The sequence below is a fragment of the Bos indicus x Bos taurus genome, chromosome 22 (genome assembly GCF_003369695.1).
Source record: "Bos indicus x Bos taurus breed Angus x Brahman F1 hybrid chromosome 22, Bos_hybrid_MaternalHap_v2.0, whole genome shotgun sequence".
Taxonomy (NCBI): Eukaryota; Metazoa; Chordata; class Mammalia; order Artiodactyla; family Bovidae; genus Bos; species Bos indicus x Bos taurus.
Genome location: NC_040097.1, coordinates 50,265,944 through 50,554,301, shown reverse-complemented (window position 1 = coordinate 50,554,301; position 288,358 = coordinate 50,265,944). Strand labels below are relative to the sequence as shown.

General features: G+C 42.9%; 3 protein-coding genes and 1 long non-coding RNA gene across 36 annotated transcripts; 2 read left to right on the top strand and 2 right to left on the bottom strand.

Annotated features, from left to right (window-relative positions):
• Nucleotides 1–62,601: 62,601 nt before the first annotated feature.
• LOC113880595 lies at nucleotides 62,602–65,731 on the bottom strand. Its single transcript, XR_003507782.1, has 2 exons — nucleotides 65,486–65,731; nucleotides 62,602–64,899 (listed from the first exon to the last, which is right to left on the bottom strand). It is a non-coding gene; the product is annotated as an uncharacterized LOC113880595 (long non-coding RNA).
• Nucleotides 65,732–65,794: 63 nt separating this feature from the next.
• Nucleotides 65,795–175,714, top strand: LRRFIP2 (LRR binding FLII interacting protein 2). Of its 26 annotated transcripts, none has more exons than XM_027522934.1 (28): nucleotides 65,797–66,063; nucleotides 90,540–90,683; nucleotides 110,938–111,024; nucleotides 112,244–112,294; nucleotides 118,112–118,168; nucleotides 118,266–118,310; nucleotides 123,454–123,495; nucleotides 124,857–124,922; nucleotides 126,940–127,014; nucleotides 128,445–128,492; nucleotides 128,574–128,618; nucleotides 129,462–129,509; nucleotides 129,970–130,026; nucleotides 132,233–132,301; nucleotides 134,570–134,659; nucleotides 140,286–140,330; nucleotides 141,479–141,595; nucleotides 144,540–144,611; nucleotides 149,174–149,344; nucleotides 157,565–157,657; nucleotides 160,046–160,138; nucleotides 165,137–165,238; nucleotides 165,489–165,621; nucleotides 167,266–167,315; nucleotides 171,769–171,889; nucleotides 173,278–173,357; nucleotides 173,935–174,039; nucleotides 174,458–175,714. In XM_027522934.1, exons 2-28 carry the CDS (start codon nucleotides 90,594–90,596, stop codon nucleotides 174,566–174,568), a joined length of 2,163 nt encoding a protein of 720 aa, XP_027378735.1. In that variant the 5' UTR covers nucleotides 65,797–66,063; nucleotides 90,540–90,593; the 3' UTR covers nucleotides 174,569–175,714. The 26 variants fall into 26 exon arrangements, with proteins under 26 accessions (XP_027378758.1, XP_027378735.1, XP_027378734.1 ...); XM_027522933.1 differs by having other exon boundaries at nucleotides 128,442–128,492; XM_027522937.1 differs by lacking the exon at nucleotides 112,244–112,294 and having other exon boundaries at nucleotides 128,442–128,492.
• Nucleotides 175,715–176,560: 846 nt separating this feature from the next.
• MLH1 (mutL homolog 1) lies at nucleotides 176,561–269,840 on the bottom strand. 8 transcript variants are annotated; one of them, XM_027522931.1, is made up of 20 exons: nucleotides 269,564–269,625; nucleotides 267,339–267,429; nucleotides 265,159–265,257; nucleotides 263,259–263,397; nucleotides 261,708–261,781; nucleotides 260,042–260,114; nucleotides 258,874–258,965; nucleotides 257,233–257,275; nucleotides 257,018–257,106; nucleotides 254,715–254,827; nucleotides 251,016–251,109; nucleotides 249,786–249,939; nucleotides 245,503–245,879; nucleotides 242,889–243,037; nucleotides 183,930–184,038; nucleotides 181,991–182,054; nucleotides 178,865–179,029; nucleotides 178,502–178,594; nucleotides 178,095–178,208; nucleotides 176,561–176,882 (listed from the first exon to the last, which is right to left on the bottom strand). In XM_027522931.1, exons 10-20 carry the CDS (start codon nucleotides 254,779–254,781, stop codon nucleotides 176,715–176,717), a joined length of 1,554 nt encoding a protein of 517 aa, XP_027378732.1. In that variant the 5' UTR covers nucleotides 254,782–254,827; nucleotides 257,018–257,106; nucleotides 257,233–257,275; nucleotides 258,874–258,965; nucleotides 260,042–260,114; nucleotides 261,708–261,781; nucleotides 263,259–263,397; nucleotides 265,159–265,257; nucleotides 267,339–267,429; nucleotides 269,564–269,625; the 3' UTR covers nucleotides 176,561–176,714. The 8 variants fall into 8 exon arrangements, with proteins under 8 accessions (XP_027378732.1, XP_027378726.1, XP_027378730.1 ...); XM_027522925.1 differs by lacking the exon at nucleotides 263,259–263,397 and having other exon boundaries at nucleotides 269,564–269,840; XM_027522929.1 differs by lacking the exon at nucleotides 263,259–263,397 and having other exon boundaries at nucleotides 267,339–267,424; nucleotides 269,564–269,824.
• Nucleotides 269,841–269,989: 149 nt separating this feature from the next.
• EPM2AIP1 (EPM2A interacting protein 1) lies at nucleotides 269,990–277,797 on the top strand. Its single transcript, XM_027522959.1, has one exon. It carries the CDS (start codon nucleotides 270,167–270,169, stop codon nucleotides 271,991–271,993), a length of 1,827 nt encoding a protein of 608 aa, XP_027378760.1. The 5' UTR covers nucleotides 269,990–270,166; the 3' UTR covers nucleotides 271,994–277,797.
• The last annotated feature ends 10,561 nt before the right edge of the window (nucleotides 277,798–288,358 follow it).

Here is a 288,358-nt window from a genome sequence, read left to right as displayed (position 1 = left end):
AGAATTTATTCCCTGTAATTGTCAGCTATCATCATCAAGGAACCATAATGGATTAAGCTGTTAGCCAATAGCACTTGTTTTACTTGGAAGATAGTCTTACAGCATAGTAAATCAGACCCTCGCAGTTGGTTATACAAAGAAAACAAAAATGAAGATGTTTTTGAATTAGCATGGTTTTGAAAACTAGGGAAAATAATTCTCCATATGTCCACATTTACCTGCATCTTTTGTAGAGCTCCTGATGTATCTAAGTATCTAATTTGTTTTCTTTTTCACTGAAGTATAATTGCTTTATAATGTTATGTTAGTTTCTGCTGTATAGCAAAATGAATCTGCTATATGTGTGTGTATATGTATATCCCCTCCCTCTTTTGCTTCCCTCCCACCCCCCATCCCACCCCTCCAGATCACCACAGAGCACTGAGCTGAGCTCCCTGTGCTGTACAGCAGCTTCCCACTAGCTGTCTGTTTTATACACGGCAGTGTATGTAAGTCAGTGCTAATCTCTCAATTTATCCCACTCTCTCCTTCCCCACCCCACTGTGTCCGCATGTCCTTTCTCTGTGTCTGTGTCTCTATTCCTGCCCTGCATTAAATAGGTTCATCTGTACCATTTTTCTAGATCCCATATATGTGTGTTAATATTCGATATTTGTTTTTCTCTCTGACTTCCTTCTGCACGACAGACTCTAGGTTCATCCACATCTCTGCAAATGCCCCAATTTCATTCCGTTTTATGGTTGACTAATGGCCCTTTGTATATATGTACCACATCTTTATCCATTCATCTCTCAACGGACATTTAGGTCACTTCTGCGTCTTGGCTATTGTAAATAAGACTTCCTTACTTTCAGACAGTAAAGAATTCATCTGTAATGCAAGAAACCCAGATTTGATCCCTGGGTTGGAAAGATACTCTGAGTAAAACAATGGTTACCCACTCTAGTATGCTTGCCTGGAGAATTCCGTGGACAGAGGAGCCTGGCAAGGCTGCAGTCCATGGGGTCTCAAAGAGTGGGACACAGCTGAGCATCTAACACTTTCACTTTTTCCACTTTTTTGTGCCCTGGCTATTGTAAATAGTGCTGCAATGAATACTGGAGTACATATGTCTTTTTGAATGATTTTCTCAGGGTATATGCCCGGTAGTGAGATTGCTGGGTCATATGGTAATTCCATTTGTAGTGTTTTAAGGAACCTCCATACTATTCTCCACAGTGGCCGTATCAATTTACATTCCCACCAACAATGCAAAAGGGCTCCTTTTTCTCCACATTCGCTCTAGCACTTATTTTTTGTTGATTTTTTTTTTGGGGGGGGGGTATTTAGTGTATTTGTTTTAATTGGAGGCTAATTACTTTACAGTGGGCTTCCCCTGTGGCTCAGCTGGTAAAGAATCTGCCTGCAACATGGAAGACCTGGGTCTGGTCCCTGGGTTGGGAAGATCCCCTAGAGACAGGAAAAGCTACCCACTCCAGTGTTCTGGCCTGGAGAATTCCATGGACTGTACAGTCCATGGGGTCGCAGAGTCAGACACGACTGAGTGACTTTCACTCTTTTACAATGTTGTGGTGATTTTTGCCATACACTGACATGAATCACCCATGGGCCTACGTGTGTCCCCGCATCCTGCGCCTCCCTCCCCACCTCATCCCTCTGGATTGTCCCAGAGCACCAGCTTTGCGTGCCCTGCTTCTTGTGTCAAATTTGCACTGATGGCCATTCTGACCCGTGTGAGGTGATGCTTCACTGAAATTTTGATTTACATTTCCCTAATAATCAGTGAGATGGAGCATCTTTTCATGTGTTTGTTGACCACTCGTATGTTTTCTTTGCAGAAATGTCTATTTAGGTCTTCCACCATTTTTTTTTTTTTATTGTTTCTCTGGTATTGAGCTGCAGGAACTGTTTGTATTGGGGAGAGTAATTGTCAGTTGCTTCATTTGCAAATATTTTCTCCCATTCTGAAGGTTGTCTTTTTGTCTTTTTTTGTGGTTTCCTTTGCTATGCAAAAGCTTTTAAGCTTAATTAGATCTCATTTGTTTATTTTTGTTTTTATTTTCATTACTCTAGGAGGTGGGTCAAAAAGGATCTAGCTGTGATTTATGTCAAAGGGTGTTCTGCTTATGTTTTCCTCAAAGAGTTTTATAATGTCTGGCCTTACATTTATGTCTTTAATCCATTTTGAGTTTATCTTTGTGTATGGTGTTAGGAAGTGTTCTAATCTCATTCTTTAACATGCAGCTGTCCAGTTTTCCCAGCACCACTTATTGAAGGGACTGTCTTTTCTCCACTGTATATTCTTGCCTCATTTGCCAAATATAAGGTGCCCATAGGTGCAGGGGTTTATATCTGAGCTTTCTATCCTGTCCCCTTGATCTATATTTCTGTTTTTGTGCCGGTACCATGCTGTCTTGATTACTGTAGCTTTGTAGTTTAGTTTGAAGTTAGGGAGACTGATTCCTCCAGCTCCACTTTTTTTTTTCTCAAGATTGCTTTGGCTATCCAGAATGTTTTGTGTTTCCATGCAAATTATAAAAATTTTGTTTTAGTTCTGTGAATAATGCAATTGGTAATTTGATAGCACAATGAATCTGTAGATTGCTTTGGGTGGTATAGTCATCTTCACAATATCCCCCAACCCGAGAATATGGAATATCTCTCCATATGATTTTGTTGTCTTTGATTTCTTTCCTCAGTGTCTTATAGTTCTCTACATACAGATATTTGGCATCCTTAGGTAGATTATTCCCAGGTATTTTATTCTTTTGGTTGCAATTGTAAATGGAATTATTTCCTTAATTTTTCTTTCTGACCTTTCATTGTTAATATATATGAATGTAGGAGATTTCTGCATATTAATTCAAGTTATCAAATTAAACCACCCATTGTGGTCAAGATGTCAATTCTTCCCAAATTCATATAGAAACTAAATACAATCAAATTAAAATTGCAACAACATATTTTGAAAAAATTAACCAGCTAATCCCAAATTAGTCTGGAGAATATTTGAGGACTTTTTAAAAAGGAGAATAATGAGAAATGTTAAAATATCTATAAAACTGCAAGAGTAGACAAACGTAATCACAACTCACATTTAAATACGATTTGACAGTTTTCCAAAAGCATATACTTTGATTATCTCATTTGATCCATCTCATATACTTATAAACCAAATAGGAATTATATAGAAGAAGAAACTGAAGCTCAGAAATATTAACTTGTGCAAAGTTACCCTGCTGAAACTCACTCTGGTGTGGTGCTCTGGTCCATCTCATCTTTAGAGATGGCTATAATCATTAATCAACTATACTTTTGGAATCAGGTGACAATTTTATGTATAACCGAGCAGGTGGAAATGGAGGTGGAAATGTGAGAAATATCCTTGGTTTATTAAATTGCTTTCCTTTGATCATAGAAATAGCAAGATTGAGACATTACAAGCAAGAGTCTCTCACCGAGTTCTCCCTTGGATTTCTAAAATCTGGTATTAATGAACTGCTTAGCACAAGCTCTGAGAGTTGGTTTTCCTTCATAAAACACTATAAGGCTGTAATCTCTCCTGCTTGTCTTAGAATCCTGAGGCTTTGTGGTACATCTGTGGCTACCATAACTTTTGTCCGTTTGTTTATACTGTCAGCTTATGTTTAGAAAGCATATGAGCCAGCTCGAGGCTTGTACTGTGCGCAGTCATGTTCTTGGTGGACTTTCAGACTTGCCTTTTTCAAATATAATAACCAGTGGGTTTGATTGTTTCATACTGATTTATTTAACTGTGTCGGGTCTTAGTTGCGGCCTGCAGGATCTCTGTTGCATCGTGTGGAATCTCTCATTGCAGCACACAGACTCTCTAGCTGTGGTGCACAAGCTCCAGAACACACAGGCTTCCACATGGCTGCAGTGTGCAGGCTTAGTTACTCCGAGGTATGTGGGGTCTTAGTTCCCCAACCAGGGCCCAAACTTGTGTCTCCTGCCTTGGACGTGTAGGGTCTTAACCACTGGACCACCAGGGAAGTCCCTTGCCTGACTTTCATCTTCCCTACATTGATGGCAACTGCTTAAAACTGACTCTCTGGCTGTCCAACATCTAACCCAGTACTACCTCCATATATAAACATGTGCATATATTCTAAGTCAATTCAGTCATGTCCAACTCTTTGCGACCCTATAGACCATAGTCCGCCAGGCTTCTCTGTCCATGGGATTCTGTAGGCAAGAATACTGGAGTGGGTTGCCACGCCTTCCCCCAGGGGATCTTCCTCCTGCTTGGTAGGCGGGCTCTTTACCACTAGCACCACCTGGGAAGCCCCATATGTAAATACATGAGTAAACAAATCTGTCAAGTCTTAAATTATGACAAGTGATGATGATGACTATGAAAACTCCATCCGCAACACAATAGCAAATTATTTTACCAGCTTCCTTCAAAACACAAACAGGAAACTCTACAATATGAACTTTCCTGGACATTTCAAGAAGTATGCTTCCCATTTTCAAACTTAAGCCAGCCCTGAAAGAGCTGAAAAGAGATGTCTGTGTAGCCAGCAGACAGCTCCTGCAGAGGCTGGAGTGCGAGCTCTGCTTCAGGACCATCAGGTATTTCCACTCAGTAGGTCCCATGAAAGATTCCTGTGTTTATCCTGGAATTCATTGTTAGGTTTCCAATGACTGGAAAATGAGAATTAAGAAGAGAATTATTCATTTAGATATACTCAGTGAGCATCAAGAAACCTAGTTACATACAAATATTTTTCTCATGGCTTGTCTCAAAAATATCCCATTTTAAACTAAACGAATCCTTTAAAAGATTTCTGGGTGAAGAATATAGCCTTCATCTATAGTGTGATATGTAATTCCTAGACATGTATTTTATACCCCCCACAGTTACTTATACAGTCAGTTTTATTAAGGAGAATTGGCTGATGCAGTATGAAGCCCAGAGGAGTCTCATAAAGTCATAAATTCCTCAGCGTATGCCCACCTATCCCATGTATCCAGTGTTAGTCACCTCACTGTTTCACTTTTAAAGTAAGGACAATGAGAGAAGGGAACCAGGCCTCCTGTACGAAAACAAGCTCATATTTCCCTTCTCATAAAACAAAAGGAGGAATTGTCTATCTCCTTGGGAGACAAAGCCATTTCAGTGAATTATGAACCTCCAAACAGTCCAGGACCCCCTTTCAACCTCAAGCTGATCATCTGTGCATGACTCATTCACAGTAAATCTATGCCTGAACATTTTTAGTCCGAACCAAATGTTGCTTCATTATCCCCAAGCTAAAACGATACTGAGAGCTCAGCCAGCCTCTTGCTTTCCTTTGACAACTCACTTGACGACTCGCAGCGCCAGGAATATAGTCAATCCTGAATAATCCTTTTATTACTCCTTGGCTAGCAGTGACACTCAAACCCCTCTCTGCCTTTGAGATTGTTTTCTTTTAATATTTGTTCTCCTGGCCTCTTCTCCTGCTCTCTGCTGGCCCTCGGAGCCAAACAGTCCGTAGCCTCAGTCCTAGTGACACTCTTGATGCTTCCCCCTAAAGCCAGACCGGTGCGGGGGCTGCCAGCGGAGGTGAGACAGCGCCTCTTCCAGCTCTTCAGTGAGTAGTAGGAAGCTTCTGTTTTTAGGTGAAGGCGGAATGGAATCCCCTCACCCCACAAAGACCTGCCCCACTCTGCCTGCATTTTTAAATGTTATCTAAGTGTCAGAAACCGAGAGGGAAATTCCACTCTGTCCCCAAGCAGCTGACAGACTGAGAGGCCTGCTCTCCCACCTCCTTCAAGGCAGCCCGGTATCTAGACCGCATGCTGTTTCTCCTCTTTCCAGCTGTGACCACAGCCAGAACCATGAACCAATGCTCACGTTTCATCTGTGCTACACCTGTCTCATTGCCCTGAAACAGACCCTCCTCCTATGTACGTGCCTGCCTGCAAGGAGCATGGCCGTCATCCTGCTGAGAGAGAGCCACGTAGGTAGATCCTCTCCAGGACTGAGGTCACCTCCATGTCATCTCTGTGCCTCTCCTGAGGGCTCCCCACCACCTGCCCTCTTCACCTGCTCTTGGGGGACCCCTTTGCTCCTGACATGCTCCACAGCCAGTGTTACTACCTCACTAAGAGTTACTACAGCTGCTTCAGGGATCATCCGAGCAAGTATTTCTTTTTTTTTTTTTTTAGTTGAAGGATAATTGCTTTACAGAGTTCTGTTGGTTTCTGCCAAACATCAACATGAATCAGCCATTGGTATACATATGTCCTCTCCCTCTTGAACCTCCCTCCCACCTCCCTCCTGGAGCAGATATTTCTGTGTTAAAGAACATGTCTAATAAAGGAGACTTGCACCCAACTTCAGGTTTTCACCTGGGGTAACTGACCCTTGGCAGAAGGCCATGAGTTCCTCCAAGCCCAAGAGAGACATGCCACAGGCTCTTGGGGGCATCGATTTTACTTAATAGCAGTAACATCCAACTTCCTAAATATTGATATAAATTATGGATTATTGTGGCATAAAATACAGAACGTCTATTAATTTTTAAAGATGAAACCCAAAACTTCTAGGACATCTTGAAATTTAGGTGGAAATATCAGCATGGTTCCCAACCCTTCCCCTCACCCCACTGCCTCGCCCCCCCTCCCCCGGGTATTCACTCTTGTCCCTTGTTACTGAGAGCATTGGAAAGACAGGACTATGTGATTGCTTCCCATTGCTTAAAGTGGTTCCCATTGACAGAAGCAAATATTTTATTTTATGAATATGGCCCTTCCCCTCTGGCCCTGCCACTGACCACTTTTCCTGAGGCCTTTCTAGATATGTTACAAAGAGTTTGCAGAACTAAAGTGGTTTTAGAGGGTTTTCTTCTCCACTGGCATTTGAAGTGGAATTATTTTTTGTGAAGGTCACAAACACTGATGTCTCAATAATTATGGATAAGCACAGTTTTCTTTTTTGATGTTGTTGCTGTCATAAAGAGAGCTGCAGTGAACATTCTTATCAACATCTTTGTGCACATAACATTAAATATTTCTCTGAATATGGGGAGAGGGAGTGGCTCTTTCTAAAAATATAAATTGGCCTTATATTTCTATATTTATAAACCCCAAGACTAAGTTGTGAATATGAGACAACTCTTGCATTAAAAAGAGGTGTCTCTGCAAATACTGGGGTCACACAAAGGTTGGTAAAGTGTTATCTTCAGGTAACCTGCCACATTTGACCACAACCTAAATCACTCAAACATCCCAGTTATATGAGAAAGAATGTGGGGAGGAGACGAAGTGGAAACCTAGAACTGGATTCCATGCCAAGCCAATCCCCTGTGGATTCTGGCTACTCACAGAAAGCATTTTTAGCACATTTATCTCCACTGTAACACTAAAATCCAGCAATGTGTCGTGTTAGTTGCTCAGTTGTGTCAGACTCTCTGCGACCCCATGGACTGTAGCACACCAGGCTCCTCCATCCATGGAATTCTCTATGCAAAAATGTTGGATTGGGTGGCCATTCCCTTCTCCAGCAGATCTTCCTGACTCAGGGATTGAACCCATGTCTCCTCCATTGCAGGCAGGTTCTTTACCATCCGAGCCACAAGGGAAGCCCCCAAATCCAGCAGAATTGTACAGATAAAATGTTACTGCAGAGAGCAGTGCACTCAAGCAAGGGCCATAAGAGTGGCTGAAATTTAATAGGCAAAATCGTACCTTTCTTCTTCAAAATATGGATTTTAGGGAATATGGAATAGCAGGGGGGAAATGTATATATAAACCATGCAACAGTGATATGCAGCCAATACTTAGGTTCTCTTGATGTTCACCTACAAGCCAGTACTCAGGGTTTAATTCACCCTGGGCAACACCCCACCCTCATTAAAGCCAAGAGAGCATGTAGTTATACCCCAGCACCCTTTCCCTGCCCTGGGAGAACGTGTTGAATATTTAATACTGGTGGGAGCAAGACATCCAAACTGACATTTATTGAGCATCCGTATGCTGGTGCTTCCCACCTGGGATCGTGTCATCCTCGTCACCTGCATAAACATTTACAGTGTTATTTACATTTACATTTACAGTGGAAGGTGACTTCCAGATTAAGACACCAAAGGTCATGGTAGGCCTGGATTTGCCCAATGTATATTAAACTTGACATGCTGTCCCAAACGCAACACAGATATGCAACTGTGGAGACAGACAAATGGGCCTTTCTTCGGTGGTCATAAAGGAATGAATCACTATGAACACAATTAATGACCCACTGAAATATTGATCAGTGAAGCCAGAGTTCAGAGAGGGGTTGCTCTGCACTATGGCGAATGATGAGAAACCCAAAGTCCACAGAAATCTCACAGATGCTCTGTCTGCAGCCTTATTTAGGGCCAAATTATGGCTCTCAATTTATCTGATGAATGGTCAACTGAAGTAATTTCTCAAGGTCAATACAAGCAGCACACTCAGTGTCACAGTTCTGTTGTCTCTGCATTGCAACAGAAAATAATTGCACCACGTCCATAGCGTCTTTGGAAAATAAAAAGCTTATGATCAGCAAAACTGAAAGAATGTTACCCCCTCTGCTCCCCAAACCCTTCAGAAAATGCTAAGAATCAGAGGAGCAAAGCTCTCCACAGAATAGTGAAATAACTCAGAAGCATGATTTTTATATTCAGGTTGATTAAAGACATCACCTTTCCTCCACAAGCTTCAAGAACTGCCTGGATGGATCCTTTTTTCTCACGACTCATAAGTTAGAGTTTGCTCAATCCATAATTCACAGAAACATAGGAACTGTCAGCCTTGTAAATGCCAACGCCAGGCCACCAGCCCCTTTCATTACATGCCATGATTATGGATTAAATGATTTCATAAACATATTGGTTGTTTCACATTTGGCAAGAGGCTATCTTTGAGCTCCTGCAATCTGTCATCGCTATTTAATGAGGTATCGACCTCCTTGTAACCCAAGCAAAAAAAAGTTCCCCTTTGAATGTCAGCCAAGAAGAAAACCCACTACAACTTCTGCAAACCCTGCAAACACCGTATCTGTGATGGCCTCAGGGCAAGGCCAGCAGCACGACCAGACAACAAGAGCCACATCTGTAACAGTGTGAAATGTAGGTATTAAGGATGCCTGGAGTCTCTTCTCTGCCTGTGGCAACAAGCCCCACCACCAAGAGGTGAAGCCCAAATAGCAGGTTTCTCAAACACCCACTGAGCCCTCCCCGATAGCAGCAAACGCTGGACTCAACAGCCAGTGGTCCTGGAAGCACAGCTTCTGGCTCCTACCACAATTTCAAACTTTCCTAGAAATCTTGTGTGATAGCTTTAAATTCGAATTGTGTACCTCGCATCCTATTCCACAGTATGTCCAGGCTTCAGTCAGTTCAGTTCACTTCAGTCGCTCAGTCGTGTCCAACTCTTCGCGACCCCATGAATCACAGCACGCCAGGCCTCCCTGTCCATCACCAACTTCCGGAGTTCACTCAGACTCATGTCCATCGAGTCAGTGATGCCATCCAGCCATCTCATCCTCTGTCGTCCGCTTCTCCTCCTGCCCCCAATCCCTCCCAGCATCAGAGTCTTTTCTAATGAGTCAACTCTTTGCATGAGGTGGCCACAGTACTGGAGTTTCAGCTTTAGCATCATTCCTTCCAAAGAAATTCCAGGGCTGATCTCCTTCAGAATGGACTGGTTGGATCTCCCTGCAGTCCAAGGGACTCTCAAGAGTCTTCTCCAACACCACAGTTCAGAAGCATCAATTCTTCAGCGCTCAGCTTTCTTCACAGTCCAACTCTCACATCCATACATGACCACAGGAAAAACCATAGCCTTGACTAGACGGACCTTTGATGGCAAAGTAATGTCTCTGCTTTTGAATATGCTATCTAGGTTGGTCATAACTTTTCTTCCAAGGAGTAAGCATCTTTTAATTTCATGGCTGCAGTCACTATATGCAGTGATAAGAGAAATTTGGAAAGCCATGTACATAATCACATATTTTTCTTCATAAATTCAAAGAATTGCAAGGGATATAGTGTCAAACATAAGTACTGATATATTTTTAAGCTTTTTGTTTTATATTATAGTCAGTCAAGAATGTTGATATAATTTCAGGTAGATAGCAAAGGAACTTAGCTATAGGTATTGACATTTTTGAAATCAGATCACTATAGATCATTATATCACTTATTTAAGTATTTCTAAAAGAAATTATCATGTGATTTTTATATCAACTATCATTTCATTTTTTAAAAAGCTGCATGAATGAAAAGCTCTTGTATTTTGATGCTTTCTTTTTCTTTTTTTAATAACTTTTTAAAATCAAAGTATAGAAGGCAATGGCACCCCACTCCAGTACTCTTGCCTGGAAAATCCCGTGGACGGAGGAGCCTGGTGGGCTGCAGTCCATGGGGTCGCTAAGAGTCAGACACGACTGAGCGACTTCACTTTCACTTTTCACTTTCCTGCACTGGAGAAGGAAATGGCAACCCACTCCATTGTTCTTGCCTGGAGAATCCCAGGGACAGGGGAGCCTGGTGGGCTGCCGTCTCTGGGGTCGCACAGAGTCGGCCATGACTGATGTGACTCAGCAGCAGCAGCAGCAGCATAGTTATTTACAATGTTGTGTTAGTTTCAGGTGTATACCAAAATGATTCTGTTATACATATACACATATCTATTCTTTTTCACATTCTCCTCCCTTATAGCTTATTACAAAATATTGAGTATAATTTCCTGCACTATACAGTTGGTCCATGTTGGTTATCTATTTTGTATATATTAGAGTGTGTACATTAATCTCAACTTTGTTCGCCATAAGTTTGTTTTCTATGTCTATGAATCTATTTCTATTTTATTATTGTTGTTGTTCAGTTGCTCAGTCACATCCAACTCTTTGTGACCCCACAGACTGCAGCACACCAGGCTTCCTTGTCCTTCACTATCTCTCAGAGTTTGCTCAGACTCATGTCCATCAAGTTGGTGACACTATCTAACCACCTCATCCTCTGCCGCTCTCTTCTCCTCCTGCCCTCAATCTTTCCCAGCATCAGGGTCTTTTCCAGTGAGTCGGCTTTTCACATCAGGTGGCCAAAATACTAGTGCTTCAGCTTCAGCATCAGTCCTTCCAATGAATATTCAGGATTGATTTCCTTTAGGATTGACTGGTTTGATCTCCTTGTCATCCAAGGAACTCTCTAGAGTCTTCCCTAGCACCACAGATTGAAAGTATCAATTCTTCGGCACTGAGCCTTCTTTATGGTCCAACTCTACATCTGTACATGATTACTGGAAAAGCCATAGCTTTGATTATATGGACCTTTGTCAGCCAAGTAATATCTCGGCTTTTTAATATACTGCCTAAGTTTGTCAAAGCTTTTCTTCCAAGGAGCAAGCATCTTTTAATTTCATGGCTGCAGTCACCATTTGCAGTGATTTTGGAGCCCAAGATAATAAAGTCTCTCAGTGTTTCCCCATCTATTTGCCGTGAAGTGATGGGACCGAATGCCATGATCTTACTTTTCTGAATGCTGAGTTTTAGGCCAGTTTTTTCACTCTCCTCTTTCACCTTCATCAAGAAGCTCTTTAGTTCCTCTTTCTTTTCTGCCATAAGGGTGGCATAATCTGCTTATCTGAGGTTATTGATATCTTGATTCCAGTTTGTGTTTCATCTAGCCCAGCAAATTATGTAGCAAATCATGTACTCTGCATATAAGTTAAATAAGCAGGTTGACAATACACAGCCTTGACATACTCCTTTCCCAATTTTGAATCAGTCCATTGTTCCATGTCCAGTTCCATTTCTTCTTGACGTGCATACAGGTTTCTCAGGAAGCAAGTAAGGTGCTCTGGTATTCCCAAATCAAGAATTTTCCACAGTTTATTGTGATCTACACAGTCAAAGGCTTTAGTGTAGTCAGTGAAGCAGAAGTAGATGTTTTTCTGAAATTCTCTTGCTTTTTCTATAATCCAGCGAATGTTGGCAATTTGATCTCTGGTTCTTCTCCCTTTTCTAAATGCAGCTTGTACATCTGGATATTCTTGGCCACATACTGTTGAAGCCCAGCTTGAAGGATTTTGAGCACGACCTTGCCAGAATGTGAAATGAGCGTAATTGTGAGGTAGTTTGAACATTTTTTCACGTTGCCCTTCTTTTGGGATTGGAATGAGAACTGACCTTTTTGCAGTCCTGTGGCTATGGCTGAGTTTTCCAAATTTGCTGGCATATTGAGTGCAACACTTTACCAGCATCATCTTTTAGGATTTGAAATAGCTCAGCTGGAATTCCGTCACCTCCACTTGCTTTGTTCATAGTAATGCTTCCTAAAGATCACTTGACTTTAACTTCATTTGCATCATTTTTTTTAGATTCCACATATAAAAAAATCATATGATATTTATCTTTGTCTGGCTTACTTTATGTAGTATGGTTATCTCTAGGTCTATCCATATTGCGGCAAATAGTATTATTTCATTCTTTTTATGGTTGAGTAATATTCCATTGTCTATATGTTCCACATCTTTTTTATCCATTTATCTGTCAACGTCCTTCCCTGTCCTGCCTGTTGTAAATAGTGCTGCCATGAATGTTGAGGAGCGTATATCATTTTGAATTAAAGTTTTGTCTGGATGTATGACCAGGAGTGGGATTGCTGGATCATATGGTAATTCTATTTTTAGTTTTCCAAGGAACCTCCGTGCTGTTCTTCATTGTGACCACTCCAATCTACATTCCTACCGACACTGTAGGAGGGCTCCCTGTTCTCCAGACCTTCTCCAGCATTTGCTATTTATAGACTTAATCATGGCCAGTCTTACTGGTGTGAGTTGTAGTTTTGATTTGCGTTTCCCTCGTAATTAATGATGTTGAGCATCTTTTCATGTGCCTTTTGGCTATCTGTATGTCTTCTTCAGAGAAATGTCTATTAAGGTCTTCTGTCCATTTTTCGACTGGGTTGTTTGGCTTTTACCAGTCCATTCTAAAGGAGATCAGCCTTGGGTGTTCTTAGGAAGGAATGATGCTAAAGCTGAAATTCCAGTACTTTGGCCACTTCATGCGAAGAGTTGACTCATTGGAAAAGACTCTGATGCTGGGAGAGATTGGGGGCAGGAGGAGAAGGGGACGACAGAGGATGAGATGGCTGGATGGCATCACTGACTCAATGGACATGAGTCTGAGTGAACTCCGGGAGTTGGTGATGGACAGGGAGGCCTGGCGTGCTGCGATTCATGGGGTCGCAAAGAGTCGGACACGACTGAGTGACTGAACTGAACTGATGAGTTGTGTAAGCTGTTTGTATGTTTTAGAAATTAGGGGGCAAGGGGACATGAGTCAGAAATGTCTAGACAAGTTTAGCTCTATACATGCAGTGTGCCATGCTGTATTTTTGCCCTTTATGATGTGTGCATGCTCAGTCGTGTCCGACTTTGTGACCCTATGGACTGTAGCCTGCCAGGCTTCCTCTGTCCATGAGATATTTCAGGCAAGAATACTGGAGTGAGTTACCATTTCTTTCTCCAGGGGATCTTCCTGACCCGAGAACTGAACCCGCGTCTCCTGCACTGGCAGGCAGATTCTTTGCCACTGGGAAGCCCCATGTGAACCAAATTCAAATATGAAACATTATGGCATAAAGACTCTGATCTCTGCTGGATAATTCTAACTGAGGAAAGTTAGGACTAATGAAGACTAGAATGAAGATTTTTGAAGATTCTTCAGTTTTGCCAATAAAATACCATCTTAGGCTGTCACACAGTAGTCATCTACCTTTCGGGCCAGCGTCCTGTATATAGTTTGGTCATTTCTGGACCTGGGAGGCTGGCACAGGGCTCCTTCTTCCTTGTTTTTAATTTATTTTATTGAAGTATAGTTGATTTACAATGTTGGGTTGATTTCTGCTGTATATAGCAAGTGGCTCAGTATATACATATATACATTCTTTTATATTCTTTTTGTTACGGTTTATCACAGGATATTGAATATAGTTCCTATCCTGAACAGTAGGACCTTGTTGTCTATCCATTCTATATGTGATAGCTTGCATCTACTAATCTTATTACAAGGAAATACAGCAGTAAATGTAAGACAGAGAAATCTAATTGGATTAGACATTTAACACAGATTTTAATAATGTGACATTGAGAACCTTATCTTCAAGAGAACAGAGACACTACTTATTTTTGTTCATTGTTAAATTTTTACAATCTTGTCTTGGTTTCTACCATACAACAAAGTGAATCAGAGCCTACTTCTTAACAGACACTCATTTAAACTGCCTTTTGAGAACTGCTTACTGGCACAGTTGTGGCATGAGATCTGCTTTTGTACAGTAGGAAAGGAAAAAAAAGACATCTCTTAAACTGCCTCATATTGTCTTGGACAAGTCCTTAAGAGAATAGTCATCCTTTGCATTCGAATGGTGGCAGGAAATGTGCATACACATCTGTTAATTTAGCTACTTCAGGACACCCGACACATCCGGAACAGTGGAGACCAGGAAGCTGGAATGGCACAAAGGCTGTCCCAGCTAGCTTAGCAGTAAAGAATCCATCTGCCAATGCAGGAGACACAGGCGACGTGGGTTCAATCCCTAGGTCAGGAAGACCCACGGAGGAGGAAATGGCAACCTCTTCCAGTATTCTTGCCTGGAAAATCCCATGGACAGAGGAGCCTGGCGGGCTATAGTCCATGGGGTCACAAAGAGTTGGATACGACTGCATATACACAGTGACTACAAACACATCACTGACCAGCCTGTGCTGGGCAGGAGGGGAGACCGGGCTGGACAGACCAGCCCAGCCACCTCTGCCAAAGTTCTGTCTATACAGAGGAAGGAAGAGCGGATGCAGGATGTACTTGGAAAGCCTGAGGTCCCCCCTCCTCTCATACTCACTCCAGACATGAAAGAGTCCCATGTCCACTGCCTTCAGCTACTAATGTTAGCTCCTAGAATCGATTGATGATATGCCTTTTCTCTCATCATTCCAAATCAATAAGAAACTTACCGATGACATCACTGCAAATTATGACTACTTTTAGGGAAATGTGTCCTGTTCAAATGAGTCACATTAATGCAGACACCATGTAAAAGGGGTCAACACATAACTCTTACTAACCAAGCTCAGTTGAATGTGAGGCCCATTTAAGTCTTAGCATTTCTTTTTTCTGTTCCCAGTCTCCTGAAGGATGTGATGATTAAAAGTAAAATGGAATCAAACTGCATGAATAATTGGAAAACTAAATCATCACTTTCTGGTAAAAATATTTTTATGACTATATTTTGTATCTATTTCCTGAAATTGAAGGAAATGGTTTCAGTTTGCACCGCTGAGAACGATGCTAGCTATGAGTTTGTTGTATTTGGCCTTCATTATGTTGAGGTAGCTTCCCTCAGAGCCCACTTTCTGGACAGCTTTTCCTCATAAAAGTGTTTTGAGTTTTGTCAATAGCTTTTCCCCCCATCTATTGAGATGATCATATGGTTTTTATCCTTTAGTTTGTTAATATGGTATATCACATTGATTTATATTGAAGAATCCTTGCATCCCTGGGATAAATCCCACTTGATCATGGTGTATGGTCCTTTTAATGTGTTGTTGGATTCTGTTTGCAAGTATTTTGTTGAGGATTTTTGCATCTATGTTCATCAGTGGTATTGGCCTGTAATTTCCTTTTTTTGCGGCATATCTTTGTCTGGTTTTGATATCAAGGTGATGGCCTTGTCGGGTGAGCTTGGAAGTGATTCTTCCTCAGCAGTGTTTTGGAAGAATTTGAGAAGGACACAATATCTAAATGTTTGATAGAATTTGCCTGTGAGGCCATCTGGTCCTGGACTTTCATTTGTTGGAAGATTTTTCATCACAGTTTCAATTTCAGCACTTGTGATTGGCCTGTTCTTATTTTCTATTTCTTCCTGGTTCAGTCTTAGAAGAATCTGTCCATTTCTTCCAGATTGTGCAGACATATATTTGGAAATGGGAAACATGCTCAACTGCTAAAATCTTGGACGTTGACACAGTGAGAAGTGTGGCAGCCCTATGACCTTGAAAATGAAACGAACCAGGCAACTGGTAGTCTTTCTCCCAAGGAACCATGCAAATGTAGAAGTATAACCATGCAAATATAAAAGCAAATATAAAAGTATAAAGTAAATGTGTCTTTCTGATATCAAGTATGGGGAGGAGAGGGGACAACCTCAGATCAGGAGACAGAGAAGAAAACGGAAAAAACTGGGCCAGGGTGAGCCCAGCCATCGCTGCCTCTAAGCCCGGGCACTCAGTGCCTGAGACTCCAAGGGGACGTTTACCGCCTGTGCTCCACCCAGATGCCCCTCCTTCTTCACTCCTGGGGGTTTACACCTGCTGATCTTTTCAGAGAACTTCTCTGCTACCAGAGCTAGCCTGCCACACGTGAGGACACAACCAGAGGCTCCAGGAGTTTGCATCCCTGTGGGGCCCGTGGCCATCGCTGACACATGTAGGGGAGTAAGAGCCCGGTTCCCTGCCTGGAAACTGGACAGACTTTGCCGGGTGGTTAACACTCGAGAGCCTCCCGCCTCAGAATTCGGCTTAGGCAGGGGCTTCCCCTGGACTCACCCCTTTGGCTTCCCACACTCCCTTCCCAACAGAGAGATTTCCTCATAAATCACTCACACACAGATCCTCCTCTTGAAACGTCTCTTTCTGGACATCCAAGACTCCATTCTAATGTTTTTTGGAGAAAGGAATCTAAATGTTAAAACCCTCGGTGGCGTTTCTGATGAAAAGGAGAACTGATGGATTTTGCTCGCAAAATCTGGGGTCTGAGAACCCGGACATAGCCAGCAAGCCAGTATAAATTGTTGAGGACAAATTTACACTATGTACTTTTAAAAACCACAATAAAAGTTGTTATTTCGGTGGCGATAGATGTGGAGGTGGTGCAAAGGCAGGGCTTTAAGGATGTGGGATTCATGAATTATTTTTATGTAGATATTTTTTATTTATTATTTATTTGTGGCTGTGCTGGGTCTTCGTTGCGTGCAGGCTTTTCTCTAGCTGTGGCGAGTGGGGGCTACTCTAGTGGCAGTGCACAGGCTTCTCACTGCGATGGCTTCTCTTGTTGCAGAGCACAGGCTTTAGGGCTCACAGGCTTCAATAACTGTGGTTCCTGAGCCCTAGAGCACAGGCTCAGTAGCTGTGATGCATGCGCTCAGTTGCTCCATAGCATGTGGACTCTTCCTGGATCAGGGATCGGACCCGTGCCTCCTGCATTGGCAGGCAGATTCTTTACCACTGAGCTACCAGGGAAGCCCCACAGATATTTTAAATAAAAGGTTTTTTTTTTTTATGTTTGACATTGACTTTTTTTAACTGCAGTGTAGTTGATTTACAATCTTGTGCTAACTTCTGCTGTACAACAAAGTGACTCAGCTCCACACACACACACATATATAGATGTACATTCTTTTTATATTCTTTACCATTATGGTTTCCAAGACATTGAGTATAGCTCCCTGTGCTAGACAGTAAGACCGCGTTGTTTATCCATTGTATGTATAATAGTTTGCATCTGTTAATCCCAACCTCCCACTCCATCCCTTCTCTCCTCCCTTTGGTAACTTTAAGTCTTTTCGCTAGGTCTGTGAGTCTGTTTCATAAATAGGTTCATTTGTGACATATTGTAGATTCCATGTAGAAGCGATATTATATAGTATTTGTCTTGCTGTCTCTGACATACTTCTCTTAGCATGATCATCTCTAGGTCAATTCATGTGGCTGCAAATAGCATTGTTTGATTTTTTATGGCTGAGTAATATTCTATTGTATGTATGTACTACATCTTCTTTATCCATTTATCTGACAATGGACGTTTTAGGTTGTTTCCATGTCTTGACAACTGTAAATAGTGCTGCTATTAGAGGTATGTGTATCTTTTTGAATTATAATTTTATCCAGATATTTGCCTGGGAGTGGGATTGCTGGATTGTATAGCAATTCTATTTTTCATTTCCTGAGGGACCTCCATACTATTTTAGTTGCCATTGACTCTTGAACAACACTGGTTTGTACTGCCTGAGTCCACTTGTACACAGATTCTTTTCAGTGAATATGTACTACATTCTCCATGGCTGGTTGAGGGTGCAGAAAATACGGCGGGCTGAGTATAAAGTTATCATCAGATTTTTGCCTGCATGCAGGTTGGCATCGCTAACTCTCGTTTTGTTCAAGGACCAACTCTCTACCACCTAGCTGCAAAGTCAGACATCAGGGAGCACATGTAGGATTTTATTTCATGTGCAACTAACGCTGGTGTTTCCTTTTCACCAGCAACATGTTCACTAGCCCTGATCACCTCACACATCCTTATCACCTTTATCCTGCTTATAATCCAGGTGTGCTGGGTACCGCACTCTTCTGCTTCCCAGCTTTTGTCTACACTTCCCCACCCTGCCTGGGGCCCCAGACAGCTGATCTTGATTGAAAGCATTTTCAGGCTCTTTTGCTTTCTGGCTTCTCACTGGATTTGGCAAGTGGAGGTACCATCAAGCCAGTGAATAGCAGGGGAGAAAGTGAGGTGTTTATTCCCCTGATTCTCTCCTTGCTGGACAGCACATTGACAGAGTCTGCTTTATTCCACCCAAAGTCACAACTCCTTCCAGACAACCCCTCTCTGAAACCCACAGCTCCTGCCAAGCCCCTGCCTCTTGCCCATTGAGGAAGATGGTAGCTTCCCACTGACTTTGGCCCTGCAGCGTCTCCCCATTCCTTGTTGGTGCTCTTTCCCCATCCACACCTTTGCAAACACCTCCCTTACGTGTGTGCTCAGTGGCTAAGTTGTGCCTGACTCAACTCTTTGTGACCCCAAGGACTGTAGCACGCCTGGCTCCTCTGTCCATGGGATTCTCCATGCAAGAATACTGGAGTGAGTTGCCATTTCCTTCTGCAGGAGATCTTCCCAACCCAGGGATCAAATCCACGTCTCCTGCATTAGCAGGAGGGTTCTTTCCCACTGTACTACCTGGGAGCAAACATCTCTCTCAACCCTCCTACATTATATTTGCATGTGCCATCTGTTTCCTGCACGATCTTGATCAATCCTCTGTTGATAAAATAAACCAAGCACAGAGTCACTCCAACAACTGTTTTGAGTTGTGAGTAACAACTTTTTCCTGTTCAAGGCGCAAGCTCTACGTTAGAACCAATATCTGAATCCTGACTGTAAATCAAGCTTCCAAATTAAGCTACGTCATTTCCAATCTGCATCATGAAAGCTTGTGCTAAAGAGAAGTGTCTAGGTTGTGAAATCCTGCCACAGATGGCTGAATATGCATGGAGGAAGAAGTTTCCCTATGTCAGAGGAGAACTGAGGAGCAGGGATGGCGGGGGTGGGGGGGGGAGCGGTGAGGGGGGGTGGAGGGGGGTGGAGGGTGGCTTGCTGGAGGAAGCCAGCCTTCAGCAGCTGGTGTCAGGGTGGGTCAGAGCCAATCACGAGGGGTTGGTTCAGGTTGTTCTCAATGGTCCTCCCAAAAAGACAATTCAGGACAGGTGATGCCCACAAGCAATGGGGCTATCAAGAATCCTCATGGCGATTAATGCAACTCTTGGCCTCTGACTTCCATAAACTCACAGAGAAAATCAAATTTCCCATCAGATCTCTCCCCTACCTGGGGCCAGGGAAGCCTGATGCTCATCCCCTCGGGATACAGGCAGGGAAAAGAGTTATCTCAAGGAAATATAATTACTCGGATTTCCAGGGCAGCCTCACCCTCTTTCCAACTGCCAAATATCAGCTAACCCACAACAGAGGCAAGGGAGAGGCGGACAACCTGTGTGCAGCCCCCAACCATGTTCTGGGCACTCCACACCCTCTGCCTCACTTACAGACTGTCTGCCTAAACCTGCAGGATGGCTGTAGTCAGAGGAGCCCTATAGCCTTCCTGATAACACAGAAGTCAGAGGCAAAGCCATGCTAATATCCCAGGGTCGTAGAATAGCATCTTGCCTTTCCTAATTCACTTATCAAAGCAGAACAAGAGGGTTTGGGGGAGGGAAGGAGGGAGAAGGATGCATAAACAGGTGGCTGGTGAAATGTTTCTCTATGAAAATAATGATAAATGCATTTATATGTTTGTCAAACCCCCATAGCACTGTACAGCACAAAGAGGGAAACTTATTATAAACCATTGTAAACTTATTGTTGTAGGGCAGGAGGCAACAGGAAAAATTTCTCTTGAGATGAGACCCTCAGGATGGGATGACACTGTAAAAGGATGGTTTGCCACTCATAAGTGTACATTTCAATGTTGTTGTTCAGTCGCTAAGTTGTGTCCAACTCTCTGTGACCCCACGGACTGCAGCACACCAGGCCTCCCTGTCCCTCAGTGTCTCCCAGAGTTTTCCCTAGATCCTGTCCATTGAATCAGTGATGCCATCCAACCATCTCATCCTCTGTTGTCCCCTTCCCCTCTTGCCCTCGATCTTTCCCAGAATCAGGGTCTTTTCCAGTGAGTTGGTTCTTTTCATCAGGTGGCCCAAGGATTGGCACTGCAGCAGCAGGCCCTCCAATGAATATTCAGGGTTGATTTCCTTTAGGATTGACTGATTTGATCTCCTTGTGGTCCAAGGGATTCTCAAGAGTGTTGTCCAGCACCAAAATTCAAAAGCATCAATTCTTCGGTGTTCAGCCTTCTTTATGGTCCAACTCTCACATCCGTACATGACTACTGGAAAAGCCATAGCTTTGACTATGCAGAGCTTTCTCAGCAAAGTGATGTCTTTGCTTTTTGATATGCTGTCTAGGGTTTGTCGTGGCTTTCCTTCCAAGAAGCAAGTGTCTTCTAACGTCACAGGTACAGTCACCATTTGCAGTGATTTTTGAAGCTCAATAAGAGAAAATCTGTCACTATTTCTTTTTCCCCTTCTATTGGCCATGATGATCTCCATCATCTAATCAACCCTGAGAACTAACCCTGTGAACTAACTGAGGGAGATCAGTGAGGCGGAGACACAGTCATTGAAACAGAAAATGGATTGATCTGAGGCCCCCAGGGTGGTACGAGGACTTGGAATGAGCCAGTGACCTGCTCTGTCTTGTCCTAACTCCAGCTTGAAAACGAAGCAGAGAGAGAGTCCTGATGGCTGAGGCAGAAGCTCTTCCCCTCCCCCACCCCTTACAGCACTTGGAAGACCAACTTTTCTTTCTCTGCTTTTTCATTCCCAGCTCCTGGCCGAAAACAACATATTTACTGAGTGCACCTACTGCCTGTGGGGCACCATACAGGCTGGATGACGGGCTTCAGAGGCTCAGTAGATCTATGAAACCTTCCAGGAGCTCTACACCCAGACCAGCAGCCAAGAAAGGGGACTGATGAGGCAGGTTCAGAGAGGTAGTGTGCCGGGGGTGACACTGTTTGGAGGAGGCAAACCCTGAATTCCACTGGGAAACAGGGTTAGGGCTTAGAGGCAAACAAAAACTAGGGAGGGCGACCCAGGCAGTGGCGGACGTGTTCAAGATGTGTTTTCTGAGGTGGTAGCAGAGGACTTCCCAAGTGGCGCTGGTGGTAGAGAACCTGCCTGCCAATGTAGGAAATGTAAGAGCTGTGAGTTCGATCCCTGGGTCAGAAAGATTCCCTGGTGGAGGGCATGGCAACCCACTCCAGTATCGCTGCCTAGAGAATCCCACAGATAGAGGAGCCTGGCAGGCTACAGTCCATAGAGTCACAAAGAGTTGGACTTGACTGAAGTGACTTAGCACACACGCACAGCAGGACTGTAAGGAGTTAGAGAGGATGATAAAGGAAAGCGTCCCTTTATTCTTGAGTGCCAGGCTGAAGATAACACAGAGCACCCGTGTTTTCTGAGCAGTGTAGAGAAATATCTTGTACACTGTGGTATTAATGGATAACATTGGGAGCCAACCCTTTACCCCTCACTCTGTCCACATCCCTTCCCAACTGACTTTGCAGGTCTCCCACGTAAGCATGAGTAAGAGTGCCTCCCTGCCCCTTAACTTCAAGATCAGCTCTAAAACTTGCTTTGGTGAAAGCGATCTTAGCAGACGTGACACAAAACTAGTGTTTGCAGTGGGTCCATTCCTCTTATACTTCGGCCACTGCCATTGCAAAACTATGCCCTGGGTCTGTGGCTGGCCAAGGCACCTGCCCAACAGACCGGCAGGCTTGCAGGGAGACGTGCTTCCCCAGACAGTTCAGTCAAAGCAGAAGAGCTCAGTCATGCCCCACTGAGCTCAGTCAACCCCCAGCCAACTTGGGATGCAGGGACTAGTCCAGTTGAGAGGTGTATAGCTGACCTGCAGATGCAGGAGCTGAATAAATGCTTTTTGTTGTATGCCACTGAGACTTTTTGTATGCTTGCTTGTTACAAAGTAACAGCTGACTGATACACTGAGCACATTTCCAACCCCCTCCCCACCACCACCGCCCTGCCTAATTCAGGGAATTTTGTCAATGAAGCTGGTCAATTTGCAGATGATTGTGGACACCTATGAAACTAAAGTTGAGGAATATTACTCTCTTCTTTTCATGGAAGGAAGGGCAGGACAATGCTGGGAACAACTGTGGAAAAGGCATACTGGTGGCTCAGACAGTAAAGAATCTGCCTGCAATGCAGGAGACCTGGGTTTGAGCCTTAGGAAGATCTCCTGGAGAAGGGAATGGCAACTCACTCCAGTATTCTTGCCTGGGAAATCCCACAGACAGAGGAGCCTGGTGGGCTACAGTCTATGGGGCCATAAAGAGTTGGACAGAACTGAGAACTGAGCACCACCACCAACTCTCCCTAACCTTCTAGAAGAAACAATACATTTTCTTGGAAGTTAGTAGCATTCCAGAAGGTTCTGAGAGGCTTTCAGCTAATCTTGGGAAGTTGGCAAGCAAACTTTTCTAGAAAAGTACACATTGAAAGTCCCCAAACTTAGGCTTTCTTATACACAGACACAAACACACCCCCTTCCAAATGTGAAGATTTCTTAGACTTTGCAGTATGATATGATAAAAACATGCTTTTATTATATAAAGAGAGTTTCTTTTATAACAAACTGACCTTCAGCATACAAAAACCCAAGTTTCTGAAGCTATAACCAACAGTGTGTCTTGGGCCTATTTAACACAATTTAATTCTCTGATTTTAAAATGTTGGCTGACCTTAACTATTTTAATAGGTAACATGGCATAGGCCTCACAACTGTCAGCAACTCTGTTATTAGAAAAAAACTATACAATTTGAACATTTCTGAGACCTTATCTCCTTTTCATGACAGCTGGTTCCAGGCAAGCTTGGGCAGAGCAGCTGGAAGCATTTATTGCTTCTTTAGGGCTGTTAGCTGTTGAGAAAGAGAGAGTTAGTTTTCCCCAAAACTGACATTCAAACCCTCCCTAAAAATCCTGTCACCTTCCAGGCCCCGCCCATCCCGGCTCCAGGCCCCGCCCACAACGCGTCTGTCTGCAGTTCTGTTCCCACAGGTGCAGCTCAACCAGTGTCCTGGGTCATCCTGGGAGACATGTCCCCAAGGCTGAAGCCGTCCATTGGAGGAACCAGGACACCTCAAGGCAGAAGTGTGACATGGTTCTTCTAATCTTTAAGACATTTGTATCCAGTCTTTATGGCATGTGTAGCAGAATGCACCTGATCAAAGCATCAGAGCACCTTTTCACTCTTTGCAAAGTATGTGCATAAGCCTCACCCCACAGTGGAAACAGTGTCAGATTTTATTTTGGGGGGCTCCAAAATCACTGCAGATGGTGACTGCAGCCATGAAATTAAAAGACGCTTACTCTTTGGAAGGAAAGTTAAGACCAACCTAGATAGCATATTCAAAAGCAAAGACATTACTTTGCCAACAAAGGTCCATCTAGTCAAGACTATGGTTTTTCCAGTGGTCATGTATGGATGTGAGAGTTGGACTGTGAAGAAAGCTGAGCACTGAAGAATTGATGCTTTTGAACTGTGGTGTTGGAGAAGACTCTTGAGAGTCCCTTAGACTGCAAGGAGATCCAACCAGTCCATTCTATTTTTTTTTTTCCTAATTTTATTTTATTTTTAAACTCCACACAATTGTATTAGTTTTGCCAAATATCAAAACGAATCCGCCACAGGTATACATGTGTTCCCCATCCCGAACCCTCCTCCCTCCTCCCTCCCCATACCATCCCTCTGGGCCGTCCCAGTGCACCAGCCCCAAGCATCCAGCATCGTGCATCGAACCTGGACCCAACCAGTCCATTCTAAAGGAGATCAGCCCTGGGTGTTCATTGGAAGGACTGATGCTGAAGCTGAAACTCCAATACTTTGGCCACCTCATGCGAAGAGTTGCCTCATTGGAAAAGACTCTGATGTTGGGAGGGATTGGGGGCAGGAGGAGAAGGGGACGACAGAGGATGAGATGGCTGGATGGCATCACCGACTCGATGGACGTGAGTTTGAGTGAACTCTGGGAGTTGGTGATGGACAGGGAGGCCTGGCATGCTGCAATTCATGGGGTTGCAAAGAGTCGGACACGACTGAGCGACTGAACTGATTGAACTGATCCTTCAACAAATCTGAGCCTTTTCCATTAACAACCCTGTCCTCTGACCACCCAGCATCCTCAGCTCTTCCCTCTCCCCAGCCCCTGTCCAAGCTCCAGCCCACCCCTGGGCCTGGTCCGTACACATGCCCTCCACCCTGACCACTAGGGTGGGACGAAGTGAGTCAGGGACGCTAGATGAGGATCAGGGATGGGGTTGCACGCTTCATCCCCAAAGCTTTTCATTGCCATGAGCAAGAACATCTTGTTACAGTGACGAACATCTTGTTACAGTGACACAGTTTTTATCTTATCTGACAGAAACATTGAGAGACTAAACCTAGCAGGGCAGAAAATGAGAAAGATACCAAACCCAGATTGTGGAGGAAAGCATTTATCAGAAGCCAATACAACTCTAATCCTTCGGGTACAGGGTCAGGAAGCAGGCGACAGGACCGAGCATTGCTGCATCTTGTGAAACTCAGGTCACTCCCTGATCAGAGCCAAGCTGGCTTCTCTGCCCGACCGCAGTGCCCTGGAGACAAGAACCGATTTCCAGATATTCCTGCCTCACCCGAGAGTCTTAAACGTGAGATGGCTGGCAGCGCCACCTGGTGGCCCCTTAGTGATGTGCCAGCCTCTGGAGCCTAACTTCTAAGTCGCTTCAGTCGTGTCTGACTCTGTGCGACCCCATAGACAGCAGCCCATCAGGCTTCCCTGTCCCTGGGATTCTCCAGGCAAGAACACTGGAGTGGGTTGCTATTTCCTTCTCCAATGCATGAAAGTAAAATGTGAAAGTGAAGTCGCTCAGTCGTGTCTGACTCTTAGCGACCCCATGGACTGCAGCCCACCAGTCTCCTCCATCCATGGGATTTTCCAAGCAAGAGTACTGGAGGGGGGTGCCATTGCTGCACTGCACATCGAATCAGCCAGAACCAGTGCTGGTACGTGCCAGCCCACGTGGACGGCAGCACAGTGTGTGGTCACCCCATCGTTCCCACTCCAGTGACTTTGCAGAGGCAAGGGAATGAGGACCAAGAATGAGAGTCTTACCTGGAAGCCACCCAGGGCTGCCGCACAGCCTCACCCTTCAAGTGTGACCCCCGAGGGCTGTCCTCAGCCCAAAATGATATACCCACAACTGCCAGATTGTTCCAGAGACTTCTAGCCTTTTCCAGTTGTCTTTTCAGTGGTCATTGTTCAGTTGCTAAGTTGCGTCCAACTCTTTGTGATCCCATGAACTGCAGCACACCAGGCTTCCCTATCCTTCACTATCTCCCAGAGTTCGCTCAGACTCATGCCCATTGAGCCAGTGATGCCATCCAACCATCTCATCGTCTGTTGCCCCCTTCACTTGCCCTCAATCTTTCCCAGCATCAGGGTCTTTTCCAGTGAGATGGTTCTTCACATCAGGTGGCCAAAGTCTTTCCAGTACATCAGAGAAAAACTCTTCTTATAATTAATGCTCATTTCAGTGTTATTTTTTAAAATATATATATTTTTAAAAATTTTAGATCTTTTGACCTCACCCAGTGGCATGTGGAATATTGGTTCCCCGACAAGGGATCTAACCCATGCCCCCTGTATTGGCAGCATGGAGTCTTAACCACTAGACCACCAGAAAAGTCCCATCTCTGTGTTTAAACACTGTAAAGAGACAATATTCCAGCTTTCCCCAAAACTCTTAGTGCGAACATGAGAATAAATGTGGGCAGCTAACCAACAATGCCTCTGAGGACAGCTGCCCCAGGTATGATAAATGGTTCCATGAGGATGTGGCCTTTCTGCTCAGATCAGTACAGGTAGTGACTATTTCCAGATAAAAATACTGATGAAGCCCCTGCCGTGTTCATCCTGATCATGCCAGAGAAATCACAGCAGACAAGAGGGACACTGAATGCTCTGGAAAGTGAGTGAGAGAAAACTCTGAAACATTATAAGCAAAGCAGGCCATTAGGGTATTGTAAACACTGGGCAGAATACTTTTTTGGGGAAAGATAGTAATTCATGTTTTACTGGGTGCTGTTTGGTTGTTTATCTTGGATTTCATGCAAGTAACCTTTGTCATTCTTTGCCTCAGGGTTTTGTTTTGTTTTGTTTTGTTTTTTTGCAGAGTGGGATGCAGAAGTGACTCGAGGTCAGGAGCTTGTTCTCCTGTCTCCACAATGGCTCCCTGTTGAGAAAATACTCGGTGTCCCAGAGGCAGAGTGGAGAGAGGAACAGGTGTGCTGGCAAGGACAGAATGCCACGCAGGATCCATGGGGAGACTTGTGAGTCCATGAGACTTGGGGATGGCTCTACCGGGGACCACGAGACCTCAAGGGGACATTAGGGTTGGAGGGCTAGACAAATGACCCAAAGCCCCCATCCTCACCAAAGACTTTGGTGCTCCAAGCTGGACTTGAACAGGCCTGATGGACTGGGACAATCAGTGGTCTCCACATCAGCCAATGTGGGTCCATGATTCATGATCAAAGAGGCCTCCCCTTTCCTTTAGCTTCCCTGGTGGCTCAGTCAGTAAATAATCTGCTTGCAATGCAGAAGACTGCCTGCAATTCAAGAGACCTGGGTTTGATCCCTGGGTCAGGAAGATCCCCTGGAGAAGGAAATGGCAACTCACTCCAGTATGCTTGCCTGGGAAATCCCATGGACAGAAGAGTCTTGTGGGCTACAGTCCATGAGGTCGCAAGAGTCGGACATAACTTAGCAATAAAACCACCCTTTGCTTTATCTCCGTAAATGATTGCAGGGTGGAAAGATGCCCACAGTAACACCCAAGGCAGAATTTCCTGTCCACCCAGCAGAGTGAGGCTACAGGAACAGAACATAAAGAAAGACGATCCTCTCTGCCCACCAAGGATGATAGATTCAGATTCATACCACCCCAGACACTGGTAGGCAGAGACTTGGCAGAAACCAGCCCCTAGAATAAGTGGAACCCAGGAGGAAACATAAAATGGAGACAGAAGACAAAGATTCAGAAGTAACGAATTAAAATCCAAGCATTTAAAGCCGGGAGCCACACGGGGTCCCTGCGGTGGACCTAGACAGGCCTGGTGTTTGCCCATGTTAGTGAAGGGTGACCCCCAGATCCTCCATGAGGGTCCTGGGCGTATAAAGTAGAGCCTGTGACTCTCAGCTACAGCTCTGGTGCACTCTCCCCCCTTGTCTTCTGAGATCTCGGTAAAATTGGCCTGAGCATCTTCTCCCATGAGCTGCGGGAGATGTGGGAGAATTTCCAGGGAGGTATAGTCAGGGGTCCTGCCTCTCAGGAAGCCTGATGGGGCTCTGAGAAGTCAGTATTTCTCCCTTTCCAGACAGGCCAGAGAGAGCAAGTTTCATCCTCTCACATACAGATTGTGTTACTCCATCCCCCTTTAGACTTCAGTTGCGTTCTCAAAAAGCAACTACTCAGTTGTCAAAACTAAACTCTTAAGATCAATGCATTTTATTGGATGTTGAATAGCCCTCAACCTAAAAGAAAGAAAAGTCAATGCTTGCTATGAGTGTCCCTGAAATCTGGAAGCACATGCCTGGAGAATCCCATGGACAGAGGAGCCTGGTGGGCTAGAGTCCATTGTTCTCAGAGAGTCAGACACAACTGAAGCAACTTCACACAGCATGATATATATATGTACATCATGATGTATATGTATATTTATATCATACATATACAAATTATTTATGTGTGTGTGTATATATATATATCAAAGACATCTTCAAACTGTAAAATGTAATACACTACTGGCTCTACTTGCGGACTTTAGGACACCGCAGGGTGGGTTAGGTTAATGAAGACTGAATAGGCCCTGTATTCTTCTCATTCTAGAGTGTGGCCTCCATTGTTCCCCACACTAGGATTATGTGGGCAGGACATGCCCAGGTGAGCAGCCCTGACACAGTCCTGGCCCAGGGGTGAGCATAGAGTTGGAGGACCCAAGGGGGAAAATATCCATTATGGGTTTTTTTTAAAACTTCATTGGTAGACTTCCCTGATGGTCCAGTGGCTAAGACTCCATGCTCCCAATGCAGGGGGCCTGGGTTCGACCCCTGGTCAGGAAACTAGATGCCACAGGCTGCAACTAAGAGTTTACATGCCACGGCTAAAAATCCCTCGTACTGCAGCTAACAATCCCTGTACCGCGACTGAGACCCAGCACAGCCAAACACACACATGCATACATACACACATGCATGCATACATACATGCTGTGTTGGGAGAGAAAAGATCTAAGCTCTATACCCATCTACTTGCTCCCTTGAGCAACTTTGTTTTACTTTCCTGGGCATTATATATTCAGCTGGACAAAGTGACAGCTTACATTTTATGACTGATTCTTTATTTTCTCCATCCCAGAGAACTCAAGGTGATGGTCCTTATATAAGTGAGGCACCCTGTAAGTACCCATTCTTTAAGAAGATGTTGCTATTCCAAGTTTTCAAATGGAAAACCAAGGCTTAGAGTGGCTGAGGCCATATACCACATTGAAAACAAAATATCTTACAATCTCCATACCACTGAAGGGAGTGCATACTGGATTTCCATGTTGCTAAGGGTAGAAGCACAGATGACCTTTCCAAAGCCCATTGGCCTGATGGAAAGGGCAGAACAGATAGGGCTTACGCCCTTGCAGGTGAGAGGCTCTGGAGAAGACCATCTTGGGAAAGCCACCTGCCCGTGCCTTACGAGGGCAGGAACTCTCCCCACAAACCCACGCTGCTGCAAAAAGCAGAGCACAGCCCAAGGAGCAGCCAGTAGCCTGCGCTATACTGGGTTAAACTCGGCCGACACAGCCCAAATAAGGCCGTACAAAGCGGGGTGTTTTTAAAAGATTTTAAAACAGCAAACTCACTGAATGCAACACCAGCAAATTGTTGTGGACCAGTGCTTCCCCTGTGTGATTCTAAATGTCGTGAGTGCCATCTGCTGCCCAGATTGTGAAACGTCTTGTCTCTTCCTTTCTCTTCAGCAACAGAAGAAAGCTTGAATGCAGTAGATCCCAAACTGCATAAGTAGGATGGGGGTCTGACAATCTCTCCAAGATGTGTGACCTCTTTGTGTTTTAATTTCCATGATAGCCTTAAAAAGTTAATACATACATGTGCCAGATCGTCAGCCCGATAAAGATAAATCATCAACCCAAATTCCAGGCCTTTGTTTTACATTTGTTAGGAAGGATATTACTGGGAGATTGTGTCCACTGCTGTTGTTTTAATTCTTGCCTCTTAGTGAAAAAGATCAGACGTGGACTGACTTCTTAAGGAAGCATTTATTCTAAGAAGGAAAAGCCAAAGGACCCAGCTGTGAGCGCCATAGCAATTGTAGAAAAGTCTTTGGAATTACATCCTTGTAGGGCTCACAGTGGTCTTTTTAGGGTTGTCTGTTTGGTTATGCCACACAGCATGTGGAACTTCCCTGACCAGGGATCAAACCAGTGCCCCCCACATTGTAAGCACAGAGTCTTAACCACTGGACCACCAGCAAAGTCCCAGGGCTTACAGTGGTCTGAGCATATGTGACCCAAAAGAATCTGAGACAGAACAGCAAGGAGTATATGTGCAGCACAAAGACAATTTGGTGGAAGCATCATCCATTCCACTGAGTTGATAGAGGTTATTGATGTAGCTTTATTTGGTGAACTTGTAATTTTGCTTTGCTTTTATGGTTGCTTAGGACTTACAGTGGCACCCCACTCCAGTACTCTTGCCTGGAAAATCCCATGGACGGAGAAGTCTGGTAGGCTGCAGTCCATGGGGTCACTAAGAGTCAGGCATGACTGAGCGACTTCACTTTCACTTTTCGCTTTCATGCATTGGAGAAGGAAATGGCAACCCACTCCAGTGTTCTTGCCTGGAGAATCCCAGGGACGGGGGAGCCTAGTGGGCTTCCGTCTATGGGGTCGCACAAAGTGAGACACCACTGAAGCGACTTAGCAGCAACAGGACTTAAAGAATAGGAAATGTGTGCCTAGTATTGTTTGAAATATTTAAGTTTCATTATATACAACCATTTACTTCTTCTAACTGGTCCCCCTGTTTCTATCCCTCACCTCAGTACACACACATATACACTATTACTTGTTGAATGAATTCTGTCAACACAGAGAGTTTGCTAGAATTTTCTTTCTCTAAAAAGGATCCATGTATTACTCAACATTTGTCAGGTGTTGCTGCACTAGAGCTGTGCTGTGTAACAAACAACCCCCAAATTCTAACGGCTCACCATAACCCTCTGTTTTCCTTGTCCGCCAGTCTGCAGGCCAGCTTCCAGTCTGTTTCCGGTGTCGTTCGTCTTCGAACAAGCTCACGCTCTATTTGTGGCAGGTGGCAGAAGCACAAGAAGCCCAGCTACAGGGAAGCACGGTTAAAGCCTCTGCTCACGTCATCTTTGCTCACATCCTATTGGCCAGAGCAAGTCACATGGCCAACATCAACTGGACCAGGATGTAAATTTCTCCCACGGAAGTTGAGAGAAGCCAGGACAAGGGCCAGGAAGGAAGGTAGAGTTGTGGACAAACCCTATAATCTATCACAGACTCACATTTTAGAAATATTGCCTTTAGGAAAGGAATCATTTATATTCCCATCTCTCCCTTTAAAAAGTATAGAATCTCCCATCCACGGGGTAACTAAATCTATGCATTTAATTCTCTTCTCCCATTTCTTTTTTTTTTTTTTTAATTTGGCTGTGCCAGGTCTTAGTTGTGGCATGTCAACTCTTAGTTTCGGCATGTGGGGCTTAATTTCCTGACAAGAGATCAAAACTGTATTGGGAGTGCAGAATACTCCCCTGTATTGGGAGTGCAGAATCTTAGCCATTGGACTACCAGGGAAGTCCCTCTTCTTCCATTTTGAAGTCTCCATCAAAGTAGCTAATTGAGCTTAGGGTCAAAAATTCTAAATTGCAACAGGAAACCAGAAGAGGAGCAAACACAGGCCTAAAACTTAAAAACTGGAAAATCACAGACAAAGGGAACCCTGGAAGCAGTGCTAGCCTTTCCACTGTCTGCTAAATGGGCTTTTAAGAAAAACCCAACTGGAAATGAAGTGATGGGATCCCAGGAAACCCCCTGCCAGCGCCCAGTGGAATAGGGTTCTTGGCTGGGTGACCTCACTCTCTGCAGAGCTCACCCTTGCACTGAGCCTGTGGGAAGCAAGCTCAGGTACACGGGCCTTGCTGAGAAAGGCTCCTGCGTGGGCAGGTGGGCTGATCAGTGAGCAGAGCCAGACCCTGTAGCTTTGGTCAGCCGACGTGGGCATGGCAGGGAAACGCCCCCCACACAGCAGGCACTCCCGAAGCAGGGGTCTCCCACCATGGAGAGGGACCTGCGGCAGGGTTCAGTCCCCTCTGTAAGGATGAGCAGTCAGGATAATGACGAGATGTACAGAACGACTCCACAGTTTAAAAGAAGCAGCCCACAGTGATCAAAACAGGGTGATTCTGACACGTGGGTTAATACATGAATGAACTGGAATACAGGTGGTCCCTGGCTTCCGGTGGTTCATCATGGCTTCTTGACTCCACGGTGTGGCACAGAGAAGTACTTTGGGTTAGAAAGTTGGTTTTTTACTTCAGATTTTGAATTGTGATCTTTTCTGAGCTAGTCCTCTGTAATAGGTCCTCTCTCGTGATGCTGGGCAGAGGAAGCTCCCATTCAGCCACATAATGATGAGGGTAAACAAAAGATAACACTTAAAAGCATTCCATTCCGTGTTTCACTTTCAGTACAGAATTCCATAAATTACGTGAGATATTCGACACTTTATTATGAATATTTATTGACTTATTTGGCCCCGCCAGGTCTTCGTTGCAGCATGCAGGATCTTTAGTTGTGGCATGCAAACTCTTAGCTGGGGTATGTGGGATCTAGTTCCCTGAGCAGGGATTGAACCCAGGCCCCCTGCATTGGAAGTACAGGGTCTTAACCCCTGGACCACCAGGGAAGTCCTGACAGTTGTTATAAAATGGGCTGTGTATTAGATGATTTTGCCCAGCTGTAGGCTAATGTAAGTGTTTCTGAGCACATGTAAGTTAGGCTTGATTAAGCTATGATATTCGGTAAAGTAGGTGTATTAAATGCATTTTTGACTTAAGATGTTTTCAACTTATAATGGCTTTATTGGGATACAACCCCGTCATAAGCTGAGGAAGATCTGTATAATCTAGATACAGGCTTAAAGCATAAGGACAGTTAGCATGTGACAAAAAAGATATTCTTTAAAATGAAACGAAAAAATGGATAAATCAAAATATGTATCAGGATAGCTGACTTTGGAAGAAATAAATCTGAATTTCCTACCTGAATCCTTGCACCAAAATTAATTCTGGATAGATGAGATAATTATTGTTTAAAAGTTTAATAAAGAAACACGCCTGCTAAGTCACCTCAGTCGTGTCCAACTCTTTGCGACCCTATGGACTGTAGCCCACCAGGCTCCATGGGATTCTCTAGGCAAGAATATTGGAGTGGGTTGCCATGCCCTCCTCCAAGGGATCTTCCTGACCCAGGGATCGAACCCACATCTCTTATGCCTCCTGCATTGGCAGGCAGGTTTTTACCACTAGCACCACCTAAGAAGCCCATACAGGTACACATAGAAAAAAATTTTTTAACATTTAGTCAGAGTGTGGGAAAGGTCTCTCTTAGCCCTACATTAGCCTCAGAACCCAGAACAGAGGAGACCAGGGAGTCAGACCCTCGGAAGAGGATCATTTTTCCCTCCAAAGGCGAACTTCTCAGAAGTTCCACGGAGCGGTGGATAGAAAGGAAGCAGCATTTAGTGGGGCACCAGAGATACCCTGGGCTTCCCAGGCAGCTCAGCAATAAGGAATTGCACCTGCCAATGCAGGAGACACAAGAGACATGGGTTCGATTCCTGGGTGGGGAGATCCCCAGGAGGAGGAAATGGCACTCCACCCACTCCAATATTCTTGCCTGGAAAATTCCAAGGACAGAGGAGCATGGTAGGTTACAATCCATGGGGTCATAGAGAGTTGGCCATGACTGAGCACACACACAGATACCTAGTATTTCCTGCCCAGCCCATCTCCTCCTCTTAGAGAAACCCGGTGTCCTCCAAAAGGGGCTGCCCTGTACCCTGTGATCTCCCATCAGACCCATGCTGACTGATCAGAGGTTATTCCCAGGATCTTGGAAGTGGGTCCAGAGACAGTGGCCCTGCTGGCTCTGAGGAGAGAAGCTTCAGGGTAATGGGGACCTAAGAGCTAGCGTGGGTACCTTGACATCCACAGATGCTACAGAGGCAGGCCCAAGAAGCTGGGGTGAATCAAGGTGTGTACAGGAGCAGGTTGGGGGCCCACCAGTTCGAGGCCACTGGGCCTCAGAGAGACAGCAAGGCTGGAGTGCAGTGACTCCTGTTCTCCTGAAAACCTTTTCTATGAGCTCCCCCACCCCATGACCCAGCAATACACCCGCTTCTACCTGCTCGTCTTCCTCGCAACTTCACAACGTCGGGAAGACGCAGCTTATGCAGACACGCACACTAAGAAGAGTGCCTTAGAAAGGAAGGGACAGATAGAGATGTGCAATGTGCAGAAGGATGTGCAATGTCCCCGCAGGCTCTGACCTGTGCGAGAGTGACCGGAAGGAGAAACAGAAACACAAGCTGGGACAATAAAACGCAGGAAACCAGCACACAGTGCCTCCGAGCCCACGGAAGGGATGCTGTTGGGAAAGCGTGGCAAAAGAAACACTCAGAGGCGGCAGCCAGAGGACGACAGGTCCTGTGGTGCTGCTCTTATTTTCAGGGGAGTTCGCGACGTGGAGAAAACGGCGATGTGCAACCCTTGAGTGATGTCTGTGAGGGCTGAAAACGCCAAGCCTGGCAGCTTGAAAGCAGCTGCCTCGGGGTCACAGAGGCCAAGCCCCTCCGATTCCAGGCAGGGCAACAGCTCTTCAGACTTTTCAAGACGATCTCCATGGTGCTGATTTTCACCCCTGAGGGCAAGCGTGAAGAAAGGAGCAGGATGAAAGGACTCACCCTCAGGTCTGAAGGCTCAGCTCCCCACCTTAGTGAGAGTGCCGTGTTGATGCCATTGGGCAAAAGTAAGGCCTTTTACAAAAATAGAATCAAGCTGCACCAGTGGCATTTTGGGAAACAAAGACTCTTCAGGGAAAAAGAGATTTGGGTTTTGTTTTTTAATGAGTGCTGCAGTATAGAGCGTCCCAGGGCCACAGGTAGAAAGTCAACAGTTGAGCCTCAAAGAAATGAGGAAAAGAAAACTAAGAGGCGTCCAGCAGGTCAGAGCCAGTCATCCCTGCTGGGATGTTTCTAGCCAGTGATGCTCGGTCGACCAATCAGAAATCTGAGCTGAAAGGTAATTTTAGTTGCTGCTGACAACTGAGGTGAGTGGGGGAGTGGGCTTCTCCCTTTCTGTACGTCTATCCAGGAGCCCCCAGCTCCATCTCATCCTCTCTGCTCCTTGGTATTAGTGCTGGAAAGAGTCTTTGAGACACAGCCCAGCCCTCTGCTCCTGTGTGGCCCGATAGTGTCCTGAGATATTAATTTGTGATACATCCTCCCCACATGTCCCCTCCCTCCTTTCTTCAGTTCAAGAGAGTTTCAGGGTCCATGGCAAGACAAAAAGAGACTCAGGCCACAGGATTTTCTTCTGCTTTTGTTTCTAAAATCTGTGCCCAGGATTAGGGTGAGATCAGGTGAAGCAATGTCCCCAGTCCCAAAATTTAAGGAACCACCCAAACACTTAATAATCAAGATAAAGTAATGTTCTAATGCAATAGTTTTTAAAAATCCAAATGAAAACCCTCGTAAAAGCCACAGTTTTTAACTTTGTACTCTTATATTTAATGGCTGAAGAGGATACTTCACTCCCCTCATCATAGCCCTAGCCCCACCTGAGGAAAAATTTGGAGGGTGTAGGGAGGGAAAAAGGAGTTTTCAGAGAGAGGAGGAAGGAAGCATATCCCTCAAACCAGACACAGAGATTCTTCCCAGTTGAGGAAACAGGATTCTTTCGGCCCTGGGAGCCCTAGGCCTCCCCCTGGAGACCTAGTGGGAGGTGGATGCTGTTGTTCAGTCACTCAGTCGTGTCCGACTCCTTGCAGCCCCATGGACTGTAGCACGCCAGACCTCCCTGTCCTCCACTACCTCCTGGAGTTTATTCAAGCCTCCCCCTGGAGACCTAGTGAGAGGTGGATGCTGTTGTTCTGTTGCTCAGTCACGTCCGACTCTCTGCACCCCATGGACTGCAGCACGCCAGGCCTCCCTGACCTCCACTACCTCCTGGAGTTTGTTCAAACTCATGTCCACTGAGTCGGTGATGCCATCCAACCATCTCATCCTCTGTGGCCCCCTTCTCCTGCCCTCTATCTTTCCCAGCATCAGTGAGAGGTTGGGCCCCAAAGAAGAATAATTAGTTCACCACAGAGGTAAGAATATGGACATCTGTACAAAGGATTTCCAGGCCCAAAAGTGGCGAGGGGGCACCATAGACATGGGCTGGGATGGTGGATGTGTCCACAGGTCACTAAAGGATGTTCACTCCCTAGGACTTGACCTCACAAGACCCCAGAATGGTGGTCCAGTGTGGAGGATGTCTGAGATCACTGCCCACCAGCCAGCAGAGTGGAGGTAAGCACATTCAAAACACATTTCAACTGACAGCAAATAAAAAGTTGTACAACTAGCTTAGGACGAATGGTATTAACACCTGCCAGATCCAGATTGGCAATCCAAAGTCCAAAGGTTGATTAAGCAGCCTTTGCATCCAGATTGGAGTTTTTTGTTTTTGTTTTTTAAGAAAAAAGACCAGATGAATCTATATTTGATGGAGAAGCATCAATTTCAGCATGTCAATTTAAAATGACAGCCTTAGTTTTAGGAAGAATGTTTATTAAAATCATATTTTCTGTTTCCCGTTACCTCCCTGATGCTCCTGCATAAATCTTTTCTCTCTGTCAAATGCCTGGCAGCATTTGGTGACGGCTGATGAGAAATCAGAGCAATCTGAGAGCCATCTGTCTTACCGTCCCCACCATCACCTCCTACCTCCCACCAAAGTCCTTTCGGGAAGTTGGAGCCGAGAATTTATACAGCATGCTTCCTTCTATCTGATCAGGAGAGAGCCCAAGATCTCACAACTGAAATTTACTTCCAGATCATGATGGAGTTATTGGCTTTCTGTTGACATAAATTGCATGGGTACCACAATAGACCAAGCATCATTTTCTCTGTGGTGCCTGGTTTTTGTAATAGCAGCTGGATTTCTCAGTGTAATTTTTCTTAAGGTCAAATTTTCTCCTCCAAGTAGAGTCAGTGATATGAAACTTGTCAGAACAAATCTAGATATATCTTTATGTTCCTGCATTATTCAATTCCCAGATTCTATCAGGAAGGTAGACAAGGAGAAAATATATCATTAGCAACAAAATAAATATCAGAGGCTACTCTGTACAGTATCTGTGTAAAACAGAAAGAATACAACCCAGGGGAAAGGGAGAAATTTCCATTATTTATTCCAAATACCATTACTTGCTGGAAACCAATAGAGTTTCCACTGCAATTTACTTCCAGATTCTAAGACACCATTACCGCAAGATACACCATAGGTTTAATAAGAGTTTTCAAGGGGGAAAAGGAAACTATATTAAGTATTCATCAATTGTAAAATGAATTCCATTTGGAGGAATGCTAAAATGTGAAAAGTAGCCATCTTAGAATGGAGAAAAACAGGTAAGGACATGCTAGCTCATTGCAACTTAGCCATTAGTACTTGCCCCAGAGGGATGGCCCTGGTAATCCCACACAGGAACCAAAGACAAGGTCGTAGAACTTGAGATCAAGACACAGAAGGGGAGGAATGTGTTTTTCCAGGTTCCCTAGGTAAAGTGGAGCCCTAGGGTAAGCCCTAGGTAAAGCCCTAGGTAAAGGGCTTGAAGGGAGGAGCCATGTCTATAGGAATAACAGGGTCAGATTCTACTACCTGTGTGATACGGGTCCTCAGGCTCCTTGTCAGGGGAAATCAGGGACTTCTTTATTCATGCAACAAATATTTATAGTGCATTGAAAATTTTCAAGACACTGTTCCAGACACTGATGATACCTAAAGGAATATGACAGAGAAGATCCCTGCCCACCTGGAGCTTATATTCTAGCAGTGCAAGAGGAGGAGGCAGGACACTCAGAAGTATATATGAGTGTTCAGTCACTCAGTCGTGTCCAACTCTGAGATCCCATGGACTGTAGCCCGCCAGTCTCCTCTGTCCATGGGACTTTCCAGGCAAGAATATTGGAGTGGGTTGCCATGCCCTCCTCCAGGGGATCTTCCCAACCTGGGGACTGAACCCATGTCTCTTGCGTCTCCTGCATTGCAGGCTAATTCTTTACACTGCACCACCAGTAGGCGAACCAAATAAGCAAGGTCGGTCTACACAGTGAGAAGTACACAGAAAGAGTTTAAACAAGGATGGGGCAGCGCCTCTGAGGAGGGGTGGCTGAGCTGAGACTTGGAAGAGCTGAAGGGAAGTTGTTCCAGAGAAAGGAAACAGCCAGTCAAAGATCCCAAAAGATGCATCACTAATTATTAGAGAAATGTAAATCAAAACCACAATGAGGTATCACCTCACTCCAATTAGAACGGCCAGCACCAAAAAGTCTACAAATAATGAGAGAGAGGAGTTTAAGTGAACCACCTTGGAGCCGCAGAGCCTAACTCTCTTGCTTGCTGGCTGCATAACAAGTTACTTAATCTCCCTAAACTTTACTTTTCTCACCTATAAAATTTACCTTCTAAAGAAGTTATGAGGATTAGATGAGCTTCTATGTATAAAATGCTTAGAACAATACATAAGATATCTAGGTGCTCAATAAATTTAAGATTTTTTTTTTAAAGTCTACAAGTAATAAATGCTAAAGAGGGAATGGAGAAAAGAGAACTCTCCTACACTGTTGGGAATGTAAATCGGTGTTGCCACTGTGGACAATAGTATGAAGGTACCTTAAAAAACTAAAAATAGAGCTACCATGTGATCTAGCAATCCCACTCCTGGGCATATATTCGGAAAAGATGAAAACTCTAATTCACAGAGATACATGCACCCCAATGTTCATAGCAGTGCTATTTATAATAGAAACAAGACACAGAAGCAACCTAAATGTCTGTTGACAGACAAGCGGATAAAGATGGGGTACATACAGACAATGGAATATTAGTCATAAAAAAGAGAAATAATGCCTTTGCAGCAACATGGACTGACCTGAATGTGATCATATTAAGTGAAGTAAATCAGACAAAGATGAATATATGATTTGATTTATATGTGGACTCTAAAAAAAATAATACAAATGAACTAATTTACAAAACAGAAATAGGCTCACAGATTTAGAAAACAAAGTTATGTAGAAAAAGAACTTGTGGTTGCCGGAAGGGAAGGGACAGTGAGGGGCTTTGGGAAGGTTGTGTAAAGACTGCTATGTTTAAAACGGGTAACCAACCAGGACCTACCGTATGGCAGGACATGGAGTATACAGTGTTGTGTGCCAGCCTTGATGGGAGGAGGGTCTGGGGAGAGTGGATCCATGTATATGGATGGCTGAGTCCCTTTGCTGCTCACCCGCAACTGCCACAACACTGTTAATTGGCTATGCCCCAACACAAAATAAAAAGTTTAAGGTTTTTAAAAAACAGCAACAGAAAAAAGTTATAGTTACCAAAGGGGCAATGTGGAGGGGAGGGATAAATTAGGAGGTTGGGATTAGCATATGCAACCTAATATATATATAATAGATAATCAATAAGGACCTACTGTATAGGGAAATATAGTCAACATCTTATACCTATATCCAATATTTTAATAACCTATAAGGAAAAAGTATACATATATATGTATATACACACACACTTATATATGTGGATCACTTTGCTATATGCCGGAAAGTAATACTATATTATGAATCAACTATAGTTTAATTAAAAAAAACTCTTTCTTGCTGTGGCTTCTAAGAAAGCACTCTGGTTGATCTCCTAACTCTGTTCTTCTGCTCGTTACCTGTCTTCCTGACCTGTTCATACTAATGGGCCCAGATGCTTCCACCCTTGCTCCCTACAATACAGGAGCCAGAGTTACTCTTAAAATATGGGTCAGATCATGTTACTCCTTTGCCCAGGACCCTCCCATGGCATACTATTTCACTCGGAGAAAAAGTTCTTCCAGTCACCCAAGAGGCCCTTGTGACCTGCCTCCCTTACCTCTGCCCGCAGCTCACTCTGTCCTCCTTGCACACATTCGGAATACTTCTGCCTCAGGGCCTTTGCACCATCTCTCCTATCTTCCTGGAATCCCCTGTGTCCAGATATCTCATGGGTCAACCTCTGAACTTCTTCAAAGCCTTTGCTCAAATTGTCATCATCTCAGAGAGACCTTCCCTGAGCACTTCATTTAAAACTGCAGTGCTTCCTCCTGTCCTGATTCCTTTTCCTTTGTTTCTTTTTAGTTGCCTCTATTACCTCTTAATAGTACTTCATCATCTGTGTGCGTGTGTTCAGTCGCTCAGTCGTGTCTGACTCTTTGCGACCCCATGGACTGTAGCCTGCCAGGCTCCTTTGGCCATGGGATTTTCCAGGCCTGAATAGTGCAGCAGGTTGCCATTCCTACTCCAGGGGATCTTTTCAAACCAGGAATCAAACCCACGTCTCTTGAGTCTCCTGCATTGGCAGGTGTATCCTTCACTGCTAGCACCGCCTGGGAAGCGCACACTATCGTCCACTTGTTACATTTATGGTTTACTGGTTCTCCCTCCCAACCAGGAGGTAAATTCCCCAGAGATAGGGACCTCTGTGCTTTGTTCATAGATCTAATCCAAAGGCCTCATAGGATGATTCTAGATGTATCTTGGAGTTCGTCCTAAGGTCTCCCCTCTACCTGGAGGGGACTGTTCCCCAGACCCTGAATGCAGAAGGTCCCTCAAAGCCTATGGAACCTGGAGACAGTAAGGCTCTCTAGGGTATAACCCTGGATTTGAAGCAGAGAAGGTGGATGTGGGGCTCAGTGGCCACTCCCAGCCCTGTGATCTTGAGCAACTCACTTCATCTCACTAAGATTCAGTTTCTTCATCTGAAACATGAATAAGTTGTTCCTCCTTTCATCCAGAAGAGTGGTGGGAAGTGTGGCTTTAGAGCTTAAATTCCTTATGCCTCCTTACCCAGGGAAGTGGCCTACTAAATAGCATTGGGTTATGATCCAAGGTCAATATCCATGTTTACCAATGGACCTTTGGGATAAAATATTGTTTCCAAGGGAGGACACATTGTAATTTTATTTATTTTTGGCCACACTGCTCCGATTGTGGGATCTTAGTTCCCCAACTAGGGATTAAACCCAAGCCCTTGGCTGTGAATGTGTAAAGTCATAACCACTTGACCACTGGGGAATCTCACACACTGTTTTTTTTTTTTTTAATTATTTATTTTAATTGGAAGCTAATTATTTTATAATATTGTAGTGGTTTTTGCCATACATTAACATGAATCAGCCATGGGTGTACATGTGTTCCCCATTCTGAACCCCCCTCCCACCTCCCTCCCCATCCCATCCCTCTGGGTCATCCCAGTGCAGCAGCCCTGAGGACCCTGCCTCATGCGTCTGGGCTGGCAATCTATTTCACATATGGTAATATACATGTTTCAATGCCATTCTCTCAAATCATCCCCCACCCTCACCTTCTCCCACAGAGTCCAAAAGTCTGTTCTTTGTATCTGTGTCTCTTTTGCTGTCTCACATATAGGGTCATCGTTACCATCTTTCTAAATTCCATATATATGCCTTAGTATACTGTATTGGTGTTTTTCTTTCTGGGTTGCTTCACTCTGTATAATAGGCTCCAGTTTCATCCACCTCATTAGAACTGATTCAAATGTATTCTTTTGAATGGCTGAGTAATACTCCATTATGTTTATGTACCACAGCTTTCTTATCCATTTGTCTGCTGATGGACGTCTAGGTTGCTTCCATGTCCTGGCTATTATAAACAGTGCTGTGATGAACATTGGGGTACACGTGTCTCTTTCAATTCTGGTTTCCTCAGTGTGTATGCCCAGCAGTGGGATTGCTGGGTCATATGGAAGTTCTGTTTCCAGATTTTTAAGGAATCTCCACACTGTTCTCCATAGTGGCTGTACTAGTTTGCATTCCCACCAACAGTGTAAGAGGGTTCCCTTTTTCTCCACACCCTCCCCAGCATTTACTGCTTGTAGACTTTTTGATAGCAGCCATTCTGACCTGCATGAGATGGTACCACATTGTGGTTTTGATTTGCATTTCTCTGATAATGAGTGATGTTAAGCATCTTTTCATATGTTTGTTACCCATACATCTCCAAAGTATGTCTTCTTTGGAGAAATGTCTGTTTAGGTCTTTGGCCCATTTTTTTTATTGGGTTGTTTATTTTTCTGGAATTGAGCTGCAGGAGCTGCCTGTATATTTTTGAGATTAATTCTTTGTCAGTTGCTTCATGTGCTATTATTTTCTCCCAATCTGCCTTTTCTCCTTGCTTATAGTTTCCTCCATTGTACAAAAGCTTTTAAGTTTAATTAGGTCCCATTTGTTTATTTTTGCTTTTATTTCCATGACTCTGGGAGGTGGGTCATAGAGGATCCTGCTGTGATTTATATCAGAGAGTGTTTTGCCTATGTTTTCCTCTATGAGTTTTATAGTTTCTGATCTTACATTTAAATCTTTAATCCATTTTGAGTTTATTTTTGTGTATGGTGTTAGAAAGTGTTCTAGTTTCATTCTTTTACAGGTGTCCATATGTGTGTGGGTTTATCTCTGGGCTTTCTATTTTGTTCCATTGATCTATATTTCTGTCTTTGTGCCAGTACCATACTGTCTTGATGACTGTAGCTTTGTAGTATAGTCTAAAGTCAGGCAGGTTGATTCCTCCAGTTCCATTCTTTTTTCTCAAGATTGCTTTGGCTATTCGAGGTTTTTTTGTATTTCCATACAAATTGTCACACATTGGTTTTAAAACTCAGAGATCCTGAGAGCGTCTGGCTGAGGTGGAGAAGGAGTGAGATTAAGGTGCTCCAGACAGAGTAGGCCATACTCACAAGGGTGGAGGAAAGCTGTGCATGCTGTGGTCAGGGGCTGCCAATATGGGAGAGCCAGGTTTTAAGAGAGTGAACCTCTCTCAGAAGTCCTCCATGGGCCCTCTGGGGACTTCCAAGCCAGCACTTTCTCCATTACTCCATCTTCTTAAAGAGCAATACGTGGAATTATTTCAATGATACAGTTACATTTTCAGATCCAGTTCCTTGGGCTCATGAGGTCCATCACAGGCCATTGAGCTTCTGTTCAAGCAGCATGGTCTCCATCTGTTTCTAGTTACAAAAATCTTACCAGAACAGAAAGCAATCCCAGGTTATTGTCCCAATTCTCCCAGTCACCTGGGTCCATGTCTATCCCCTTGGTGTCTCAGACTGTATTTCCCTTTTAACAAAATGGTACAAGTTTACACCTGTTGGATCTTTTGTTTTATGGTATCTTACTGGCTTTGTTTCAGGTTTATAAGTCTGTAATTTCAGGCTGGGCCCCAGGGGTATTTTTTGAAATATAATTGTGTGTTTTGTATGTGTGTGGGTATGCAGGCATGGTCTGTGGCTTTGACTCTGAAGTTTAAATGGTAGTAATAAAAATTGGCAATTAATAATTCAGGTTAATGGAATAACATTTTATTGATAAAAATAATAACACTACTCACTCTTTATTGAGTGCTTGGTTTTTGCCAGCCACTAAATTAAATTGAGGTAAGGAGTATTCAGGGCTTCCCAGATGGTGCTAGTGGTCAAGAACCTGCCTGCCAATGCAGGAGACAGTCAAGAGACACAGGTTCAATCCCTGGGTTGGGAAGATCCCCTGGAGGACAACATAGCAACCCACTTCAGTATTCTTGCCTGCAAAATCCTCTGGACAGAAGAGTCTGGCGGGCTATAGTCCATGGGGTCTCAAAGAGTCATACACGACTGAAGCAACTTACCATGCATGCACAGGGAGAATTTAAGGGTGCAACAACTGATCACACAAAGTCAGTGATGGAACCAGGTTTCAAACACAGGCAGACTGATTCAGGAGTCCATTTTGTTCTTTTTTTTTCTTCAATTTTTGGCTGCTTGGGGTCTCTCTGGTTGTGGCAAGCAGGGGCTGCTCTCTGTTGTGGTGCGCAGGCTTCTTCATGCTGTAGTTTCTCTTGTTGCAGAGCACGGCCTCAGTAGTTGCGACACACGGGCTTAATTGCCCTATGGCATGTGGGCTTCTCCCGGACCAGGGATCAAACCTGTATCCCCTGCATTAGCAGGCGGATTCTGTTGCACTGGACCGCCAGGGAAGTCCAGTCCATTCTGCCCTTCACAAGCAGTTTTGGCATTCTGGTATTCTCCCCTCCTCCACTGCTCTTGCTCCTCTTCGGTAATTATTCCCAGCTCTTTGCTGCCTCAACTCACTGGGGGATGAGGCTTCCTGCAGAACCTGCTCCCTTGGCACATCCCTGGTTTCCAATGCATGATGCCCAGTTCTCTGCTGCTGACTGATTCCGGCTCAGTGGTGTCTCCAGCCACATCATGGGAAACTCTGCGCTGGGAGAAAGGCCACACTCTGCAGACAAGCAGACAAGGATTCTCCCACTCTAGCCCCTTCCCCACGTCTCCCTCCATCCCGATTCCTCACACTTCCTCTCTTAAAGTTTCCCCTTGAACCAGGCTGAGCTGAGTTCTTGAGAGGCGCTGCTGAGAACATGCTCCTCATTTGAAATAAGCCTTTTTTTTTGCCTCCCATTCCACATCCCCCAGGAACCTTCTTGTACAAGGCAGGGTTCTCAGATTGCCAGCAACAGAAACTGACCCTTGAGAGACCTTATTGGAATAACATGGGAAAGCTCAGAGAATGTATAGAATCTGCGATGATAAGCCCCAGAAGGAACCAGGACCCCTGAGAAATCTGGGTAGCGGGAGTTAATGAGAGATTCCTTCAAGGAACCTCCACTGGGATAGATTTTCCACCCTTGTGTTCCTGTGTTCAAGGTCCAGTTTCCTGAAAGAAAGAGTGGGAATGGCCTGCTTTGGGTAACTTGACCACACATATCCCTTGGCCATGGCACTTTGACTGACATTTGCTCCAAGATTCTGTGCCATGGGTTGGGGCAGTTTCCCAAGGATAATCAGGGAGCTCCAAGTAGAAGGGGGAGGAAGGGGTGCTGAGCAGATGAGATCCTGGACCACAGCCTCCCCTCCCTTCTCTCTTAGACCCACTTTGCTGTCTTCACTCAGGATGGTCCATCACCCATCAGTCTTGCCTGGACTTGTTATTTAAGCTGCATGCAGTGAGACCACTCCCATAGCCATCACTGGGCCTTACACTGTGACTTTCTTCTGAGAGAGAAACTTCCTCTCTTAATCCTCTTGTTGTTTTCCTTGGAAAGGAGAATGTTTGCTTCTAGGGTAGGAAACATAATCCTCTTTAATGGTTTTGGAGTTGGGGTCACAGATTCCAGTGTACACAGAAAGAGGCCAGATGGGAAATGTCAATGGTAGCAGACAGTAGGGAGTACTGGGGACTGTGGTAAACTGGAGAGCTGAGCCCTGTGTGGCCCAAGTGAGACTTTCAAAAAGTGCAGTGGGGGCCAAACAGTGTCCAATGGGCGCTCATCTGTGAGCACTCTTAAGACCAGTGAGCCATCGGTGTGTGACCTCTACCAGTCATTAGGAACAAGTCAGAGAGACTCTTCGACTTTTTCCCCTTCACCCTGCAGCGTGGCTTCCCTGAGACCACGTGACAGCCTTGTCTGCCTCAGGGGAGGCAGGGGAGAGGGGGAGACGCCCACTGCAAAACAGAATGTAGGTTAACACGTTCAAATAGTAGCCAGCAGTAGCCCCGTTTGGCTCGGGTAGAAACTTGTCTTGGGCTAGACTACATCAAATCGCTATAGAGGCTGGCTCAAACAAAAGCTGCCTTTGACCATTGACAGAGGAGAGTCTGGGTCAGAAGGATCAATTTTCTGATGAATCAGTGAACAATCCTGAGTGGAACTAATCAGGCTTGTGCTGCATCACCCTTTCTTTGTAACCCATGGTTGAGTGATTTGAAATCTGACCACCCTCCTGTGATTCCCCCACCTCATCTTTTTGCCTTCCTAACATGTAGGCAAACACACTGCGTATATCTGCACACACACACACACACACACACACACACACACACACACACACACACACAGAAGAAGAAGACATAGAAAAGTACATTTTAGGGATAAGAAGGCTCAGAGAGATGCTAGAGGCTTCCTGGACGGGACTGGAAACAGAGAGCTGCAAGGGGATGACGACCAGTGGAAGGAATTTAGCTCTCTGCCTCGGGGGAATCGAGGTCTCGGGGAAACAGCCCTGGGTAACAAATTAACTCCGAATTCCTGGGGGATTAATGGATAGGGAGCATTCCTAGCAACTCTCCTCGTTACTGAAGCCAAGGGAATAGGAAGGATAATCAATTAGTTTTTCCCTCAGGATTCCAACTCATGTTCTTCCACAAAGCATTGGGTCATATCTCCATGCCATGGTAGGTCAGGCCTGGAATACCTATCAGACTAGTTAACGTTATCCTGGCTTCACTAATGGACTTTGACTGACTTGAACAGAAAGGAGGACCATCGGGAAGCTCCTGAAGGCTTTTATGAATTCAAAGGGAAGCCGAACGCCCACAGCTCAGCAACGGGAAGACAGTGGTTGTATTGACATTGATGGGACTGTCTCAGATAGGCTCTCAGCTCCTTGGAGAAAGAGCATGTTATGGGCCCTGTGACTGACCTTGAGCTCCCTAGAAGCAGAGGGGTGCTGATGCAAGTGACTTATTCAGGGGATGCTCTCAGGAGGAATCTGATAGGCAGTGAGGGAAGCAGGACAGAGCAAGAGAAAGAGGTGCAAGTTTAGTCTCAGGCTGATCTCACTGTGGAATCTGGAGAGCGTACAGCCCTGCAGTTACCCCATCTGAAAGCATGGAACCCGCTTGCATTACCCCCACATCCATCAGTTATGGATCGTGGGCTGCCTCCAGGAGAGGGCGTCATTTCTCAAGCATTTTGGATCAAGGAGATTCAAGAGGAGGGGCCAGTGTGGGCTGTTAGCAGCCACCGTGCACAGCAGCTGGGGGATGGTGCCCCACCAGGCAGGAGGACCTGGGCAGAGCACTGGCTGCATCCGTGGCACCTGGCTTGGGTGAGGTGTCCACATAAGAGCAATAAGTCATTGGGGGGGGGGGGGCATAAATCTGAGTCTGGACATGCTTAGGGGCTGTTTCAGGGAAAAGTAAACAAAGGAGTGAGGGGCAGCCATGCCAAAGGGTGTCTAATGTGTCCACTTGAATCAGTTCTGCCGAAAATGTCCTTCTGGCCAGTAATGGATATTACTTGCCTGACCTTTCTCTGTATGCATTTGAGTTTGTGACCCCAGGTCTAAACCCCTTCAGGAAGATTTTGGCTAGGTGTCTAGGTATCTACCCAAAACTAGAATCTGTAGGTCATTGGGTGTGAATGCATTGAGGTTTAGCAGACATTGCCAAAGAACCCCCCAGAATGACTGTACATTTGATACTGCTTTTAGCAGTGTATAAAAGTTCTAGTTGCCCCACATCCTTGTCAGTACTTGGTATTGTCTGTCTTTTTCATTTTAGCTCTTCAGGTAGACATGTAGTATTCTTTCATAGGGAATTTCATTTGCATCTCTCTGATGACTGGTGAAGTCAAGCACCATTTCATATGTCTTTTTATTATTGACTTATGGGAACTCTTTATATATTCTGTATATGGTTCCTTTGTCAGATATATACCTAACAAACGGTGTATATGTATATTTATGTGTGTATGTTTATATAAACAGATAAGATGGGTATAGATATATAGGTTTATACATATACACACATAAAAACACATATACAGAATGAGAGGAGATATATGTGATTTATATATAAAATATGTTTATTACATATTACATATAATTTTGTATTTGATATAAACATGAACATTAAATACATATTTAATACAAATATATGTATAACATATAAATATGCTTATATAATTATTAATTACATAAATTTCAGTGGCTTCCCTGGTGGCTCAGACGGTAAAGCATCTGCCTGCAGTGCCAGAGACCTGGGTTCGATCCCTGGGTTGGGAAAATCCCCTAGAGAAGGAAATGGCAACCCACTTCAGTACTCTTGCCTGGAAAATTCCATGGACTGAGGAGCCTGGTAGGCTACAGTCCATGGGGTCGCAAAGAGTCAGACACGACTGAGTGACTTTACTTTCTTTCATACTTTAATGTATTTTACACACACACACACACACACACACACACACACACATATATATATATATATTTGGGCTTCCCCAGTATCTCAGCAGTAAAGAATCTGCCTGCCAATGCAGGGAACGTGGTTTCAATCCCTGGGTCAGGAAGATCCCCAGGAGAAGGAAATGGCAACCCACTCCAGTATTCTTGCCTGGGAAATCCCATGGACAGAGGAGTCTGGTGGGCTATACCCATTGGGTCACAAGAGTCAGACACAACCTAGCAACTTAATAACATATATATGAAAATTATATGTATCTTCCCTCACTGTGACTTGCTTGAATTTTCATTTTTAGACATATTTTTAATGAATACAAACATTTAAATTTAATCTAGTTCAATTTACCTGCTTTTTCCTTTATATTTAGCATTTTCTGTACCTTATTTACATAGAAGGCAATGGCACCCCACTCCAGTACTCTTGCCTGGGATATGCCATGGACAGAGGAGCCTGGAAGGCTGCAGTCCATGAGGTCGCTGAGGGTCGGACACGACTGAGCGACTTCACTTTCACTTTTCACTTTCATGCATTGGAGAAGGAAGTAGTAACCCACTCCAGTGTTCCTGCCTGGAGGATCCCAGGGACGGGGGAGCCTGGTAGGCTGCCATCTATGGGATCGTACAGAGTTGGACACAATTGAAGTGACTTAGCAGCAGCAGTACCTTATTTAAAAAGTCTTTGTCCATGTTGTGGTTGAACATTCTCCTATTTTTTCCCTAAAAGCTTTATCGTTTTATCTTTTATATTTAGAAACATAGTCCATCTGGAATTTATTTTTTGTGTTGAATTAGAAATTGAGGTGTCTTCCGCCACCCCCATGGATAGCCACTTACTCAGTACCAATTATGGAATAGACCACCGTTTCCCAAAAGGCCTACTGTTCTGCCGTCTGTCGTAACCTGATGGTGATGTATGTATGAGTCTATTTCTGGTCTCTCTGTTCTCTCTCATTGGTTTATTTTGTTTATATGCACATGCCAATATCATGCCATCTTATTAACGATAGCTCTATACTAAATCCTAGTTTTCCCAGTACATTGTAGTCCCCCACTCCCCACATTTTTGTTGAGGTATAATTGACATATAACACTGTATTAGTTTAAGATGTACAAAATAGTAATTTGATATATTTAACTTTCTAGGTTTTAAAACTGGAAGTATTGCATCTCAGAAAACCCCTCAGAACTTGGCAAACTAGAATAGTTGGCCATCCTAGTAGACAGAGATCCTCCAAATTTGTTTTTCTTCTTCAAAATTGCCTCAGCTATTCTTCACCTTTTGCATTTTTCTTTATAAATTTTAGAGTCAGCTGATTCATTTCCACCAAAATTAAAGCTCTTCTGAGATTTTTCACTGGAATTGAATTAATTTATAGATAATTTGAGGAAATTGGCTGCACATCTTTTGTCAGATTTATTCCTACATATTTAATGTTTTTGTGCTATTTTTGTCAATGGTACCTTTTTTAAATTTCATTTTGTTATTATTGTGTTGCTGATACAGAAATAAGATGAAATTTTGTACATTGACCCTCATTCAGTGACATTGCTGAGTTTACTTCTTATTTGAAATAGTTAATAGAGTTTTTGAGCATTGTATACATACAATCACAACTTCTGTAAAAATGATAACTTTTCTATTTCTGTACAATCTCTTTGGCTATTTCACTTTCTTAAGATGTGTACTGGCTGAAAACTAGTGCAGTGCTGAGTAGAAATGGTGATAGTGCCTACACAGTTATCTTTTAATCTGACCCTCTGGAAGGATTGTTCTTTACCTTTAAAATTTTTGTTCTGAGGGTTGGAATTTTGTGTACTGTGACCAAGGAATAGTTTTATGGCAGGTGGGTCTAATTGTGGCCCTCCTTTCATATTAACAAAAAATGTAAATACCCCTGCCACACAATGAGATGACTTATTCACATTTACTCATTTGGGGCTGATGTTGGGGCTAAAGCCTGTGTTTCCTGAGACGCTCCTGATGAGAACATCTGTTGGATTTTGTTTGCCTGGCATCCTTTTTCCCCTTTCACATCCTCTTTGTTCCTTCTTCATTCCAACGATGGGATTCCAGCAAGCTCCCACTCACATTACTCCACCCCTGGCCTCCACAGCCACAAACTGGGCCCATCAGCTTATTTCTTCCCCAAATTCAAATAGAAGCCTCCTGAAACCGTGTGGAAATGCCCTGAGAGCGGGACCAGGGTCTCTTGCTGCTGGCGACCTGGAGCTCACCGGTTTGCTGTCCTTTCTCTGGAACTGCTCCAGAATCCTCTTTCCAATAAATTTCCTCTTTCCCTAATCAGCATCAGTTTCTACTTTCTGTTAGAGGATAAATATACTCTGTCCAGTTCTCTTTACTTTGGCATCAACTTTGAGAAAAATGAGAACATATTTTTAACAATGTAATTGTATTCCATTTATCTGTATTTTACTTACTATATTATAGAATTTTTTAATTGACTCAGAACTGGTCATTGCGTATTACAACCATAACTAAGAATTTCCTTTATCGTATATACATAATTTGAGTTCATATACCCCAGATTTATTTATCCTAAGAGAGAGCTAGCATCCCAGAAAAAAAAAATTTTTTTTCACCTCTGTCCCTTTGAATCCTCTATTCTGGTGTTAGTCAAGCTGTTCTGTAAAGAGCCAAACAGTAAATATTTCAGGCTTTGTGGTCCATATGGTCTCTCTCATAACTGCTCTGTCATTTTAGCCACATACAGGACAGAAATGAGTGGGTGTGGCTGTGTTCCAGTTAATGAACACTGAAGTTTGAATTTCATATAATTTTCACGTGTCATAAAATATTCTTGTTTTGAGTTTGTTTTAAAGTTTCCAAATGTCAAATGGTTCTCGGTTTGCAGGCCATACAAAAATAGGTGATGGCCAGATTTATTCCATGTGCCATAGTTTGCCAACTCTGGTCTAGTTTCCCGGTTCATTATACATCATTGAACAGAAGAAATATTATAAAATTGAGATTGTAAAATAATAAGCGTGACTTATGGAATATATACAGCAACTTATTTGTGTCATAAACTGATGGGCATGTATTCAAGGCTCTAACTGTAAAATATGAGTAAGATTTCCTATTTACTTTTGACTGTGCCAGGTCTTTGCTATCGTCTGTGGGCTTTCTCTAGTTGTGAAGAGCAGGGGTGGTGGTTGGGGGTGGCTACTCTTCCTTGCAGTGCATGGGTTTCTCATTGCAGTGGTTTCTCTTGTTATGGAGCATGGCCTCTAGGCTCATGGGCTCAGCATTTGTGGCACATGGGCTTAGTTGCCCCACGGCATGTGGAATCTTCCTGGACCAGAGATCGATCCTGTGTCCCCTCCCTTGGCAGGCGGATTCTTAACCACTGGACCACCAGGGAAGTCCTAAAATTTTATTTCCAGGATCCTATGTCACATTGGAGAACACAGAAAGATCACACTATAAGCTAAATGTCTCTGTAGTTGTTTCTTGACCATCTTGTTTTATAATGTACTAATTAAACATGTATTATCAGCAGAGAATTTTAAAAAATAAGTGACTTTAAGATGTAAATCAGCTGGTCACTTAATGGCCATAATGATCCCTTGTATTTGAATACTGTTTGATAGTTCACAAAAATTATAGTTCCATATATTATCTCTTAAGTGCCTCACAACAACCCAGGAGGTAGAAAGGCAAGATATTATTATCCTAGTTTAAAGAAGGGCAACCCGCCCAAGATTGCACAACAGACAGGGAGTGGGAGGAGTATCCTGGTCACACCACCGAATCTGGTCAGAGTCATTTCCATGTAATATAATGAATGATACAATCATGCAATTCAAGAACGGGGTGATGAGTAAATCCTGCTTCACCAGCTGACAAACAGCTGAGTCTCACCGTAGGGATGTCTCTGGTTGGTCAGGACAAGCCCCGCATGGCTAAGTCCGTTGGGAATCCCAGACCTCCCCTTCTCTCCTGGCTCCACCTCCTTCCCTGCATCTAGGAATCACAGCCACTGCAACCAGGGCTGACTGCTCTGAAAGGCGTTAGCCTAGTGCCGTATCAGCTAGGAGCCTGGTGGCATTGCTGACTCTGGAACATTCCAAAGGTGTGCCCTTGGAAAGCAGTGGTCTTGTCAACGCCCACTGCTGCCCGCAGGATTCAAGCACAATGTCCTTATACCTTATACGTATGCCATTCTCTTCTCCAGGGGATCTTCCCCACCCAGGGATCAAATCCGGGTTTCCCACATTGCAGGCAGATTCTTTACTGTCTGAGTCACCAGGGAAGCCCATAGATGAATACCCCAGTCTGAGATAATTATACCTGCAGCCCCAGGTGTGCCGGAGGGCTTCAGCGACCATTCCTCTGGTCATCTGTGGATACACAGCCATCCAAAAGAAGTGATTTGGATTGAGGGTCTTGTCCTCACAGTGGTTGTTCCTGCTGTATTTCCCTTCAGGATTCCACAAAAAAGAAAGGGAGATGCTCCTTCCCTTGGGATTACACATTTAGATAGGTACACCCACAATGACTCAGGGATCCCAGTGTAATAGTTCTTTGGATTCATTCACTCAGTCTCTTCCCCAGGTAACAAGTCAGGTGCAGAAACAAGCTGCCCTGAAGCCTGTGTGTATACATTATTGATTTAAATTTTCACATCCTATTATGGCAAATATAAAACATACACATAATATAGAGAATGTAATATTAAACCCCATCTCCAGCATAAACCCATCACTCCACCTTTTTTAAAACATTTTACCTTTATTTACTTATTTATGTGGCTGCACCAGGTCTTAGCTGTGACATGCGGGATCTTTGATCTTTGTTGCAGCATGCAGGATCTTTTAGCTGTGGCTTGCGAACTCAGTTGCAGCATGTGGGATCTAGTTCCCAGACCATGGACCAAAGCCCAGCCCCTGCATTGGGAGCACAGAGTCTTAGCAACTGACCACCGAGGAATTCCCCATTGCCGAGTCTGAACCCTTCTCAACCCTCACCTAAACATCTTTCATCTGTCCTGCTGTTTCTCCCTCCCCTCTGGAGTATCTTAATGTCAGTCCTAGAGATGGTAGGATTTCACCCTTATTCATTTTATGTCCATAATAGACAACAAATTGTTTTAAAAAACATCGCCACTGTGTGCTTGTCACACAACACCATTACGACACTGACAACGTGACTCACCTTGAAATTAATAATTCCTTAATATTAACATCATCTAACATCCAGCCTTTGGTCACATTTCCCCACTGGCTCAAAAACGTCTGAGACATCTGTTTATAATTGATGGGTCCAATCAGGATTCACATAGTCTGTTTGGTTGTTTGGTGTCTAAATCTCCTATTAAGGTAAATTTCTTTATTGAGGAAATCCTCTCATTTGTCCTGTAGAACTCTCCACATTCTTGGGTTGGTTGATTACATCTTCTTGGTGTTGTTTGACACTTTACTAAATTGTTCATTCTCCTTTCTCCCCATAAACTGATAGCTATGTTTGTAGGACTGATTGGATTCAAACTCAAAGTATTTGGGGGAATGGCAAAAATACTTCGTAGGTGACACAGTATATTTTTGATTGCACCACCTTAGGACGTGTATGATGTATGGTTACTCAACTCTTAGTGATGTTACAGCTGATCAGTGGGTCCAGGTGTTGTCCACTCAATCCATCCGTTCAAACTCTATCCATCAATCTTTCAATGGTTTTAGCAGCCATTGATGATTGTTATTTAAATATGATATATTTTTAGTTTCTGAAATGATTTTTTAAATCATTTCTTTTACATTTATTAGTAGGAAATATTTCATACAGAAGGACTTTTCCTTAACAACTCTTTGGCTACCCTAAAATACAATTTGTCCAAGAAAGGCAGAATGCATGTTTTACTCTTCCTCTTCTTTTACCATCAATATATAATTTAGCCACTTACGATAGCAACTTGTAGATGGTTTGTAAGTTCTCTCTTTTCTTAATATCACTATAAACTTGTGGGTGTTAACATCACTGATGTGATAATTGATTTAGAATACAGCCAATGGTGAAAACCAAAGGCAGTTCCAACTTTCAAACATAAAGCACTCCTGCAAATGTATCTAAAATTCAAACAAACTGACTTGTTTTAGGAGGAATCCTTTCCTACGGAGCTAAGACGTGAGATCAAAATCTCTAAACATACCTAAACTCTTAGCTACAACATTTAACAATGAATATTTCCAGGATTTTCTTGCTCTCTGATTTTCTCCTTTCTTTTACTCTGTTTACAATCTTGAATGCCTGATTGTCTGGTTGAGGCTAGAGATTCACTCCTTCCGGCACACTTAACAATTTCATCTTTGTATCATTCAAATTACATTTATACAATCTACATTTTCTATAACTAGTATTTGGACTTTCATTTTTGTAAAATAAGGGCAAGTAAGCACGCGAATCATTTTTTTTCTTTTTTAAAAATTGAAGTATAGTTGGTTTACTATGTTGTATTAGTTGCAGGTATAAAGCACAGTGACCCAGTTACACATATCAATACTCTTTTTCAGATTCTTTTCCCTTATAGGTTATTACAAAATATTGAGTATCGTTCCCTGTGCTATACAGTAGGTCCTTGTTATCTATTTTACACATAGTGGGGTATGTATGTTAATCACAGCCTCTTAACTCATCCATCCCCCTTTCTTTGTGGTAACCCTAAGTTTGTTTCCTATGTGCATGAATACTTGAATAATTGAACAATGCCCTGATAATTGAAAACTGCCCTGTGAACAAGATAGGGATGAGGCTCACACTGAAGCACTGACCAGCAGCAGTGCTGCCACGAGACAGTTCAACATGCTTGTCATCTGATGTGCCACGTGAGTGAAAGCCAAAGTCGCTCAGTCCTGTCCAGCTCTTTGCGATCCCATGGTCTCTACAGTCCATGGAATTCTCCGGGCCAGAATACTGGAGTGGGTAGCCTTTCCCTTCTCCAGGGGATCTTCCCAACCCAGGGATGAAACCCAGGTCTCCCATATTGCAGGAGGATTCTTTACCAGCTGAGCCACGAGGGAAGCCCAAGAATACTGGAGTGGGTAGCCTATTCCTTCTCCAGCGGATCTTCCCAACCCAGGAATTGAACCAGAGTCCCCTGCATTGCAGGGGAATTCTTTACCATCTGAGCTGTGACAGAAGCCCTGATGTGCCAAGGACAGAATTTATTCTGTAGAAGGAGGGTTGGGTGTTTTGGTGAGGGATGCCTAGAACTGTTATCGACTGTAACACCCTTGGTTTGCTGTCGGCTTATTTCTCCACTAGAAAGTTAGCTGGTTAGTTAGCTAGTTAATTCTAGGAAGGCAGGAGCCATACTTGTATTTTTCATTTACTCCCAAGAATCCAGGACATGGTTTGCTTTTTTTAAAGGAAAGAACAAATGATGTATGCCAAGCAAGAAAAAGATCCACAGTGGTTTTGAGCAGTGAGAAGCACAATTAGATGGATTTTTCACTTGTATTTGTTGCATATTTTGACTCTGGGATATTGGCATGATAAACTATTCTTTCTCTAAAAATTACTTTATCGGAGACAGATGTGGTACATGTCATCTAGGACTATTTTGAAAAGTAAGCAATCAAGTTAAATAATTGATAATTCCATTCCTTAAGGTAACATTTGGGTATCTCTTCTTGTAATTCTCTACATACAGCATTAACAATACTGGAATCATCTAGAACATACTGTTCACTAAGTGCATGGTTAGCACTACCCTATGTTACCTTTTCCCACATTAGAGATTTTAAAACTAACCAGACCCAAATCCCGTTTCCAAACATGAAATTCTGATGAACAGGACCACAGAGCAATGATTCTGATCAGAACTGTGCTTCTTAATTAAAGCAGCCTGTTTAATGACACACACAGCTCCAGGATATGAGAGTAACTTCAACAACCATTCATTTAGATTTGGCTTGATTTTCTGCCCGTCTTATGACCAACTCGAAACAGGTCCTAGGACAGAGAATGTGATGTCTGGTGTCCAGGGAAGCAGCAAAGAGGAGGAGGGACCCAAATTCCAGACTCATAGGTAGAGTCAACATTTCCTTTATACCAAAGTTATCCGTTTACTGCAGCAACATTTGAACTAAAATGTTAAAAAAAAAAAAAAAGCCAAACAAGTTAGATCATCTTGTAGCTGGGGGGTGGGCTGGGGGTGGTGGTGGTGGGAGAGTACCTGTTAGTATAGAAAGAAATGGAAATGGTGAAGCTAAAAAGACATATCTGTAGATACATTTTGCTTTCAAGATTCTACATTATGTAAATATCCTAGAAGATGAATTTAAGCTGATTCATTGTCACTTGCCTCTGCAGTGGTTTCCCAGGCACCTTAGCTAGCAGCCACCCTGCCTCCAGGGTACTGAGGGCAAATAAATATGTTTCAGGCAGGCTGACAATAGGAAAGAGCTGCAGGACAAGAAACTACCTGCATGCCTCGGTGGGAGGATCCTGGAAAGTGACGTGCTAAGATACTGACCCTTCCAGCTGGTTAACTTTGAGGTGCATGCATTTACTTTTGGTTGAGGTTCATTCAGCAGTGACAAGTGAGTATGTGACAGCTGAATGATTCAGGGGGACATGCAGTATTGTAGACAGAATCAGAAGAGATTCGAAGTGCATGCATGGCATTACTAACTTCTTTCAAGTGCTTAAGGAAGTAACAATGCTTAGGCCTTTGCAGTTCTAGGTGTAGCATGCATTGTTTTTTGATCCTTGCTATCCATCCTGAAAAAGGCCCTGATGCTGGGAAAGACTGAAGGCAAAAGGAGAAGAGGGCGGCAGAGAATGAGATGGTTAGATAGCATCACCGACTCAATGGACGGAATCTGAGCAAACTCCAGCAGACAGTGAAGGACAGGGAAGCCTGTGCTGTAGTTCATGTGGTCACAAAGAGTTGAACATGACTTAGCAACAACAAAGTCCACTTCCTTATAGTAAAGAATCTACCTGCAATGCAGAAGACCTGGGTTTGATCCTTGGGTCAGGAATATCCCCTGGAGAAGGGAATGGCAACCCACTCCAGTATTCTTGCCTGGAGAATTCCATGGACAGAGGAGCCTGGCGGGCTACAGTCCATAAGGTCACAAGGAGTCAGACATAACTGACTAACACTTTGACTTTTTTTCATCCATTTCCTTATTTCGGTGACAGTGATCCAGTTTCTCCTGGAGAACCACTCCTCTTCTCTAGTCCATGCTCTTTGGGTGAACCAGAGGTAAAGTGTATGACTCATATTTGGCCAATCACAGCACAGAATTTTCCAAGCTCTGTAATTTGTTAAGGGATGGGCAGGTAGCCATATTGGTTCCATTAGTGAATCCAAGACTACAGGGAAGGATCTCTTTCTTGCTGGACTTGGACAGGGTGCATGTATACTTGAACTTCTTGGGAACTGTCTTGCTATCACATGAAGTCTGAGTTTTAAGCTAACATGGAGGAGAGCTGAGCCTTTCTTTTTTCTAAGAAGGCTCTTTTTTTTAAATTAACCTTTTTATTTTGTATTGGATTATAGCCAATTAACAATGCTGTGATAGTTTCAGGTGAACAGCAAAGGGACTCAGCCATACATATACATGTATCCCTTCTCCCCTAGGTGGGCAAAGAATCCAGCTGCCAATACAAAAGCTTCAGGAGACACACTTTCGGTCCCTGGGTCAAGAAGATCCCCCTGGAGGAGGAAATGGCAACCTACTCCAGTATTCTTGTCAAGATAATCCCATGGACAGAAGGTCCTGGCAGGCTACAGCTTCCACATAACATTGAGCAAAGTGAGTCCTCGTTGGTTATCCATTTTAAATATAGCAGTGTGTACATGTTGATCCCAAACTTCCTAACTATCCCTTCCCCCCATCCTTCCCCCTCAACCGTAAGTTCCTTGTCTAGGTCTGTGAGTTTGTTTCTGCTTTTAAACAAGTTGATTTGTGTCATGCCTTTTCAGATTCTGCATATAAGGTATGTCATACAATGTTTCTGCTTATCTGACTTACTTGACTCAGAATGACAATCTTGGCTTCGTTCATATTGCTGCAGATGACATTATTTCATTCTTTTTAATGGCTGTATAATATGGCTGTGTTTATGTACAACGTCTTCTTTATGCACTCTTCTGTCAGTGGACATTTAGGTTGCTTCTATGTCTTGGCTATTGTAAACAGTGCTGCAGTGAACACAGAGGTGCATGTATCCTTTTCGGCCATGTTTTTCTCTGGATCTATGCCCAGGAGTAGGATTGCAGGGTCATATGATAACCCTCCCTTTAATTTTTTAAGGAACCTCCATGCTATTCTCCATAGTAGCTGTACCAATTTACATTCCCACCAACAGTGTAAGATGGTTACCTTCTTTCCACACCCTCTCCAGTATTTCTTGTTTGTGGATTTTTTGATGATAGCCATTCTGACTGGTGTGAGATGATACCTCATTGTAGTTTTGATTTGCATTTTTCAGTAATAATTAGCAATGTTCTAATAATTGGCAATGTTTAACATCTCTTCCAGAGAAGGCAATGGCAACCCACTCCAGTACTCTTGCCTGGAAAATCCCATGGACGGAGGAGCCTGGTAGGCTGCAGTCCATGGGGTTGCTAAGAGTTGGGCACGACTGAGCAACTTCACTTTCACTTTTCACTCTCAGGCATTGGAGAAGGAAATGGCAACCTACTCCAGTGTTCTTGCCTGGAGAATCCCAGGGACAGAGGAGCCTGGTGGGCTGCCGTCTGTGGGGTCGCACAGAGTCGGACATGACTGGAGTGACTTAGCAGCAGCAACATCTCTTCATGTGCCCCTTGGCCATCTGTATGTCTTCTTTGGAGAAATGTCCATTTAGGTCTTCTGCCCATTTTTGGATTGGGTTGTTCATTTTGATGCTGTTAAGCATCATGAACTGTTTGTAGGTTTTTTTGTCAGTTACATCATTTGCAAATATTTTCTTCCAATCTGGGGTCTTTTTTCATTTTGTTTCCTTTGCTGTGCGAGAGCTTTTGAGTTTAAGTAGGTCACATAAGAAGGCTTTCTTTTACTTCTCTGACTTGATATGGGCTTGGAGGTGCAATAGATTGAAAATCACAATTCTACCCTTATTTTCAGAGGAGAGCTACAAGTGCCCAAATTAAATACTTGTAAGAAAATGGATGCTTTATGATAACAGCAAACTCTACATTCCAATAATTTACTATATGAGCATTATAAAATGTCTGTGATACAGCATTGTGAAGTGTGCAAGAGAAAATAGATCTTTTCTCAAGAAATGTATAATCTGTTTAAATAAGACCAAGATTAAAAAATAAAACTGTGAATAGCAGATAGTAATGCACATAAGTGAACAGAACATAGTAATGTATATAAATATTCTGAATGGTAATACGAAGTAGCTGATAACCACCTACAAACAAACTAGCCTAGAACAACAGCATGAGTCACGGGCTTTAGGCTCAACAGAGTATTTCCATTTAATTCTCAAGGCATTGATCTTTATATCTTTATCGTAATGTTTACTGTGAATTACTGATTGTATATTCAATTGCTTATTTGATATCTCCACTTAGATGTCCAACAGGCATCACAAACTCACCTTGTCCCAAAAGTCTTCTCCAAATCTGTTTGAATAGACTGCCTTCCAGATTTCGAGAGATAGCAACCCCATCCTTCCAGTGGCTCAGATCTAAAACCTTAAGCATTATCTTTTTTTCTCACATCTGGATCCATTCTGTAAGCAAAGTTTATTGGCCCTATCTTCAAAATTTATTTGGAATCTAACCATTTCTGTCTGTCTCCACTCCTGTGTGAATTATTGCAGTATGGCCGTCCCTGCCCACCCCTCACCAAAGTCTGTTTACAATCCAGCAGAGGAAAGTCTTCTCATTTTATTAAGAAAAATTAAAAACACAGCAAAGTTGAAAGATTTTACAGTGATCCATCTGTATATTGGCTTCCTAAAATCTACCACGAACAGAACAGTCCTTTTAAAAATGACAGAGATGCCAGTCCAGGTTCGATGCACGATACTGGACGCCTGGGGCTAGTGCACTGGGACGACCCAGAGGGATGGTATGGGGAGGGAGGAGGGTTCAGGATGGGGAACACATGTATACCTGTGGTGGATTCATTTCAATATATGGCAAAACTAATACAATTATGTAAAGTTTAAAAATAAAATTAAAAAAAAATAATAAAAGCAAAAAAAAAAAAATAAAAATGACAGGTCTTGCAGCTCCTCTGGTCAAAATTCCTCAACAGCTCATCTCATTCAAAGAAGAGCAAATTTCATACCATGGTCTACAAGACCCAGCACCCTCTGGCCCCTGCTACCAATCTTCCCTCTTGTCCATTACTCTTCAGCCACATTGGCCTCCTCTCTCTTCTTCAAACACTCTAAGTACATTCTCTGCATCTGCTGTCCTTTTGCTTGGGAGGCTCTCCCTGCTGTGAGTTTGCATGGCTTGCCTCTGGGTCACCTCATTAGGACTTCTCTGACTCTTCCAACTGTTAGGTTGAATGATGTAATTCTAATGTCATTCTCCTCAGCTGTGCCACATAAACTAAATATCATCCTGAGGTTAAAAGAGAAGGAAGATGCAAAGAGAGCAGTACTTTCATATGGTTCAAACTAATAAAACAACTAGACCCTAACCCTCTTATTCTTACCTGGGTTCCAATATTCTTTTGTAATATTTGGCTGCACCAGGTCTTAGTTGCAGCACATGGGACCGAGTTCCCTGACCAGGGATCGAACCTGGGCCCCTGCCCTGGAAGCATGGAGTCTTAGCCACTGGACTGCCAGCGAAGTCCCTGGGTTCCAATATTCTTGAGAGCACTTCTCACCATCTTATGTACTATTTATGTATTGTCTATGAGATCCTCAAAAACAGGGAGTCCGCATTTGTCCACTGCTGTGGACTCAGGACACAGACCAGTACTTGGCCTGTAGTGTGCACCAAGGGCATACTTATTTAAGGATTGAATTCTTTACACTGAAATCAAGGTGATCATTAAAAACACAAAGTCTGATCATGTCGTTCCTACTAAAAACTCTCCAATTTGTGTTACTTTCAAAATGAAGATAAGAATCCTTAGGAAGACTGTAGGTCCCTGCATGTGGCCCTTTAGTTCTCTAGACTCATCTCGCATCATCTCCCTCATTTCTTTTTAGTCCCTGGGACTCTGCTTGTCCCTTGCGAGGTCTTTGTGGTCTTCCTTGCTCTTCCCCAACTTCTGCACTGAGTTTACTCTGAGGAGGTTTTAAATCTTGGCTTAGAGCATCTCTTATTAGAAGTCATTTCTGATACCTCAGGTTAGACTGAATTCCACTTTAATGCCCTTGATTCTGGTGGTGAAAAGCTGGAAGAAGGACCTCAGCTCGTTTCCTTTAATGAAAGAAAACAGACCAAGACTGTGAAAACGGTAAAAGCACTTATTAGAAACACAGTATGTGTGGAAGAAACAAGTATGTGTGGAAAAAACAAAATAGTATAAAGGGAGCACACAGGTGAACTTGGAGCGAGTTGCCCCCAACAGGGTCGGCTTAGATTGTTAACATAGGGGCAGTTTTCGGGGTGTGTGTGGGGGGGGCAGGTTCTGGCCAATCATCATCTCACTTGGTCCTGGTGTTGGCACGCATTTCTCAGCCGAGATGGATTCCAGCTGGTGACTTCTGCCTCCTTTTGTCCTTCCGCTAGACTGAGGGCCTTCTCTGCACATGCGTCAGACTAAGAAACCCAGGAGAATGCACCCAGTCAGGGCTCAGTGCTCCTGTTGGTGCCGCAACTCGAAGCATCAGCAAGAGACCAGCTGCAGCTTCTCAGTCTGGGGTCTTCTACCTCCTCCTCACCCTCAGGCACCACATACCTACCCTTAGTAACACCTATTAGGATTATAGAGTGAATTTTGTGTGATTATCTCCTTTACCAGACAGTAAGTTTCATGAGAGAAGACTTTCTTCTCACACAGCTTTCTTTTTACTCCTCCTTGAATCCCTAGCATCTGGGAAATATTTGGCACATAGGAAGAGCTTAATACACATTTTAAAAATAGACCCTGTTGTGTTCCTATGTTACCAGTGCAAAACTGGGTGCCTGGTACACAGCAGGCAAGTAAGTTTGCTAAATGAGCCGTGATATGAATGATGTTTGATTACTCATTTACAGAGCATACAATACAGAAAAGCCATCACTGGATTATCGCGATGAGGCCTTTATACATAACTGATACCTACAAGAAACTCCCTGATGCTGGGAAAGATTGAAGGCAAAAGGAGAAGGGGGCAAAAGAGGATGAGATTATTAGATAGCTTCACTGATTCAGTGCACATAAATCTGAGCAAACTCCAGGAGATACAAGGAAGCCTGGCGTGCTGCAGTCCATGGGGTCGTAAAGAGTCAAACACGGCCTAGTAACCGAACAACAACACAAAAGTCCAAATTCTTCCCTCTCATCATCCTTTCCTACATCACTGAGACTTAAGAAAGGAAATTACACTTCTCTTTCCTTTGTTTGCTGTCTGGTAGAGGAAAGGATGAGCTGCTCTCTCTAGGAGAATCCAGACGGAGTCAGAATTAGCCGTGAGATATGGCTTCCGAACCAACAGATCATAGCATTCTCATGTGAATAATTAGATGTTTACAAACTTTTTTTCCCTTTTCTGTCAAATGAGAACTTTTGCTTTCCTTAATAGAAATCTTTTTGCAAATATTTCAGTGGTCAGAGGGTATATATTAAAACACACATTTGCAAGTTGTATAAATTTATAGGTTTATTAGGGCAGGAAGATACGGTACAATATAAGCAGGAAAAGCAAAAATCTTACAAATAAATCACATTTAAGTGTGTTAACTCACAAAATTTTTTAGTGAACTTGTAATTCTAGACAAGCACTGTGGCAAGCTTATTAATATTATCATTTGCTAATTTAGGAAAGAGAGAAGAGCCAAATGAATTGTTGCAAAATGGTAAATTTTTAATATGATGAAACACAGAAAGAAACTACTAATCAAAAGACAGTGAAATGTCAATTTTTAGTTTTAATAATGCTTTATAGATATATAAGATGCTGCCAATGGGGGAAACTGGATAAAGAGTAAAGAGGACTTTTCTGTATTATTTTTGTAACTTCTGGTGAGTCTGTAATTCCCCTCCTCACCAAAAAAAGGAAAGCAAGAAAAAGTAGTAAATCTAGATAAGAAAGCATTTTTGGAAACAGAATTTAAAGCAAATACACATAAACAAAGAGTTGCTTTGCTAGGTTTCCACGGGTTTGAAAGGAGTTTTTAAAATTTTTAAAATGCTTTCAAAGTGTGCTTACATACACATACTTTACTAATAAAAAGATTGAGGCCTGAAAAGTAGCATCCTATTTTTAATGTTTGAACTAATGTTTTCCAGAGAACTGCTTAGAGTGAAACATAGCATTGTCTGCGAAAGTCAATTTTGTGAAAACCGCAAAAATGAGTATCTGCTCTTGAGAAAGGAAAACTTTTATTTCTTGACATCATCAAAGAAAAATGTGAAGGATTTGATATGAAATGAACAAAAATGTACAAATCCTACCACCTCATTGCTCAAAAAATTTTTTTCCTTCATCTATTAATATGTCCCTAAAGCAGCTAGCTCACACAGACCTGGGGGCATTCACATGTCAGAATATTCCATAAAGATCTGGGAACACATATTTTTGGTGGAAAGAATGTGCAGGGAAAGACTGCTTGTGAAACAGTTCAGAGTGATGCATTTAGTAAGGATCCCCTTGCAATAACAAAATGTTAGCATCAGAACACTCTTGGGAGCCTTCAAAAGACACATGCGAAACAAGTGAAATTTTTTTGGGGGGGTGGGTAACAGATGGCAAATATCCTACTGTGGGAGAAATAAAAACAGAGAATTTCCAAAATTGCCTTATAGCACTTTACCTTAAAGTATACTTTCATAATAAAGTTACAAGAGCAACATAGACATTTGCTTGACTGGATGCTTCATTTATATTTCCCTCTTAAATATTAAAATTATAGCAACACGGCATAAAGTAAAAGGGGTATTGGGGCCAGAAAGACGAGAGTTTCAAATTCAGTTTCAAATCTCAGATTCTCTCAGCTACTAGTTTTGTTACCTTAGGCAAATCATTATTTCTCTGAATCTCAATGACTTTATTACTAAAATGGGTATAATAACTCCCATATCTCAAGGTCGGTCCTAGTCCTGAAAGGGATAATGTATTTAAGAGTTTAGTAGAATGTTGTGCAAATACTGTGTGAGCTCCCTCCCGGTTTTCCCAGAAGACACAGCAAGACCTTTCTTTCTCTGTTAGTTTGATATGAGATGAAACAAGTGACTAAGTAAAATTTTAAAAAGCAAGAGAATCTAATCCTAAACACACACACACACACATACACACACATTTATTTGTAGTTATTTATTTGGCTGCACCAGGTCTTAGCTGTGGCTGGAAGGATCTTTTTCCTTGTTATTGGTGACATGCCTGATCTTTTAGTTGTGGCATGTGGGATCTATTAATAGTTCCCCAACCATGGATCTGAACCCCAGACCCCCTGCATTGGGAGCACGGAGTCTTAACCACCGGACCACCACGTAAGTCCCTTCCAATCCTAATATCATTCCAAACAGTCTTTCCATTAATTATGCAGTCACATAAACTAATACTTAATAAACATTATTGGATTATTGGTATTATTCAGGTACCTGAATAGGTTCTCTCTTGCAAGTCTGCTTTTTAGTTTATCTTTAACTGAGCAAAACACGTCATTAATCCTTTTATTCAGATCGTAACATAGTATGATTTTGGGGGGACATTAAGCCCCTCTTGATCCCAGGTAAAAACAAGTTTCAATATTTGTTCACAGGTTTGAGAAAAACAGCGACATGGCAAGAGAAAGAGCGCGAGGTTAGAGACTTTGTCTTTCCAAGGCTGATGGTATGATCCTCCTGCCATGAAGCCACCTGTTGGTGTCTCTCTGCCTAAAGACCACAGTTCCGTAATCCACGCCTCCCTCGCAGTGCCGCACTCCAGCCCTCAGGAACTCTGAAAGGTGAGCAAGCCTTCTGAAATCGCAGGGGTGGGCAGCACACAAACAGCCCTTATAAGGCATTCGAGCCAGGTTCTTAACATGGAATCATGGGCTTATTCAGCGGGTCCTGGAACCTATTACTGTCCCGGAGGTAAAGTTGTATCGAAGTGTTTTGTGCCTTCTTCTCAGGAGGCTGCCCAACTGCCACTTCCCTGTGGAGGTCTTCTCCTGCCAGAGGTCTCGCCTACAGGATCTCTCATCACCTTTGTGTATCACCTGCGGAGTCTCACCGCAATCTGTCAACCTTATTTGCTTAAATCCGTCCACCACACTAGAAGATGAGCTTCCCAAAGAGCAGGACCTCTGGTCTTTCTTCAGGGCCCTGAAGCTGGTGGATCCCGACTGAAACTCTCGGACTGAATGACAGCTCAGAGTCCATCAGATATTGAGCAGACTCCCTTTCCCCCCAGCCCCGCCCCCAGCTTTCTTCACCGGAAATCATTTCAAAATCATTCATTTTGGAAATAAGGCTTCTAGGGCTTCGACCGCACCCACCCACCTACGTTCCAACGGTTAGAACTGCCGCCCCGGCCCACTCACCCAAGCCCTCTAGGCCGGACAGCTTAAGGTGACCGAGGCAGGGGTAGCCGCCAACGGGCACGCGCATCAGTTCACATTCCCGACCCCCGTCCTGGGGGCGGAGGGGCGGGGTGGGCCCTGCGGGCCTGGAGGAGCCACCTCAGGAGGCCGCCCGAGCCTCCACCCTTCTCGGGGTCCCGGGTCTCTTCTCCTCCGGCGGCACGCAGTCGGCCGCGGGGGGTCAAGCCCGTCGCGCAGCGCGCGCCGCCGCGACCACAAGTACTTCCGGGTGAGCGGGTCGCCGACCCTGTGGCCCCGCCCCTCCGCCGCCTCCGCCGCCCGCCGCCCGGGCTGCGGCTCCTCCCGGGGGCCGGTTCCCGCTGTCTCAGCCGCGGCGCCGAGGGGACACCGGCGTGACTGACTGACCGGCCGTAGGCGCCGGGAGCCGCCGCGTCCTGCCCGGCCCGCCTGGCCGGGGACCTGGCATCGAGTCTACCTTCCGCGCCCCTCGCCCTTCACTCCGGCAGGCTCCCGGTCGGCGAGCCGCGCTCCGGCCCTTCCCGGCGGCGCCCGCAGCCACAGCCCGCGCCCGGACGCAGGTAAGGGCCGCTCCTCCCGCCAGCCTTGGCGGGGAGCGGGGCCCCCGCTTCCCGGCCTCTGCAACTCGGCGAAGTCCGCGCTGCCGCCGACCCTTGCTGGGGGCCAGGCCCCCTCCGGGGGCCCCGGGGTCGAGGTCGCCCCCTGCCTGCGGCGTCCTCGGGCATCACGCCGGGTCTCGAACGCGCAGCCTCGATCGGCGGGCGGGGACAGCGATTCTCCCATTGTGGGAGAAATGAACTCGGGCCGCTGTCTCTGCTCTTTGGGTGCTAGGGCTCCTTCTCCCTCTCCCCGACGCACCACTCCCTCGGTCTGTCCCCGGCCGGCCACCCGGGGAAAGGCGTCAGGCCGGTGGAGGGCGTAGAGCTTGTATGGGATTTTTTTTTTTTTTTTCCCCTTCCTCCTTGACCCGAACTGAATGAAGCAGGACCAGAACAAGCCCTTGTTAGGAGTGTCAGGGTTAATGCTTGACTACGGCCAGGTGTTATTCACACCCAGATTGTTAAATTATATAGCTCCGGCCGGGCCTGCTTCTCGTGCCCGTGGGTATGTTGCTGGAAGCCAGAGGACCTAAGGAAACCCATCTCTTGTTCTTTCTTCGACGGGAAGGGGGGAAAAAAGTTCAAGTGTTTGCTTTGCTTTTTCCACCGTGGGATATACAAACATCAGGCTGTGGAGACCTGGCCAGGGAAATAATGGGATCCTAAACTTCAACTGCTTGTAACTCTTTTTCTTTGAGTTTCCATTTAATGACTCAGCACTTCTGCCCTAAAAAGAAAAAGTGTAGTATAGGTTCATTGATTAAAGGATGAGTATGAGGATAAGTGGCCATTACTTTTTCACGGCATCACAATGTGGAACCAGAGAGATGGAGGGCAGGGTGTGGATGAATCAGTTCTTAGTGTTTAAAATAAGTGTTTCAAGATTAAATGTTTATTTTGGGGATGCATCAGTTTGGAGAGGTGCAATTGTTGGAAAAGGCAAAGTGTTGCAGATAAGTTACTTGGCAGGGACTTGAGGTTCGCTGTGGTTTGAAGGTCTTACAGAATTAGTTTGACCAACTTGATGCTGTGTTCAACACATGTAGAGATGATGACTATTATACTCATTTAGAATAAGAATTTAAGAAAGTGTGATTCATTGAGGAAGTTAGGTCACTTGCAGTGTGAATGAATCATTGATAAGGTTCTTAAACTTGGAATAGAGGAAAGTTTGAGGTTTGTTACCGCCTGTTTAATTAGATACCTTCTCTCCTAGGAAGTGTTGCATTGAGGCTTTTGTTAGGTTTGTTGCTGCATAATTATTGTCATGAAGTATGGTAGAGAAACAAATAGTGGACTTTTGCAGAAGCTTTAGCATTTAGAATAGTTTGTTCCTAAGTGGATTGTTGTGATTTTACCCACTCCAGGAAGATAAATGTCTAGAAACAAAATAAATGTCAGTGAAAAGGACAGCTACCATCATTAAGGTAGGAAAAAGTTCATTCAAAGAATCTGCAGTACAGAGAACAAGCAGTCTTTTGAGGGAAAGACCTTACCCATTTGGGAAAATCTGCCCTTAAAAAGGTGGAATGAGACTTTATACATGCTCAGTTGTGTCCAGCTGTTTGTGACCCAGCGGACTTTAGTCCACCAGACTCCAGAGTCCAATCCGTGGAATTCTCTAGACAAGAGTACTGGAGTGGGTTGCCGTTTCCTCCCCCCAGGGCGTCTTCTGACCCAGGGCTCTCACCTGCCTCTGCTGCACTGGTGGGCGGATTCTTTACCACGGAGACCCCTGGGAAGACTATACAGAGCTCCTGTTTCAGTTCTGTCATAGAAGAAAGTGTATATTAAAGTAGTGATTCACTATGGGAATGAATTCATTTTAAATTAGAAGTAACTTTTTATTACTGGAATGTAACTTGATCATTTTTGGCTTTTAAAGTGTTGCTAAGCAAAATGACTTTGAATCACAGAGTTCTTGATACTCTTAGCCTTGATTTCTTCTTTTTTGGAAATCAACTTATATTGATTTATAAAGAACTTTATAGTTAATTATCAGTTATTAAGTAATGGTAAATTTGCCCTGTTGATCTTGCTTAGTAAATTCTATTAATTCTTGAACTAAATTTTGGCATTTTATTTCCTTGGATATCCATTCTTATATTCAGAGTGTTCCCTAATATTGGTTTTGGTTTTTGTCCAACTAATAGTGAGTTTCAGTTTCCAATTGAACAGATTCCCTTTTGGAAAATCCCTTGTGGAAATCACCCGAACTGACAGTCCTGATGGGTAAGAGAATCCTTCTTAGGTCAGGATTTAAGCATCTCCACAATGAAGGGAAAAACTGATTCAGAGAATATGTTTGGCAAAGTAGATTCTTTTTCTCTCAAAACAAAAACAGATCTTTACTAGAAATGAGAGGGAACAGTTTTTTGCAAAGCTCTTTGTGAATTGTTTACCCTGCTTCTATTGTGAAGAGGAGCAGAATCGAAGATACATGGGGCGTGGGGGCGGGGGGGGGGGGGGGGGGTGGGGGCCGGGGAATCTCCCTGCACCATGTTGGGAATGTTGATGAGGATCATTTTAGAGGAAACACATTCTGTCCTCACCATAGGCTCACTTTCCATCATACCTACAAATAGGCCGTGGCATAGGCCTTTGCCTTTGCTTTCTCTCTGGAGGATCGGAATGGAGAGATGGTCTTTTAACCGGAAATACGTACCACCTTATTCAGTTAGATACAGTAAAGAGTTTATGACCATCATTCAAAACTCAACTTTTAAAACTTCAGAAAGAAGGGTTGAGCAAAATAACGTTGCCCTTTGCTCCACTTTGTCTTTTTAAGATAATAGATAGGACACCACTAGAAATGATCTGTGCTGCACATTGTGCTTTCACTTTAAAACTTTGGCCTTCAATAAATTAAGGCAGACTTAAAAGGAATCCAACACTGGGCTAAAAACTGGGTTTACTGTATGCTAATGCTTTTTCATTTGTTCTGTTATATCTTTGTTTTGATTGGGGGATGGAGAAGGGATTCTGTTTCTCGTGGAAGCTCTGAGATTTGCTCCATATGTGTGCTTTTGTTTTGGTCTAGAGATGGGAAGGAGACGGCAATGGCAGCCCACTCCAGTACTCTTGCCTGGAAAATCCCATGGACGGAGGAGCCTGGTGGGCTGCAGTCCATGGGGTTGCGAAGAGTCGGACACGACTGATCGACTTCCCTTTCACTTTTCACTCTCATGCATTGGAGAAGGACATGGCAACCCACTCCAGTGTTCTTGCCTGGAGAATCCCAGGGACAGGGGAGCCTGGTGGGCTGCTGTCTATGGGGTTGCACAGAGTCAGACACGACTGAAGTGCCTTAGCAGCAGCAGCAGCAGAGATGGGAAGAGCAGTAGATAAGAAGAGTACAGGTGATTAAGAAGAGGTGGAAAATTGCATCCACAGAAGGAGAGTGCTCCCTTCTGTTTCAGTGGTTGTAGAACTTTTTAAAATTGATAAAACATTTTAAAAGAAAATGTCCCATGGTGAAAAGGAAGTTTCCTTTCCACGATAAACTTCTAGGCTTGACTCCCTCTGCCACCCAACTCCGTAATCCAAGCAGTGGTTTCCGGTTAATGGTTTCCTGTGTGTCTCTCCAAAATTTCTCTTCCATATATAATCTCCTGTGTTAAGAAAAAAAATGCCCTGTCTCTTTCTTTCTGACCTTTGATGTGTCTTAGAGATCATTCTATATTAGCACATATGTCCATCTATTTTTCAAAAAAGACTAGCTGACCTGTCTAATGTAGATGAAACAAAACTTGCTCATTTCCCACAGTTTAACATTCCCTGTTCCAGACATTTGGCTTTCCTGGTGGCTCAGCGGTAAAGAATCTGCCTGTCAATGCGGGAGATGCAGGCTTCTATCCCTGGGTCAGGAAGATCCGCTGGAGGAGGAAATGGCAACTCACTCCAGTATTCTCGCCTGGGAAATCCCATGGGCAGAGGAGCCTGATGGGCTAGAGTCCATGGGGTCGTAAGAGAGTCGGACACGACTTAGTGACTAAACTACAACAACAATGCTGTAATGAACAACTCATGTGTAAGCCTTCGCTGTGGTGTGTAAGTGTGTATGTGGGATTTATTTCTGGAAGTGTGAGTGCAGGTTGGGACTTAAATTGTGAAATTTTAAAAATGTATTTCAAGCTTATATTGGGATTCATTTTATAATAGAAATTACCTTTCTTCTTAACCTTGTAGGAGAAAAGAGCTGTTAATTATTTTGTATCCTTTCTACTCCTTGCAATTTAAAAATATACTGCAAGTGTATTTTATAAGGTAATTTTAAACCCCTTAGAGTGACAGCTGGGTGATTTTATTTATACTGGGAAAGGTAGAAGCACTGTACTTTGAAGACCGTGCGATTATAGACAGACTACTTCATTTATATTAGGTGATACTAGTTAAATGAGTGCCTTTTGAAGTAGCTTGATTGTTTTAGGATTTTATGACCAATATCAATTAAAAACATACACAGTTTCACTTCTTGCCCTGCAGAAGTCTGCTGCCAAATATTAGTCACATGGGAAATAAATGGCCTATTTTTTCGCTTCCTTTACCTTCCACATCCTAATCTATTAATAATAAAATAAACCTCTGTGGGATTTGAGACCCAAAAATCATTTTACAAACCAGAATGCTATTGATGGATTAATTTCTCAAGGCAGAAGGTAGGTACAGATTTAGTCTTTATTCTGCAAAATGTTCCTGAGCAGAATAAGGAAGATTTTCATTTTTAATTTCAATGTTATACAGCGTACTCAAGACTAGCAAGAGTTCAAGAATCTTTACTCTTTTAAAAGGAGAGCCTGGGCAGGGGCGGGGGTGGGTAGGAAGTGCTGGGGAGCTAATGTATGAGGACAAAGTTGGAACTTGTGAGTGGCAGTTTCCTTGGCCGGTGCCCAGGGTCTATTTTGAGGCCTTGTCAAAACTCTCCTGACAGAACCTACCACATAACCACAATGTGTCCTGGCCCCACTGCAAGTCAGGAAGGCTTGCGGTTTAGGAAGATGGCAACAGAAGAGGGAGCTTATAAAGGACCTTTGCCTTCGGAAGATTAAGGCTCAGTTTGGGGGTGAAAATGTGCTTAGCGTGCATGTCTAAGATCCAGGTTCCTTTTGTTTTCCCTCTGTGTGGGGTGAGCTTGATTAAGGAAAGCTAACGAGGGCAGCATTGTGGAAGAATGCGCAAGGAAGAGCGCAGTATTGATGTCATGTCTGGTTCTGAGTGTTTGGCAAGAATCAGTCTAATGCTCTACACCAGGGGAAAAGACGTTACTCTTACCCCAGTAGGGAGGCCATGTCCCGAGCTGAAATAGTAGTCCAGTTCAGAGACCTTAAAAAGGATTATTGAGTTTATACAGAGGAATAAGCTTCTTCCTGAATTCTCATTCTCTTCTTCCCATAGAACTGTGCAGCCCCATGTATAATATCAGAAAGTTCTCGCTCTAAATTTTTGGTTTATTACCAGATGCTGTGTCCCAGCATAGCTGCCTTTCTGTACCAGATGCTTTCTCATGAAACCTTGGTGTTTCTGTACTTAGTAAAGTGCTTGGGTTTGACGTTCTTTAACTGATCTCAGAGCTTCTTAGGCCAGAAAGCTGTTAAAGAGCTTAGCGTGCCACTTGTTTGATCAAGGCTCATGTCACCATATTTATCCAAATCCTTGGTTAGAGTGGAGGTGGTTGGAAGAATTTGGCACACAGCCTGCATTTAGAGATGCAAAACCTGCAGCCGTTTTCCTTTCTTTTGCTTTAGAGTAGGCTGGCACTCCAGAAAATTGAGTTTTTCCTTTCCCTCAGAAATTTGGATTGCTAGCATTTGATGATGATGATGTATTTAGTATTCAGTGTGAATAGAAAAAATAATCACTGTTTTTCTCTCTATTCCTGTTATCTGTCATGTTCCTATTATCTTGTTATATTGCTTCCCTGTCCCTGCCTTCCCCTTCTCCTCCAAAAAAAAAAGTGAGATGAGAGCACAGCAGAGGGAGAGTGGAAAAGAGGTTGGGAAAATCTTGAAGTTCAAGGGCTTATCAGGGTGTTTTTATTTCCTCAGAAATAGATTATTAAAATCCTCCTTTAAAAATGACAGTCATCTTTTCCCATTGTTTTCAGTTTGAACCTTCTATGTCTTAGTTTTCCTTCTCTAGAAACAGGAAATTTTTAACTGGTTTGGATATAAAATTACAGCTTTAGGAAACAGATTTAACTTTTAAGTTGTTTGTTCTGATCACTTTGTTATTCTTTCTATATCTCCCACTTTTCTCAATAGAAACATTTTAACAGCTAGGAGCAGTTAAACTATGCTGTGTGCAGGGAGTTAGGATGTTGAAGTGTTTATTTTTCTGTTAAATGGTTTAATCACTTACAGTAACAAATTGTATTTATTGTGTTATTTCTTGTATAATCACAACATAATTAGTAAGCGTATATGTTGTTGCTAAATGATCCAAAGATTATAGGACTAAAAATAGAAAAAAAATCCATTTAAAAACAAATTATTGACTTGTCTCTGGCCGCACTGGTCTTCGTTGCTGCACCCCGGCCTCCCCAGCTGTGGTGTGGGCTTCTCGCCGCCGAGCGTGGGCTCTAGAGCACAGGCCTCAGTGGTTGTGGCCCATAGGCCGAATTGCGCCCCCAGCATAGGGTATTTCTGAACCAGGGATCAAGCCTGTGTCCCCTGCATTGGCAGGTGGACTTTTGACCAATGGACCACCAGGGACGTCCCAAGAAATCCGATTTAGATGAGATGTTTTTCCCCACGTCCAAATGGATAGTCAAGGAAATAAGATTCTATCCTGCTGTCTTACTACACTCATCCTTTGCTCTCTATCCAAAGTGTTTTTTAATTGTGGTAAAATATATGTAACATAAAATTGACCATTTCCAGCATTTTTAAGTGTACAATTAAGGACATCCACGTTGTTGTGCAGCCGTTACCACCATCCATCTCCAGAACTTTTTCCTCTTCCCAGAGGGAAACTCTTTACCCATTCAGCAATAATCCTCGTTGCTCCCCAGCCCCTGGTAACCACATTCTACCTTCTGTCCCTATGAATTTGACTGCTCTAGACACCTCATGTAAGTAGACTCATGGAGTATTAGTCTTATAAAATAGCTAGTTTATTTCCTTTAGCATAATGTCTTCAAGGTTCATCCATGTTGTGTAGCATGTATGAGAATTTCACTTGATTTCAAAGCTGAATAATATTTTTATCATATATGGATATATAAATACTTTGTGTATTCATCTGTTGATGGACCTTTGGGTTGCTTCCGCCTTTTGGCTCCTGTGAACAATGCTGCTTTTGAACACAGGTATATATCTATTTGGAGCCCTGCTTGCTTTTCTTCTGGATGTGTACCCATAAGTGGAATTGCTGGATCATACAATAATTTTGTGATGCCATACCATTTTCTGTAGCAACTGCACCATTTTATAGTGTACAGAAGTTCTGGCATCTCTGCATCTTTGACACTCTTGTGTCGAAGATTCTCCCTCTCTGTTTCTTTCTAAAAATAGTAGCCATTCTAGTGGGTAAGTGGTACTATCTCATTGTGGTTTTGACTTGCATTTCCGTAATGATTAATGATGTTGAGCATCTTTTCAGGTGTTTTTTGATCATTTGTGTATCTTTGGAGAAGCAGCTGTTCAAGTCCTTTGTCCATCTTTGAATGGGTTGTTGTTGAGTTTCAGGGGTTCTCTATATATTCCACATGCTAATCTCTTATCAGATATATGATTTGCAAGTATTTTCTCCCATTGCATGGGTCGATTTTTTTTACTCTGTTGATAGTGTACTTTAATACACAAAAGTTTTTAGTTTTGAAGTCCACTTCCTCTAACTTTTCCTATTGTTGCCTGCGATTTTGGTGTCCTCTTCAAAAAATCTGCTATGTCAAACATCAGAAGCCTTTTTGTTTACAGACAGTTTCAGCTCTTATATTTATTTCTTTGACCTACTAACGGGTAATTTTTGTATACAGCATACAGTAAGAGTCCAACTTTATTCTTCTGCATATGGATTTCCAGTTTTACCAGCACCTGTCGTTGGGAAGACTGTCCATTCCCCATTAACTGACCTTGACACCCCTGCTGAAAATCATTTGACTATGTATGCCAGGTTCATTTTTGTGCTGTTAAATTCTATTGGCCTCTGTGTCTCTCTATACACCTGTAACACGTTTTGGCTACTGTAGCTTTCTCGTAAGTTTTGAAATCAGAAAGCGTGATGCCTCCTTTTTCTTCTTTTTCAAGATTGTTTTGGCTATTTGGGGTCCCATGAGATTCCATAGGAGTGTTAATGTTAGGATGGGTTTTTCCATTTTTGCAGAATCTGTAATTGGGATTTGTAGAGAGTACATTGAAGCTGTAGGTTTCTCTGGGTGTTTTGACGTTTTAACAATATGAAGTTTTCCAGTCCGTAAACAGGAGGTAGCTTTCTGTTTATTCATGTGTCCTTTCATTTCTTTTAGCAATATTTTGTAGTTTTCAGTGAACAGATCTTTTGCCTTCTTGGTTAAGCTTATTCCTAGTATTTTGTTCTTTTTTTCTTATCGTAAATGGTATTTTTTTTCTTTCCTTTTTAGTTGTTCATTCAGTTATTAGTGTATAGAAATGCAGCTGATCTTTTGTGTTGATTTTTTATCCCTACAACTTTGCTGAATTCATTCATCCAGTTTTAAAAGCAGTTGCATTTGCTTTCTGTGCACAAATTTAGCAACTTAACACACATTTATTATCCTGTATTTATTATCCTACAGTTTCTTTGGGGGCAGGAGTCTGAGCAAAGTTAAACTGTCTTCTTCTTAGGGTCTCATGAAGCTGCAGTCAGCTCATGCAGTACAGTTTCATGGCTGGGCTGTATTCTCCCCTGAAGACTAAACTGGGGGAAAAAATTGCTTCTAAGCTCACTTAGGTTTTTGGCAGAATTAATTTTCTTGTGAAATTATGACTGAGGCTTCTTGCTTAATAGAAGTTGCTTGGTCATCGGTAGGCTGTCTTCAAGCTCCTAAAGGCTGCTCTCAGCTTTTAGGGCCAACCTGAAGTTCTTGACCCTTGGATGTTCTGACCACTTCATCAAAGCATCAAGGAAAGCCCAGGGCGATTCTTCAGGTTAGACAGCCCCATGTAGTGTGATATAATCATGGGAATGACATCTTGTAACCTTTGTCATAGTCTGTTGGTAGAAGCAAGTCATGAGTTCTGCCCAGTTTCCAAGGGAGGTGTTCACACAAAGATGTAAACGAGAGTGGGAAGCCACCATAGCATCAGCCATAGCTGGTTACAAAATAGCACATATTGTATAAACCTATGTTTGTGTAAAAAACATATATGCACTTCAGAGTATCTTCAAATGGTGGAAAACTGCTGTTTTTTAATCGTTTTGTAGTATTTTTTTCATTATTTCTTCTATTTTTCGCTGCAACATTCTAGTTTTGCAATTTTAAATCCATAGTTGTGTCTTCCTTATAACTAAATACTATTTACGACTTAAGCCAAGAATTAATACCATGATTGTTTCCTTTCTTGCTTAACTTTCTTTCCCACCCCTCCCCGCCCCCACCCCCCCACCCCCCGAGATTTAAGGACCTTTTTTGTGGAGGGGGAGGGGGTTTTCTAGTCACCTTATTTTCCCCAAATGCTCCAATAGATTTTTCACATGTCTGCTCTTTCTGATTTAGTAATTTGTGGTTTATTTGTGAAATACCTATAGAGAAATAGAAAACAAAAATACAGTTTCAGGAAGAATAATAAAATAAGCACCTCTGGTCTCACTACCTAGGCCAAGAAGTTGAACATTCAGTATCCTCAAAGTTTCCTGCCAATATTCTTAAATGGCAGCTCTTTCCCCTCCCAGTAATCATAATCCCATTTTACATGGCAGTAACTCTTTTGGAACCATTCCCTGCCTTGCTCTGTAATCACATCCCGTCCTCCAAATATGTATTCCTAGTCAATTTGTGACTTAATTTTGAGAAACTGAATGGTTTGATCACCTTTTCGTGTCTGTCAGGTTAGGCTAACCTACTGTAACAAACACCGAAGTCTCAGTAGTTTAACACTTTAAAGCTTCTTTCTCACTCCCGCTGGCGAAGGGGTAGCTGGTTCCACACAGTCACCTGAGGACTCAGACCACTTTCATCTCGTGACTCTGCTTTTCCATGGGACTCAGAGACTTTTACACTTGACTGAACTCTCTGCCTCTGGCTGACAGATTCAAGGGCAAAGAGAGGGAGTGTGGTGGGTTCCATGGCAAGTTTGATGGGCCTGGACATACATCATTTTTGTCCATGTTCCATGAGCCAGAATTGAGTCAACTAGCTGCTCCTAATGCAAGGAAGGTCGTGAAATGTAGCGTGCATGTGTGCTCTGTTGCCCGGTCATGTCCGACTCTTAGAGACCCCGTGGACTGTAGCCCATCAGGCTCCTCTGTCCATGGGATTCTCCAGGCAAGAGTACTGGAATGGGTTGCCATTTCCTCCCCTAGAGATCTTCCTGACTCAGGGTTCGAAGCCGAGTCTTCTGCATCTCCTGCATGCAAATGGATTCTTTACCACTGTGCAACCTGGGAAGCCCCAGAAATGTAGTATAACTGGGCCAGAAAGGGAAATGACTCGATGAACAGTAGGCCAATTTCTACCATAGTACTTATCCCTAGGCAGGCTCTGTTTTGACAGTTTTGAAAAACTGAATGGCAAATCTAAACCTACTTAAGAACAGAAAGGCCCATGTTGCCACTATTAAATGAAGGCTGACAGGAGCAGATAAGCTGGACAGAGTCTTTCTTGAGTCCTTTCTGCTAAGTCCTTGGGAAAGTTTGCTAATAAGTCCTGAGAAACCCTAAGACTCATCACAGTCGGGGCACTTGGTGGAGCTGAAGTCTTTACAAGGTATTAAGTACCAAGAAGAAATATGGTTGGGGAAGTACACTGTTCTTTCAGGCTCTTCCTGCTCTATCTGTTAGCAGTAGGTAAAAGAGAAATATATCCATGGTGTGAAATATGGCCTCCCTCCCATCTAGGCAGCTGGGGGTGAAACCGTGGGAACTTCATCAACATGGGGTCAAGAGAGACTAAATTCAGATTAAAAACCAGGGCCAGCTCAGCTCATATTAAAAAGAAGTCTCAAAGGCTGTGGAGATTTGGGCGATGCTGCCCTCTGTTATGTCTCTGGAACCAGTGACTGCTTCAGTCTGTAGCTTTCTTCCTGGGATGCCCGTCACCCTGGGATGGCTTGATCCCGTTCACCTCTTCGGTCTTGGATTTATTTCCTGTATGCTATGTTTCCTTCTTTTTGATTTTCTCTTTCATTAGAGAGGTACCTTTAGTAACTTATTAACATAGGGTGTAAAAGATAAGTTTTTTGAAAACATGGTAGCCTGAAGTCTTTTGTAATCAAGTTTGAGAATAGACCCTGGGAGAGAAAATGGCAACCCACTCCAGTATTCTCGCCTGGAAAAATCCCATGGACAGAGGAGCCTGGCAGGCTACAGTCCATGGGTCACAAAAAGTCGGGCATGACTGAGTGACTAACCCACACACACAGCTGAGCGTGCATGCATAAGAACAGAACGGTGTGGCTGGGCTTAAGCCACACAGAGGGTCTGTAATCTTCTTTCAGGAATGTGAAGGCATCACTCTTGTCTTCTTGTTGCCAGAATTATTTTTCTTTCCGGAAGACTGGAAGCATTCTAATTGTTAATCCTTTATCTGTGACCTGATCTTTTCATCCCTGGAAAGCTTGTAAAATCATTCTTGTTCCCATGTTTGAAATTAACTATAAGAATTCCCTATGAAATACCTTGGTGTAGATTCAGGACTTGTACATTCTGTAGGCCTTTTGAATCTGGTGACCCATGGCCTTAACTTCAGGAAAGTTATTACTTTTAAAAATTAATTTGGCTGCAGTGGATCTTAGTTGCAGCCTGTGGGATCTTGGTTGTCGCATGCGGGACCTAGTTCCCTGACCAGGGATCAGACCCAGGCCCCCTGCGTCGGAGAGTGGAGTCTTAGCCACTGGACCGCCAGGGAAGTCCCAGAGAAGTTATTAATGATTTCTTTTTCTTTGTGTGTGCGAATGTCAGTATGTGTTGGGGGGTTGGGGGTAGTGGATGAGCAGGTATGGGAAGGTCTGTTCGTGTTTATAAAAAGGAGCCCACCAAGTGTTGGTATTGAGTCTTTTATGAGCAGAAGTACTGTGTCTGGAGTGGCCCTCGTTGCCTGTGTCTTTGGATTGGAGTGGCACATGGATCCCCGACTCTCACAGCTGTGCTCTCTTCTCTAATCCTTCCCTCACGAACACTGTACTTATATCATATTTTACCTGTTGGCTTCTTCCTTTTATGAGCCTAATCAGTACCTTGCCTGCCATTTCAGGGAATTATTTTGTCTTTCTGAGACAAGTTTAAGCTACACAAACCTGACCAGCATGGCCCAAGAGAAGGGAAATGTTGGCATCTTCCTTTCTGCTATAAAAGTACCTGTGCCACCACTGTTTTTCCCCCAGTGGGTGAATGCATGGTGGAAGAGTCATAGGGATCTAAAGAGAAACCCAGAATTTCAAAGAATTTTGCTCTAATCATAAAAACATGTAGAGTTGAACATTGATGTCTTACCCAAGACTTGGTAACATTAATGGTTACTTCTTTGTTCTAATTTTGACTTATTGATTCCAGTCAGAGTTGTCATTTTATTACATTTTTAAGGTTAATCTAATGGTGTTCATTCTTTTTAAAATTAATAATGTGTTTTTCGTTTACTTAGAATTTCGTTGTGTCCATAAGAGTCTTGGTTGGTGTGAAATCTGTGAGAAAATTATGATTTTACCAGATATAACCAACATAAATTTTTATAGTCCTACTTTGTAGTACTCAGGTCAAATGAATCTTCCCCCTTCATCAACTTAATACAGTGTCAAAGCTGATTATTCTTTGCATGTTTTCATACTATGAGGTAGCCCCAGAATTATAGCTTTAGTAGCTTAAATCAGTTTTTGGTAAGGTGATTATCTACAATATATAAAGCTTAAGAAAAAATAATTTTTATACAGTTTCCTTTGCCATTTATTATTCATATGTACAAAATTTTACATAATTTCAATCACACTTTACATGCCATTTTGTCACCTTTTTATACCTTGTAGGCATGATATCAAACTTGTCCCTGTCTTTATTTGCTTCCCATGAGTTTTCTAATGCCATAATTTATTGAATCATGTTGACTGGCCTTGACTTAAAGCTATTGTCAGTTTGGGTCATTTTCAGCTTAGTGTTTTGTTTTGCTATAGATTAAAAAGAAATTAAAATGATTGTCTTTATTCATGTAATTTTTTCTTTTGTTGTATTATGTTCTAAGTTTTCTTTTTTTAACTAATAGAATAGAGTTAATGTGAGTATTGTCAGTAGAATTCACTCCCAGTCAGAAGGAGAAACTAAAGTCTAAAGCTAATTACCCCCCTCTTTGGGACTTAATTCTGATCCCTTCTATTTTATTATCAGTGGCAGATATCCTATTCTTCTATCATATTTTGATTTTTACTTTTTTTCATGAAAGTATTTCAGTTATAATTACACATATTTCAAAAAGAAAACACACCCTTGTAAGTTTAGTAGGAGGACAGGTAGTTCTTTTTACTGTTGCTTCATACCTAGGATTAGATCTGATAGACAGAGTACCTGAAGAACTGTGGACAGGTCCGTGACATTGTACAGGAGGCAGTGATCAAGACCATCCCCAAGAAAAAGCAACGCAAAAGGGCAAAGTGGCTGTCTGGGGAGGCCTCACAAATAGCTGAGAAAAGAAGAGAGATGAAAGGCAGAGGGGAAAAGGAAAGGTATACCCATTTGAATGCAGAATTGCAAAGAACAGCAAGGAGAGATAAGAAAGCCTTCCTCAGTGATGAGTGCAAAGAGATAGAGGAAAATAAAATGGGAAAGACTAGAGATCTTCTTCAAGAAAATTAGAGCTACCAAGGGAACATTTCATGCAAAGATGGGCACAATAAAGGACAGAAATGGTATGGACCTAACAGAAGCAGAAGATATTAAGAAGAGGTGGTAAGAATACACAGAACTATACAAAAAAAGATCTTCATGACCCAGATAACCACAATGGTGTGATTACTCACCTAGAGCCAGACATCCTGGAATGCAAAGTCAAATGGGCCTTTGGAAGCATCACTACGAACTAGGCTAGTGGAGGTGATGGAATTCCAGTTGAGCTATTTCAAATCCTAAAAGATGATGCTGTTGAAAGTGCTCCACTAAATATGCCAGCAAATTTGGAAAACTCAGCAGTGGCCATGGGACTGGAAAAGGTCAGTTTTCATTCCACTCTCAAAGAAAGGCAATGCCAAAGAATGTTCAAACTACCGCACAATTGCGCTCATCTCACACACTAGCAAAGGCTCAAAATTCTCCAAGCCAGGCTTCAACAATACATGAACTGTGAAATTCAAGATGTTCAAGGTAGATTTAGAAAAGCCAGAGGAACCAGAGATCAAATTGCCAACATCCGCTGGATCATCAAAAAAGCAAGAGTTCCAGAAAAACATCTACTTCTGTTCTAGTGACTATGCCAAAGCCTTTGTTTTTGCTTTTTTTATATATATAAATTTATTTATTTTACTTGGAGGCTAATTACTTTACAATATTGTATTGGTTTTGGGATACATCAACATGAATCCGCCCCGGGCGTACACATGTTCCCCATCCTGAACCCCCCTCCCACCTCCCTCCCCTGCCAAAGCCTTTGACTGTGTGGATCACAATAAACTGTGGAAAATTCTGAAAAGAGATGGGAATACCAGACCACCTGACCTGCCTCTTGAGAAATCTGTATGCAGGCCAAGAAGCAAAAGTTAGAGCTGGACATGAAACAACAGACTGGTTCCAAATCTGGAAAGGAGTACATCAAGGCTGTATATTGTCACCCTGCTTATTTAACTTATATGCAGAGTACATCATGTGAAATGCCAGGCTGGATGAAGCACAAGCTGGAATCAAGATTGCTGGCAGAAATATCAATAACCTCAGATATGCAGATGACACTACCCTTATGGCAGAAAGTGAAGAAGAACTAAAGAGCCTCTTGATGAAAGTGAAAGAGGAGAGTGAAAAAGTTGGCTTAAAGTTCAACATTCAGAAAACTAAGATCACGGCATCTGGTCCCATCACTTCATGGCAAATAGATGGGGAAACAGTGAGAGACTTTGTTTGTTTTGGTCCAGAATCACGGCAGATGGTGACTGCAGCCGTTAAATTAAAAGATGCTTGCTCCTTGGAAGAAAAGCTATGACCAACCTAGACAGCATATTAAAAAGCAGAGACATTACTTTGCCAACAAAGGTCCGTCTGGTCAAGGCTATGGTTTTTCCAGTGGTCATGTATGGATGTGAGAGTTGGACTATAAAGAAAGCTGAGTACTGAAGAATTGATGCTTTTGAACTGTGGTGTTGGAGAAGATTCTTGAGAGTCCCTTGGACTGCAAGGAGATCCAACCAGTCCATCCTAAAGGAAATGAGTCCTGAATATTCATTGGAAGTACTGATGGTGAAGCTGAAACTCCAATACTTTGGTCACCTGTTGCGAAGAACTGACTCATTGGAAAAGACCCTGATGCTGGGCAAGATTGAAGGCGTGAGGAGAAGGGGACAACAGAGGATGAGATGTTTGGATGGCATCACCAACTCGATGGACATGAGTTTGAGTAAACTCCGGGCTTTGGTGATGGACAGGGAGGCCTGGTGTGCTGCAGTAAATGGGGTCACAAACAGTCGGACACGACTGAGCAACTGAACTGAACATATCTAGTTAATTGGAAATAGAGAAAAATGCCTTCCTACAAAGTATGTAGGTCTGACGTTGGATTAGATTTAGGGTTAGATTTATGTTGAAAATACACAGCTCCCCACCCACCTACCCACCCACTTGTGGCTCAACTGAGATTAACTTTAGCCACGGGATTTACTTCTGAGTTTTGCTTTGTCACCTCTTTTGCTATTGTGATTTCAAATTTTTTTTTTTTTTTGGCATCAGTTACACCTTATATTTCTGAAACATTTTACAGTTTATAAAAACGTACTCAATATATCTACTTGATCTTTAAAATGACCCCTGTGATGGGAAAAGAAATTTAAATAGTTCAAGACTTGTTCATTGAAAATCACAAAATATTGGAGAAAGAAATTAAACAAGATCTGTATAAATGGCAAGACATTCCATGTTCATGTTTTGGAATATTAATATTGTTAAGATGACACTGCTGTACAAATTGATCTTGGACAGTGCAGAATTCAATTTTTGGTGCAGAAATATAGTCATGCTCATCTTAAAATTCGTATGGCAAGATAAGGGACCCAGAACAGTCATGAACAGCAATACAGTCTCAAAGAGGAACAAAGTTGGAGGGCTCATACTTCCTAATTTTAAAACTTACTTTAAAGCTACAGTAATCAAGACAGTGTAATACTGGCATAAGGATATACATATTAATCAATGGAATGGAATTGTGGGGCCAGAAATAAACCTTTACTTTTATATTCAGTTTATTTTTAACAAGGGTACTGAGACAGTTCAGGAGGGAAAGAACTGTCATACAAATGGTATTGGAAAGAGTAGATATCCACATGTAAAAGAATGAAGTTGGATCCCTGCATCACACCATATAAAAAAAAAAACTAACTCAGAATGGATTGTGTAAAAGCTAAAGCTACAAAACTCTTAGAAGAAAATGGAGTAAATCTTTGTCACCTTGGGGTAGACAGTGCTTTCTTAGCTATGCAGCATCAAAGTCTTACAACACAAGAAAAAAATAGGTGAATTGACTTCCTCAAAATAAAAACCTTTGTGCCTCAGAGAACACCATTCTCTGAATAGTGAGAAAGGATATGTAGACAGGACTTCCTGATATCCAGTGGTTAAGACTCTCACTTCTGCTGCACGGGGCATGGGTTTGATCTCTGGTCAGGGAACTAAGTTCCCACATGCCCTGCAGTGTGGCCAATAAATAAATTAATTATTTGATTAAAAAAAAGAAAGAATACATTAAAATGGTATAGCTACATTCTCTCTGACCTCTTTATGATTTTAATTTTCCTATTGTACTCTTTCTTCCACTTACAAGGCAATGATTAGTATGTACGTAGTGCCTTGCAGATTTTCAGTAGATCTTCATTGAAAGGGGGAAAATTAAAGGTATATGATTTCTTTTATTAAAATTTCCTAATTTTAGAATCTCCTTCATATTACATTAGAAAATCATATCCTTATTTCACACTTCTACATTTTTCTTTTGTTTAGGGTTTTATCACTTTTGTTTGGGTTTTTTTGTCACCTGAGCTTCTGTTTTTAACCCTAGTACTTCTGCTGTTTTCTTATTTTCTGCTTTATTTCACACTTTTAAGTGGGACCTATCTTCAATTGTATATAATTTTCTCTCTCCTTCCCATTCAGTCTCTGAACATGCGGCCATACATTTCTGAGATAATTAAAGATGTGGGGAAAGGAGTCCATTCAAATGGTACTACTTGAACATGATTTACTTCTTAGGACAAGCTGAGAATGCAGTTGTTGGTAAGAGTACATCTTCCTGATTTAGGTTCTGCACAGTTGATGATGTAGTATTATAAATCATGTTTAACATACAGCCCATTGGTGCTGCTGCTAAGTCACTTCAGTCGTGTCCGACTCTATGCGACCCCATAGACGGCAGCCCACCAGGCTCCCCTGTCCCTGGGATTCTCCAGGCAAGAACACTGGAGTGAGTTGCCATTTCCTTCTCCAATGCATGAAAGTGAAAAGTGAAAGTGAAGTCGCTCAGTCATGTCCGACTCTTCTCGACCCCATGAACTGCAGCCCACCAGGCTCCTCTGCCCATGGGATTTTCCAGGCAAGAGTACTGGAGTGGGGTGCCATTGCCTTCTCTGTACAGCCCATTAGAGTTCATTTATTGAATAACATTGTTAGCAAGGAAGGAAGTTCACCCCTGGCATGTACTCTTATGAAAAGAGGAAATGGAAAGATTATTGGTTGTATTGGGTATATAAGAATACTATGTATTCAAAATATTGGACTTTAAAAAACATTTTCGGTAATTCTTAGGAGGACTGAATGTGGGAGTAGGAGATGTGACTATACAAGTCTTTGACCTTTTATAGGCATTGTATTTTATAAAAGATGAGTTTAAATTAACCATTATAGGTTCTGATACTTTTCCTGAGATTTAGTTTGTATTTAGTATCTATCTATCTTTGTCCTGCCAGGCCGTCCAGTTTTGCCTCATATATGTATTTTTCATTTTTTACTCTGCCTCAAGTTCTGGGTGTTCCTTTTGTTGCTTTTGTGGGTTCTGTGTAATGGTCTCATCTAGATATTTCAGAATTGATGTCTCTGCAATCCCTCCCTCCCTTCCTTGCTTGCTTTTTTCTTTTCTTCTTTCCCCCTCTCCTCCCCCTGCTCTTTGTGCCCTTCCCCCTCCTCCTCTTTTTTTTTCTCTTTTAGTCCAGGAATTCATGTTCTCTCCTTTCCCCATAATCTTCCTAATGTGTGTGTAACTACTGGTATTCTTCTATACTGCGATTACCTCTGCCTTCCTTTTTATTTCAAATCAAGATTTTTTAATTGCAATTCCCAGTTGCCATGCCTTTTGTTCATGTAGTCATCTACCTTTGTCAACCAGTTACTTTTTTCCCAGCATTTTATTATAAAAAATCTCAAACATACAAAAAAGTTGAGGGAACTCCCTGGTGGTCTAGTAGTTAGGACTCCACACTTTCACTGCAGGGCCCAGGTTTGATTTCTGGTCAGGGAACTAAGATCTTGCAAGCTGCGTGGCACAGCTTAAAAAAAAAAGTTGACAGAGGTCTGTGAACACTCTTGTACCTACCACCTGGATTCTACGATTAATATTTTATTGTATGTTGTCACCCATGTAGTTCTTTCTCCATTCTCCTCTTATCCATTATTCCTTTTTATTTTCGGATGCATTTCAAAATAAGTAGAAGGTATCAGTATACTTCAACTCGAAATGTTTCAGTATGTGCATCATTGACTAGAGTTCAGTATTTGTTTGAAGGTCCTTTTCTTTTGAGGTGGAATTTACATAGAGATATACGCACAGATCTTAAGTGTACCATTTAAAGACCTTTGTCTTTCTAAGTCAATTTGTGTTCTAATAAGGTGACTAACACGCATTATACAGTTATACCTCTGAACTTGTGTATTCATTCAGATTTTCCAAAAAAGACTTTGAATACCACAGAGTACCTTAAAATGTTTTTTTAGCATGGCCAGCGATATCACAAGAAGCATACTGGTAGAAGCAATTTTGAGGATACTTTTGTTTAGTTAAAAATAAAAAATTTTAAAGAAAGGCTAGGAATGCCCTTTTGTCAGCTTCATAAGCTAAATATGTAAAAGAGCTGGTTAGTTCAAGACACTTGAAACATTTTGTCTGCTAAGTGCTTGCATTTATCTTAACTCACTTGAGCCTCACATTAGCCATGTCAGAGAGTGTAGACAGTTGTTATTTCTGCTCTTTGGGTGAAGAAAAGAAGGCGTAGGCAGCGGGAAGAGCAGAGCAGCAACTGGTCATGCAACCAGCTCAGAGCCTCTCGATTTAAATCTTATCCAGTGGCAGCAGCTCCAGTCGCTCTAATTACAGTTCAGCTGCCATTCTGGATCCTGGGATTTGCTTATAAGTAACTACCAAATGTTTTATTGTATGGACTTGGGTTACCTGTAATGGCAATGCTGACACAAAAGACTTAACACCAGTATGTTGAATTTTCTATGATGAAATATAATACTTACAATATAAGGGAACTGTACCCATCAGGATCCAGACAGAACTATCTAAGTGTGCTATATTTAGCATATGACACACTGATATTCTGTTCTCATAAAAGTGAACCGTATCATGATTGAAATGCCACTTAATGTGGCAAAATGCCTATTTTTCAGAAATGTATTGCATGAGAAGCTTATTGGAGAAGAGAAAGCCTTATTGATATATCTGTTTTGGAAGATTTATATTTCACAGCACCCTTTCTTTCCTTTAGGTAGACAAATACTTAATGACAAAACCATCTGGAGAAAATCAACTTGACATTGGATAAAGGAGTTCACAAAAATGCAGGCAGTTTTGTTCTTGTCAGGGGGTGTAAAGGTTTAGCTCTGGGTTTGGTTGATAGCACTAAGGAAAAGCTGGAAGAAATTAACATGGCTCCCAAAGAAAACTGTTCTTGAGAAAACCTCCTTGGAATAGAAATTTACTTTAGAATCCGAAACTGGAAATAATTTATTTGAGGTCACCTTCGAGTCTATCTTTAATTTTGTCATTTCATTGAAAGTAGTTTTCTATTGTCTATGCCAGAAATCTTATTTCTTTTAAGGTTTCCCCCTGTCGGTGATGTAGACTCTTCTAGAGTTATTAGAAGATGGTTACATAGGAACTGAAAACCTTACTTTTTTCTAATGTCAGTAAGGATGTCTCCTTACAGAATACAAACAATGTAATTTTTTCAAAAGCCCTCAATTGTTTTTTCAAATAGGTAATGACTGATCTGCCTCACGTGCAGGTGAAAAAGGTGGCGGGATCTGGCCAGTTATGCGTGAGAACCCCTGGGTGCCCTTGTAGATGGGTCTCAGAGGACACGGGAGACAGGAAGTCGTCTCCGCTTCCTCCCTGTGATCCTGCGCCTCCGTCCTTTTCGCTGTCATCTTTCTCTCAGGGTGGCTTAGCCTGGAGCTTGTTGAAACAGTTTTGGTTTTTAGGCATTTTTAAGAAAAGATAATTCTTAAAAAAATTTTTTTGTTTATTTATTTTTGGTGGTGCTGGGTCTTCGTTGCAGTGCACTGGCTTCTCATCGCAGTGGCTTTTCTTGTTGCAGAGCACAGGCTCTAGGGTGCTCGGGCTTCAGTAGTTAGGACGCGTGGGCTTAGATACTCCATGGCATGTGGGGATCTTCCTGGATCAGGGCTCGAACCCATGTCCCCTGCATTGGCAGGTGGATTCTTTACCACTGAGCCACTAGGGAAGCCCCCTAGCAAAGATAATTATTTAAATCTGTGTGCTAAGGAATATCCTGGCAGCTCTAAGGTCTAAGGCAGTGTATTAGTTGAGAAAGAAGGAAAATGGATTATGGGAAAAGAGGAGAAAGAAATCCTCTATTCAAAAGCATGCCACTGGTGGTGGTGTCAGACAGCGTGTCTCAGCTGGGTAGCATATTGGGCCTGATTTGGGTGCAATCCACTTTGGGGCCAGTTTATTCTCTGATATGAAAGCTTTTATTTTTAAATGCATCTCTTTCCCCCCAATACTATTGAAGTTTTAGAGAATCAAGAAGAAAAAACACTCTTCTAACAAAACTACTGTTAAACTTTGCTACAGTTCCAGCCAAATCTTTTTTTCTTCTCTAATTATTTTTGTGTATCTGGAATTGGAAAATGTCTATGTTTTGTATCCCACTTCTATGAAATGTCTTTCAGTGAGTCCTTGGAAAGTTGGCTGAAGGGCAAATATTGGATGATCCCAGAGAGCATCAGCTAAATTGTCACTCCACTCTGAAAAAGAACCTTCTGTTGCATGCTGCTTTTCTCTCAGTGGGTGACTGGTGTTTATACAGCATTACTATTAAACAAGTGAATGATCTTTAAAATGGTGTTGAGGCTAAGAATGATGGCATATTTCTGGGGAAAAAAAAAACCGTCTGTGCTTTCCAGAAATTGTCTTGATTGGTGGCTAGGATTTAATCATGTGCTGCCTTCCAATATACATTCTTATTTTTTTTTCTTCTGTTTCCTTTTAAATGAACCTTTTCTTGTATCAGTTCAGATGCTCAGTCATGTCAGACTCTTTGCAACTCCATGGACTGCATGGACTTTCTTGTATAGAGGTATATTTTCTATGGCAGAATCATAAAACTATCATCAGTCTTCATTCTGATTGACAAAGATAACAGGCAGCTGTGTAGGAGTAAAAAAAACGGAGTCAGCTAAGCTAGGAATGGCCTGAATTTTCATCAGAGAGAACTTTTTTGGGCAGAATGAATTGATGAGTTCTGTTTTATTTTGCTTGGATCAAGTAAGTTCATTCCAATACATTAAAGTCACTTATACTTTTAATATATTCAGTAGTGTATTCTATTAGGACAAACTTACTTGAGATTTTCTTTGTGGCTTGTCATCAAATGAAATTTTGCAGGTTTATGTATTTATTATTTATTTTGTTTGCTTGTGTCGGGTCTTAGTTGTAGCACGCAGGATCTTCTGTTGCTGTGCACAGGCTCTAGTCATGCCCTGTGGGCTTCAGTAGTGTGGCTCATGAGCTTAGTTGTTCCATGGCGTGTGGGATCCCAGTCCTCCAGGGCTCAAACTTGCGTCTTCTGCATTCTAGAAGGCTGATTCTTAACCACTGAACCACCAGGGAAGTCCCTCGCCAGTTTATTTTGTTAAAGCTAGGAAAAAACGAATGGATATTTCATTTAAAAAGCTACATGCCCAGGAATGTGTATAGGAGAGAAGGAGTCATGTAATTTGGGATACATTCTCTCACTAATGTCTTTAATTTCAAATACCCTGTGCTAGAAAGGTTAGATGGTCTTTATCGTCCTTGTTATTTAACCCTAGCAGATGACTTTTTTCTTCTCTCCTTTGTAAAAATGCATCTATTTTATAATAACAATAATAATAGGCCCATAGACATATTCTTAGTCATTGGCCTATCTCATCACTGTTTTGTTCATCACTGTATTTTTAATACCTCCTATAGTACCTACCTGGCAATGGCAGGCATTCAGGGTTTGTTGCCCTAGACGTTGTTGGTTGTCGTACTGTTCATGGGGTTGTTCTCAAGCCAAGAACACTGGAGCGGTTTACCATTCTCTCCTCCAGTTGACCACGTTTTGTCAGAATGCTCGACTATGATCCATCCGTCTTGGGTGGCCCTACACGGCATGGCTCACAGTTTCATTTAGTTACGCAAGCGCCTTTGCCACAACAAGACCGTGATCCATGAAGGGCAAAAGTGAAAAAGCTGGCTTAAAACTCAACATTGAGAAAACTAAGATCATGGCATCTGGTCCCATCACTTCATGGCAAATAGAAGGAGAAAAATTGGAAACAGTGACAGACTTTATTTTCTTGGGCTCCAGAATCACTGCAGACAGTGGCTGCAGCCACAGAATTAAAAGATGCTTGCTCCTTGAAAGGAAAGCTATGACAAACATAGGCAATGTATTGAAAAGCAGAGACATCATCTTGCTGACAAAATGTCCATATAGTCAAAAATACGATTTTTCCAGTAGTCATATACAGATGTGAGAGTTGGACTGTAAAGAAGGCTGAGTGCTGAAGAATTGATGCTTTTGAATTATGGTGCTGGGGAAGACTCTTGAGAGTCCCTTGGACAGCAGGGAGATCAAGCCAGTCAATCCTAAAGGAAATCAACCTTAAATATTCATTGGAAGGACTGATGCTGAAGCTCCAGTACTTTAGCCACCTGATGCGAGGAGCCAACTCATTGGAAAAGACCCTGATGCTGGGAAAGATTGAAGGCAAAAGGAGAAGGAGGCAGCAGAGGATGAGATGGTTAGATAGTTATCACTGACTCAATGGACATGAGTTTGAGCAAACTCCAGGAGAAAGTGAAGGACAGGGAAGCCTAGCATGCTGCAGTCTGTGGGATCGCAAAGAGTTGGACCCAACTTAAAGACTGAACAACAAATGTTGATGTTTATTGCTAATTGCAGAATAATAAACATTTTTTTTTAATGTGGTAACTTCCGTGGTGGCTTAGTGGTAAAGAATCCACCTGCCAATGCAGGAGGCGCAGGTTCGATCCCTGGGTCAGGAGTATCTCGTGGAGAAGGAAATGGCAACCCACTCCAGTATTTCTGCCTATAAAATCCCATTGACAAAGGAACCGGGCGGGCTCTAGTCTGTGGGGTTGCAGTTGGTCACAACTTAGCCACTATACAACAACGGTGGTTTAAGTGGAATTGTTTCTTGATTTACACTAAAAGCCAACTTGCCTTTGTAGCTTTAAGGCTCTGTATTAAACTTTGTTGAATATGTGCTCTCAAAGTCTTAGGCTGAATGACTTCTGTGAAATGTTTTTTTCTTTCTAGAATGGAAATAGATTTTAGAAATAGCTCTAGTAATTTTAAACTGTTAAGTAAAATTATTACTGTTCGCAGTTTTCTGAAGCTAATATAATATGTTCTCATAGATTGCTGTGGATAATATGGTGAAAAGCATAGAAGGTTTAGTAATTAGTATAAATTTAAATATTCTAAAATATATTTGGGAAAAAACTGATGGTGGAAGACAAAGTGGTGACTAATTTCAGTAATTGATACATATAGTTTCTCGTTGTTAAAAGTATAAATGAGTATTAAAACTATATAAAGAGAAACATCCTAAATTATTCTGTTTCTTTTTTATTTCAGGGCTGAAAACAGTGAAGTCACATTTCATTGTTTAAAGACTGTTTAGAAGACAAGATGGGGACTCCTGGTTCTGGAAGGAAAAGGACACCTGTGAAAGACCGATTTTCTGCAGAAGATGAAGCTTTGAGTAACATTGCCAGAGAGGTATGTCTAGAAAACCCCTCGCACACTGAGTTGTACGAAAGAGAATGCTGTAAAGGTGCTGGGGGGAGAAATACAGAGAGTCATTCATTGAGCCAGTTTAGAATGTTTGCTGTGAATTAGATGTTAAATACAGCCTCCAAAATATTGTACTAGAATAAAATGCAGTTACTATCTCTTTACTTGGGTATTTATTCAAGTTATGTAAAATTAATTTTTCATTTTATTTTTGTGGTTTAGTTGACCTCCAGGGACTTGTCCTAATGTTTTGAAATTTATAATTAATCTTCATTATTGAAGCTTAAGGTAATTAGAATGTTGAAGATACGATAGATAGCTATATTGTAGAAATGCTCATTTGGACTCTACCGTTAATATATTCCAGGAAGCACAGTATAATTGTTGACAGAAACAGACCTTATTTGGTGTCTGGTCAGATTCAGCATCTTAGCAGTTTTTTAAATAACTCCAATGGAATTTTTGTGTTTAACTTTTAGCTAGTAATAGAGCTTCTGGAGCATTTTTGTTTTGGTTTGTTGACAACTCAGAAAAAAGGACAAAAAGGAAAGGAGTGTCACCTATTAGATCTCTGGCAGCATTTCCTGCTGCATATTGGACATGTTGGATAACTCCCAGCTGTGATTTCTCAGTGAGGAGCCAACTTGATTTCAGACTCTGTCTGCAGTTGCAGACCTGATCATATACTAACCTGGTAGAAGAAGCACTTAGAGCATTTTCAGATTGTATTCTTTGGGTGCGAATTGTTCCCTCATCACTTCCTCTTCGTTATTCTTAGTAAATAACTCATGTAAAACTAGTGCTGTTTCCTTTTGACATATCACACAGACTTTTTTCGCATTTAGCTCATTGTTACGTTTTTCCTTTTGTAAGCTACTTAGCTTTTGAATTAAAAGTCAAATTTTGTAGGAGGATATTTGAGGCAGAGGGAAGTTCTCTAAAATCTGATAACAAAACTGTGATAATACCTTAACAAAATTATTTTTAAAAATTGGTGAGATAGTTTTAGATAAAAAGGAAAAAGATATTTAAAATTGAAGCATTAGCTAACACTTCACAGTGATCTTAAGAATCTACTTGAATGAAGTATTTTGGAAGCCACACAGTTTAGTTGAAAATTGAAACTACTCAGAATATTTGATCCCAAAATCCACGGGATTTACATACCCAGATTTCTATAAGGGGAGGAAATCCCAGTATGTTTTAGGCTCTTTTTGTACTGTCACTAGATATTTTAATTCTTTTTTTGGATATGATGCTTCATTTACAAAATCGGGTATCATTCAAGCATCTAACCCTTGAGTGCTTCAGATCAGATCAGATCAGTCGCTCAGTCGTGTCCAACTCTTTGCAACCCCATGAATCGCAGCACGCCAGGCCTCCCTGTCCATCACCAACTCCGGGAGTTCACTCAGACCCACGCCCATCGAGTCAGTGATGCCATCCAGCCATCTCATCCTCTGTCATCCTCTTCTCCTCCTGCCCCCAATCCCTCCCAGCATCAGAGTCTTTTCCAGTGAGTCAACTCTTCGCATGAGGTGGCCAAAGTACTGGAGTTTCAGCTTTAGCATCATTCCTTCCAAAGAAATCCCAGGGCTGATCTCCTTCAGAATGGACTGGTTGGATCTCCTTGCAGTCCAAGGGACTCTCAAGAGTCTTCTCCAACACCACAGTTCAAAAGCATCAATTCTTCGGCGCTCAGCCTTCTTCACAGTCCAACTCTCACATCCATACATGACCACAGGAAAAACCATAGCCTTGACTAGACGAACCTTTGTTGGCAAAGTAATGTCTCTGCTTTTGAATATGCTATCTAGGTTGGTCATAACTTTCCTTCCAAGGAGTAAGCGTCTTTTAATTTCATGGCTGCAGTCACCATCTGCAGTGATTTTGGAGCCCAGAAAAATAAAGTCTGACGCTGTTTCCACTGTTTCCCCATCTATTTCCCATGAAGTGGTGGGACTGGATGCCATGATCTTCGTTTTCCAACGTTTTCACTCTCCACTTTCACTTTCATCAAGAGGCTTTTTAGTTCTTCTTCACTTTCTGCCATAAGGGTGGTGTCATCTGCATATCTGAGATTATTGATATTTCTCCCGGCAATCTTGATTCCAGCTTGTGTTTCTTCCAGCCCAGCGTTTCTCATGATGTACTCTGCATATAAGTTAAATAAACAGGGTGACAATATACAGCCTTGACGAACTCTTTTTCCTATTTGGAACCAGTCTGTTGTTCCATATCCAGTTCTAACTGCTGCTTCCTGACCTGCATACAAATTTCTCAAGAGGCAGATCAGGTGGTCTGGTATTCCCATCTCTTGAAGAATTTTCCACAGTTTCTTGTGATCCACACAGTCAAAGGCTTTGGCATAGTCAATAAAGCAGAAATAGATGTTTTTCTGGAACTCTCTTGCTTTTTCCATGATCCAGTGGATGTTGGCAATTTGATCACTGGTTCCTCTGCCTTTTCTAAAACCAGCTTGAACATCAGGAAGTTCACAGTTCACATATTGCTGAAGCCTGGCTTGGAGAATTTTGAGCATTACTTTACTAGCATGTGAGATGAGTGCAATTGTGCGGTAGTTTGAGCATTCTTTGGCATTGCCTTTCTTTGGGATTGGAATGCAAATGGACCTTTTCCAGTCCTGTGGCCACTGCTGAATTTTCCACATTTTCTGGCATATTGAGTGCAGCACTTTCACAGCATCATCTTTCAGGATTTGGAATAGCTCAACTGGAATTCCATCACCTCCACTAGCTTTGTTTGTAGTGATGCTTTCTAAGGCCCACTTGACTTCATATTCCAGGATGTCTGGCTCTAGGTGAGTGATCACACCATCGTGATTATCTGGGTCATGAAGATCTTTTTTGTACAGTTCTTCTGTGTATTCTTGCCATCTCTTCTTAATATCTTCTGCTTCTGTTAGGTCCATACCATTTCTGTCCTTTATCGAGCCCATCTTTGCATGAAATGTTCCTTCGGTATCTCTGATTTTCTTAAAGAGATTCCTAGTCTTTCCCATTGAGTGCTTACTATGTGACAAATACTTTTCTAAGCATTTAAAATGAACTTTATTTTGGGGGCCTCTAAAATCACAGCAGATGGTGACTGCAGCCATGAAATTAAAAGACGCTTACTCCTTGGAAGGAAAGTTATGACCAACCTAGACACTATATTCAAAAGCAGAGACATTACTTTGTCAACAAAGATCCGTCTAGTCAAGGCTATGGTTTTTCCTGTGGTCATGTATGGATGTGAGAGTTGGACTGTGAAGAAAGCTGAGCACTGAAGAATTGATGCTTTTGAACTGTGGTGTTGGAGAAGACTCTTGAGAGTCCCTTAGACTACAAGGAGATCCAACCAGTCTATCCTAGAGGAGATCGGTCCTGAATATTCATTGGAAGGACTGAGGCTGAAGCTGAAACTCTAATACTTTGGCCACCTGATGTGAAGAACTGACTCATTTGAAAAGACCCTGATGCTGGGCAAGATTGAAGGCGTGAGGAGAAGGGGACAACAGAGGATGAGATGGTTGGATGGCATCACCAACTCGATGGACATGAGTTGGTAATGGACAGGGAGGCCTGGCATGCTGCTGTCCATGGGGTTGCAAAGAGTTGGACACGACTGAGCAACTGAATTGAACTGAATTCATTTAATCTCCACAGAATTGTGAAATTGGTTCTATTATAGTCTCCATTTTACAGATGAAGAAATGATTGCACAGAAAAGACAAGTAACTTCCCTAAGGTCACACAGCTAGGAAATAGCAGAACTTGGATTCAAATAACAAATTTCAAATGAAGTCTGTGCCATGCTGTTTTTAGTGTTCTCTATCTTCTCCATTAATAGTTTGTTTTTCTGTAGCTTTTCATGATTTTAAATCAAATCACATCTTGATTCTCAAAATAACCCTATAAGTTAGGATAGAATTTTTTTTTAAAGGCTGCCATTTCAAGTGGACAGACACTCTTCATTTAAAAAAATTTTTTTTTTTTTTTTAATTTAATTTTGGCTGTGCTGGGTGTTTGTTGCTGCGAGGGCTTTTTCTCTAGCTGCAGCGAGTGAGGGCTACTCTCTAGTTGCAGTGCACGGGCTTCTCGTGGTGCCTCTTGTTGCAGAGCACAGGCTCCAGGGTGTGCAGACTTAAGTAGTTGCGGCTTGCAGGCTCTAGAGCACAGGCTTAAAAGTTGTGGCACGTGGGCTTAGTTGCTCCACAGTATGTGGGGTCTTCCCTGATCAGGGGTTGAACTCTTGTCTCCTGCATTGGCAGGTAGATTCTTTACCACTGAGCCACCAGGTAAGCCCAGGAGAGATGTTGTTATTAGCCTTAGTTACAAATGAGGAAACAGATGAAACTGATCGATTAATGTCTGAAAGGTATCAAAACTGGGACTCAAACTCAGCTTTTAAAGCTGTTGTTCATTCTTCCGAATAATACTACTTCCAGAAGAGCTGGGCTTTGGAGAGTTACAAGCATGGCTTTGAATTCTGGCTGTACTCATTGCTGGTTAAGCAATCTTGTTAAGTAACTACTGTGTACTTCAGTTTCCTCAACTGTAAAATGGGAATAATAGGGGCTTCCCAGGTGGCTCAGAGGTTAAAGCATCTGCCCACAATGCAGGAGACCTGGGTTCGATCCCTGGGTCAGGAAGATCCCCTGGAGAAGGAAATGGCAACCCACTCCAGTATTCTTGCCTGGAGAATCCCATGGACGGAGGAGCCTGGTGGGCTACAGCCCACAGGGTTGCAAAGAGTCGGACACGACTGAGCGACTTCACCTTCCTTTCCTGTATTATAGAACTGTTGTCACATTTAAATAGTACATGTAAACTTTACCATGGTGTTAGACTTGCAGTAGGCTATTTTGTTGCTTCTTAATAAGTTGAAATAGGAAGTAAGAAGTAAAATATTCTTTTGCAAAAAACTATTTAAGATAAGTACTCTAAACATGGTCATCAGAATCTCTCAGGTTGCTTTTTCAGTATACAGATTACCAGGCCTTACCCCGTACTTGCTAAATCTGAATCTGTGAGGGTGAGCTTATAGGTTTGTATTTAAATGCACACACACACAGATACACATGCATGTGCACACACGCATACAGATACACAAACATACTCCTTCCTGGGCCAGTCATGGGAACCATGAAGCAAAGTACACAGAAGAACCCATCTGGGATGATCAGTTTTTTATACTTACAGGTTGTTTCCTCCCTGTACCTTATTACTTTGCTATGAAATAACTAAGTTTAATCCAGTTATTATATTTAAAGTTACAATATTATTTTTATAAAAAGTTTAAGAGGCCACTATTCCTAGTTTTCATTTCTGTCTTCCGAACTCTGAACATGAATATTCCAACTCTAATGATCTGGTCAGCTTAAACCTGAAACTTAAAAGGACTAGTTTTTACTTTTAAGTTTCAAGACTTTATTTGCAAGAATGAATGCCTAAAGTGTGATGTAGTTGTTGTGAAACTTTAGAGGAAATAGGTTTAGCAGTCTTAATAATTCTTTCGTATATCCTTTGTGATTCTTTTTTCTCTTTCAAGTTTTAATAGCCAGTTCTCTATTGTCCATTCGTACGTTGAACGGTTGGCATTCATAGATAGCCCCCAATTTTTATTTTCTCTGATAGAATCATCCTTTCACACACACACACACGCAGATGCCTTGGGTTAGGAATAAAAACTAACAGAACCCTCGTAACAACTGAAAATGACAAATAGCTTAATCTTTTTTTTAAAGTTTAATCTTAAGAGTTTAATTTGTCTTTCCTCACTTCAAATTGCTTTTTGAGGCAGATAGGACATGCCATAAATAAACAAAAATAGCTTCTTTTTCCTCCTGCTTACTTTTTTTCAAGTTTCCATGCATCTCAGTTGGCACCAAATCAGACAACTAGAGGGAAGAAGAAAAGGAAAAAGGGGCATGATTGTGTTCTGCACACTGAATAATTTGCGTGCTAATATGTAGAACTGAGTGTGTTTTAAAAATTGTTATAAAATACTCATAAGATTGACCACGGTAACCATTTTTAAGTGTGCAGTTCTGTGGGTTTAAATACAGTCACGTGTGCAACCGTCATCACCATCGATCTCCAGGATTCTTTTTATCTTGTAAAACCTGGATAGATTTTTGAAAATGTTGGAATGTTTGAAGACTTCTCTGTGAAGGAGGAGTGCGGATGGATCTAGAAGTCCTGCCGTGCTGTGGTAGGTGTGTTGCTGCTCTCTCGGGAGGGCACGTCTGTCACGGCGCTTGTGAGAGCAGGTGTTGGGGGAGGTCCCAGCAGGTTCTCCGGGGTGTCAGAAGGCCTATCGGGATGCTTATTACCTTTCCTGCTTGTGTGACTTTGATTGTCCCACAGGTTTGGGGAAAATGCAGTTGGAGAGTTGCCTGTCAGTGAAAATTACCTAAAAGCACAGAGTATGTGAAACTGGGGACCCTTAGGTAGCTAGCCTCTGAAAGGGAGAAGGACGGGGAAGGATGAAAGCCAGTTATGCCGCCTTACCACAGTCAGTTTCGTGAGTGTTACAGTGAGTGTTTCTGAGAAGTAGAAGGGTCTTGAAGAGTCTGCAGGCAGTCTGATTACAGCATCACTGAAGCCTGGAATATTACTCCTTTCCTTGTTGTAGAGCTGAAATGATGAAGAAAACATGTTTTCTGCACTTCCCTTCAAATGAAAGTCATCAGAATGTTGCTTATTTTTGAACCTGATGATCTGAAAGTCTGTCCGGTTCTAAAATTCTGTGATTTCTTTTGAGATTCAGGACCCCCTCAAAATTCATACTCATTTTGCACAATTCTCTTAAATCTAAATAATCATTGACAGTGACTTACCTGGCGGTCCAGTGGCTAAGACTCTGCACTCCCAATGTAGGGGGCCTGGGTTCCATCCCTAGTTAGGGAACTAGATCCCATATGCCGCAGCTAAGTGTTCACATGTGCTGCAACTTAAAAAAAAAGATCCTACAAGCACAACAAAGATCAAAGATCCCTCATGCCACAACTGAGACCCGACACAGCCAGAAGAAAATAAATTAAAAAACAGAATCAATGACAAGCATAGAAACTGATCTTTTATAGGAGTTAGAGAGACTGTCATGTTGAGCAGAGTTTGCATGTATACATATTCTGTGTGCAAACCTATTTGTAATACTAAGGATAAAAGGAAGCTCTATGGCTGTTTACCATTTGTCACTGCTAGAACGTTCGAATTTCATTTTTTAACACGAGCTTTATTGAGATATAATTCACATAACATGTAATTCATTTGAAGCATACCATTCAATGGTTTTTACATGACTAATTTTTAGGCTATGGTCAAAATATGTGTAACCATCAACACTGTCTATTTCAAAAATCTTTTCATCACCCCAGACAGAAGTTCTGTAACCATTAAGCAATAACTCCTTTGCCCCCTTTCAGCTCCTAGTAACCTCTAATTTACTTTATGTCCCTATGAATTTGTCTAATTCTAGATATTTCATATAATTGGAATTATACAATATTTGTCCTCTTGTTTCTGGCTTAATGCCTTAGCGTAATGTCTTCAAGATTCATCCATGTTGTAGCAAGTGTCAGAACTTCATTCCTCTTTTTCTTCCATTTTAAAGAACTTAATTCCTTCTTTTATGGATAAATGATAGTCCATTGTATGTACGTATTGCATTTTCTTTATCCATTTATCTGTTGATGGACAGTTGGTTGCATTTTATTATTTTGCTGCCTAAAATGGTAGATTCCAGCCATCTAGTAATGAAAACCAGAAATTTGATTATGGATTAGCACACTGAGAAGAAGGATACAAAGGGAAGAACCGTGCTTAGTTTAAAAAATACTGTCCAGTATTACTGTTTTATGGAATAACAGCCACGATAGCTTGATAGAGCTAATGATTTCCTCATAGTTATTTTGCTGTTTTGTTCTAGTCATCTGTTCATTTTTAGGCAGTGTTGAATTAAGGATAAAAAACTTTTGTCAAGGATAGCAGTTTTTTAAAATGCAAAGAATTTCCATAATCAATAATGATTATGGGTATTAGTACCATTTTTCATTTAAGAATAAAGTGGGTTTTTTTAGAAACATGAATTTTGAGTGTCATTCATTTAGTAAATGTTTATTGGGCATCTACTCTCATAGGTGCTGTGTTAGGTAAGGACATGGGATGGACAGGTCTAATGTGGTCATTTCCCTTGTAGAGCTTAGATGCTAGAGGAAAAAATTGACCCTAAAATTAATGTCTACATTTAATATTGTAATTTCTGTCTTGAAAGCTGTGGTTGTCGGTGTATGTTACAACCAGTGGTATTCTTAAAATTGAGCAAACGTAATAATATATTTATTTACAGCCGTGCTAAGTGCTTTGAGTGAACAGTAAATGATTTTATTGAAGAGTGTGATGGGAGACTTGACATGTTTGATGGCTTTGGGAAGGCTTCCCTGAGGAAGCGCCCTTTCAGTTGAGTTTTGAAGGAGTGGAATGATTTAGGAGGAGCTGTCAGATTCCAGGAAGAGCTTTACCGTCAGTGGGAAGAACATGGGACAAGCTTCTGAGGCCGAAAGATATGGAGAATTCAAGGAATAGCACCAGCTGACTTTTGCTGAGCTCTAATTATGTACCAGGCACTGTTCTGAGCCCTTTAAACAGACTTAATCCTCTTGATAACTCTGTGGGGTGGTCTGCTGTTCTCATTTTATCCATGGTGAATCCAGGGCATGGAGAAGTGAGGTAACTTGCTCAAGGTCGCATAGCTAGAAAGGGGTCGGGCTGACAAGTGCACTTGGGCTCCTACACTCTTAATTGTTGTGCCTCCAGGATAGCACTGTTAACCCTGACATGGACAGCAAGGAGGAGAGTAGCTGGAGAGGCAGGAGCCAGATCATGTAGGCTGGTGGCCTTCAACAGCGAGTGACTTTGTCCCACAGAAGACAGTGGGCAACGTATGAGGATGTTTTTGCCTGTCACTACTGGCATTTATCGGGAGAGGTCAGGGATATTGCTGAAAATGCCACAGTGCACAGGACAGTTGCCCGCCAAGAAAGAATTCTCTGGTTCAAATGTCAGTAAGGCTTAGGTTGAGAACCTAATATGATTTTGGTCTGCATTCTAAAGAGGAAAGGGGAAAAATGAAGGATTTTGTGTAGGGGTATGACGTGATCAGATTTGTGCCTTCAAAAGATGACTTTCCTGTGGGTTGGAGATGCTATTATTAATAATACCAGAAAGAGACCGTAGTGGTTGCAGGGAGGTGAGTCATGAGAGCCAGCGGTGGCCGAGCCTAAAGTGATGACTGTGGGATGGGGGGAGATGGTTGGAATGGAGACAGAGAAGATGCTTAGTGAGTGGCAGTGGTTGGGTAGCAGGGCGGGGGACTTGGGGTTGTGCATCCGGTCGGATGGTAGTCAACATTACTGTGTGGAGGACGTTTGCAGAGGGAAGACCATAAATTTATGTTAGGCTGTGTGGAATTTAATGTGTCTGTGGAGATTTTGAAGAAGCAGTTTGGGGGTTTGGGTCAGGAGCTCAAAGGAGGGGTCCTGGGCTCTACGTACACATCTGAGACTTGTGCACTTGTAGAAAGTGATTGAAATCATGAGCTGTGGATGAGATTGTCTAGAGAGAAAGTGTAGAGTTGAGGGTAGTCACTCCTCAGGCTGAGCCCTAAAGAACTCCAGGTCATATCTCGAGTCTTCCTGATGGTGACACTTTCTTTGATCATCCTTTTGTGTTTGGTTCAGATTGTTCTGTCCCAATTGGATTTGTCTGAAAAGTTAACTCCACAGAAGGCAGAATTACTCTTCTTTAATACGCTCAGTGGTGGTACACAAAAAAGATTATGAAATATGAGTTAACTTTTCAGAGCTATGAAAAATGAATGCTTTTCTTTCCATTTCTGCCCAGTTAAGGATTTTCTTAAAAAATTCTGCCACTTTGTAGTCACTGGTTTTTTGCTTTACTTTTTGCTGTGCTGGGTCTTGGTTGCTGCCTGGGCTTTCTCTGATGGTGGGGCACACGGGCTGCTCTCGGTGGGGCGCACAGGCTGCTCACTGCAGTGGCTCCTCTCATTGCAGAGCATGGGCTCTAGGTGCACGGGCTTCAGCAGCTGTGGCGCTCACAGGGTTAGTGGCTCTGCGGCCTGTGGGATCTTCCCAGACCAGGGATGGAACTCATTTCCTCTACATTGGCAGGCAGAATCTTTAACCACCAGGGAAGTCCTGTACTTAATGTTTTTATTCAACAGATGCTTTGACAGAGTTGTCACTTTTAGTCAGTTAGGAATCTTTCCAGTGCCATTAGTGCATGAACGCACCTGTCTTCATTTTTGTCCTCATTGACCCACTGAAATGAAGGCAAAGGGAGGGGCCCATGTGATTGGGGCAGCCCTCCCTCTGCAATCCAGAGCCCTGGCTCTGTGATGGCCAACGTTCCTCTTCATGTCTCACTGTTCCTGGAGTTGTCCCTCCAACCAGAATTAAAGGAGGATTACTGGGCCTGAAGTTTTGTGCCAGTATGACTAAAATATGTTTGGTATAAAATTCATTGTCATTATCTTCACCATTCCTGTGACTTATAGGCATTTGGAGAAAAAATTCAGATAGCACAGTATCATTGTCCTAAATATAAAGTCATTACTAGCAACCCCCACCCCCAGCCCCCAAGACACACACAGAGTATTTCTGCTGGGACTGTGAATCACATTTTCCTTTGGCAAGACATGTCATTGCTGAGCCAAAGTTTCAGCTTTCCTGTGCTATCTATTTGTTAGATTGTATTCAAACCTCAGTAATAAAGTTTGTAGTCTTAAATTTCTTCTCTCATTCTGAAAGAATATTTTGCCGTCAGACGATTTCTGAATAAAAGGAAGATACAGTTGTTAGACATCAGAAGAAAATGGATTAAAATTCCTTAGATTTTATCTAATATTGTTATTTATGCCCAGGAAAGTTTATATAGTTGGTTTTCAACTACCAAACGCTTTAAAAAAAAAAAGGTTGATACTGTAAGATCAAATTAAGAAAAATGGTACCCAAGATTTTCTACTAAAGGGAAGTTGCTAGGAAGTTGAGTAATGGTTTTTATTTGTTAATTTGGAAACCGTAGCAACACAATAAATATTATGTCTCAGCTTGTCTTTCAGTGTTCTTTTGGCATGAGTGTCATGGAAGAATAAACAAAATTAAGCACAGTAAACTCTTGAGACCTAGCTACCTGAATTAGTCATTTTCCTTGACAGTTTCACTTTGTATAATTTTGTATTTCAGATTTCTTGAAATTAAAGCATAGTCTGTAAATGCCTAAATAACTCAGATGGTAAAGAATCTACCTGCAATGCAGGAGACCCAGGTTTGATCCCTGGATCAGGAAGATCCCCTGGAGAAGGAAATGGTAGCCCACTCCAGTATTCTTGCCTGGGAAATCCCATGGACAGAGAAGCTTGGCGGGCTTCCTGGGGTCGCAAAGAGTTGGACATAGCTGAGGGACAAACACCTTATGTTTCTTTCTCATGCCAGTTGCGTGGATTTTGTATTATGGATGTACGTGCAGGCTGGCAATTCCGCATTTGGTTCCATTCAGTGCATTTATGTCTAATCATGAAATTTGAATTTGCCTCCCTTTAAAACTGTCCCATATGATAGTGGGACAGAAGTTTCAAAAGCTAGCGGTTTCTGTTCTTTAAAGGCGTTTGAGTGTGTTTTCATGTTCTGTTCTTTTTGAAAAAGGTTGAATGCAGAAAGGTTTTAGTAATAGTTTAAGTATCCTTTTGGGACAGTTATTTCAGACCTTTTCCTAAAAAGGTAAGAAGAAAGGGAGAAGACATCGTAAACCAAGTTTAGGGCCTTTTTATTTCATCCCTAGTCCTAGTTCCACTTCCCTTGCCCCAACAGGGAGCCACTATAGTAGAATCTTGAGGTGGCCTTCCTGCTCCTCTTCTAAAAGTTCTAACATGTATGATTATAAACAGTATTATTTTATGGATTTCTGTGTCACTTTCTAAGTGTTCTCAGGCATGTGGGTGTGAAACAGCTAGAACATGGGGGAAATTGCCAGAGTAACAGCTTGGTTTGGCTGAAGAAAGGTTGGGGGGAGTGGGAGCTAATGTTGGAGAGGCCAGAGGGCCTGATCAGGATGGGATTTGTGTGCTGAGGAGTTTACATTTTATTTGGGCAGCTGAGGGGAGCCACTGAAGGGTAAAACCTTTTCCAGAGTTAGCCACCATGTAGAGTGACTGGTAGGGAGAAAATGAGTTAGGAGGCTTTGTTGTCATCTTGGGAGAGGTGATGAGAGCCTGAATTCAGGCAGTGACAATGGGAAAGAAGAGGGAAATTTGGATTGGAGAAATGGTAGAGAGAGAATCTTGATGGAGTAGATAGTTGAGATATAGTAGATAGTTGATATAGAGATGTAGTAGATAGTTGAGATACAGTGACTGGGTGTGGATGGAGGCTAAAAACAGAGGAGCCTTATGGTGATCCTTTGTTTCAGTTTTGGGGGTAATGGGAGCACTGATGGGGATATAAAGAGGAAGAGGGACTTTAAGGGAAAGATGATAAATTCCGTTTGTGATGCTTTGAATCTGAGGTTCCAGTGGGACAGCCAGTTGGGTCAGGACTGAGAGAGAAAAGTCTGTTGGATGCAGAGATCTGCAGACTCTCACTATCACCCAGAGAGAGAACTTAGGGTGGACATACAGTGAAGAGAGTGAGATGAAGTCTGGAAGCTTTGATTACATTAAAGGTCGGACTCTGAAGAAGGCAGATCAGAGAGTCGAGGAAAACCAGGGGAGAGTAGCATTGCAGAAAGCCCAGAGAAGAGTGTTTCGGAAGGAGCGGAGTGGCAGTGATATGGGAAATCCAGAAAGGACAAGCAAGATAAGAAGAGAAAAATTCTACTGGGTTTGGTAGTCAGAGGTCATGAGTGACTTTGGCATGAGCAGTTTCTCTGAAATGATTTGGGCAGAACCCAGAAAGCAGTCATTTGAAGAGAATGAGGAGGGAGGTGAGAGAATAGAAGAAGATGAGAGACAAGAGAAGATGAGACAGAGTCGATCCAGGATGGGACGGTTTGTCTGTTGGCCGCACAGCTTATGGGCTCTCAGTTCCCCAACCAGGGACTGAACCGGGGCCATGGCAGTGAAAGCCCTTTGTTAAAGATAGGAGAGACTTTTAACCTACTTAGGATAAGAAGGACAACAGAGGGAGAGAGTGCAGGCAGGAGAAAGATCAGATAGTTGAGGCAAGGTCCCAGGGGAGGGTGGAGTTCACATCATAGTAGGGTGGGTGTGTGTGTCTCTGTATATAGACACGTCCATCTATGTTTTATATGTATATTGTTATATAACTTTACATGTCTATACATATATTTACCTTGTTATATAGCTGTATAGTAAACTCCTGCCTTTGACTCTTAGGATGATGGATTCAAACTGTTTTTTTAAATGAACATAACTTTGTTCCCCCTAGAATAGTTTACAGTGAAATTTGACATGGGGGTTATATTCCAAGGAAGCAGGGTATTGTCCATTGGGTGGGCTAGATCCTGCTTTACCTGTAGACCCACAAGACAGATACTTAGAATAGGATTGGCCTTGGTTGAGTTTCTGATTTGGGATGCCAGTGGAAGCCACACTGAGCTTATTTTAGCCTGTTTGCCTGTGTTTATTTGACTAAGCAGTAACAGAATCCAAATTTAAAATTGTAACAGTGTAAGGATTCTTTTGGATATTGGTGAATTTAGTTACTTCAGTCTAAGTCGTGTCCGATTCTTTGTGACCCCATGGACTGCAGCACGCCAGGCTTCCTTGTCCATCTCCAACTCCCAAAGCTTGCTCAAACTCATGTCCATTGAGTCAGTGATGCCATCCAACCATCTTATCCTCTCTCGTCCCCTTCTCCTGCTGCCTTCAGTCTTTGCCAGCATCAGGGTCTTTTCCAATGAGTCAGTTCTTGGTGAATTTAACAGTGTGTAATATGGAATAGCAGGGATGGGAGGAGAGTGGGAATGGAGAAAGTGAAGTTAGAGTTAGTGTCATAGATGAAAGTGGTGAGGGCCTGCTTGGAAGGAAGATTAAAGGTTGGATTCAAGGGATAGTGTAAAGAAAGTTTGATTAAGAAGTAGGAATCCCTGAGGCTGAGTTTTCAACAAGGGTTCCACTTCTGGAGATTGAAAAACAGGGAAGCATAGAGTATTCATGGGGATGAGGTTGCTTTTATCCACTCTTAGTGCATGACAAGAGATCCACCAAACAGTTAGAAATATAGGCCTTGCTTTTGGTCAGAGCCCGAGATGTAAGATTTGAGTCATTCCCGTTGGTCGATAATTGAAAATAGGGAGTAAAACGAGAGGAAAGGCTGTGTGTAACAGAAGATTGACTACATTTGGTGTAAAGTCCTGGTCAAAGAAAAAAGAGAACCAGAATAGTACATTTTCACAGAAAAGAGTCTATGCTGAATTGAAAATCATAGGATAATTCATCCAAAGTAAACTTTTATTATTTGCCTAAGGATACATTCTTATACTTGGGGTATAAAGATATACATTGTGGCAACACAGTTAAGAGCATGAACTGGAATCAAATTCTTAGGATCTGGATCTCAGTTCCAGTACTTGCTGGCCAGGGGACATTAAGCCAATTACTTCATCTTTCTTTACATCAAGGGGTTACTTTGTGAGTTAAGTGTAAATAACCGTCTAGCTTTGCTAAGTGCCCAAATGATGGTGGTAATATTAATGTGAGGTCTCATCTTTTCTGTCATCTTGAAAGTTTGAGTTTTGATTCTATGAAGATCATTCTCAAAGCACTGTTCAGGTTTATAAATATTAAGAGCAAAGGTAAGGGTCCCCCCTTTACAGAATTAGTACATTTTGAATTGGGTCCTGATATATTGCCAGAGCTTGATCGTTATTTCTCGACTGGCTTCCTTGGAATGATCTTCATGTTTAGAAACCTGGTCCAGTGCTTACTAGATAGATTTACAAGTAATTTCTGAACCTGAATTTCCAGTTCCTGAATTTTCCTATTAACCTTAAAAGTTTGGGTCATATCAGCCTAAAGACCATACAGATACTTCAATTAGGCTCCTCAGTACTTGTGATTTCACTCATGTGTTACGCTAACTTTTAAATTAACTAACTTTTTTTGTAGTAAAATAAACATCACACGAAGTCAGTCATTTTGATCACCTTGAAGTGTACAGTTTAGTGGCGTTAAGTACATTTAAACTGCTGTGCGGTCACGACCGCTGCCCATCCTCAGGATTTTTTCAGCATCCTTAGTGAAACTCTGTACCTGTTAAAATAACAGTTCCCATCCCCTCCTTCCCACACTGGACACCACGGTTCTACTTTCTATCCCTGTGGTATTTGACTATTTTAGGAACCTGAGATAAGCAGAAGCATTTAATATTTGTCCTTTTGTGTCTGGCTTATTTGACTCAACAGTGTCTTCAAAATTCATCACAGTTGTTGCATATAGTCAGAGCTTCCTGCTGTTTAAATTTAAACGTAATATTCCATTGTATGGAAAATGTATGTACATTTTCTTTATCCATTCATCTGTCGATGGACAGTTGGGTTGTTTAAACCCTTTGGCTCTTATGAGTAATATTGCTATGAACATTTGGTGTGTGAATATCTCTTTTGAGTCTTTACTTTCAGTTCCTTTGTGTATGTACCCAGAGGTGGAATTATTGGGTCAAGTGGTGATTCTGTGTTTCATTTTTATTAACCAACCTTTGTATTGAACTTAGTTCAATCCTTGTGGTCCTTTATTGTTTTATCTTTTTTATTTTGTATCTGTGAGAATGGGTTAAAACTAAGCTGTGGTAGCTTTTTGACACAATTGTATCCTGAGGGGAAGGTGCTAGTGTTGCTACTTTGAAGTGTGGTTTGTGTACCTATAATTTGACTGTTTAAACATATATCAGTATATCTAGTATTACGGCTAAAAGTCTAGAAAGCTTACTATTTAGTGATTTTTTAAAAAATTTTGAATGAGACTTGAAATTTCTAATCCAGTTCTGAGAATATAAAGAAATACTGTTGTAAACAAACAAACACAAAATTAACATATGATACAGTGTTATTTTAGCTTCTCTGGTGGCTCAGACGGTAAAGCGTCTGCCTGCAGTGCTTTTTTTATCCCTGGGCCCGGTTTTATCCCTGGGCCCGGTTCGATCCCTGAGTTGGGAAGATCTCCTGGAGAAGGAAATGGCAACCCACTCCAGTACTCTTGCCTGGAAAATTCCATGGACTGAGGAGCCTGGTAGGCTACAGTCCATGGGATCGCAAAGAGTCAGACACGACTGAGTGACTTTCACTTCACTTCACAGTATTATTAACTAAAGTACAGGTTTTATTCAAATCTTACACAATTTTATGCTAGGATCTATTATTTATTTTCATACCTTATTTAAAATTTCACATTATATTTAGTTGCATTGAGCTGCATTAGCTGCATGCAGCAAATTCTGATAAATTCTCTTTTCATTTTTATTCTGTTACACATATTTTCTAACTTTATTTGTTATGACTTCTGATACACACTCATCATTTAAGTAGACATTTAATTTCCGTATACATGGGTTTTTTAAAGTATCTTTGACATTAAGCTCTCATTTGATACTAATTTCTCACTTAAATGCTTTCTTTGCAGTCATGCTCTGTGTTTTTCCAGTCTTGTAACTTTATTGAGGCTTTCAGTGGCTATAAGTCAAAGATCTCTCTTGGTAAATGTCATATTGCACTTGGAAATATGGGGGTTAATTTCAAATGTTTTTGATATTGATTTCTAACATAATTCCACAGTGTTAAGAGAACAAACTCTGTATGATTTCAATACTTTTAGACCAGGAAATTTTTGCACCTTGTTTTATGTCCCTGGATATGTTCCAGTGTCTCCTGGTTTATAATCTATGGGAATTTGAATAGAATTTGTATCCTGCTGTTGTGTGAAAATCATATAAATCCTAATTATGTTGGATTGGTTCACAGTGCTTTTCAGGTCTATTATATCTTTCTACTTTTCTATGTATTTTATTAATTTTTGAGAATTTGATTTTGAAACTCCAACTAAAAATACTAATTTATCTACTTAAAATGCTTATAAAATATAGTGGAACTATATGTAATTTTGTTCTGTGTTTTCCAAGTCTCCTATAAATGTGTTATCATACTTTCATAATTAAAAAAAAAAAGAGTTAAAATGTGTCAGTGTAAGAATAGAGTGCACCTCTTGTCTTACCAGATTGGAGTGACTGCTGGCCCCTTGCTGTTCCTGCTATCAGAAACCTGGGAGCAATGTATAAGAAAGAAACAGATAAAGTAGTTTTGAAACCTCTTTATCTCTTAAAGCTTGCTGTATTTAATACTGTCTCCAAGGGAGGTAACATCCGAGTTTCGCTTAGAGTTGCCTAAGTAGCAAAGAGAAGGGTGTGTTTGTGGCTCTGAAGCCCGTGGTCTTTCTGTTGCACAGCAGTTAGGTCCCTTCCCTTTTGTTGTGCAAGAGAATTTATTAGAGAATAGATTTCAATTACCTGTACTTCTGTTTGGTTAGAGAGCTCCCATTTTAGAATAGATTGTGCAGAATTGGCCACAGATATCAGAAGGATTAAATCGGCATTCTCGATAAATTTCTAAGGGAGGCTGCAAGTGTAGATGTATTTATTATGTGCTGAAGCATAATTTAGCCTTAAAGTCTTTTTTTGTAAAATACACGTTCTGGTAAGAACGTGGTGATCATTCATAGAGGGGGAAAGAATGTGGAGAGTGTAGGTGTATTTTAAAATTAACTACATATTTATTTGGCCACGCTGGGTCACTTCGTTGCTGTGAGTGGCCTTTCTCTAGCTGCAGTGAGCCAGTGCCCCTCTTCATTACGGTATGAGGGCTCCCACTGCAGAGGCTTCTCTTGTTGTGGAGCATCAGCTCTAGGCAGGCAGTCTTCAATAGTAGTGTTGCATGGGTTTAGTTTCCCCGCAGCTTATGGAATCTTCCCTGACCAGGGACTGAACCCGTGTCCCCTGCATTGCCAGGTGAGTTCCTATCCACTGGACCACCAGGGAAGTCTGAGTGTAGGTGTTTTAAAGATAGAGGCCATTGGAAAATTCATGTGAGAAAACTAATTGCTCTGGTGATGACGGTGTGAGAGCTTAAGGATGGTAGATTGCAATTCACTTTGCAGGGTTTTTGCTACTAAAACATGTGTAAAACTGACTAGGAAAATGCCAAAATTGAGATTGAATAAGTAGTAACTCTTACACTGTCTATGCTTCTTAGCAGCCTTCTGTGACCTTGCCTGGCAAAACCCGTTGCCCCTTCCTGCAGGTGTCCTCCTTCTAAGCAGTGTGTTTGTCTCTCTCAGCTAGACTGTGAAGTCTTTGGGCAGAAATGGCATGTCCTGCTCTGTACTTTTTGCACTCAGTGTGGTGCTTACACACAGTAGATCCTTCTAAACCTTGCCTGAGTCTCTTCTTAGTGTGAGTGTGCCTGCGGGCTTAATTGCTCAGTTGTGTCCAACTCTTTGTGACCCCATGTATGTAGCCCGCTGGGCTCCTCTGTCCGTAGGATTTCCCAGGCTAGAATACTGGACTATTCTTGCCCCCACTCCAGGGGATCTTTCTGACCCAAGGATGGAACCCACGTGTCTTGTGTCTCCTGCATTGGCAGGTGGATTCTTTACTGTTGTGCCAGCTGGGAAGCCCTCCTACTGTGAGGCTTGGGCACAAATATCATCAGAACAAGAGAAGCAGCAGCTACTGTCCTTATCAGAGGAGGGATCTGAATCAGAGTTACAATGCGGCCAAGAACCCAGGAAACCACTCCCAGAGAAACGACAGAGATTTTTTAGTTTCATGTGGTACATCAGGCTGTTTTGTTGCCTCATTTCCTTGATACACTGGCCCATGGCCTGGAAATGTCTTGTTTGTTTGGCAGACACCGAGGCATAGGGGCGACAGAGCATGTAATTTTAATACCATATAATACGTTTAACACAGTGTCATAAGTCACAGTAGGGGCATGTGCGTAGAGCATTACTCTGTGACAGAGGGGCTGGAGGAGCTCTTAATAGAAAGTAGTGTGGTCGCTGAATGAGAGAGAAGGGAGAATACCTCCTGCCAGCAAACAGTCTGTGAAGAGAGGCTGAACCTCCCAGCCCAGGAGATGAGGTCCAGGAATGGAGAGGGGTGGATGCAGCTGGTGAAGCTGGGGCCAACTGGGGGAAAAAAGGCAGAGAACTGACTGGGAGAAACTATCTCTGTTTTTGCTCTTCGTCTCCTGCCTTCTCTTTGTGCTGGTCCATGGAATTTTTGCTTTAACAGTGAGTGAGGGGGAGCCCCTGGAGTGTTTTACAGAGCAAAATGATTGATTTGATCAGAAATGTGTTTTGTAAGGCAGATGGGCAGTCATGTAACCACATAGACGATGAATTGTCGAGTCGAGTCTAGAGTCAGGTAGATGGATTTGGAGGCAGTTGCAGTGTCCAGGAGATAAAGAGTTATTATATGATTTCATTTATATGCTGTGTCCAGAAGAGGCAGATTCAGAGAGACAGAAAGTAGACTGATGGTTGCCCGGGGCTGGAGTTGGGTAATGGGAAGTGACAACTAATGGGTACAGGTTTTCCTTTTGGGGTGACGAAAGTATCATTAGATGGTGATGATAATTGTGCAACTTTGTGAATATACTTAAAAACCCATTGAATTGTATGTTTTTAAGTGGTGAATCTGATGGCATGTGAAGCATATCTCGGAGAGAGAGAGAGGAAGAGTTCCTGAAATAAGCAGGGATCGTGAGCATAAAGAAAGAGAGATGGGTTGGAGGGAAACTCAACCCAAGAGTTGGTCAAGAATTGACAGCACTTGGAGAGTGAATATTGGTGATGCCCACAGTGAAATAGGGGCCAGCCCTGCCATTTCCAATTTGTATGATTAAACTGATGGGGAAAGAAATACTGGAAAAAGCAAGTTTGGAGAAACCTACAATGAACAGTGTAAACTGTTTTGAATATGTCATCAAGTCAGACAGTTGTGCATGAAGGCCCAGATTTCAGGAGACTCTGAGACTAGAAAAAGAAGTGAGTTGTGGAGGGGGTGTAGACTGAAGAGGTCACCAGGCTGCTGGTGGGCAACCCTGTGTCCCCACTCTTTGGCTCTCTCTCCTCCAGGCTGGTCTAGAGGTATGGTGCTGGAGGCACTGGTTTTTAAATAAAGCTGAATCTTTCTGTTACTTTTCAGGCAGAGGCAAGGCTGGCAGCAAAACGGGCTGCCCGGGCAGAAGCAAGAGATATCCGCATGAGAGAACTGGAACGGCAGCAAAAAGAGGTAACTGGGGAAAATAACCCTGTTTTGTGTCGTTACTTCAGAAGGCTAGTTTCCTTCTGAAGTAAACCTGGTTCCTTTTGAAATACTGGGAATAGAGTAACCTGATGTATGTGTTTTGATGAGCCATTCTGTGTCAGCAAGTTAGTGCAATATTTGTTTGAAATTAACAGCAGACACCTGTATACCTCTTGTCATAAGTTACTGTTGGGTTATAAAGTCCTTGTAATAGCCAAAGAAGGCTTAGAGGTGACAGAATTATTTACTATAGTCCTAAATGTCCTAGAATTTTGACTATATCGTGATAAATACATAGTTAAGCTCTGTGAAATCATACAGCCATATAGTTTGTAAGCATACTTAATAATGGAGGAAAATCTTCGTATAAGAAAATGGAAAAAAAAAATCCCACAATTGTAGCACTTTTAGGACTCCAGTCTTGTGTTACAAAAACTAGTATCCATATATAGATCAAAAACTACTGGAAAGAAGTGATTACTCTCAGTACTTTGGTTTATCTGTGGTGGAATTGTGATTGATTTTATGTTACACTTTTGTATAGCTAATACATTTCCGTCTTTTTTAATTATCAGTGAGAAAAGCAAAAAAGAAAAAAAATTTTATAACTAGACATATATAGAAGTTGGGCTGCTTTAAAAGAAAATAAATACTCTTTTTTACTCTTTCCTTCTGACATTGACCTGACTTTGAAACTTCCCATAAAAACCATTTCTGATGTTTTAGTTTAAAGGGGGAAAAAAGCTGCAGGGCAATGTTAAACACTTTGTTTTGAGGTTTGTGGTGAATTTTCTGTTAATGAGTTAGAGAGATGTGTATAGAGGCCATATTGTCACAGCTCAAAAACAAAGCCAAAAACAGTTAATATATTGCCTTTTTTTTTTTTTTTTTTTTTTTACCTCATAGCTTCAAATATTGAATGCAGTTCTTGGCTTGAGATGAAATGTTAAAATACAATGCATTGTCTTTTATATTCCTAAAATTGTAGTGAACTATAAGAATAGAGTTATTAAGTTTAAGTTTTATTTGTAGTTCTCTGAGCTGCAGACTGAACATATTTAGCTTAGTATGTTGTGTATTTTGAATGTGTAACTTTGAATTAACAATCATTGCCTTTCAGGACAAATGTATGTGATTAGTTTAAGACTTTCCATAGCAGGCAGTCTGTCGGAAACTTGAGTTTGTGAAACTTTTGCATTTGTAGCACTCTCATCATTCCTTTGACCGGAAATGGGGACAGATTCAGAAGTGGCTGGTAGGCCAGAATTGCCTGCCCTGCATGTTGTGATCAGTTGCTGAAATATGCAATCTCAAAGTAAAACATTGACTAATCATTTGCCAAGTAGGAGTGTTTGTCATGTTTGAACCTAAAGGTCAGCGAGTGTCTCTTCTGCCTGTAGTAGACCAAATGTGTGCTTGGAGTCCGGCCATTTTCGTTGTAGTTAGAGCCTCACGCTCATCTCATAAATGCTCCTGACCAAGAAAGATTGAGTAGATGAATGTGTTTTCTCTCTGTGGATTTGTTCTTCTGTCCCTAAAATTTGCCCACCCCTCTCCGTCCCGCCTTCTCCTCCCCTGCCCCTTTCTTCTTTTCTCTCTTTTTTAAAAAGCTATATCAGGTTCTTCATAGAAAGATGAACCAAATCATTCTTTCATCCCCTCTGAAAATTACTTTTATGTTGTTAGTTCTCTCAGTTTCCTTTCAAGTCTTACGCTGTCATTCCCAAATTTGTTAGCTGCAAGAGCAAATTGCAACCAGTAATGTATGACTTACTGTGAGTCAGTCCTAAATTTGAGCTTTTTTCAGTGTTGATAAGTGCCCTTGCTGCCTCTGGTTGCGGGGGTTCTTAGCTTGGTGTGTGAATAGGCTTGGGGGATGGGGTGAGGACATCCCATGCCAGGTTTTGAGTATGTGTATATTTTCATGTGAAATGGCCACAGGAATTTTTATTATCAGATTCTCAAAAGGAGTCTGTGATCCTTAAGAGGTTAAGAACCACTGTTTAATTGCATAACAAGCAACTTTCATAAGCAAATCCCTTCTAGAATAGCATTTTAAGGTATAACCAGAATTTAAATATTTATGATTGTATTTACCTACAAATTTTAAAACTTCATCATACTTCTCATTGTGATATTTTAAAAAAGAGAGAAAAAACGTGTTTGGTTACTTAAAATTAAGCCACTCCTCATGTATGTGTTTGTTATTTTGGAGTAGAATCTGTCCTTTCTTGTTATTAAAGATAGCTTATTTTATAATTCAAGTGTCTTCTGCATGTAACTGGCTTAATATTACTGATGATGTCTTAAGAATATTTTTGCATGAGTTAAGAGAAATAATTCTTAATTGCAAAAGTGGAAATATTAATTTCCTTTTATAATTATGTATTATAGTTCTCAAATTAAATTGCCTAGGATTTTAATATCTTAGGGCAGATCAAAGCATTAAATAAAAAAAGCCTATGTTAAAAGTCTAATATTTAATTCTTATGTTGAAAGGAGCAGTTTGGGTTAGGGTTTAAAACGCAGGTGTCCAAGTCTTAACTAATAGGTAGGATTTGGACAGGCAGAGAAGGTGGGGTTTTGTTTCAGATAGAATAATTAACATTCCGACCCCTTCTGGCACTTCGTTCAAACTGATTTTTCCTCTAACTTCTTATCCTATCCTTGTCTTTCTGGCTGCTTTCTGTCTATGAACTTATCATAGAAGTTGGCATGTGAGCATCACAGTGTAAAATATAAATTACTAATAAATTTATAATTAATGCATAGACAAACAATTGGGTTATCGATGACTAGAAGGAAGAATCTTCCTATACTAAAAATTTCTCCTAATTTAGCACTTTTTTCGCCCGTGAGTGGGCTGTTGGATGTGAATAGGGAACACCGGAGCATGAGGTTCAGGAATGAAGCTAATGTTGAGTACATGTCTGTGTGCCAGCATTGTGCTCATGGAGAAGGCAATGGCACCCAACTCCAGTACTCTTGCCTGGAGAATCCCATGGATGGAGGAGCCTGGAGGGCTACAGTCCATGGGGTCGCTGAGAGTCAGACACGACTGAGCGACTTCACTTTCACGCATTGGAGAAGGAAATGGCAACCCACTCCAGTGTTCTTGCCTGGAGAATCCCAGGGACGGGGGAGCCTGGTGGCTGCCGTCTATGGGGTCACACAGAGTCGGACATGACTAAAGTGACTTAGCATAGCATAGCATTGTGCTCATACCTTTTACATACGTGTTCAGTCCCCATTGTAAGACAGGTCCACTCTCTCCATTTTATAGGTAGGTGAGAAAGGGTTGGCAAAGTGAACAGCTTTAGTTGTTGGCAGAGCCGGAATTCAAAGGGATGCAAGGGTGCCCCATGTGCTGATGGTGGAGTGGGAGGTGGACGGACCAAGAAGAAAAGGGCCTGTGTCTTTCTGGGCCCCCAGGTAGTCTTAGGTTAGCCAGTACTGCTGCCTGTAAGCCGGGTGTCTGAAGCAGTGACGTGTTGGGAATCTGAAAGAGCAAATGCAGTTTGTGAGGTTTCCTAATTTAAAACTGAGGGGGCCATACGACCCAGGAATCCCACTGCTGGGCATACACACCGAGGAAACCAGAATTGAAAGAGACATGTGTACCCCAATGTTCATCGCAGCACTGTTTACAATAGCCAGGACATGGAAGCAACCTAGATGTCCATCAGCAGAATGGATAAGAAAGCTGTGGTACATATACACAATGGAGTATTATTACTCGGCTATTAAAAAGAACACATTTGAATCCGTTCTAATGAGGTAGATGAAACTGGAGCCTATTATACAGAGTGAAGTCAGTCAGAAAAACACCAATACAGTATATTAACACATATATATGGAATTTAGAAAGATGGTAACAATGACCCTATATGCGAGACAGCAAAAGAGACACAGATAATAAAGAACAAACTTTTTGAACTCTGGGTGAAGGCGAGGGTGGGATGATTTGAGAGAATAGCATAGAAACATGTATATTACCATATGTGAAATAGATTGCCAGTCCAAGTTTGATGCATGAAACTGGGCACTCAAAGCTGGTGCAGTGGGGCAACCCTGAGGGATGGGGTGGGGAGGGAGGTGGGAAGGGGGTTCAGGATGGGGGACACATGTACACCCATGGCTGATTCATGTCAATGTATGACAAAAACCACCAGAATATTGTAAAGTAATTAGCCTCCAATTAAAATAAGTGAATTAATTAAAAAAAAACAAAAACTGAGGGGGATAGCTCCCCCCTTGAATCCAATATTTATTGTCAGAGATGTCCAGGTATATGCAGAGGGCTGTCAGCTTTAAAAAAAAAAAAAAAACTTAGAGAACTTTTAAAAACAGGGTATATTTCATTTCCATTTATCTAACTTAAATGTATCAAACATAATTTTCCAGGAAGCCTTAAAAGATAGAAAACTCTCTTTGAAGGCATTGTCCTGTTCATTCATCCTTTATATTTATAAGGCTTCTCAAGACAGTGAAAATATTTTGTCTTCTGAACTGTGGAAGGAGAGGGATAGTCTGCCTTGTAATTGGTACCTAAAAACGTTGCTGAAATCTTTTTCTATTGACTTTCTGGTGATTAATTTTTAAAAAAGCCTTTTGGCAGTTTTAATAGTCCTTTAGAAATACCTGGGAAATGAAGCTTTTTTTGTATTCCAGAGTAGAAAACTAGGATACCTTGCCCCTTTCTTCATGTTCTTTGTATGTAGTTAAATCTGGATTTGGCCAGTATAGGATAGTATCTTGATTGGTTCAGTGGTATTGTGAGTCAGAAGGTCTGAATGCTGGTCCAGCTTTCTAGCTTTGTTGACCCCTAACCTTTTTGTGATGCAGCTTTTTGTTTATTGTACTATAAAATGAAAGGATCAGACTAGATGATCTCTAAGGATCCTCTAACTCTTAAAAATAATTCTAGATTTGGTGCTAGGGTCTTTGGTTTATACAGGGTTTCCTTCTGTATCTCCCTGTCTGCCACTGTGCGGTAGCATTCCAGGTAAAGGCAGTAGTTAAAGACCACGTGGAATGCCCGCCTTTCTGTGGAAGAGTAGTGTTCCACGGCAGACTCTTAGTGAAGTATGTGCTTGGAGTCTTTTTGGTGTAATAAAAATTTGCTCTGAGCTTGCCTCACTGTACATATGGTAGCCACTAGCCTTATGTGGGTAATTAGGTTTCGACTTGAATTGATAAAAATTAAACTTTGGTTCTTCAGTTGCACTTCTGACAGTTTAAATGCTTAGTGGCCACCTGTGGCTGGTGGCTGCCATACCAGATAGCACAAACACAGAGCATCTCCACTGTCGATGAAAGGCCTGCTGAACAGTGCTGGCTTCAGGTGTAGGTTATGACTGTGGAATAAACTGTATCCTGTCACTTTAAATTAGCCAGCCTCTATGGGCTTATATTTTATTCTGTAGTTTTCTGAACTCATTAGGTCATTTTTTCCAAATGGTGCTAAAAAGAAAGCTGTGTAAATCTAGAGATATTCCGATACTTACTGTGGTGTTATTTAGAGTTATTTTTATAATAGGCATAATTAAGGATAAATATGAATTCATCTGTCTTTGCTGCATGTTTAATGGGATGTGCTCTTTAGAGGCAGGTTTTTAAAAGTGCGCCTGTGTGGTAGGTGGAATGAAAAGAAAGGATAGAATAAAGAGAAAACTGAACGTTAAACCTTGTATTGATATGTCACCCTGGTACCCCAAATAACACTAGGAGGGGGCACATAGAATTAACCTCAACTAACAAAGCTAACTAGCCTAGAACTTGTTACCATAAGTAAGCTGTACCTACCCTGCTGGGCTAACACTCATGCCCCCCAAAGTTTTGTGATACGTCACCTGATAGTCAAAAGAGAGGAAAGAAACTTGCTTGGCTTCTTACAGCTCACATGTGTCTATTACATAACAAAACTGTGAATCAGTGATGATTTCCTAAAGATCAGAGCACCATGTTGAACATTGAATTATTGAATCATCCTGGTACATATAAACAGACTTCTGAGCAGATTTGATCAAATGCATCAATGTACACGACATATGACAAGCAGGCGTTTTTTGGAATTGTATTCAAAGATCATGACCAAAACAAAGCATTAAATTGTGGTGTTTCAGTTGAATTACTGTTGCTGGATTCACAATGAATGATCAGGCGTAGCCACATCCAATTATTCCATCTGCATGATGCTTGTGCTGTATTGTCATGGGGTGTTGAAGTTTTGGTGTGTTTTGGGAAAAGCAGTGTTGATTACCTGTGAACCCAGTTGGCCAGTTGTGTGTAGATTCTTAGTCAGTGCAAATTGACACTCCAAACTTTGAAATTCTGAAAGATCAGAAGTTTCTTACAGTTGATTAGGTTCTAGGGACTAGTCATTTAATTTCACATGACTCAGTACTTAATGCCACAGTGCTAATAGATGAATATGGAAAAAATTAGAATTACATTTATTTAGTCAATTGGGTTTTTTTGTGTGTTTTGTTTTTACAGTCTTCATAAGGCATAACTTTTGAAGCAACTTTATCAACTCTAAAGTATTTAGTTTCTCATAATTATAAGTAGTTTTTCATATTAACAATACACAGTCAGGGGCTGTTTCATTTAGTTGTTCTTTGCTTTCCCAGTTATAGTGGTAAAAGAAAAAAATTTTTGGCAATGAGCGCAAAATTACAACCCAAACCTTTTTAAAAGAATACATTTTCACTGTAAACTACATCTGTAATAAACATTTCTTCCTGCTTTGCATAAACTAACATCATAAAAAATAGATCAAAATCTGCTTTTAATGCTGACCTCAATTTCTGTTGGTTAAGTATACTTACTAATTTTTATCTTGGTATATTGAGCTCTCTTGGTCATATATCGAGTACATTCTACAAATGGCCAGACATACATACACTTGTTCAAATGAAAACATTGCTGAGATGATTTCTACTTCCCTTCCAACTGAGGGAGGGATGTGACTGCCCAAACTCAGCTTTGAGGAAACTCCCCTCTGTGCTCAGTTCTGATAGGCAGCCCTCTGCTCAGTGATTAACTGTCCACGTACTTTCTCCCTTCCCAGGAAGAGTCGGAAAGAGCCAGGTCTTCCCACAGATCCAGTCATCGTCGTCCTTCTCTGGTTTGTAATAACCTACAAACTTGCCTCTGATACTTTTCCTCATCAGCTTGCTGCAGCCACTCACACACCTTTACTGTGTTTGTTTTTATCTTATCAGGGAGTTGAGGATGCATTGTCCATTCGAAGTCTTGGCAGTCACAGGGTTGGTATTTTAAGTTGTTTACACCCTAATAGCAAAGCTATCCCTTTGTCTTTTCTAAAAAAAGAAAATATTGGTAAAGTTCTTTTCATTGGAAAGTGGTATTTTCTCTCAAATTATTGCTATAAGTAAATCAATTCTAAAATCGTAAATATTTTCATCTATTAACATGTATATTTACTTTTTTTCTGTAAAAGGACTTTTGATTTTGTAAAATCATTACAAAATAATAAGATTGATTTTATAAAATAACACCTGCATGGTTCTAACTTTCAGATTTTTCCTACTTTCAGATTTTTTTAAATGATAATTTTTTTAATGAAATTTATTATTTGGTGGCATGGGTGACTAATAGTTTTATTCAGTGGTAAATTGAACTGATTTTTAAAACGCCTGTCTTACCATATTTATAGAAATGATCATGCTTCAATATTTTGATTAATATTTTGTAGTTTGTCTCAAGTTTTTAGTTATTATATCATCGTAAATCAAAATAAATGAGAAATTGTTCATTAAAGGCTTGCATATTGTGCCAAAAAAGCTGATCTCTGTTCTTAATGAGTTGTGCTTAAAGCACATTGCCTTAGAGCAATGCTTTTAATTTGTACATTATTAATAGAGTATATGTGCTTATATCTAGATTTTTTTTCATCAGTAAAATTCTGTTCTTGTTAAGATCTATATTTGTTAATATCCCCAGGTCTAGTTTTCTTCCTATCTTGTATAATGTTCCTATCTTGTATTTTTTCCTATCTTGAAAATACACTGTATTAAACTGAGTGTGTTCTGGTATACTAGTTATTGACATGTTTGCATTCTTAAATAGTCTTTTACTCTGGTTATATTTCTTTTTTTTTTATTCACTTACGTTCTTAAGACCATGTTTTATTTAGATAATTTTCCTTTTGTTACAATCTGTTGCGTATTGGCTGAGTGCAGCTTTTACCATAAATTTTGCACATGCATATGCGCTAAATTGAATGGCAGGCGAGATGATGTTTTCCGAATGTACAGTTGTTGCCAGGAGTGGTTATATTTCTTATTGTGAATATAATCTACTGTCTTTTTGGAATAAATTAGTAAGCTAGTACTTGAATCATAAACATTTTGGTTGATTATAAAAATTTAGATTTATAAGAATATTAAAAAGCCTTTATAGAAATCTAACTAGTGGTTTAAGAATGATTTTAAAGGAAAAGAGCTTTAAGATAATAAATTTGTCTTGCTTCTCCTTAGAGAAATTTTGGTGCCTTTTTTTTTTTTTTTTTCCTCACAGGGAGTTAACAAAAGCTTAAAAGTTGAGCTTGGAGGGCTTTGAAAATAATCCCATCTCACCTTTTTTTTTTTTAATATATGACTTATTGTAATGTTCATAGTGTGAAGTTCACAGTCTTCAAGCTGGTTATTTGTAAATTTGCATGGGAAACTTACATATTAGTTTAACCTAATGGTAAAGCCATCCAAGTTCAACCTAATTTGTTTTTAAAACAAATCTGTAAACAAACAAAAAATAAATCTGCAATTAAATAAGGAATTGTTTACTCAGTGTCTATAAAGTGAGATTGATTTTCATTTCATGGAAATTACATCGTTAAATTTAAGATATAACTAGAACTCACATAGTATTTTATTTCATTATGGTAGTTATGAAAATTTGCTATTATGTAGCAAAAAGTAAAACTCCTAATATTTTTAAAAAGCAGTCTGTGAACTTCAAGATTAGTAAAATTTTTACCTTGTAGAGACTTCAGTACTACTGTTAGTGTGCATTTACAATATTTAAATTTTTAGACTTTCTTAGAAATGTCTGATTTGAAATGAAAGCTTACTAATAACACAGTATAAAAGAAATATAGTTGAGATAAGTTTTTTTCTTTTTTCTAACTTGATAATATTGGGAGTTTTAAATTTTCATCAGATTATTGCCTTTTAGAATAACTTTACCATCTATATTATACCGAAAATGTAGACAACTTGTGTTCTCTGTAAAAATACATGTGATGGCTTAAAACCCTGACCTAAATTTTATTCGGGTTTGCTATATTATTTGGGGTTTTGGTATTTCTTTTCTGGTTATTTTTTTAAACATATGAGCTGTATATTAAAAAGTCTAAGACTTTTGGACCTTGTATTTGATACATGAACATTAGCAGTACTTGGATATGAGGAAGATGTGTTTATGGTTTCATGCCACATTCTTTGGACTTTGATCTCTCCTTTTGTCCAGTTAACTGCTTTCTTTGAAAAGTGTCCTGCCTGAAGCTATGTGGGGCTAGAGATGGTATCAATGCTATAGACTTTCTGTATAAAAATAAGGCAGAGATAGTTCAAGATGGTTGAAGATGGTAGGTTTGGGGAAGGAAGATTAAATCAAAGCCCTGAGTTTAGAATTGAAACAGTGCTTCTTTAAAAAGCAATCTACCTTAAAAAAAAAAAAAATCTGACTGACTGCTTGGTCACTGCTTTTATGTATTGAAATACAAGAAGACTATAAGGAAGAGATCCGAAATTAGAAAATGAGGTAATCTTGAATCAGAGTGGTAGGGATGCATCACAGTTTTCACTGGTGGAGAGCTTTACTGTTGTTTTTTATTAGTTCCTATTTATATATCAGTGGCTTTAGTACAATTTTAATGAATTTAATTTTAATATGCTTGGAATTTATTATTCTGTCATTTACTCCTACACTGTTTAATTCCGTGGAAGAGCCCATCGAAGGACGTTACGGGGACACATTGGAGCAGAGCCCGCACACCCAGCAGTGACGACCTCGTGGCGTGTAGCCCAGAGAAATGTGCAGCGTTAGTACTGTGCACTCACTGTTGACTCACGGCGCCCGGGGGCTTGAGCAATAGGTCCATTCCCACAGAAACAAACACTTGCCGAACTTTTGTTTCTGTAGCCTGCTTTTTAATACTTTTTATAATAGGAAGTTTGGAAATATTTTCAGTTCTCTCTTCTTTGATGAATCGTTTGCTTTTAAACAACATAAATGCCAACTGTCACATACTGGAGGATTCTTTTTGTTCACCAGGTGTACAACCAGTAGTAGCAATTGGGATGTCCAAGTTGTGGATTTTCCTACCAGATTCACCAGTTTTTAAAACTGAGGGAATTCCCTAGTGGTCCAGTGGTTAGAACTCCACTCTTCCAATGCTGGGGCCCAGATTGCATCCCTGGTCAAGGAACTAAGATCCTGCAAGCTTCACAGCACAGCTGAATAAATAGATAAATAAAATAAAACTATCTGAGCTCTGCATTATATTTTAGAAAAAGAAAATCAAAGTAGATCATTTTCAGTTCAACTTGTTAAATCTTATGCTTTTGCAGAAGACCAGGTGTTACAGAGAGGATGAGAACTAAGACTGATTCCTTCAATGAACTTACCTGTTTGGGAGGATGGAATAGCTTATATGCAAGAGTGTGTGATTTGAGTAATACGTGTTTTGGTCATGGGTTGTTTTTTTTTTTAAAAAAAACAAAAGTATTTTGTTAACTGAAAGAAGTCACAGGTAAAACTTTCATAGAGAAGGAACTTTATTTTCAGTGAAATGTCATTCACCACAGTGACTTTACCACGCACATCATTTACCACCAAATGCACACCATTAGGCATTTTAGAAAATTTTGGATAAACAAGATTTTTTTTTACACATGTAGTAACACTTTATATTCTGTTTTCATAATATAAGAAAAGTATGCAAATGCAGATATTTTGCTTCAGTACCTCTTAGTATTTATTGCAATATCATTTTCTCTGAATTTAATTTTGCCAGTGGTAAAATTATACCACTTAGCCTTATACTTATGAAATACATTTGGGGGAGTTTCTGCATTATTTTTTGTGAATGATCATCTCATTAAGTATGAATCGAAACCTTTGTTCTGTCTGAACTATTATTTTAATGCTTTATTAGAACTACACTTTTAAATTTTACCTTTTGGTGTATTTTAGGCTTTTTAAAATTGCAGCCTCTATGACAGGAATACATTTTACACTGTAATCCAGTATTCATATGCAGAGATGTGCCTGTTTTTGTATGTATATAAGTATATAAAAAATACAGAAACAAATTCAAAAAAATAATATTTACTGTATGTGATCCACTCTAGTATTTTGTATTTTTTTAATGTTGGTTGAACCCATAAATTGATTTTATGAACTACTAATAAGTTGCAGTCCACATTTAGAAAAACATTACTTTAGATCAGGTTTCTGAATAGTGTTCCCTAAGATCCTAAATGGGTATAAGAGTTGCAAAAGAAAGATATTTTTACCAAACTACCTGAGGAACTTGTTCATTGCTTTTGTTTTATACATTGCTCTTCTGGGCAAGATTGCTTAAAAAATCTGACTAGAATGCTTAAAAAAATTAGGAAAACACAAATCTGAGTAGTTACTATTTAATTTGGTTTCTTGGATTTGACATGTGGTGCTAAACGTATTATTTTCTTAAAGACCCGACAGGAAATATGGTTTTCTGGTCTCGTCATAAATTTTATATCTATTTTCTTTGATTTATATTTCATGCCACTTTTATATGTATACTATCCATTCCACACTTTGCTCTGACCAGGTTTCTAGCTTTGTTCGCTATTTTTCATAGCGAAAGCTCTTGAGAAGGGGTGCTTTCCAGGTGTGTGCACAAGCAGATCCGAGGGAGCTCTCCCCATTTTAGTGCTGCAGTTGTTTGTCTTTTAGTTTTGTTTTTTGGTAAGTTTCATCATAGCTGTGTGTTCCTGCTTCATTGCTTCTCCATGACTTGCTTTTGCCACGTTTCACATGATGGACAACGATGCTCACAGACCGTTAGGATGCTTAATCCCTGTGTTTAAAGGCTTCCTTGGGTGTGTTGTGCTGCACTGTGCTGGGGTGAATCGTCTGAACATTACTGATTATACATTCTGGATCTGAATGAGAACAGGAAGTTTTTCCTGTACATGTAGTTTAACAATAACCTATACTAGGAAAGAGTGAGGGGGGGAGAGTATTCTTTAATTCAGGTGTCACAGCTATTATGTTGAATAATTTGGGGATTTTAAAGTGGTGCTGGATTTTTCATAATTTTATGAATGTTGCTTCCCCCCGCCTTTATATTTCTGATTTTGGAAATACAACCAACTTCCACCTTTTCCTGAAATCCAGTATGATGCTCTTAAGGATAGATCATCAAGACTTTCATCATTAGTATGTATTGCATGACTTTGTGTTAAATATAGTTTCACTTTATAAACAATTGGTGATGCTAATCCTAGATTATGTCTAACTTTGTCACAGGTCTGTTGTGATGTTTGGGGGAAATATATGACTAACGGCAAATTCTAGTGTGTAGTTGTGGCATGGTTTAGCACTTGAATAGCTTTGCCTTTTAAGATCTCAGGATCATATAAAAATTTTTTGCTTTCCCATTCAGGACTCATCTTAAAATGATGAGTCACCCAGCTGACACATACTCAGTGCCCTGGAAGACCTGTTTCCAGCGGTGTTGTGAGATGTACTGAACTACAGCAGCATGTTTTACAGCTATACCTGCTATGTCTTATGTTCCGTGTCACAAGCCAGCAGGTGTGAGAGGATTCAGGTGACAACTGAAACGTCAGTTCCTCCACTCCTTTTTGCTTGATTTGGTTTATTTTTGATGGCATGTCATTTTGGCCAAGGAAGTTTACCTGTAGTGTGTTTTTCTTGGGTTAATGTATCCACACGTTGCCACAGCTCTTATGTTCAGAGTAGTAATGTCTAAAAGAAAGATATGGACTTTAAAAAAAGGAGAATGAATTTGTAATCACTGATTCAGGATCTAGCTGTGCATGTTTCAGGTGATGTGTGTCGAGCAGGCTGTTGACGGCTAGGCCCCTTCTAGCTGCATCTCCTCCTTTCAGACCAAAGGTGCATATCCACATTGCACTTCTTCTCTGCCAGTTGTCCTGTTTAGTAGTATTGCTGTCTTCTATCCCCTCACATGCACTTGGCTCTGACTCCTAGAAGTTACATCCAAGGATGTCAGGTTATTATCTAATGATGCTGCTCTAATGAGACAGACCACGCTGTGTAGGTTGCTCTCCGCTGAGCAGCACCTGCTGCGGGACCCGTAACTCGGGTTAAGAGGACTGTCTCAGGCAGTGCCGTGTTACGTTTTCCGTTCTCATCGTGCTTTGATGGATACACAGGATTGCTCTTTGGCCTTTAGGTAAGGAGGACTGCAAAAGGAAGTGGCCTCTCTTGTCACTCATACCTTTTTAAAGAAGCGGAGACTCAAATGAGGTGTGGCATGAAGGCCCCCACTTAGAGCCTGCTGGTTCTGAGTCCTAATTCAGTCTTCAGCTGGCTCAGCACCGAGCTGGATGGCACAGCAGGGATGAGGGGGATGCTGGTATGCGGGCAGGCTGTGTGTCTGAGCCCGTTTCCCACTAACAGGTGCGTGCATGTAGACTACTCGATGTCTCATGTGGGCCTTTTTCTATGTATGATTTTAAGATGCACTTTATTAAATTATCTTAAAACTGCACTATGTGATCTTTAAAGTTAACATCAATATTTACTTCCAGAATCATTCTTACAGTCACTCTTACGGAATGAAGAAGAGATCTTCTGGTTCTCATAAAGACCCACTGGTTAGTTCTGTTGTGTCTCATATCACAGTATTTTGTGTGGTTGTAAAATTCACTGATCCTTTCAGGGAAATTAAGAATTATGACTGCATTAGTGTGCTCTTCAGGCATTATTGAAACCTGATAATATACTGAAACATGACTTACCAGAACCTTATTTAAAAATAATTTTGTTTTCATTTACAAGATTTAATATCAAGTTAACATATGATGGGCTTCCCTGGTAGCTCAGCTGGTAAAGAATCCACCTGCAATGCAGCAGACTCTGGTTCGATCCCTCGATCGGGAAGATCCCCTGGAGAAAGGATAGGATACCCACACCAGTATTCTTGCCTGGAGAATTCCATGCACAGAGGAGCCTGGCAGGCCCCAGTCCATGGGGTCGCAAAGAGTCGGAAATGACTAAGCGACTTGCACTTCACTAACGTATGCTAACCCTGGTGGCTAGAGTTAGGAAAGTGTCACACTAAGTTCATTAATACTGTATTTTCATCTATGAATTGCCCTTTGGAGGACTGTACCTTAATAGGTTTAGTGAGATTCTTATAACTTATTTTGGATATTTGAATTGATTTAGTTGTGATATTGGGCTTCCCTGGTGGCTCAGACGGAATCTGCCTGCAATGCGGGAGACCTAGATTCGATCCCTGGGTTGGGAAGATCCCCTAGAGGAGGGGATGGCAACCCATTCCAGTATTCTTGTCTGGAGAATCCCTGTGAACAGAGGAGCCTGGTGTGTTACAGTCCATGGGGTTGCAAAGAATCGAACACAACTGAACAACTAAGCACAGTTGTGGTATTATAGGCAGTACGAAACTCACATGTAGCTGTCATTCTGAATGATTGTTTTATACATTTGAGATTTGGGGAACTTGAAATTAATTTTCTGGTAGAAACAACAAAGTTTATGATGGCAGAATTCCCATGCTGTCTTGCAGAAAATTCTTCAACCTATAGTGTAATTAAACTGTAGGACTAATAGTGTTCTCCATTCCAGCCAACCTGCTAAATGGCGTTGCTGTGGGGAAAAAAAAATGTCTACAGTGCCCATTTGGGGTGCTGGGAACACCTCTTCCCTGTCAAGTTGCAACAGCACTGGCAGAGGAAGTGCAGCCCAAGCTCCTTGCTAACTCAGGGCTCCCTTGGGTAGGGCTCTGGCCATTGGTGAGGTGGAGAGCGGGGTGGGAGCCTTTGGCTGGTAGAAATGAGGAAGGAGGCGAGGATGAAATGGGAGGACATTAGTGAGACCTGGCAGGTGGAGTATTGGGAGCTCTGGGGAGAAGTGAGTCATGGAGCCTCTCAGAGGGTGTGGTGCAGGTGGGTCGGCAGGGCAGGGTTGCGATGGGAGGAGGGCTGTCCCCTATTGCAGTGTCAACAGTGGAGGAGCCGTCTTTCAGTCAGAGATTGCCTGGGCTTCCTTAACCTTGAGCAAAAAAGATGGCTGAAATTGTTTAGATGATTTCTTTCCCCCCTCAAGCAATCACAGTAATGTAATTGCTTCCCTTAGTATATTGAAGATGAACCTGCCGTAGACCAAACCATGTTTACTGCTCACACTCTTTCTTTGGTAATTTAATTTGATCAGTTTATTTGAACAAATAATGGAAATAGGAGGAGTTTTGAAAAAAAAATAGCTTTAATGATTTCTGTGATGTTTCCAAATAGATTATAAAAGTAGTAATTATCCATTCATCCTGGGTTTTTCAAGGACATTCCTAAGTGTGACATGAGAATAATTCACTTCCTATTTCCTTTCTATTTTATCTGAGGGTTTATATTCTTTTTAAAGTAAAAAAAATAAAAAATAAAATAGCAATGATTTGGTTTGAAAAGTTAACCTTTAATATTAGTCTTCTTTGAGAGACTTGAAATCGCTGTTATTTTGACTTTGACTTAATATAATTCAAATCTTTAAAATCATTGTTTTGGAGAAGGGGTTTGGCAATATCCAATTTTGTCATTGTTGTTAGGTTAACAGCATTTAACCTAAGAAAAATGTGTTTGATTTTGCTTTTTGCAGAGTGGCCTCTACTTTGACCAAAGAAACTATAGCAGTCTTAGACATAGCAAACCCACCTCTGCCTACTATTCTCGGGTTTGTCACAAGATTTTTTGGCTTTATTTGTTTTATCCAACTTTAACACATTTCTAATCCCCTGTTTTGCATTTTGACTAGTTAGGACTAATCTGTGAATGGCTGTGTTTGTACAGGTTTGTGATAACTGAATTCACATTGTCTGTGTGAGTGTATCTTTAAATGATGGTAACTGTTGAATCACCACATTTATTAATGAGTACCATTTTTTCCAATTTTTTAAGTGAAAAATATTTACATTTACAAAAAAGTTCAAAGAATTGTATAGTAACCACCCGCATACCTATACTCAGATTCGACAATGAACATTTTTACTATATTTCCTTTATCGTGTAATTATCTGTCTGACTGTCCCACTGTGTTTCCATCAGTCCATCTTTTTGGGAAGGGCACATTTCAAAATAAGTTGTAGGCATCAATACATATCACGGTGTATGTCCTTTTACTAAAAGTGTACATGTGGAGATATGAACTATAAGTGTGATGAGAGGGAATGCCCTGGTGGTCCAGTGGTTAGGGCTCAGCGCTTCCACTGCCAGGGCCTGAGTTCAGTCCTGGTTGGGGAACTAAGATCCCACAAGCTGAGCACCACGACCAAGAAAATATGTGATGAGAAGAATGTAATTATGTAATGTGAGAATCTCTTGTTCTTTCAAGGCATTTGGCACACCGTACGTTTAGAACATATTAAATATATGGCACGCAGTATATTTAAAATAATTTAGTTGTCAAAACCTGCATACATGATTTAGTCTTATTTTCCATGTCTGATTGGGCTTAGTGAAAAAGAACTGAAAATGTATTGAGATGACATCAGGAAAAAAGATTTAATTCCTTTTTAAATAATGCTGTGCCTTGTTTAATGCATGGATTCACTGTGACCAGTATAATTTATCTAATTAAACTAAAGTACTTTGCCCATGGCTTGTTCTGAAATATAGGTTTTCTAATCCACTTGGAAAAGAGTGTTTATAGCAATAACTCAGAGCTCATTACCTGGCTCCCCAGTAATCAGGATAAGCCCATTCGATGTCAAGGAGCTGCTGGTAACTGCTGCGATGTGGCCACGGTTTGCACACTCCCTGTGCCATGGCCCTTGTTCCCAGAACATTTCCTTAGGTGGCCCTCTCATCTCCTAACGTTAATGTTCAAAGACCAATGGGACTTAAAACACATTTATAGAAAACTGTTCCAAGTGTTTTGCTTTCTGATCCCTTAAAATTGATAGTTAAAGAGACTTCTAACGGTTAAGTTTTTCTCACTGTGTGTGTACTTAGCTGCCTTAAACACTTATGAATTACTGGTGAATTATGGAATATAGAATAAACATAAGCTTTCATGATTGTGAGACCAGTTCTCCCTTTCTTTTCTTGCTTGTGTTTTTTGTGTGTGTGTGTGTTTGTGTGTGTTTTGTTTTTGTTTCTTAGCAGTCTTCCTCCCTGTACAGCGACCCTCTGGCGACATCCAAGAGCTACAGGGTTAGTACTTCCTGAGGAGTGTGGGGCCTTCAGAGCTGCCGGTTCCTTTCCTTTGGGTTAAATCATGCACTTTCTCCATAGGCCTCCTCCACTGTAAATTCTGGTCTGCTGAGAAGTGCCAGTCTGGTTTGTATTTTCCACTTCCAATGTGTGTACTCTTGGCGAAGCCATTGTCATGGTGCTGACTCTAGCTTGACATCTTTCCTCCAAAATAGCCAAGGACACGTGGCTTTAGTGCTGTGTGTACTGCAAAATGTGCTGCCTGTGCTTATAGTACAGAACTTTCGGGGAGTAAAAATGAGTGTATTCTCCTCACAGTGGTAGATACTGCTGGCTGTTGGTGGGCCCTTGCCTAGAATTGGCTTCCTATAGAGGAGGTGGATTTGCATGGGTTCCACTCCACTTGCATACTTGTGTGAGATGGCTGCCTAGGCATGGGATGTCGTATTTTTGGAGGGGAACAGCTGTGGCCTTGGCCACATCAATACTCGGCTCTAATGAAGCCAGCTGACTCGAAAGCCAAAACAATCGCTCTGTGTAATGTGCAATTGTGAGTTGGTTGCTTTCAGGCTGTTTGTTTTGTTGTGGCCTCTTCTAGTGACCGGGAACCTGAGGCTTTGTGCTTAGTTTTATCATGACAGTGGGCAAAGCTTTCTGTACCTCACTTTCTTACCTGTTTTCTTCCCTCTTTTGAGAGAATAAATTGGTAAATGTTCTCCTAATTTCATAACATGATGAAAGGCAATGCTGTAACCAGTGGTGCTGTTTGAAATGAAGTGTGAGCCTGAAGCTTTACTGAGGCTGACGCAGGAATTTATGCAGACATAAATGAGTCTTATCACCTCGGGAGGCTGTGCACTTCAACACTGTTCTTCAGCTTTTTTGGAACTGAGTACTTTGAAGAAGTTATATGACTTTGAAAATAACTTTGACGCTGAATGGCTAAATGGCATTTCCTTTGTTCTTCAGGTGTCATTGTATAATGGTGGATTATATAACCCTTACGGTTCTCGAACTGTAAGTCCAAGCAGGGGGAGGTGGTGAGGAGGGCGAGGTGTAGGTGGGCACAGTTTACTTACAAAGAAAAAGCCAGTTAATCAGACCTGTAATAACTCTCCAAGCTGTGACCCATCAGCTTGTCAACTGTGACTCTCCCCCAAGCTGTGAGGAAGCGCTTGCTGCAAAATGAGGCTTCAAGTGTGAAGACAGTACAAGCAGAGAAACCTCTTTTCTGGCTCATTAGTTCCTCAGGGAGAGGATGAGAATAGCGCTTCTCGGGGCACCCCCTTCTTCTCTCCTTGCTCTTGCCGTGGGCTCCTGGGTCATGAGGGTAGGAGCAGTAGGGCTCCAGCCGGGGGAGTAACAGTTACCTTAACCTGGGAACCAGGGTGAGTCAGGTCCAGGGGCACTGATGTATTCCCAGCGGGAAAAGGAGCTGATCATTATTGTAAAACCTGTCTTCTTGGAAACTTTATAGCCATCTGAATACAGTTTTCACTCATCAAGAGCGAGTTCATCCCGAAGCAGTCCTGTGGTGAGCTGCCTGGTCTCTTTGCATGTTCTGTAGACACTTCTGATTGGTTCATTAATCTGTACTCACAGTTCAGAATATTGAGGGTGTGGTGTGTTTCACCCTTTTCTGCATGGGTTGCCATTTTCCTTCAGTACACAAACTCAAGAACTAATTTGTCTGAATTGGTGGTTGCTGTATGAATGTGACGTAGCACATAATTCTTAAATGAGTCTGAATCTACTGCCATTAGAATTTTTTTTTTAATTTATTTGTAACTGTCATTTGGAAATTCTTTTTTTTCCCCCCAGTGGTGGTAATTCAGGGTGTGAGTTAGCTGCCCTGTCCTTTTTCTTTCTCCTTTTTGTCTCTACTTTATACATTGAACCATTCCACTTGCTTCCTAGCCCTTCAATCAGTGGAGTGAGAGAAGAAATGAAATACATCAACTTTTTAAAAATTGCTACATAAAACACAAAACTGGGATGATTCTAATTACCCAGTCTTTCTAGAGTATTAAAACTTGTTTTAAATTTATAAACGTAATATTAGCTTAAGGAAAGTACAAAGTAAAAGTCCTCTGCCCCTATTCTCCTGTTTCTGTCCCCCAAATGCAGCCTCTGTTTGTGTATGACGTTTGAACAGTATGCAAGTGATTCATGTATATAATGCTGCTTAACTTGTTTCTTTACTCACAGTATCTTTTCAAATCAGTATATAAAGATTTATTTTATTCTTTTTTGCGGGGGGACATTTAAAAGATTTTAAAAAATAAGTCATGTCCCTTTCTATTTCCACTGAGTGCCTCTTGGGGATTAGTTTTATGTCAGCACATTTTTTTTAATGGCAGTGTATCATCATTCTGTTAGTGCGTGGGCTGTCCATTTGAAAAACTGCTCCCATTTTGATGAGCTTTTAGGTTGTCAGATTTTTGTTTCAACAGATACTTGTACAATGAACATGCTTATACAAGTATATTTTTGTGTACTTATATGAGTAGATAGATCTGCATGGTAAATTGCTAATCATGAAATGATGGGAACCAAAGAGTATGTACATTTATATATTACCATATTACCCACCATAAAGACTGTGCTAATTACTGTTTTTAATAGAAAATAGTGACTTTTTTAGGAAACACCTTGTTATTCTTGATGATGTTAAAATTGGAGAAATTATTAAGCAGTGTCTTAAAGGTCAGCATAGGTTACTTTGTGGAGTAGAATAGGCAAGTTATATGGGCTTTCCTCTGTGTATATGTTTGACTCATTTTTCCTGCCATTTCCAAGTGACATTTATCAAGGATTCCACTCTTACAGTTAACAAAAAGTTATTAAAGGGATGTTTAAGGAGATAAAAGCTTTTTCACAGGAGGAAGTTTAGTTTTAACCCACCTGGTAATAAAATTCCATTTGGCAATTCTTGAGCCTGATGTCATTTTTAGTGTCCCCGCTGTGATGGTCCCTTGCCAAAAAAAAAAAAACTTACGGTAATGTTTTTAGTCGAGTATAGAATCTTGTCCTTGTGTGCTGGCTAAATGTGATTTCATTTGCAAGCTGGGCCTCAGAGTTAGTACCCCAGTGATGCCAGAATGGCTCCTTGGTGACGTCAGAATGGAGGCAGCCTGCACACACTGAAGGTGCGTCTTCCACTGCTGCTGAAAGAGCAAGGGGGCTGCGCAGTGATGTTAGAATACCTCCATGTGCTGCACAGGAGTGAGTAAAGGGCAACAGGAATCATCATTTCAGTGTCCTTGGTGGTAGGAAATTCTGTGTTTGACATAAATTCATTTGAGAAGATTATTTTTCTCTCCCAAACTAAAAGACAGTGTATTTATTGACTTAATGAATTATAAGATTATAATGCATTGTAATCAGTGGCTCCCAGAGGGCCTAGAGGTTTAAAAAGCATGAGGTCCCTAGCAGGTTTTGGCTAGTAGAGACATGCTTCACCCCCCTTTTCCTTTCATTTAACTTAAAAGGTAAAGTAAATACTATTTTAATCTTTGTGCTCTTTGGAACTATCTTTTGGTTTTGGGTGATTATTCATTATGCCTCAAAACAGCCTTTTGGTTTAATGGTGCTCAGTAGTGGTGCTAATTACAATCGATACTCATAGGGAGCATTTGCGTGTTTCCCAAAGCCTGCCTTCCTGTGCGTATGGTCACGGGAAGACCATGTACCTATGGTGAAACTGCATCTTTGTCATTATCTGCTTTTAATATCCGTAGTTTCTCGACGATGACACCGCAAGCATTGCGTCTTCTGGTTGTGCCAGCCGTGGGCGAAGGGACAGCGTGGTGAGCGTGTTCTGCATGCAAACACATCGAATAAGTTTTAAAATTGCAACACTGTGTGATCACATGAAATCTATTGCAAACTGAAATTTGCACTTGACAAAATGAGCATTCTCTTCAAATTTAGTTTATATGAATAATTTACCTTCAGAAATGTATTCCTGAGAATACATTTTCTCAGTGGGCTGTGTAAGCTTTCCTAATGACACCTCTTATGTGCTAGTCATTATGTACTTGACGGATTTTCACTTTTTATTCTTTGTTGCTGTTTTATGCACATGCATGTATATGCACAGTTCACCAAAAACAAAAAATCCTCAAACAAGATTAATGTTTCCACATTCTTTAAAACTCATTACTATGGATTACAAATCATGCTGCCATTAATTAGTAGTTTTCTTTGCTATGTATTTAACTATTGTTTATATGTCTTTTAAGACCTGTGAATTTTTTGAGTTGCTGATGGCAAAATTTAAAAATATTGTCTTAGAATTCAACTAGAGTTACAGTTGTAAAGGTAAGAAATAGCTACATTAGAATATAAATTATGTGATTTCAGGTTATTTTTTTTTTTTTTGATGAAGCAAGGAATTTTACAGAGAGCTGATGACATTTTTTCTATATTAAGAATTGATTTGAAAATTACATTGAGGAGAATGGTGTGTCAGCTTAGAGCTAAAAGAAAAAAAGAGAGCCCAATAACTGAGAGGCTATAATTCCGTTAAGAAATTAGAAGGCCATTTACTTTGAGTCATGTTTTGTGAAAGATTGTGAACCCAAGTTTTTCTTGGAAAAGGGTAACAGCAAGAGTCTGTGAGCTTTGTTGCCAGAAATACAGTGATTGAACTAAGACAGTTTTGGTTCCTTGGCAAGCCAGGTAGTGCTCATAATCACGGCTGAAGAGGAAAGAACAGTCCCCGCCACCCGCAAACACCCTGGAAAGTGATGGAGTGGAAGGGGCAGCAGCTTGGACCGTTGCTCCAACCTATTAGTTGCGTTAATAGTGATTTCTTTATTTATTATTTTTATTTATTTCTTTCTTTAATGAGCATGTAGTAACTATCTTTGTAGGTAGGCTTAATATATCACGTAAATGAACTATCAAAATTCTGAGATGGTGGGTACCTTTATAGTATTATATGTAAATTTAAGTTGCATTACTGTTACTGAAAACAAGAATACTATTGTGTGATCATCTCAGCTCTTCATAAAACTTCGTATTTGTAAGCCTTAAAGAAGGCATCTTTGTGGATGGGCTTCCAGATTCCTTTCTGGAAGAGAAGAGTTTTTGAGCTAGGTAATCAGACAGAGCCGAGGTAAGCAGTAGCTGATGAGTGAGGTAACAAATGTTCATTGATTAAAGCAATTATCCTTCAATAAAAAGAAAAAAATGTTCATTGTTTTTTAATTCAACAAATGCTTATGGAGTGAGTACCAGTTATATATGAGGCACTGTGTTAATTGCTGGGAATAATGTGGTATGCTACACAGGCCAGATTACTGACTTCATGGAGCTTACATCCTAATGAAAGAAATAGGGGAAAAAACTGGTAAAGGAAGGAACAAAAGGAGAAAGTAAACTAGAGACTGTGAAGAGAAAAGCAGGTGACATGATAGAGGACATTGAGTGGAGTGTGTGTCCCTTCGGGATGGGGTCATCAGAGAAGGCGTCTCCTTCTCTGGGAGGTGAGCTTTGAGCTGAGAGTTCTTAGGCCAGTGCCAACGGCTAAGGTGGGAAGAGACTGTTGTGTTTAGGAAACCAGAAAGACGCCAGTGTAGTTCCTTCGTTGTTTTGTTCTACAGTTCCTGGTCCTGAGAAGTATGAAAAAGAGGAAACTGTGGAAACTGGGTAAAAGGCACAATAAATACTCTGCAGGTAGTTCTGCATTCAGCATATATGTGCTTAACAGAGTCGACAGCTACAATGCATTAGACATTTGTGGAAAATAGTAGAGGCTTTAGGTAAATGCTGTCCTAGAATCCCTCGTGGTGAGGGTGATGCTCCTCTTCAGGCAGTAGATGATGATCTCTGTAGCATAGAACTCTGACTAAAATTAATAAGAGTTTATTTTAGGGAGCTGTGATGTCATTTTGGAACCCTTTACATTTCTTTCTTACCTTCTTGAGTAAGTAATCACAGCACTTCCCTCATTTCATTTCTTGATACTTTATCACACAACAAAAAAGGTTTCCCCTCATATGACAATGTTCTTATCGTTTTCTTCTCTCTCTCCTTAATGTTAAAGCATCTCATTTTCTTCTAACTGAAAGGTTTCTGCCGCTGATTATTTTAGCCGCTCCAATCGTAGGGGGAGCGTCGTCTCCGACGTGGATGACGTGAGCATCCCAGATCTGACCAGCGTGAGTGCAGCGCATGGGGACCCACTGTCTCAGGCTTGTGACTAACAGCTAATACAGTAGCTATTTTAAAATCAGAATTTAATTTGAGTACACTAGCATTGAATAGTTTTTTGTTTTGTTTCAAAATGTATACATTGATATGTTCTTATTTTTTTAACAATTTTTCCTATGGAAATTTTCCAGAAGCAGCCCGAACAATTATTGATATTTTGCTAATTTTGTTTCATCTGTTTCTTCCTCTTTCCCTCCTTTTTTTCCCTGAATTATTTTAAAGCAAGTCCCGTACATCATGCCATTTTCCAATAAATAGTTCAGTATGCCTCTCTAGTTAAGAACTTTTTTCTTATTTATTGTATCAGACCTAACAAAATGATAAAAAAAACTCCTTAAAACCATCTAATACCTTTCCCATATTTAGATATTCCTGATCGGTCTTAAATTTTTTCTTCTCTTTTCATTTGGTGAATCTATAAATTTTTAGGTGGACTTTGAAGGTTGAACAATAAAATGCACTACTTAGTAAAATGTCACTAATTAACCATAACTGGGAAGAATCCGAATAGATGTAAACATTTGGATTGTGGCGTTGTCTTTGAAGAAGTGCCTGCCCGTTGCTTTCACTTCATTCTGTGTGCTCTGTGCTCAGTCATGTCCAACTCTTTGCGACCCCATGGACTGTAGCCTGTCAGACTCCTCTGTCCATGGAGTTCTCCAGCAAGAATACTAGATTGGATTACCGTTTCCTCCTCCAGGGGATCTTCCCAATCAGGGATCGAACTGTGTTTCCTGAACCCCCTGCATTGGCAGGCAGATTCTTTTACCACTGGGCTGCCTGGGAAGCCCTCACATTCATTGGGAGCTGCATTTAGGAAAGAGTGTCCAGTAGAAACGCCTGGAGGCATTTACCTTAATGAAGGAACCCACAGCAACAGATGTCTGCCTGCCTGGTATTTCTAACAGCCTGATTTTCTGTCTGTAACACCTCTCTGTTGCTGACATTAGTGTTGTTTTTGTGTTGTTTTGCCCTTGAACCAACAACTGCTCTAGTTATCAACTCTTTGAAGCAGATGAGGCAGAGTTTCTTAACAAAAAATTAGACCCTTTTTTTAATGAAGAGATAGTTCTTTACATTTAGCACATCACAGATTGTATTTAAATAGCTACTTCTGAATGGCTGATCCTAGAAAACAATTCCAAGTGTGGTCCTCAAGTGTTCCAGATTGTTGGCTCTCAGAGCTGGCTGAGCAACAGCCCCTGTCTTGGCTTTCATCAGATCAAAGAATCTCTTTGCACCCAATAGAAGACTGGCTCCCAGGTCCTTCACCTGAAATATTGCCTATTTTATTAATTTGCTTATTAACCTGTTTTTTCATAGATATAATCAGTTTAATTTATTATGTACACCCTTTCTCTTAAAAACTTTGACTCTGTTTAGCACCTAATGTGATGTCTGAGTTACTGGTTAGGTCCTTTTTTAGGTTTATTTCTTCGCAGTTTATTTTAGTAACTTATACAGAAGTGAAAAGATTGACTTTATTTTTAAAGTCTTGCACTGCTGCTTCTAATCAAATAAAACTCTTCTCCCAGTAATTATCTACACATTTTAATAAAAATTATACATATTTAAGATACATAACTAATGATTTGGATTTGATACACATGTATATAGGCTTCTTGTTGTTAATTTAGTCGCTAAGTCGTGTCCAGCTCTTTTGCAACCGCATGGACTATAACCTGCCAGACTCCTCTGTCCATGGGATTTCCCAGGCAAGAATACTGGAGTGGGTTGCCATTTCCTTCTTTAGCGGGTCTTGCCGATCCAGGGACAAACCCTGCATCTCCTGCATTGGCAAGTGGATTCTTTACCACTGAGCCACCAGGGAAGCCCCCATGTAGGCTATGCATATCAAGTCATGCTGTGCACCTTATAACATAAGCACAAGATTCTCCAGAGCATTAGTTGGTAGACTTGGCCAGCACCCTGTTTTATAGCCTATGAGCCGCAGTGATTTTTATTTTTTCCTGAATGGTTGTCTAAGTACCTATGTAATATCCTTAATTTTGCCTCTTAGCACAGCCTAAAATAATAAAGTTTGTTCAAATGCCTTAATATAATACTCTTATCTCTTGATCACACAGTATATTGGATTTATGATATGGGTGACAGAAGGGTTGCTGCTTGCTGAAAGTGGCTCTCCATATCAGATATGCATAGCTCAGTTATATCACATCTCCAGTGTTCTTTTAAAAAAGAAATATAATTTAGAACAAAACGCATCTTTATTTCTAAACAACTCTTTCTATTTCTAAACAACACTTTCAAATGACGGTATTAAAATGTATTCACAACTAAAATTGTTTCCATTCAAAAAAATTCCGTTATGTTTTACCATTTTAGTAGGACAAAATTATCGGTCACAGTAGTCATATGCTGAGACATGGCCAATGGGCCTCTTCATCTGAGAATAAGAAATACCTTTCTTTGAAACAGAGGGTTTCGAAGATTTGACAAGATATGTATTCTAAGAATGGAGAAGGAAATGGCAACCCACTCCAGTGTCTTGCCTGGAGAACCCCAGGGACAGCAGAGCCTGCTGGGCTGCCATCTGTGGGGTCGCACAGAGTCGGACACATATTTTTCATGTGCTAATTTCAACAAATAATCATGGAGTTTGGACTTAAAGAGAAACGATCTGTGTTCTATGATGTTAAGAGCAAAGCATTTTCAGATTTCCCAGACATAGATAAGATAAAAGCATTTATCACCGAAATATAGAAAAGATGACAGTTGACACTTTGTTTACTGGTTGATAATTTGAAATTCTTGAAAGCAGCAGTGAAGTTTGCCATCATGTGCTCTTCTTTGCAGATTAACACGAATGTAAAATATTAGAAGCCTGTTAGCTAGCTTTCCATTTCCAACTATCAAGGAAACCCTTTTCTCGATTGGAAAAATACATATTTAATTATTTAGGAATGTAATGACATAACATGTACTTGAAAGTTTTTGAGAATAGTAAGCTGTCGTCAGTACTCATAAGCAAGTTCTGAGGTCTTTACTAATGATTTATTTTCAGTCTTCTTTTCTATCTCAGTTTAATTTGCTTGTTTTACAAAATTGTGGCCATATAGTATTATATAGAGAGCCTTTGTTTTCTGACTTTTCATATTACTACATTATTCATTTTTTCTGTGTTATTCATAAACAACAATTTTCGAAAAATCAGCCATAGTCACCATGTTTTACATTAGATCCTCAGACTTTATTTATCTTACAGCTGCAAGTTTGTACCCTTTTACCAGCAGCATTTCCTTCTTTTATACCTTAGCATATTAAAAATGACTCCATTTTATTCTGTTTAAGACCCTTTCCAGGGTCTGGTGGAGTCTGGGTCATCATTTTGAACACGAGCTTCTTGTTGCAGTGCAGCTCTGTGGACCTCCTGGGCATTTAGAATACCAGGTTTCAGCTCGCTTTTTGTCTAAATGGAAGGCTGGCATAATGCAGCACGAGGAGGAGAATTGGGGAGTCTCTGGCCAAGTCACTGCAGCCAAAACAACCGGGCTGCGGTGGGGCTGCTCTCAGTGCTTCTGCTGCTCCGCAGTCTGAAGCTTGGCGCGTGGTCAGCCTGGGTTGCGGCAGTCCTGTCAGAGGAGAGTGACAGCAGGAGAATCAGCCCTGTGGTCGACTGGGTCACTCATGCCCCCTCTTAACTGTAAGATTTCGCTCAGGTGTCTGCCTGTTAAGAAATGGATGGGTTGGGGGTCATTTGTTTGAGAGCGATTTAAGGGGACAGAATTTCAGATGGACCTGGAAGATTGTTTCTGAATGCTGCCTGTTTTTCTCTTTAACTCATTAGAAGAGAGTTGGAAGGTACTCTAAGGAGAATAAGGCAGTCTATTTAGATGTAGTATTTCTTTTGTTCTGAGGAATGACACGTTAAATATTAAGCAATATATTTTTACTAGTATAGACATGAGGAAGGTAATTCCTTCTTATGGCAGTATTTGCCAACATGAAAAACTATTGTTACTGCTTGTTTAAGACCCTTCATATGTGACTTTAAGAAGTCAAAATGAAGTAATGTCCATTCTTTTTTAAGGGTATTGTAGTAAGAAGCAGCAAAAATAATTCAAAGGCTAAGACAGGATTTATGTTCTGATTTAGTACTTATAGAAAAAGGTGTTTACTGAGACAGAAAATGAACATGATAAATGTAATTTTTAAAAAAAGAAAACTTTCAAATATGAGGAAGTTAGAGTGAAGTGATCTGAACTGAGCCAGAAATAATGATGTTTTGTGTTTTAATAATTAACTGAGGACAGTTTTCAAATCTCTTCTCTAGATTGGGCTGGAAGGATTATTGGTCTATAAGTTGGGGTCTGGGTATGTTTTCATTTAGTTAAATTTCTCTGTGATTTTTTTTTCTCCCTAGTGGTAATTGGGGCAGTATATACAGGTAAATAATGGGAAAAAATTGACAAAACTCAGATCTGGATCCAGCTCTGGGATTTAGTTGTTCATCCTTCAGCAAGATCTAAAATTTCTCTTTCCTCAGCTGTACAGTCAGAGTTTTAGGCGAGACCTTTAAGGTCCTTCTCTTCTCGAAACACTGACGGAAACGACCATAAGGCCTGTCTGTGAGAGAGGATAGCTAGTTATGCCATCTCCAGACAGTAGGATACTACACAACTGTTAAATGAGGTCAGCCTGTAGGCGCAGAAGAAGTGTAGTTCATTTATTCACTCATCTGACAAGTTCTCAGTCCTTCTGTATGCCAGGTGCTATTCTTGGTGTTAGGAATACAGAAAAGAACATACAGACATGAAGTTTACATTAAAGAGAGAGATCAGATACTAAATAGATTAATAAGTATCATGGGGTCAGGGAGTGATAAATGCCATGAAGAAAAATACTTTCTCTAATCTCTGAAACATGGTGAGGGAAAAGAGAATATATGGGATGTGCTTGGGACACCACTGTTAGAGTTTTGTAAAGACTTGGGAGTAGATTGCCCTTGAGGGAAGCACATGCCCTTTGTGCTGTCTGATTTTCTTTTTTTAGATACTTGTGCATATATTAGTTAAAAAGCAAAAACCAGAAGCATACAACCAAATCCTCGGACTGTGGAGAATGTTTTTGAGGATACACTTAACATGCTGTAGTCCAGTCTGAGCTTTTTTGGCTAAGTGTGCTAGCCTTATCTGTGTGTCCTGTGTACTAATAATGTAATAAAGTTTATTGGCTTTTGGTTTTATCAGACTTTTTCTTCTGACATATATGAGTATTTTTGTGTGTGTGTAACTTTTGCAATGCTAGAGTTTACATTTATATGTAGTTTTCTTTTAATTGTTTCAAATACCATGAAAAGAAAAATCTATGCAAAAGTTCTAACTTTTTTCATAAGGATAGCTTGCTTACGCTGTCTTCCTTGAATAGGAGTTGAAGTTAACATCTTGTCTTCTGTGTCCCAACTTTTATTTCAGTTTTAGTATGTTTACTTTTAGGATCCAAATATCAGTTGAACTTGGAGAACTCAAATGGTGTCACTTCTTTTTTTCTTCCCCCTTAAAAAAATCAAAAGGCTCAACATCTTTTCTGATTTTTATCTCTGTTCTTTTCTAGTTGGATGAAAAATCTGATAAACAGTATGCTGAAAATTACACAAGGGTGAGTATATAAATTCCTAAAGAAATTAAGTTCTCGAGGTCACTAGCTTACTTTCTACTACTATTTTATTCTTGATTTTACAACAGTTTAACTCATGGAGTTACTGTTCCTTTCTTCATCTACTTCCTGTCCTTGACCCCCAAATTCCTATGCACTTGAATCATGTGAAGCCTTGGGAAGAGAGGAGACACTGCATTTTATTTCCTTGCATGTCACCTCTTAAACTTGTGGCTGCTCTTTTGATTTTCGGTCCTCTAGAATTTCATCCTGAGAAGAAACCATTACAATGGTTTGCCAGTTCTGTCCAGTAGAAATATAATGCAAGCCACAAATGTAAGCCACATGTGAATCTTCTAACAGCCACACTAAAATAGTAAAAGGAAACAGATAAAATTAATTCAAATGATATATTTTATTTAACCCCTATGTCCAAAATATTTTAAGCATAATCAACATGAAAACTTATCAGTGAGATATTTTACATTCTTTTTTCCACATCAAGACTTCAAAACCTGGTGTGTATTTCACACCTGAGAAAGAACTCTGTGTTTGGAGCAGTCACATTCCAAGTGCTCAGTCACCGCATGTGGCTAGTTGTCTGCTGAACTGTCTGCCCAAATCTCTGCCGTTTATTAATTCAGGAGCATCATCCACAGCTGAGGGCAAAATGCTGTTGCTCTCAGCTGCAGACAGTGTCTGCAGCTTTTATCAAAAAGTGTTAGGAAAAGAAAAGGTTCTAAAGAAGCAGCTTCAGGAACCTGATAATTAGCATACCAACAGAGCATTCTGGAACTGTTCAAAATCAAGCTGATGTCCTCACCCCAGCGCTGTTTACAGTACAGTAAAGATAAACTTAGAAAACAGACAACTCTTCACACGAACTGTTTCCTTCTTAGTGATTATGAATCCTAGATTCCAAAAGAGTGAGCAAACGCAGTTGTGCTGAGTATGTCTGGGCCCATCTCTGGGTAACCCCCGTTTCCCCCCGCCCACCAAGTCCAGTCTGAACTGCTTGTGGACTGCATTCGGTAACTTCTTATCCACACTGCGTTAGAGCTCTTCCTGTCACCCTGCCCCACTTTTAGCTTCCACAGCAATTTATTTTTAAAGAATTAAGACTTAAAAGTGTCATCTGTCTTTTTCTCTAGCCTTCATCTCGAAATTCTGCCTCAGCGACCACCCCTCTAAGTGGAAACTCATCCAGGCGAGGAAGCGGGGATACCAGCAGCTTAATAGACCCAGACACCTCATTAAGTGAATTGCGGGTAAACCGCCATTTTGGTTTGCTTTTTATAAACATTTTTTATTTTTGGCTTCTTTGTAGTATACTAGAACCATTTAACATTTAATGTGACTTGGTAGGAAGGAAAGAAGTATGAGTCCTTTAAAAAAAAATTGTTAATACAGTTCAAGAATGTGACTAGGGTCTGAAAGGAAGGAGATTAGTTAATTCTCTTCTATTCTCTTTCCTGAAGATTTGATGGTATTTGGAATGAGCTCTGCTAGTTTACAAATGCCAAAAAAACTTTCTAATGTATATAAAAGTCATCCTTTCAAATAATTGGCCACATTTTAGATGGAAAATATGTGGATGTACGGGAAACCAGACTTTGGGGGTTATTAGTCTTTTGAGCCATTATAGTATTATTTGGCTGCTTGAATACAGTTATCGCTCAGTTTCATGATAAGACAAGTATGATAATATTTGGGATGACAGAAATACCTGAGTAATGAAAGCTCATTTAACCCATTAGTTGAGCCTCCAGTCTCATTAATAACCCTTTCAAGATATCTATGAATGTCTATTTGCTAAGCAAGCTGTTTGTAAGGAACGGGGCGAGGATGGTAATAAAAACTGCATTTATTCATTCATTCAGCATATATCGAGCACTTGGCCCCATAGGTTCAGGCAGTAAAACATACTTTGGAAACCTGAGGAATTCACTGTTTCACATGGAAGACAAGTGGATATAAACCAGTAAAGCCAGGTGGTGTGGTACTACCATAGTAGCAAGAGTAAGGCTGTTAAGGGAATTCAGAGAAGCATTGTCTAAATTGGAAGAGATAATGAAAGGCTTTTCAGAGGAGACAAGGAGTGAAGGAACAGTAAAAATTAACCAGGCAAAGAAGCCGAAGCGTGAAGGTGTTCTCTGATAAATTCAGAGAACCAGAAGGTTATCTGTGTAGCAGAGTTGCCAGAGGATAGGATGGAAAGTGGGGATTCGTAATGGATGAGAGAGAAAGCTGGAGGAGTACTGATGGGCCACATCTCAAAACACTTTGTGTGGCCGCCTGAAAGGAATTCAGGTTCACCCTGACAACAGTGGGATAAGAAGCAGGGAAGCGCTGCTATCGGATTTGCATTCCTAAAGGTTGACCACAGGCTGGAAGAAACCTTGGAGGCAAGAACTGTTCCTCTGTGGTTGAACAGTGGGGAGGAGATGAGCAAGTCAAAACTGTAATGGGAGGAAATGCAGGCAGCTTCCTCTGAAGAGAGTGTTGGAGACTGGAAGTTGATTGGCCAATAGTGTTAAGAGAGGGTTTTTGTTTTCTTTTAAAGGCAGCCTTAGTATTTATTTTCATGGGTTGGATTGAGCCAGTAGAGAGAGACCCTGAAGTTAAGAAAGGAGAGGAATAACTGAACATAAAGTGCCTGAGTAGGTGAGAGGAATGTCCAGATAAGGTTGGGGGGAGGTGGGCGCCCCTTCCCCCGACACAGTAGAGGAGGAGGGAGGGACCGTCGGTGACCCAGTCAGATTGCAGGCCGTGAGGAGCAGGAGTCTGCTGTGTGATACGGGCAGCTTGTACAGTGGGCTGAGGATTAGCAGAGGCTAGGGGATTGCTGCAGTGGCAGTGGCTGTGCAGGAGGCGGCCCAGGTCACGCTGGCTCTGACTCTGAAGGGGCCCTTGTTGTTGAGCTCTTAGTACCAGGCAGAAGCATGGGGGACGCAAAGTAAATAAGCTCAGCTCTTGCCTTTAAGTGCTGTTTTCTAGTCCAGCGAAAGACAGGAGAATGGGGCCTTCCAGCGTCAGACTCAGCTTGTGCTGCCATTTACAACCTCTTGGAAGGAAATGAGCTTGTATGTCCTAGTATCTGGCTCCTAGTAGGCCCTCTCTGGTGGCTCAGACAATAAAGAATCCGCTTGCAGTGCAGGAGACCTGGGTTCTATCCATGGGTTGGGAAGATCCCCTGGAGAAGGAAATAGCAACCCACTCCAGTATTCTTGCCTGGGAAATCCCCTTGGACAGAGAAACTGAGCGGGCTACAGTCCATGGGGTCACAAAGAGTCAGACACAACTGAGCGACTAAGCACAGCACAGCATAGGCACTTGATAAGTGTCTGTTGAGGGAACTGAGGAGTAAAAGACAAGCCCACCGGGGAGGGAATGAAGAGGCAGGGGAAATGTTTATGTGATATAACTCTGTGCAGCGGGCCATTGTTCCTGCCTGTAATTGTAGTTAGGTTCAAGGGCCTGTAGCTGTTATTTCCAACCTAAATCAACCATCCAGAATAGATCTTACATAGCAAGATTGGGTACAAGGGAGACAATATTTTCCATTTAAAATTTGACCTGCTTTACTTTTTTTATAAGGATTATGGTAACATTTGGAGCAAAGACTTTTGTCATCATTTAAATGGTGTCCTCAGGATAGACTGTCTCATTTGACATTGTATTTAAAAAGGTTTGTGTTTAATTTCCCTCCCTTTATTTCTCTTCCTCCCAAATGAATTGTGGGCAGTAACCAAGTCATTGGAAGACAACTTGGTTCATACCTGGTTTTACATTTTTTAAAAACTTCTGCATAACTCAGTAAAATTTTCAGCTTGTAATTAATTTGCTACATATTTTACTAGTTCTCGGTGAAGTGTTATACTCAAAATTATTTAAATGATTTATACAATTTTCAAAATTGTGTTTTAAAAACTGTTATAAGCGATAGCTTTTGTCCATACACAGCCCTGCCCCCATTTGCTAATATTGCTTCAACAGGAGTCAATGCCAAGAAAATTTTTACTCTGTTGAATTGGTTACTCTAGGGCCTTCCCAGCCGCAGCATCACCTGTGCTGTTTGGAGTGGAAGCCACGTTTGTGTACTGTGACTTCTCTTCTTTTGGTCTGGTCTATTCAGAAGTAATTCACATTTTCATGAATCCTTTGAGACTTTGCGTGTGGTTTTATGCAATGGTTCATTCCTATGTCCTGCAGGATATCTATGACCTTAAGGACCAGATTCAGGATGTAGAAGGGAGATACATGCAGGGGCTTAAAGAACTAAAGGTATCAGGGCCCTCTCTGTAGCCCAAGCATGCTGTCTGTGCGCAGAAGTGTCAGTAACGGTGGTTTCACGGGTTCTCTTAACCCCACTGCACATGGCTTTACTAACAGTGTTTGTCTTTCAAGCATGTGCTTAACCTGCAGTGAAAGGCGAACTTCCAGTCTCTGCTGATATTTACGTGTGTGGTGTAGTTGGTGGAATATTCAGCAAAAGGTAGCTGGACTCAGTTTTTAAACCTTGTAAAATGCTTACATATCCCTTGTGTCTTAGCCTTACGAAATTGAGTTAGGCAAAAACCTAAGAAATGTTCTAAGAATATTTTTTTTATTGAGAATTAAACCTTAAAATTCTTCCAAGCTAAATAAAAGAGCATTGCCTATTTCTGTCACCAAATGCAGTCAGTGTTAGAAATAGGAGGAAGAAGCATCTGAGAGAGAGAGCATTACCGTAAATAACCCCTGTGGTGGAAAGACCCTGAAGCACGAGGACTGTGTTTTGGTGTTGTTTTTACATATAGGTCAAAAAGGGTTACACACATTCAGTGCCTTAAAGAATTTGGAGGCAAATTTAAATAGGGATCTTCCCTGGTGGCTCAGATGGTAAAGAATCTCCCTGCAATGCAGGAGACCCAGGTTCAATCCCTGGGTTGGGAAGATCCCGTGGAGAAGGGAATGGCTACCCACTCCAGTCTTCTTGCCTGGAGAATTACATGGACAGAGGCTATATTCCATGGGGTCACTAAGAGTCAGACACGATTGAGCAACTAACACATTCACTTTTTACATGGTGGCAAGAATGGCTACCAGTTTTCCAAAGAAGTGTAGGTGTGTGGCAGACCTTTTAATTATAAATGGCACTTGATTATCATGCTCTTCCCTGTGTTTCCTTAAGAAGTCCAGGTCTAATATTATGAATTACTGTAAGTTTCTCTGAACACAGGTAGTTCCCTATTTAACATAGACACCAGGCCTCTAAAAATGTGTAAACAAGGCATTCAGAAAGGTGACTTGGGCAATGCCCCAGGAGCACAGTATGAACCTAACAAGCAAAGGCTTTGCTCAGCTGCCCTGGCGTGACTGGACTTGGGCCAACTACCAGCCAGAACCTTCATGCGGGTGATTGTGGCCCAGAGGCACACAGTTAAGACTCAGGACCAGAAAGGGGGGGAGGCCTGTGGAGAGCATTCCTGGGGCGCCTGGACACCACGGACAGCCGTGTGTGGGCACTGGTGACATCAGGAGAACCCCAGTCAGTGTGCCTGTGTGCTCCCGTAGCCTTATTGCTCTCCTCTCCAAGTTTTGGAGCTATGACTTGGAAATATCTTAGATCAAGGGAACAAATCCAGGACTTTTCAGTCAGTACATTCATTTTAAAGTATTGAGTGTAACATAATGTATCAGGAAAGCAAATGATTGAGAGGAATTCTTACTTGTTTTTCATTTTATTTTGAACATTTTCCTCTTTTTGACCTACCATTTATTGCATTCTTTGAAGGATACAGAAAACAGATTCACCTTATTTGAAACTCTGAATAGATAAGACCCCTTTTCTTAATTCATAATTAGTGTATAATTGAACTTGACTTCAGATTATGTTTATCCTTGAAATGAGTCTTTTAAACAGAAGAAAAAAGTCATTTACGAAATCATCCAGTTGGTGGGCAAAGCACAGTGGTTGTCGGTGTACCTATATCCTGTTAAAAAAGAATGCTGGGTCATTGCTTATGACATTATTCTCAAGTACGTCTGCCTGTGAGGGGTGTTTTCCCACTCCAACTTCCATCCATCATCACCTGGATCTCATTAATAGCACAGATTGCTGGATTCTACTCCCAGATTTTCTCATCCAAAAAGTCTAGGATGGGGTTATTGAAAATTTGCATTTTTAGCCAGGTCCTAGATAATGTTGTTGCTTCTAGTCTAGAACCTACACTGAAAATCAATTCCTTAGATACATTTAAGTAAACTAATTCCTTATGGGTATCACTGTGTGAACTAGATTAAAATCATTAAAACTACTTGACACTTAAACTAGTCCTCTGTGGTCTGTTGTTTAAAGAAAAGTGACTTCCATACATTTTATGTCAGTTTTACTTTATATGTTGTATCCTTGCAGCTGCTGCTTACACTGCCTCAGATTCTGGTGTTCATGCAGTCACACCCCATTTTGTGTGGGACTGAGTTGTGAGGATGACTTTTCTTTTTCTTTTTTTTTCATTTTTGCTAGTTGTCTCTAAGATGGATCAGAATCATTCCAAATTCTGTACTGTATGGAGTTGGCCTAAAAGTTTGTTCATTTTTTCTGGGAAAAAACCCCAAAACATTAATATACTCCTGATTTGCAAACAGTTAAGTGTATGTGTTTGTGTATCTTTATTAAGGTAAAATTCACATGCCATAAAATTTACCTATTTAAAGTGTACAGTGTAGTGGTTTGTTTTTTTTTTGCATAGTCACAGAGTTGCACAGACATCACCAGTTTTACAGTATTTTCATTACCCAGAGAGAAACCCCATACTAATCAGCAGTTGTTCTCCATTCCTTCACTCCCAGACCACTAGTCAGTGTTGTCTTTTGTGATTGACTTTTTACTTAATGTTTTCATCCATGTCATAAGATTCATCCATGCCATAACATGCATCTGTGTGTGTGTGTATGTATGTGTGTATATATGTAAAAATTGCTGGGTAACATTCCAGTGTATAGATTTACTACATTTTGTTTATCCATTTATTAGTTGATAGGCATCTGAATTGTTTACAGTTTGGATCTATTATGAATAATGCTGCTGCAAACATTTGTGTCCAGTTTTTTGTATAGATATATCTTTTCATTTCTCTTGGGCAGATTACCTAGAAATAGAAGTGTTGGGTCATATGGCAGCTCTATGTTTAACATTTTGACTTGCTGCCAGACTGTTGGCCCGAAGCAGCTGCACTCTTTTACATTCTCACTAGCAGTGTATGAGGATTCTGGCTTTTCCATTTCGTCACCAACACTTGTTATCTGTTTTTTTGATTATGTTTACTAGCCATCCTATTAAGTCTGGAGTAGTATTTCATTATGGTTTTGGTCTTATTTCTTTAATTAATGATATTAAGAATATTTTTATATTCTTTACCATTTTATACCCTCTTTGGAGGAATATCTGTTCACATCCTTTCCCATTTTAAAATTGAATTGTCTGTCTTTTAATTCTTGATTTCTAAGTGTTCTTTATATATTCTAGATACAGGTACCTTATCAGACATAAGATTTACAAATGTTTTCTCCCATTTTTTGCATGGTCTTTTTTATTTTCTGGATGATATAGTTTGTAGCATAAAAGTTTTTAATTTTTATAAAGTCTGTTTTTTTCTTTTGGTTTCATGTCTGAGAAACCACTGCCTACTCCAGAGTCATAAAGATTTACTTCTGTGTTTTGGGGAAAGAGTTTTATAATTTTGGCTTTTAATTTAGGACTGTGATCCATTTTGAGTTAATTTTGGGGTATGGTGTGAAGTAGGAGTCCACCTTTATTTGCTTGCATGTGGATCTCAGTTGCCCCAACATAATTTATAAAAAAAACTATTTTTCCCACTGAGTTGTCTGGGCACCCTTGTCAAATATCAGTTGATCATAGATGTGTAAAGGATTCTGGACTCTCAGAACCCTCAGTTCAAATATCATTGCTCTTTTATTTGTTAACATTTGCATCAGCATTTTAAAAATACAGAAGTGATGATCTTTTTCTATGTGAAATGTTTTTCTTTTTAGCTTTAAAAAGTTGCTGGGTAATAGTAATCTACCAAAATAGAAGCAGCTATTCAAAAATAGACTGTAAGCTATTTTAGGCAGGAAACTTTGAAGTATATAAAAATTTAGGCATTTAGTGGTAGCACTTTTTGGGGGGCGGGGAGGGGGGCTCACAGCCGAGCTTATGTTATCTGAGTTCCCCAGCCAGGGATTGAACCCAGGCCCTGCAGCGAAAGCATGGAGTCCTAACCACTGGACCACCAGGGAATTGCCCTGGTAGCTCTTTTTAAAAAAAATAATTGTTTTTGTGTCGCTTATTTTAAATGGCTAATATTTGAATAATTTCCAGAGAAAATGTGGATACATTTATTAATATCATGGAGAAGAGGAAAGTACTGAAAACACAGATCCAAGAAATGGTGAAATTCAAAGGAGTATGAAATTTGCTTGTATAAAAAGAGGCTATATTCCCTGTCATTGCATTCAGAGTACCAGATAGCTTGTTGTTGAAACTGCAGGAGTACCATTTCTGAAAACGTGAAGGAGCCTTCATTTTGTGACTGTTCCCGTGACTCCTCCGTGTTGTCTGCATGTCTTCGTCTTTCAGAGGCTGCACCGCCGCTTGTTTCCTTGGGCAGCGGAGAGCCCAGGGAGTGCTTGCAGTGGTACTCTTGGCTTTCTGTCGTCCTCCTGCTTCATGTGCTTGTTACTAAACAGCGTTTCCAGAGCTGCTTGTATTTTGCAAAAATGCATCTTCATGTGTCTGTGCCAGGGCTATAGGTGATGGGTATGTTTGAGATGTTAGACTGATGACTCTGACTTTCATTTAGGAGTCTTTATCTGAAGTGGAAGAAAAATACAAGAAAGCCATGGTTTCCAATGCACAGTTAGACAATGAGAAGAACAATTTGATATACCAAGTAGATACCCTAAAGGATGTTATTGAAGAGCAGGAGGAACAGATGGCGGAATTTTATAGAGAAAATGAAGAAAAATCAAAGGTAATTTGCTCATTTTACATCATGCCTTTCTCTGGGGTCAGAAAATTAAAACCTGCTATTTAAAAAGTACTGTTTTCTTCTGTAAAATGGGGCCAGTAATACCTACATCATAGTTCTGTGGTGAGGGGTTAATGATTATTACTGCCTATAAAGTGTTTACTTGGCACATAGTATGTGTTCAGTGAATGGTTGTTAGTATTATCGATGAAGAATAAAGGAGAATTAACATTTTTTCTTAAGTACTGGGTTTGATGGAAGAGGCCAGGGTCCCGGGGAATGGTATTTCCCTAAAAACGGATTGGTGCAAGGAGATCGACAGAACACGAGACTGCCATTCCTGGAATATTCTTTTTTAATTTTTATAAGATTTAGTTTATTTTCATAAGGGGGAACTTATCACATCCTTTAGTTTCTGAAAATAGAATGCAGTTCAAATTTTATCTTTATTTTCTGTCTCTTAATTTGACAATTACAGTGAATTACTTCTTCCTGTTATAACTGGAACTCCACAAAGCTCCAAAGGCTTTCAGTGAGATGGCTCGTTTTTTCTCTTTTCTTTTTTTCTTCTCTTCTCTCTTTTCTTCTCTCATTTTTCAAGAGAACCTGTTTTCTAAATGATTGGGGAGAAGTCTTTAACCAGTTATTTGGAAACAACAGTGTGGAGATGTGGATCAGAAATCAGCAGATGTTTTCTTTAGCGATTTGTAAGCTGTATTGTTAAAATGTGCAGATGGAAAATAAAAGCCACTGCCCAAGGCCTGGTTTTGCCTTTTGACAGCCGCAGGAAACAAGTTGCATTCCCTTAAAAGTTTATTGGATTTTTTAAAAAGTGCTGAAATCAGCCCAAGCAGAACAGATGGATATTACTATGAAGAAATAAGTTGCAGTACATTGTATTAAAAAAAAAAAGAATTTAGGAAATGTGCTTTGGTGAATTGTTAGAAGCAATAACAATCTGTATTTGTACATAATAAAGGGAGAAAAGGTGTTAATATAACCTCTAAGGGACCCACATTATTACTGTAGACTCTCTAGGGATTTCTTGAGGACTGAAAATGCTCATTCCAGTCTGTTTTTGTCACTTCTACAAAGTGTCACGATGTATTTGCAGCAGGGTTAGGGGAAGGTGACTGCAGCCATGAAATTAAAAGACGCTTACTCCTTGGAAGGAAAGTTATGACCAACCTAGATAGCATATTCAAAAGCAGAGACGTTACTTTGCCAACAAAGGTCCGTCTAGTCAAGGTTATGGTTTTTCCTGTGGTCATGTATGGATGTGAGAGTTGGACTGTGAAGAAAGCTGAAGAATTGATGCTTTTGGACTGTGGTGTTGGAGAAGACTCTTGAGAGTCCCTTGGACTGCAAGGAGGTCCAACCAGTCCATTCTGAAGGAGATCAGCCCTGGGATTTCTTTGGAAGGAATGATGCTAAAGCTGAAACTCCAGTACTTTGGCCACCTCATGTGAAGAGTTGACTCATTGGAAAAGACTCTGATGCTGGGAGGGATTGGGGGCAGGAGGAAAAGGGGACGACAGAGGATGAGATGGCTGGATGGCATCACTGACTCAATGGACATGAGTCTGAGTGAACTCCAGGAGCTCGTGATGGACAGAGAGGCCTGGCGTGCTGTGATTCATGGGGTCGCAGAGTCAGACACGACTGAGCGACTGAACTGAACTGAACTAGGGGAAGGAAGGCTGAAGAGGCAGAGTGCAGGAGATTTTTAGGGCAGCAGTGGAAGGAAATGGCAGCCCACTCCAGTGTTCTTGCCTGGAGAATCCCAGGGGTGGGGGAGCCTGGTGGGCTGCCATCTCTGGGGTCGCACACAGTCGGACACGACTGAAGTGACTAGCAGCAGCAGCTATTCTATATCATACGTTGTACATGTATCACAACTCACAGAACGTACAACACTGAGCATGAACTCTAATGTCAGCTATGGGCTTTCAGTGACAGTGACATGTCAGTGTAGGCTCACTGATGGCAACAAATATATCCCTCTGGTTTAGGATGTTGATAGCGGGGGAAGGCTGTTCTGGGAGTGGGGAGGGGGCTCAGGGGTATTTAGGAACTCTGTAGTTTCTGCTGGATTTTGCCTTAAACTCCTCAGAAAAATAATGTCTATAAACAAAAACAGTAGGATAAGAAGACTTGCATCTAGATAAGGTGATAGAGGTTTCTGGGTGTTTTCATATTGATGACAGCGGCTCATTGACTATGTGGTGATGTAGATGGGCTCCTCTTTGATTCTTCCTGTATCTCATCAGCCAGTTTTGGAGAGTCCAAGCCATCGTACTTTTCTTAGTCCTTGGACTCTCTTTCTACCTTGCCACACATTTTTCATGTCTGCTTCTGGCTCTTGCTTCTAACAGAAGAAAAGCTCATGCTGTGTATTGAATGGTCAGTACTAAAATGAGTTCTTATCTATCTACTCCAATGACCTTGAGCATTAAAAAAAAAAAAATCCCTATGATAAGCTGTTTTAACCAACTTCATTTTCCCTCCTGTTATTTTCTAGGATATAGAGATGTCTTAGTATACATAGAGTTGTGGGGTTTTTTCAGTTTGTTTTTGTTTCTAAATCTTGTGTTTTTGACTTTGAAAAGTCTGTGTGTGTTTTTTTTAATGCCCTGGGAATCTGCTTCAAATACGGTGATGTAGAAGACTTTGTGGGCATGTCTGTCTCTGATGCACCTTCAGCCCAGCCTCTCTTCTCCTAAACAGATACTGCCTCATACAGGAGATGTTCCTGTTTCCTTTACACAGCAATATTCATGCCACCTTTCAAAATGTCTTTCGTGTTTTCTGCTGGGATTATGGTAACTGCATCTTACGTATTGTGTCTATACTTCAGGGACAGAATGCCTGGTTAGGAATGTCTGCATTATAGTAGGGAATTCTTTTTCTTTTTTTCCTTTCCTTTTTTTTTTTTTTACAGTTTATCTGAGATATAACAAAATGTTCTATTGCAGATTTTAAACAGACCCGCCCCCCCAAAAAAAAGAGAGAGAGAGAAGCATATCATGAACTTTCCTGAACCCCATCACTGACCCCAAACAGGCCATCAGTGCATAGCCAGTTTTACCATGTCAACTCCCCCCACTCAGTTTGTTTGAAGCAAGTCCCATATTTTAATATGAGTTTATTATTTTATTTATTTTTGGCCACACTGTATGGCTTGTGGGATCTTAGTTCCCTGACCGGGGATTGAACCCAGATCCTGGGCAGTATTAAGTACCAAGTCCTAACCACTGGACCGCCAGAATATTCCTGAATTTAATATGAATTTAAACATGTCCTCTCTTTTAAAAATATAATGGCAAGACCTTCATACTATATATATCCTGTCATTGTTAAAATTTCAGTTGTTTCAAACGTGATAAATGATTTTTCTTTTTTATACTTAGAGTCTTGGTGAGTTGCACACATTGGAGTTGGCTGTCACGTCTCACAGATCTCTATTTATAGGTTTCCTTTCATCTCTTTTTCTCTCTTGTAGTTTATGGGTTCAAGAAACTGGACTGCTGTTCTTAACAGTTTCTGACAGTCTTGGGGATTTTGCTGTTTCATTAACATGGTTCTCTACCATGCTCCTTTTTCTTCTGTGTTTCCTATAAATAGTTAGGTTTAGAGGTTTAATCACACGCGGGTTCAGTCTACTTCATAGGTTCTTTTCCTTCAGGAGGCCCAGGTATAGGGCATCTCTGTGATACTGCAACAGGGTGTCTATATCTACTAGTTGATTAGGGGTGGCAAAATAACATTCTGTTTTTATCTTTACTGTTTTATTTTTCATCATTGTTTTAAAACAGCTTTATTGAGATAAAATTCACATACCATATACTTCATCTATCTTAAGTATACAGTTCAGTGGGTTATTTTGCATCTTCACAGACAAATGCAACCACAACCAATTTTGGAATGTTTCATCACGTGAGCAAGCAGCCCCGTACCCTTCAGCAGTCCTCTCGCTCAGCCCCTCAGCCTCGGTAACCACTGCGGGTTCTCCTCTCTGTCTCTGCTGTAGAGTTAGTTGCCTTTCATATCAGTGGAGTCATATACTATGTAGTCTTTTATAATTGGCCTCTTTCACTTTGGTTAATATTTTCAAGGTCATCTGTGTGGTACATGCATCTGTACTTCGCTCATATTTATAGCCTAATATTCCATTGTATAGATACATACCGTGTTTATCCATGCGTGTATTGATGGACATTTTTTTTCACTTTTTATCTGTGATGAATTATGCTGCTGTAAACATTTGTGTACTGGTTTTTTTGTGGGAACATTCGTCTTTCTTTTAAATATTATACCTAGAAGTGGAATTGCTGGGTCATCCGGCAGCTCTGTGTTCAAACATTTAAGGAGTAACCAGGCCCTTTTCCAGGTTGCAGCGCCATTTTCCATTCCCTCCGGCCGTGTGTGCAGTTTCTGATTTCTCCAAGTCCTCACCATCACTTGTTCTTATCTGAGTTTCTTCCTCGCCATCCTAGGAGATGTGGCTTTGGAATGCATTTCCCTGATGACTAATGATTTTGAGTATATTTTGATATGTGTAATGTTTGTACATCTTCTATGGAGAAATGTCTGTTCAGATCCTTTGCCCATTTTTAAATTGGATTATTTTTGTGTTATTGCATCGTTAGAGTTTGTATATTCTAGATCCAAGTTCCTTATCAGATACGTGGTTGGCAAATATTTCCTCCCATTCCATAACTTGTCTTTTCACTTGACTCTGCTTTATTTATTCGTGTAAATTGCCCCTCATCCCTTATTACTCAGTGAAACAGTTTACAGAGGAAAGGCAAGATAAAAGCATGACTCTTTTCCTTTGTTTACAAGTTTTCAAAATAAGAAATGTTTAGCATCCTCTCACAGTGACCAATTATTAATTATTTTTTAAAAACCATTATGAAGGGAGGAATTCGTTTGATGATTTCCATCCACTGTAGCTTTATTCTTACTGATTTTCAAGTTGTCCCACTTTTGTCTAAAGTGAACATCTTCAGGTTGATTCCCAAGTAATTTCGGCCTGAGTCTGATTGGCTCTGATAGCTTCTTTGCTGTATAGTGTAAGCAAGTTTTCAGGGCTTGTCTGGTACATTTTCTGCTCCAGACCTGAATCGGCCGTGAGCCCGGGGAGCCCTGGCTCTCTCGCTGGAGCAGTGTGGGTGCTCGGTGCATATGCCAGTGTTGGTGACTGTCTCCAGGCCTTTTCAGTGCTGCATGAGGGCCATGTGTGTACGGGGTATGCTTTTGTTTTTAAAGTCAAAATATGTTATGTGTATAAGTGCTAATTTCTATTCAGATTTAGGATTTTTACTTGACCTCTGTTTTGCATATGCGTATCTCCTTCTCCTGAAACTACCCTTCCCAGTTCTCAGAGTCACTAGGGATGGGAGTAATTTTGTTATATTCTATTTTCATCGCTTTATCCCACAGTACCTAGAATAGCAATACCAGCATTACCACCAGCAGTATAATTACTGAAAATAGTTAAAAGCATGTTTGTTTTTTTGTGTTTGGTTGTTATTTTACTGCTAGGCTTGTATATAGTACAACCATTGTTTTTAAAGTTACTTGAAATAGTTTCTCTGTGCTTATACCACTAACTGGATACATATAGCTAGGTTCACTACATTTCCTTTCAATATTTAGGAATTGCTTTTTCAACTTTTTTATTATGAAATTATTTTTACTTTTAATTGTGATAAAAAAAAATAACAAACTTTACCATCCTAACTATTTTAAAGTATGCATTTCATTAATGTTCATTCACATTGTTGTGTAACAGCTCTCGAAAACTTTTCATCTTGTAAAACTGAAACTCGGTATCCATTAAACAACCCCCCAGTTCCTCCTCCTGCTCCTGGCAGCAGTTCTACTTTCTGTCCCTATGAGGTTGACTCCCCCAGGTACCTCATATAAGTGGGATCATATTTGTCTTTTTGTTACTGGCTTATTTTACTTAGCATACTGTCCTCAGGGTTCATTCATGTTCATAGCATGTGATGAGATTTTCTTCCTGAATAATATTCCACTGTATTTATGTACCACATTTTGTTTGTCCTTCATCTGTCGATGGACACTTGGCTTGCTTCCACTATGAAATTTTTTATACAATTTGTGAATTATTTACACAGATCTGAAGTCAAATCAGTAACAAAAAAAATTCAAAGAAGTCAGTCTTTTGTCTCATTCTCTTTTATCCCTCTCTTCTCCTTCCTTAAGGGAACTTTTTAAATTAAATGGTTTATACTCCCATTTTTTTTTTTAATCCTAAGAAGACCTTTTTCCCCATTCAAAAAATAAAATATATTTGTGTTTCTCCTTTCTTAGAAAGTGGTAGCATACTGTACTATTTTCCTGTATCTTGACTCTCTCACCTGATGAGAGCTCTTTCTCTTTCATTTTTTGTATCACTATACTACAGTTTGTACCACCAGTTTCCTATTAATGGACATTTGAGTTGTTTGCAGTCTTTTGCTCTTCAAAATAGTCCTGCAAAACCAATGTACTGCATAGGTCTTTTTGTATTTTTGCCGGTATCTGTGCAAGTCAGAAAAATGAGTTTGCTGGATCAGAAGGCCTGGTAACCCTGCTGGACATGATGAATTCTCCTTTGTCGGGGTTGTACAATTTTGTATTCCCACACACTGTAAGAGTGGGCCTGTTTCCTTCTCCATACTACTTTCCCCTGAGTATATTGTTAACTTTGGGGACTTTTATTGGTATTTGGGTGAGAAACACAGTTTTATTTTGCATTTCTCTTAGTATGGGCATCTTTTCATACTCAGAGCAATGTACTTCTTTTTCTGTGAACTGTCCCTTTTTTTTTTTTTTTAGCCTATTCTAATAATAGTGGGGTTTTCTCCCTCCTCATTTCTAATTTTCGAAGCTCTTTATGTGGAAAGTTGGTATCTTTCTGTCTCCGATAAAACTTGGTAAAACAGTTTCTGTGGTCATTTGTCACTCGTCTTTCTCTTTGTTGATAGTGTCTTTGCCGTGCAGAAGTTGTTTTTTTGTTTTTTGGTGCCACTACAACTGCTTGTGGAATCTTAGTTCCCCAACCAGGGATCAAACCACTGCCCTCTGTAGTGGAAGCACGAAACCCTAACCATTGGATCTCCAGGGAATTTCCCAAAAGTTTTAAATTTTTATGTAGTCCAATTTTTTTACCCCGTTCCCTTTCTTGTTTGTGGACTTTTAAGTCATTTTTTAGTAATGTTTTTTCCACTCCTTGGTTATAGCGATACACTCATCTTTTCTCTAGTGACTGTTTCTAACTTCCTTTCTTCTGTCTCTGTTTTTCTCTCCCTTTTCTTTCTGTGCATCTCTTCTGCTGTATACTGTGAAGTTTGCTTCCAGTTTTCTTTGTCCATGTTTGTATCCAGTTACGCCAACACTGCTAATTTAAAAGCCTAGCTTTTCTCATTGATTTGAACCGCTTTTTGTTTTGTTGTTGTTTAATATGTAATTGGGCTTGCTTCTGGATTTTTCTGTTCTAGTCCATTGGTCTGTATTCATGAGCCATTACAACAGTTTTAATTATATAAGCTGTATTATAATGTTTCAATATCTAGTAAGGTTAGCTTTCTTTTTCTTTTTGTGTTTTTCCAGCTATTTTTTCTTGTTTTTCTCCCAAATAAACTTTATAATCAACTTATGTTGCTCTGTGGAGAGAAAAACCTGTTGTTATTTTTATTTGGACTGCATTAAATGCATAGGTTATTTCAGGGGGAACCTATATTTTTATGATGCATCGTATGCCTTTCCATTGGTTCAGTCCTACTTTTCTGTTCTGTCTTCCAGGAATGTTTTATATTATTTTCCTCATATATATTTTGGGTATATCTTATAAGTTTACATGTATGTATTTTATTTTTTGATAGTGTGTTTCTTGTATCTTCTCTCTTATTTTGATCTGTGGCACTTCTTGAATTTTGCATGTTAATTTTATAACCTGTTGTTTTACTAAAGTCATTTCATTATTCAAAGTAATTTTGCCATTGATTAGTTTGGGTTTTCTAGATATGTAACCATATGAGATGAAAATTGAGAATTTCCTGAGCCTTTCCATAGAATGCAGAATTTTTCTAAGTGCGTGGCGGTGCAGGTGTGTGTCTGAGGTCACACGCAGCCTCTCTGTTGTTACACTGTAGCTGCTCCAGTCTGCGTGTGCCACCATCTCTGTTAACCGTATCACTTCTTCAATAACAGGAGTTGGAAAGGCAGAAACATATGTGTAGCGTGCTGCAGCACAAGATGGACGAGCTTAAAGAAGGCCTCCGACAAAGAGACGAGCTCATTGAGGTACGTGCGGGAGCTGCGGAAAGACCTTTTCTGAGGAGAAAATGCACTGAACGGAATGAGGGCGCGTGTGTTGGGAGGGAAGGGGGTTAAAATGCCACAAACCCTGTCCTGTCTCTTCACATTGGCTGCACCCTAACGTCTTACAAGTGTGAAACATGAGAGCAGGCTTAAAAATTACTACTGTGAGCCCTCTAAGTATTTTCTTTTTAATAGCAGAAGCTTTTGTTACTGTCTTTTATTCCTAAGCACATTCTCCCCTAACGATACCTTAGGAAGTGGGCAAAAGGAGACACCACAGGGTACCATGGTCCTTGGGAATGTAGTGAATGCTGTATTTGGGGACAGGATTCTTGGGGAAGAAGAAGTTTGATCTTCACTCAGGTAGGTGCACTTCTGAAATGGCTAAATGAAAAGAAGTTGTCTGGATACCTGGTGGGAGACAGAAGCGAAGCTTGGCTGAGACTGCGGCTCAGGTTCCCCCGGCAGGGAGCTCTAGGACCGCGGCAGGGTCCTAGGAGGGGAGCCCCGTGGGCCTCCAGGAGACCTTTGACAGCAGTTCTCATCCTTTTGGGCCTGCTACCTGGCATGCATCTCTGTTTTTCCTTAAATGTGGTTTTCCTCTGAGGTTGCCATTTTTTAATAAATATGGGGTTAGGTTTGCTGGGACTGGCTCCTGTTTGCTTCCTCAGCGTGGTTTCCCAGCGCGTCTCGTGCTGATGAGCAGCGGTGCCGTGGTGATGTCAGGGAGGCCCGCTCCAGCGACCTGAGATGCCTCTCCTGTGTCACACTCAACTCATCCATGTCCCTAGTGGCTCAGGACTCCCCTCCCCCCTGCCTTTTCCCCCTCCTTTTTCTCTTCCCCCACGGATCTGACTCACTTAATCTCCCCCCATGCAGATGACTTTAAAAATGATTTAATGGAGGAAAAGAAGTGATTCTATTTGTGGATTTATGTTACTTTTTTGTCATTCTTGAGAATAACAACTTGGCTTGCTGAAAGCGGGTAGAATTTGTGAATTCTAAATGCAAACAGATAGCCTTTGAAAATATCAGGTTACATATGGAGTTAGTTGTCTTAGTTTTTCCATATATGGCAAGAAGTATATTATCCAAACTCTGTGTCTTGTTGGCATTTAAAAATAATGTATGACTTCTTCTCCCTTTTTGTCTTCTTGTTTTTGTGTGTCAGTATGCCAGCCACTTACTTCTTTTTCTAGTTAAAATATATATTTTTCCTCATTACAGTTTCAAAAGAATGATAAAACTGCTTTGGGAGCTGCTTCTCAAATTCAGTAACATACATTAGAACTGATTAAGTGTTCTAATTTTTAATGTGATGATTGCATTTAAGAGGAATTTTAATGCTTGACTTTTACAACTTGTCAGTATGGTCTCTAACTTAAAAGCCTACGGTGCTGGGTATACAAACTTTAGTTTTAGGTATTTTCTTATGTTTAGAATTAACATCCTTCAAATGTTAATATTGGAGAAGGAAATGGCAACCTACTCCAGTATTCTTGCCTGGGAAATCTCATGGACAGAGGAGCCTGGAGGGCTAACAGTCCGTAGAGTCCCAAGAGTCAGACACGATTTAGTGACTAAACCACCACCAGATGTTAATATGCACGTTTACTTATAACTGAAGAATCTTGGCTATGCCAAAATAACGCTTTTTGGTCTTTAGAATTGAGAACCACACGGTAAAGTACATGAGAGATGTGTGAGTAGGGAAAGTGGGAGATGATAATTCACCAGTAAGGCAGAAAAGAAAACCTGCTAAATGTAAGAGGGTATAAACTGTGCACCACTGCCTACCCAAGAGTTAAGAATTGCTGATTGCCAAAATCCAAGCATTTCTAAAACTGCTGTGACTGTTCATTTGTAACTTAGGATGTTCTTGCTATCATAGTTGCTGCTAAAGGAAATTCAGAATGATGGAGCTGTGTCCCTCTCGTTGTTTTCAGTTCTGCTTAAAACAATAGAGTTCAGAAACTCCTGCTTGTTGTCAGTGATAAGGGTCACGTGCTCATGATAGTCTGACTTCCCCTCTCTAGAAGTGCAAGTGTCCCATGTTTGAGGAAGGGCAGTCATGAGCAGAAGAGTACACGTGTGGAGCTAGCTGGGCGTGTGCAGAAGCCCACTGGCTGGCTGCCGTGGCTGTGGCTGGGACAGCTGTTCCCAGTCCCCTCGCTGGCTGTCACGGCGCCGAGACGCTGCGTGTCATCCTTCCTTCCCACAAGCAGCTCTTGCTTTCCCTGTTCATCACAGACTTTCTCCTTTTGTTAAGTTTCTTTATCAGCTTTATTTCTCTTCTGCTTTCCTCCCTCTCACCCCATCCTCTTTTTCTTCCTGCTCTTTTATTTTTCCTCTTCCCCTCTTCCTCTGCAGGAGAAGCAGCGTATGCAGCAGAAAATAGACACCATGACAAAAGAGGTGTTCGAACTCCAGGAGACACTGCTTTGGAAAGATAAAAGCATTAGGGTATGAAGTGAAACTGGGATTTGGCCTGAAGCTCATAGACAAGGAATAGACCAATGTAAATGTAATTTAGAGACTCCTAAAATTCTGTCCTTTGATTATCTTTGAGCATTTATACAGAGTGAAATAAATTAGCAGAAGGCAGAAAGTTCCCTGGGAAAACCCGATCCTATGCCTGGAAAGAACTCCTCTCTCCAGCTGACTCTGTGCTTGTAAAACGTACAAGCAGGAGCTTTCTAAGGAAGTTGTTCTTTATTTTCCCAGGATTTTTATGCAGAAACAGCTATAGGCATTTAATTCAAACTCTGTGGGTAATTTGATGCTCTTACATTGTAACAATCTGGAGAAGAAGCAGAGGATAGAGGGTGGTGGGGGAGAAGTTATTAACATCCCATAAATCTTTGGTGAATAAAATAGGAAGAGATTAGAATCATTTTAATTACGGAAGTGGATAGGAATGTAAGATTTTGCTGGCGCTGCCAAACTGTGACGTCACCTCTAATTGTATCCTCGTAACTCCCCAGAGCAGGGGCCCAGATAAGGAAGAAGTCCTCAGTGCCTTTTTGCTAAGACCTTTAGGTAGATCCCAAGTACTCTGGAGACTGAAAACATTCCTGCCAGTTCATCCCAGGTAGCCTTTTGACTGGCAACCTCCTCATGGCATAGGAGCTCTGTTGTGGAGACTCACCTTGTCAGGGGAGATGGAGGAAGAGAGAGGAGGAGAACTTTGGCCTGAGGACCTAAGGTCTTGTTCTGCTTGAAATTAGCTGGTCATGGTGGGGCTCAGTCCCTGAGTCATGTCCGACTCTTTGTGACCCAATGGACTGTAGCCCGCCAGGCTCCTCTGTCCATGGAATTCTCCAGGCAAGAATACTGGAGTGGGTTGCCATGCTTTCCACCAGGGGTCTTCCCAGCCCAGGGACTGAACCCATCTCTCTTCCATCTCCTGCATTGGCAGGCGGGTTTGTTACGACTAGCACCGCCTGGGAAGCCCAAACTTTTAAAAAATGTTGGAAATCATTGTAGACTCACGAGATCTTGTGCGCCCTTGATCCAGTTTCCCCAAAATGTAACATCTTGTAAAACTATAGTACAATCAGGGCATTGATCTTGATCTAATCTAGATGGAGCACATTTTCATCACTGTAAGAGGTCCCTCCTATCGCTCTCTTGTAGTCATACCTGCTGCCTCAGCATCACCATCCCAGGTGCTGGCAACTGCTCTTCTCCATTTCTATAATTTGTCATCTTAAGAATGTTTTATAAAGCAATGGCACCCCGCTCCAGTACTCTTGCCTGGAAAACCCTATGGACGGAAGAACCTGGTAGGCTGCAGTCCATGGGATCGCGAAGAGTCGGACACGACTGAGCGACTTCACTTTGAATTTTCACTTTCATGCATTGGAGAAGGAAATGGCAACCCACTCCAGTGTTCTTGCCTGGAGAATCCCAGGGATGGGGGAACCTGGTGGGCTGCCGTCTATGGGGTTGCACAGAGTTGGACACGACTGAAGTGACTTAGCAGCAGCAGCACAGTATGTAACCCTTTGAAATTACATTTTTTTCACTGAGAATAATTCCCCTTAAGAGTCATCCAAGGTGTTTTATGCATCAAAAATTTGTCCGTCTTTTGCTTTAAAAAATTGTTTTGTTGTTGTGGTGGTGGTAACATACAAAAAATAACATAAAATTGACCATTTAAATCATTTCTAAGTAAAGAGTTTGGTGGTATTAAGTCGATTCACATTGGAGGTTCCACAGAACCTCGTTGCATCTTGCAGAACTGAAACTGAACTTCATTAAACAACTCCTCCTCAGGGCGTCCTCCTCCGTCCCCTGGGAGCCCCCATTCTACTTTCGTTTCTGTGAATTTGACTATTCTGGGTACCTTATATGTAGAATCATACAGTATCTGTCTTTTTGTGACTGGCTTGTTTCAACTAAGCATCATGTCCTCAGGGTTCAGACGTGTCATAGCCTATGTCAGAGTCCTTCCTTTTAAGGCTGGATAATATTCCAGTGTGTGTTTGTGCCCTTTGTGTGCTCATTCATTTGCTGATGGACACTTGGCTGCTCCCATCTTTTTGCTGCTGTGAGTAACGCTGCTGTGAACATGAGTTTGCAAATCTCTTCTGGTGATTTCTTTTGGGTACATACCCAGGAGGGGAATTGCTACATTATATGGTAATTTAATTTTTTGAGGAACAGCCATACTGTGTTCCATAGCAGCTGCACCGTTTTGCCTTTCCAGCAGCACTGTAGAGGGGTTCCGGTTTCTCTCCATTGTTGCCAACACTCTTTTTTTTCAGTAGTAGCCATCATACTGTGTGTTAGGTGGTCCTCCCTTGACTTTTAAAAGATGCATTTTAAGTATCTGTGACTACCTGATACATCACGTCTCTAGCTTCACGATCAAGATTTAAATTTAGTAGCTCCATGAAGGAACATGGCCCTTATTCTCATATAGTTTTCTTTAATTTCAGTTCAGTTTTCTTTAATTCTTCCATTGACCCTAGCGGTCGTTCGTCTAGCACCAGAGTCGTTCTGAGCACCCAGGGGTCATGTGTCGAATCGGTGTGTGTGAGGGCTTGTATGTCCCTACAGCCTCGCACAAGGCTCACTCCCATTCTCACTAAAGATATTTGTGCCTCTATGTAATTATAACCCATTGTCCAAAAGTTCAGCCTTTCAGGTTTCTTGACCCTAGAATTTGAGGTTAGGTCAGGGGTAAAAATTATTTAAAGCTCCGCAAGCTGTACTTTTTACCCTAAAAAAATCTACTGTAGGAACAATTATGGAAGACAAGCCCAAGAGCAGTGATTATATGGTCAGGTAATACAGAGGATTTCAGATCCAGTGTGAACGCATTTGGTCCAGTTATAAGGTATTTCAGTAGTCTTCAAACTCTGTGGTAAGATGGGAGGATTTGCAGGATGTATTTTATTTTCCCACCCATAATTATGGGAAGGTGAAATTTGAAAGTCCAAAAGTAAAGATACAGTCTGCTGTAAGATTGGGAAAAGGAACGAACGCCATGTACTAGCATTTGCTAGAACTCCAGTTTCAAATTGGTCCGTTCCTGAGGGGTTTTCTCGTGTTGTTAACCAAGCATGCTATGACGGTGGCCGCCACCCCGGTGCGTGTGGCGATGCATGGCGCGACAGTGCACGTGGACACCTGTAACCAGAACAGCAGCCCAGAGGGGAGAGGCTGCCGCAGACGGGGCGGCGGTGCTGGGCTCTGCTGTCCTAATGTTACACTTGCTAGTAATGTAACAGCGATAGATAATACTGGCTTGAAGTGTTAGACTAAATGCCTTGTGTGTTAGGAATGCACATTATTAACTCACAGGCAGACTTTCGACACACAGTATGAACGTAAATTGTTGAAAGAGGAAGCTGGATGGTCACATTGCAGTTTGGGCAAAGGAGGAATAGGACTTGTCCTGTGAACTACTTTCCCATAGCATCCGGGGAGACAGTAAGGGAAGATAATTGTGGCCTTCATGGGGTGATGATACATATAGAGTGTGCGAGGGCTTTGAACCAAAAAACAGGATTCATTTTCTGGCTTTGCCATGTACTGTGACTTTGGATAAAAAACATAGCCTGTCGGAGCCTCAATTTTCTGATCTGTGAAATGGGGATAAGGAAAGTACAGGGTCTATAAGGGAAAAATTAAATATAAAAATACATGAGAGCCGTCAATTTTAAGACCTGGAGCTACACAAATGGCAGTTGCCATCGTCCCTTATTTACTTACTGGTTGGAAAATAGGATTCTAATGATTTAGAAAGTTGTCCAGCTTTTCAGCAGTGAGTAACTAAGCAGTTGGCCCACTTCTAGACTCTAAACCAAGAGGAGAGTTACCTGTTATAGTTCAGCTTCTTGCATGAATGGGAACGCTGGTCGAAACATTAAACGTGGGAACGAATGTGCAGACAAAGGCTTTTTCAAATAGCCCAGCTGCTAGATGTCTGCACACACTGCTTGACCTGGGTGGCTTTTGAAGTCTGGGCTATTTTATGACATAACAGTGCGTCAGCGTGGACCAAACGTGTTCCTGCTTCTGCTCCACTGTCCTCAGCTCTGACAGCTGTGAGCTTTAGGCAACAACAGGGAAAATACACGAGGAATCCAGGCCGGCTTTTCCTGAACCTTCCTGCATCTTCTGCACTGCAGGGTGCTGCCACTGAGTACTCCTTTCAGCCTGGGCCCGTGGGTGGTGCTGACATCATCCTTTTTTCCGGTGAGGAAACTGAGGCACGGGTCAGTTAGTAGGTGCCGGGACTCAACAGCCTGTTTGCAAACCCATATTCTGCTACCTTCCATAAGTGGGCTGGGTTTATTTCATCAGTTTTTCACATTTTGAACGTATATCAGAAAAGCAAACAACCATTAGTTGCATTTAATTAACAAAAACATATCCTTGAGAAATGGCGGGGGGGGGGGTAGCTATTTTTAATTGAGTGGTATATGAGGAATATTTTACCATATGATGTAGAGAACAATTACTGCAGCCAGTATTTAATTAAAATACATTGTATATATACTGGTTATTCCAGAACCCATTTTTACTTTTTAAAAAATCAAGTATATTCTTGAATATACTAGTTCAGTTTAACATGAAATGTGGGTTTTGGACTACCTAACAAAAGCGTACTTGGGAGATTTGTCAGGAAAACTTTATTTTAGTATTATTTCTTCTTCACTTTCCTTCTCTGTTTATTTTCACTGACTAAAAAGGGCTTGTTTTCTTGCCTGATGTGCTAAGCATGCTCTGCCAGATTTACACACGATTAACCACTTTCTACAAAACTTTCTTCTGAAGCTAGATGCATAGGACTCTGTGTCCCCTCCACATCTAACTGCTTGTGTCCAAAGCTCTTAAGGCCTCCTTGTCCCTGACGCTTTATCTTTTGAAGTTGAATCAGGCGCTGCTCTGCTCCCTTTCATTTGCTCTCTCTCTGTGCCCTTTCTCCTGCTGCCCCATCCAAACCAGGCCCTTGAGAAACTGAAAGAGCACGCGGGCTGCCTCAGGAGCGAGCGGGACGCGCTCCGGGAGGAGCTGGCCAAGCTGAAGGCAGCGGTGGAGGTGGGAGAGGTACGTGAGCTCCTCGCCGCTTTGCTCCTCCTCCTGCCGCCCTGTCCCCTCTGCCTCCTAAACGCAGAGTGTCCTTGGCTCTCCCGCCCAGAGCTGGTAGGTGCGAGTCCGTCTGCAGAGCTGGACCCCGTGTGGCTGGTGCTGACCAGGGGTCCCCGCAGCAGGCGTGTGTCATCACAGGGCCACCGTGCTGCCGCCTCCTGCCTCCCTGGGGGCTCTGCTGTGACACTGGGTCTCTTCTTCCCTGCAGAAACACGGCTTAGTCATCATCCCCGACGGCACTCCCAATGGCGACGTCCACCAGGAGCCCGCAGTCGGGGCCATCACCGTCGTGTCTCAGGAAGCCGCCCAGGTCTTGGAGTCGGCAGGGGAAGGGCCGCTCGGTAAGACACTGCCGCTGTGTTGACTAGGGTTCGTGTTGTCCCCCTGGACATCAACCTGGTCACATCCTCTGTTGGAAAACAAAAGCCAGGGCGGTCTGAGCCTTCTCGACATCCTTTGAGAGGAAGACACTTGGGCACGCTGTCTTAAGACGTCCTTGACTTTGGGAAAGCAGCACTTGGGCCCTTGCCAAGCAGTGAGTGTTAGGGGGGAAGGCCACTGGTCGGAAGCATGTGGGTGTGTGTATGTGGCTTTGTCATTTAAACACTACTTTCTGGGAAGAGAGAATCCAGCACGTCTGTCCCGGGGAGCCAGAGGGTGGTCGGTGGCTTCCTGAGCGTGTTCAAAGTTTCTTCTTCCGGGAGCATCTGGTTTTCTGTTCTGTGACTCACGCCAGGATTCTGTAGCTCTTTGCCGCTGCACTTCTTAAGGCACCAAACAGATGACCAAAAGTTATCAGAGGACTGTTATTCCAGAGCAGGGCTTCTGAGCCTCTTAGCAGCTTTTTGACCAGGAACTATTAATAGGTCTTTTGTTACTTGAATGTTATTGACCAGAGGCGTTTCAATATTCACTTACATAACAAATTGCCAGCCACCAGCGTTAGTTTCTACAAAAATCCCCCAGTCAGTAATGCTTTAAGGGCTAAGCCACTTGAATTCGATGCTTTGAGAGCCTAATGACACTACCCTCAGGAAAATGCCCATCTGCTGTGTCCACTCAGAATCCAGTCCTAGAGGATGGCACAGGTGGATACTGTAGCATCAGCCACTTTTATATGAAAAGTGAGCTTTCTTCCTTTTTAATTTTCATGCATATGTCAGTTTCCTAGAAGAATGTGTATATGACAGCGGCAGGCCCGCTCTCAAGGAGGGAACTCTGGAAGCGTAACCGTCAGCCCTCTGACAGCGGAGCACGCATGGAGCACGGGCGAGTGCAGCCACGGGCAGCTGCAGGGTTTCCTCTGCCTTGTGGGGTGGCTGGAGCCTTTGGCGGTGACTGGTTGACCGTGGGGAGCCCGTCCTCTGTCGGCATCCCGTCGGCCCAGAGGCTTGTTCTCCTGCGTGTTGGGAGGGAGCATCCATCCCCTGAGGCTAGGAGCGGCCCCGTGGTCCTGCTGCGGAGCCTCTGCTGAGCCTTGACGGCCCACGTCTCAGTGCGCGCCCCACACCCCCCAACACACACAGGCTCTGTGGGCCTTGCCTGCGCCTGGCATTGTGTTCCTGTGCGTTCTTGGCTCCAGCACCCCCTCTCAGGCTCATTCTCAGCCCTGTCCTGTCTCCCGGAGTTTGTTTTCTTATTCTAAGGGCTTAAAAGCCTGTGTGGATACCCTTGGCTTTCAGGGGATTGTCTCCTGGTAAAACTTGAAAAGTTTTGAAACAAGGAAATGATCTTTGTACTTTCATTTGTCTTCACATGGAAAATCACTGCTCTTGGGAGCAAATGTATTCAGTGCCTGATAAACATCAACTGTGTGGAAATATGTCTTGGATCATCTAGTACTTTTCCTTTCATCATTAAAGCCTTCATGTCTTTTGATACTCAAAGTGGTAAATTGTTTATCAGATGTTTGCTATTTGTGAATTTGAAGAATTATTTTAAATTGTTTATATACTACATCATTACAAACTTTTCATTTGTTTTAGACGTAAGGCTACGAAAACTCGCTGGGGAAAAGGAAGAGCTACTATCACAGGTAAAGGCATTCTCATGGGAGGGTAATCTTAATTGTAACTGACTAAATCATGTGGCAAAACGTGAGCAAATTAAAATGTGCACCAGAAAGACATGTGCTTATTTCAGACATCATTACTCAAGAGTTGAAGGATAAAAAGTCATTTTTACCTCTGTTGTCTCCTAGTCTTTACGGGACACAGCTTAGGGAGTCAGCTCTGTATGCCTGTTAAGAAGGCAGATTCTCATGTTGGCCCCTTAGCTGACTGAGGAGGTGCGCACTGCCCTGTACGCTTCTGTGTGACGTGCCTACGCTGCTTCTCGGCTCTTCTGCTTAAGGCGGTCCTGGTGGCACCCCTCTGTGGAGCGTGGGGACTTCACTTCCTTCATCCCCTCTCCCTGCCCGACATCTGCATTCCCGTCCCCACTCCCTCCCTACAAAGGGACAGCGTGACTCCCGTGACTCCCATCGGTCTGTGTCATCAGAAGCCTGTGAACACCGCGCACAGCGGAACCGCGGGGCGTATTCTGGGGTTCATCTCCTTCACATCTCCGTGGTTCCCCTCAGATCAGGACCGTGGTTGCCTCATCACGTGCTTGGTTTCCTGTGTCCTGGCTTCTCGTAGCTGCAGACTCCAGCAATGGTTTCGGCCCACACTCGGTGTTTCCGATGCCTCCTGTGTTCCCTCAGTTCCATTTTTTGGTTCCTGACACGTCTGGCTCAGCCCTTCTGAACATGCTGGCTCACTCCCTGGGGACAGAGACCTTACCACCCTGCTCATCATCTGAGGTTCCCTTTGCCTGTACAGCTCCAGGCTGGACCCCATTCCGCGGCATCTTAGGCCTCCCTCCCTCCACCTCCATTCTCTTGCTCGGGTACATCCCCCAGCAGCTTCTGGAGAACAGTTTGGGGGCAATAAATTTTTCTTAACAGGAATGAAAATGTCACCTTACCCCTTTATTCAATTAACAGTTTGATGTGGGTATGGACTTCTTTGTTGTAATCATTTGCATTCATCTTGTTTTTCAAAGAAATTGTTTCAGTGTTTTCTGGCCTCCTGTGTTTGGCTATTGAGAATTTCAAGGATATTTTGATTTTTGGTATTTTTATCTGTGACCTGTTTTCCCCCTCTGGAAGTGTGGCCCATTCTCTCCTTTCTCCCTGGTGTTATGAAAGTTCAGTGATGCGGTTTGGCATTTTGTGTGAAAGCATTGTTGTTTCTCCAGGCACATTTAGCAGCATAGGTGTAGGCATGGAGTGAGCAGAGTGTTAGATTTCACCAAGTGAGACTCCGGCAGACATATGCCAGAGTGTTGATAAGCCTTGAGATTAAGCTGGGTAAGGAGCTTTATGGGAAATCCAGGAAGACATCAAGGCACAATGGAGAGAAGATGCAGACAATGGTCGTAGGTGCCTGTGGAGTGGAAGGATTTTTGGAGTTGGGTGCAGAGAGAATGAACTGGAAAGATCAAGAGTAGTGGTTGGAAGATGCACGGGGCTGCACTGGGTAGGGCTGGCTGGTGTGCAGTGAAAAGATCTGGTACATGACAGTGGGAGCAAGCAGCTGAGGGTGGGGTGGGGTAGATGGCAAGATCCTTGTTCCAGAAACCGAGGGATTCATTGTAAGAGATCCTCTGCTCAGATGGGTTTTGAATTTGCCAACATTTGAGGCAGGAATAACCTTGCGGGTATGTTAGGAGCCACAAAGGTGACGAGAGTGCGGGGTGATGGTGGTGAGTGTTTATAAAGAGGAGATGTGATTGGGAGCTGCATTAGGAGTTCAGGGAGCCAGAGGGAGGCGAGTGCGCAACAGCAAGGAGAGCAAGGGACCCTGATCCGTCCTCGGGCTCAGCAGGGGTGAGGGGCTGCCGGGCTGCAGGGGAAGCAGCCCCTCGGGGGAGCAGGCTGGGGTGATGGGCACGTGCAGAGGGGACGGAGGGGCTGCTGATGACAGAAGGTAACCAGAGGGGGCAGCGCAAGGGTGGGGCTTTGGGGAAGGTTAGGAAGTGGAGACAGAGTCGGGCTCATCTAGGGTCCTTTGGGGACGAGCACAGGGGAGGGAGGGTGAGCCTTCCTGAGATGGACACAAGGAGGAACGACAGGGAAGATGAGTTAGTCCTGGCTGCCCTGAGGCGGGTAGTGATGTTGTGGCTGAAAGGGCAAAGCTGTCGGGAAGGATGGGTTCAGTCCTGGTGCCCAGCTCACCCTTCCCCGTGGAGGGGCAGGCACACTTGGTCCAGTGCCCCCTGGGGATGGAGCTAAGGACGGTCGGCACTCTGAGCACGCAGCTTCACCTTTGACCCGAGGAGGAAGGGCACGGGAGGCGTGGTGAGGCCTGGGCTTGGCCCCAGAGGTGGCCCCACGTGGGCGAGGATGGCGGGCTCTGCTTCCTGCGTCTCTGGGGCTAAGTGTTGTAGGCATTTGGGGAGCTCGACTTTGATTTCTGACTTGGGGGGGAAGGGGAATAGGTCTCAAGCCAGATACTCTCTCTCCTGGTTTTCCATCCCTTTTATCTCATGTGTTCTGCTTTCTAAAAGATGTTCTCAACTTTGCCTTCTTGTTTTTACGGAGTTGTAGTTCTGAAGTCATTTCAAGGATGCATTTTCACTTATCTCAGACAACATTGATAGGTTGGTTGATTTGCTCCCCTTTAATTTTTTCTGTCTGCATAGTTTGTTTCATTCCAGATGTTCTTTTATGTAGATTTATTTAGTTTTCTGTTTAAAAGTGAAATACTAAAAAGCTGGTGGGCAGCTTGTTGGTGGGGCCCATCCGAGTTTCTGTGAAGCCTGATGTGGCTGGCTGTTTGGTTGGGCACCTTCGCCGTGGGTGTGCTGGACTTGTGTTTCAGGCTCGTCAGGATTCTAGAGCGCGCCTCCCACCTTCTGCCTGAGGCTCCAGTCCCGGCCGTGCAGCGTGGAAGGAAACAGGGTGGGCTAGAGGCCTCACCCTCAGCTCAGCTCTGTCCATCTAATCTTCTTTTCCATTCATGGGACTGCTGTCTCCAGCTGGACCTTTTTTCCCAATCCAAAGTCCCTCAAGTTTATCTTTTATTTTATAAATTAAAAAACTTAGGTTATAATTGACATAAAATAAGCTGTTGTGTGTGTGCTTAGTCGTGTCCGACTCCGTGTGACCCCACGGACTGGAGCCCGCCAGGCTCCTCTGTCCAGGGGATTCTCCAGGCAAGAACACCGGGGCGGGTTGCGATGCCCTCCTCCAGGGGATCTTCCCGACCCCAGGACTGAAAGCACATCTCTTACGTCACCTGTGCTGGCACACAAGCACCACCTGGGCACACACTTAAAATGTGCAGGTGCACATCCGTAGATAGTTTCCAGGGGCGCAGTGACAGAGCACCACAGGGTGGGCGGTGCAGGGCAGAGGGCTCTCCCACTGTGGAGGCGAGGGCCCAGGGTGGTGTGTCAGCAGCGCGGCCCCTCCGGAGGCCTGCGGGGGCCTCCCAGGCCTCTTCCCGACGGCCAGCCGCTGGGCCCCTGGGCTTGCTGACCACGTTCTCTGTCACACGGCTCCCCTCTGTCCGCGCGGCACTCTTCTGATTAAGGACCCCAGGCACACCAGACTCAAGGCCCACCTATTCCAGTATCATTTCATCTCAACTAAGAGCCTCTGCAGTGACTTTGTTTCCAAAATAAGATCACACTGTGAGGCACTGGGCTTAGGACTGTAATATACGAACTTTGGGGGGACAGCAGCCTGTGAAACATCACCCCAATCAGCATGGTAAAAACGTGCATAAACCCAAGTCCCTGAGTCCCTTTGTAAACCTTCCTTCCTCTCCCACCTCCTCCCCTTCTCCAGAAACCACCGATGTACCTTTTTGTCTCTTCAGTTTGTATTTTCTGGAGTTTTCTGCACTGCATATACTTAGCTTGAAAGTCACCATTTTCCTGCATGTGTCAGCAGTATATTCGCTTCTTTGGCCAAGCAGTAATTCCTTTGTATATACATGGACCACTATTTGCTTTACCCTTCTGTTGATGGACATTTCAACAGTTTCTTGTTTGGGGCTATTAATGAGTAAGCTGCTATAAATGGCCTCTATTTGGGGTAAAATATGGTAAATTTTGTAGCCAAACTCAAAAATATATTTCCAATTATTTCTGTATACAGCTTTCTAAATAAGAATATTTGACCTAACTCTCAAATTAGAACAAGAAACATCTAACTGCCGTGGGGTTTTCCATTTTAAACAAAAACTTAAAAATACCCTAAGATGTGCTTTTCTACAGATGAACACAAATAATGAAATATGGCTATTTTCATTAGGACCCCTGGTCCTGGAGCTCTCTCTGTTTGAACATTTGTTCACAGCTGACCTCCAGCACCTGAGCAGAGTTAGGAGGGTCTCTGAGTGAATCATCTGTGGCCTTATTCTAAGATGTGGCCACGGGGCAAAGCATCTGTTTCATTTGAGAGGCTGGGTCTCACTGATGAGCCTTTCCTTCTTCAGATTAGAAAGCTGAAGCTGCAGTTGGAGGAGGAGCGGCAGAAGTGCTCCGGGAGAGACGGCACAGCGGGCGACCTGGCAGAGCTGCAGAATGGCTCGGACCTGCAGCTCATCGAGATGCAGAGTGAGCCTGGGCCGCACGCTCCCCTGGGTGGGCTGCGCGAGCCTGTGGTTCCAAAGATCAGCCCTCAGGGGGACCAGAAAAGCTGTCCCAGTCAGTCACGGACTGAAGAGCCTGCTTCTAGCTGGTGTGCTTCCTGGTAGTGCTCTCCCCTCTGGGTGACATGATTTCTAGAACATCTTGCAGCTAGTGACATCGTGACACTGTCCTTTTTCACATTCCTGTGTCATCTGTAAGCATCCTTCCTACTGATAAGTTTTTCTGGGGAGTTTATCTTAGATGATTGGAGGGATATATTCGGAACTAACTCACACCACTGCAGAGTGGTTTCAGAATTTTCCCAGAAATAGTCTTTATTAGATGGAATTTAAAACAGGCCACAAAGTAAGCCCATTCAGTTTATCTGAATTCAGTTTTCCTGCCTTTCTGGTTTTGCCCCACATTACTGAATGTTGTAAAAACACCTACTGTATCCCCAGTATTCCACAGTAGGGAGACATCTGTATATGAAGAATGTATAATCCACACAGGGGAGACTTTTTTGTTTTTCCAATTTCAATAAGGCATTTCTGATAACTTATTTTAAAATACTGGTTCCGCCATGACCTTTTTCCTCTACATATTCTGAGTAAGGCCACATAGGCCTTTTTGGACAAAAGCTTAATTAGAACTTACCATTAACATTTTTGTTAAATTTGGATTGCTGGAAGGAATTTTTCTCCCCCAGGATTTCTGAACTTCTTGTTTTAAATAGCTGTATATCTGACCTAGAAACAAACTAATGATTTCCAGCTCTATCCCTAACGCATTATCACAACATACTACTGAAAAGCATTTATTTCAGTAAATATTAAGCGTACATTATGTGCGGAGCACTTAGCTGGAAACAGAGGTGGATTCAAGAAGCTGAGACATACCCGTGGACCTGTGCTGTCCTATGTTCTATATAATGTTAGGGAAACATGATAAATGTCCTAAGAGTGCAAAAAAATGCAACAAAGGAAGGAGAAGCTATAGTTAACTATGGAGGGTCATGAAGAAGGTGAAAACTGAGGACCTTAATGGCTGGGCTAGACTCGGAGGTGGGGAGAAGGGGCCCTGGTGTGGAGAGCAGGGTGCCTGGGGTCAGGGGAGCCAGGGCAGGGGCCCTGCTGTGTTTACAGCAGGGCTCCTTGATTAGAGCTCTACTTGCACGCATCAGAATTTCTTCTAGGTGCTTCAGTAACAAGGCATGTCCCGGAGCACAGATGTGCCAGGACCGGTGAAGGGAGCTGCTGCGGTGGCCTGTGTGCTTTGCACTGCACGGCCCTCTCCTGGGCAGCAGGCAGGCCTCACCACCTCTCATCACACCTGCATCTCTGCAAGAGGTTTATTATTCTTTTCTCTTCTAGGAGACGCCAACAGACAAATTAGTGAATACAAGTTTAAGCTTTCAAAAGCGGAACAGGATATAACCACCTTGGAGCAAAGTGTAAGTCCTTCCTGTGTGTGGTGCCAAGTGATTTCAGGCCCCCTGACAACACATCTGCTTCCTGCATCTCAGTGGCTAACCCCATGAGCGCCTAGGTTTCTTTGAGCTGTCTCTGCAGTTGGATTTCTAGAAAAGCTCCATGTTAAAGTGGAGAAGCCAACAGAGGACTTCTGCCTTCTCTATGAAGGAAGACTGAAGCTATACTTCCATTTCTTGGAGCCAATTCAAGAAGATGGTACTTTATGATATATTCCCTTCTTGCACATTTTAGAAAGCCTAATGACTTCTCCATTCGGGGCATCTCCTCCCGCGATGTTATTGTGGCTCTTAAACAATGTAGTCGTCATAAAACCGAACATGGGAAACTGGCCCTGTAATGACTGCACAGCTCATCCTCTCGAAGGATGACAGTTCTTGGTTTATAAATAGCAGTTGGGTTGAGAGGACCTCTGGCTCGCCCTGAGGGGCTCGTCAGTGCTCGCTTGCTTGGAGTCTGTTATGACTTGTGTTTCCATCTTGGCTGCGAAACAGCTGGTGGCTCCGTGGCAGCCCCTGAGGACTGTTCTCGTGTTCACAGATCAGCCGCCTGGAGGGGCAGGTGCTGAGATACAGAACCGCTGCTGAGAATGCGGAGAAAGTCGAGGATGAGCTGAAAGCAGAGAAGAGGAAGCTACAAAGAGAGGTACTTACTTTATTATGCTTCTTGAAATAACGTTCCTAAAAAGAAAAGCTCCTTTGGAAACACATTCTTTGCTGTGTAAGGAATTTCATCGTGGCTCCAGTCTTCAGTGACACAGCAGTGGGATCATTTACTCTGTGTTGGTTTCTCTGTGACCTGCACGGGGACTGCCATTTACTTTATGTTTTGCTCAGATAGTGAGGAAAAGGTTTCATTTTTGTTTTAGATGAGGTGTGTGTCTGTACGCCCTATCTCTCAGCACCACTGGTTCACACCTCTGGCTGGCTGAAAACATAGCGACCGCTGGGTGCCCTGTAGCCACCCTGCCTGGCAGGGATTCCATCTCCCCGAGAGTGCAGAGGAAAGCCCTGCGGGCTTTGTTTCTGACCACGACAAGTGACCGCTCTCTTCCCGTCTGCAGCTCCGAACAGCACTGGACAAGATCGAGGAGATGGAGATGACCAACAGCCACCTGGCCAAGCGGCTGGAGAAGATGAAGGCCAACAGGACGGCGCTGCTGGCCCAGCAGTAGGGCCCCGCCCGGCCCCAGGCCCGCCCCGAGGGGCTGCCCTTCGGCCACTGACGCAGACCCCTTTCAGGACTGTTTGAGCTTTGGCATTCAGATAGCCACCTTTGTATTTTCTAATTTATGAGAGAATGAAACAGGTTTGAATCTTCATGAATGAACACTTTGTGTGTAGTTTGATTCTAGACTAAGAACTAGTCCATGCCGTTATTTTTTATTTCCGTAATTTTAGAATCAAGTTTACTCACCATTTTCCCCAGCCGCCTCAGTGACTGGGCCCGGCTCTGGAGGACAGCGGCTCAGCGCCCGCTGAGATACTTCCTGGAGACCTCAGAAACACAAGTGCCTTCTCCACGGTGCAATTCAGACTACAGTGATCTCCAGGGGCCAAGAGACACTTACCCTTAATATCAGGTAGTGTTTATATTTAGTGAAGAAACAAGTTCACTGGTGGGGAATATATGTTTCACTCAAATTTGTATGTTTGGAGGAAAAAGCCTTTTTTGTAAGATATTTAAATTTATATAAGAAAATGTTAGAAAAGGATATGGGAAGTGTATATAAAACTTGTTTTATTGCATGGGGCAGGGGCGCCCAGGGCCTGTTGCTCTTAAAGTAAGAGTAGGGGCCTTAGTCTTCACATCAGCTGTGCTGTATCTTGTAAAGTATTTCATCTGCTGCTTATTTGTGGAATGAAACCTCAGACCAGCCTGATGGAGGAGGAGGGAGGGCAGGCCAGGCAGGCGGAGGTCGGCCTCAAGAGTCTGTTAAACACACCCTTCTGCCTACAGTCGGCTACTGACACATTCGTTAAGAGGAGCCTTTAAAACAAATCATGGCAGTCACGCCCCTCCTAGCTCACACCCCTCTTCTCTCCTTAAGGAAAAATAATCTGAAATACAAAATTTCTTTTAAGAACCTTGGTTTCATCTTTAAAGGTACCCAGTTCGAGAGGATTTTGCCGTGGAGTGTGTAGCCATGTTGCAGTATTTGTGATTCTCTGTCGTTCTCAGAATCGAAGTGGTTTTATGGAAATGATTATTGTATCTTCAACGTGTTTACACAAAAAATACGGGGGAAGTCTAATGAATTAAGGCCACGTAAGATAAAATTAGACATGAAACTAGGTAATAAAGTTAACTTAAATATGAATAAGATCTCTAATAATTATTCTCTTCTTTAGAATAATTATCATCTAGCTCTGTTTTTAAAACATGGAAACCAATGTCCTGAATTGAGGTGATTTCATGTGGGAGTGGGCAGTGGCGAGGCATGTTCTGGGATGCAGATTCATCCTCGACTCCCATGCCTGGAACCGACATCCTGTGTGGTCCAGGAGGCGGCCTTGGAGTCCCTCTTCCTCTCCGTGCTCGCTCAGCCTCTGCTCCTCCCAGAGCGGCCTGTCCTTGTCCCTGTCTTTTCCAAATGGAATGGCTCCACTTCTCATAAGATTCTTCTGGACTTTACCTCCGTACTACAGGCATTCTTCCTCCCAGTGCTGACTGCACATTTCTTAAATGCAGGCTGATATTAATTCAAGTTTGTATTTTTATAACACCCCTCAAAGAAAAATGCCTAGAAATGCCTTTATCATATGCTGGTATTATTGATAGCCGTTAACAAAGTAGGCTAACTTAAAAACTCATGCCTGTTATGCACTGCATAAGGACTGTTCAATTTTTTTTTACACTAGTTATTAAAGGTACTAATAGACTGACCATGTAGAAAGCTGAACTGACAATACCATCAGAGTCTCTCATAGGTTCAGGTGCCTTTTAAAAGCATAAAAAACATAATGTCTATCACCTGATACTAGAAATTCATCAGAATATAAAAAGAATCAAATCAATGCATGATCTATATAAAATTTTTAAGGCCATTCAGACTTCTTATCAGATGTCCAGGAGGCTTTCAAACTACTTTTGGAAGTCTTCAACACAATCAGGTATACACTAGGTGAAAATGGATTTCATTTGCAATGAAATTAAATAAATCACGCTCAGGACAAATGTGGCTATTTATTTATAGTCAATCTGCCACACATGAAGCAGTGCTCCTAGTGAGAAGGCGTGCGTGAGGTCAGAGTTCCACCTACCGACATCAAGACACAAAAGGAAGAACAGACCATCCCAGAGTCCCCAGACGACCACAGTCAGCACCTCTCGAAGACTTTGTAGAGATCAGGCAGGTTAGCAAGCTGCAGGATGTTCCCATCTTCTGTGAAGTGTTTTGGAGGCAGCAGGTGGGAGCGGAAGGCTTTATAAATGACGTGTTCCACAGTCCACTTCCAGGGGTTTGCAGTGGAGCCAGGCACTTCACTCTGGAAGAGACAAGGTAGAGTCCACATCCCCGTGTACGCCGGGCCTGGGGAGTTGTGGTGGCTTATAGAGGGGCTGTGTGACCTCATGCCTGAGACGTCTCTCTTCTAGGCCAGCCTCTCAGGGATCCCGCAGGCCTGAGCACAGCAATGAGAGGGGGAAGAGAAGCAGCCACGGCTCTTGTGATGCTTTCCCCCATGGAAGCTGTTTCCATTCAGGGACAGTGCTCACTGTAGCAGCATCTAAAAAGCAATGTCTCCTCCTGACTGTGGTGCCTGAACGGCAGCAGTAGGAAGTACACTCCACCGTCACTTTGAACACACCCCACAACGGTCCCTCAGCGTCCTCACCCATGGAATGGAGCACAGCCCGTCACCTCAGAGGACGAGTGCCGTCACCAAGACGGTTATGTGGCTACAGTGACTACATGTCCGTCTGACACCACAGGCAGACCTTGTGTTACTGCACTTTGCAGACTGTTGTGGTTTTGTTTATAAACACAAATTGAAGGTTTCTGGCAACCTTGCACCACATCTATGGGTGGCATCTCTGCAACAGCATTTTTAAATGTGGGTATATATACTGGCTTTAAGACACAATGCTATATATTGCACTTAACAGACTACAGGAGGGTGTAAACATAACATTTTATATGCACTGGGAAACCCCAAAATTTGTGCAACTCGCCTTATTGCAGTGGTCTGAAACGGAACTTGCAAAATGTCTAAGGTGTGCCTGTGTTTCAGTCACCTCTCCTCACCCAAACAAACCCCCCGAAATAGTTGTGGATTGAAAAGCACTGTCATCTGACGTGGAAACATGAAGAGCCCAGGGACCTCCCTTCAGAAGAGCTGGGGACCTGGCCCACTACAGCCAGGCCCGCCTGGCACAGCAGAGGCAGAGTGGGGCACACGCGAGAGAGGCGGGGGACTGACCGGGACGTGACGGCTGTGGCTGCACACTCCAGGCTCACAGTGGGGACACGGGCCCCCGAGCCCTGGAGCCCACCTTTTCTCACTACAATGGCTTGTTTGTACATCTGACAGATCACTCTAGAGGTACCTTCCAGCAGTATTTCAGAAGGAGATAAAATTCGTAAGAGCTGACCACTGTGCTAAAGCTGGTGTGCCTTGGATCACAGGAGTTCAGAGAGGGGCGGGCTTGTGTGAGGGCCCATCCCAGTTCTGGAGCACCAGCGTGTATCGCCCTCGTACCTGCTGGCCTGAAAGGGTTGACTCTGCAGACACATACTGCTTCCGGATGGAGTAAAACATCGCACATTCTTTACTGAGGCTTTCAAAACATTCCTTTTCTTCATCCCAGTTCACCTGATCCAAAGAGAGAATTCAATATGTCAGCATATGCACATGCTTTAAACACGTTCCATTTCTAAATGGAGATAACAGACAACTTAAAAGTACACATGATTTTTAGGCGATAAAGTTGTAGACTGGAACTGCTGAGTACTGCTGGGGTGGGTGGGCACAAGAGGGGCCTTAGCCTCATTACCCTTTTCCTCCTCATCATCACAGATGATGGTGGAGCTGCAAGCCCGCACCCCCCTACCCCCCGACACTCATCGCCTCACAGGACTGTCATCAGGATGTGCTCCATCACTTGCCTCTGTGGCCAGTCGGAGGATGAAGATAGGCAGACCCTCCAGCGGGGGCACATAGTTGTCGATCAGAAGGGGTAATCCAACCAGGTTCCCTTCCTGGACAAGGGGGATAAGAAATCATGCTGTTACAGTTTAAACCAATCCCATCTCCCTGGCGCTTGCTCCAGATCCTGTCCTCAGACTTGCTATTCTGGGCGACCACGTTGGGCCCTGGGGGGCAGCAGAGGCAAATGCTTAGAGAGCCTTCTCTGCTGACACATAGCAGAGCCACCTGCTCTTTAGGTCTGCTCACCAACTGAACACAGCAAACCAAGTCCCAGAGATCAAGGGGGACTTACAAGGGAGACAAAAACGGCCCTCACCCACCTCATCAATCTCCAGAGAGAAGTAGTCTGCAAGCATCTCAGCCTTCTTTTTCAGAAACTCAACAATGTACTCAGCAAGTCCTTCCTTGGGACCATCCTCCTCTGTCCAGCCACTCTCGGGACTGTCTAAGGCGAGCATGGCCAGGTCAAAGAGTGGTGCTGGCTCCTAGGAAGGGGCAGGAACATTAGGAGCGAGCGTTAACAGGGCTTCCAAACACTGCCTGAATTCCCACAAGACCACTGTCACCTCAGCAGGTGAGAAGCCACAAATCTAGCACTCATTCCTCAATTCCCCCAAAGACACTTGAAAATCTACAAAAGAAGGTTCTCCTCCTCACCAATGGCCATTTCAACAGAGAAGGTCACCGACAAAGACCTGCTGAAAATCTGGGAAAGGCAAAGCCACGGAAGGCACTTCCTTTTGTGTAGCTTTAAAGACCTCGCTGTCATATTTCCAGAAACTCACGAGGCCGAACCTTCATTTCTTCCTACCGCCTTACTAAAGCAAGGGGGAGGGAAAGCACGTTAAAGCAAATGACATTCAGGTAAATCATCTGTTAGGAAGGAGACTGAAATCTATCGTGAAAAACAAGATGCCTCAGTTTTCATCCATTTCTCCCCTCTGAACACTGTTACTGTTGTCACATTTTACATGTTACAGACCCACAGTGCACTGCTCTTACTTTTCCGTAACAGAAGAGTCAATTAACAAACAGACCGAGCTATCCTAGATATTTATGCACTCGGTAACAGAGCTTTAAACTACATGAAGAATGAAACAGAACCGTGAAGAGAAACATGCAGTTACATGGAGGCTTCCACATCCTTTCCCCAGTAACTGACAGACCCAGTGGACAGAAAATCAGCATACACAAGGCGTCAGTGTCACCAACAATGTGAAACACCTGCCATTTGGGGAGCATTCTACTCAACAAGACCGGAACACAAATTCTTTGCAAATGCACGTGGAATATTACCAACACTGAATATACTCTGGGCCATAAAACAAGTCTCAGTAAGTGTAAAAGGATTCAAATACGTTCTCTGCAAAAATGGAATTAAATTAGACATCAATACTTGATCTCTGAGAAAATTCCAAATAATTAAGAGACTAAGTAATATATTTCTAAATAATGTGAGGGTCAAAAAAAATCAAAAGGAAATTTAGAAGTATTCTGAACTGGATGAAAATGAAAACTTATCCGAATGTGTGGGACGCTGCTAAAGCAGCACTTGGGAAATTTTCACAGCACTTTAAGTAGAAGTAAGGAAATAAGAAAATGAGAGCAGGTGTCGATGAAACTGAAATCAGAAAAACAACAAAAGCATCACTGAAACCAAAGTCAGTTCTTTGGGTCCAGATTGACAAACCTTAGACTGACCAAGTTAAAAAGAAGACATAAATGACCAACGTTGGGATGAGAGGTTACATCACTACAGATGCACAGACATTAGAAGAATACAAAAGATTAGGAACAACTTTACGCCAATAAATTTGAAAACTTAAATGGACAAGTAATTTTAAACTTAATACAAAGGCCCCTCAGAGCTAACATGAATAGCTCTATACCACTAAAAATTTTACTTAAAAATCTTCCTGTGAGGAAATCTCCAGGCCCAGATGGCTTCAACTGATGAATTTTACCAAACATTTCAAGCATTAACAATTATAAACAAACTCTTTCTGAAGATGGAATAACTATTTCCCAACTCATTCCATGAAGCCAGTATTTGATACCAAAACCAGACACACACAAGAAAACTGCAAACCAGGAGGGCGTCCCAGGCGCCACTAGTGGTGAAGAGCCCACCTGCCAATGCAGGAGGCGCAAGAGACGGGGGCTCGATCCCTGGACCAGGAAGGTCCCCTGGAGAAGGAAATGGCACCCAACTCCAGTATTCTTGTCTGGAGAAGCCCATGGACAGAGGAGCCTGGTGGGCTGCAGTCCGTGGGGTCACCATCGGACGCGACTGAGCACTAGAGCACAAACTAGCATCGTGCAGGAATACAGACGCCAAGAGTTGTGAACAAACTATGACAAGTCAAGCCCAGTAAACTATAAAAAGGGTAATACATCATGTACAAGCAGGGCTTATCCCAGGAATGCAAGACTGGTTTAAAATATGAAAACCAATCAATGTAATTCACTATATTAACAAACTAAAAAAAGGAAAACCATACAATTATCTGAACAGATACAGAAGAAGCATCTGAAAAAAATTCAGCCTCCCTTCCTGAATAAAAGCCTGAAGCACACAAGGAATGGAAAGGAATTTCCTCAACCACCCTAAGGGCCGTCTGCAAAAAACCTACACTTCACAGTCAAAGACTGAATGCTTCCCCCAAGATTAAAAAGAGGAGTATTTCCATTCTCACCACTTCTGGTTAGCCTGTACTTAGGTTCTTGCCGGTACAACCAAGCAAGAGAGAGAAAAGGCATCTGGGTTGGAGAGGAAGGAATAAAACTGTCTTTATCCACAGATGCGATGGTCATATACCTAGAAAATCTGCTGGAATCAATAAAAAAGCTACAGCTAATAAGTGAGTTTAACAAGGCTGCAAGATAGAATTTCCAAAACACTTGTATGTACTTCTATATAATAGCAACAAACAATTGACAATTTGTAAAAAATGCCTTTTACAATAGTATCCAAAAAATGTGACTATTAAGAAATAAATTGATTTTTCTCCCCAAATTGATCTATAGAATACGCTCAACACAATCCCAGTAAAAATTCCAGAGGGCTTTTCTGTATATCAAATGTAAAAAGAAGATACAAAACTACATGGATGGTATGATTTTTAATTCTAAATTAAAATGTTAGTTGGGGTTGTGTCTGGGTCGTGGGCTTTAGAGAATGTTTATTTCTGCTTCTATCTCTTTAAGTTTTAAGTAGATATGTATTAGTTTCTATAATAATAAACATTTTAAGTTGGCTACCAAATGACTGTTCTGCTTTGTATAAAACTATTGTAAGGATACTTCCATATGCAACTCATACATAAACTCTTCTAATCACATTTAGAAACACTTAATATACAATAAGTAAGATAACGGGGTAGGGCTCTTTTCAGAAATGACCAGCTGTTGAACTCTCAGAAATGAGAAGCAGGAAATAAACTTACCGATAACCTCAGAACACCAAAATTGGCAAAATCATAAACGAGAATCTGGTAGAACAGTTCTTCACTGAAAATAAAAATGAAGTGACTTTAAGGAAAAGCAGAATCTGTGCTTGAGAGCCAAGGGGCAGGGACAAAATGGGAGTGAGAACCCGAGACGCGGTGGGGTGAAGGCGTGCGGCCTCACGGAGGCCTTTCCAGCAGTCCTGGGACCTGCACTGGTCACGGCGCTGAGACTGCCTGCCCTGCCAACACCCGCACTCTGTCCCCACCTTCCTGGTGCGGTAAAAGGTTCTGACACCCAGTGGTGACAAAGTTAAGCAGTTTTTGCTCACTATTCCCCACTGGCAAAGAATCGTATAAACCATTTCTTTTACAACCCACCATCTAGAAATATGGGCTGTACGGGGAGGGCAAGGGACTTCCCGTGTGGTCAACAGTGGACAGACTCGGGCTGCATGGGGGATGGTTTAGGCAGCTGTGAAGTGTACAATATACTGACCTACCTGCAGAAACACAGAATTGAAATGACTGTACTCCATAGTTAATGAAAGAAACCTGCACCACCCAGGTCTTGTTTAAAGACTTGGTTATTAAAGTAGACAAAGCACGGCAGCAGGGACACCGAGGTACCCAGAGAGCTGCTGGCTGGTCTTGGCTCAGAGGCTGTCAGTGGGGAGGGAAGAAGCCAAGTCTAAACCCCCACTTTCAGCCAGTTCATATGCTCGCTGGGAAACTGTTCCCATTTATTAGCAGCTAGGATTCTAGGACTGGCCTAGGTTTGTAATCATGAAATCAAAGAACCGAAACGATTGTGATTTGGGATCTTGGAAATCATGCAGTTAGATTTCCTGGCAAAGAAAAAACAAAGGGAGTAGGATCCCAATAACCAGTAAGAGCTCACTGGGCGAGCCCACGGCTTCTCAGGAAAGACAGTGGCCCTGAGCTGACCTCACTAAGGGTTTCCGAGCCTAGGAGGAAGGAGTCACCAGCACCCAAGGCCGAGTGTGCCCGCAGTAAGCTCCTCGGTGGGGCAGTTCTAGCTCAGGGAGGTCACGTGGGACCTCAGCAGGACAGAGTCCCACGATGGCCAAGTGACGGTGTCTGGCGATGGAGGGTGGCACCACGCCCCCCCGAACTACCGATTTGAGACCATATTTAATAGAGGTTCTAGAGTCAACAGGAGCTCATCCTCCAAGATCCCTGGAGACAACCATAAATGTCACCAGCTGCGTGCTGGGCAAAGGGCGCTGCCGAGCTGGCCCACCCCATGCTCCTGGACCCCACTGGCTCCTCAGGGCTCGAACAGGCCCTGGCTCCATCCCAAAGCTGAAAGGAGAGGAGGTGTCAGGCCCTCTCACCCCTCCCCTGCCTCCCTTCCCTGCCCTGGAGGCCCTCGTCGGCAGAGGCCCAAGTGACCTCCCTCCTCACTGTGTCAGCGGGGGGCCCTGATACAGAGGGGGGTTTCTCCCTCAAAGTCTCCCAGGCGCTCAGCCCTCCCTCCCCCACCACTTGAATTCAGTCAGCCCCTGCATCACGGGACCTGATCCCAGCTTTAAATCCAATCAGTTGGATTTGAGCAGCTGAGAGCTGGTGTTGCAGAGCAGCCCGCAGCCCCTGCTGTACACCACACAGGCTGGAATACCCCACCAGCTCCAAGCTCTCAACATCCGGCTCAGAGCACATCATCTTACCTTCACAAAACCCTGTGAATTAATAGTGATACCCCACTTTTACAGAAGAGAAATCCGAGATTCAGTTATCAAAGTGACTTGTCCATGGTCACATAAATGGTAAATGTTGAGCCTGGGTGAGAAACCACACATGTCTGCCTCTGAAGCTGGGCCCTTTCCGACTGTCATCCTGCTCTCCCCAGCTTCTCCTGCCTCTGTCTCCAGGACCACCGTCCTAGCAGCTCTGCATTTCGTTTGCACCGATTTACCTAAGTCTGGTGGTGTTGAGAAGGTATAACTTGGTCTGATGCTGTGCCAAGGCCCACTGAGGATTCACGCAGCCCACAAAGGAGTGGTTATGCAGCATCTCCCGGAGAGCTGGAAAACAAGACACAGGTCAGGAGTGGCCCCCCAACACCTCCCTGCACCTCAGAGCACCAAGCACCAGAGCTAGAAACATGGAAAACTGCTGAAAACACACGCAAAAAAGGAACAAGATAGAATTAATCTTTCAAAATCCAACAAGAAATTGCCAAAAGATTAAAGCAGGAAGCCAGAGAAGTAACAAGCGCTCTGAAACCCTTTATAAACTAAGACAGCAGAGGAACTGCAGGATTCATGAACTTCAGTTTGTGCAGACTCTGAAAAGCCTAGGAATGGGGTGAAATGGGGACTGTGACAGGAGTCACGTGCCTGCTTCTGCAGCCAGGATTCATGCTAAGCAGGCTGCCTGAGAAGTCTGTCGAAGTTTTAATTTAAACTGATTCCAGGGCTGACTGTTCCTCCAGGTCCCTCCTAGAATCAAATGCAAATTCTCTCTGGAGAAATTAATCTTCAATTCAGACTTCAAATAATTCCTCACAGGTAAAGAACCAGGACCTCTGTGGTCAAAACTAGGCACCAAGAATTAGAACCCAGAAGAAATCACAAAGTCAGTATCTGCCAAGTTTTAAAGATTGAAAATTCCAGTAAAGATAAAACAGTAAGCACGCACAGTGTGCTTAAGAGGTATTAAAACACAAAGTCGCAGACTATCACAATGATCAAGGAAAGACAAAATTCATTTCACCTATATGTGGAATCTAGAAAATAATACAAATGAACTTCTACAAAACAGAAGGACTCAGGCATAGAAAAAAAATTTATGGTTACCTGCTTTATGGAAAGCGGGTAGGGAGGGATTAATTAGGAGTATGGGGTTAACAGATATAAACGAGGACCTAATCTATAGCTCAGGGAGCTATCTTCAATATCTTGTAATAACCTAGAACAGAAAACAATCTGAAGAATGTGTGTGTGTAACAATCACTTTGCTGTACACCTGAAACTAACAATACTGTACATCAACTGCAGTTCAACTTAAAAAATAGGAAGAAAAACGGAAACAACATTCTACGTAAACTTTCAAAAAATAAAGGAAGACAGTAATTCCTACTTTACAAGGCTAGCATAACCCTATCCTAACCCTAATATGAGAAAACATTAAAAAAAGAAAAATTTAGACCAATATCCTTGTGGGTCACAGATACAAAAATTCTTAACAAAAAATTAGCAAATTAAGTTCAGCAATATGAAAAAAGGAATAATATGATCAAGAAGAGATTAGGCCAGGAATGTAGGGTGATTCAGCATTTGGAAAATCTCACCATATAGAATAAATGAGAAAAAATAATCATCTTAACAGACACAGAAAGAGTATTTGACAACAACGATTTTTAAATAATAACTCTCAGAGACTGTCTTAACACTGGGAATTCAGTGGTTAAGACTCCACACTTCCAACACAGGGGGTGCAGGTTCAATCCCTGGTTGGGGAATTTAGATCCCACATGCTGTGCAGCGCAGACCAAAAAAAAAAAAAAATCCCTCAGCAAACTAGGAATAGAAAATAACTTCCTTAATCTGAAAAATCTATCAATGTAAAACCTCCAACTAGCATCACGTTTAATGGTGAAACAGTAAATGCATTCTTTCCACAATACAGAAAAAGATAACAACTCCCATGCTCACTCATTCTACTTGACATTGTATAGTGGGTTCTAAACACTGTAGTGAGGCAAGGAAAGCAAACTGTAAAAATATGAAAGGAAAAAAAGTAGAACTGTCTTTATCTGCACCCTTGGCAAGGTCATGTGACACAAGGTCTTTTGTATTTTAATATACTAATGGATGAGGGTAAAAATTTCATGGTAAACAATGAGGAAAATGATTTATTTTGACTCAACCTTAACAATTAAAATCAGAACTAATTTTTAAAAGTTCATATTAAACAATGATCAAGGAGATTTCCAAAAAAAAAAAAATGTCTAAAAATAAAAAACACAAGAATCGAAATTAAAAATCAAGATCCAGGTTTCCCTGGTGATCCAGTAGTTGAGAATCCACCTTGCAATGCAATCAAATACGCCAGTCTGATCCCTGGTCCAGAAAGATCCCACGTGCCGCGGAGCAACCAAGCCCCTGCACGGCAACCACTGAGCTCACACGGCACAGCTACCGACGCCTGCGCGCCCTGAGCCTGCGCCGCCTGCGCGCCCTGAGCCTGCGCCGGGCAGCAAGAGAAACCACCACGAGAATCTGCACACCGCTCACTCCCACTCCCCACAGCTACAGAAAGCGCATGTGCAGCGACAGAGATCCACCACAGTCAAAAAGCAAAAATAAATGAATCTTTAAAAATAAAAATCAAGATCAACTGAGTGGACAAAGTTGGCAAGGCCATTAAAAGGTAGAACTATCAGGAGCACAGACTGACGACATGAAAACAGGAAAGCTTATGCAATGTGGAGGAAAATAAATATGTAATTAAAATTGCAGAAGGGCTAGGAAACAGGGAGAGACAGTAACTGAAGACTCTCAAGACAAAGTATCAGAGAAGGTCCCAAAAGTGATGAATGATACCAAGCCTCAGCTCCAGGAAGCCCAACAAAATCTACACCTGAGAGAAACAGAATACCAAAAAAAAGAGACCCTAAAAGCACTCAGAGACACAGAGAGATCACCACAAAGTAAGAGAACACAGGACTGACAGGGAATCCTCTGGCAGTCCAGTGATTAGGACTCCAAACTTTCATGGCCAAGGGCACCAGTTCATCAATTCCTAGATCTCTGCAAGCTGCACAGCGAGGCCAAAAAAAAAAAAGACTGACACTTGAATTTTCACAATAGAAGGAGCCAACAAGTGGTAGACTAATACCTTCAATGCACTCAGAGAAAGTAACTGCAACTCTGAAATTTTAAACCCAGCAAAGAAACTTACCAAAATAAAGATGGATTTGACAAAACAAAAAGCTTTCCATCCACGGCCCCACTCAAAGAGGAAGTAGGTCCGTACACCATCAAAGGTCTGAGGGAAAGAATTATGAGCAAAAAATACTGGATAAATTCAAACAAACTGAGAGTTAACAATGTAATATGGAACAATCAGACACATAGAAACTATGAATATAACACCATATGCCAAAACTAAATCCCAGGTGGACAAGAGATTTACATATAAGCATTTTAGGAGCTAACAAAAGAGCAATGATTTAATTATCCCAGAGTGAGAAGGAATTCCCTACATAAAAAGGTCACTGTGTGATACAGGAGCCATTCAGAGTGGCGGAACACCAGGACACAAAGCGCACCTCCTCCCACAAGGTGGACGTGGTGGCTCCCGCGCAGCCCAGCAGCTTTGTGATGGGAGTGGAGGCAGCACATGACTGCCCCTGGAGGCTGGGAGCGGGCAGCCCGCAGCTTGAGACTGCTCCTGCAGCCTGGGGGGGCGGGGGGGGGCAACTAGTGACCGCTCCCGGAGCTTGTCCCGCCACCCACTGCCAGTGGAGCCACCACTGCCACTGAAAAATCCAGGTGCATCAAAGATACATCTAGATGTGGAAGGATTCTCACCGAGTATCTACTAAATGCTGGCACAAGACCTCAGACCTCTGAAAGGCCAAGAAAATCTCCATGTAACCGAGAGGGACAAAAAAAAAAAGGCAAGAAAGGAATGAGACTGGACCTGTGCCACAGGGAGGGAGCTGTGAAAGAGGAAAGGTCACGCAGGACCTGCGTGCTGGGAAGTCCCCTCACCAGCCGGGAGATCGGCCAGGACGGAGGGGGAGCCTCAGAGCCTCAGAGAGGAACATGGTCTGGTCTGTGGCGCTCAGCATGGCCAGGCCTGCTCAGACGGTCAGTGCCACGGCTCTGCACTCCCAAGAGCGGGCCTGGGGAAAGGGCGCGGGGGGGCGGGCCGTGCTGTGTAGACACAGCACAAGGGGCTGCAGTCTGGTGTGGCCACACCCAATGGGCTCTGAGGAAGAAGCCTGAGCTTCCCACAGGCACCACTGTGGGGGGCGCAGGGGGAGGGGAGGCCCCACCATCACAGCCTTTCTTCCTGCTCGAGGGCTGCTGCGGGTGGCGGGACAAGGTCCGGGAGCGGGAGCTGGAGCGGTCACTAGAGGCCACCCACCGCCCCCGACCCCCGGGCTGCAGGAGCAGTCTCAAGCTGCAGGCTACCCGCTCCCAGCCTCCAGAGGCAGTCATGTGCTGCCTCCACTCCCATCACAAAGCTGCTGGGCTGCGCAGGAGCCACCACTGCCACTGAAAAATCCATTACCTGGCACCGGCCACCGCATCTGCACACCCCCTGCATCAAGGGGAGAACACCAAGCACATGCTGACCAAAGGGCCAACAGGCACACACTGAGAACAGCCCTCACAGGACTTCCCTGCTGGCCCAGTAGTTAAGGCTCAGCAGTCCCAGTGCAGGGGGCCCGGTTCACTCCCTGGTCAGGGAACTAGACCCCACCTGCTACGACTGAAGATCCCGCACACCACACCTAGGACCCAGCGCAGCCAAACACGTAAAAATAAAAACAGCCCTCACATTATATTAAACCCGCACAAGCTACATGGGACACGCCCACATAGGAACAGCCCCCAAGACTCCTGCTCCAACAGAGACAACCGTTCCTCCTTAACTCAGAGCAAGAGGATGAAGAAGCAGAGAAACCACTCCCAGTTAAACGATGAAGAGAATTCCCCACAAAGAACAATGAAAAAGACCTAACAGACACAGATTTCAAAATGGAGATAATGAAAACACTCAAGGAATTAAGAAAGGTTATTGACAGAAATCTCCCTCAAGGATCACTGCCTTGTCATGGCAAAAGGGCTTGTGTAACTCAGTGAAGCTGTGAGCCGTGCCGTGTGTCACAGTGCAGACTTCTAACAGAACGTGGTCCCCTGGAGGAGGGAATGGCAATCCACTCCAACACACTAGCAGGGAGAACCCCATGAAGTGTGTAAAAAGGCAAAAAGATTTGACACTGAAAGATGAGCCCCCAGGTCAGAAGGTGTCCAGTATGCTACTGGGGAGGAGCAGAGGACAATTACTAATAGCTCCAAAAAGAATGAACGGCTGGGCCAGAGAGGAAACGATGCTCAGCTGTGGGTGTGTCTGGTGACGAAAGTAAAGTCAGATGCTGTGAAAAACAGTACCACAGAGGAAACTGGAATATTAGGTCCATGAATCAAAGTAAATTGGATGTGGCTGAACAGGAGATGGCAAGAGAAAACACCGACATGTTAGAAATCAGTGAAATAAAATGGACGGGGATGGGAGAATTTAATTCAGACGACCGTTATATCTACTGCTGTGGGCTGGAATCCCTTAGAAGAAATGGAATAGCCCTCAGAGTCAACAAGAGAGTCTGAAATGCAGTACTTGGGTGCAACCTTAAAAATGACAGAATGGTCTCAGTTCATTTCCAAGGCAAACCATTCAAAATCACAGTAATCCAAGTCTGTGCCCCAACCACCAATGCTGAAGAAGTTGAAGTTGATCAGTTCTATGAAGACCTAGAAAACCTAGAATACCAAAAAAAAAAAAAAGATATCCTATTCAGCATAAGGGACAGGAATGCAAAAGCAGGAAGTCAAGAGATACCTGGAGTAACAGACAAGTTTGGCCTTGGAGTACAAAATGAAGCAGAGTAAAGACCAACAGAATTCTGCCAAGAGAACACACTGGTAAAAGCAAACACCCTTTTTCAACAAAACAAGAGATGACTTTACACATGGACATCACCAAATGATCAATACTGAGATCAGATTGATTACATTCTTTGTAGCCAAAGATGGAGAAGCTGTATACAGTCGGCAGAAACAAGACCTGGAGCTGACTATGGCTCAGATCATCAGCTCCTCATAGCAAAATTCAGACTTAAACTAAAAAAAGGCAGGGAAAACCACTAGGCCAGTCAGGTATGACTTAAATCCCCAATGAATATACAGAGGAGGTAATGAATACAGAATAGATTCAAGGGATTAGACCTAGTAAACAGAGCACCTGAGGAATCATGGAGCGAGGTCTGTAATACTGTACAGGAGGCAGTGAATAAAACCATCCCAAAGAGATGCAAGAAGGCAAAGTGTTATCTGCGGAGGCTTCACAAATAGCTGAGAAAAGAAAAGCAAAAAGCGAGAGAGAAAGGGAAAGGTGCCCCAACTAAATGCAGATCCAGAGAATAGCGGGGAGAGACAAGAAGGCCTTCTTCAGTGAACAGTGCAAAGGAAGAGAGGAAAGCAACAGACAGGCTAAGACTAGAGATCTCTTTGAGAAAACTGGAAATATCAACGGAACATTTCATCCAAAGATGGGCACAATAAAGGAGAGAAATGGTGAAGATCTAACAGAAGCAGAAGAGATCAAGAAGAGATGGAAATAATACACAGAAGAACTGTACAAAAAAGATCTTAATGACCCTGATAACCATGGTGGTATAGTCTCTCACTCAGAGCCAGACATCCTGGAGTGTGAGATCAAGTGGGCCTTAGGAAGCATTACTACGAACAAAGCTAGTGGACGTGATGGAATTCCAGCTGAGCTATTTCAAATCCTAAAAGATGATGCTGTGAAAGTGCTGCACTCAATACGCCAGCAAATTTGGAAAACTCAGCAGTGGCCACAGGACTGGAAACGGTGAATCCTCATCCCAATTCCCAAGAAGGGCAGAACTGAAGAATGTTCACACCACCAGGCAATGGCACTCATCTCCCATGCTAGTAAGGTACTGCTCAAAATCCTCCATGCTAGCCTTCAGCAGTATGTGAACTGAGAGCATCCAGATGTTCAAGCTGAATTTGAAAAGGCAGAGGAACCAGAGATCAAACTGCCAAAATTCGCTGGATCATAGAGAAGCAAGGGAATTCCAGAAAAACATCTGCTTCAAAGACTACACTGGAGCCTTTGACTGTGTACATCATAACGAACTGTGGAAAACTCTTAAAGAGATGGGAATACCAGACCATCTTACCTATCTCCTGAGAAACGTGTATATGGGTCAAGAAGCAACAGTTAGAACCCTGTATGGAACAACTGACTGGTTCAGGATTGAGAAAGGAGTACGACAAGGCTATTTGTTTAACTTATACACAGAGCACGTCATACAAAATGCCGGACTGGATGAGTTACAATCTGGAATCAAGACTGCCCGGAGAAATAGTAACAACCTCAGATATGCAGATGATACCACTCTAATGGAAGAAAGTGAAGAGGAACTACAGAACCACTTGATGAGGGTGAAGGAGAAGAGTGAAAGAAGCGTCTTAAAACTCAGTGTTAAAACTAAGATCATGGCATCCAGTCCCATCACTTCATGGCAAACAGAAGGGGAAAAGGAAGCACTGACAGATTTCCTCTTCCTGGGCTTTTAAATCACTGTGGATGGTGACCGCAGCCATGAAACTGGAAGACAACTGCTTCCCGGCAGGAAAGCTATGACAAACCTAGACAGTGTGGTAAAAAGCAAAGATACCACTTTGCCAACAAAGGCGCATATAATCCAGGCTATGATCTTTCCAGCTGTCATGTACGAATGTGAGAGCTGGACGATGAAGAAGGCAGAGTGACTAAAAATTGATGCTTTTCAAACTGTAGTGCTGGAACAGACTCTTGAGAGTCCCTTGGACTGCAAGGACATCAAGCCAGTTAATCCTAAAAGAAATCAACCCTGAATACTCTTCTGGAAGGACTGATGCTGAAGCTCCAATACTTTGGCCACCTGATGCGAAGAGCTGACTCACTGGAAAAGACTCTGATGCTGGGAAAGACTGAAGGCAGAAGAAGAAAAGGGGACAGAGGATGAGATGGTTGGATGGCATCACTAATTCAATGGACATGAGTGTGCATGTGAAAACTCCGGGAGATGGTGAGGGACAGGGAGGCCTGGCATGCTGCGGTCCATGGGTGTGCAAAGAGGTGGACATAATGCGGCGACAGAACAACCACATCAGTCAACAGAAATGAAGAACATTAGAAAAAGGAACTAGAAACTATAGAGAGGAGCTAAGAAAAAGTTAGAACGCTCATGAACTAAAGGCAACGAATAGCACAATAAATAATGCACGAGAATGAATAAGTGACCTGGAAAATTCGAATAATGGAAATTACCCACTCAGGACAGCAGACAGAAAGCCAAATTTTAAAAGAAAATGAAAGCAATAAACAGTGCTGTGATGAACATTGTGGGTACACGTGTCTCTTTCCCTTCTGGTTTCCTCAGTGTGTATGCCCAGCAGTGGGATTGCTGGATCATAAGGCAGTTCTATTTCCAGTTTTTTAAGGAATCTCCACACTGTTCTCCATAGTGGCTGTACTAGTTTGCATTCCCACCAACAGTGTAAGAGGGTTCCCTTTTCTCCACACCCTCTCCAGCATTTATTACTTGTAGACTTTTGGATCGCAGCCATTCTGACTGGTGTGAAATGGTACCTCATAGTGGTTTTGATTTGCATTTCTCTGATAATGAGTGATGTTGAGCATCTTTTCATGTGTTTGTTAGCCATCTGTATGTCTTCTTTGGAGAAATGTCTATTTAGTTCTTTGGCCCATTTTTTGATTGGGTCATTTATTTTTCTGGAGTTGAGCTGTAGGAGTTGCTTAGCCAGGACATGGAAGCAACCTAGATGTCCATCAGCAGATGAATGGATAAGAAAGCTATGGTACATATACACAATGGAATATTACTCAGCCATTAAAAAGAAAACATTTGAATCAGTTCTAATGAGGTGGATGAAACTGGAGCCTATTATACAGAGTGAAGTAAGCCAGAAGGAAAAACACCAATACAGTATAATAACGCATATATATGGAATTTAGAAAGATGGTAACAATAACCCTGTGTACGAGACAGCAAAAGAGACATTGATGTATAGAACAGTCTTATGGACTCTATGGGAGAGGGAGAGGGTGGGAAGATTTGGGAGAATGGCATTGAAACATGTAAAATATCATGTATGAAACGAGATGCCAGTCCAGGTTTGATGCACGATACTGGATGCTTGGGGCTAGTGCACTGGGACGACCCAGAGGGATGGTATGGGGAGGGAGGAGGGAGGAGGGTTCAGGATGGGGAACACATGTATACCGGTGGCAGATTCATTTTGATATTTGGCAAAACTAATACAATTATGTAAAGTTTAAAAATAAAATAAAATTTAAAAAAAAAAGAAAAGAAAAGAAAATGAAAGCAATAGAAGAAGCCTAGTAGATTCTAGTGCGTGCGCGCTCAGTCGTGTCTGACTCTTTGTCACCCCATGGACTGTAGCCCGCCAGGCTCCTCTGTCCACGCAAGTTTCCTGGCAAGAATTTCCTACCTTTCCAACCCAAGGACCAGACCCACGCCTCTTGCATCTCCTGCACTGGCAGGGGGATTCTTTACCACTGGCGCCACCTAGGAAGCCCATGAGAAACCTACGGGACAATAAAAGGCGTGCCAACCTATGTATAATAGGGATTCCAGAAGGGGAAGAAAGAGAAAAGGAGATTGAAAATGTTTTTGAAGAAATTATGGCTGAAAACTTCCCAAACCTAAAGAAGGAAACAGATACTCAGGTACAGGAAGCACAGACACTCTCAAACAAGGTAAACTTAAGACACACTCTTTGAAAAATGGCAAAAGTTAAAAACGAAGATTACAAAGGCAGAAAGAGAAAACCAAAGGCAGCAAGGACCCCTAAAAAGCTAGCAGCTGATTTCTGGTAGTTGCAGCCAGAAAAGCTGCAGGCCAGAAGGGAATGGCAAGATATATTCAAAATCTTGAAAGGGAAAAATCTGCAACCTAAGACACTCTACCCAACAGAATTATCATTTAGACTAGGAAAGACAATTTCTCAGACAACCAGAAACTAAAAGAATATAGCAATGTTAAATATATCCTGAAAGAAATACTGAAAGTGTTAGTCGTTCAGTCATGTCTGACTCCGTGCAACCCCATGGACTGTAGCCCGGCAGGCTCCTCTGTCTATGGGATTCTCCAGGCAGGAATACTGGAGAAGGCTGCTATTCCCTTCTCCAAGGGATCTCCCTGACCAGGGATCGAACCCAGGTATCCTGCACTGCGGGCAGACTCTTTACCATCTGAGCCACTAGGGAAGCCCAAAATATAGAAAGTTCCTTTCTAAATAGAAAAGTAAGAATCTATAGAAAATAGAAATTCACAATTGGAAAGCAAATCACCTAAATAAGCCAGTATACAGATTAAAAACAAAAAAATAAAACACCATCTGTGAAAGTCATGAGACAGGCCTGGGACCTGGGAGCTTTTGCCGCAGTGTTGCAAAGCTTGGCCCTGGACAAGCCTCTCGAGCTACAAAATAGGTGGGACTAAAAACAACCCTGTGTGTGTACAGTTGGAACAAATTTGGGACCAAAAGATACAAAAAAGGCAAAAAGAGAAAAAAAAGATGTCATTTCTGAAGAGCCAAGAACCAAACCTGGGTGTCCCAAGCCAAAGCAGGTACTGTGCACGCCCCGGCTGCACTCACCACCACCAGAGAGGGGGGCAAGACCACCTAAGCGCCCCCCCCTCCCCCAACACACACCTACCCTACCCTCACCCCATATAAGGAACAAGCTTGTCCCCCACTTGGGGAGCATGTGAACATGTTATTTGTTTTCACTCACTCCTGCAGCCAGCGCAGAAGCCTGAATAAAGCCTTATACCTGAATTTCTTATCTGGCCTCCAGTCGATTTCCACTGATTAAGGCAGGCCAAGAACCCTGGTCAGTATCAATAATTACCACTGTGAAAACACCAAAAGGATGAGCACAGGGATGCAAAAAAGAACATCAAAATCATAAAATGTGAGGGAAGAAAGAAAACGTATATATATTTGTTCATTTCCTAGAATGTGCTTGACTCCCAGCCTAAGGCAAGCAGATATAGGATGCGGTTAACACTTGAAAAGCATGATAACCACAAACCAGATTCACAAACCAAGAAGAGAACACAAGCATAATACAGAAGAAAACCATGAAACCACAACAGGAAAAACAAAGAGGACAAAGAAGAAATCCATAACCAACTGGGAAAACCAGGTTAAAATGGCAATAAATACATATCTACCAAGAATTCCCTTAAAAGCTGATAAACTAAATGCTCCAATCAGAAGACACAGAGTGGCAGACTCGATTAAAAAACCAGAGCCTACAACAGGCTGCCTACAAGAGACCCACTTTTGGGCAAAGGACACCCATAGACTGAAATGAGTGGGAGGCGCCCAAGGGAACCTGTTGGTCTGTGTCCCCCTGACCCCCGCTGCAGCAGGGGCCCCAAGAAGGCCGCGCCTGAATGTTTCATCCGGCCTCTGTCAAGGAGGCCAAGAACCCTGGGTGGTAACATATTCTGCAGTGCCCAACATGGGGCCCGTCCCCTTCTGGGTAGAGGATCTGGGCCCCTCTGGGACCGTGGGATGCAGCCACCCCGGGTGACAAGTGGCCACCTGACCGCTTGTTTCAGCATCACCTCGTTTTAAGACTGCCTTCCTGGCCCCTGGGGGCCTCAGTACCTCACTCAGGCAACGCCTCCCCGCACCTTCGTCCTTTTCCCTCTCCTGAAATCTTCTCTCTCTGTCCTCTCCTTCAGTCTTACCCTCCCAAGAGTGGACGTCGGGCAGCTACAGCATCCCTCCTCTCAGCCTATGAGACCTGCTCCTCTGGCAGGTGGCGAGCAGAGGTGGAGAGGCTGGCCTCACACTGCACAGACCCCGGGCCAGAGGGCTCCCCCTGGAGATTCAGGAGAGTGACAGAGGTTCCGCCCTTAGGTCATGTTGTGGCTCCAAGTCTGACTGTCCCAATATTCTCACCTTTATTTCCTGCCCCCAAGAGAAGCCCTGCTGGGACAGGCTGCAGCGGCAGACTGCTATATGCTGTACACTATATATGCTATATACCGCGTGGTCAGAGCCCCACCTTTGGGTTGCAGTCCCACAGACAACGGGCTGGCTTCTGGGCTAGAGCATCGGGTGGGCAGCAGACAGGGCGCCCCCTCCTTCACTGGCCCTTTCCGGAAGTGTGCTGCTTGGTGCCTGAACAGACACCTGCAGGGGGGCGGGTAGAAACAGCACTCTCTCTGTTTTTCAGTCTTTTCTGTCCCTCCTCCCTTTACCTCTTCCTCAGTCCTCACTCCTACACTACCGGCCCCTTTATCCTGAAAGATTTTTGTGTCTTTAAGTTTTGTGATTGCTACCTTTATGATGCAGTTTTGTCTGTCCAGCTGTTCTGCAGGTCTCTGTGACACTGTAGGCCTGGTGGAGGACTTAAGCCTTGAAATACAAACACAGCCCACATGCCCTGAGACGGCAGCCCTGGGGTACTTGCTAGAACTTTAAAGAACAGAAAGAAAAGACAGGAGCCTGCATTTTCCCCTCCTGCTTGAGCTGGAGGGGCCTGCATCTCTCTCCTTGCCCTCTGCAATGTAATTGCTCTGTCTGTGCTCTCAGCAAGTACTGGATTGATCTGTAGACCCTAGACTGAGGGGAAAAAAGGAGAGGTGCATTTTCAATTCAAGCAGGAAAACTATGAGATCTCTGGTTCTATAGAAATTGGCTTGTCTGGCTTAAACCTGTGTGCTTAATCAATACAGACCTGTCTTTAGAGACATGAGTGTTAAGTATAACACTTTCACTGTGCCAAAGCCTTTGACTGTTTGGATCACAATAAACTGTGGAAAATTCTGAAAAGAGATGGGAATACCAGACCACATTACCTGCCTCTTGAGAAACCTATATGCAGGTCAGGAAGCAACAGTTAGAACTGGACATGGAACACATTGGTTCCAAATAAGAAAAAAAGTACGTAAAGGCTGTATATTGTCACCCTGCTTATTTAACTTATACACAGAGTACATCGTGAGAAATGCTGGGCTGGAAGAAGCACAAGCTGGAATCAAGACTGCCGGGACAAATATCAATAACCTCAGATATGCAGATGACACCACCCTTATGGCAGAAAGTGAAGAGGAACTCAAAAGCCTCTTGATGAAAGTGAAAGAGGAGAGTGAGAAAGCTGGCTTAAAGCTCAACATTCAGAAAACTAAGATCATGGCATCTGGTCCCATCACTTCATGGGAAATAGATGGGCAAACAGTGGAAACAGCGTCAGACTTTATCTTTTTGGGCTCCAAAATCACTGCAGATGGTGACTGCAGCCATGAAATTAAAAGACGCTTACTCCTTGGAAGAAAAGTTATGACCAACCTAGATAGCATATTCAAAAGCAGAGACATTACTTTGCCAACAAAGGTCTATCTAGTCAAGGCTATGGTTTTTCCTGTGGTCATGTATGGATGTGAGAGTTGGACTGTGAAGAAGGCTGAGCGCCGAAGAATTGATGCTTTTGAACTGTGGTGTTGGAGAAGACTCTTGAGAGTCCCTTGGACTGCAAGGAGATCCAACCAGTCCATCCTAAAGGAGATCAGTCCTGGGTATTCACTGGAAGGACTGATGCTGAAGCTGAAACTCCAATACTTCAGCCACCTCATGTGAAGAGTTGACTCAATGGAAAAGACCCTGATGCTGGAAGGGATTGTGGGCAGGAGGAGAAGGGGACGACAGAGGATGAGATGGCTGGACAGCATCACCAATTCGATGGACATGAGTCTGGGTGAACTCTGGGAGTTGGTGATGGACAGGCAGGCCTAGCCTGCTGCAATTCATGGGGTCGCAAAGAGTCGGACACGACTGAGTGACTGAACTTAACTGAACTGAGGGTTACTAGAAATAAGCACACAGTGTTTCTGTTATAAAATCTGTCAACAGGGAAAACAACCTGATATGATTAAATTTTGAAGTAAAGGTAACTGGGATAAGAACTTTTTGGTAAACCCCATAGGACTAATCATGTTTTGAAAACTTTCATCTAAAATAGTCCCTCCAAATTTTGGTAAGTTTAAAAATAAGTTAAATGATAGGCATTAACTGAATATCCAGACAATTTCAAATAGGATAAAATACTGGAACATTAATTGCTAAAAATTAGGTCTAAATTTATCTACTTTTGTCTTGTGAGAGAGAAACTAAAGATGTATGGTGCCACCCTGAAATGTTTTCTACCAATTTATGGACTGGCAAACCACTTCAGTATTCTTGTCTTGAGAACCCCATGAACAGTATGAAAAGGCAAAAAGATGACACTGAAAGATGAACCCCTGAGGCTGGTTGGTGTCCAATATACTACTGGAGAAGAGCAGAGAAATAGCTATAGAAAGAATGAAGAGACTGAGCCAAAGCAGCAACAATGTCCAGCTGTGGATGTGTCTGATGGTCAAAGTAAATCTGGATGCTGCAAAGAACAATACTGCATAGGGACCTGCAAGGTTAGGTCCATGAATCAAAATAAACTAGATGTGGTCAAACAGGAGATGGCAAGAGTGAGTATCGACATTTTAGGAATCAGTGAACTAAAATGGACGGGAACAGGCGAATTTAATTCAGATGACCATTATATCTACTACTATGGCCAAGAATCCCTTTGAAGGAATGAAAAGTGAAAGTGAAAGTCGCTCAGTCTTGTCTGACTCTCTACAACCCCAAGGACTATAGAGTCCATGAAATTCTCCAGGCCAGAAGTCTGAAATGCAGTACTTGGTTGCAATCTCAAAAATGACAGAATGATCTTGGTTCATTTCTAAAGCAAACCATTCAGCATCACAACAGTCAAAGTCTATGCCCTAACCACTAATGCTGAAGAAGTTAAAGTCAAATTATTCTATGCAGACCTACAAGACATCCTAGAACTAATACCAAAAGATGTCCTTTTAGTCATATGCAACTGGAATGTAAAGGTAGGACGTCAAAAGATACCTGGAGTAACAGGCAAGTTCAGCCTTTGAGTACAAAATGAAGCAGGGCAAAGGCTAACAGTTTTGCCAAGAGAACACACTGGTCATATCAAAGACCCTCTTCCAACAACACAAGAGACGACTCTATACATGGACCAGATGGCCAATACTGAAATCAGATTGATTATATTCTTTGCATCTGAAGATGAAGCTCTCTCTATACAGTCAGCAAAAACAAGACCTGGTGCAGACTGTGGCTCAGACCATCAGCTCCTTATTGCAAAATTCCGGCTAAAATTGAAGGAAGTTGGGAAAATCACTAGGCCATTCAGGTATGGCCAAATCAAATCCCTTATGATTATTAAGGGGAGGTGATGAATAGATTCAAGGGACTAGATCTGGTAGACAGAGTGCCTGAAGAACTATGGACAGAGGTTCGTTAACATTGTACAGGAGGTGGTGACCAAAACCATTCAAAGAAAAAGAAATGCAGGAAGGCTAAGTGGTTGTCGGAGGAGGCCTTACAAAAAGCTGAGAAAAGAAGAAAAATGAAAGGGAAAGGAGAAAGGGAAAGATAATACCCAACTGAATGCAGAGTAGCAGAGAATAGCAAGGAAAGAAAAGAAAGCCTTCTTAAGTAAACAATGCAAAGAAACAGAGGAAAACAACAGAATGGGAAAGACTAGAGATCTCTTTAAGATGACTGGAGATATTAAGAGAACATTTCATGCAAAGATAGGCACAGTAAAGGATAAAAAAAGCAAGGACCTAACAGAAGCAGAAGAGATTAAGAAAACGTGGCAAGAATACACAGAAGAACTGTACAAAAAAGATCTTCATGACCCAGATAACCACGATGGTGTGATCACTCACCTAGAGCCAGACATCCTGGAGTGTGAAGTCAAGTGGGCCTTAGGAAGCATCACTACAAACAAAGCTAGTGAAGCTGATGGAATTCCAGCTGAGCTATTTCAAATCTTAAAAGATGCTGCTGCTAAAGTGCTGCACTCAGTATGCCAGCAAATTTGGAAAACAGCAGTGGCTGCTGCTGCTAAGTCGCTTCAGTCGTGTCTGACTCTGTGCGACCCCATAGACGGCAGCCCACCAGGCTCCCCCGTCCCTGGGATTCTCCAGGCAAGAACACTGGAGTGGGTACAGGACTGGAAAAGGTCAGTCTTTATTCCAATCCCAAAGAAAGGCAATGCCAAAGAATTCTCAAATTACCATACAATTACACTCATTTCACATGCCAGCAAGATTATGCTCAAAATCCTTCAAGCTAGGCTTCAACAGTAGGTGAACCGCAAACTTCCAGATGTACAAGCTGGGTTCAGAAAAGGCAGAAGACCCAGAGATAAAATTACCAACAACCACTGGATCACAGAAAAAGCAAGAGAATTCCAGAAAAACATCTGCTTCACTGACTATGCTAAAGCCTTTGACTATGTGGATCACAACCAACTGTGGAATATTCTTCAAGAGACGGGAATACCAGACCACATTTCCTGCCTCCTGAGAAACCTGTATCCAAGTAAAGAAGCATCAGTTAGAACCACACATGGACCAACAGACTAGTTCAAAATTGGGAAAGGAGTACATCAAGGCTGTATACTGTCACTCTGCTTATTTAACTTATACGCAAAGTACATCATTTGAAATGCTAGGCTGGATAAATCACAAGGTGCAGTCAAAATTGCCGGAAGAAATATCAGCAACCTCAGATATGCATATGATACCACTTTAATGGAAGAAAGTGAAGAGAAGTCTCTTGATGAAGGTTCAAAGAGGAGAGTGAAAAAGCTGGATTAAAACTCAATATTCAAAAAACAAAGATCATGGCATCCAGTCCTATCACTTCATGACATATAGATGGGGAAAATGTGAAAACAATGTCATATTTCATTTTCTTGGGCTCCAAAAATCAATGCAGACAGTGACTGCAGCCACAAAATTAAAAGACACTTGCTCCTTGGAAGAACAGTTATGACAAACCTAGACAGTATATTAGAAAGCAGAGACATCACCTTGCCAACAAAGATCCATATAGTTAAAGCTATGGTTTTTCCAATAGTCATGTATTCATGTATGGATGTGAGAGTTGCACCATAAAGAAAGCTGAGTGCCAAAGAACTGATGCTTTCAAATCGTGGTGCTGGACAAGACTCTTGAAAGTCCCTTGAATAGCATGAAGATCAAACTAGTCAATCGTAAAGGAAATCAACCCCAAATATTCATTGGAAGGACTGATGCTGAAGCTCCAATACTTGGGCCACCTGATGCAAAGAGCTGACTCTCTGGGAAAGACCACTTGATGCTAGGAAAGATTGAGGGCAGGAGGAGAAGGGGACGACAGAAGTTGAGATGGTTGGATGCCATCACTGACTGAATGGACGGGAGTCTGAGCAAATTCTGGGAGATAGTGAAGGACAGGGAAGGTGGAGTGCTGCAGTTCACGGGGTCACAGAGAGTCCTCTGAATGGGGAGAGAACACGACACAACGTATAGCTACAGAAAGTGGCAGACGATTTGCAGAGGAGGGGCAATGAAAAAGAATTCTGTATGTGGTCGGGATTTTCTAAGGTTGGATTACATGTAACTAGGTACATGGATTTTATTAAGAGCAGACTGGTGTAGGACTGGATTGGCCTCTCTCATAGGAGAACAAAAGCTGTCCTGGACGCTCTTTTGATAAAAGATTGTGTGAGTCCCTGTGCCTTTAAGTGATCTACATCGACTTTTTATTTTTTCCCACCTTAGCTCAAGGAGTAAGGACTGTTTCACAGAAACCTATGATCCTATCTGCCTGGGTGTTTTAAAACTTTTTAACAGAATTTTCAAATAGCAAATTCTAAATGAAACTTTCCTGACTTCCAGTTAACTTTGGGGTGCTTTAAGGGGCCCCTGGAGGACATCCCAAAGAGAGATCTTAAAGTAACTGGGTTAATCTGCAAGGAGAGGTTTGCCAGGTTCTCAGAGAACCCTGACAAGTTTAGGGGTAAATTTCCCAGGCTGGGGTTGGCTTTCTCTCACACATAGCAGGACATCAGGGTTATTCTGGCCCACTGCTGCACCCCGCATGAAAAGGAGCATATACTGGAAAAGGCCAGGGAAATAGCAGATGGCCTATTGGCCACCAATCCACACCACCAACTTCATCAGGTGGAGGAGGGGTGCAGAGGGGGGCGCGGGTATGTAACCCCAGAACATGACCCGCAATCCAATTATGACAATCGTGTAGGCCAGGCTAGGATGAGACATTACATTACTTGTCTATCAGAAGGAATGAAAAGGTGTGCCAAAGCCTGTGAGTTATTATAAGGCCTGAGAGGTTACACAGGAAAAAGATGAAACCCCAGCAGTCTTCCTGAGCCAGTGACGGAGACACTCAGAAAGGACACCAATACAGACCCTGAGTCTTAAGCGAGACATTACTGGCTGTGCATTTTATCACTCAGGCTACTCCAGATATCCAGAGAAAATGACAAAAACTTGAGGCTGGGCCCAAACCCCACTGTAAAGGTCTATAACAACTTAGACTTAATGGAGGAGGCCAATCAAGATAAGAGGCTAATACAGAAAACACAGCTTTTGGCAGCTCCGACTCACCTACCACCTCAAGGGGACCATGGAGGGCTGAGAAGGCTGGACGCACCACCAAGAAACCACCTGGGCCTGAACCAGTCACGCCTTTTGTCAGAAAGGGGGGCACTGGGAGGGGGGCTGTCCTGAGCACCTTCCTGTGGGATGCCAGAGGGGTGACACTGACTGGCCCCAGTTCCCTGTGAGCGATTTCCACACCCCAACTGACAGGCTCAGGTGCCTGGCCGGTTCCACGTCCCACCTGATCCACCCTCTTTACTCCAGAGAGCCTTCTTCGATGTGGCAGGTAAGAAAACAGAGTTTCCTGTGGACACTGGAGATACCTGCTCTGTTCTGGCTTGGCCAGCTAAAGGTAAGGTGATTTACATTTCCCCCTTGCCTGCAACGTCGGGTCTATTGTTACTACTCACTCCTTTCTGTACATGCCAGAATGCCCAGTCCTCCTCCTCGGGTGAGATCTGCTACATAATCTTAGGACAAGATGAAGTCCAAGGAGGTAAAGAATCCAAACAGAGAATGCGTATGTGAGCAATCCCAGATGACCCACCTGGTGGGCATCAAAATATCCCCCACAACATCCTTTAGGAAATTTGACAAGTAGATCCTGTAGTTTGGGATACCTCAATGCCAAGAAGGGCAAAATGTGCTCCCCCAATAAAACATAAGATTTAAGGCCCGAGGAAAACACCCCTGGAAGACACAATATCCTCGGAAGCCTGAGGCCCTGAGGGGACTCCAACTACTGCTCAGCAAATTCCTAAAACATGACTCATCAGATCCTGCCAGTCCCCCTGCACCACCCCAATCCTTCCTGTCCAGATGCCTAGCGGGCAGTATCAGTTGGTGTAAGACTCAGCAGTAGTGAATGAGGCCGTCATCCCTATTTACCCACTGGCGCCAAACCCACACACCCTCCTCACCCAACTGCCAGGGGACACTCAGTATTTCTGTTTTGGACCTCAAAGATGAATTTTTCTGGATTCCCCAACATCCAGATTCTCAACGCCTTTTTGCCTTTGAATGGAGGGACCCTGACACCCTGGGGGCTAACCAATATGCCTGGACAGTGCTTCCCCAGGGTTTCCAGGAAGGCCTCCATCTTTTTGGAAATGCATTAGCAAGGGAATTAAGGGAACTGAGCCTTGAGAAGAGAACTCTGCTACAATCTGTTGATGACATTGATAAGTAGTGATTCAGATCAAAATACTGATAGGGTCCTAAGTTTTCTGGCAAAAAGTGGATAAAAGTCTCTCCAAGAAGGCTCAGATTTCACAGCGAGGAGTTCAATATTTAGGATTTGTCTTGATCCCAGGGGCAAACAAACCCTGGCCATAGATCAAACAGCAATTAGTGCATACCATCTCCAACCACCAAGAAACAACTCCAAGGCGTTCTTGGGACAGCTGGGTTCTGTCATATCTGGATTCTAAATGACAGCCCTATAGCTAAACTCCGATATGAGGCTCTAAAGGGAGGAGAAAGGAACCCCTTCAAAAGAATAAGGACCATCTGTAAACTAAAGGGCCTCTGAGACTCTAAAGACTTAGTTTAGCAGAGCACCAGCAGTGGGGCTTGCAAACATGGAAAAGCCCTTTACCCTATATGTGCATGAAGAGGTCGGGATTAGCCACTAGGAATCCTAACCCAAAAGCTGGGAATGGATCAGAGACCTGTGGCTCACTTTCCAAAACAAATGGACTCTGCGGCCCTGGGATGGCCAAGCTGGCTGTGGGCAGTAGCAGCCCTGCTTGTTAATGAGGTATCCAAGCTCACCCTGTGACAACGCTTAGATGTATTAACCTCTCATCAGGTACAATCTATGCTGGAAGTCAAAGGACATCATTGGCTGACCAGCAGAAAGTTAACAAGATATCAGACTCTTCTAACAAACATCCTGGACCTTACCTTCAAGGTGTGCCAAACCCCGAACCCAGCAACTCTGCTTCCAGTGGTCAAGAGTGGAGACTTATTGCATCAGTGTATGCATACATGCTCAGTCCTGTCCGACTCTCTACAACCCCATGGACTGCAGCCCAAGAGGCTTCTCTGTCCATGGAATTCTCCAGGCAAGAATAGTGGAGTGGGGAGCCATTTCCTTCTCCAGGGGATCTTCCCCACCCAGGGATCGAACCCAGGTCTCCTGAATTGCAGGCAGATTTCTTACCATCTGAGCCACCAGGGAAGCTAAATCCACACAAAACTCTAATCCAGAAAGATACATGGCACCCTTTTGTTCACAGCAGCGCAATTTCCAATAGCCAAGACATGGAAACAAATATCTATCAACAAATGAATGGACAGAGAAGACACACAAAATGGAACACTACTCAGCCATACACAAGAATGAAGTAATGCCACGTGCAGCAGCATGGATGCAACTAGAAATTATCATACTCGGTGAAGTCAGCGGCAAAGAGAAAACTAACTCACGGTATTACTTACATGTGGGATCTGAAACATGACACACATGAACCTACCCGTGAAGCAGTCATGAATACAGAGAACAGGCTTGTGATCGCCAAGACGGAGGGGGCTGGGGAGGGGTGCAGTGATAGGCTGGGGTGAGTAAACATGAGCTATTACATACAGAATGGGTAAGCACCAAAGTCCTCCTGTACGGAACAGAGAACTATATTCAGTATTTTATGATAAACCACAATGGAAAAGAATATTTAAAAAGAACAAACATATATATATATATATATAGCCAAATCACTTTGCTGCACGGCAGAAATTAGCACAACACTGTAAATCAACTATGCTTCATTAAAAAAAAAAAATCCAACATGTAATAAACTCATAAAATCTGCCGACATTAAATCTACGAATTTCTGTTCATGAAAAGCCTTCACGATCTAGAGCGCCCCCTCGCTGCCTAGGTAGCAGTGCAGCTGGTCCACTAGCGTCTTGTAAGGGCGAGGTGTTGGAGACAGAGCCTGGAGCCCTTGTCAGAGAACCGAACACACACAGCTGCCCAGGAACTGGAGAAGCTGAAGGAGACTCCAAAGGAAGGTGGAGTGATTGCAGACTCAGCCATTCCTTACACCAAGGAGTAACTGAAGTACAAGGAATCAAGGAGATGAGATGGCAGAGAAGAACATGAGCTCACCTCTTCTTAATGAAACATCCAAACCACAACTATTGAACAACCACTGACAAAAACCACTGGAACCTATCAAAAAAGATACCCTACATCCAAAGAAAAAGCCAAAACAAGACAGTGAGAGAGGCACAACAGTGATGAAATCAAATCAGGCAGCAACCCACAGACTGGAAAATAATTATACCACAGAAGTTCTCCCAGAGGACTGAAAGTTCTGAACCCCACATCAGGCTTCCCAACCTGTGGGTCTAGCAATGGGAGTAGGAATCCCAAGAAAATCTGGTTTTGAAGTTCATGAGGGTTTGATCACAGGAATTCCACAGGACTGGGGGAAACAGAAACCCCACTCTTGGAGGGTGCACACAGGATCTCAAGGATATAAAGATCCAGGGGAAAAAAGTAATGACCTCATAAGAGACTGGCCCCAAAGTACCTGCCAGTATTGGAGGGTCTCCGGGAGAGGTAGGGGCAGTTGTGGTTCACTGTGGGGACAAGGACACAGGAGGCGCCAGTGTGAGCCCTCTTGGAAGGGGGCCATTTTCTCATTAAGACCTGGTCCCACCCAACAGCCTGTCGGCTCCAGTGCTGGGATGCCTCAGGCTAAGCAACCAACAGGTTGGGATAAACTGCTTAAAATCCTCCTGAGCACATAGCTGCTCAATAAACGCAGCCCCTGACGTGGTCCTGCCTACCAGAGGAACAACTTCCAGTTCCACTCACTAGCGGGCAAGAACCAGCTCCTCCCACGAAGGGGCAAGAACCAGCTCCTCCCATTAGGAAGCCTGACAAGCCTCTTAGACAGCTTCATCCACCAGGGGGTGGACAGAAGCAAAAAGAATTATAACCCTGCAGCTTGCAAAGTGGAAACCAAAATCACAGGAAGGTAGACAAAATTACAGTAGACCAATGTATCCCAGATGAATTAACAAGATAAAAACCCAGAAGAACAAGTAAGTGAAGTGGAGGCAGGCAAGCTACTGGAGGAAAAAGAGTAAAGACAGCAAAGATGATCTGGGAAAAAAATGAAGGCACAGGTCAAGACACAAGAAATGCTTAACAAAGACCTAGAAGAACTAAAGAACAGAGATGAACAACAGAATAACTGAAATGAAAAATACACTAGAAGGAATCAATAACAGAATAACTGAAGCAGAAGAACAGTGAGCTGAAAACAGGTAAGTGAGTTAGAAGACAGAATAGTGGAAATTACTGCCAAAGAACAGAATAAAGAAAAAAGAATGAAACAGATGAGGTCTAAGAAACTTCTGGGACAACATTAAATGCATCAATATTCACATTATAGGGATCCTGAAAGGAAAAGAAACATATAAAAGACCTGAGAAAGTATTTGAAGAGATAATAATTGAAAACTTCCCTAACATGGGAAAGGAAACAATCACCCCTGTCCAGGAAGCAGACAGTCCCAGGCAGCATAAACATGAGGTGGAACATACCAAGACAAAGTAACCAAATGGACAAAAACAAAGACAAAGAAAAAAATATTAAAAAGCAATAAAGGAAAAACAACAAACAAACAAGGGAACTCCTATAAGATTATCAGCTGACTTCTCAGCAGAAACAATGCAGGCCAGAAGGGAGTGGCACGATATATAAAGTGAAGAAGGGGAAGAACCTACAACAATGAAGGGTAGTCTACTCAGCAAGGCTCTTACTCAGATTCAACAGAGAAATCAAAAACTTTACAGACACACAAAAGCTAAGAGAATTCAGGACCATCAGACCAGCTTTGCAACAAATGCTTAAGGAACTTCTCTAGACAGAAAAGGCCACAACTAGAAACAAAATCATTAACAGAAAAGCTCACTAGGAAAGGCAAACCTAAAATAAAAGGTAGGAAATCAGATGCTTGCAGATGTAATATCAAAACCAGTAACTGTGAGAAAGGATATTGGACAAATACAGGATATTGGAAATGCATTTGAAATTAAAACACCAGCAATTTAAAATCTTGTCTATATAGAGACTGATATATCAAGCAGTCTGAATTGATACAAAACAAGACTACATATATGCTGTCTACCAGAGACCCACTTCAGATCTAGGGACACATACAAAGTGAGGGGACAGAAAAAGGTATTCCATGGAAAGTAAGCCAGGGTATCAATATTTATATCAATATTTTATATTGGTATCAGACAAAAGGGACTTTAAAATAAAGACTGTTACAAGAGACAAAGAAAGAAGAGCACTACAAAACAATCAAGGGGTCAACCCAAGAAAAAGCTGTATCAATTGTGAATAAATATGTACCCAACATACCAGCACCTTTATAAGGCAAATAATAACAACCATAGAAGGAAAAATCAACAATAACACAATAATAGTGGGGGACATTAACACCCCACTTTCATCAATGGAAAAATTATTCAGACAGAAAATCAACAAGGTAAACAGACCTTAAATGACACATTAGAGTAACTGATACTTACAGAGCATTCCATCCAAATGCTGCAGAACACACATTCTTCTCACATGCACAAGGAACATTCTCCAGGAATGATCACAGGCTGGGCCACCAAAGGCCTTGGCAAATTTAAGAAAACTGTAATCATATCAAGCATCTTTTCTGACCACAATGCTATCAACTACAAACGGGCACTTGCCATCCACCTCTGTAAGGATTAAGTCACGTGTGGCTGCAGTTGCTGACCTTCAACATCCCCTGAAGGAAGTAAAAAAGATCTTCACTACCAAGATAATGACGATGGTGTGATCTCTCATCTACAGCCAGACATCCTGGAATGTGAAGTCAAGTGGGCCTTAGAAAGCATCACTATGAACAAAGCTAGTGGAGGTGATGGAATTCCAGTTGAGCTATTTCAAATCCTGAAAGACGATGCTGTGAAAGTGCTGCAGAAAATATGCCAGCAAATTTGGAAAACTCAGCAGTGGCCACAGGACTGGAAAAGGTCAGTTTGCATTCCAATCCCAAAGAAAGGCAATGCCAAAGAATGCTCAAACTACCGCACAATTGCACTCATCTCACACGCTAGTGAAGTAATGCTCAAAATTCTCCAAGCCAGGCTTCAGCAATACGTGAAGCGTGAACTTCCAGATGTTCAAGCTGGTTTTAGAAAAGGCAGAGGAACCAGAGATCAAATTGCCAACATCCGCTGGATCACCGAAAAAGCAAGAGACTTCCAGTAAAACATCTATTTCTGCTTTATTGACTAAGCCAAAGCCTTTGACTGTGTGGCTCACAATAAACTGTGGAAAATTCTGAAAGAGATGAGAATACCAGATCACCTGACCTGCCTCTTGACAACCTATACGCAGGTCAGGAATCAACAGTTAGAACTGGACATGGAACAACAGACTGGTTCCAAATAGGAAAAGGAGTACATCAAGGCTGTCTATTGTCACCCTGCTTATTTAACTTATATGCAGAGTACATCATGAGAAACGCGGGGCTGGAAGAAGCACAAGCTGGAATCAAGACTGCTGGGACAAATATCAATAACCTCAGATATGCAGATGACACCACCCTTATGGCAGAAAGTGAAGAGGAACCAAAAAGCCTCTTGATGAAAGTGAAAGTGGAGAGTGAAAAAGTTGGCTTGAAGCTCAACATTCAGAAAACAAAGATCATGGCATCTGGTCCCATCACTTCATGGCAAATAGATGGGCAAACAGTGGAAACAGTATCAGACTTTATTTTTTTGGGCTCCAAAATCACTGCAGATGGTGATTGCAGCCATGAAATTAAAAGAGGCTTACTCCTTGGAAGAAAAGTTATGACCAACCTAGACAGCATATTCAAAAGCACAGACATTACTTTGCCAACAAAGGTCTGTCTAGTCAAGGCTATGGTTTTTCCAGTGGTCATGTATGGATGTGAGAGTTGGACTGTGAAGAAAGCTGAGCGCTGAAGAATTGATGCTTTTGAACTGTGGTGTTGGAGAAGACTCTTGAGAGTCCCTTGGACTGCAAGGAGATCCAATCGGTCCATTCTGAAGGAGATCAGCCCTGGGATTTCTTTGGAAGGAATGATGCTAAAGCTGAAACTCCAGTACTTTGGCCACCTCATGTGAAGAGTTGACTCATTGGAAAAGACCCTGATGCTGGGAGGGATTGGGGGCAGGAGGAGAAGGGGACGACAGAGGATGAGATGGCTGGATGCATCACTGACTTGATGGACGTGAATCTGAGTGAACTCCGGGAGTTGGTGATGGACAGGGAGGCCTAGCATGCTGCAATTCATGGGGTCGCAAAGAGTCAGACACGACTAGCGACTGAACTGAACTGAAGGAAGTAAGGGGTGGAGATCAGGAATGAGGCACTTTGTGCTGGGGAAAAACTGGCATAACATGTTTCAGAGAGTTAGATTATGTTCAGGAACTCATTTTATGAGCCCAATTCTTGCATCTCCTCATATCTAGAAAAGCACTAAATTCCTTCATGGTAACATCTGCTCCTCATGACTAGGAGTAACCCTCAGGAGACCTTCTGCAAAAATAACTGGATTTCATGTACTTCCCCTTCACCAAAGTCACATATATCTTAACCTTCCCCACTACCTCTTTGGAGCAATTTCTCAGAACTACCTGAAATGCTATCTCCCAGGCTATAGTCCTCATTTTGCCCCAAATAAAACTTAACTCGCAACTCTCATGTTGTGCATTTGACAGTTTTATGGCAACCAACAAAGTGACCCAGAGTGGACTTCCCTCCTTTGCCTGAATTTTATGAGGAACTAGAGCCTCGGTACCAGCAGTGGCCCCTTGTACCCCTCTGTCTCCTTGGGGAGTCCAGATGAATTTAGGTAAGTCTCTTACAGTTCTCAGATCTCCCACACTGGCTGATGATTCTGAGTGTTATGTGACAGTGTATAAGGAGTACCTGCCCTCTCAGTTGAAAGATACTGGGAGGGTGGGGTGGGGGGCTCAGTTGAAAGATACCAGGTTTTGCTCAGCTGTAGGAGACTGAGTGGTCTTGACTGAACGGGTAGGCAAGAAGCTGATCTGACACTTTTCCTCAATTTGGCTGCCTTCATAGAAACTGTTGGGATCACTCTAATACCAAAACCTGACAAAGATGCCACAAAAAAAGAAAACTACAGGCCAATATCACTGATGAACATAGATGCAAAAATCCTTAACAAAATTCTAGCAATCAGAATCCAACAACACATTAAAAAGATTATACATCATGACCAAGTGGGCTTTATCCCAGGGATGCAAGGATTCTTCAATATCTGCAAATCAATCAATGTAATACACCACATTAACAAATTGAAAAATAAAAGCCATATGATTATTTCAACAGATAAAGAGAAAGCCTTTGACAAAATTCAACATCCACTTATAATAAAAACTCTCCAGAAAGCAGGAATAGAAGGAACATACCTCAACATAATAAAAGCCATATATGGCAAACCCTCAGCAAACATTATCCTCAATGGTGAAAAACTGAAAGCATTTCCCCTAAAGTCAGGAACAAGACAAGGGTGCCCACTTTCACCACTACTATTCAACATAGTTTTGGAAGTTTTGGCCACAGCAATCAGAGCAGAAAAAGAAATAAAAGGAATCCAAATTGGAAAAGAAATAAAACTCTCACTGTTTGCAGATGACATGATCCTCTATATAGAAAACCCTAAAGACTCCACCAGAAAATTACTGGAGCTAATCAATGAATATAGTAAAGTTGCAGGATATAAAATCAACACACAGAAATCCCTTGCATTCCTATACACTAATAATGAGAAAATAGAGAAATTAAGGAAACAATTCCATTCACCATTACAACGAAAAGAATAAAATACTTAGGAATATATCTACCTAAAGAAACTAAGGGGGTTTCCCTGGTGGCTCAGAGGTTAAAGCGTCTGCCTGTAATGCAGGAGACCTGGGTTCGATCCCTGGGTCAGGAAGATCCCCTGGAGAAGGAAATGGTAACCCACTCCAGTATTCTTGCGGGGAGAATCCCATGGGCGGAGGAGGCTGGTGGGCTACAGTCCACAGGGTTGCAAAGAGTCGGACACGACTGAGCAACTTCACTTTCAAAGAAACTAAAGACCTGTATACAGAAAACTAGAAAACACTGGTGAAAGAAATCAAAGAGGACACTAATACATGTGTCCTCATGGAAAAATGATAGAAATGAGAGAAACATGGAGAAATATACCATGTTCATGGATCAGAATTATCAATATAGTGAAAATGAGTATACTACCCAAAGCAATCTATAGATTCAATGCAATCCCTATCAAGCTACCAATGGTATTCTTCACAGAGCTAGAACAAATAATTTCACAATTTGTATGGAAATACAAAAAACCTCAAATAACCAAAGCAATCTTGAGAAAAAAGAATGGAACTGGAGGAATCAACCTGCCTGACTTCAGGCTCTACTACAAAGCCACAGTCATCAAGAGAGTATGGTACTGGCACAAACACAGAAATATAGATCAATGGAACAAAATAGAAAGCCCAGAGATAAACCCACGCACCTATGGACACCTTATCTTTGACAAAGGAGGCAAGAATATACAATGGAGAAAAGACAATCTCTTTAACAAGTGGTGCTGGGAAAACTGGTCAACCACTTGTAAAAGAATGAAACTAGAACACTTTCTAACACCATACACAAAAATAAACTCAAAATGGATTAAAGATCTAAACATAAGACCAGAAAGTATAAAACTGCTAGAGGAGAACATAGGCAAAACACTCTCTTGACATAAATCACAGCAGGATCCTCTATGACCCACCTCCCAGAATACTGGAAATAAAAGCAAAAATAAACAAATGGGACCTAATTAAACTTAAAAGCTTCTGCACAACAAAGGAAACTCTAAGCAAGGTGAAAAGACAGCCTTCAGAATAGGAGAAAATAATAGCAAATGAAGCAACTGACAAAGAATTAATCTCAAAAATATACAAGCAACTCCTGCAGCTCAGTTCCAGAAAAATAAACGACCCAATCAAAAAACGGGCCAAAGAACTAAACAGACATTTCTCCAAAGAAGACATATAGATGGCTAACAAACACATGAAAAGATGCTCAATATCACTCATTATCAAAGAAATGCAAATCAAAAACCACAATGAGGTACCATGTCAAGCCAGTCAGAATGGCTGCGATCCAAAAGTCTACAAGCAATAAATGCTGGAGAGGGTGTGGAGAAAAGGGAACCCTCTTACACTGTTGGTGGGAATGCAAACTAGTACAGCCACTATGGAGAACAGTGTGGAGATTCCTTAAAAAACTGGAACTAGCACTGCCATATGATCCAGCAATCCCACTGCTGGGCATACACACCGAGGAAACCAGAACTGAAAGAGACACATGTACCCCAATGTTCATCGCAGCACTGTTTATAATAGCCAGGACATGGAAGCAACCTAGATGTCCATCAGTAGACGAATGGATAAGAAAGCTGTGGTACATATACACAATGGAGTATTACTAAGCTATTAAAAAGATTACATTTGAATCAGTTCTAATGAGGTGGATGAAACCAGAGCCTATTATACAGAGTGAAATAAGCCAGAAAGAAAAACACCAACACAGTATACTAACGCATATATATGGAATTTAGAAAGATAGTAACAATAACCCTGTATGTGAGACAGCAAAAGAGACACAGATGTATAGAACAGTCTTCTGGACTCTGTGGGAGAGGGTGAGGATGGGATGATTTGGGAGAATGGCATTGAAACATGCAAATTATCATATCTGAAATGCATCGCCAGACCAGGCTTAATGCATGATACAGGATGCTTGGGGCTGATGCACTGGGATGACCCAGAGGGATGGTATGGGGAGGGAAGTGGGAGGGGGGTTCAGGATGGGAAACACCCATGGCAGATTCATGCTGATGTATGGCAAAACCAATACAATATTGTAAAGTAATTACCTTCCAATTAAATAATGTATATTAAAAAAAAACAAAGTCCCGTGTGGCCCTACCCCCCTCCGCCCAAGAAAAATACTGAGCTCCGAAGAAAAGGAATAAGACTCCTCTCAGCCAGTTATGACTTTCTCAGGAGACTGAAAAGTTTACAGGAATGGTGGAGACAGCATCCTCATACCATGCAGGGTCCCACAGGGAAAACTAATCATTAACTGAAATATTTGCTCACCAGGAGTCATGAATAAAAATTGGCCATTCAGCGATCCAAGCACCTACGGTGGTCTTAGACTGTCCAAGGGAGAAAAACCAAGATAAAGAAAAGGGTTGAAACGACTCTCGCCTGGAAAATCCCACGGACGGAGGAGCCTGGTAAGCTGCAGTCCATGGGGTTGCTCAGAGTTGGACAGGACCGAGCGACTTCACTTTCACTTTTCACCTTCATGCATTGGAGAAGGAAATGGCAACCCACTCCAGTATTCTTGCCTGGAGAATCCCAGGGACAGGGAGCCTGGTGGGCTGCCATCTATGGGGTCGCACAGAGTCGGACACGACTGAAGTGACTTAGCAGCAGTAGAGGAGTTAAGCTCACAAACAGCACACTGACCCACCACACAACTTCATTAGTAAATTTTACCCCTGACAAATTCAACTTAAAATGAGAAATAGACTCAAACACAGAAACGAGGGGCATCAGAAAACAAACCTCCAACGAACACCCAAGCCAGATTCATGTACAACACATATAAAGTTCATATTTGAAAGTACTTAGTGAAATGGGCAGACTATATCTAAAGGAGATCTCAACCTAAAATGGTCAAATTGGGGTTCTTTTGATAGTCCAAAACTGATATTTTTGCATGCACAGTTAGAAAAGCCAGCTGTAAGATCAGACAGACTGAACGGAAATCTCACTCTGATTGGTTATTTAGAAGCTTCTAAATGAAGAAATGAAACAATAACTTCTTCGCAGGAAACAAACAGAAAAGTGCTTGAAATTATATCAGAACTAAAAAAAGCCACTAGTGCTGACTCTCTCTCCCCCTCTGTTCTTCTTCTATCTGAATAGCCTGGCCCAGACACTCACTCTTTCTCTTCCAACTCTTCTGCCTCCTGCTGCTCCCCTTTCCTCAGAAAAGGAGGATAAAAAAATCAGAAGTGATTACAGCTCCCTTTAAGGAGAAACCTATTAGAGAGGTGACCCATCCTCGGTGCTCACATACATACCCTGGACCCAAATAGAACCTTAGAGCCTTAGCTAAGGAATTTCCTGATCCAAGTCAGGATCCACTGGGATTTGCTAAGGAATCTAAGGGCTTCCCTGGCAGCTCAGTGGTTAAGAATCAACCTGCCAATGCATGAGACTCAGGTTCAATCCCTGGGTGGAGAAGATACCCTGGAGAAGGAAATGGCAACTCATTCCAGTATTTTTGCCTGGGAAATTCCATGGAAAGAGAAGCCTGGGAGCTACAGTCCATGGGAGAGCAAAGAGTCAGACACAATTTAGTGACTCCAACAACAACGAATCTGAGTTAACCATCCAGACCTACGAGCTCGGGTTTTCAGATCTAAATTAATACAGTTTATTAGTTTCTCAAAGCAAAGCAGAGAATGAATGGACAGAGAAACACTCCTTAATGGATTTTGAATCACACAGTTCACAAGCTCGCAATAAATGCAAGGATTTAGCTCAGAAACCCCTCGAACTTATCCCAGAGCTTTTTTCAAAAACTGTAGACTGGATAAAGATTCAACAGTACAGGCAAAGACCAGATGAATGAATTCCAGATTATTATGAGAGATTTAAAAAACTTTTAAGCAATATTCTGACTTGACACCTGAATCATTCTCTAACCACTAAAATGATCCTTTGCTTAGATGAGGATTTGGCTACTCTGGGCAAAAGACACAATCTAAGTTGGCCCACATTACATACAAATGCCCTTGTTACACTGGCTGATCAACTTTTCAAAACCACTAAAAACAAAGGGGGATATCTACAAAAATCATGAAACTTCAATTGCACTATTAAGTTCCCAACAGCAGTTGAAGGTTAACCAACCTCCATGTAATTTCCAACTGAGAGAAACAAAAAGTTTGCTGTTACTGCAGAAAACCAAAATATCAGAAAAGGAACTGTAAGTTAAGTAAAAGAAGCCTAGAAGGAAAACTGGATTTTAGGCCAGAATTTCAAGTTAAACTAGAATAGGGCTGCTCCAAGGGAATGTGGTGAGTCTTTCCCCTTCTCTTAACAACCTGGGAAAAGTAGAAATGATTATACAAAGAGAAACAAAGCTTTAAGAGATACTAGGGCCATCTTTTCACTTTTGAACTCCATGAAAATTAAAGGCTCTGTCCCTCAAGAGTAATACCTCAATACAGATGGTAGGCATTTCTAATGCGCTGCTGCTGCTGCTAAGTCACTTCAGTCGTGTCCGACTCTGTGTGACCCCATAGACGGCAGCCCACCAGGCACCCCCGTCCCTGGGATTCTCCAGGCAAGAACACTGGAGTGGGTTGCCATTTCCTTCTCCAATGCATGAAAGTGAAAAGTGAAAGTGAAGTCGCTCAGTCGCTATTAAGACTTAAACCACTACCTTTAGAATTCTACTTAGGGGAACTTAAAGGAAGACACTCCTTTTTTCTAGTATAAAGTGCTCCTGTTCACTTGACAGGCAGAGACCTATTAGAAGCTTACGAAGCCCATATTTCCTTTACTCCTAAGGGAGAAATGTATCTAGATCTGAAGGACCAATCAGATATGTCTGTGACTCCTGATGAGGATGACACCGAACAAGACAAACTGCTCGGCTTAGTACCTTAAGAATTACGGGCACTTCATTTTACCGACATTGGAAGAATACATTCTGCATCTGCCATCAAAATTACTACAGAAAAGGAAAAGCCCCTGCCCAGTATTTGCCAATATCCATTAAGGCAGGAAGCCACAGAAGGAACAAAACCCTTACTATGAGACCACACTGAGAAAGGCCTTATTGTGCCTTGCACCAGTCCTTGTTGTTGGTGTTCAGTCACTCAGTCGTGTCTGACTCTTTATGACCCCATGGACTGCAGCACACCAGGCTTTCCTGTCCTTCACCATCTCCCGGAGTTTGCTCAAACTCTTGTCCATTGAGTCAGTGATGCCATCCAACCATCTCGTCCTCTGTCATCCCCTTCTCCTCCAGCCTCCAGCCCCTGTAATAACTCCCATTTTGCTGGTTAAGAAAACCAAATGGCAAAGGCTAGAGATTTGTACAGGACTTGAGATCTATCAATGCTATTATTAATATTATCCCTCAACATTCTGTAGTGCCAAATTCCTATACCTTCCTGTAAACAGTGATTTCTTTTGGTGATAGATCTCTGTGGTGCATTTTTCAGAATCCCTATACATCCTGATGATCAGTATTTTTTTTTTTTTGCCTTCACTTCAAATGAACGGCAATATCCATGGACTGTACGCCACAGGGCTATACTGAAAGCCTCATCTACCTCTCTCAGATAATAAAAGCCGATCTAGATGATCTGGATTGTCCTCAGAAGTCAGGTTTGATACAGTATGTAGACTATTTGTTGCTGTGTTCAAATCTTCGATAAACAGTCAACAAAACACCCTGTATTTTCTCCAGAAGCTAGCCTTAAAGAGACATAAAATGTCCAAAGAAAAACTGCAATACTGTAAGACTAGTATAAAATATTTAGAACACAGGGTATCTAAAGAAGGACTTTTAATTGATCTGGGTAGACTGAAAGACATCCTAACCTTAACTGTCCCAAAGACAAAAAGACAATTAAGGGATTTTTAGGACTTTTAAGCTACTGTAGGAATTGAATTCCAACTTTTTCCTTCATCTTTTCAGTCAGTTCAGTTCAGTCACTCAGTCATGTCCGACTGTTTGCGACCCCATGAATCGCAGCACGCCAGGCCTCCCTGTCCATCACCAACTCCCGGAGTTCACTCAGACTCACGTCCATCGAGTCAGTGATGCCATCCAGCCATCTCATCCTCTGTCGTCCCCTTCTCCTCCTGCCCCCAATCCCTCCCAGCATCAGGGTCTTTTCCAATGAGTCAACTCTTGGCATGAGGTGGCCAAAGTATTGGAGTTTCAGCTTTAGCATCAGTCCTTCCAATGAACACCCAGGGCTGATCTCCTTCAGAATGGACCGGTTGGATCTCCTTGCAGTCCAAGGGACTCTCAAGAGTCTTCTCCAACACCACAGTTCAAAAGCATCCATTCTTCGGTGCTCAGCCTTCTTCACAGTCCAACTCTCACATCCATACATGACCACAGGAAAAACCATAGCCTTGACTAGACGGACCTCTGTTGGCAAAGTAATGTCTCTGCTTTTGAATATGCTATCTAGGTTAGTCATAATTTTCCTTCCAAGGAGTAAGCGTCTTTTAATTTCATGGCTGCAGTCACCATCTGCAGTGATTTTGGAGCCCCCAAAAATAAAGTCTGACACTGTTTCCACTGTTTGCCCATCTATTTGCCATGAAGTGATGGGACCAGATGCCATGATCTTTGTTTTCTGAATGTTGAGCTTTAAGCCAACTTTTTCACTCTCCTCTTTCACTTTCATCAAGAGGCTTTTTTAGGACTGGAAGAGGTCAGTTTTCATTCCAATCCCAAAGAAAGGCAATGCCAAAGAATGCTCAAAGTACCGCACAACTGCACTCATCTCACATGCTAGTAAAGTAATGCTCACAATTCTCCAAGCCAGGCTTCAGCAATACGTGAACTGTGAACTTCCAAATGTTCAAGCTGGTTTTAGAAAAGGCAGAAGAACCAGAGATTAAATTGCCAACATCCACTGGATCATCGAAAAAGCAAGAGAGTTCCAGGAAAACATCTATTTCTGCTTTATTGACTAAGCCAAAGCCTTTGACTGTGTGGATCACAATAAACTGTGGAAAATTCTGAAAGAGACGGGAATACCAGACCACCTGATCTGCCTCTTGAGAAACCTGTATGCAGGTCAGGAAGCAACAGTCAGAACTGGACATGGAACAACAGACTGGTTCCAAATCAAGAAAGGAGTACGTCAAGGCTGTATATTGTCACCCTGCTTATTTAACTTATATGCAGAGTACATCATGAGAAACGCTGGGCTGGAAGAAGCACAAGCTGGAATCAAGATTGCTGGGATAAATATCAATAACGTCAGATACGCAGATGACACCACCCTTCATTTCTTAACTAGTATATAATGTATTCAAACAAGACCAACCTGAACCTCTTTGCTGAAATGCAGAACATTTTGAAGCCATGAAGATCTTAAAAAAAAAAAACAATCAACTTCTGGCCAAGGCCCCGCCCTGGGGCACTGAAATTATGACCTACCCTTCCTCCTCTTTGTTCACGAAAACAAGGGGACTGCACTGGGAGCACTAGCCCAGCACCACAGCCTCACTGCCAGCCAGTAGGCTATTACAGCCAAGCTAGGTTCAGTAGCCAGGGGCCTCTCCCCTCTCCTCCAGGCTGTCACAGGGACAGCTGTGCTGTGTCCGACCACAGTGGAGATAATCATGAGTCACTCTCAGACCATCTTTGTTCCTCGCCCTGTGGAAGTCTTGTTAAACTTTCATCACAAACAATGTTATTCAGCAAGTCGATTAACTTCCCATGAGACTATCTTGCTCTCACCAAATATAATTCTTCACAGACGCAACAAGCTTCATCTAGCCACCTTGCTCCAGAGGAATTAGATGTTAATGATGAAAAACATAATTGTATTGTTTTACCTGACAATCTGTTATCTCCCAGGACCAATCTCCAAGAAAGCCCTATGGATAATCCTGATTTTATATCATTCACTGATGGTTCATATCTGTGAGAACCTCATGGAAAGTACCAGTTATGTACTGGTACTAGTTATGTTGCTGTTTCTCCAGTACCAATCCTTAAGAATGGTCCCTTACCTAATATCTCTTCTGCCTAAGAAGCTGAATTAATAGCACTAACAAGAGCCTGCCACTTGGCAAGGGAAATCCTGTAATATTTACACCAACAGCCACAAAGCTTTTGGGGTAGCACATGATTTTGGCATGCTTTGGAAACAGGATTTTTAACTTCCTCAGGGCAGCCTCAGGGGACAAGATGCAGAATTACTGGATGCAATTCTTCTACCAAGTGCATTAGCTATCATTAAGGTATCAGGTCATTCAGAGCCGGACACCACAGAAGCCAAAGGGAACTCCATAGCTGATCACATTGCCAAGACGGCAGCTCTGCAAAATGGTAAGTCAACTAACAGTGGGTTTCTCTTTTCAGCCTCCCAGTAACCTTGCTGACACCCTGCTAAATTTTTAAGAACAGCACCAAAAGGAGAAGAAACATGAAAACAAAAAGGAGTGAGTTTTGGCTCCAACAAAGGGCTCCGGATAGGCCCAAATGGAAAGCTGTATTTTTCTAATACCCCATTTTACAATAAATTCATAAGCTAACTCACTGGAACTCAGATAAGACAGTAAGGGTGGGGTAAAACAGTATTTTTGGAAGCGCTCCTTCACTGTAACTTGGAAAATTTATTCTAGGTGCACCAAATGTCCAAAATACAACTTAGGAAAGCCATTACATAGTTCTCAGGGAAGTTTTCCATTACCTTCTGGCTCTTCTGAAATTTGGCAGATTGAATTTATCCAAATGGCCCCTCTCAAGGTTACCAGCGTGTACTTATTATAATTTGCATGCTTTCACATTGGGTTGAGGCATTTCCATGCAGAAGAGCCACTGCACAGTTGGTAAGCAAATGAATACTAGGGTGATTCCCATTTGGGGAGTCCCTGTAGAAATATATAGTGATGGGGAACCCATTTTATTGGACAACTTGTCAAGAAAATTTGCAAAACTGGGCTAATTATGAAGCATTTCCACTGTACTTACCACCCCCAGGCCTCTAGGCTAGTAGAAAGTACAAATGGAACAATTAAAAATCAATTGGAAAAAATAAATAAGTAAATACTAATCGGCTAAAATCGTAGAAACTTATTCCTTACCTTGGCCAAAGGCCCTTCCACTGGTCTTCCTCAACCTAAGATCAATTCCCTTTGGGAAACAGCCTTTGTATCCTTTTGAAATGATCACTGGGAGACCAATGAGACTAGATGAAGGATTTTATGAACATATATTATTAAAAGGGAACATGTTATATTATTGCAAACGCTTAACTGAACTCCTAAAAGAGCATTTTAAGCTTGTTTCTGAAGTTTATCATAGTCATCTATTTTTGGATGAAGATCAGATATTCCATGATGTGCAACCAGATTATGTATATTGGAAAAGATGTCATTTAAAGGACTCACTACAACCCAGATGGAGAGGCCCTCACCAGGCACTCTTAACTAGCTCATGTGCAGCAAAACCAAAGGAAACTGATTGTTGGATTTACATTTTCCACTTAAAAAGTGGCCCTGAGACACACTGGTCTGTAGAGAGGACTGCTGACCTCAAATTCACCTTAAAACAATGCTCAAATAAAGGAGAAAATGTACTCACACCAGGATGAGAAGGCGACATGCGAAGCAGACAGTTTACCCAAGATGATGGAACTGACACATATGATCATTTATAGTTTTCCTGACTTCCTGGACCTTTGCATATGAATCAAATGTTTTCCTATCATGGGCACGATTCTTTGCTAATTTTAAAAATCAATCTACTTACTGGGTTTGTGGCGAATTACCTGTGTCTACTACTTCTGGCTTACCCTGGTAGATTTCTCCCTTCCAAGGCTCTGATTGGATAGCCCTAAGGAAATTTATTTTAGAAGCAAGACCAGTCCTGTTCAGGCTACTCATGAAATAAATAATACCCACTCTGACCCTGGCCACAGATACAAATTTTCCTTTAGCATCAAACTCAATCAGAACAACGAGCTAAGTCTCAATCAAAAGCTATAACTTGTCATCTATTAAGAGGAAACCTTCCACAATTATGGGATGGATTTATATTGTCATTTAAGTTTAAAAGCTTCTCTATGTTGGGAACAATTAAATCATACTAAGTGTGAATCAAACTAAGCCTAGTAACAGTAGGAAATTTGGCTGGGTGCCTTATGAACAATGCCTACATATAATTACCCTTAGAGACAATGATTGGTATGGAACTGAGTCAGACCACCAGAGAGTCACTGGGTTGCAAGTAATGGAACTCAGTGGATTTGTGGTACTTATTTATGGCCTTGGCTTCCACTGGGATGGATAGGAAAATGTACCATATGAGTGCCATGGCCATAAGTCATATACATAACAATTCAGAGATGACCCCAAGCAATCTAGAGATCTGTATGCCACTCGTATGACCACTTAACAACTATTTTTGTGCCTTCAATAGGACTGCAGAATGTAATCGGTCATATCAAAGCCTTAACAACATTTACTCAACAGGCTTTAAATGACAGTAACTGGGGTATAAGCCTGTTGAACTCCGAGGTCTATATGATGAGAAAAGCAAAAATTTATATGACCTGTAATGTCCTTACAGCATCTCAGGGACACACCTGTACCATAATTCAAACTGAATGCTGTGTTTCATACCTGATGAATCCTCTCATACAACACATTTAAGGAACCATATGAAAAATCAGAATTGTGCTTTAAGTTGACCCACACCCTAGTCTTGACGAGCTCTTCAAAAATCAGTTTGGTGTGGGAAGCTCTTGGCTTAAATATTTACTTACAACTCTATTAAAGTTATTAGCTATATTATTGGCATTTTGCCTGTTTTACAAGATTAGTATTTTTTGTATTACCAAATGTGCAACTGAGCCTCCAAAAAAATAATGATGGCTTCCCTGGTGGCTTGGTGGCTCAGATGATAAAGAATCCACTTTTAACGCAGGAGACCAGAGTTTGATCCCCAGGTTGGGAAGACCTCCCTGGAGAAAGAAATGGCAACCCACTCCAGTATTCTTGCCTGGGAAATCCCATGGACAGAGGAGGCCGGCCAGCTACAGTCCATGGGGTCACAAAAAGTCAAACACGACTTAATGACTAACATACTGAGGCAACTTGAAGCAGTTGATCAAATATATAATTCTGTATGCGATCAATGACTGTAATAGTGTAATTCTAGATATGGGAAGATGCAATAAGAGGGAATTTTTTTCTTGGACCAAAAAAAACTAGAAGATGAGATGAGTGGTCCAGAGATCTTTAATTACCATTCATAAGACCACACTGAGTAGTCTATCATCAAAATCTTCACCATCTAGGAGTGCACCTTCCTAGCACCATGGAATGAATTTATTACCATGAAGGGGCCTGTCAACTACAAAACAGCACTTGCCATGGGCACTTGCCATCTGCCTCTACAAGGATTAAATCATGTGCTGCTGACCTTCAACACCCCTGGAAGGGAGTTCAGGATGGAGCATCAGGAATGAGACACTCTGTTCTCTAGAAAAACAGGCAGAACAGGCCTTCAGATAATTAGGTATTTTCAGGAGCTGATTTTATGAGTCCAGTTCTTGCATCTCCTCATATCTAGAAAAGCACTAAATTCCTTCATGGTGACATCTGCTCCTTGTGACTATCAGTAACCCTCACAAGACCTTCTGCAAAAATATGTGACTGACTGCATGTAATCCCCATTCACCAAAATCACATACATACTGACCTTCCCCCTCTACCTATTTGGAGCAGTTTCTCATAACTACCTGAAATGTCGTCTCCGAGGCTATAGTTTTCATTTGGCCCCCAAAAAACTTAACTTGCAACTCTCATGTTGTGCATTTTTTTAAGTTGACAATGCTATTAAATTAGAAATCAACCACAAGAGAAAAAAAACTGTAAAAAACACAAATACATGAAGGCTAAATAATATGCTACTAAACAATCAATGGATCACTGAAGAAATCAAAGAGGAAATCAAAACATATCTAGAGACAAATGACAATGAAAGCATGGTGATTCCAAACTGATGGGACACAGCAAAAGCAGTTCAAAGACAGAAGGTTATAGCAATACAATCTTACTTCAGGAAAGAAGGAAAATATCAAATAAACAACATAACGTTAAACCTAAAGCAACTAGAGAAAGAGCAAACAAAATCCATAGTTAGTAGAAGAAAAGAAATCATAAAAACGAGAGCAGAAATAAATGAAATAGAGAAGCACTGGAAAGGATCAATGAAGCTAAAAGCTGATTCTTTGAAAAAATTTTAAAAACTGATAAACCTTTAGCCAGACTCATCCAGAAAAAGAGGGAGCAGGTTTAAATCAATAAAATTAGAAACAAAAAAGGAAAAGATACAACAGAGGGACTTCTCTGGTGGTCCAGTGGTTAAGAATCCACCCACCAATGCAGGGCACAGGGGATCAACATGTGGTCTGGGAAGATCCCACAAGCCTTGGGGCAAATGAACCTGCGCACCACAACCACTGCGCCTGTGTGCAGCATCTACTGAGCCCGCGCACTGCAGCTGCTGAAGCCTGCACGCCTAGAGCCTGTGCTCTGCAACGAGAGAAGCCACCACAACTAGAGAAAGCCTGCACACAGCAGCGAAAACCCATGTCGTGAAAAATAAATAAATAAATAATTTTTTAAAAGTTAGAAAGTTACAGACATCACAGAAATACAAAGGATCATGGGAGACTACTTGTAGCAACTATATGCAAATAAAATGGACAACCTAGAAGAAATGGACAAATTCTGAGAAAAGTACAATCTCCCAAGACTGAGCCAAGACGAAACAGAAAATATGAACAGACCAATCACAAGTACTGAAAATGAAACTGTGATAAAAAAGCTCCCAACAAACAAAGGTCCAGGATCACATGAATGGTGAATTCTTCACTGGTGAATTCTATCAAACACGTATCCTTCTGAGAAGAGTTAACACGTATCCTTCTGAAACTCTTCCCAAAAATCTGCAGAGGAAGAAACAGCCCCAAACACCATCATTATGATACCAAAACCAGACATACCACAAAAATAGAAAAGTACTGGCCAGTATCATTGGTGAACATAAATGCAGAAGTCATCCAGAAAATACTAGCAAACAGAATCCAACAGTACATTAAAAGAACCATCTCTCTCTCTCTAGTCACTCAGTCCTGTCCAACTCTTCACAACCCCATGGACTGTAGCCCACCAGGCTCCTCTCTGTCCACTAAATTCTCCAGGCAAGAATACCTTAGTGGGTAGTCATTCCCTTTTCCAGGAGATATTCCTGACCCAGGGATCAAACCCCAGTCTCCTGCATTGTCAGCAGATTCTTTCCTGTTTGAGCTGCCAAGTGGCAGCTTAATCCCACCATGATTAATTGGGATTTATCCCAGGGAAACAAGGATTTTTCAATATTTGCAAATCAATCAGTGTGATACACATTGACAAATAGGAGAATAAAAACCATATAATCAGGACTTCCCTGGTGGTCCAGTGGTTTAGAATCCGCCTGCCAATGCAGGGTACACAGGTTCAATCCCTTGTCCGGGAAGGTCCCACGTGCTGAGAAGCAACTAAGCCTGTGTGCCACAAGAGCCCAAGAGCTGCAGTGACTGAGCCCACGAACCGCAGCTACTGAAGCCAGTGTGCCAACAGCCTATGCTCTGCAACAAGAGAAGCCACCGCAGTGAGAGGCCCACGCACCACAATGAAGGGCAGCTGCCACTTGCTGCAACTAGAGAAAGCCCACAGCAACGAAGACACATAACAGCCAGAAATGCATCATTTAAAAAAAAAAACACAATCATCTAAACAGACGTAGAAACGGTTCTGACAAAACAAAACATTTATAATAAAAACTCTCCAGAAAGTAGGCCTAGAGGGAATGTACCTCAACATAAAAGGCCATATATGACAAAACTACGAACACTGTACTCAACGGTGAAAAGCTAAAGCATTTCCTCTAAGGTCAGGAACAAGACAAGGATGTTTACTCTCCCCACTTTTATTCAACATGGTTTTGGAAGTCATAGCCACAGCAATAAGAAAAAATATACAGAAAAGGACTCCAAATTGGAAAAGAAATAGTAAAACGGCCATTGTTTACAGGTGACATGATACTATACACAGAAAATCCTAAAGATGCTACCAGAGAACTACTAGAGCTCATCAATGAATTCAGTAAAGTTGCAGAGCACAAAATAAACACCCAAAACCTGTTGTACTTCTTTACATTAACAACAAAAAAATCAGAAAGAGAAATTAAAGCAACAATCCCATTACCACTGCATCAAAAAAACAGAAACAAAAACCGAGGAATAAACCTAAGGAGGCAAAAGACCTGTACTCCACAAACTGTAAGATGCTGATGAAAGAAACCAAAGATGACAAACAGAAAGATACACCATATTCTTGGATTGGAAGAATAAGTACTGTAAAAACGACTATCCTACCCAAGGTAATCTACGGAATCAATGTAATCCCTCCCAAATTACCAATGGCGTTTTCACAGAACTAGAACAACAACAAAAAAAAATCTTAAAATTTGTATGAAGACACAAAAGATCTCAAATAGCCAAAGCAACCTTGAAAAAGAAAAATGGAGCTGCTCCAGACTATACTATAAAACCAGTCATCAAAACAATATAGTATCGGCACAAAAATATAGATCAATGGAACAGGAGAGAAAGCCCAGAAATAAACCCATGTACCTATGGTCAATTATCTGAGACAAAAGAGGCAAGACTACACAACAGAGAAAAAAGACAGTCTCTTCAATAAACAGTCCTGGGAAAACTAGAGAGTTACATGTAAAAAACTGAAGTTAGAACACTCTTTAACATCATATGCTAAAATACATTTAAAATGGATTAAAAACCTTAAAGTAAGACTGGATACTATATAATATACTCTTAAAGGAAAACATACGCAAAACACTCTGACATAAATCAGAGCAATGTATATTTCGACCCATCTCCTAGAGTAATAGAAATAAAAACAAACAAATGGGACTTAATCAAACTCAAAAGTCTTTGCAAAGCAAAGGAAACCATAAGCAAAAGAGACAAATTACAGAACAGGAGGAAATATTTGCAAATGATGTAACCAACAACGGATTAATCTCCAAAATTAACAGCTCATGAGAGTCAGTATCAAAAACCCAAATCCCCAATCAAAAAGTGGGCAGAAGACCTAAATAGATATTTCTCCAAAGAACACATACAGATGGCCAAGAGGCACATGAAAAGACACTCAACATCACTATTAGAAATGCAAATCAAAACTATAATGAGCCATTGCCTCAAACCAGTCAAAATGGTCATCATCAAGTCTACAAACCATAAATGATGGAGAGGGTGTGGACAAAAAGGACCCTCCCACACTTTGGTGGGAATGCAAAGTGGCATAGCCACTACGGAGAACAGTATGCAGGTTCCTTGAAAGTGAAAGTTGCTCAGTCGTGTCCAACTCTTTGCAATCCCATGGACTGTACAGGCCAGAATACTGGAGTGGGCAGCCATCCCCTTCTCCAGGGGATCTTCCCAACCCAGGGATCAAACCCAGGTCTCCTGCATTGCAGGTGGATTCTGTACCAGCTGAGCCACCAGGGAAGCCCAAGAATACTGGAGTGGGTAGCCTGTCCCTTCTCCAGGAGATCTTCTCGACCCAGGGATCGCACCAGGGTCTCCTGCATTGAAGATGGATTCTTTACCAGTTGAGCTATCGGGGAAGCCCTTAAGAAACAAAAAGAGATTCCTTAAGAAATTAAAAACAGAGCTCCCATATGAGCCAGTAATCCCACTCCTGGGCATGTATCCAGAGAAAAACATGGTTCAAAAGGATGCATGCATCATAATGCTTACTACAGTGCTGTTTACAACAGACAAGACATGGAAGCAACCTAAACATCAACAAATGAATGGATACAGATGTGATGTATACACACACACACACACACACACAACAGAATACTCAGTTCAGTTCAGTCGTTCAGTCGTGTCTGACTCTCTGCGACCCCATGAATCACAGCACGCCAGGCCTCCCTGTCCATCACCAACTCCCAGAGTTCACCCAAACTCATGTCCATCGAGTCGGTGATGCTATCCATCCATCTCATCCTCTGTCGTCCCCTTCTCCTCCTGCCCCCAATCCCTCCCAGCATCAGAGTCTTTTCCAATGAGTCAACTCTTCGCATGAGGTGGCCAAAGTACTGGAGTTTCAGCTTTAGCATCAGTCCTTCCAAAGAACACCCAGGGCTGATCTCCTTCAGAATGGACTGGATGGATCTCCTTGCGGTCCAAGGGACTCTCAAGAGTCTTCTCCAACACCACAGTTCAAAAGCATCAATTCTTCGGCACTCAGCCTTCTTCACAGTCCAACTCTCACACCCATACATGACCACTGGAAAAACCATAGCCTTGACTAGACGGATCTTTGTTTGCAAAGTAATGTCTCTGCTTTTGAATATGCTATCTAGGTTGGTCATAACTTTTCTTTCAAGGAGTATGCGTCTTTTAATTTCATGGCTGCAGTCACCATCTGCAGTGATTTTGGAGCCCCAAAAAACTACTCAGCCATTAAAATGAATGAAATAATGCCATTTTCAGGGACAAGAATGGACCTGGAAATGAGCATACTAAGTCAGATGGAGAAAAACAAATATGGTATGATATCATTTATATTCAGAATGTTTAAAAAAATGATATAAACTTATTTACAAAACAGAAACAGACTTACAAACTGAGGGAACAAACTTACAGGTGCCAAGGGGAAGGACTGGGGGGAGGACAGGCTGAGAGTTTGGGAATGACGTGTACATACTGCTGTATATAAAACAACCAACCAACAAGGACCTACTGTATAGCACAAAGAACTCTGCTCAATACGCTGTAATAACCTAAATTGGGAAAGAATTTGAAAAAGGAGATATATATATCCATATATATACAAATACACAAGAAGATATATATATATATCTCCATATATATAGATATGTATTGCTTAGAAATACAAATCAAAGCTATAATGAGCTATTGTCTCACACCAGTCAAAACAGCCATCAAAAAATGTACCAACAATAAATACTGGTGAGGGTATAGAGAAAAAGGAACCTCCTACACTTTAGTGGGATGTAATGTAAACGGCTTTGCTGTACACCTGAAACTAACACAACATTGTTAACTAGACTCCAATATAAAAATTTTTTAATTAAAAAATATATATATATATATATATGGAGGGGAGCATTCATTACTGGAGAAGGAAATGGCAACCCACTCCAGTATTCTTGCCAGGAGAATTCCATAGACAGAGGAGCCTGGTGGGCTACAGTCCACGAGGTCACAAAGAGTTGGACTGACAGAGCAACTAACAGACGCACTCGCACGTGCGCGCACACACACACACAAACATTCATAAAAAACATATACCACATGAACCCTAAACTGAAGGAAGATGTTCTCATATAACTGATTAACGTTTACATTATATAAAACACTCATAAAATCAGAAAAGACCAAAAACCCAACAGAAACGTGGGCAGAAGGCTAGAAACAGGCACTTACCAAGAGGAAATACTCAGTCAACTTTATCAATGGCTGAGGAAGTGCAAATGAAAACTACCATCAGACCCCATTTCACCACCAAGAAACTGGTAAAAAGCCTGACAATATCAAACACTGGAGAAAACCTGAAGCAAAGCAGCTGTCTACACTGCTGGAGGGACAACACACTTGGCGACCCGTCTGGAAGACAAACTGTCACTTTTAGGAGCCAGCTGGTTTGTGTGTCGACCCTACACAGAGCTTGCCAGCCAGTGTGCCAAGCGCATGATCTGCCCAAGCCTAGGAAAGGGGATGGGGGCTGAGAGGCAGAGGTGGGGGCCCTGAAGTCCCCTGCATGTTCTTCCACTGCAGAATGAACGATTAAACACAGGGCAGAATCAGAAAGTGGAATCTATCACAAACAGAAAAAGCAAACCAGAGTGTAGCAAGATGGATGCTTTTTAGCAACGGGTGTGCGTATTTTTATACACTGCGAAAAATACAGTGTATTTCCCTTTACATAAAGTTTAAAACTCTGTACAACAATAAGTTTTGTAGGGCTATAAACCATGGGTGGTAAAATTCTAATAAAAGAAAGGAAATAATAATCACAAACTGTAAGGTCATAGCTACCCTAAGAGAGGAGGGAGAGGCTGGGACGGGGAAGCAGCACATTGCTGTTGCTCCTTTACGCAGTGTTAAACACCACTGTTTCTTTAAACACCGGTGTTGTTCATGTTTTCCCCTGTAGCTCCTACCTATGTTTTATAAGCACAATTTTGCATCTACTAATTTATCTGAGTGCCTGTGCACCTGAGTACATAAATATACATTTAATGAAAGAAGTAAAAGCCCTACCACTACCAAGGGGAACAGAGTGGTTGGAGACAACAGGGCAAGGGTCTAGGGACGGCAATAAGCCTCTATATCACTTTTTTTTTTTTAAACTCAGGCACCACATGTGAGTTCCTGCACTGTTACATAAGTTCTGCAACACTCTCTGCTCCCCCTCCCCAAAAGAGGCTTATTTTCCTAATTTTAAAATAAGTATTCCCCTCTGTTCCCACTGGAAACTCAATGTCTCTACAGGATGTTCTGCGTAGGTGGAAAATGATTATTTTAAAAGCTGGAGAACATCAAATAATCTTGAATAATGAGGCACTGGAGACAAGCGAAGCAGTGTAATCCACTAAAAAAGGATCAGAGGTTTTTCCATACACATTTTTCATGGGAGCTCTGACGCATCCACAGCTACCGAAGCGCAGCCTGCCCGGGGGCAGGGCTCTATTCAGGCAGGAGGTCGGCAAGGAAGACACGCAGGGCTCCTCCCTAGTTATGCCCACAGCACTGGGGGCCTGCGGGCATCTCCCTATCACTCTAGCAGCACCAAGATGGGACCAAATCCTCTGTGCTTCAAAGCCAAACCACACATCCACGTTCACAAGGGCACCCTACATCTTAAGCACGTGTCTCTGAGCACCAGCGAGTGAAGGTGCCCAGAGGAAGGGCGAGCAGTCCTCCGGTTCCGTAGGGCCCCTCCGGGAGCAAGCTCTCACCTGCCCGCAGCCCCTGGGGGCCAGGGCCTCTGGCCCTGCCTCAGCAAATCCAGCAGCCCTCCCAGGCAAATGTCACCCTGGCTGACGTGGCCTTCTGTCTCTGTCCCAGACAGCCGGCAATTTACCAAACACCCCCCACAACAGTATGGACTCCTTTAAGTCAGGGCTTTGAGCTTATTCAGTGGGTTTTTTGCCTCAGGGATCAGCACAGCATACTTTGTACCTGTCATCTGGTGACAAACACAGAAGAGTGTCTACATTAAGACCCAGGACTGTGCACCGAAGACCAAGAAAATAAAGCTGCGGATAAACGGTAAGCACGTTTTCTGATTTAAGTGTTAGCAAGTAACTTACGACATTCCTCATCCTCCTTAATTAATGGATCAAAATTACATGACTGGCAATAAGTAACTTGGTTGTTACTAATCCAGGATGAGCCTAATTCCACGAACAGGTGACTGGATGTTGGGCCAGAAATTAACCTCACTTGTTGCTTGAAAGTGTATTCACGAGGAATGGATACATCCAGACTCAAGAGGGTTGTTTGATGGAGCGTTCAACCCTGACATCCCTCCAGATTACAGATTCCAGGGTTCCGCCTCTGAGGTGGCTCTTCCCAATCACTCCTTCAGAAAGATCTCTTGAGTCCCTAAGCCAGGCACTCTGCCTGGCACCATAATGAAATAATTACACAAATAAATGCAACTAAAAATGTCGCTAAAGGAAAGTGAGGCAGGAAGTAGATGGGCTCCCGCAGGGTAAAGCGATAGGAGACTCATTCCCTGGGGACTGAAACTTCAAAATAAGCATAGCAGGAAAGCTCAGAGAGGCCCTGCCCAGATAGAAGATAAGACACCACATATTTCTCATTCTTGAACCCAAGAGACCTCCCCAATTATACATGCACAGAAAGGCTCCTTGGAGGTAAAAAGGGGAGAGAAGGCAACTGATGCTCGCTACCCCAAGTCCTCTTTGGTGGAGTCCATCTTGGCTAAGAGGTGCATGTGGCTAAGACCCACATATGGGAGGATCCTGAGATATAAACTAAATTTGGACTCTAAACCAGGTAAATCAACATGACTGGCCAAGGAAACGAGAAGAAATGCCCCATAAAAGGAATTCCACTGCCACAAGAGCATGCCCCGGCAACTCTGAGTCTGCCCAAGTGTCTGTCCACATGGACTGTACTTTTCCTTTCTAGTAAATACTTCACTTGCTTCACCACTTTCCATCTTTGTGGGAATTCCTCATCTGCAAAGCTGGAGTGCCAGTACTGACCACTGGTCTAGTGGCGAGCACCTGGTGCTCTCCCTGCTGTGACCCAACCTCAATCTCTGGCCAGGGAACCGAAGCCCGGCTCTAAGCAGCCGCAGGCCGAGGCCACCCAAGATCGTATTTGGTGCCAAAACTCGGGAATTCGAGAAGTCAAGGTAAACCATGGAGTTTGCTCAGCTGTGGCTTTAACTCTTGCTTTCTTTCTCTCATTATCCCCTTCACTTTCAAGACCCACAGGCCACGTCTGCCCACTCACAGCATTACGGCTCCCTGCAACACTGGGGATGGCAGGGCAATTTCCCAGGTTGCGCAGATTCAAATGTCTGGGTGACAGCTGATGCTGTCCTTCGGGACATGGCAGAAACACAATTTCCGACCATGCAGGAGCCCAAGGGGTCTCACTCTCACTAACTTTTCCATACAGAAACCTCCACTAAGGTTTTCTTTCCCACTTTACTTGAACAACAAGGTCTATTTCTTACTTTTTTTCTCTGCACCCTTTTATGGAAAGATTTCCTATATATCATTCCTAAACTGCATCCCTGCCACTGCCTAATTCAGTGCCATCTGTGTCAGACAAAACCAGGTGATTTCCAATTCTTTTTTTTTTCTTTACTATAAACATTTATTTATCTATTTGGCTGCTTAGTTATGGCATGTGAGAACTCTTAGTTATGGCATGTTAGATCTAGTTCCCTGACCAGGGATCAAACCCGGGCCCCCTTGCACTGTAGGCGCAGAGTCTTCACCACTGGACCACCAGAAGTGCCCCCAATTCTATCTTAGCTGCCAGGAAGATAGGACAAAGGATCTGGATTCTTCAGCAGTCTAGTCTCTCACCTCAAAGTCAGAAATTTACTACTGAGAATTTCTCCACTTCCTGGCCCTCAAGCCTTGAACCCCATGCCATCTTCCATAGTACCCAGCTCCAATTTCTCCAAGGATTCCTCTTTACATCTACTAGACCCCCTTCACTCCAGGCATGGCAGCCTCCACACTGCTACAGAGAGCCTATGAGGCCAGCCACTACCAGAAGCCCGAATTATAAACTTTGTAGATGCTCAGTCTCAGGGAATACACTCCAGCATAGGAAGGCTTATCATAGGACATAAGCTCTATAAACAACAGATCCCTGAGGGAAGTCCTGGCAACCTGTCTACACTGGTTCAAAAGCCCTTCTCCAGCTGTGCTGGGTTGGGTGCCCTGCGAAGCGTATCTTGGGCGCCAGAAACCAACCAGAGAGTGAAGAGGATATATGAAATCCCATCAGATTTGAAGAGAATTTCAGGGATGCCCCAAACCCCTTCAGGTTAATGTCTCCTGGTCAACATTTCCAGGACGCCACACTCCATTCCAGGAGCGCTCTCTTGTTTCTGGTTGCGGGTTATTCAACGTGGGAGGATCCCCCTCCAAGCCAGGAGAAACACTCTGGAGTGTATCGTTAAGAAGTGGACTTTTTAATTGAAGGGCTAATAAAGGAGAGAGCTTCCCTGAGGACAAAATGGTGGGATGCCATCACCGACTCAACAGACACGAGTTTCAGCAAACTCCAGGAGATGGTGAGGGACAGGGAAACCTGTGTGCTGCAGTCCTTGGGGCTGCAAAAAGTCAGACACAACTGAGCGACTGAACAACAAAAAAAGGAGAAACAAATTCTACTGTCACAGTGCCTGGTCTTTGTATAAATTGGGGAATGGAGAAAAATACCTTGAAAATGGGTTTCTAAATTATAACACCATTCTGCAATTGGATCTTTACTGCCGCAAGATGGGAAAGTGGAGTGAGAGTCCCTGTGTTCAGGCTTCCATGGTCCTTTACCAACATCTCGCCCTATATGGGTCTCATAATTCAAACCCTGGGGAAAGCGCTCGCTTAGGCAGCACATACACTAAAAACCTGGGGAACCAGAAGACTCTCCTGACATTTTAGATGATCCCCTTGTAAGTTCCCATCTCTCGGGGGGAATCTAGCTCCCCCACTCCTAATAACAGCATCTGTACTTTTTCAGAGTCATCTACTTCTCCCACTCCCTCTGACCAATCGCAAACTCCACCTCCCTATGTCCCTTCATACCCTCTGTTACCCCAAAGGAGAGAGACTAGTCCCTCTGGGGTAACTCACAGTGGAGCTTCCCATCACGCAGGCTTAGGAAAATTATGCCCTGTCAGAGAAGTGGCAAATGGAAAAGGGACAGAGTACGTATCCTTCTCTTTAACTGATATAGCCCAGTATAAACAGAAACTGGGCCAATTTTCTGAAGACCCTAGTAAGTTTGTTGAATGGTCTTAGGTCCTCACTCTGGTCTATGATTTAACTGGAAGGATGTCCAAGCAGTCCTATCCACTTGTTGTACTTTTGAGGAAAAACAAAGAATCTGGACAGCAGGCCAGAGGGAACTGACCAGTTTGCCAGAGACCAACCCAAACGTTATGCTCTGAGTGGAGACACAGTCCTGGGTCAGGAACCCTCTTGGAATTATAATTCCCGGGAAGGAACAGAAGCCAAGAAGCATTTATCCAATGTCTATTAGAAGGGATGAGAAAGTGTATCACAAAGTCAGTTAACTATGAAATGGTCAAAGAAATGACCAAGAAGAAAAAGAAAATCCATCCTTCTTTCACATGTGGCGTGTGGAGGCTTTTAGGAAATACACCAACATAGATCCCTCCACTTGTGAAGGTCAGTCCCTACTGGGACAGCACTTTATCAGCCAGGCTGCCCCTCATATTAGGTGGAAACTCCAGAAGCTACAATTTGGCCCACAAACACTCATGCTCCAACTCTTAGGGGGTGGCCTTTGGGGTACTAAATAATGGAGACCAAGCTGAGGAGGAAGAAGGAGCCCAACATGAGGAAAGACAGGCAGGGCTCAGGCAAAACTGACAGCCATTGCTCTCACCCGTGGCTTATAACCTCAGGACAACCCAATGGCACCAAGAAAGTCCAACTATCTATCTGTCCGAAGGTAACACCAATAGGGGAAATGCTACAATTACAATTCAACTGGCCACTGGGCCCGAGATTGCCAGAAAGATCCCCCTGGGCCATGCCCAGACTACAAACAAGTCACTGGAAGAGAGACTTCACTCCTTCCTGAAGGGAAGTAGGGCTCCCACTCCTGAGATGGCCATGCTGGACGTCTGAGGTGGCCCGGGGATTCCGGTGGCTCCCCACAACAAGACATCTATCTCCATCAAGGAGCCCCAGGTAGTCCTGGACATGACAGATAGAAAATCGATTTTTTAATTGATAAGGGAGCCACTTACCCTGTCCTGATCCTCACGCTGAACTTCTTTCCTTCAAAAGCTGTACTGTGATGGGTGTCAAGGGAAAGTCTCGCACCCATTATTTTACTGGGCCTCTCACTGCCAACTTGAGCAGCAACTGATTTCGCATGCCTTTTCAATTGTACCGAGTGTCCTACCCCTCTCCTTGGGAGAGACCTTCTGAGTTTCCTCAGGGCCATACTCCGGATAGGAGGACCTGGGCAGCCCCTTATTTTACCTCTAACATCAGCCACAAGAGCAAAGTCCTATTCCCAGGCATATTCTACAAACAGCAGACCCTTCGGTATGAGACAAAGGAATCCCCGGAAGGGCCGCAAATGCCCAACATGTAAGAATCAGCTTTAGGCCAGAAACTGCCTATCCCAACAGGAGACAATATTCTACGAAGCTGGAAGCAAAGAAGGGTTTACAACCCTGTGCAGCTAAATTCTTAAGACACGGCCTCTTGGCACCCTCCAGGCTCCATGCACTGCTTCTTTTCTGCCAGCTGTTAAGCCAAATGTGGAATACAATACAGCGCAAGACCTTAAGGCAGTGAAAGATTCAGTGGCCCCTACACATCCCCTTATGGCCAAGCCTTGCAACGTATCAGCCCAGATTCCTGGAGATGTCAAATAGTTCACTGTGCTAGACTCAAAGATGGCTTTTTTTTTTTTTTTTTGGCATACCAGTTTATCCCTCATCTCAGTGTCTGTTTGCCTTCAGGTGGACTAACCCTGACTCAGGCCAAATGCAACAGTACACACAGACAGTACTGCCTCGGAGTACAATCCACACCCGTCGGCCCGGGCCCTAGGAAAGGAACCAGGAAAGACGCACCTAAACGAAGGGATCATTCCACAGCATTTGGACAATATTTTAACATGGAGGCCCTCCATGGAGGCTTCAAATCAAATAGCATCGAAAGTCCCTAATTTCCTTGGGGCCCGGGGTTAGAGTCTCTCAGAAAAAGGCACGAGGCAACAAGTTAAATATCTGGGATGTATTATAAACTCCAGAAATAGACAATTATCTCCAGATAGAAAACAAACCATATTAGGCCTCAGCACTCCAAAGACAAAGAAACATCTCCATCTTTTTTGGAGCATGGCAGGATTTTGTAGAATTTGGATTCCAGGATTTGGACTAATGGCTAAGCCCCTATATGAAGCCATTAAAGGCCCAGATACAGAACTGTTACTTTGGAATGGAGAACAGGAGAAGTCTTTTAATAATATCAAGCAGGCCCTCACCAGAGCCCCTGCTCTGGGTCTCCTCAGTTTGAAAAAGCCATTCATCTTGTACATGGCTGAAAGGCGGGGGACAGCCTTGGGGGGTCGTTATACAGAAGCCAGGGGAAGTTCCTCAGCCTAAAGGCTACTTTTTCAAGCAACTAGACTCTGTGGCCCAAGTTTGGCCTGACTGCCTCCAGGCTATAGCAGCCACTGGTTTACTGGTAGAAAAACCTAACAACCTTGTCTTTGGACAGCCACTTGAAATCCAGACCCCTCACAAGTACCAGCAACTTCAGAGATAACAGGCAAATTAGAAGGGTGCCTTATCAAGTACCAGGCTTTGCCCCTTGACTCTCCAGAACCAACCCTCAAAATCTGCCACACACTCAACCCCACTACCTTAATGCCCACCAAAAGCCCAGAGCTAACACATTCTTGCCTCAAAACCCTTGACCAGGTCTGTGCCCGCTGATCTGACCTGTAGACCAGGCCATAGAAAACTGAGGAAGTGCTAACACCAGTTTCGTTAAAGATGGAGTCAGGAGGGTAGGTATGCTATTGTGAGCAACTATAGTATTAAAGCAGCGCAATCTTTGCCATCCAACACCTCAGCCCAAAAGGCTGAGCTAAGAGCCCTAATGTGAGCCTTCATCCTAAGGGAAGGAAAAATTATAGACATATACACAGACTCAAAATATGCCTTCGTTTTACATGCCACACAGCTATCTGGAAATAGAGAAGACTTCTAAATGCAAGAAATTTCCCTGTAAAATGTGGGGCTGAGATTGTACATCTCATAGAAGCGGTTCAAAAACCAAAACATGTAGCAGGCATTCATTGCCATGGGCACCAAAAGGGAACTTCTCAAATTTTCTGAGGAAATGACAGGGCTGACTGAGAAGCGAGCAAAGTAGCCCTGATGTCCATAACAAAAATGGCTTTAATTCTATCCCTTACCCCTTCTAATGTTATACCCAGGTACTCAATTTCTGAAGAGACCTAGGCAGGAAACAGAGGGGGAAATTAAGGGAGCAGATGGCTGGTGACACACAGATCAGAAACTGCTCACTCCTTTCTCCGACCACTGGAAAAATACTAAAGGGCTACATGATTCTCTCCATCTGGAAGAGATGCAATGCCTGTAGTTGTTTTCTAAGTTTTTACAGGGAAAGGGCTCCTGGAGACAATTAAAAGAGTAACTTGAGGCTGTGCCCTTTGCACCACCCATAATCCAGGAGGCAAAGTCAAGCCTCCCCCTCGTCAGCCCAGTCCAGCAATGTGGGATTTATCCAGGAGAGGACTGCAAATAGGTTTCACTCAGATGCCTTCTTTCCAGGGCTTCAAATACTTACTAGTCTTTACAGGTACTCTAACTGTAAGATGGAGGCCTTCCCTAATAGAACAGAGAAGGTAACTGAGGTGGCTAAGGTGCGCCTAAAGGAAATTATTCCTAGATTCAGATTGCCCCATCACCTTCAGAGTGACAATGAACCTTCGTTTATAGCAAAAATCACACAATAGATTTCACAGACTTTGGGAATTAAGTGCTACCTCCATTCGTCCTAAAGACCTCAGTCCTTAGGAAAAGTGGAACAGGATAATTGTACTCGAAACAAAACCTTGGGCAAACTGTCAGGAAACGTTAGAGTCGTGGTATCCTGCTGCCAACAGCCTGCCTAAGGGTCAGGGCAGCTCCTGAAACTACCACTAAGTTAAGCCCTTGCAAAATGACACACAGAGAGCCACTCCTTACTCTGGACACGCTAATTGACCCAGAAACCCAGGCTCACCTCAGTTACATTATAAGCCTAGGCCAGGTCCAGGGCAACAGAGTGCAGTCCTCTCCAGATGACAGTCCCAGTTACCCTGGAGACTAGGTACTTTTAAAGACCTAGAAAAATGAACCCCTGGCGACTAGCTACTCACAAAATGGAAAGGTCCTTACTAAATCTTGCTGAGTACTCCTACAGCAAACTCCAGGGGGTCACCAGCTGGGTTCATCTGTCCAGGATTAAACCTGTCTCCACTGATATGTTACAGGAACCTGAAGACCCACATTCCAATCATCCCTGTGAATCCACCCCTTTCTCCAAGTCTGTACAGCAGAGGTCCCCAAGCCCTGGGCTGTGGAGCAGTAGTGGTCTGAGGCCTGTTAAGAACTGAGTCACAGAGCAGGAGGTGGTAGGCAAGCAAGTGAAGCTTTATCTGCTGCTCCCCATCACTCGCATTACCGCCTGAACCATCCCCTGCCCCTCAACCCCGGTCCATGGAAAAACTGTCTTCCTCGAAACTGGTCCCTGGTGCCAAAAAGGTTGGGAAGCACGGCTCAACAGGACCTAGAGGACCCAAGACAGCCTGAAAATTCCAGGTGGATGAATAAGCCACTCCAAGACCTAAACCTCTTATTCAAAAAGGACAGAAAGACATCTTAGACACTATGCTAAGTAATAGCTACTATCTTCCTTTTGCCTTCTGGTACACCAATCCACTTACAGAGTAACTGATGTGTTCTGGTAGGTTTGGGTAACTATTGTCTTCTCTGCTCTCACTCTCGCTCTTGGAATTTACCAAATTTCTCTGCCCACGCTGGGTGACTCAATTATGGCCTGACTGGTGCTACGATGAAGCTACTAATTGACTTAGCTTTTCTATACCTCTTTCCCTTATCCACAGGATGAACAGACAACTCTCTGGCTTGCACTGCACAAATTCATGCTTCTTCCACTGAGTTGATGGAAAGCTGGATTTGCTTACCCCAAGCAATGTCCATCCCGTAAGGAATTTTAACCAAGTTCCTGAAGGAAAATGGTCTTCCACCAGAGACCCTAGACTCAGAACAGTAATGTACAGGGTCAGAATTGTTCATTTTCCAATTGAAGAAAATTCTAATGTCTCTTGCCTAACCCTTTCCTTAGCAACATTTTCATACAAACTTCCTCTTCTCAGCCATACTGATTCATATTTTGCCCAGTGCTCTGTTGGTGGGTTTCCCTGGTGGCTCAGCCAGTAAAGAATCCACCTGCAATGCAGCAGACCTGGGTTCGATCCTTGGATTGGGAAGATGCCCTGGAGAAGGGAAAGGCTACCCACTCCAGTATTCTGGCCTGGAGAATTCCATGGACTGTATAGTCCATAGGGTTGCAAAGAGTTGGACACGACTGAGCAACTTTCCCCATTGTTTTCCATACTGTTGCAAATCTGCAACTAAGACCTTTCAGTCCAAGGAGGCGGCCTGGGACCAACAGGTTCAGATCTTTCATTTTAGAAATAGAGAAAGATACTAAATTTTAAGCCTGAGATTAACAAAGATATGCTGACCTTGTATAACCAGATCCTACCCTTGCTTGAGTCTGATTATAACGGTCTTTTACTGGTCTTTAGTCTTTGCTTATCTAAGTAGTTCGCTTTCTCTGGGGCATCACAGAACAGGGATGATGAGGGACTCCAGTCACTCCCCACAGCAGACCCTGCTGAAAGACCAACCTAGAGCCCTTTAAGGAGATAGGGAGAGAGCTCCATGAACCCGACTACATAGGGTCTACGAAGCCCTGGCCAGCTTAAGAAGCTACCAGAGTTTTACCCTTTATCTTCCTAATAAAAATTTCTTGGGGTCTGTGTCTCTCAGGGAGGATTTGAGGCAGGTGGTAGACGTGCCCCCCAACCCAGGTTGACCAACTGAAGTTCGTTCCCTGAGGACAGAAACTCCTAAATATCAATAGCAAGACAATCCAGAGAGGAGGCTGGACCCTCCCCAGATAAGAGACCACACATTTTCTCAATCTCAAGGGAGACCTTCCTGAATAGAAAGCTCCTTGGAGGGCAAAAGGGGAGCGATGCCAAGTTACACCTCTTCTCTGGAGTCCATCTTGGCTGACAGATGAGTGTGCACACATGAGATATACTAAATATGGGCTCTGAACCAGAAAGATCAAACTAACTGGCCAAAGAAAAACCAGAAAAAATGCCCCACAACAGTAATTCAAACTGCCTCAGGGGCGAGACTCAGCGACAGCCTGCGTCCCCTCAGTGTCAGTACAGCTGTGTTTATCCACCTGTACTTAACTTTTTCCTCTTAATAAATACTTCACTTGTTTCACTGCTTTCTGTCTTTGTGAGAATTCTTTACCCGCAAAGCCAAAGGGCCAGGGCTTTGTCAATGACCACTGGTCTAGTGGCTAGGATTTGACTATCACTGCTGTGACCCAACGTCAACCTCTGGCTGGGAATCCAAGCCCCGCTTCAAGCTGGCCCAGGCCACCCAAGATCAAAAGCATCTGACTTCCTTCCTGGGCCAGGGCATAGCTCTGTGGGAGTGCAGCCAGGTTCTAGCCTACTTCCCCAAATCCAAGCTTTAGAGAGATCCCCGTAGGCATTCAACTAAACCAGCTTCCCTGCTTGGGGCTGTATAAACAGATGCCACAGGCAGGACCTGAGTCAGAGGTCCCCACCCTCCCCTTGCTCGGATGTCTCAGGTGTTCATCACAACAGCCAAGTAAGGGCTGTAACAGGAGCACCGGTTCACAGAACATACAAAAGATGCCCCACAAAGGTGAATAGATTTCTGACTGGCTACAGAATGGTGTAGGTGGTAGGAGCTTCAACGGAATTCTCTTGGCTCCAAAGGGCAGCCCTACTCTCCACACCAAGACCAGGACTCCTCTGGAAAACCCGGCCCTGGCTCATCTGAAAACAGCCTCAGTCTGAGGGATCAGGGATCACGTGGCATGCTCATCCTATCAAGTGATCTAAAGCAGCTGATCTAGTTTTGCAAGTAAGCCCTGGACCAGGCCCCCTGCTGCAGGCTGGGCTAGCAACAACCGCCCCCTCCACGAGGCAGGCACCCAGGCCAGCTTTGCACTGTGGGGATGTTCCGACTAATCTCTCCACCTTCCATTTCTTTATCTTTAAAACAGAGATAACAGCATCTACTCTGCCTCCCTCATAAGACTATTCTAGAATTAAATGAGGTAATATGCATGAACATACAATTTTAGAATATTTCGATTCATCGTCACCTTAGCAATGGACTCTAAACCTAACCAAACTTGGTAGAGATTAGATTTATACCTTACCGAAAATAGTTAGCAACTATTCAGAAATTCACTGAAATTATAACTTTTAAATAGCCTGCTTTGCATGAGGAATACAAACTCTTAGAGAAAACTCAGTAAATTCCAAATCTGAGGGAGTCTGTCAATTAAAACAATTGTGAGGGAGACTGCTAAATAAATCAAGTTTTAGCCCACCTTCCTTTCATTATTTAAAAATGATTTTTAAAGATCCCAGCTTGAAAGCCAGTAACAGAAGGAAAAGAAGCAAGGGGAACAAATCTCCATGGAAACAGAAATCAGAAGCCAGTTGGCAGTGCCATCTACAACTGGCAAGGCCTTAATCACAGGAAATGGGCAGCCTTCCCGAGGGAGCAGACCCCACGCCTGTCCCCATATGCAGACAGACAAGGGCCCAAAGTGAGAAGATGGGAAAGAATTAGCAAGGAAAGGGCAAACTGAGGCTTGAGTTCATTCCAACGAGTGGGAACTGAGAGAAGAGAGAAGGGGCGTCTGAGCCAGAACAGCTATTTAGAAGGCTAAGGATCAGTGGGAAAGGCCCTGAATTGTTCCTCGGCCATTCATTTCATTTAAAAGTTAGTCCAGGTTGTCTTATTTTAAGATAAATTCCAACACTGCTATAAAATGTAACTTGCTTAATCAAAAATGTGCAGTAGGTGAAAAATGGCAAGGACAGGGCTGACCTGCACAGACTCAGGTGCAACACCGCCCAGCAACGACGGACCCACCCAGAGCATGCCTGTGACCCACTGAGTGGGGTCCGGACTTCTGTTAGGGACAAGTCACTGTCACACACCTCAGTCCCTGCATCAATTTATCCCCGGGAGATGATGAGCCCTCTTTTCATTCCTAAAACCATAAACATCATTTCAGAGCAACAGGGACTCAAATGGAGGTCTATACTTGGGTGTTCTGAAAGCTGTTTCTGAGGAAAATAATAATGATTTTTCACTTTATCTTCAGGATACAAAAATAGCTATGACTCCTTACTCTGTACCAAGTGTTTCACTTACATTTTACCTCTAATCAGCACCAGTAATCTTCAGTGGTAAAATTAACCTCATTTTACAGATAAGGAACAACTGAGGCACAGAAAGGCTAAGGTCACAGAGCAGACGTGGTAGCTGCCTGGATACAGACCAGGGCCCTCCAGACCTGTGTACTCTCAGCCACAGTATACCCCAAGCAGGGCACGCTGCCTTTAGCTAAGATAGAAACAAACTCAAGATTCTTTAAAGCGGGGATCCCCAACCTTTGGAATCTAATGCCTGATCATCTGAGGTGGAGCTGATGTAATAATAATAAAAATGAAGTGCACAGTAAACGTACCGCACTTGAATCATCCTCAAACGATCCCCCCTTCCCCACTCCCCCGCCCCCCCAGCCCATGCAAATCCTGTCTTCCATGAAACCAGTCCCAGGTGCCAAAAAGGATGGGGACCACCGCTTTAAATGACCATCTACTGACTTCCCTGATTTAACCCGAGTACTGATTCGCTCTGGCTGAAACCAGAGACTCACTTTTTCTCTTCTCTCCCAGGTGTCAATTATCTTGAAGCTGATGCCGCCGTGGATTAGTAAAGAAAGCAAGCTTTGCTCAGTGCACTGCAGAGACCATCAGGACATGCATGCTTCCTGCATTTCCCAAACCTTCACCAGAGCAGTTCCAGCTGCAGGAGACACAGGCAGCCTTGGCACTTACGTACTCTCATGGCCCCGCTCGTTGATCTCCTCCTGGAGACTCAGAACACTGGTAAGGTTGATGATCCTTCTCCGGGGGGTACAAGCGGCTGTCATCTCCTTTCGGGATGCATCCTCCACCATTTCCACATCAGAGTCTTCCCGAGGTCTCTTTCTGCAAAGGAGATGAAGAACTGGCAGGTCAACACTATCTTTAAAGTTTTTAAAGTCAGTCAAATTTGGCTCGCATTTTGGAGAAGGAAGTAGCTTCTATGTGCCAAATCTGCACATTTTGGGGAGGCGGGGGGGCACCTCCCCATGAGGGAGCCAGTCAGATCAGTCTGTTCTCCTGCATACTGCTTCTCAGACACCTCTGGGGCCCAAGCAAGGGGCCACTGGACATGGCTCAGCCCAGAGACCTGCAGGGCCTCAAGCAAGTGTGCTGATCTCGCCACGTCTCATTCATTCAGCCCTCCATCCTCTACCTGGCCCTCCATCCATCACTGTTATATAATACCAACCTCATACAGCCATGACAAGGTGCCTGCCCTCACCATGCTGGCTTTCCAGTGGGACAAACAGCAACAGGAGAAAGATCATTTTAAGTAGCCACAAATGCTATGACGAAAATAAAACAACGTAATAGAATGAGGGGAGAAGGAAAGAACTTTAGATTAAATGGACAAAGACAGTCTCTGGTGAGAGGTGACATCTGAGTTGAGACCTCGGTGACAAGAGGTTGGAGAGTTCCTGGGCCGAGGGACTAGTTCAGCCAAAGCGCCACGAAGGGGAGGAGAGTGATGGGCTGGGGCAGCCAGGCTGGTTTCACCCCAAGTGGTTTTCAGCAAGGAGTGATGCACTCTGGTTCCTGGTTTAAAAAGATTTCTTTGCTGTGCAGTCAATGGCTCGAGGCGTTACCTTCCCAAGTGATAAACAGAAACGTCACACTTCCCGGCAGGGCTGTTAAGATCATGAACTGAGCTAATGCATGCAAAGTATCTGGCACACAGCGGATGCTCAGTAAGTGTTAGCATCCTTTATTATTCTCTGGAAACAAATCCTTAGAAGTCGTCTTGCTAGACTGACTTGGAAATGAGCAAACGGGGTGAAGTAACAGGCCCAAGTTCCAGTGGGCATTTAGAGCCAGGGTTTTGGTGGTCAGCCACCAGACACGTGGCCTTGGGCAAAGGACTTCACCCAGAGTTCCAGGGACACTGCCTGCACACACTGAGAAAGGAACACATACCTTACAGATTCCAGTGAGATGTCCTTAAAGCACCCACAGAGCGTACACTGAACACCAAAGAAAATATACAGATGGCCAAGCAGCACATGAAAACATGCTCATCATTAATTATTAGGAAAATGCACATCAAAACTACAGTGAGGTATCATCTCACATCAGTCAGAATGGCAATCATTAAACGTCTACGCACAATAAATGCTGGAGAGGGTGTGAAGAAAAGGGAACCCTCTTCAACTGTTGATGAGAATGTAAATTGGCACAGCCACTGTGGACAACAGTGTGGAAGTTTCTTAAAACACTAAAAGCAGAACTACCATATGACCCAGCATTCCTACTACACTCGGAAAACCACAAGTCAAAAAGATACCTGCACCCCAGTGTTTGCTGCAGCACTACTCGCAGCAGCTAAAACACAGAAACCACCCAAATGGCCGTCAACAGAGAAATGGACAAAGATGCGGCACGTGTTTATATATAGGGAGTATTACTCAGCCGTAGGAAGAAATGAAATTGGGTCATTTGTAGAGATATGGATGGCCACAGAGTCTATCATACAGACTCAAGTCAGAGAAAAACAAATATTGTACAGTAATGCATATAGGTGGAATCTAGAAAAATAGTGAAGATGAGCCTATTTACAGGGCAAGAATAGAGACACAGACATAGAGAACAGATGTGTGGACACAGGAGGAAGGGGAGGGTAGGTCTGACATAAATACATTACCATGAGTAAACTAGATAGCTGGTGGGAGGCTCCTATATGGAACAAGGAGCTCAGCTCAGTGCTCTGTCATGACCTAGATGGGTGTAGAGGCTCAAGAGGGAGGGGGTATACATATACAATTAGCTGATTCACCTTGTTGTACAGCAGAAACTAACACAAAATTATAAAGCAAATATATTCCAATTTAAACAATTAAACTGACAGTCATTGGTCCAGCTATTCCTGTCCCCCCCTCTCTAGCTCCCCACCACTAGCCCATGTGCTTCAGGAAGTTTCATAATTTAAACTGAGAAACTCTGCTTCTTCTGAAAGAAGTGACAACAGCTTGGAGAAGGATGAAGAATCCTCCAGGTATTTTAGGTCCCCGTTCCCAGCCACCTCTGCTGTTGAGGCTTTACTAGAATTCACTATTAAATCAAATGATAAATATGATTTTTTTTCTGAAATGTTTTCAAATAATGTTTGGAATCATGAACGTTTAAGGTATTTCAAAGGCCACTGTGATGGGTGACTCTCAAGCCGTGGTCAAAGGCAGACAGTGGACCATCCCTCTGGAGGGAGATGGTGAACAGGCAGAGAGAAGGTTGCAAGGAGTTTGTGACAGTTCAAGTTAGAAGGCAGTTTCAGCAAAGAACAAAGAAGGCCAGCTGCCTTTCGCCCAAGATCATACCTGGGGTTCTCGGGGCTGGAAGAGGGCCCTCTCTTCTCGGCCAGGTCTGCAGCCCTCATTGTTGCATCGTCCTCTAAGGCCTGACTCTTCGCAGCCACTGCAGCAGGAGCTGGGAGTTCAAGCATCTCCTCGTCCTGCTGCCTGGTCCCACTGCTAGAAGCATCTGTCCTGTGCTCTGGGACGACAGCCTGGGGCTGACTGGACAGGGCCTTGCTCACAGGCTGCAGGAAGGCATCGAGCTTCTGTTCCCGGCAGTCTGTGCGGACCATCTGGTGGGCATACACTCTGTCACCACTTCCAGCAGTGGATGAGGATGTCACACTCGCTGTGGATTTAACTGCTTCCCCAGAGGGGCCAGGAAGACCTGGCAGTAAAGTCTGTGCCAAAAAAGAAGACGGTGGGAAGATTCAGAATAAGAAGTAGAGAAGTACAGGCCCCAAAATGGAGCAGAAGCTAGAACCAGGTATAATTATCACTACAGAATTATTATAGAAGGAATTCTGACCAAAATTTGAAGTACGAAATTAAAAATACACAAATATAGGGACTTCCTTGGTGGTCTGGTGGTTCCCAATGCCTGGGTTAGATCCCTGGTCAGGGAACTAAGATCCCGCACGCCACACAGCATGGCCAAAAAAGTAATAAAGATGGAAATAGACAATATAAAATCAAAAATTCAGCAAAATCCTTACAATTTAAAAAGTGGTTTGATATAAAAATACTCGTGTAAAGCTCATATGTTTTTGTCCATTTTTCGTTGCCATAAGACATTTACTGTGGTAAATTATGCATAACATAAAACCTGTTTAACCATTTTCATGTGTACAGTCCTGCAACATTAAGTACACTGACAACGTTGTGTGACCATCACCTACCTCCATCCTCCCAAGGGGAAACTCTCCCCTAGCTTCTGGCAACCACCTTCCGACTGTCTATTTTTAAAAATACGTATTTCCTACTTCTGTGCACTGGTAAAGCCTGGAAGCAGTAACCACCCAGCAGCAATGAGGAGCCCCCCACGCCCCTCAATCCCAGACTATAGTTTCTAAATACCATCCCCCACTAAAATAAGGCAGTTCTTTGGAAAAGTGGCCAATTTCAGGACATGGGCTGGGAAACTATACAGTGAGCCTACAAAAATCCTATCTTATCAGAAACAAGGAAATTATCAAAGATTCAAGTAATTGGGTTAAAAGGACAAGAGCACCAGCCTGAAGTGGTTTCTGCTGGTCAAGGATGGAATAATTTAACTAAAACTAGTTGAATTATGATGCTTGTTAACAGCTATGACAAAATACTAGAAGAAAGAGAAAAATGGAGAGGAAGAAAGGAAAGCAGGAAGGAGAGAGATGAGATAGGCAGAAAAAAGTCATTAAACGGACATTGCTAGGACACCAACCCATTTCCCTGCAAACTGATCACCAAAGGCAAAGAACTCAGCATTTATCTTTTCTTTCTGGCATAAACTGTATTTCAGGATAACCCAATAACTAACAAACGAGCGAAAATTTTTTGCTACAGAAAAAATTGGTTTATTAATAAAGAAGAAATGATAAAATCAAGAAAATCATAATCTCACAATCTTAATGAAATAACTGGCTCAGGCAATGACCATCAAGGAATGGTGAAACTAATCACTAATGGTGACATTCACGGTGAAGGAATCACCGTGAATCCGCTGTCGGCAGCGGAGCCCACTGATGAACCTTACCACGGCGATACTTACTTGCGACGTACTTACTTCATCTGCCTGTGCAATCCACAGGTGGGTTTGGGGAGGCAGAAACTAACAAAACTACTTTGCAGAGTCACTTTTAAGTCCAGAAAAGTGAAACACCTCGTCCAACATGATGGAGCTGGAACAAGCCACAAGCACCACCAGGCTTCCCAATTTTCACACCGAACGGCAACCCAGCAAACCAGGGCTGCTGTTGTCCTGGCCCCAGGAGCGAAGGGCAAGGCCCAAGCTGGGGAGAAGGAAGAAGGCAACCCAGGGCCAAAAAGTGAGGAGCCAGGGCAAGAAGGTGTTCTGAAGACCGCAGGGGAGCGGGGACAGTCTGAGTATAGAGACCTTCACCCAGAACAGTGCACCGACAGACAGAGGCGGGTCCTCTGATCCAGAAACCCACCTTCCTTCTAAAGACACACGTGTCAGAACCCACACGGAGTTATCTCGGGAAAGAAAATGGAATCTAACAAATCTGCCTCATGCAGGACAGGACAAGCAGGGAAGTCGAGAGGTTCTTTTTCTGGTAGAGCCACAGACGCCTCCTGGGACTCCGGTGAACCCCTTCCTCCAGGCCTCTCCTCCCCTTCCCACCAGCCAACTAAGGCCCAGGTGCTGGCATTTCCAGATTTCAACTATTGATCAGAGATCAGAGATATGTCCTCTGTCCAGGTTCCCTCCTCACTTTGCCCAAGTCGCTGTGGGTTTCCATCCGCTTTCCATGCTGCAGCCAGAGAGCTCTTCGTAAAATGCAAACCAGATCCTGTCCGTTCCCATCACGTTGAAGTTACACTCCTTACCTTGCTGATGAAACCCCTCAAACTGACCTGAACTCTGCAGTGAGCGTAGGCCTTCACACATGCCCAGTGTTGCTTAACCCCACCTACGCATGCCCATGCCTGGCCAAGCTTTTAAAAACCACCGACGCCCAGACCTACCCCCTGAGATAGATTTACTGGTTCGGGGAGGGCCCAGGTGATTCCCATCAGGCAGCCAGCATGGAGAACGCTGACAGCACGCTCAGCATTCAGATCCTCAACACCTCTTATCTTGCAGCCCTCCCCCACCACCTGGCCAAGCCTGTATCCTCATCCTCTCCTCTGCCAGAAACATCCTGTGCACCCCTGTCCCCTTCCGCCCATCTAATTCCTTCTCAGCCTTGGGGCCCAGGCTCCACATCCCTTCCTTCACGTCTCTGAGGCTCAAGTCTGGGACAAGAGCCCCCTCCCTTCCAAGTCTGCTTTTCTCTCATGTGGGATGTGGACTCTAGACCGTGGGTGCCTCAGTGAAGGGAGGAATCCGTCTCTGCTGCAACCTCAGCAGCCCATCAGGGGGCTTCTGTGGGTATCTGGGGAGGGAGCAGTCAAGGGCACTGAGGCTGAGTCAGCAACAATGGATGAAAACCACCGACAGTTATGGAGCCCTTCCGTATCAGCACCCGCTCTGAGGGCTCAGGCACACCCCCCAACAACCTGCACGTGTGCAGGTCCCGGGGCAGGCGCGGCTGCCCCAAGGGCACTCTGCTCACTGCTGGAGCCCACACCATCCCCCATCGAGGCTCTCTGCAGGTAACCAGGAATGCCCTTGGGGAGGCACTCACCTGCTTGGCCATTTTGAAAGTTTTCAGAGAAGCAGGGCTCACAGAAGCCCACTTCCTGCTTCCAGGACCCAGTGTGATTTAAGGGGGAAAAGGCTCCATTTCTCTAGTTGTGGTGTCCACTGTGTTTCCGATGAACCCACTCTCACTACTCTGGGCAGTTACCTCAGAGCTGCAACCAGACACTGGAGATGGTACTACCACCTGCTTATTGTACAGATGGGGAAACTGAGGCCCCAGAGAAGGGGAGCAGTTTATAATCAATGCTCTTAGAACCTGGATAATTGTAGTAAGTTGAATGGTGCCAGGTCCTGGACCAGACATTTTCCACTTGCTGTTCACCAACCACTTATAACCGTCCTTGGGTGTGGGGGTGACCAGCTCCATCTTTACTGAGGGAGATGTGGCGGTCAGCGAAAGTCAGTCACACAGTGGTAACAAGGCTTGACTAAAGGCCCTGCCCAGGGCCCTGCCCCTGCGCTCTGCCCCCAGATATGGGGGATGAGCCTCCTCTAAACATCTCCAGTAGGGAATGCAGGAGAGAGGTGCCCCACTCTGTTTCAGACAGCCCCTTTTCCTAGGAAGGTGGTCTAAAGACCCCAGAAAGAGGCAGAGAGAGAACTCAGTGCCTTACGACTCCAGGCTCAGGGCTAACACCGTGAACCTTCAGAGTTGGGTTCAAGAAAGGTGCTTAAAGAAAACTATCAAAGTGGGACTTCCCTGGTGGTCCTGTGGTTAAGACACTGAGTTTCCACTGCAGGGGGCATGGATTTGATTCCTGGTCAGGGAACTAAGATCCTGCATGCTGCAGGTCATGGCCAAAAAAAAAAAAGAAAGAAAATTATCAAAGTAAGTAGAAAGTCTTATAAAGCAACAGTGAAATGTCTGGGCACTCCTGGGTGACAGGGCACATTTTCAGTGGCAAAGGCACCGGGGAAAGAGCTGAGGAGGCGCCACCACCTGGGTGAAGTAGGTCCTGGAGGCGTTGGAGCCCAGGAGCCTGCTCTCGATGTGCTGCTGCAGCCGTTCCAGGATGCTGTCCTCATGCAGGAAGTGAACCTCGTGCTTCGTGGGGTGCACGTTGACATCCACATTCTGGGGGCTTATTTCTAGACTGGCAGGAAAAAGGAGAAGAGCTATATAACACAGTGAGAAATGCAGGAAATTCACTCACAATCTTTGCGGTGGGCAGGAAACTTGGGGAGGCCAAATGATGCAGTAGTTAAGACTTGAAGGTCAAATCCGAGTGACCTTGGTTCAAATGCTGACTCTGCTACTTGAGAGCTGAGTGGCTGTGGGTAGGTTACAGCATGTTTCTATGCCTTGATTTCCAATTCCTGTGAATTGGACCTAATACATGTTGGGGATTAAATTCGTGTAAAGCATTTAGCATGCACCCGGCACATTTATCATCCATCAGCTGTCATTACCATCACTCCAGAGCTAGCGGAATTTCTCATTCCATAACTCACGGCCAAGGCATTTAATAATTAGCTGACCAGCAAACTATTAATATGTCTCTTGTTACCCAAACTTTATAGACCAGAGTGTTTCAATATTCATGTACATAACAACTCATCAATGACAGGTGTCAGTTTCTGCAAAAATTCCCCAGTCAACAATGTGTTAATGTCTCAGGACTAGTTCCCCCATATGTAACCATGAACCTGTCCCTACTTACTGTTCAGTATTATGTGGAGGTAAAAACATATACAAAAAATAATATATGTGAGAGAACTTTCTAACATTAAAATGTTGCATAAAAGTCAGTTTAGAGGCTGTGCCATCAACTTACTGCCTCAGGTCAAAGCCAGCATCTATCACTGCAAGCTCTGATAAGGGAGCGTGGCAGTGTGAAGTGTTGTCAGTAGAGGGCGCTGGACGGACCCGTAGGAGAAAAGGATTTCTCTGCCAGGTTAAGGCAGGTTCCTCTTGGTTCAGGGGCAAGGCGATGTTCACTTTTGTTTCACTAACATACTGCCTGGCACAAGGGAAGCTCTCGGTGGGATTCTATAGCAGAAGTGAATAAATAAAGGAAAACTGTGCCTTTTACCTGTGAAAAGGGCCAGTGGGATATGGGGTTCACTCTCACTGGGCTAATTAACAAGTCCATGGCTCTTTCAGAGAGGATAGCTGGACAGAATTTCTCTTCCCTATGAATCCTGAGTGAGTAATTCAGTGCTGCCTTACCTGAGGTACAGGAACGGGTGTGTGCTTTTGGGCAAATACGCTGCATACACCGTTTCTATGGCTTTTCTTAAGGAAGCTGACTCTACCAGACGATCTAGAAAATAAAAGGAATTAGCTCCTATGTGTCCTAAAGGGTGAGGTGAAGGTGCACACCAATACCATGCCAGGACATCAGCTCAGGAAGAACACGGCTGGAGCGACATCCACATCAGTCCCCCTTTACCATCGGGATCCCCCAGCATCTCACTGGGGGCGTGGGGCTCTCCTCTCCCCAGAGCAGCAACAACAGCCAATTCTGCCTCCCTGCTCCCTTCCTCACCCCTCCCCGGCAGCCCAGGCAGACCGCGTGCCCCTGCTCAGAACCTCATTCTGCAAATATACACTCTGGGCTACAAGCAGGGAAACAAACGCTGGTGAATAAACTAGTTCCAGCTCCCCGTGGTAAGGGCCACCACTGGAGCCGGTGTGCTCAATGGTGGGGGAGGCGGCAGCCACGCTGGCTCAGGGAGCTCCAACACTGGGGCAGCTGAACAGAGACTTAAGGGCAAGTGCATTTTCCAGGCATTTCAGGGGGTACAAATCTCTGACTGCATGCGGAGAGTAATTTAGGAGATGAGGTAGGCTTGAGAGGGTAGAAAACGATAAAAGCTGGAAAGATAAGACTAAAATCAGAGGAAGATCTATTTTCAAACAACACGGCTCTCTTTTCTCCCCAGACTCTTGACCTGTTGACGATCTACTTCCTGACCTGGTGGAGCAGAGGATATGTCACATCTTTTTATTTCCAATGAAAGAGGCCGTGATCTTATGAGCGAGGAAACTATTATTCTGAGTGCTCACTACGTCACCCACAGCTGCCTCGGTGATGTCGCTGTGCTGCGTAACCTAACAAAAGGGGCCCTTCACTGAGGTTTCTGAACTTGAGACACGCTGGAGGAGTGTTCTTCGTCCCTGCCACCCGAGGGAGCCTGCCCAGTGCGTAGGTAAGTGAACGACACACTAAGAGTCTGACCTAACCTCTAAAAAGTCTATAAATAATAAATGCTGGAGAGGGTGTGGAGAAAAGGGAACCCTCCTCCACTGTTGGTAGGAATGTAAATTGGTTCAGCCCCTACAGAGAACAGTACAGAGGTTCCTTAAAAAACTAGAGTTACCATATAATCCAACATCTGGAGAAAATGAAAACTCCAATTCAAAAAGGAACAATGGATTAAAGACAATCTCTTTAACAAGTGGTGCTGGGAAATCTGGTCAACCACTTGTAAAAGAATGAAACTAGAACACTTTCTAACACCATATACAAAAATAAACTCAAAATGGATTAAAGATCTCAACGTAAGACCAGAAACTATAAAACTCCTAGAGCAGAACATAGGCAAAACACTCTCTGACATACATCACAGCAGGATCCTCTATGACCCACCTCCCAGAATATTGGAAATAAAAGCAAAAATAAACAAATGGGACCTAATTAAACTTAAAAGCTTCTGCACATCAAAGGAAACTATTAGCAAGGTGAAAAGACAGCCTTCAGAATGGGAGAAAATAATAGCAAATGAAGCAACCGACAAACAACTAATCTCAAAAATATACAAGCAACTCCTACAGCTCAACTCCAGAAAAATAAATGACTCAATCAAAAAATGGGCCAAAGATCTAAATAGACATTTCTCCAAAGAAGACATACAGATGGCTAACAAACACATGAAAAGATGCTCAACATCACTCATTATCAGAGAAATACAAATCAAAACCACTATGAGGTACCATTTCACACCAGTCAGAATGGCTGCGATCCAAAAGTCTACAAATAATAAATGCTGGAGAGGGTGTGGAGAAAAGGGAACCCTCTTACACTGTTGGTGGGAATGCAAACTAGTACAGCCACTATGGAGAACAGTGTGGAGATTCCTTAAAAAACTGGAAATAGAACTGCCTTATGATCCAGCAATCCCACTGCTGGGCATACACACTGAGGAAACCAGAAGGGAAAGAGACACGTGTACCCCAATGTTCATCGCAGCACTGTTTATAATAGCCAGGACATGGAAGCAACCTAGATGTCCATCAGCAGATGAATGGATAAGAAAGCTGTGGTACATATACACAATGGAGTATTACTCAGCCATTAAAAAGAATACATTTGAATCAGTTTTAATGAGGTGGATGAAACTGGAGCCTATTATACAGAGTGAAGTAAGCCAGAAGGAAAAACACCAATACAGTATACTAACGCATATATATGGAATTTAGAAAGATGGTAACGATAACCCTGTATACGAGACAGCAAAAGAGACACTGATGTATAGAACAGTCTTATGGACTCTGTGGGAGAGGGAGAGGGTGGGAAGATTTGGGAGAATGGCATTGAAACATGTGAAATGTCATGTATGAAACGAGATGCCAGTCCAGGTTCAATGCACGATGCTGGATGCTTGGGGCTGGTGCACTGGGACGACCCAGAGGGAGGGTATGGGGAGGGAGGAGGGAGGAGGGTTCAGGATGGGGAACACATGTATACCTGTGGTGGATTCATTTTGATATTTGGCAAAACTAATACAATTATGTAAGGTTTAAAAATAAAATAAAATTAATTAAAAAAAAAAAAAAGAGAGGGGATATATGGACACAGATGGCTGATTCATTTTGCCGTACTAACATTGTAAAGCACCTATATTCCAATAAAAATTAATTAAAAAAAAAAAACTAAAAATAGAGTTACCATATAATCCAACATCTGGAGAAAATGAAAACTCCAATTCAAAAAGGAACAAATGCACCCCAAAATTCGCAGCTGCAAAGACATGGAAGCAACTCGAATGTCCGTGAACAGATGCGTGGACAAAGAAGACGTGGTGTGTATTTTTGTATAAGCGTTTACAGTGGGAATATTAGCCATAAAAAAGAATGAAATATTGCCATTTGCAGCAATATGGTAAGTGAAATAAATCAAAGACAAATTATTCTATTACTTTTGTGTGGAATGTAAAAAATACTACAATTGAACTTATTTACAAAACAGAAACAGACTCACAAACATAGAGAACAAACTTACGGATACCAATGGAGAAAGGCGGAAGAGGGATAAATTAGGAGCGTGGGATTAACCAATACACACCACTGTATGTTAAACAGACAACAAAGATTTACTGTATAGCACAGGGAACTATATTCAATATTTTGCAATAACCTATAATGGAAAAGAATCCGAAAATATATACGTAAGTGTGTAACTGATTCACTTTGCTGTATACCTAAAACTAATACAATACTGTAAATCAACTACACTTCATTTAAAAGAAGGAAAAATCCCTGCCTGCACCTAAAATACCCCCTCCCTGTGCCCTGCGGGCAATTTCCAACAGTGGGTCTTATGTAAGAAGAGAACAAAGGTCTGCCCTGGGCCTGCTGGTAAGGCCCTGAGGCCAGAAGGGAGGAAGCTGCACTGGCTCACAGGGGCTGTGATGCCCTCTCCTGGGCATCCTCTCAGAGGCAAGAACCTGACTCCGCAACCGGCAGCCAACACTGAGCACGTGTGAGAGGACTGGGGAGACTCAGGGCAGAAATAACTACTTCCTAATTAAACCACGTTTCTGCATGTTTCCCTGGGTGTGATCAAACCTGTGGCTAAGAAGTTCCTCCATGGCCCCTGAAAGTTCCCTGTGGAGTGATTTCTCCACACAGCTCCTTCTCACTTACGGTTGATGAAGAGTAAGAAGATGCACTTCTTCACTGAATAGTTTGCATTGGATATGTAGCCATTCATTTTGAAGGCAAGGGTTTTATCCTCACATTCAACTTCTATCAATTCTCTGGTTGGAAAAATGAGAAATTTTGAGGCTTTTCAAAAACCTGGAAAATTCAAACACTCTAAAGAATCAGAGTTGGAAAAATCAGGGCTCCTTCCCGTAAACTGACTCTGCCAAGTGTGGATCCCAGAGACTTGGTTCATTAAGATCGTCCAGGCCCACCCACCCATTTGTCTATCCAACCTCTCACCCACCCATCTAGCCACCCATTCACCCATCTAGCTACACTTTCCAAGCATTTATGATATGTCAGTCGTCACTGTCACTGTTGGGACATGGCAAGTCAAGTTCTGAGATGTTGTTTTGCTGAAACTTCTATGTATCTTAGTAACTCAGCCCCAAAGACGAGATTCCAACGAAATCATCTCTGCTGAAAATCTCTTACTTTGCTGATGGGGAACATAACAGGCTCCTGTGTGGTGCCCCCCAGAGTGTGTTTACGAGGAGCAGGGACATCTATTAAGATGAAACAAGGTCCCCCCATGAGCCACGCTCATTTCTGCCTGAGGGCCTCTCAAGTGCTAGTCCCTCCAGCTGGAAAGTTCCCTCTGCTGGTTTGGCTTCCCAGGTGGCGCTAGTGGTAAAGAACCTGCCCGCCAAAGCAGGACACATAAGAGACACTGGTTCGATCCCTGGGTCAGGAAGATCTCCAGAGTAGGAATGGCAACCCACTCCAGTACTCTTGCCTGGAGAATCCTGTGGACAGAGGAGCCCGGAGGGCTACAGTCCATGGGCTCACAGAGTTGGACACGACTGGAGCGACTTGGCACACACACCGGCTAGTTAATTCCTCCTTACCCGCTGTATCTAGGGATTACCTCCTCAAAGAGCCTTCCATGACAATCTCTCTCCCTAATCTCAGGAGATGCCCCACCTTATACTTTTCCTTTAAGCCACTGAGCGCAGTCACTAATGAATGTAATAATTATTTCCTATGTCTCTCCAGATAGAGAATGAGTCGTCTGAGGACAAGAATCCTTCCTGCTTTATTCCCTCCTCCCCATCTCTACCCCGCAGCACAGTGCCCAGCAAGGAGCAGAAGCTCATTACACGCTTCCTGGAAGGACAGCTGATGCTCCACAGGCAATGGTGTGTACTCCAAGTCTGCGTAGAGCACAGCTTCCCATGCTTCCCCATGCAGCGAACCAGCAGGCCCTCTCTCCCCAAAAGAGGCTGGTTTTCGGGAAACCTCTTTTGGGACCTGCTCCTCCGTGGGATTTCCAGTTTCTTATACTGTCTAAGAGTTTCATAACAACTAATTCTGAATCTTAGAATCTGGCCAAGGAGCTCTTAAAAGTTTCACTGGGTCTTAAAATTTGGTCAACAGAACTCTGTTTGCTCTGGGAGCAGAACTGGAAAAATAATTCTTTAATACTTGATAAGTAACAAAAGGGTAATTAAAAGCAAATTGACTGTTCTCTAGTTAGGAACCTGATTTTGTTCAAAGGGTGAGTAACTTGTCCCCTTTGGAGTAGAAAACTGAGTCGTTGGACTACTGCTCCTGCTTTTAAGATTGTTGGAAAAGGTAAAGTCAGGGGCGGTCCCATTCACCTGTGTACCCCCAGCTTCTGGGGCCTGCCTGGCATACAGAAGGCGCTTAGTATTGTCCCCTCTGATTATGACGCAGACACTGTGGGCTTTGCAAAGCCCTGAGATTAAGCTACGGATATGTACTGAAACAGTGGCTTTCACCCATCAAGGGGAATGTCGTGAGAAACCCAGAATACAAGCAATGTTCCTGCTGAGGCTTTGACCATGAAGATCTAGGGACACGACACTGCTTGCCACCAGACAGGGAAGTCTTCAAGTGCAGAAACATTTTACTTGTTTTTATATCTTTAACTTCTGGCACAAAGCCCAGAATAAATGTTGAGTGGTAATAAATGCAATCCCAGTGACAATTATGAAAATACAAGGACAAGCGGGAACAACGGAGGACAGAATTCTTCTACACCCGAGATGTTCTGAAGACAGAGACCTAGAGAGAAAACACAGTTTGCAGCCAGACCACCTAGGATATGACGTGCACCCAAGAAGCACTGATTATACAAAATAATCTGAAGCACGACAAGCCTGAAGCATAAAAACAAGCCTGCACTTGGTTGAAAAAAACTCTTCAGGCAAGTGTAAACAGATTCCAAAATAATGTGACAGAACACAGAAGATTTTAAAAAATGCAAGTTATCAGCATACCGGCTAACAGCATTTCCAAAGATGGAGCGAATGTTGTCCACGGTGGTGGCATTTGGCAGGGTCCTGACGTCAGCTACAGTTTCACCTTGCTGATAAAGAGAACAGGGCTGACTGAAATACCATGACCTTGTCTCCATAGCCAACTACTAAAAAAAAAAAAAAAGCCCTTCTTACTTTTATAATACATAACCATCCTTTATAAATTAAGAACTTACTTTTTTAACTGAGAAACCAATGCCCGAATTGTGTACTGCATACCTGGCAGAGAAAAAAACAAAATAGTAAAAAAGAGAAGCCAAATGCACCATAGGAGAAGGAGCCCCCTTGTAGTTAAATGAGTGGAGTTAACTAATCTACACAAAGATACATACAAACAAACATATCTTTAAATATCATATTTTGCCCACATGAAAATAAACCAGCAGAGACTGCATGAAGACCTCATTGCTAAATGTGGCAGAAATGAACAAAACACAGGTTTCTCTTTTGCTTCCATGCATTGCTGACTAGACTTGAGGGTATTTCAATACAATCTCCTCCTTGCCTAGTTTTATTTCCAAACTCATCTGAGTGGCCTCAAAAACTTCTTGAGAATGTAGCCTGACCACCCCCTGTACTGTTCTTCTCTCTGAGACCCTAACACAGCCCCCTCCTCACCCATGTCTTCCTCCCCACGAGGTCCTGCTTCAGGATCTCCCAGCATTTCCTCCGCTGGCTCCCATTTACTCCTCCTCCCTCCATGGGGCCCAGGAACTGAAGGATTGTGCCTAGCAAAACGCACTTATTCAGTAACAGTTCACTTACCACACCTAGAACCAAAACAGTCACCCAGAATGCCTCTATTTACAGGAGCTAATTAACATTCTGATACTGATTCATATGACTCCAGGGGAAAAAGCAAAGAAACTTGATGAGGAAGTCTATTCCACTTTATTAACAGAGTGGACTTTATCTAATGAAGTCCATTCCACCTTATTAGAAGCACGTGTTTTACTGATTTTAGATTTTGTAGCAATACTGAGAAATAGTTAACACACCTCTGTTGCAACTCAAGTACTCGCAGGCTCAAGGAGCCATGCTGGGGCCACTATACTAGCAAGTTAAGTCAATCCTGAACATGATGCTGTTTTCACCTGCCCTGGGTCCCTTCTCCCTCTGTTAACAGCCCCTACTCTTTCCTTTGGGACACCACCTATCCCCCTTCCACCTGTATATCCTTTCTGAGAATGCCAATCGAGAAATCACCTCCCCACAGATGTGGGCACACAACGGGGGGGACCCAGGCTACGCCAATCAGATGCACTCTCCCAGAAGACACTCTTGAGCAGACTCAGGAGAGGAATGAAAAGCGTTGGGGCGCAGACACTACATTAAAACCCTGAAGCCACCTTGCTTCTTGGCCTCTTCAAGCAGCAGCTGTCTACACTTCCTTCTACTTGCGGAGTCACTCCTAGCCTTTCAATAAATCTCTTTTGGGCCTAGGTTAGCTACAGTCTGTTCTGCCTGCCACCAAAGACCCTTCACAGATAGAGCAAACAACTGCTCTCCCCTGGGGACGTGACAGAAAGCCCAGAATTCGTTTACTCCTCCTTGTCTCTGATTTTATTTTCACAAACTCGGAAGATCTGGGCTGTCTTAAAGACATCTTGAGAATGTAGCCTGAACACCTCCTGCACGTTATTCTCTTTCAGAGACAGAGAGAATAACCTTGACCTAACCTTTGACCAGAAACAATTTATGGGCTGGTATTGCTGCTTACCATTTAGCTCTGCAACTCTTCTCCATTTCTAACACCAGAACACATTTCTCTGGTGACAGAATGATTCAGAGACCCATGCCCAGATTGTGGACTGTACCTGCCAACAACTTCCAAAATTTTTCCATACTCTTCACTTGGGTTTTTTAAAGCTTTCCTCCTCGTGGATATGTTGTAAAAAAGGTCTTCCACCTGAACAGAAGGTTGTTTTTTGTAAATTCACAGAAGTATATGGAAGTACAGCATGGTCTTAAGGCAGAGAGTCCAACTGTGTTCACCACCAGCACAGTTCTAAGTGTTAGAAGACAGGGCAGGAGACAGGGCTGCCTTAACAAGAGAAAGCAAGGCTCCCACTTGACTCACTGATTTCTCAGAGAGGCACTGGGGTCCACCTCCATGTCAGGCTCTTTGCCTTGTGCTGGGAATAAGACAACAAATAAAATACACAGTCCTGCCCAAAACAGCACAGGATTCAGTGGGGCAAAGATAAACCTATAAACCGTTGTGACACCACATGGCATGAAACCTTTGCAAACTAGAAATAATGTTAGATCTTCTGGGGGTTCTTAGAAATCATACTGTGGTCAACATGAGATGCAAAGTACACATTCATTTCCTCATTGCTGCGCCCCCCACCTGCCTCATCACGCCCAGGGCTTGGGGCCTTCAAGCAGATGTGCCCTGGCTGGGGCAGGGGTGCAGGGGTGGCACGTGTAACGTGATAGCAGGGTGATTCATGGGCTCCTGGAAGAGAAACACACCAAACGTGGCACCACAGGAATAAGGCAGCTTAACAGCCTTTCTCCTGATTCATAACACAATTGTGTTACTCAAGTGCCCTTTGAATGAGTGGTCAGATACTCCTTGTGCCATCCTTCTTTGATAGAGGAGCAAAGTAAGATGAACGGCCATTAAATGACTTGCCTCTGGACACACTGCTGCTGAGTGGCAAGGTTAGGACTCTGGACTTGTCTTCTGGAGTCACGTTTAAGGTTCTTTCAATGGCAGCTACCCTGCCACCAATTTCTGCCATCTCAATAGAAGAATCTCCCAGCCTCTTAAAATAAAGGAGGTGGTGGGCAGGCTGCCATGTCACAAAAATCAATCATCATTTCTCTTTCTTATAGGGTGATATCTTGAGGCTTCTATTAACTGGTAAATATTCATTATATCAATCCTTTGAGAACTCAGAAACAATTCTGCCTTTTATTTCAGTATTTACACAAACCTCTTTATCAACAACGTCACCTCCTGTGTACCGTTCTTACCGTGATCTGGGTCCCTTGGTTGCCTGCACACGGTTTAGGAGGTGCTTTCAGCTTTCCATCTGAGTAATGAGCTCTATCAGAAAACATAAGAGATACTGGTAGCTAATAGAGGATACTTCTCCAAAGAGTAAAAAAGTAAGTTACATCAACAACAGATTAAAATATAGCCATGTTATATGTTGTCTGAGTTACCAGCTTCCTCCCTTTTTCTACTTCCATAACCATCCTAAATGGGTACCAAAGAAGCGGGGAAAAGATCCCTATTTTTTTGTTTACCAACTACTACATTTTTAGTTTCTGAGTTCTGGGCTACAAACAAAACTTATGACACTGCCTAAGATGACAGTAACATTTTTTCAATAATTCTGCAATCATTTATTGAAAGGCTATCATGTATCAGGCCTGTAAACACCCTGAAATAGAGACAGACCTTGGGAGGTTCTTGATTTAGTGAGGGGACAGATTGTTTCCTGAAGTGTGGAACAAGACGCCAGTGGTCCAGAGAAGGAAAACATTGAGCCTGGGGTAGGGTGGGAGGAAGTGTCACAGAAGAGATGACACTTCACCTGGGCCCTTGACTGCTCTCTTCTCAAGTGGAGAGGGCAGGAAGTCCATCCAGGAAGGGAAAAGATAGACAAAAGCACAGAAGCTTTAGAATATGTAGCAGCACAGCTGTGGGGACAGGCTGGGAAGATGGACTGAGCACCTGGGGAGCGCAGGAGCTGCTATGACGAAGATTCTGGAAGATTCTGGATTTCATCCTGCCACACAGGGGAAGCTATAGAGGTCCCAAGCAGGGGCATAACATTCCAGAGGCAAAGAAATGGAGTCTGTGCCCCAGGCTATTTCAGAAGACATTCACTCACAAGCGCCTCCCCTGTTTGTGAGAAGAGATTCTAATCATATCTGCAGCCAGGTCCTAGGGCTGTTGCAATTTGCATCCAGTCAACCCCCTTCAGCACCAAGTGCTGCAGACTGAAATGCTCCATCGTCCATAACATGGACGGCACACACTCATCTGTGGAAGAGGGCTGAGAAACAGACTGAACTGCCCTCTGTTGAAGCTGTTTTCTGTATAAACTAACACTCTGTATGATAAGAAAAAAATTCTCCTTTTTGGCAGGAATTAGATTTGAATACCCATCTTTCACTAGTAATGGCCAACGGTTATGACAGCAAAGGCATGATTTTGATTTCTTGAATCCCCTTCCTGTTCTGTGCCAGCATAAGAGACAGCCAATGGACACCTGTGGGAAGGAATCCACAGTGGCACTCACGTGTGGCCGGGATCAGAGGCAGCTAAGGAGTCACAATCCTTTGGCACCCCAGCCACAGCCGCGTAATCAGGCCAAAGTCATGCCCTGCTGAAGGGCCAAGGGGCAGAGTGACATCACAGCTCCCACTGACTCAGCCCTCCTCAGCGTAACAGACACGGTGCTAGGCACTTGTAATCTGTTACAGTGGACCTTTCACAAGTTCATGAAGGAAGATTATTACTTACAACCACCCCTTTGGATTACCAACTAATCCAAAGGGAGGAAAGAAAATGTACCCAAGATCTAGGCAAAAAAAGGTAACATTCGTGTTTAGACAGGATTACATTGAGTTGCAGGACAAAGCATGTTTCGGGATGAATCTATACGCTAAGCAGAGGCCAGCACTATACCTGTATGCACACTTCCCGTCAGCCGTTTTGGTTGTAATGGTGACGTGAGCCACGTGGCTTATGCTGGCCAGAGCCTAAGGAAGCAAAGGACATGGAGTGAAAGAAACGCCCACTCCTGGGTCACCCCCATCTCGCATTAAGGGAGAAGTTCCCTAAATTGCCTCTTCTGTTTTGTATTAACAAATGGCAACAACGAGCACTCTGCTCACTCATTTGATGACAGGTTAAAAAAAAAAAGGAAGCTATCAAACGGAATCTACAGCACAATTACTAGAACAAAAGGGGAAAAAATATATACATATAAAAGTCCTAAAAGAAAACACAACCAAGAATTAATGTTAACAGCAACTGTGTTCAGGTGTAGAGTTATAGGCATATTTAATATTCTCAATGACTTGTCTTCTAACAATTTTAAAGCTACCTTCAGAAATAGGATAATGGAATCACTCCAAATTGACAGTGTTGTAAACTGTATTCAAAACTGTTTTCTGTAAGCAATTTTATGTTTAGAAATAAAAATTCTTAATTATGCAGTTAAGACAAAACAAATTTTTTTTTAAATGACTATTTTTCCCCCTGAAAATCAAGATTGATTCACTGGCCCTTCCTTTGGAACCTGTATCTCCTTTCACAGGACATCACAGCATAAAAAAACACAACCTAAGCATTTTGATATGTGACAACATCTGCACAAACAGTAAATACAGTGGTGGCAGCTTCAGTTCATTAACAAGGACCATGGCTCAGGCTCAGAGATTACCAGGTCCTAGCTGGACTTTCCTGGTGAATTGTGATGAGCTAATTTCCACCCAGTTCAGTCTGACTCTTTGTGACTCCAAGGACTATAGCCCGCCAGGCTCCTCTGTCCACAGGATTCTCCAGGCAAGAATACTGGAGTAGGTTGCCAATCCCTTCTCCAGAATCTTCCTGACCCAGGAATCAAACCCAGGTCTCCTTCATTGCAGGCAGATTCTTTACCATCTGAGGTATAGAGAAGTCCTAATTTTCATTATTAAATATGTAAACGATTTTGAGACTTTTTTTTTTTAATGATTTCGAGATTTGGATAATGAAGGACATGAAATACATCCAAAACTACAACACTACCCAACACCATGAAGAAAGCAAGCCACTGGCAGATGATCCAGCTGCTTCAGGGGCCTTTGTACAGGCACTGAGGTAAGAGGATAACCGCACAGACTCTGGAGTCAAACTGCCAGGGCTCAGTTCCCCATTCTGCCACTTTCCAGCTGTGCACTCCAGCCACACTTCTTAAAGTCTGAGTGTTAGTTTCCCAGTATGTCAAACAGGACAATAATAATAGAACCTACTCTTTCAGAGTTGTCAAGTGTGAAACGGTTAATACATACAAAGGGCTGAAAACATGGATGGCACATAGCAATCCCTCAGTAAATCTTCCCTGTTTAATCACAACCCCAAAGATACCCTACAACTGGGCTAAGGCTACAGAAGGCCTTGGGCTTAGGAACTGACTTGGGAAGTTGCAAAGTCAGAATGAAACTGCTTTGCCAGGGCTGACGTGAGACCTACTTGAAGTCAGGGGAACCTCAAGGTTCACAGTCTGATGCTACTCCTTCCTGGAACAACTTGGAGCTCACTGTGAGCTGGAGGGTGCTTCAGACCACCTGGATTTGATCTGAATTGTGGCAACTGGGTCATAAAAAGCTGCCTTTTAATTAAAAAAAAGAAAAAAATCAAAGTAAAAATACATTCACATGATAAAAAATTTAAAAACTATAAAAAGGCTTAAAATGAAAAATAATTGGCTCCATTCCCTTCCCTTCCCTTCACTCTCATCCCCGCAAATAACTACCCCCAAACAGTTTCTCTGGTACCCCAAAGCCCCCAGAATACAGCTGGAACACTGCCCGGCCAACACCTGGATTTTAGCATAGTGATACCCATGTCCCCTACGTCTAGAACCGTAAGATAACAAACATGTACTGTTTTAAACCACTAAGATTGTGGTCATTTAGGGGAGCAGCAATAGGAAGCTAATATAAGTTACTGGAAATGTATGCGTATTTTTACTCACAAACATTCTATCTATAAATTTATCCTAAGAAAATTAACTGAACAAAACACACTGTACATGTGAATGTTCACCAGAGCATTAGGCATGAAAGAAATGGCACAGAGCATAAACGTTCAACAGGAAACCTTTAAATAGACTACAGGACAAGTAAGTAATAGAACAGTATGTAGCCATTATAATTTATGTAGTCCTACATATACTGAATGATATCTTTATATTCACAGAGTATTGTCATAAAAATATAAGTTATTTTAGTCTTAAAAGTATTTTTATCCATTTTCTATATCATACGTTCCCATGATAGGCCATATAATTTCATTTATAGATACATCAGAATATAACTTAAAAGATTAGGACTCAAAAAATAAAAACCCCATGAAACTTTTTATATCATGAAAATTAACAGTAATTTCTCAATAAAATCAAATAATCAATCTGAGTTCAATTACCTGTCTCAAAACAATTTTAGTTTGTGCAAATCAGGATCCAAGTAATACCCACACGTTGGAGCTGGCTCATATGCCTCTTAAATCCCCCTAACCTCTGATTCTTGCTCCCTTCTTGGCCTTTCTTCCCCTGTGCAGTTCACTTTATAGGAAACAAGTTTTTTATCACGTGATTTCCCAGTCTCAGCCCCTGTACCATGCTCCCTCTCTCCCTGTACTTTTGGTATACTGGTACTCAGATCTAAGTATTGCCTGAGATTCACATCTGATTTGGGACAAGAAAACTTGGTAAGTGGTACAGTCTTCTTCCATCAAGAGACTTGGGTGTCTCTGGAGATACATAATATTAAAAAGCAGAGACATTCCTTTGCCAACAAACGTCCATCTAGTCAAAGCTATGGTTTTCCCAGTGGTCCTGTATGGATGTGACAGCTGGACCATAAAGAAAGCTGAGCGCCAAAGAACTGATGCTTTTGATCTGTGGTGTTGGAGAAGACTCTTGAGAGTCCCTTGGACTGCAAGGAGATCCAACCAGTCCATTCTGAAGGAGATCAGCCCTGGGTGTTCACTGGAGGGACTGATGCTGAGGCTGAAGCTCCAATACTCTGGCCACCTGATGTGAAGAGCTGACTCATAAGAAAAGACACTGATACTGAGAAAGATTGAAGGCAGGAAGAGAAGGGGATGACAGAGGATGAGATGGTTGGATGGCATCACCGACTCAATGGACACGAATTTGAGCAAACTCTGGGAGTTGGTGATGGACAGGGAAGCCTGGCGTGCTGCAGTCCATGGGGTTGCAAAGAGTCGGACATGACTGAGTGACTGAACTGAACTGAACGAGTAAAAAGTGTGATACCTTACTGACCTGTTGAGAAACACAGGCTGCCAAACGGCAGAAATGTTATCATAGGAGGATATTTACACTCTGCTTTCATCCTCAGCTTACCTCACCCCGAAAGCCATAGGTAGAAATATGAGCTAAATCCTCAAAGGACTGCAGTTTACTTGTGGTGAACCTCTCACACACAATCTCAAGATCTTCTTTCTACAAGGTGCAAAGAAACAAGTAAATAATTATGTTACTCGTTTTTCCCAGTCTTTCTGAATTTCCCTTTTCTGGACTGACTCCAGGAAGAAAATGCTCTTGGGAGAAGAGTTCTAACTCAGCAGGAGCCTCCTCTCTGGGCTCCAGAATTCCACGAGGCCCTGGCATTCCCTCCTCTTCACTCACCTGGGTCTCAGCCTGGCCTGCTGCTTCTGTCTCGGCTCCCCTGACAGCGGATAATCCACAATTCCATCCCTAGACCTCCGCTCTGTCTACACTCACTCTCTCGATGATCTCATGCAGGCTCACAGATTGTACAAAAATTATTACTGTATTAGGAAACTCCTTTATTAAAAATTTACAGATATATTTAATTGCAGTAAAAATAATTAACAAAATTTACCGCTTTAACCCTCTCTAGGTGTATGAAGTACATTCACAATATTGTGCAACCATCACCAACTTCCATGTCCAGAACTCTGAAATCTCCCCAAATGGAAACTGTACCCATTAAACAAAAGCTCTCCATTTCCCCCTCCCCCAAGTCCCTGGGAACCACCATTCTACTTTCTGATTCTAAAGATTTAACTACACTAGGTATGCCATATAAGTGGAAACAAACAGTATTTGTCCTTTTGTGACTGGCTAATTCCACTTAGCATCCTGTCTTTAGGGTTCATCCATGTACTAGCATTTGTCAAAAATTCACTCCTTTCTAAGGATGAATAACATTCCATTCTATGTATTTATCATATATTGTTTATCCACTCATCTGTCGCCTCCACTTTTGGAATATCATGAATATGTTGCTATGAACATGAGTGTGCAAGTCTCTTTAAGACCTTGCTTTCAACTCTTTTGGGTATAAACCCAGAAGTGGAATTTCTGGATCATATGGCAATTGTTTAATTTTCTTCCACAGTGGCTGCACTATTTGATACTCCCACCAGCAATGTACAAGAGCTCCAAAGTATCAACATCCTTGCCAATATTTCCTTTTTGAGACATCAAAGGTTTAATGGATGAGGGAGCTTACACATCTGAAGAAAGGTCCTGGAGTGACACCCCACTGTATGAAGCACATGGCAGGCAGGATATGGTGACAATCTTTTTAGTAACTAATTAATTATAACAAACATCCTAATTGATGTCAAGTGGGATCTCACTGAAGTTTTTATTTCTATTTCCCTAATGATTAATCATGTCAAGTGTCTCTTCGTGTGAGTCTCACGGCTTTTAATACCATTAAATGCACTACACCAAATTTTTATCTCCAGAGCAAACCTGTACTTTGCACTCCAAACTCACTCATGGATCCAAATGACAGACATCTTAAATTTAACATACCCCCAAATGAATTTCTGATCTTCCCAAATCCGCCTGTTTCACAGCCTTCCCATCAGTAAATGGCAGCTTCTTTTTCTATTTGCACAGGCCAAAACCTTGAAGGCATTCTTGGCTCCTCTCTCTTACTCCCTACACCAGCAAATTCTGAGAGCTTTGTTGATCATCATCAACAAAGAATACCACTGCTTCTGTCCTGTCCTGCTACAGTCTATTTTCCACACTGCAGACAGAAGAGTTCTTATAAAACTTGCCAAACCATGTTACATTACCTCTTGGCCCAAAATGTTCTAATCATGTCCCTCCTCATCCAGAGTAAAAGCCAAAGATTGTACAGCATCCCACAAGTTCCTGCATGCTCAGCCTGCTTCCCCTTCAGGCCTCACCTCCTGCTACTCTGCCAGTGCCCCCACCACCCCGTCCTAGACACCCCAAGCTCCTTGCTAGTTCTTCAGCATGTCAGGCAAGCTCCCATTTTGCGGTCTTTGTGTGTATTGTTCTCTATGCTCAGAACACTCAACCTTTAAACGGCCTCATGACTCCATCCCTGACCTCCTTACTCTCCTGAACGCTGCCCGGCATGGAATAGGTATTCAATAAATATTTATTGTTGAAGTTCTCAAACAATCCCACCCATAAAAGCCTGAAGTTTCCAGAACAGGGCAAAGGTCCACCACTTCCCGCAGATGCAACACAAGAAGCACACAAACATCCTGCTGCTCTGAGGTTTTACTCACCCTGATCCCAGTGCCATTGTCTTGAATCTGAATCAACTTCAGGCCTCCCTCTTTAACGACCACTTGAATACTTGTGGATTTTGCATCTAAACTGGCAAATCAAACAAAAAAATAGTAATTGATCACTCTGCAGTTATTCCAATGCACGTATTTTAAAATGAATCAAGGCATAAGAATAAATTTCAAATACAAGACTGATGAATGTGTTTTTCTTTTGTCTTAAAGACTCTGAGACCACAATGTTATCAGCTTACATGTTGTGAGAGAGGGAAGGAAAGAAGAGAGGGGCAGAGGGGGCAACCATCACTTCCAATAGGACATTCAGCAACATTTCTGCTCCTTTAGTTCTAAACTAATTCTACCATCTGTTACTCAAACTTTATTCAGCCCCAGGACCCTACATGACCCTTATAAAATGTCACTAAGGAAAAAATTCTGTAAGTTTTTCTCCACTAGCCTCTTTATGAAAATATATGTTGGGAGAAAGAAAAAAATGGTGCTGCAGAAAATTAAATACACCTTATTACCCCTTCAAAGAAAAGCCTACAAGCATAGAACATCTAGAGAGAGAGAAAAGAAATCAGCCTGGGGCTGCATGAGAAAAAGAACTTACCTCCTCTTTAGGAAGATAATTATTTATTCAGAAATAAGATAATAAGTTACTTAAATATCAAAGAACTTTCTCAGGAGTCCCTGAATTGAAGTTGCATTTAGCCATCTCGACTTGTGTATTAAAAACAGCACAGCTAGACGCCATACAAAATTTCTTGGAGAACTGTAAGCCAGTGATCTAATATGTGTGGTGTTCCTGAATGGTACCTTAACACACTTCAATTGCTCCGTTAGTTAATTCTAAAACTGGAGAAACAAAAGCCCCCATTTGCCAACTATATAAGTAAAGTCATAAGGAGAGACAATGCTCAGATTCCCTGCTTCTTCTGTCCATTTTCGAATTCTCCTCCTTTGTCCTGGTGGTTCTTTCTGACCCACTGTTCTTTCATTATCCCCATGGTTGTTTATGTTTTCAGAACAATCCCTTTACAAACCTTCCAACTGGAACTTGTTTTTTCCCTTTAACGTATGGATTGTATTAACATCAATGCATTTTTTTTTTTTTTTAAATATTTGGCTGCACCAGGTCTCATTGCAGCACGCAGGATCTTTAGTTGCAGCATGTGGGATCTAGTTCCCTGGCCAGGGATTGAACCCCAGCCCCCTACATTGGGAGGACAGAATCTTAGCCACTGGACCACCTGGGAAGCCCCACATCAATCAAAGCATTTCAACACAAAGGAGCCGACACATTTAGGTATACTAGGAGCCTCTGCCCTTTTTGAAGTTTACAGTTTACATCTAACCTTCTTTCCACGTTTTTAACCTCTTCCCTCCACAATGGTTGTGTGACAGTTCTAAACATCAGAATCCCCGGAATACCCCCAAGAGATAAGGGATCTTCGAAGTGACTCCGCAAAAAGGGTAGGAAAATCCTAAGTGGGTGATTTGAAAGAATAGCATTGAAACATGTATAAATCACATGTGAAACAGGTAACACCAGTCCAGGTTCGATGCATGAGACAGGGTGCTCAGGCTGGTGCACTGGGATGACCCAGAAGGATGGGATGGGGAGGGAGGTGGGAGGGGGGTTCAGGATGGGGAATACATGTACACCCGTGGCTGATTCATGTCAATGTATGGCAAAACCAATACAATATTGTAATTAGCCTACAATTAAAATAATTTAAAAAATTCTAAATGGGGACTAACCTGGCAGTAATAGGAAAATCACAAATTAAACTCTCCCAACAATTAATTTTGAATATAACTCAAAGTGAATTGTACCGTTGAATGTCGATGGACGACTTATGGAATAAGCAAGAAACTGATAACCCATGGTACCGTTTGAAAGAAGAAAGAAATTTAAATTATAAAACTTTTAGACATTCAAAAACTTGCACCTTCTGCATATACAGTTTAAAAAGGTTTCTTAGTTAATAGCATCATTAAAACAATGATGCTAAAATACTGGTTTACTGTCCTTGCTCCCCCAACAACCCTAAAGTCTCGCGAGACCGCTCGAAGACACGTGAGGGGAGCAGACGGTAGCCTGGGCCTCTGCAGCCGCGACCACACACACTTGGGTTCAGGGCAGGGAGGCGTGTCCGCGCCATCCATAGCGGCGGTCCGTTACGTAGTGGCCTTCGAGAAAGCCTTGACTCCCTTCGTACCAGTTCTCAATCATTTCCTTGATGGCATTAGCCGGCCGCTGGATAACTTCCCCTGCCGCGATGCGGTTCACCACTGTCTCGTCCAGCCGCCGGATAACCCCCGCTACAAGCGACATTTTGGCGCCAGACGATCCCCGGGTCACGGCGTGAAGCTCACTGGAAGTACCTCCAGCCAATCTCCATACAGTTTCTTGCCCACGTCCTTCCCTCAATCCTGTTGACGAAATCCAGCCTAACCCTCGGGCTGTAGCGTCACTTCCGGACCAGGAAGCTACTGATTGGGCAGCTCTAATGCCCGTGAAGTCCGTGATTCCGGTTTCTTAGTCCCGCCCTAACACGGCTTCCGTTCGCCTCGCAGCTAGAAAGATGTGCGCCTGCGCGCTTGCAATCGCGGCCTACTCTTTCTATTGGCTCCTGCCTGGGGCTAGGGAATACGAAATCTCCAGCCAATAGGAAAGGACGCGCGGGTGCCCCAGGTTGGTGTCCGCCGCTGGGGTGATCTGGCGCAGAGCGGAGGAGGCGCTTGGGGCCCCTCTCCTGCTCTTTCCTCCCCTTTGCTTGCGGCCTCCCAGAGGTCGGCCCATCTCCTGTGGCCTCCGTGAAATGTGGATGACGCCCAAGAGGAGCAAAATGGAAATCGACGAGTCTCGGGCGTTCCGGGCCGAGTGGACCCAGCGGTACCTGGTGGTGGAGCCTCCGGAGGGCGAGGGCGCCCTGTGTCTGGTCTGTCGCCGCCTGGTCGCAGCTACGGGCGAACTCGACGTCAAGCAGCACTACGAGGCCGAGCACGAGTACTACGAGCGGTATGTAACGGAGGACGAGCGCGCGGCGCTGGTGGAGCGTCTGCGTCGCGGCGACTTTCCGGAGGCCGCCCCGCTCACTCCGGAGCAGAGAATAGCCCGTGCAGGCCTGGGACTCGCCCGCCTCTTGGCCTTGAAGGGTTGCGGCTGGGGCGAGGGGGACTTTGTGCACCGGTGCATGGCGGTAATGCTGAGAGACGTGCTGCCCGATCACGTAGGCATTATGGATGGCATCGATTTATCTCCAGAGACCACGCGGCAGAGGGTCCTGGACATTCACCAGAATCTACGCAGTCAACTTTTTAACCGAGCCAAGGACTTTAAAGCCTATTCCCTTGCCTTGGACGACCAGGCTTTTGTGGCCTATGAGAACTACCTGCTGGTCTTTGTCCGCGGCGTCGGCCACGATTTGGAGGTGCACGAAGAGCTTCTGACCATAATCAACCTGACTCATCACTTCAGTGTTGGCGCCCTCATGGCGGCAATCCTTGAGGCCCTGCAGACGGCCGGGCTTAGCCTGCAGCGCATGGTTGGACTGACCACGACCCACACTCTGAGGATGATTGGTGAGAACTCAGGACTGGTGTCATACATGAGAGAAAAGGCTGTAAGCCCCAACTGTTGGAATGTGATCCACTATTCAGGATTTCTTCACTTGGAACTGTTGAGCTCCTACGATGTGGATGTTAATCAGATCATAAATGCCGTATCTGAATGGATAGTTTTGATTAAGACCAGAGGCGTGAGGCGGCCGGAATTTCAGGCTTTACTGACTGAATCTGAATCAGAGCACGGTGAAAGGGTTAACGGACGCTGTCTGAACAACTGGCTTCGGAAAGGGAAGACTTTGAAACTAATATTTTCTTTAAGAAAAGAGATAGAAACATTCTTGGTCTCGATAGGAGCCACGACGGTCCATTTCACAGACAAGGAATGGCTTTGTGACTTTGGCTTCCTGGTGGATATTATGGATCACCTTCGAGAAATCAGCGAACTATTGAGAGTGAGCAAAGTCTTCGCTGCCGCCGCCTTTGACCATATCTGTGCCTTTGAAGTGAAGCTGAATTTACTTCAGAGACAAGTCGAGGAAAAAAACCTGACACATTTTGCTTCCTTGAGCCAAGTGGTTGATGAGCTTAAAGAGAATCTTCAAGAAGACGAAAAAGTACTCGATCTTGAGAGGTATCGAGCGGTGATCTGTCGCCTACAGAAAGAGTTTGAGCGACATTTCAAGGACCTCAAGTTCATTAAGAAGGACTTAGAGCTTTTTGCTAATCCATTTAGCTTTAAACCTGAATATGCACCTATTTCAGTAAGGGTGGAACTCACAAAACTTCAGGCAAGTGCTAACCTTTGGGAGGAATACAGAACCAAAGATTTAGGGCAGTTCTATGCTGGTCTGCCTGCAGAATCTTACCCGATTATCAAAGGGGTTGCCTGTAAGGTGGCATCCTTGTTTGATAGCAGCAAAATCTGTGAAAAGGCTTTTTCATATTTGACTCGAAACCAACACACTTTGAGCCAGCCTTTGACAGACGAACACCTCCACGCCCTGTTTCGGATTGCCACCACTGAAATAGAGCCGCGCTGGGATGATCTTGTGAGAGGAAGAAATGAATCCCATCCATAAACTCTTGTAGTACAACATTGAAACACTCAACAAGAATCCAGTTCTAAAAGCAAACATCTGTTTGACTTTCAAGTGTGCTAATTTGGATTGTGGGAAGGCACCATGTTCTTCATCAAAATTGATCACAATTGATACGCTTTAGACATTTTTTTTTCATCTCAAGAGGCAACATGGGACTGACACCTGCAGACACCTTTTTTTTTTCTAAAACTGAATTTCATGGCAAAGTCATTATCTTTTGCTTTTTTGATAAAATTGTTTTTAAAGAAGTTTAGTACTAAAATGGGAGTTGAATCAGAAGTCTGTTTTTAAGGTGTCTTGAAGAAATTTTGCTCTTATTTTAACCAAAAATGTGTTACAATTCTGATGCGTATAGTCTGAAGGTATCAGCTTCTTAAATATATGTTTGAGCCAGTTTGCAGAAACTCACATAGCAACTGCAGAAGCTTCTGCAAAGGAGGAGCGTACATACAGTGGGGGTGTTTGTCTGATTATCAAAATGTTGGAGACTATTTTTTTTAGACATGTTTCTGAGTCTAAAGTAAATATATTTACTTACTTTAGACATATTTCCTCTCTCTCACCTTCCCCTGCCCCATGGTAGTGATAATGATATTACTTAGGAAATTTTACTCAAGTTGAGTAAAGTTTTAGTCAGAGGAGCAAGAATTGTTTTAAATTGCTAGTTTAGGAGGCTTTTACAGTTTGGAAATCAGACTAACCGATTTTTGGCAGTTTCCCGTGAATGCTTCGCAGTTGGGTGCCGTTTTTATGAGCTTGCCTGTTAGAAGACTGTGGTAAGTATAGACTCTTAGGGGCTGCCCACTAGTCATTCTTTGTACTCGAGACAGTTTAGCCCTGTCGAAAAGGATGAGAAACAGAAGATGTTTGCATCGCAGGATCGAGCTGTGAGCTATTTTAGCTTATTTGTCCCATCGGCCTGGGTGCTGCAGCTTTATAAAGAAATCCTGCTAAAAGGCAATCCTTTATTTTAACGTGATGTATCGAATGTTGTTTGTGACTTTAAGTGGATTTATTATTAACTTGCCATTGTCTCACACATTGTGTATTTAAGACTGCACAAGGGGAAATATTTTAACTCTCCAGAAGCAGCTTTATTTACTGATTGTAGCAGTTCCATATATTTTAGTGAGGCACCTGCTTTGGACTAAAACAGTAATTTTCAAATTTATGTCAACCATTAAAAAATCTTATAGTAAAGCCAAATATGTGAAATGATTTAAGGACAGGACCCAACTTAGAGATCCGCTCAAGTACCATTTGAAAACTTGTGCTCAAGTCCTGTCTTAACTCTTGGACTGCATTTCTCTATGGTCACTAATTCAGCAAATTCAAGGAACCAGAATAAACAAGAATTTAGAAGGAATTGAAGCCTGAGCAATCAAAATAGAACCAAAATCTTGACAGTGGTTCTCAATCAGACAGTATCCCCTCCTTTAGAATGTAGGGAAACAAAGGAGACTGTTTTTAATTGTGACATTCATTAGGAGGAAGTTCTGCTGGCCTGTGAGCATGAATGACACCCTCCCCTTGTGCATAGGATAGCACAGCACAGTATAAACTTACTCCTCCCAAAGTTCCAGCAGACCACCCCCAACCCGAGTACATCATCTGATTTTGAGGGAGAAGGCAAATTACCGGTAGAAGCAGAATTAGAAGGACAAGTTAGGCTAATTGATAACATTTGATGGCGGAAACTAATTCCAGCATTCCAGATTTGGCTGGTAAGATACAGTCAAGGCCCCGATAGGTTCTAGTAGCTCACAACAGCATTTATAAATCAGTAGTTGGCACTGAGCCAGATTAAAGGGCTCTGGTTTATTACACACAATTAGTTTAGGGCAGAAAAGAAAGTGTTCTATATTACTAAGATACTTAGCGAGAATGGTCAAGTTAAGATTTGGGTTAACAGGGAGTAAGCTTAAACGTCTGGAGAAACAGCAGATTAAAAAAAACAAAAAAACAAAAACATCTGCCGGTAATTTTCCAGCAGTTTGGAGTATTCACTTGGCAGGTGCCTTATGGAAAGGATAATTGGAAGACCTGGAAGCTGATTCTGCTTTCTAACTCCAGTTTCTCAAATGCTGAAGTTTTGTATATTTTGTGAATTTCCATTATATGTTTTCCTTAGGGTGATCATAAAATTAGTTCTGTAGTCACTGACTGGGGGAGATATAAGCCCAGAATTTTAAATTAACCCTGAACAATAGAGAATTTGCTATGTAAATTAGCCTTGTTTGTTAAAAAAAAAAAGTGTGTATTTTACTGTTTTCTGTACTAAGTAATTCTGTAACTGCATGGCAGTCTTTACAAGTTACTTTTTATAATATAGCTGTTACTGGTCCTGTCATATCCGTGAATATGGTTAAAGTAAGTACTATTTTTTTTAAAAACTTTTGTGTCCCAGTATCTCCCATTCCTACTAGTTTTCTTCAAAGATTTGTCTGTATTCCCGCTGTCCCATATTGTGCTCTGATCACTCTACCAAGTTTCCCAAGTCCTTGTCAATATGCCAAGCCTCTTCCTACCACTGACCGCCCTCCTCGAAATGCTTGCTTAGTTTGGCTCTGGGGAGAGACCACCTCCAAGAACTCGTTCTCCATCTTCTTTGCAGGCACCTCTTTCTCTTAAACATCTGTGTCCTTGGGAATTTTTAATTTGGTTTTAAGCTATCTTGTTTACATCATCTCCTTAGCTGATCTTTTTTTTTTCTTTCATCCCTTCAGTTGCCAACTGTATGCAAATGACTCCAACTTAATGTCTCCTTTCTTGACCGTCCCTGATTCCCGTATCTAATTGCTAACTCAAGTCCACTTTGCTGTCTCATAGGCATCACACATGTCCTTGACCTTGTCCCCCCAAACTGCTCCTCCTCTCCTGGTCCCTCTATCTGTAAATGGCACCACCACTGCCAACCATCCAGTTGGCACAGCCCGAGCCCCAGACTCAGGTCTCCATGACCTTTCCCTCTTCATCCATCACATCCACTCACACAAACCTTTCTGTGAAGTCTGTTGCCTAAACATTCCTCAGTTCTCCAGTGTACTCTCCTGGTTGAGGCCATCAGCCTACCTAAAGTACAGCAGTGGCCTCCTCCGTCTCCCCTTGTCTGGTTGTCATCCCTTGTCACGCTGCAGCCAGATTGCTCCGAAGTCTGGTCAGTCACTCCTCTGCTTCACCCACTGCTCTTAGGAAAAGGTGCAGTTCATACGCCACCTCTCCAGGAAGCCTTCATCCATTCCCTCTAGACCAAGTGCCCCTACGATGCATCTCTAAATACCCTGTTTCTCCCCAGCCACACACACAGCACACTTCATTGATCCTTCTTGTTGATCCTTGCTACACTGTGAGCTTTGCAAGCCTGGGGACCATGTATATGCCTGCTCACTGTTCATCTAATGCTTAGCGCAGTGCCTAGCTTTTCAGTAAATATTTGGATGAGTAAATATTTGTTGTTCTACTCTTCGCAGCCCTTTCGTAGTCTTTGACCTTCTCTAGTTCTGCGATGACCTGCTTGCTGGGTAACTTATCCACCAATTGCCAAGTAAGAAATGAAACTAAGTTCTTTGTGACTAGGGAATTGTATTTCTAGAATTGAGTTCAGTGCTTGGCATGTGGCTCAAATATTTACTGTGTGAATGTTGTTGAGGAGACACTGTAATTGGCCCTTGTAAACATGAAGTAGTAACATGAAGTATATTCATATATCCACCATGTAGTACTGTCTTTACCTCCTTGATAATAGAAGTCTTCGTTTTTTCTTTCTTTCTAATTGCTAAAGGCAGGCTTACAAAGGAACCTGGATGAGAAAGATTGGACAACTATGTAGTGGACTAAAACAATACTTCAGTTGCATTCGGTACCAGAAAAAGATAATACCTGCTTAAGAGTTAATATCTGTTTTCCTTCTGTAAGCATCAACTCTGGGAGAAAACCACCTGCTCTTTTCCTTTACAGATGGTTTCTGGCTCTTCTGGGATTTTAAAGTAAGTAAATTTCACAAAATACTAGAAGAAGGACCCAGTCAGCCCTTACGATCACTAGATACTCCGTTCACATGCTTTCCTACTTGCAGAATGTCCTCATCACTCATCACCTCCCTGAGGAGGGTAACCCGGAAGTGCTGTGCGCTCCGTGTATGCTGCTTGGATTTGCTCTGCTCCTTCGCTTTCTTGGTCTCATGCCTCTCTGAACTTACTTTCTGGGTCACCTGGCCTTCCAGGTGTTGCGAAAGAGCCATACCCTTCGTCTCTTTTGTCCCTGAGCCATTTTTTCCAGCTTAAGGGATTAACTGGTGTTACACTCTTAACTGGACTTTTAGACTGAGGCCCATTAACTAATTCAGAGATTTTAACAGTAAGTGTGATTGTCATCCAGTGATTTGATCCTTGCTGTAAAACTGGGTTTTACTCAACCTTTGACATAAAGGATTTCTCATTTTTATCTCTCTCTGTAATTGAGACGTCGCCTCTTCCTACCCAATAAGTACTTGAGTTTGTGAACTCTCTTTATCCCCTTGTATTTCTGCTTGCAAACTGATGAACTCTTTTCTGAGTTCATCTCTTTCCTGTCTGTTTTGTCAAATGGGACCAACAGCTACCATAAAATATTTTGTTTCCTTGTCTTAAAGAGAGATTCTCTGCCTTCCAGATTCTCTCCAGGGAATTCTTCCATTCCATAACAGGCATTACCCTGTAGAAATTACTTCTTCCGTTCTCCAGCAGCAATTTCCAGAATGCCTGCCAACTAAGTCAGTGTTCAGTACTCTAGATTTTTTGAAAACAGAACCTATTTCTGTATCAATGGGCTAGGTTGCTGTGCGGTAACAACCATGATTCCCAGCTGTTCTCTGGTGGTCTGGCGAGGGCCTGTGCTCTTAAGTCAGGGGTTGAAGGCCGTGGGTGAGGTGTGTCATATGGCCTGTTTGTCTAAATAAAATTTCCTTGGGAGACAGCCTTGCCCATTTGTTTCTGCCTTATCTATGACTGCTTTTCCTCTACCCTGGCAGAGTTGTGGAGTTACAGAAAAAAGTGTCCAGCCCACAAAACATAAAGTGTTCACTATGTGAGCCTTCAGAGAGTGTTCACTGATCCATGCTCTAAATGGTCCTCATTCTGGGGCTCGAGCTGACCAAGCGGATATCACCTAGGGTGTGGCTGCTCATTTAGGGAAATGAAAAAGTAGGACAAGTCACTTACAGGCCCTTTAAGCACTCTCACTGGCCAGGGCAGATCCCATGGCCACCCCAAGCCCAGGGAGTGTGATCCTTCCGCGTGCCTTGGAAGAGAAGCAGAGATATTTGGAAGACGATACTACCAACTAACACATAGCTGTATTTCTCTCTCTCTACAAAATTTCTTTGAAAGTATTTTTTCTTTTTAATTGCGGTGAAATTTACCTTCAGTAAAATGCAAAGACTTAGTGCACACCTTGTAGATTTTTATGTGCACCCTAGAACCCATCAACCAAATCAAGACACTGAACGCTTCCAGCACCCTGGTCACTGCCCGCCTATGCACACCCGCAGCCTGCCACAGATAACCACTGTTCTGACCGTTATCACCAGAGATATGTTTGTTTTAAAGCTTCATGTAAATAATTCTGTGTACTCTTGCTCAGCATTGTATCTCTGAGTTATCCATGTTGTGATTCATTTATTAATACCTCTCTGTAGTGTTCTGTCGTGTGACTTAGACCACAGTTTATGAATCCATTCTACTGTTGGTGGAAATTTGGGTTGTGTCCAGTTTGTAGTTGTTATGAATAAAGTTCCTACGAACATTTTGGTGTCTTTCACTGGATGTGCGCGCCCGTGTTTCCCACTATTCTCTTTGGTATATGCCCTGCTCCATACTTCTCTCATAATGATTCACACAGCAACAAGCTAATCATATTTTAAAATGTAAATCAGAGCATGCCAGTCGTCTGCTCAGCATGCTCCAGTGGCTTACTGTCACAGAATAAGATCCAAGGTCCTCATGGTCCACCTGCGTGATCTGTACCCATACAACCCTTTTCTTTCCTACCTCATCTTGCATCATGTCCTTTATCCTTTCCCCTCCCCCAGTGCACTCTACTCTGAACTACACACTGCTGGCAAATTGAAGACTGCAGGCAATTTGACCCCATCCTTGGAGCAGTGGTCATCTTCATAGATAATTCTTTTTTCCATGCCACAGGTTCTATGGGACCTTAATTCCCTGACCAGGGATTAAACCCACAACCTGCAGTGAAAGCCCAGAGCCCTAATGACTGGACCTCCAGGAAAGTAACTTAAACTACACAGATCATTTTAACAACCCGTGGCACTGGTTTACTTAAGTACTGTATGGAATAAGAGGCAAATACGCCCTATGAGTCGGAGAAGGCAATGGCACCCCACTCCAGTACTCTTGCCTGGAAAATCCCATGGAAGGAGGAGCCTGGTGGGCTGCAGTCCATGGGGGTCGCTGGGAGTCGGACACGACTGAGCGACCTCACTTTCCCTTTTCACTTTCATGCATTGGAGAAGAAAATGGCAACCCACTCCAGTGTTCTGGCCTGGAGAATCCCAGGGACAGGGGAGCCTGGTGGGCTGCCGTCTATGGGGTTGCACAGAGTTGGACACGACTGAAGCGACTTAGCAGCAGCAGCATGCCCTATGAGTAAAATAATTACTGAAACATAAAATATCTTTAAACCCCTGAAAGGGATTTAGAGATTAAAAAAGTAAAACCTACTTGATAAATTCAAGAAATCTGTAAGGTCCTGCTTATACGTCACTGATTATGAATTACTGTTCACCAATTTGATTACACTTAAAATTTACTGTTACATGCTTACATAAGGGATAGCTAGGTACTGACAGGTGAAGAGGGGTGAGAGGGCATTGGAATAAGTGCTAATATTAAGCACATCCCAAAGGCACTTTCACTTCCTAGATGGTGCTAGTGGTAAAGAACACACCTATCAATGCAGGAGACAAGAGATGCGCGGGTTCAATTCCTGGGTCAGGAAGATCCCCTGGAGGAGCACATGGCAACCCACTCCAGTTTGCCTGGAGAATCCCATGGAGCCTGGCGGGCTACAGTCCATAGGGTTGCAAAGAGTTAGACAAAACTGAAGCGACTTAGCATGCACGCATGCAAAAGCACTCATAACAAAGGGCTTCTTTAAATGTACCATTATTGGTACATTTTACTTTATATTAAAAATAACTGAAAGAAGTCAACTCCAACACTTAACCACTTTTTTACATAACTGCTGATGTTATAGATGATTAAGAAACACTAAACTGCAGGCTTCCTTGGTGGCTTGGACGGTAAAGAATCCTCCCTGGGTTGGGAAGATGCCCTGGAAAAGGAAAGCGGTACCCACTCCAGGATTCCTGCCTGGAGAATCCCATGGACAGAAGAGCCTGGCAGGCTATAGTCCACAGGGTTGCAAAGAGTCAGACACGACTGAGCGACTAACACCCATTCACTGCACAACTGCATGTAAAGTATGACATTTAACTTGTTCTTACAAGAAAAGGGGTTGGGGGGAAGCCCTATCTACTGTATTTCACTGAGGCTTTAGTGACCTGCAGTGGTGTCACCTCCAAAATCCTGAAGGTACTGGGTTTCCAGGAAGGAGTATCCTGAGCAGAGGGAGCTGCAGAGAAGGTACCAGCACAGCACCACCATGGAGCTCCAGGGCCTGATCCCCTTGGAGAAAACCAACATCTTGAGACAGGGTAAGAGAGTTTCTGCAGGTAAAGGAGTCTAGTGCAGCTAAAGGATGCTGGCCTTCTGGATAGATGTTTCAAAAGTCCCCTGATCGCCACACGTCCAGGTGCTGGGGTTCCCATCTCCAGCCTCCTTCCTTAGAGACGGACCTCGAACAGAGTCCTGCACTCCCATGACAGCGGCTTGGGAAGGTCTGGGATTTTCCCGGGGGTGAAAAGTAAGGGGTAAAAATACTGGAACACAAGTCTGGGTGCTGTTCAGGCACATACCACTCTCTTCCAACCCAGGCACAGGACTGTCTCTAGGGCTCTGCTGGCTGAGTTATCAGAGGGGTGGGCATGAGGAAGTGCTGCCGCTGTGTGGACATTCCTGGTAACAACAACTTTACAAGAGCAGCTTGCTGCTAAGCTGCTGCTAAGTCACTTCAGTCGTGTCCGACTCTGTGCGACTAGGCTCCTCTGTCCCTGGGATTCTCCAGGCAAGAACACTGGAGTGGGTTGCCATTTCCTTCTCCAATGCATGAAAGTGAAAAGTGAAAGTGAAGTCGCTCAGTCGTGCCCGACTCTTAGCGACCCCATGGACTGCAGCCCACCAGGCTCCTCCTTCCATGGGATTTTTCCACGCAAGAGTACTGGAGTGGATTGCCATTGCCTTCTCCAAGAGCCGCTTAAGGGCACTTAATACAGACCGGCTGCAGGGCTGAAAAAAGACACAAAGTTAAAGTGAAGACGTGTTTGACTCTCTGCGACCCCATGGACTGTAGCCAACTAGGTTCCTCCATCCATGGGATTCTCCAGGCAAGAATACTGGAGTGGGTTGCCATTTCCTCCTCCAGGGGATCTCCCCGACACAGGGACAGAACCCAGGTCTCCAGCACTGCAGGCAGAAAAAAGACACAGGTCTTCAAGAAATGTCCTGGGGTAGGGGATCAAAGAAAAATTCAATACAGGGTAAACTTTCCAGAATCAAATTTTAAGAGAAAAACTTCAGTCACACTCATTAAAAAAAAAAAAAAAACGCAAGAAAACAAGCTCCACATCCCTCATTATTAAATACATGCAAATCTAAACCGCAACAAGGTATCACCTCGCATCACTCAGAATGGCCATCAGCAAAGGGTCTATAAGCAGTCAGTGCCAGAAGGCACTGGAGAAAAGGAAACCCTACCTCCTTTGCTGTGGGTGGGAAAGTAAATTGCTGACAGGAACCATGAAGTTTCCAAAGAAAACGGGGAATGGAGCCACCACGTGTGTTAGGCGCTTAGCTATGTCTGACTCTGCAGCCCCATGGACGGCAGCCTGCCACACATCTCTGTCCATGGGATCTGGCAATCCTACCCCGAACGTACATCTGGGTAAAACCTGATTTCGAAAAGACACTTGCACCCCAGTGTTCACTGCAGTACTATTATCACCAGCAAGGACACGAAAGTGAGAAAAAGGCCCATTGACAGATGGGTGTATAAAGAAGAGGTGGCAGGTATACATAATGCATATTACTCAGTCATAAAAAGAATGAAACAATGCCATTTGCAGCAACAAGCACGGACCTAGACATCATCCTACCAAGTGAAGTAAGTCGGACAGAGAAAGGCAAGTATATTTGATCACTTACAGGTGGAATGGAAAAACTGCTACAAATTGAACAATTTTACAAACCAGAAACAGACTCCCAGGCTTAGGAAACAAACTTGTGGTAACCACAGTGCCAAGATGGCGGAGGAGGAAGAAGTTAGGAGGTTAATATAAAATATATATATATATACACACACACACATACATACAAGTTTGAAACAGATAATCAAACAGGATCTAAAGAACAGCACACACACACACACACAAATAAAGAACAGCACAGAAAATCCTATGCAACAATTGACAATAATCTATATGGAAAAAAAATCCAAAAAAGAACAGATACATGAATAACTGAATCAGTCTGTTTTACAGTTAACATAAACACAACATTGTAAATCAACTATAATCCAATATAAAGCAAGGAGAAAATTAAAGAAAAAAAAAAAGAAACTAAATAGAAAGGAAAATAAATAAATGCCTAACGTTTCCCCTGAGGCCTTGGTGAGCTGCAATAGTGTCACCTCCATTAACCCTGAGGATCCTGTATTTCCCAGCACCCTGGGCAGAGGGAGCTGCAGAGAATGTGCCAGCAACCAGCACCTCCGTGGACCTCTAGTGCCTGGTCCCCTCTGCACAAAACACAATCTCAAGACGGTGGAAGGGGGCTTCTGCAGGTAAAGGAGCCTAGTGCAGCTAAAGGATGCTGGCCCTCTGGGTGGAAGAGTTTTCAAAAGTCAGCTGATCTCCAGGCACCCAGGGGCGGGGGGTTCCCACCACCTCCAGCCCCCTTCCTTAGAGATATACCAGGAAGAGAGTACCACATGCTCAGTAAAGCAGCTTGGCAGGGTTTGCGGTTTTCCTGGAGTTGAAAAGTGAGGGGTGAAATAGTGGAACACAAGATCTTGGGTGCTGTTCCGGCACATTCCACGCTCATCTACAACCCAGGAAGACCACTGTCTGGAGGGCTCTGCTTGCCTGAGTTAATAGAAGGGTTGGCCTGAGGAAGTGCTGCCGCCGTGTGGCCATTTCTGGTAACAACAACGTCACAAGAAGCTTTGAAGGGCACTTTTATATACACAGAGGTTTGGGGGCTGTAAATAACACGTCTTCAGAAATGTCCTGCGGTAAGGAATCAAAAAACAAACCTAGAGTAAATTTTCAAAACTCGAATTTTAAGATAAAAAGTCTTGTCACACTCTTTAACAGAAAACCACAGTAAAACAAGCTCCACAACATTTATTGTTAAATACATGCGAATCTTAACCGCAACGAGGTACAGCTCACACCACTTAGAATGGCCATCAGCAAAGGGTCTACAACTAACACGAGAAGGGACTGGAGAAAGGGAAGCCCTCCCTCCTCTGCCGTGGGTGGGAAAGTAAATTGCTGACAGCAACTAGGAAAATCCAAAATCACTGCAGATGGTGACTGAAGCCATGAAATTAAAAGACCCTTGCCTCTTGGAAGAAAAGCTATGACAACTCTAGACAGCATATTAAAAAGCAGAGACATTACTTTGCCAACAAAGGTCCGTCTAGTCAAAGGTATGGTTTTTCAAGTAGTCAGGTATGGATGTGAGAGTTGGACTAAAAAGAAAGCCGAGCGCCGAAGAATTGATGCTTTTGAACTGTGTTGTTGGAGAAGACTCTTGAGAGTCCCTTGGACTGCAAGGAAATCAAACCAGTCAATTGTAAAGGAGATCAGTCCTGAATATTCACTAGAAGGATTGATGCTGAAGCTGAAACCCCAATCCTTTGGCCACCTGATGTGAAGACCTGACTCATTGGAAAAGACCCTGATGCTGAGAAAGAGCGAAGGTGGGAGGAGAAGGGAACGACAGAGGATGAGATGGTTGGATGGCATCACTGACCCGATGGACATGAGTTTGAGCAAACTCCGGGAGTTGGTGATGGACAGGGCGGCCTGGCGTGCTGCAGTCCATGGGGTTGCAAAGAGTCGGACGTGACTGAGTGACTGAACTGACTGACTAGGAAAGTCCTAGTCAGGAATGGAGCAGGAACAAGGAATGGAGCCACCATAGGATCCGGCAATCCCGCTCCCAGGCCTCTATCCAGATAAAACCTTCATTCAAAAAGACAGGTGCACCCAAAGTTCACTGAAGCACTGTTATCACCAGTGAGGACACAGAAGTGAGAAAAAGGCCCATCAGCAGATGAACATTCATCCACTTCTCTTCTTTATCCAAGGAAGAGGCGGTAGGTATGCATCATATTATAGTACTAAGTCGTGAAAGATTGAAACAATACCAACTGTGGCAACAAGCGTGGGCCTAGCTGTCATTAAACCACGTGAAGTAAGTCAGACAGAGAAAGGGAAACATCACATGTGGCCACTTAGAGGTGGAATCGCAAACCTGATACAAGTTGAATTACTTTACAAAGCACAAACAGAGTGCCAGGCTAAGAAAAAAAGCTACCGCGTTGGAAAGATTAGGGAAGAGGAATTCATTAGGGGGTTCACATTAGCAGGTACAGATAAATACATACATACATCCTGCTGCTGCTAAGTCGCTTCAGTCGTGTCCGACTCTGTGCGACCCCATAGACGGCAGCCCACCAGGTTCCCCGTCCCTGGGATTCTCCAGGCAAGAACACTGGAGTGGGTTGCCATTTCCTTCTCCAATGCATGAAAGTGAAAAGGGAAAGTGAAGTCGCTCACTCTTCTCCGACTCTTAGCAACCCCATGGACTGCAGCCCACCAGGCTCCTCCATCCATGGGATTTTCCAGGCAAGAGTACTGGAGTGGGGTGCCATTGCCTTCTCCGAGGATCTATTAGCCCACAGGGAATTCTACAACACACTTGACCATAACCTATACAGGAAAAGAATCCAAAAAGAGAGAGGACTTTCCTGCTGGTCCAGGGGATAAGAATCTGTCTGCCAATGCAGGGGATTCAGGTTCTATCCCTGGTCTGGGAAGATCCCGCGTGCTGTAAGGCAGCTAAGCCTCTACGCCGTAACTACTGAACCCACATGCTCCAGACTAATGAGAAACCTGTGCCCTGCAACTGGAGAGTAGCCTCCGCTCACTACAACTAGAGAAAGCCCTTGAGCAGCAGTGAAGATCCAGCACAGCCAAAAATACATAAATTAATTAACTTTTAATATATATATATATATATATGCATCTGTGAAAGTGCAACAGTTTTCTGTACAAATAAAACAAACACAACACTGTAAATCAACTAAACTCCAATATAAGGTATGAAATTTTAAAACAAAGAGAAAAGAAGGAAAGAAGAAAACAAAACAGAAACAGAAAAAAGGTTAGACTGCCTGCTGTATTCCACTGAGGTGAGCTGCAGTGGTGTCACCTCCATTGACCCTGAGGGCCCTGATTTCCCAGCAGGAGTATCCTGGGCAGAGGAAGCTGGCAGAGAATGTGCCTGCAATCAGCACCTCTGTGGACCTCTAGTGCCTGGTCCCCTCTGGACAAAACCACAATCTCCAGGCCAGGGACGGAATCTTCTGCAGGTAAAGGAGCCTAGTGCAGCAAAAGTATGTTTCAAAAGTCACCTATCTCCACGCATCCAGGTGGTAGGGTTCCCACCTCCAGCCTCCTTCCTTAAGAGATGCACCAGGAACAGAGTACTGCATGCCCAGTATAGGGACTTGGCAGGGTCTGGGCTTTTTCCGGGGATGAAAATTAAGGAGTAAAAACACTGGACGCGAGTCCCTGGGTGCTGTTCTGACTCTCTCCACTCTCATTTACAACCCGGGGCACAGAACTGTCTCTAGGGCTCTGCGTGCCTGAGTTATCAGAGGGGTGGGCATGAGGAAGTGCTGCCGCCTTGTGGACACTTCTGGTAACAACAGCTTTGTGAGGGGCTGAAGAGGAGGCTGGGAGCAGTAAATGACGCAGGCCTTGATGTAATGTCCTGGAGTAAGGCATCCAACAGCAAGGCAAAGCAGGACAGACTCTCAAAAGTCCAATTTCAAGAGGGAAACGCTGGTCATCCTCCTTAACAGAAAACCACAGGGAAACATGCTCAACATCGCTCATTATTAACAATGCAAATCTAACACACAACGAGATATCACAAAGCATTCCTCAGAATGGCCATCACCAAAGGTCTGCTGCTGCTGCTAAGTCGCTTCAGCCGTGTCCGACTCTGTGCGACCCCATAGACGGCAGCCCACCAGGCTCCCCCGTCCCTGGGATTCTCCAGGCAAGAACACTGGAGTGAGTTGCCATTTCCTTCTCCAATGCATGAAAGTGAAAAGTGAAAGTGAAGTCGCCCAGTCCTGTCTGACTCTTAGCGACCCCATGGACTGCAGCCTACCAGGCTCCTCCGTCCATGGGATTTTCCAGGCAAGAGTACTGGAGTAGGGTGCCATTGCCTTCTTCTAACCTATGCTTACCACAGTGGAAAGATGCAAGCGGAGAAAAAATTAGGAAGTTTGCATTAACAAGTACACATAAATATACATATACATATATATATATATATACATATTTTTGAAATAAATAATCAAGTAGGATCTACTGAACAGCACAGGCAATTCTACAACTACACAACAATAACCTATATGGAAAAATAATGTAGAAAAAATAGATATATGTATATTCATAACGGCAACAGTTTCCTGTACAACTAAAACAAAGCATTGCAAACCAACTATATTCCCATATAAGGTAAGAAGTAAGTTTAAAAAAAAAAAAGAGAAGGAAAGAAAGAAGAAAATAAAAGAGAAAGAAAGTATAAAAAATAGACTGTATAACATATTCTGCTGAGGCCCTGGTGACTTGCAATGGTGTCACCTCCACTGACCCTGAGGGTCCTGGGTTTCCTGGAAGGAGTATCTGGGCAGCGGGAGCTGCAGAGAATGTGCCAGCAATCAGCACCTCCGTGGACCTCTGGTGCCTGGTCCGCTCTGCACAAAACCACAATCTCCGGACAGGGGGTGGGAGCTCAGCAGGTAAAGGGGCCTCCTGCAGCTAAGGATGCTGACCCTCTGGGTTATTGTTGGTGGAGTTCAGTTGTGTCCGACTCTTTGCGACCCCTTGGACTGCAGCACGCCATGCTTCCTTGTCTGTCCTTCACCATCTCCTGGGGCTTACTCAAACTCATGTCCATCGAGTCAGTGATGCCATCCAACCATCTCATCCTCGGTCGTCCCCTTCTCCTCCTGCCCTCAATTTTTCCCAGCATCAGGGTCTTTTCCAATGAGTCATCAGGTGGCCAAAGGATTGGGGTTTCAGCTTCAGCATCAGTCCCTCCAATGAATATTCAGGACTGATTTCCTTCAGGATGGACTGGTTTGATTTCCTTGCAGTCCAAGGGACTCTCAAGAGTCTTCTCCAACACCACAGTTAAAAGCATCAATTCTTCAGTGCTCAGCTTTCTTTATAGTCCAACTCTCACATCCATACATGACCACTGGAAAAACCATAGCTTTGACTAAATGGACCTTTGTTGACAAAGTAACGTCTCTGCTTTTTAATATGCTATCTAGGTTGGTCATAACTTTTCTTCCAAGGAGCAAGCATCTTTTGATTTCACGGCTGCAGTCACCATCCAAAGTGATTTTGGAGCCGAAGAAAAAAAGTCTGTCACTGTTTCCATTGTTTCTCCATCTATTTGCCATGAAGTGATGGGACCAGATGCCATGATCTTAGTTTTCTGAATGTTGAGTTTTAAGCCAGCTTTTTCACTCTCCTCGTTTACCTTCATCAAGAAGTTCTTTAGTTTCTCTTCACTTTCTAACATAAGGGTGATGTCATCTGCATATCTGAGGTTATTGTTATTTCTCCCGGCAATCTTGATTCCAGCTTGTGCTTCTTCCAGCCCAGCATTCCTCATGATGTATTCTGCATATAAGTCAAATAAGCAGGGTGACAATATATAGCCTTGACGTACTCCTTTTCCAATTTGGACAGTCTCTTGTTCCATGTCCAGTTCTAACTGTTGCTTCCTGACCTGCATACAGGTTTCTTAGGAGGCAGGCAAGGTTGTCTGGTACACTCATCTCTAAGAATTTTCCACAGTTTGTTGTGATCCACACACTCAAAGGCTTTAGCATAGTCAATGAAGCAGAAGTAGATGTTTTTCTGGAACTCTCTTGCTTTTTTGATAATCCAACGGATGTTGGCAATTTGATCTCTGGTTCCTCTGCCTTTCCTAAATCCAGCTTGAACATCTGAAAGTTCATGGTTCATGTACTGTTGAAGCCTCACTTGGAGAATTTTGAGCATGACTTTGCTAGCGTGTGAGATGAGTGCAATTGTGTGGTAGCTTGAACATTCTTTGGCATTGCCTTTCTTTGGGATTGGAATGAAAACTGACCTTTTCCAATCCCATGGCCATTGCTGAGTTTTCCAGATTTGCTGGCATTTTCCAAAATTGCCCTCATTATTAAATACATGCAAATCTAAACAGCAACAAGGTATCACCCAACACCACTCAGAATGACCACCAGCACAGAGTCTACAGTCAATGCCAAGTGGACTGGAGACAAGCAAACAGTCCCTCCTCTGCTGTAGGTGGGAAAGTAAATTGCTGACAGGAACTATGAAGGTTCTATAAAAAAACGAGGGGTGGAGCCACCATAGGATCTGGCAATCCCACTCCTAGGTCTATATCCAGATAAAACCCTCACTCCAAAAGACACTTGCATCCCAATGTTCATTGCAGTATTATTATCACCAGCGAGGACACGGAAGTGAGAAAAAGGTCCAGCAACAGATGAGTGCATAAGGAAGAGGGGGTAGGTGTACATCATGCAACATTACCCAGTCATATGAAGAATGGAACAATGCCATTTGCAGCGACAAGCATGGGCCTAGACATCATCATACCAGGTGTATTACGTCAGACAGAGAAAGGCAAGTATATTTGATCACTTACAGCTGGAATGGAAATACTGATACTAGTTGAACTCTTCTAACAAAACAAGATAGACTTAGAAAACAAACTTCTGGTTACCAAAGTGGAGAGAAAGGGGTGGATGAATACATTACAAGGGTCCCATTAACAAGTGGGCTTCCCAGGTCGTTCAGTGGGTGAAGAATCTGCCTGCAATGCAGGAGATGCAGGAGCT

Coding starts and splice junctions, on each gene's coding strand:
- MLH1 (XM_027522925.1), bottom strand. CDS start 269,679: ATGTCGCTTGTAGCGGGGGTTATCCGGCGGCTGGACGAGACAGTGGTG. Junction 251,110..254,714: donor CTTCTTACTCTTCATCAACC/GTAAGTGAGAAG, acceptor TTTATTTTCTAG/ATCGTCTGGTAGAGTCAGCT. Junction 178,209..178,501: donor TCCTCCGACTGGCCACAGAG/GCAAGTGATGGA, acceptor TCTTTGGATCAG/GTGAACTGGGATGAAGAAAA.
- LRRFIP2 (XM_027522933.1), top strand. CDS start 90,594: ATGGGGACTCCTGGTTCTGGAAGGAAAAGGACACCTGTGAAAGACCGA. Junction 165,239..165,488: donor CAGCGGTGGAGGTGGGAGAG/GTACGTGAGCTC, acceptor TCTTCCCTGCAG/AAACACGGCTTAGTCATCAT. Junction 167,316..171,768: donor AGGAAGAGCTACTATCACAG/GTAAAGGCATTC, acceptor TTCCTTCTTCAG/ATTAGAAAGCTGAAGCTGCA.
- EPM2AIP1 (XM_027522959.1), top strand. CDS start 270,167: ATGTGGATGACGCCCAAGAGGAGCAAAATGGAAATCGACGAGTCTCGG.